The sequence below is a fragment of the Cuculus canorus genome, chromosome 15 (genome assembly GCF_017976375.1).
Source record: "Cuculus canorus isolate bCucCan1 chromosome 15, bCucCan1.pri, whole genome shotgun sequence".
In the NCBI taxonomy this organism is placed as follows: Eukaryota; Metazoa; Chordata; class Aves; order Cuculiformes; family Cuculidae; genus Cuculus; species Cuculus canorus.
Genome location: NC_071415.1, coordinates 16,156,069 through 16,444,426, shown reverse-complemented (window position 1 = coordinate 16,444,426; position 288,358 = coordinate 16,156,069). Strand labels below are relative to the sequence as shown.

The following is a 288,358-nucleotide window of genomic DNA, read 5'->3' as shown; positions in this document are numbered from 1 at the left end:
ATGAAGGACAGGGACTTGCAAAATCAAAAAATAAAGAAAATACTGTGTTGCATTTTGAAGAGCCTCATGATCACTCTGATTTTGCCTGTGCTAGCTCAGGCTTGACTTTTACCTTGGTTGGATTAGTTACAGACAGATGAACAGCCCTCGTTTCAGCTGAGGAGGATCTCAGTCTCGCCAGCAATGCACAGATCAGAGCCACTCTGAAGATCTCAGCCGCAGTTTCAGTGTTGCAGATGCTTTATTTTCTTTTATTTCACACTCCTTCAAACTAAAAATGAAAGCTTACAGATTCGCAAAACAATACTTCCATGAAGTATTTCTAGTTCTGAGCATTTAGAAAAGTGTCATTTTCCCTTCACAACGGCCTGGGCAGTAACTATAACTTGTTTTATAAATGTGGGCTACAAAGCATGGAGAGGCAAAGGCGTTGCCTGGTGGCTATGTTGTCATCATCCTCGGGAGCCGGAGCAGAGTCCGGGACCCCCGCTCCGGGGCTCGGTGTGAGCTGCTGGAGCCAGGCGCTGACAGACGATTAGCGGTAGAGTTTGGCAAACCCAGCCAAGAAAGGAAACCAAAACAAAATCACTTGTCCTTGTGTGACATCTTCTAGCTGCTTCAGAAGTAGCCAGACTCTGGGTTGCACTCTTTACACAAACAGGTGCAACAGGTGCTGGTCCTCCTTGGATGATCCCTCAAGGATGATCCTCCTTGTTGGTGCCAGGCGTAGGGAGGGAGTTCGTACGCTGCTGAACCCAGCTGGCTCCTGCAGATGCTTCGGGGCAGATTTCTTGGCCTACTCTCAGCTCTGGCATCAGCACATCCCCAGCTACTGGGGACTGTGGCTTTGGGCATCCCATATGAGATCGCAGCCTCCTGCCCAGGGACACTGGACATGTGTGTGGCCTTGACGTGTGCTCGTACCTTACCACACTTGCCTGTGGCTCCTGTGTGCCCGTGGTGGCTCTGCTGGAGGACTTAATGAGTACCTGCACTGGGCAAATGTACTTCGTCATTACAGTGTTATTTCCAGCCAGTGAGTTCTCTTTTGTTTTGAAGGGGAAGGAGGAAGGTTGAGAGAGTTGTCAAAGCCAGACTGATCTTCATCTGAGCTTACTTTTGTTCTGATGTTGGTTTCTATGCCTCATTAGCTGTGCTGCGATTTATCTCTCTGCATTTCATCATGCTGTGTAATGTGGCAGAGGGTGTTGTGGACTCATGTCGTGCGTCAAAGTCTAAGAAATCATCTTGGGGAAAAAAACATCAGAATTAATTAAGTGGCTTAAATAGTGAGGTTAGTATCATTTTAGGAATATAAAAGTCACCCTAAAGGCATTCACCTTACTGATTTCAGTGGAGTGGCAGTGGAATTCAGCTCTGTGCAGGGAATCATCACGGGACCTTTTATTTACTGTGTGCCATTTATTTACTGTTTTGGAGAACTGACACAGAAAATAGAGAAGGGAAGAACTTTCAGTCACCATTTAATCCCTTTTCTCCTATTCCAAAAAAAGCATACCAAGTTGAAAAACTCTCAACACGTAGAGTCTGTGGTTTTCTTCTTCACGAGAAGCAGGTTTCCTCCTATATGCTCTGCAAAACTTCTTCAGACTGACGTTAATTATGGAACTAGTTGGCTTTGTCTCATGCAACAAAATAATGCACTTCCTAAATTTATCCCTTCCTAATCTCTTTGTGTTCCTCAGATTAACACTTCTACATTAGTAAGAAGTGTTATTTTCAGTGATCAGCTCGAACATAAAATATGAAGCCATATTGTCTCCAAAAGGCACCAACAATCTTTTGAGGAGCTGAAAATGCACTGACAGTCCAGAGCTACAAGCCTGTACCTAATTTTCTGTGCTAAATTTCTGCATGGTGTCAGCACGACCAGTGCCTGCAGAGCAGCCAGGCAGCTCTGATTTGCTTTTTACTCCTACTCTGTTAAGTTGGTTTTTTTTTTTATTATGCATTTAATGACAACCGTACTCTAGTGGCCTTGATTGCTAAAATTTACGTCTATTTACAATGCCATTATTATCATCCAACTACATGTTGTTATTATGTTGTTTTTAACATCCTGAAATCATATAGCTGAAAGTTTTCATTTAACACACTTGGTTGCACAGTGTGCAGTATTGGATAGGATAATGAAACTCCATCTTTCTGGTTATATGGACCTAATTGTATCATCTGTATCTCTATTAATTTGTTAAACTGCTGCTTCCCTTCCAGCTTATTGAAATGGTACTGCCTAATGCGCAGAATGAGTTACCTTTACTTTAGTGTCACTGGGTGTGAAATACTTCGGGCTTTCTTTAAAGAGCTCTGCATTTTGGGAACTTCATTTTCCTTATCAAGTTCTATTCTTCACGACTCATTAACTTTTGATGAGAATCTGTTAAAGGGGACCCTTCCCTGTTATGTGGTACCTACACAGTCAACTACAAACTGGACCTGAGTGAGATTTTGTCTTCGTTATACCTTAAGACTTCAGCTCCTGAACCACAGACCACTTGAAATCCTCACTTACAGCCACTCTCTTTCCTGCGCCCTGTATCCTTCGTGTAGACATAGCCATAGACAAGGTGCTGGCATCAAAGAAAGTAAACTAATTCATACATTCCTATGTTGAAAAGCAGTTATTTAGCTACATGTTGGGTTGAAGTTATCCCTTCTCTCACCAGAATGCCTTCTATCATGGTAGGAGGGTTCAGAGAGCCATTGGCTGCAGGTACATTGCTCCTTCTGTAGAGGAAATGTCACCTTTCTGCAGTTTATATGTTTGCAAGAGGTACTAAAGCAACATCATTCTCTGAAATCGTGAAATGTTGTGTTGGAGAGATACTGCTATTGCATCACAAATGTATTCAGTAATAATAGCTCGATATTTTTACAGGCATCTGTGAATAGGTGTTATCTTTATGGCTTTATTATTTTATTTCTTCCATTACTGCTCTGTTTTTATCTCTGAACAGTTCCACAGGCTTTAAAAATTTAAACTTCAGTGTGGATTCTGCAGCCCTGAGCCTAAAACTTTCTTTTTCTGGAGTCACCCACGCAGTGACACACAAGTTGCATTTCTTGGAGACTCGCGTCCTAGTTGACCTCTAAAAAAAAACCCTTCCAAAATACACACATTGTCAGGAAAATTTTCACAGCTGCCCTTGCATACACACACAGAATTTGAGAGTAGATTCCCAAGTGTTTGTGTCAAGATCTACTTAAGTACTCTGTTATGAATATGCTTTGCATAATAATTATATATAGATGTAATTGCTGAAGTTTTGAAAATATGAGTGTCTGGATGGATGATTCAGTTACTACACAGTAAGAACAATAATAAATCCCTGCTTTGTTTTACACTCATCTTCCTACAAAATGTGTTTTATATATTAAAAAAAAAGGGGGAAGTACATCTATATGCACATCTCTGTTTATTTGTGCTTGCAGAGTGAAAATAGGAGCGATACTTAAATAGGACAAGTTGATGTCTTATTCATAGTTACAGTGAGCAGCAGGGGAAAAGTCAATACCAGCATTGGTATTGTCCAGTGTGACAAATGATATTCTGAGCTAATGCAACACGCTTGCTGTAAAATGACTTTTTGAAGCAGTTAATAAAAGAGAAATCTGTTCACAGAATTCAATATTTGTACAGAAGTTCTTTTCTTCTTTTTGAAGGCAAAACTTTAGTCTCGACGTATTGTTTCTGCTAGTGTTTGTGAGGCTGTCAGGACCAAAGCAATCCCTAGACAAGAAAAGACAGTCTGACCCAGAAACTTGATCCTTCGATTCATCTTTTAAACTGCACTTTCTGTTTTGTTCCTGCTGCCTTTATCAGTCTCTCTCTCAGAAGCACTGTGTAAGGTGTTGGAAACTTCTGCTACACCAAGACATGGCTTTGAAATGAGCCCTTTGAATAGAAGAAGATACTTTTGTGCTTCTGGAGAATGACTGGAGAGAAGCATGGAGCCTGGGGCGTCCCTGCTCCTCGAGGGGAGCTGTGCAGAGCTGAGGCCCGTGCAGGCTTTTATTTATTTTCCTGGTTAGTGTTTAAAATAGCCTGTAAAAGCAATGCATTTAATCATTTAGGATTCATTGAAAAATGCTTGCTATTGGTTTATGGTTTGTCTCTGTTTTCAAGTATAAAGTAAATGCCTGGGAAGGAGATTGTTTCTAATTCTGAAAATATGAGAATCTGCTGGATAAGTCCTTTAAGAAACTGGAGCTTCTAACGGATGAACTTGCAAAATCATTTTGTAAGGCAATTCTGGTTGGTCAGAAACAGCTGTTAGGGCAAGGTGATCTGGAGGAGGGAAGGACACCTGGGTAGCTGTGAAGTCACGTATATGCTACAGATAGTCATACAGGGTAACTACGTACTGGGTGACCATAGCGATGGTGTTTTATAAATCAGTTTGATAATGTTTCAGTGTTCTTGACAGTTCAGTGCCATTAGGGAGAATGAAGATAGAAAAGGATACCCAAAGTTATGTTGAAGTTATTTTGGTAGTTTTCATGTGGAAAAGGACAGAACTGCTACTGCTGCACTTCTGTCCAAGGCTCACATCTCTTACGACAGTGATCTCAGGTATCTCAGAGTAGCAAATTTTAGGCGTGCGTTGTGTTTTGTTGTGTTTCAGTTGCGTATTTTTCCTCTTGGTCATGTTCAAATGCAGCCTCGGGATTATAAACTTACCTAAAGAGATCTCCCAAGTTTGGAGTTTAAATCAAGTCTGTTTTGAGATGGGATTCAGAAACCCTGGGACCTTGCAGGGAGTGCTGGTGGCGTGCCAGGAGACGCTGTTTAGTTTTACCTCCATCCTGAACCAACACTTGAATATTTTGTGGGCTTGCTGTGGGTGGTGGTATGTTTCAGAGGTGCGACATGAGGTTGTGGTCAGGAGTGGGCCGTCAAAGGTCCCGTGTTGTTAGCTGGTAGCTGGTTCTGGCCAAATGTCACTTGAGGTTGTTGCAGAGCAGGTATGTAAATGGCACTTGCGTTCCATTGCACTTGGCACTGGTGTGTTTGTGCTCAATTCTGACTATGATGTTTGTATGAAATTTCCCTTTTCTGTTAAGTAACTGCTGTCATCCAGGTCAGAAATGATCTCTTTACCTTTTACCTGTCTTTAGATTACCAAGAATGAAACACTCCTTGAAAAGTCCTTCACGAATTTCATGAGTCATAGTATAAAGTGAAAAAAGTTGTTAAAATCTTCCCAAAATACAAGAAGTGTCACCTGTGTGGGCTGTGTTTTTCCCAACTTGGCCTCTTATGTAAAACAATAGGAGAATGTCAACTGGAAGTAAATCGCTGTGCCCAGTCCCTGTCACGCAAGCGGAGAGACATCTCAAGCGTGAACAGTTGCTTCAAGCAGTCTTTTTGTTGGGAGTCTTGAAATTTTCCTTTAAACCTTGAAATGACCCCAGCCACAGTGTTCCTGTCCAAATACAAACTGGCTGGCAGGCCAAGGAGACCAGATCTTCTCATCAGCACGGAATTCAACTTTTATATACAAAATTTGATACTATTTATATATCTTATTACTTAGCACTTACTAAATAGAACTGTGAAGAAGCATCAGAAGGAGACATGCAATTAGTTACTGTGCCCTGTGGAAAAGATGAGTGTATAATATCCTCATCGCAAGATTTTATTTGTTTTCCTACAAACAGAAGAAATAACCTCAGCAGAGAAACTGTTGGTTTGAAAATTCGTGACCTCAAAGAGTCAAAGATCTAAAGGCGGGTTTGTTGCAGGCCAGATTCTTTTTCTTTTCTTTGAAAAGCACAGGACATGCTTGGTCATCCTGTACCAGCCTAGAGGAAAGCCGTGCACGGAGGTAATTGAATATTTGCTTGGCTGCTTTTCTTTTTTCTAATAGAAATACAAATGAAACCTATAAACCATTAATCTTTAGTTTAGTTTTGCTAAGTATTGAGCAGCATTTAAAAACAATTACTTTGCTTCGGCAGCAGGAATCGTTAGAGGAGAGGGATTTAGCAGCTGCTGCAGCCCAGTGTTTGTACAAGAGCAGACTTGTTTCTCATTTATACTGTAAGGGTTACAAAACAGGTAAAATTATTTACTTAAGGCTTCTATTTAAAGCTCAGAACTTGAGCAGTTCAGAAGGTTTTGCAAAATTTATTATTTTCACCTTGATATGAGGAAAAAATATAAATTTCTCATATTAAAGTGACTAAAGGAATGTGATTTTAAAAGCACGTTTTTACTATTCCTTTCTTTCCCATCTTCCTATCACTGATATGATCAGCGATGTGCTGCCAGGTGTAAAAAGTAGAAGATTCAGTGTCCAGTGAAACAAAGGGAAAGCATCCTGTGGATTTCAGCTTTGAGCTTTGGCACTGCAGAACACTGCATTTTCAGACAGAAGTTATATTGTGGTTGTCTGATCTCCTGATCTGCTGATACCACTGCAGGAAATGTTAAGCCATTTCATATTTGCATAAAAAGACGGACAGAAGGTTTTGTGCACGGGGGTGTGCTGGAAGCCAGTGGGAGAGCCACAAGTCTCGAGCAGACCTTTGATTCTAAGCTCACATTGCTGAATCTGTGGACTTGGAACCTCTTGTCATTAAATTTCCTGCCTTTCTGCCATTATTCCCACATTGTACTGTGTTTGCTTTCTGCACGTTTCCAATCCAAAGCTGAACTGAAATGCCAGGGTGGTGGCGCCCAGTCCACGGCAGCCGCGCCCGAGCCGCCAGGGGCAGGGTGTGGGACCCCCGCTGGGATGTTGTCCCAGGCTGCCTCGCCGGGGGGGCTCTGCAGGAATGATGGCTTCATTTCAAATCACCGGTTTCAGGTGGTCTAATGCAAAGGCTCAACTCTTCCTTACAGACAGACAGGCCTTTCACACACTCGGACGTGCCGGGCCATGAGCTCAGTTAGAATTCGAACTAGAGATAGTGTAGCTGTGGGGCTGCCCTTGTCCTCAAGGCTCCCAGCTTTAGCGTGGCTCCTCATCAAAATAATTACAGTGGCCCTGGGGATAACCAGCCCTTCTTCGTTGCTAGGAGATGCTTGAATCACATTACTGCTGATGTGCTGCTGGCACCCAATACTTTAATGTTTCTTCCGTTTCCAGAACGCTCCAATGTGGAGCAGAGACAGAGGCTGGGCTGTAAAATCACTTCTAAGTCAAGGGAGAGAAAAGTAATGGTGCTGAAATTGGCAGTTTTTTTAGAAGAATGAGCAGTCAGTGGCCCCTTCAGCATTTAAAGGCGTGTTTTATCTAAAGTCGCCAAGTGAGGTATTGCAGTTCTTTCATGTAAAGCTCCAAAGACTTTCTTCCCTTTGGGACATCGATTTGGTCTTCATGCTGAAAGCCAGTAGGAACCATTACAGTAAGCTGGTGCTCAGTGGGACCATGTTCCTATGTGATCAGTCAGCTCACGAGCAGGCAGCTGACCTCCCTCTGCACATCAAAAACTTCCTAGGAGATAAAATGCAGCTTGTGATGTTCACAGGTTTTGGCCAATGTATCAGAATGGAGTCAAACGTCTTGATGTGTCGGAACAGTTCGCCACATCTCGGATCCTCAGCTGCCTCTATTCACCCTTGGTGCTCAATAGAACGATGTAAAACTAAATAAAGATATGTAAGAAATAGTACCCGACTAATTTATTCATGCAATTAAACAGCAATAGCCTAAAGTTAACTGAGCAAAAACAGACTCGCACTGAAGTGCTAAATTAATACCTCCCTGCTGCACAGGATCCATTGCTTGAGTGCATTCTGCAGAAGTTTAAAAAGGTGGCAGTAAGTGTGAATGTGTTTTAAAGATTATTAGAAAGGGCACTCCTTGTGGGTAGTTCTGTCTTCATTGTTTTTAGCATTACCTTCAGAATATTTTAAAGTAAATTGTATCAGGGACTCTTGAACTGCGCTGCATAGCCACAGCTGACTATAAAGACATTACAGACTGACAGCCCTGGTGCCTTTTTCAGCAGCTAAACAACAGTTGGAAATCTTTCTCCATTGGGTATTTATTGCCTATTTCCTTCTAGGGTATTGTTTCTAGCTTTCAGCCCTGCCTTGCAGCAACTCTCTGTGACAGCGCTGCAGTATGTCCTCCTACAGCACCTACAGGTCTGAAATCTCCTGGAGCTCCGCGTCTCCCTGGCACGGCTGTGCTGTGGGGCACAGCGGGATGAAGAGCTGCCCGACACGGCACCTCCTCCCGCTGCAGACGCAGGGCAGGGCACTGTCCGACAAACCCTACAAGCTGGCCAGAGCACGTTGACCAGCCGTGTGTATTTTTGTGCATAAAGACAGTACAGGAATAATTTTATTTTCTTGTGGTAGGACTTAGTCTTATGTTTTCGTGACTTACAGCTAGAGTCTGTCCCCTGCCTTTGTTTTGAATGGTGCCAAACTCTGCAAGAAAGATCCTGCCTGGTTTATGATGCTGTGTAATCCACAACTGGTGCAGCTGGAGTGGGACTGCGTTCACTTTCAGTAGCAGTGTGGCTCCCCATGGCTTTTATTTCCCAGCCTCGCTGTTGAATCAGTCTGACTCCTGTCTGCACGAAAGCAGAGTCAGAGGAAACAGGTAAACTGACATCTTCCTCTGGGTGGTGGATCCTGTTACAGGATATGGGTGTTAAATGTGGTCCTGGAGTGTGAACCTGGAATTTAAATATACTAATTCTTGTCTAGACTCTTTCTCTAAGCTTCATGGAAATTGCTAATGTCATTTCACTTACATTATAAATGTTTCTACAATGTGCTAGGTTATTTAATACTCCCTAGAAATTAAGCCATTAATCCAATCTCCATCAGACATTTTCATGCTTTTTCGTGTAATAATGCACAAGAAAAGCTCTCTTAAAATCCTACAAAACACCACATTATCCTTTTTTCAAATCTCTCCTTGATTTTTGCCAATAAGATATTTAGCAACAACTAGGCAGTTATTCTTCTATAGCCACTGCTTATTGCACATTATCTCTCTTTATATCCACATGCTGTTATTGCAGCTCTTGTGGCCTTTTTCAGTTGTGCAAACGTATATGCATGCTCTTGAATTCATGAATAGGATGAATAATCACTTCAGAGTCTTTGGAACAATCTACCTCCATCAAGATAAGGATGTGAACAAGTGTTCAATCGCAGATTTAAATAGTGTTTTCCTCGGAGTAGGAATTGGTTTCTGGTAGATCTGTATAATGTGTTTTGCACTAGAGGACCATAACTGGACTTCCTACTGTGAAAAAACCCTAAGTTTTATTGTTTTAAAGCTCTTTATGATAAAACCCAGTATTTACAAAGTTGGTACTTTTGAAACCAGTGATTAATCACAGCCAAGTAATTGCCAGCGAAGGTGAAGTGGTAACTTCTGAAGAAGTCAGGATCTAAAGCCAGTTAGGATGGCATTGTTTACTAGAAATCACGAAGCGTTTCCTTGGTGCTTGGAGGGGTAAATCCCAGTTTTCTGAGAACCACCAGCTCCACGTCCTCTTGCATACAGAGATGTGCTTGGAGGGCAAGATTCTCTCTGCCAAGCGCAGTCATATCTGCGAAGCATCTGAGATCCCAGAGCAAGGAAGACTTGCGAAGTTAGGTGTTCTTGCCAGTGAGCGGCAAGAACATACCAGCGTTTTCCCTGGTATGTGGCTAGTAAATGTACTTTCCCAACAGGAACTGGCTCTCAGGGCATAAGAAGGACCATACTTCTGTGTGAAAGCCTGCTCTTGCCACACCGTTCTGGGGTTAAATCTAAAATCACGCAGTCAGTGGGAAGACTCTCATTGATTTTAGTCTACTTTGGATTCTCAGCCGTATAGGTAAAAGGCAGTAAATACCTGGGGAGGCAAAAAAGGCTCTGAAATACCAAGTATTGAGCTGTAAATGGAAGTCATGTCTTCAGATGAACTTGTGCTGCGTGGAGGGAGAGGTGGTCAGTGGTGGGAGCGCACGTCGCGTCACACTGGATGTGTTTGCATTGCCCCTCACAACATTTGGGGTAGCAATGAAGTGCCCTCGCAGTAGTGGAAATCTGAACACTTTCTTCCCAATAATAATTTACTGCATTGAAAAAATGAAGTACAGGGAAGTTTTGGATTGCAGCCCACGGGGTGGAAGTGAATGATCACAATGGTTGAGCCATCATTCACAGTGCTGTCATCACCTATTGGTTGTAAGCAGCAGCTGTCTGGGGAGACAAATCAGTTGAAAAAATTATGTCTTACAGGTTTCCAGATACTGACCCCGGGAATATAATCAATTATAAAATCAATGTAATACATGGAACTCGGGATCACATTCTGAGCACGCCAGGTTTTGAAGGATTCTGGCTGTATCAGAAAATGTCAATTCTGCAGGAGTCGTCTTCCTGTCTTTATAAAAGATTATTTTATAAACCGAAAGAGTCCTGATCCACACATGCCGGCACGCTGGCCTCCTCTGCAGCACACCGATTGAAGGTTTTCAGCCTTCCCCTTGTAGCCTGCTTTTATCCTGAACTGTGAAATGGGTAAGGAAGGGACAGAAAGTAGAACTGTGAAACAGGGAAAACAGGTTTAGAAATTGGATATGGGATACGTGTGTATTTAATGAGGAAATCTTGGTTGCAGTAAAGTCAGGGAAAATTTCAATTGACTTTATAAGGAGCACGTGGTCTCCCTACCATCTCTTTTGGAATTGTCTCTTTCTTTTTTTTCCCACCTAGATTTTAAATACACTATTAACTTCCCAAGTCAGCCTTTCTTGCACTTCAAAATACGTAACAGTTCTACCCCGCATCTCCTGATCAGCTTCCCCTTACTAGAATATTATGCCTGCTGTTGGAGAGAAAAATAAAGATAAAATGAGTGGCCCATAGCTAAAAACAAAGCTGGTAGCAGGCGAGGGAATTGAACGAAGGCATTGAGCACTGACTGTGGGACTGACCGTCCTCAATTGGCGTTCCGTTTGTCTTACTGTGCTTTTCTTATTTTCAAACATGCCAGACGGGGACAGGATTGTAACTGTAATTAAAGGTCCTTAGGATCTGTCTCCCTAACCGTCTTGAGCACTTTGAGGAAAGCTAAATGTCTATAAGAAAGTAGCTAATGGGCATTCAATGTCTGTTTTCAGGGATCTACCTAAAAACATTTTAATGTGTTTTGATGTTTGGGAATACGAGGTGACTGCACTACAAAAATCAATGTTCTTTAATATTCCATTTGTGAACCTGAAAAGAAAATATCTAATATCTATGAGGTCTCTCTGAAATCTTATCTATTGAGTCCATAAATGGCATAAAAGATGCCATAGCTAGGGAGAAAATTGATTCTGTTTCTGGGAAGACGGTTTGCAGTACTGTTGCTGTGGGGAGAAGAGAGAGGATAACTAGGGCTACAAATCCCCAGCAGCTCGTCGGGTCCAGGGAAAGACAGTTCTTCTTGCGAGTGCTACCTTCCGTTATTTACTGCAGGGAACCGAGACTGAATCTGTGGTGGGGTATTCAGCATGGGGCATCAGATCTGCAAGCCTGGATGAATGCATAAATAGGAATGAGATTTCTGGTGTTGTACGACCATTCGCAGAAACCAACTCTGTATAAACCAGGGAGCACAGATCTGTGGAACTTTATAGCTCTCTTGCCTTTTTTTTATTGGTTTATAAAACTTGATTTCTGTTACAGGCAGGGAACACTGCAGCAGCCATTCTTAGCCAATATATAGTGCCACTGTGAATGCTGTGACTTGCTCAGTGCTGTAAGGACAAGATGAGCATCATAAATAAAACATTAATAAAAAAAGAGCATCTAAGAAGCATAAAGTTCAACCATGCTACGATTTCTTGTTTGTAAAAAGATTTGTGTTCTTTTATTAGAACTTTCATAATTTTATTGTCATTTCAATTATGTACTACTTAACCTCAAGCCCCGTTATAACCCATCTCCAAGAGAAATAACGTGAGATCCCAAAATAACACATATTATATCCCTCTAATACAGAAGAAGGTTTCAGTCATTCAGTGATAGGTGTCTGAGACATTTAAAAGTTCTGTAGTTTTTGAAGTTGATCTGATTCCAAACATAATAAAGTCCAGGAGCAGTTCTCATTTTAAATACAAATAATATCTGTACGAGTTCTTTCTGGAAATGGGTCCTCATCCTGTGAACAGTTGTTCGTTTCTTATTATATTCTTGTTGAAAGGCAGCAATGCTGGCTATGGGGTCAGTTATAAGTGGTACGTAAGGGTGTCAATGTTCCTTTAGATATAGGGTACAGAAGCAGAAATAGTTGTAACGCACGAGTGAGAACTGGGCAGAAGTGGCCCGGGCACTTTGCAGCTGGCTGCTGGGTTATTTCCTTATCACTTCCATTTGTGCTTCTTCACAATTGTTAATCACACGGCAAAACTTGATGGGGATTAGCATCTGCTCTTCACTGATTTTTCTAATTTGAGCAGTTTCTTCTGTGAAGAATCTAGAAACTATAATTTCTTTTTGGTTCACCTCGTCTGCCTTGGGAGAATAGCACTGCCTTGCCATAGGTTGTACTTCCACCTTACCTCAAATCAGGGACAGTCACAAGAATTGTTCCTGGGTTACAAGGGCACCACGGATCAGCATGGCTGTCTTTGGTCCCGGTGAGCCATTCCTTAATCATCTCTTTAAGTTTTATAGAAACCATGTGGTTAATGGTAAATTTAGGGGAAATGAAAACAATGGCAGGGGTCTCACTTGGTAGTATAATAAGTAAGAATTTCTGAGTTAAAACATTTTCAGTACTTCATACTGCTGACCGTTGTTAGAGGATAGAGAGCATAGTGGTTCCAGAAATACAATGCTGAACGTAAAGTGGATATCACAAGCTTCCTGAAAGTCCTTTGACTGTTTAAACAGTTCAAACCTTGGAGTGCAAAATAAGGAGTTAAAGGAAACAGTCTGACTCGATTAAGACTGCAGTGGATCTGGAGCAATTCCATAAAAGCCAGAAGATTTCTCATTATGAGACTTCATTGTAAAATCTGAATATTGGATTCAAGAGTCTCAAATGAAATAATATTATATACTACAAATTTTCCAAATAATGAGTAAGAAAGGAAAAAACATTAAGGCAGTAGTATAAAATATGAGCACCAACAGAAATGGAAGGAAGAAATCCTCCCGATGCAGAGTCGTGGGCACTGGCAGTCAACCTGAGGCAACCTTTGATAATGTTAAATGGTCAAGAGAATACTAAATCTACTTTGCAAAGACTGAACTACCCACGTCCACCCTGACTTTTCTGTAAACAGCCCTGCTATTGATCCTATGAGATAGTAATGTGGAAGGACAGGTAATAGCTGTTATCCAAAGGACATTCTTACTGAGAATAAAAAAGTTCTAACTTTAAGGCAATGGCAAGAAACAGGAAATGGTGTGGTTGTTACAACCAAAGAAATTTGGAGCTGACACGTCTTTATATTTGTGGCTAATTTTGATTTACCCAGGATGTATTTCAAAAACTCTTTCTTGTTGATGTGAAGTTTTTGGAACCGGGAAATAGCTGTGGGATTCTGCCTCGTCCTTGGCAGCTCACCTGGGATATGCTGCCAGGACAAGGCTGACAAAGCGAAGTGACAATTGGAACACATTTAGCCAATTTAGGGCCATTTGAACCCCCTCACGTTCCAGGCAAGTTTTATGCCAGGGTGCTGTTTGCTCCAGAAGGTTAAAGAAAGACTCTGCTTTTGCTCTTCAGTAGTTTGCACAAATTTAAGATGACTTTCATTTAACTTAAGATCCATATGTTCATCAGATCATGATCAATGATAAACAGTTTTGAATCGTGACTGGTATTTTGAACATATGACATTCATTATAAAATTATTTCGGACACACTTATTCCAGGCACACAGAGCAGTTTTGATTCAAAGTGAACTACATCAGTCACCGAAATTAGATGTTTATTGCTAAGGGGAGAAATTAATTCCCCCTCCCCTGGAAGTCAGTAGTGTATGCCAACATGTATTTTTACAATATTGGTTTTATAAGAACAGTTTCTCACTTTTACTCATTTGAGAATTGAATTAGCTTTTGCTGCTGCTTCACTGACTTCACAGAACATTTCCCCACAATCATTTAACACACTATTAAATTCTAGAGTATGTTGTCTGTACATCTGATAATTTGATTTTGAGTGATGTTTGTGTCATTACTAAGCATTTTAGTCAGCAACAACAATGTTAGTAATATGTAGTAAGGCTTTTAACAATAAGCTCACAAAGAAATGTAGAAACCCTGGTGTAAGGCTGGCAATGACCAGGATGGATTACTCCCAAAGCCGTTATTTTCCAACAGCTTCTGCGGCTCAATTCACTTAAACTTGCTGCTTTTGCATTTTCATTGGTTTCTTTGGTTTCTTCTATTTAGTCCAAAACGTGCAAAATTGGATTTCATAAAGCTATTCTTAAACAGTTTGGAGATTCCAATCTACAAAATATGAAGTACTCTGAGGACTGTGCTTCTCTCTAAGTGTCTTTATATTGCATGTTGTTATTTGGGGGCTATCAAATGCCAGAAAAGACCTAACAGATTATTATCTGTGGCCATCTGTCTCTTCTCTAATTCTGGGCCTCGTTACCCAGTGCAGCTCATTCCACTGAAAACGAATACTTTTAAAGCTGTACCAGATTGAAAGTATCAAGTGTGAGAGAAGGTTTGGTGTGTCCAAGTTGATGGAGAGGTTATATTGGCTTTAGCAATTTATCACGTGGAACAGTTGTGCAGAAGGGAAGAGAAAGGAAAATCCTGTTTAATCAACAATGCAGATCTATCTTTCTGCCCACAAATGTTCGTGTTAAGGCAAAATATGTGTACTTCTAGTGCACCGTGTTACCCATCTGTCAACAGCGATAGCTCATGAGGTCTCTATCCGTACCCAAGGGCTCCTTGGTGGCCTCCTCTCCTGTCTCTCCTGCCGGAAAGAGTGCCTGTTCTCTGCGAGCGTTTGAATGATTGTGCTGTAATGCAGATCTATGGTGTGATCTAGTTAAAAGTAAAAAAACCCATCAAACTACCAGTACTGGTAACCAATGTGGCTTAAATTCATCTTTGCAGATTCTGGAAGTGCACAGGCCCTGATGCGGTTCCGTGTAAAAGCCAGCACAAGCTCACACACCAGCTGCTGCTGATCCCAGGAACAGGTACCTTTTCCACTCTCGGTCAGCAGGTAGGAAATATGTGTTCTGTTCCAGTTGCCACCTCCTGTTCTGCTGAGTTTCCCATTTAGGCAGAGTTTCACAGAAAAAGCTGGAGGTCACTGTTTGCGGGGTGTGTTTTGCCTATCTGAACCCTTCTGGATGTTGACACGATTCAATTTTCTTGTAATTCAGTCTAAAAGCAATAAGTGGCTGCAAGCATACGCTGAAAGGGAGCAGGCTCCGCTCGGCAGCTGGTGCCGGGGCTGCTGTGGGTGCCGGTGGGTTGAGCAGGAGCAGCAGGAGGGGAGGGCTGAGCTGCTCCGTCCTGGCGTCGCTCACAAGGCCGTGCTTCTAGTCAAGAGGCAGCAAGTGAGCGGGTTCAGGTACGGGATGTGGGGTGATCGCACAGCTCTAACCAGCGCTCGCCTGGGCGCATGTTGCTCTAGCCTTAAGGGATGGGGACATGAAATAGCTGGTACCCTTTCTGCCACTTGGCCTTCAGGCCCCGGATCAGTCCTTGGCGTTCCTCGTAAGCAGGACAAGCAGCTCATAGAGACCGTATTGCCTCGCTTTACTTTCGCTTGGGCTTCTTTTTGTTGGTTGGTTTGTTTTTTTTCCTGGGATGGGAAAGGTCATATGTTGTGATGCGCAGAAAACTTATTACCTTGCTACTTATTGGGCTTTCTGTATTTTTGATTTCTCCCTACCAGCCTTGTCCTAGATAATTCTCCTGTCTTGTGAATGCTTTGCTTTGTGAACATTTAATCCAGTGTGGGCTTCAGCCGTAATTAGTAACATGGATATTTATGGAGACATTCTAACCTGCATTGTTCATGAATATTTCACCATGGTGGAAATTTCACACCCAATAAATCACTAATGAAAATGTCATTTCCCAGCTGCATTTACCTGATGTGCTGTTAATCTTGCTGTACCCATTGGAAGCAGAATTACTGTCAGATTTGCAACACAGAAAGGAATTGATTTTTAATTAGTGACCCCAATAGTGTAGGTTAAAAATTATTTTTTAAATGGTGATTTAATGGCCCTTTTCATACAATGCTATCAGCTTTATTGCCTGTAGCGGTGTTTTGTAGGCTGCCATTCAAACAGACGTTTTGAAGGACAGTGTAACAACTGTTGGAAAGAAAGGGATTAAGGAAAAGAGCAATGCTATGGGGAAAGGTAGGTTTGAAAACAAGAAGTGTCAGGGAGACCTTGTAAAACCCGTTACCCTCTGTACTGACAAAGCTCCCAAGGCGCAAGACCACCAGTCTCCTTGCGTATGAACTCTTCAAAAACGGCTCCTGAACTGGGCCGTCTAACCCTTCAATGATATTTAGTGACAGCAATGATGGTGTTTGGAAAGATTATGAATTATTTTGCCCGATTTATGATCTGTGTCCTTGTTTTTTCATAATGTAATTTATGCAATTGCCCGCATGAATGTGCTCAGATATCTCTGACTTACGGGATAACGGAATGGCAGGGCACAAAAAGAGTGCAGCTTCCCTAAGATCATTACTGCAAATTAGCTAATGACTAAATGAAAAAAGTTAATGAAATATTAGAATAGGATGGTTACTATTAAAAAAGATCATGAAAAAGAATATGAATCATGCCATATGAGGGAGCTGTAGCATTCTCCTTTCTTGAAAGTCAAACTAACTGCATTTTATTATCCTGTATATTGCTGACTGCCGATGCTCACAGTAAAAAAAAAAAAAAATTATTAGGCACCAATCAATGTCTGTGAACGCTTCAGCTCATTGGATTCTGGAAAAGTCTGCATTTCCAGAAATCAAACCCTGCTTCTGAACTTGTAGGTGTGTATGCCCTTGTATAGACAGATGCTTCTCAGTCTAAATATTACTGCAAGAACCTCTGCAGGCTGCCAAGCGATCGTGATTAGGGAATAATAACACCATTTCCTTCTCTCAAAGGAAGTCTTGTGATTTTCACCTGAATTTTGAATACTCCACAATTAAGGGTTGTCTGCATCTGTGGTGATTCAGTCCTTGCTAAGGTCGTAGGCTTCTCATTTATCTACTCCCCGACTTGTCCTGCAGGAAGGATAACCCAGGCTATCTGTGGGCTAAATTTCAAGGTCTCTTATTCAGCTTGATATTTAAACAGACAAGTTTGCCACAATTTATCTGATAGAGCAGATATCTGACACGGCTAAAATAAGGCCTTTTTCTATAATTGTCACAAATATGAATTTAAGAGCTTGAACTACCCAAGTTCCACTAAAATCAAACCCAGTTTTTCTGTTCATGTTGCTAAGTTTTGGATCAATCCTTAATTCCTGAATTTAGAGCACTCGTGTTTGAATACATTGTCTTTCGTGACTAACAGCTCCGTCATGTCGGAGGCTGTGGAGCTGTGACATGACTAAACACCCTTTTCCCAGGCTGCAGGCTTTTTTATATTTTATAGAGGTTCATAACTGTGGTGTTATTCACTGCCTTGAGATAACTCATGTCTCAGAGGTACTTTGTCTGAATCAACACTCCAAAACCGACTGTCTCTCACATTAGCTGTATTTGCCCTCAGCAGAAACACAGGGCACTTTCCTTTCTGAAGGGAGAAAGCAGATATCTTTTTGGGAAACAGATTAACCATAAGAATCGCTTCTGGTTTCTTAAACTGGAGGGGGTTTAGCTGTCACAGAGGAAATGCACCAAATAAGAAAAGCAGCCTGCTTTCTACATCAAATCATCTCAAAGGGAGTTGTAGGGCTAACGTAATGACATAATACATTGCCTCTTTGAGGCCTTTCCCATTTGTACTCTGTCTTAGTGTCTATTTTCACTGTGTTTTGGAGGCTGTAAATGCAGTGTTGATTCGGGACCATGTGCTTTCCAAGCCTGCGTGCTCCCAGAGTGAGAGTACAGAAGGTAGAACAAACCCACCAGTTCCTTCCCACTTCCCAGGGATTTGAAGGGCACCCCACTGTACCTCTGCTTTTAGGTAATGGGGTTTTTTTAAACTAGAATTAGTTATTCTGTGTTGGTGCAGTTTGTAAGTAGAATTGTTCCCCTGTGCCAATGTGAGAGCTCCAAGCATCCTGCCGGTGAATTCCGCAGAGCAAACCCCGCAGGGCAAGGACAGTTTGCAGGAATGGATCCCCAAACTTGTGTTGTCAAACAGTTTGACAAAATGGCAGATGAGATTCATTGTTGATAAATGTGCAATGATGCACATGGGAGGAAAAACACACTCGGTGATGGTCTCTGAACTAGCTATTAACTCCAAGATCTCTTTCCTGAGTGGTTTTATGGAACTATCCATTATATTGTCAATTTAGCAGCAAAGCAAAACAAACCAAAACCCCAGCTAGAATGGGAGGAATTATTAGCAAAGGACTGGAGATTAAATCAGAAAACATCGCTGTGCGGCTGTATAAATCTATCTGCACCCACATTTTAAGCACCTTATCCAGTTTTGATGCCCCCCATTTCAAAGAGGGATGGCACAACTGGGACAAGCACAGGCTTTCAGGGCTGAGAAAGAGGGTGCGTGGGAGCGGATGAATGGACTCACGCTCTTTATGACAGTGGAGATAGCTGAGGTAGGGTATGAGTGAGATGTAGGACATAGTGAGTGGCTTGGAGAAGGGATAGCGGAACTTAGCGTGAGAACAGGCCACCTGCAGGTATATGGTCACCTATAAGAATTAGGGCAACTAAAAGGAGCTGATACTTGACACAGCAGTTTAGCTGAGCTGTGAAATTACACCATTTATTGCTGTGAATATTGAAAGGTAACGTTGTGTCAGAGCAGGTAGGTAAATTCTCAGAGCAATTAGGTGTGTTAATGGCAGTCTGTCCTGGCAAAGGCCACTGAGCGTGTGTGTATCAGCTCTGGCTCTGCAAGACTCCGAGCCGCTGGTGAATCCGGATATATAACAGGGAAGTATCGCTCACTATATGGTTGTCTTACACTTGCACTCTACCCTTGGCATCTAGACACAGGATTCTGGATTTCTGAATGATCTTTGAATTGTGCCATGCAACTTTTCATGTGTTTTTTGTCCCTGTTAAGATCCTCCTTGACTCTTGCACAGTGCGAGCACAGGTTCCCAGCAGGCATTCCCTGCAAGAAGAGGTCTCACTAATGTCATTCATCCAGATTTAAGGAGACTACACAGCCTGACATCTGTTAGATACCTGAGGAGCTCAGTACAGAAGCTTATTCTCCAAATGTGTCTCTTTTTAAATGAACACAGGGGACTTGGGAGCTTAGTGTAATTCAAGGTTTCAGAAAGATATGAAGGATTCTAAGACAATTATTTGAAAGACTGTGCTGTGGATGCAAGCTGGTTTGCTACTTCACCTTTCCATGCTCTGAGCTCTCAGTTATTACTGGTGGAGAATTAATTTTTCAAGTTGAACTGTAGTCTCTCGTCTTTCATTAATAAATTTTCTCAGGAGAAGAGGTGATAGTATGTAACTGTCACGACAGACAAGGAAATGGTTGTGGAAGCTGAAGATTCTGCATATTCACCCCAAAAGACTCTGCAAGGGCAGCTGAGGTCTCAGATCCCTGTAGAGGTGCAGTCAAATTCAAAAGACTTTCCCCTGAAGCCCTAAACCTTTTCAGAAAACAGAAGTGACTCAATGCCATAACACTCTGCTTGTGAAGGTTCTTCCGGGACACACAGCTGTCCTGGCTTTGCATCGAAGTTTCCAGAAGGAAACAAAACAGACACGTCACCCAGTTCAAACCGAAAGTCCTGCCTGATTCTCGGCTCCCAACTTTTTACTTCTAAAGCCACAGAAATGAGCATTTATGAGCCTGAAGACCTTTGTCCTCAAAGTTAAACTGGCTCTGTAGCTGTGTCTGAGCACGCTGTCCGATGAACTGGGCACTACCCTTGGCCTGATGGATCCAGGTCTTGCTGTCTTCCTGTTTGGGACACAGTTGCGTTTGCTCCAGGTGGAACCTGGCGCGGGCGGCGGGGCTCGGGAATGTGACGTGCAGAAAGCTTCAGAAAAACAAACAACCAGGCATTTAAAAATTGGAGTTGACACATTCTGGTCTCCTTTGGGACTGGTTAAGATACGTGCTGTGCCATCTAAACGCTTAAATCAATGTTCTTATAACATGTTTTTTTGGCCTCATGTGTCGCATGGGCAAATATAGCCTTTCATATCTAATCTATTTCATGTCATTTCTGGAGACCTTCAATGTGTAAGGGAAAAAATAGGTATGATTTGGCTGATAAAGTCGTGGAAGACTAGCAGGTAGTGAAAGATGGTGGAAGCTCTAAGAGGAGGAGGGCTGAGCGTGACAGAATTTTTTTACTCTAAGAGAATGTCACCTTCCCTCATTTAAACTTCCGATTGTTGCAGTTTGGTATTTAAGGAAAGGGGGGGGGAAATCCCACATGCATAAAGCTTAGGAAGTTTTTCATAATTTGCGATTCATCCAGACGTAAATGCCATATTCCAAAAGGGCTGAGAGTATTTGAAGCCAAGATTTTAATCTGATCATGGGATTAACCAAAAAAATTAAGGTTGCGATTTATGTTTCAGACTCTGTATAGTTCATTAAAATGAATCAAAGGAAGAAGAGCCAAGGGAGCCACGGGAACCACGAAGGACCGCTCGGTCAGGTCACTACTTCAGTGCTTATTCAGAATTGTGTGGTAAAAGAGACCTTGATAGTTGGAAACTCTGGATGATAAGAAAGAGAAATTGTGGCCCAAATCCTTTCTATGCTCTTTTCTGATTTATTGGTGGCTTTGAGAAGGGGAACATAGGCTGAATTCTGAAGTTTTTTTCACTATTTTTCTTCTTGAACAGCAAAGTGAAAGGGCGAGCAGAGGGAAGCCAAGCAGGACGCAGTTTCTCCCTTCCCACACAAAGAGCAGGGAGCTGGCTGTAGGACAGGAGCTCAGACAAACCCTCCGAGACATAGAATTCAAGAGAGGCAGGTGGTAATGCTAAACTGATTTATAGAGGACTAAGTAAGATTCTTACACAGCTCTATCTCCCTGTGTACTGTCATACCTGCTGCCTTCTGCTCATCAGCAGTTGTGCTTTGGCTGAATCAGTTTGTGTAGCCAAGAACCGCACCTGGCTCTGTGCTGGAAAGGACCAGGAACACCCACACAACCTGTCAGGGCATTGCAGGGCTGAGGACAATAGTGAGATCTGCAGAAGCACCGTGTCCTGCAGCCATTGACAAATGGGTATTTTGTTACACGCATGACAAAGCTGCTACTGGCATATGGAAAGGGATTGGCACACTTTAAAATTTATCCTTTCTAGGTTGCTATGTGCCAGCAGTTTATAGCCAGAAAGTGAATTTTTCTTTTGCTTTGTCTCATTTCACTGCCTTAAATCAGCCTCCAGCATCCAGAGTTGGTACCTGGCCCGTCTGATGGCTTCCCCAGACATCAGAACATCGAAACACTTGAACTCTGTCATACCTTTTGTGGTACTTTGTCACCTTGCAGCTGGCCCTGCTGCCTCGGTTCCAGGCAGAGCTGCCAGAGGCTCTGTACTTCTGTGGGCAAACATGGAGGGACCGCGTTCTTTTGTAGTACGGGAGCAGAGGAAACCACCGTCTCAAAATCCTCCTTTGAGGGATATGTAAAGACCGGGAGAAGATAAAGATCTGGGTTCAAAGGAATTGAAGTCTGTAAGGATACAGAGAAGTTTCTGATAGCTTCCCAAAGGCATATATGAAAAGTCAGCACCCAGTTCCCACGGGAATTAGGCACTCAGCCAAAGAACTTATGAAAATCCTTGGAGCTGCATGTTAAATAGCTGCGTGTTAGGCACCAAAATACAGACAGCCTTTGCGAGCTGAAATATCTGAGTCTGGAAGCAGACCTGGGAGAAGGGATAGTGTGAACACGGAAGGCAGACCTGTTCAGCAAAGGTAACTGGGAGATGCTCCAGTTCACAGCCTGGCCGTACTCTCCTCTAATGTGTTTTGATGCTAAAGACAGCCTGCCCTGTCCCCGCTCACTCGGGCTGCTCATCACACCCTCACCAGCTTTCGAGCGGAGCAGCCACGGCTCAGCTCACAGCAGGGACACTGATTCTCCTGGACACCACAGTTTTACTTCATTTCGTGGTGCCAGCTAGGAGCACCATGCAAGCCCTGTACTAGTAATGTATCAGTTGGCTGAGATTACAAAGCTGAGTAGTGTGTATAAAACAGGAGGAGAGGGGAGAGGGACTGAAATCTGATTTAAAGTATTCATTTAAATTTGAGTTGTAATTATAAATTTATTTTTTTTCTTACTTTATCTTCACTGCTTTTTCATTGCCTCACAACTATATGGCTCCATCTCTGAAGGACCTGTAGCTATTCGGTTTTATGTCCCTCTCAAGATGTAATTAAGACTGATTTGTGAGAATTTCTACCTTAGCCCTATCCTGTGGCCTCTCAGTGTGATTTCTTTGCTGATTGTACCTTCTCCTCATTCTTTGTGCATTCTCCATTTACTAATGATATGTTTTTTGGAGTGAGTGTTCATCTAGATGGGGGGCACTCCATATTTTTATTTATACCTGTGACAAAAGCTCTTGAGAATTCCACCATCCTGAATTCAAGTACTTCCAAGCCATCACGCACCTACAGACCCTGAACATTGACCCAAATGGCTTTTAGGTTCTTTAATGTATCAAAGGTTGTCCTTATAGGTTTGGGTTTTTTTCTCTCTCGATTTAAATTAAGCAGAATCAACAGCAAGTGTTCTGTTACGCCCTCGTTGTGTACAAAACAAAGTCCAGGGTAGCAAATGCTGTTGTTGGTTTAGTGTCTCAGTAGGTTGGGCTTAATATATCTCACATTAATAAAGGCTTTCAGAAATGCACAGAGAACTGTCTCCCAGCTTCCATGAAAAGTAAACGTAGCTAAATCCTCTTTCTGCATTTGAAAGCTTTCCTGTTAGTGTTTTGTTAATATAATTTAATTGTGCATAGAAAATTAAACAGATTGTCATCTTGGCCTTGCCAGTGTTTTATGTTACACCCTCTCTCAGATACTGTTGCCCCTACTGACAGCCTCCATCCCCTATCCTCACACTGGCTTATTCCCCCCGCTGTTAATTCCCTCCCATAAGTCTTTCCTTATCAAGCTTTCAAAATGTACAAATTGCTTTCTATCAGCTTGTCAGGCATCGTCACTCACGAATCCATTCAGCTGACCTCTACAAAACATACTTACTGCTTTAAATCCTGATTGTCAGCGATGGGTTTACAGACTCCTATTCCCCAGGCTTCTCCCTGGTCCTCCCCTGAAGCACAGGGCAGCAGATCGTTTCCCTTCGGTCACTCTTATGCCCCGATGGATGCTTGTGGGAAGCATTGGTTTGCTCTTCCGCACGGCAGTCTCCATGTGTGTCAGCGTTGTTCACATCAGAGCACTCACGCGTGTAGTGTTCTCCGTTTGGATCACGTTCCTCCATCTGCTTTTGATGTTATTCTTGAGAGAAGTTTTGGTGACTAAACATTAGCAATGTAGTGACTGCAGCGGGTGCGCGTGAGTCAGTGTTAGCTTATTCCTTTGTAACGGGATAGACGCTGAATCAAAGCATACTTGATGATAGTAGGTAGCACGGCTGTATCATAGCCATGGGTTATAATTGACGGTTAAGATATGCTCCTTACTCAGCCTTCCTCCTCACAGTGCACAGTTTTGGAAGGCAAACTGGAAGGAAAGAGCTCTGGAAAGCAGAACAGCTATGTGTGAAGTACCCGCTGTTGAGAGGGCTGGTGCATCCCAGGACACGTCAGAGGAGGAGGCAAGGGAGGGCACAACATTGGTGGGACTTGTCGATTGAGCACGGTCACGTTGCTTTGTTCCTTCTGTGCAAAAAAAGGTACTACATAAGCAGGAAAAAATATAATCTTCTTTTCCCCTTTTCATGTCTTTTTTCTCCTCACTTGCCCTCAAATGAAGAAAATCCACAGTGCTCATGGGGAGACAGACGAAAATTATGGGCCTAGATTTACAAAGTGGTGCAAAGTTCATCAGGGAGCCTGGAGTTGAGGAAAGATCATTTAATTCTAATGCAAGAAAGGCCAAGGAATTCGATGAAGTGGTACATGGCTGGAAATGTTTGCTCTGTAGCTAAGCAACTTCTGAAAGACTAACTTAGATAAGACAGGTGAAATCATTGGCACAGTTGAGGCTGCCAAGAAAAAGTAGAAGTAGCGACTAATCGGTGAGCTGCTGAGCTGAGCTCATTTTCTGCAGCAGTGTGAGCTGCAGGAGGTATATCCCTTCTGTCCACAATGGAAACACGATGGAAACACTGGTTTTCAAAAGCTCTTGGCATCAGACTGCGGTGATCATTAACTACAGTGACTGCACAAATTAACAATGCTAATAGTTATATTAATAATGTTACTAACTGCTTGCATTACAGTAGTGTTCAGGGATCTTTTTCCTGGATGGAGTATAAGTAGGTGGCTACGAAAGACTTAGCAAATGCTGTGGGTGCTGTGCTGGTAGCAGAGAGCCGGAGCCTCAGAACGCCTGCCCGTCTGCGAGATCAGCCTCGTGTCGTGGCTGGTCCGGTCTGTCAGGGACGGTGCAGCAGAGTTGTCATTTCAAGTAGTGGCAGTTGTGGTATCACTTTTCATTACACCTTCCAAATTATTGGAAGATCAAACACGTTCGCTCTTGGTTCATCTCTTTCCTAAAAAGATCTCATTGAAACCTGAAACTCCTGAGCAATGCAAATCGCTCGCTTGTTATATCCAGCAATTCTCTCAAGCAGGGAATTTTAAATAAATTAGAAAGAAGGTCTTTCTGCATTAGAATAATAGCTAGTTTTTCCCCAAAGTCCTCATGTATGCTCGTAGTATCCCCCTCCCAGCTGTGCCTGCCAGAGGCCTCTCTGATCTTCACCACCCTCGTGTGTCTCCTCCAGGCAGCGCCTGGGCACGATGTCAGCCCTGTCACGAGTGATATGTGCTTCTGCGCTGGAAAGCAGAGAATGGGAGCGCACGTTCCACCTTGTGGTCAGCAACAGGTCAGGAGGTGAGTGTCACCTGCTGACCGCGTGGTTTGGGGTCTGCCTCTCGGCCCCCGTGGCATCCGTACTTCAGTGACAGAGTCTAACACAGACTTTCTAGTGACCTCGTGAATGAACTCAGTGTTTGCTAGAGCATGAAGCTAATTTGTTCTGGCGCTCTTCAGTCATAGCGTGAAAGTGATAGCAGCCATCTGAAGTGATAGCAGTCTGCGTGCCAAAGGCTGGGAGGGTGAGACTCCCTACCCGGGAGCAATAGCAGACTGGACAGCTTTCAGCGGGAGTAACTGGGGGGCACGCGGGCCGGTGGTGTCCTGCTTCTCGTGCAGTGGTGTCTCTTCCCTGTTTGGTCCTTCCACCAGCAGCAGTGCGGGCGTTGCTGGGGGCATTCCTGATGCTGCGCTTTGTCCTGAATCGTGTCTGAAACCCAAGCCAGGACAAAATTCACAGATGGCTTTTGCACAGTAGTCACTGTGGGGTGAAGGGTGGTAACCTCGTGCGGTGGCTACAATGCAGCCTGTGTCTGTGTTGCTGGAGGATGGTGCTGATGGCACTATCCTGGCACGGGCTTAAGCTCGTACACAATTTGAGCAAGACAGTCTAGCTTTGCTCGGGGAAAGAAATAAACTCAGCACTTTGTTTTATGATAACGATGCTGAATTCTGATATGAACAGACTGCGTCTTGCATTTTATGTCTTTCACTCAACTTTGCTGTAAAAGCTGCCATAAAAATGAATTAAAAGACTTCCTTCACTTGCGTTAGCTCTTCCTCTGGATCATTTGCTAATTCCAGGTGACTTGTGAATGTAAATGCAAATGAAATGTAGGCATCCAAGCACATGTCAAGGACACTGACCTACTGAAACCTAGGGTGCAGAGTTGCTATGGGCAGTGGTCTGCCTCAGTGTCTACCTGTTAGCATGGGCTGCTGGCAAACCCAGCCTTTGTGCTGTGTGCCGGGGAGAGAGCCTCTCTGTGCACTAGCCAACAGCTGCGTCCGCTCCCAAACTACTGACTCACTCTAGATCTGACTTCCCAGCCACTACTATTTAACTACTAACTACACAATGTCATAGACCCTTTTAAAGCACAGTCCTTGGCTCTAAATCACTCCCCACGCCAGTCAAAAACACCTTGTCGCCCAGCCACTGCCTGCAATGGCTGCTAGAGAAGTTATACTTTCAGCCTTTGACCCTTTATCAGCTTTAATTGGAGTTTTAGCTCATTGCCTACATTACTGAGCGCTCAGCACTACAGTAACCCAGCACTGGCCACCTGCTAATGACCCATCAGCTGCTGGGTGTTATTAGGGATCAGCCTTGATTGCCTGAGCTGCACATCCCTAACAGCCACATCTGCTCAGAGCAGTGCCTGTAAGGCTGCCCAGGAGCCTCCTCTGCACTCTGCTGCTATTCCAGTCTTGCGCTCTGCCTTTTGCACTGTTCTTCACGTGGTGTTTGCTCCCCGCTCCACCATGATGTGCGTGTGATTCATTGCTCCTTGGTTTATAAGTACATTTTCTGCCTTCCTATCTAAATTATCACCTGTCTGGAAGTGACAGTTTTTTCATCTCAGCTTGTGCCCTTTTCCACACCCAGTGGTACTTTTACTCCAGAGACCCACACCTTCAGCTAGGAGAGCAAATCCATCCTGCGCACAGAATGACTGCTGCAGCATCTCGGACTTTCTTCGGGGAAGAAGAAGCTATCTCAGGTATGACCTGGTTTTCTCAAGCAATGGCCAGTTTTAGTCTATGTTTGCTCCAAGTCTGGTATATAGAATTCTTTAGAAGTGTAGCTGTGGAGTGGCCATTTGATCCCTGCCAAAACCAGAAAGGAAACACTTGTTGCCGTCACTCTTCTCACTTGATCTTGGTAAACCCGACTGAGGTTAATTTGTCAGCAGTACAATTAGGAGAAATGCAGTGCACCTGATCTGCATGACTGGAGCAAGAAAAAATACACTGTGTTCTGATTTAAATTAGTATTGATCCCACTAATGGGAATCAGAGGGCCAAAATAAATTACATAAATGGACAAATCAAGAAAAAAATTTCCAAAGAGTAACCTTGTGTTAATAGAGCTGATTTTGCTGATGTCAAGTAAAGATGTAGGGGTGGATAACAGACCATTTGTTGCTGTCTCCTGCTCTGACTGCCCAGGGCTGCCAAGGTAGGAAATTATTTCAGAGAACTTAATATATGACTTGAGAAAAAACTATTTTCCCGTGTAAAATTTTACATGGGACTGAAAATAACCCACAGCCTGAGGCTGCCACGACATTTGCTGTGTCTGATTGGTAGCCCTCCATCCCATCATTTGGGGCATCTGCCCAGGAAGCTCTGGTACCACTGCAGGTGCTGTGAGCTCCATGCTCCGGCGGAAGGGCGGAGAGGGGCGCAGGCAGCAAGCAAAAGGTAGGGACAAATGGGAGCTGAGGGTAAGGGCATTGGTTCTGAGCATCTTAGCAACAGATGGAAAGAAGAGAGAACATTTTAAAATGCTTCTGCTCCTACACTCAGCATTTGCTGCATGTGACGTTGCTACGTAGACTTTGTTTAACCTGTGACTCCAGCTGCTGGGCACTGAACTTCCCTACTGCGAGGAAGGAAGGACATGGGAAGGAAGGACATGATTGCCAGAGGGGCGCTGGTGGCTGGCACGGGGCCCTCTCCTAAGGGCCTCAGAGCAGGCATTTTTGCAGCATTGTGTGCTGCAGGTACCAGAGAGCAGCGGTGCTACACGTAGGATTTGTGCGGTACAGCTTGTGAGCATCTTTGTGTCCGGTGGGCAGCAGTGTGTGGAAACGGAGAGCTGCCACTGCTGTCCTGCCAGGCAGAGCGGAGGGCACGGAGAACTGCTGTGCTTTGGGAGGAGCAGCTCAGGCGGCCTTTGCTGAGGAATTGACATGCAGGGTGGAAGTGGGGATTGGGCAAACTGCGGCTGTTGTGGGTAAATCTGCTGTGGTAGAAACACTCAGTCCCAGCCCTGCCTACCTCTGAGTTCTAACACGGCCAGGCTCCAGTGTGACCCGTGCCTCCCCTACTAAAGGGGACATCGCCTTCTCCTGTCACTGCTACCCCGACAGCAACAGTGGTGATAAAATAGCAGTGTGTGGTGAAAATAAAGACTTTATACAAAGTTTGATATTTACTGAAGCTCTTTCTGGAGACTTTGCAACAGTTTGGGAGTTTGGATGTGTCATTTTCATTCTTTCCAGTTCAGTTCAATTTTTATTATATGGATTTTATCGAAATGTCTCAGCATCAAATATTGCTGTTACTGCGCGTGCAGCTGTACTGCATTGTTGTTTGTTGTTAAATGTATTGCAGACTGCTGCTGGTTCTTGAAATCTAACGTTTTCACGACATTTTTCAACATTATAACTTTACTGATTTAGAGTCCATGTTACATTAGTGCTTTCTTGCATATTTAATACGTTTCAGTTTTGTCTCTGCAGCAGTTGCCAAAGTCTTCAAAGCAAACCTTGAAAAAATGTAGGAAGTGTAAATCTTCCTTAAAATGCTCTAAGATTACCCCAGATATCTTCCCGTGGTAATGGTTTTCATGTGTTTGGTAGAGGGTTGTTTGTTCTTGTGTCCTGGGATGCTGTGCACACAAATTCAAAGAACGTAAAAGAAAGCCTGAGATAGCGTGTCTTTAAAATAATAGAGCTTCGTAGTAAGTGAAGAGCTAAATTATCCTGAATACTCAGAAACAAGCCTTTCCTGTCCATTAACTGTACTGTTAGTAGCAGAACATTTGCTATCAAAAGGAAATAAAACCAGTCAATACGGATATGTGAAAAATATTAGCTGGGGGACTGCCGGGAAGCGAAGAGCAAAGCGTGCACATATGCAGTGTGCAGATGTTCTCCTCTGTGTTATGTGGCCAACATAAGTGTGCAAAAAGAGTTCTGTTTATCACCATATCAAGTTAGTAATTTGCATTTAACAATCACAAGGTCTTCTGTCATTTCCATAGCAAATCCTTCCAACGTTGAAACAATTTCTTCCAGCTTTAAAGTAACGTATGCCCCAAATTGTCTTCTAACTACTTGGGATAAATGCAAAATGCCACCATGCAATAAGGAAATACAGATTTCATCAGAAGAAAGCTGTTTTGCCTACCTTGAGGGTGGTCTTTGCGTATGGTGTGTGCTAGAACAACTTCTCAATCTGTTCTGTTCCATTGCAAAGGCTCTGGTGCTGCCGTTCCTCTGTCGTCTTTTGCTACACAGATAATTGATCTCTGGGGAACTGCAGTAGTTGCCCACAGTTACTGAGCTCATTTGAAGGGGTAAATATATAGTATTTAGCGGTCTGTGCTTTGCAGAGGGGAGAGGGAGAAGGAAGACGGTCGGATTTGATAACTAAATGCCTTCTGAATCTTAGGGTCTGTGAAATTATTTGGGCTGTCATTAGAGCTGAGACACTTGAGAAGCTCATGCAATGAAAGGAGAGGAATGGAGATCCCACAATCCCTCTCCCAAATAAAATCAAAAGCTAAGAGCTCGAGAAAGAAAATGAGAGTAATTGTTTAGAAAGGAAAAAAAAAAAAAAAAGGGAGAAATGTCTTGGATAGTTCTTGGCTTTGCAATTATGGAAAAACTCTGTTCCAATATCTAGGGTATCATCCCTCCAGATGAGACCCTCACATTGGTCCGGTGTCAGGAGATTCTGTTGCACAACGAGAAGGAGTGTGGAAATTGCTAAGTGAAAGGGAAGAGGAAAACCTTTAGGCTTTGCTTTTAAGCCAGTTTCCCTCACTCTTCACTACTTGCAGCTTATGCCAGCCTTTTCCACCAGCAGCATAAAGAAAAGGGCAAGATATATTCCTCGTTTGACACATAGACACTTCTGATGCAGCAACAGAAGGTGCAGGTGAGTGAGAATCGGGGTCATCAGGAAAACACACAAAACACTTGAATTTCTGGCTGCATCTTATATTTCCCTTGTACCCAAGCAGCTCAAAAAGCCTCAATTATCATAACACCAGGCGGTCTAGAGCCTCTGTTTCTGAGGACAGAGCTTTGCCTCCAGTCCTGCAGGCACAGAGTGGCTAAAACAGGGCTGGGACCCCAACTCCCTGAACTCTGGGCCCCGCTTGCCTCCAGACCAGCTCTTTTCCCATCGTTTCCTGATTTATAGAAGGCAGCAGAACAGCTTGGCAGGAAGGATGATGTATGAACATGGGGAGTATCGAACGCACTGCACAAAAAAAAAAAAAGAAGTCCATTTCCAAAATTTTTTTAATTGACTGAACTGAAAGCCGTGCTTGTGGAATCCCAGAATATGGAACGCTGCTATTAATTGTGATTAATAATTAGTGGAAAGAAGTGAATTAATTGATTGCCATTTGTACTGAAATGCAGAATGGTGATCCAGGATAGCAGAGGATGGTTAGTTTGGCCAACTGCCTTTTCGCTGACCGTGTTCCCTCACGAGGTGCCTGACGTACCACAGACAGGATCACCGCCTGTCAGGTGCCCGGCACAGGGGGTGCCTATTGGAAGCGGGAGCTGGGGGGACCTTCGGTGTGGCTCAGCCAGCAGTTTTAGGTCCTTCTGATGGGATTATAACAAGGCATTGGAAAACTAGGTAAAAGTGTTTCCTTGTATGTATATTTTATTTTATAATTATTTCACATATGTCTATATATTAAAAAAAAACCCAAATATGTGTATGTCGCCTGTGAAGGAGTCAGTCCTGAAGCTCATAATCAAATCGTCCTTGGTGCATACGCAAGGCTCGCCGCGAGGTATATAAGTGAAATTAAACTAAAAAGCAGGAGCAAATATATGGGCTTCTAAACTTGTCGGTGTGTTTGATATGCATAGCAAGTAACAGAAAAAGGGGTGCTGTAAATCAGAATTTGACTTTTCTCCCTTCCCTGTGTCATAAAACATAACGAGTCTCCACGGGAATGAAGGAAAGCCCCATCTCCTTCCATGTGATTGAGCAATGCTATAAACTGTGGCAGCAGAAAGATGACTCTGTCAGATTTAGTGGGCGAGACCTTGATGGAGTAGTTTAGGGCATATCTGCAGGACCAGGCGTGATAGCAAGCTCCGCGCGAGCTAAGGCTGTCCCGGCGCCCCGGCTGGTCCCTCGCTGGGCTCCGGTGGTGCCGAGCTCCCGCGGTGACGGCACACCACTGCGCTCCAGAGCAGGGGAGCTGTGGGGAGAGCTAACTCGCCTCCTCCTCAAGAGCATTGTGAGGATAAATATGTGTTGCTCTGAAAGTACTGTAAAGGAAAGTTATCAGTGTTTTTATCAGAAATCAGTTAGATGAGACTCCAAGATTTACTGTGCTTAAAATTGCTACGAACCAACAAGTCACCTTTGTCTGACAGTTCGAAATTACATCTGCTCTAAACCAAAGAAAAAATGCCCCAAACCCAAGGAGTTCTCCTATGCTTCTGAGCCATCTTTTAGCTCATATGAGCTCTCCTTTAAAAATAAAATAATCTTTTCTGGTGTCCTCTGACGTGCAGTGGGGCTGGATTCTGCAGGCTCAGATGTGCTGACTTGAATTCACTGTGCCAGCTTCTGCTGGAGAGCAGTCTGGCCTGGTTATAGTTGTGTGTTTCTCAATAAAGTTCTCATGCAAATTCAGTTTAGAAGACCTTTAAATAAACAACAAAATCTTCTATATCGTACGTGCATATATATTTACATTAATCTGCAGCTAAGTTAACAAATGCCATTTTTGCCTTAAATACCGCGTTTGATGAAAACAATGTTTTGTGCCAAGCTGGTTATAATGATCGTGTAATTCAGAAAATATATGAGACATTAAAGCTCTGTGACATCTCATTCCCATGCTAAAGACTGTAAGAGGGATTGATGAGACCAATAAATGCATTCCCATAGGGAAGACCGTAGCAAAACTGGGAAGCGGTAGGAAATATAGCCCACCTGGTAGTTTTATGTCCCTATCTGAATGCTGTAATCATTTTAAAGAGGTGCTGATTAGTATCAGCAACAGGAGTTGAATTGGCAGCATCAGTAGCATCAATTTCAACAACAGCTCTGGAGGTCCTTAAGTTCCCATTTTGTGACTTGGATGCAAATGATTCATCCAGTCAGCAGGTGCTGTTCAATCTGTACTAAATATATGTAGCTAACAGATGAAGGAATGCAGAATTTGCGCTTAAAGAAGTAATTGAATGCCTCAACTGTCACTGGAATGCAATTATTTGAAAGGACATTTTAGACAGGAAGTACACAGGAAAGACACAGGCCTGGCTTTTTGGTGATATTAGGAAAAATTACTTCACTGACAGGTTTGTCAGGAATTGGAACAGGCTATTCATGGAGGTGGGTGAGTCACCATCCCTGGAGGAGTTTAAAAGATGGCTGTGGTGCTTAGGGACACGGTTTAGTGGTGGACTTGGCAGTGTTGGGTTTACAGTTAGGTCTGTTCCAACCTGAATGGTTCTGTGATTTAATGAGCGCAGCCACGCTGGTTTATCCTAACCCGGAGTCTGGCATGAGGTGACCCCTTCACTTTTGTCATGAGTTTCTGCAGGTTTCCACAGCCAAACCTCTTCCTGCTAAAACCCAGTCAAGCAACAGCCGTCGGCTGCAGCCAGATCGTCAGGATCGCCTGTCTGACCCCGGGGGAGGAAAGACAAAGCACTGTAATTCAGAAAGGCAGAAACACCTTTTCACAGTCAGGGATAGTTTTCAGTTTAGAAGCTGCATAAATGTGTTTCTTGAACCTGAAAACAAGCGTGATAGCACGATGCCATCAGCAAGAAGCATCAATGCTTGGACTGTGCGAGCTATCTGTGTCCTTCCATCCAGGCCCTGTAATTTGGGTTGATGTGTTTCCAGTGTCTTCCTGGATGTAGTGTCTGAGGCACACAAATACACACTTAAGGTGTGTTTCTGATAAAGGGAGGAGTTGTCCACATGCCTGCTGTGAAATTAAGTCATTAGAGAGACAGGGACTCTGAGTGGTGCTTGATGTTCAGCTGCAGGTGAAAATCACATCCTCGTAAGTCACTTTGCTTTGAAAAAAATAATTTTAATTTTGGTCTTAGATATAGAGGAAGGGCTTTCTCCAGCAGATTATTCCCAGCTGGTGTTGTCCCTTGTGCTGTACAGAAACACTTGGCTGTCTCGCAAGCAAAGTCCCTGCTGTCACACTGGCCAGGACACAGACAATACCTCACCGTGCCCCCTGTGCCAGGGACAATGAGCTGAAGTGAGGAGTCGCAGAGCTGCTCCTGGTTGAGGGGAGGAAGAGGTTAGAGGAGTTGAGACTCTGACATGCTCCTGCTTTTATGAAAAGTTGTGATCTGTGGGTTAGAGAAAGAATCGGACACAAAGCAGCCCGATTTTCACCTTCTTCAACCTTAGACAAGTAGCTGGGAGGCAGGTGAGGTGTTGAGTGCCCCCATAGTCTCTTAGGACTCATCGTGCAGGCAGTGCTGGAGATCTCTGTGCAATGTACCACTGCTTCTTCAAGGCACAGCTTCTCTGGGGCCTGTCTTGCTTGTGCTTCGTTCATTTTTGACTCGTAAACAAACAAGCAAAAATTCTTGGAAGAGCTGTTAATGGAAACTTGTGCCTGTACCTGTATTTTTGTCTGGAACTGCTGTTTTAGGGGGAAGCTTAATAGATTTTATAGGTATCCTCAGTGAAAGGTGTCTGTTAGGCCATTCCTCTGACAACCTCCAGTGACGGCTGTTTGTGGTACGACTGCAACGTTGCTGCTACTGACCTGGGAAAGTTTTATTCTCTGAAAAAAGAATTGAAAGTACACAAGTAGATAGTGGTGTGTTCTTCATCCAAGATACCACACGGGCTCTGAAACTCTTTCACCTTCCTGCTGATGAAGCGCCAGGAGATGTGCTGCGTTGGGACTGTTTGTTTCCAGCATATTTATGTTCCAGCTGTCTATCAAGAATTTGTAGGATCTCCGTTCTCTGGTGTATCCGACGTGGGCTGAGTTTGAGTTGTGTCGGGCTGCTCTGAACAGGGGCGCTGCAGGTCTGGGGGTTCACAGGGCTCAGCAGGGTTTGAAACAACCCTCACCGGGGACAGGCAGAGAACGTTCAGCCCATGGGCTGAACCTGTCGTGCTTCCACCCACAGCGGGGAAAGCGAAAGAACCGCCTGTCTGCCAGTGAGCGTGCGGCCCTGGCACAGTGAATCCGATTAGCCGTAAGGTGTAAACCATGCAAGTTTCTTCTCAGAACTGTTTGAGGGTCCAGCTACGCTGTAGCAGAAATACAGCTTTTGCTGTACCGTTAGCCTGGCACATTCTTTTTTGCTCTCTTTCACGGAACCAGTTTCCACAGAATTTAATGACAAATTGGACTTACATCAGCAAAGCCTTGAGTGCGCTGACCATTGATCTTGTGGCAGAATATCAGCTCCGTTATTCATGGTGGTTCAGTTCCTATCACTGTTTCATTTTTTATTTCTCTGTTGTTAATAATAAGAGGGTAGGAAATACCTACTGTGCTCATTATCTTTTCTGTTCCTCTATTTTTCCTGCTAATTTCCTGGTATTTTAATTTCTTTCTTTCTCATTTTTGTTCATTTTCCTTTAAGGCATTGTAATTAATGGACTGTTTTAATATCCTTTGAGACAACATTCTTAATTGCTGTAATTCTCACTTATGTGTTTTAGGCATCCCTGCTGGCATTGATTCATTTCAATTTGCATTCCTGAATGCTGCAACTATAAATACTCGGTCAATACATGTAGCCAGCTAGTTTCTTGTCCTTTTGAATGCTATAGAGGTTTTTCTTTGCTTTTTTGGAGCAGAACTAAATGGTGACTTATCACTGTAGCATTATCTTAAAAGCTGGCATATGTTTGCCTTTATCGTGTTCAGTACATTGTGCTTTGGGTTGGTGGTAAAAGTGACAGGGAGTTTTCCGTGATATATTCTGCTGTGTACATCTGCCTTTTGTTTTATTATTTTAAGAATAATAACCTCGAGAGTTTTTTTGAAACAAAATCATCCAAAGAAATTAGTTTTCCAGGGAAAGAGATTACAAATTATGAACAGGACTGGCAAATCTGGGGGGGGGGGAAAAATGTGTGCTGGTAGACAAGATCTTTTCTATAAAGAAAGGTGTGAATGAGATCATATAAAACTGAAGGTCTCCCGCTCCTGCTGGAGCGCTGAAAGGCAGCAGCAGGAACAGCACAGCTAATGCTTTTATGAAGGAATGTGTCCCTATCTCTGCCTCTCTGCACTTGTCCGCGTGCCCGCAATGACCGCTGCCGCAGGGATCGGCCTCTCACGGTGTGACAGGATCTCCTGCCACTGTCCTCCCGACCTCATCTGACCATAGCTTTGCACGGAACAGCTTTGAGTAGATCCTTTTCACTGTTAACTTGTTTCCTGTAGGCCATCACAACAGCCACAAGGGAAATAAGTTTTAGTCACAGCTGCAAATAAAAGGAAACGAGGTGAAGCCGCTCTTTCCTGTTACCAAACCCCCGTGTCACTTGGTCGTTGTGGTTTCTCGTTTGTGCTTTTCACTCTGGTACGGTTACTTCTTGCAGGCACGGAACTTTAAAATGAGATGAAAATTACTTGGATATGCTTTAGGATGAGTGCATCCAAATTGCTCCAAACGCAATAAAAGAATCCCATACAGAGGAGTCCTATTTATAGATCAAAGAAATTCGACAAATAATCCACTGTTTTTTAGTATCCCTCCAAATGCATTCCCATGGAAGGAATGTGCTTCTGCCATCAGCACTTCAAGCAGTTGCATTTTCTGTATTGATGAGAGAAAGTTGCAGCAGGGAAAGGTTGCTGGGTTGCAGTAAAATGGAAAGGGTTGACCAATTGTTTTCTTACCAATTAAGATGATTAATCAACAAATTAGGACAAGGATTAAAACTTAATGCTTTAAAACAATATTTATACTGATGATTTAAACTGCTTTCATGGGTTACCTCCATTCAAATTTGTGTTCACTGCACATCATTTACAAATAGCGAGTGCCAGGTAGCGCACAGAGCAGGCGGGAGGAGGAACAAATGGATCCATGCTAACTTGTGCAGTTACAGGGCAGCCACTGGGAAGCCTTCACTGCATTCTTTCCACCTTCCACATGTGTTTATTTGGAAGTGTTTAATCATTTTTGAGTATTCTGATTTTTTTTTTTTAATATGGCAAGTGTTTGTGAACTATCATCACATTCAACAAAGGTCACCCCTTTTGGTTTTGTAAATTTTCCATTCATTAACAAAAAATTTATTCTGATTACCTGGTTCTTTATGTAATATGTGTCGTAGAGAGGTTTTGTTGCAAGCAGCTTAAATGCCAATTAGAACCTGTCTTGTGGTTCTCCCCAGGGAAGCAGAAGCAGGAAATGCTGGGGTAGACTGCAGCTCCCCTTTCCACCTCGTGCGTAAGTCCAAGGTGAGATCAGTGGTTGCCAACCAGCAGCCTTTGAAATGCCACTCTCCGCACGGTCCCTCCCAGAAGGGCTTTGCTGAGAGCAGGGTCTCTGCAAGATGTTGGGTTGGTTTCCCAACGCTGCGGCTCTGGGAGCTCCAGAGAGCCGTCTGGGGCTCGGAGGGCCTTTGAAGCCTTCCGTGTCCTTTTGCAGTAGACTGCTGCGTCTGCTCACGTGCCTCGCTCCGTACTGCATCTCTGCCAGGCACAAGAATCCCCGAGCAGCAGCTCCGTGTGGCGCCGCTGCCACAGCTGGATCCAGCGCGGTGCCCACCTCTCTGGTCCCTGCAATGCTGAGGGGCTCTGGGGTGCTGCCGGCTGGAACGAGTGCTAATTACCAGGTCCTCAGGGTGACTTAATTAGATGGGATTTGTATCTTCTTTTCTCAGAAATTTGTGCTGGATGAACGTGAGGAGAGCAAAGGAGAGACCTGTCACACGCTTTTTACACTCATTCATTTTCACACTTTCTTCGTTCTTATTAGCTTGGCAGGTTGTCAGTGGGGTGGAGAAAAGCCCCTAAGAAGAGTGCTGGAAAATAGAATACAAGCATCACTGTGAAGTGCACAGGCTGTGAAAGAGGAGATCCGGGGAAGAGATGAAAGCAGTTGTATGAAAGGGTAAAAGTAACTTAATTGTTACTCGGCAAAAAGGACATACGGTCAGCCAGAGTGTGCAGAGAAGTCTCTGTTCATTTTCAGTCCGGTTGCAGTACTCTGGTGACCACCCCAGAAGATTCTAGGGGCTACAAAGGTTTAGCATCTTCATTCATGGTCGTCACTGGCAGCGTCACGTTGGGACAGGCAGAAGTAAAGCCTGTCAAAATCAAAGTAACTTTAGTTATAAGGGTGGTTGAAGCAAAGTAAGGTCTGAAAAAAGAAGTTGCATGAGAGAGAGGAAAGGCTGAGTTGGGAGAGTTCATTGGCTGGACCCTCTGTCCTGGTGGGCCACAGAGCTCTGCGGACTCAGACCCTGCCCCGGCAGTTTAACAGCTCCCCCAGGCTGAGCTCTCGGTTGCAGTAAAAAATGCTGGTGCTACAGAACAGTATTTTCATTTCCTGACCTGTCCTCAGAGGACTCACCTGTGCTGGCAGAGCAAAGCTCTGGATGTCTGTGCCTGGCCCTGCTGTCCCAGCCCAACCTGAGACGTGCCACTGGTCCTTAAAGACTGCTAAAAATGCCATAGTCACTGTATTCTTGGTTCAGTTGTTCGAAGAAAGGATTGTTAGAGCAAATTCCTGTCTTAAATGCAGATGCAATACTGTCATTAGTCATAGCCTATAGCATTTAAGATTTACTCGTGATATGCAGAGAGGCTCAGTAACGCATCTCAAACTCTTTTTCTCCTGAGAAACAGTGTAAGTCAGCCTGTGGAAACATCTTCGGGGGAAATAACAAAAAAGTCTGTACCTCTGGTCCAAAATTCCAAGTGAATTGACACTGAGACTTCTGGGGCACTTTGGAAAGGTTAGTTAGCATTTGTAAAAATGTAAATATGTCCCCACATGCCTGATTTTCAGGTTTGAAGTTATTGTACCTGTAGCTTGTGACAGAAATCTACTGTAGATTCTTGGCTGGACTGCTCTGGTCTCAAGTTCGTGCTTCCCTGCTTGTGTGACATCACTTTCAGGTCTGTTAAAGCCCTTGTGATTGGGCCGCTGATCATACAAGTTGGTCTTTCTCAAAGCTGTTAGAAGAGCTCCCATGCAGCGAGCTCAGGCTGGAAAATTCACAGTGGCTGAAAGGTGAACCAAGGCAAATGCAAATGTAGGGAACACTTTACATCTTTCTGCTGGTTGCTTTTTATGATATACATCTGATATTCAGCTCCTTAGAATAGAAGAGCTTATGAGGATAGAACAGTGTCTTTTCCATCACTGCCTTTCAGCACAAGACCTTTATTTTCTTCACAGCATCTGAGTGTGACCTAACATGAATATTAAATAAGTTACACCAATATTATTCCTGTGCCTCCGCTTAGAGATGTTATATCACCCTACATTTCACTTGCGAATTGTCCTCCAGTTGGACATAGCATTTGGCTGAGCTGTGAGGGCTGGAGATGATGCTGTATGCAAACTACTCGGCGCTGCTCCTGCAGCAGAGGGTGGCATCAATATAGGTTCTGCTTCCAAAAATACACTGCACGTTGGTAAGTGTTATAACGGCACCCTTGCTTTTTATTAACACAACCTTATTTAAGCTTGAGTGAAAGCTTTTGCGAGCCGTCGGTGACTGCTTCTGTGATGTAGGCGTTTTGCTGATGACCTCTAATGATGGGCAGCAGTTAACATGGAGGAAGCTGTGTGACTGACGGACTCACACCTGTGTGTGGAGGTGATGCGACACGCCGTGTGCGAACAGACCAAGAGAGAGGATGGGTTTTGTCATGAGAAGTGACTAACTGTGAAGTGTACAAAGTTGAAAGCCTCTGGCTCCTGTCCCAGCTCTTGGCTGGGAAGAAGTTGGAGGAGGGAAGAAACTGCAGCTAGCAAAGACATTTCTAGATGTGAATCAGAAATAGCAAGGACGGCTCTTGACAAGCTGTTTTACTTTCTGTAGCAGAGCTCCCTTGTCTAGCACCGGAGCGGCTTTCCCTGGGTGGCACCACATTACAGCTTGCAGTCGGCAGTGGCGTCAGTTGCCTCTTCTCGAGGGCAGGTTTCTGACCTAGTCCTGTCACCCACCACCTCTCCTCGCTGATCATGTGCCCTTTGTGACTTCTCCCACCCTCTCATGATCCCGTGCTGTGTGAGGGTCTGCTCCCCGGCCATACGTGCCCCTGGGTATGAGCCTGAGAGCTCTCCTCTCCCGCTATGGTGTGCTTTGAATGCAGTCTTTGAAAATTAGAGGCTGTAGGACTGAAATATCACACACACACACGCACACACACGTGTCCTTCATTGCTGCACTCCTTCCTTTGCTCATGTTTGGGAAGTCCCGAGATGCAGCTGGAAATCCTGAAGGGTCTTTGCTTGTGTCCTCGGCTGTTTGCTGGGCTGGGGCTGTGTGCGGCCGCACGACCTGTGCCTGTCGGAGGCTGAGGGTGGCAGCTGCCGGAGCCTGTACGGAATGAGGAGGGGCTTTCATCTTTGCTGGGGTAAGCGGCAGTTGCAGGAATCAATTCCTAATGTGGAAGGAAGCCGTTTATTTCCTGAAATGAAAAATATCGGGAAGTCTCATATAGCAAGGTCAAGGTCAAATGGCTGTAATGCACAAGAGCTGTCTGTCAAACTCCACTATCGATACGATGCCCTCCCGTAGAGACCAGCAGATGTGTGTAAACTCTGCATGTTACAAACCACTGAGGAACTATTCTGTCCTAATCCATTGAAAATGAGGAAAAAGTGCATTTTTTTTTCCTTCATGCAGCGCACATTGCATTAAAAGCACATTAGAAACACTTAAAAGCCAAGCAAGAGAGAGAGGAAGAAAGAAAAATCACAGTGAAGGCTGAAACAGATACTGTCTTATTGTGACCCTCGTTACCCGGTCACTGACGGATGCCCTTCGACAGCTCTATTTGGCACCCGTTCGTGCCAAGATGCTTGAGGAACTGCATCTTACTCTGTCCTTGCCTGTGAATTTCTTTGCCTTTATGGTTTCTCATTATGACCTTAATGTCTCCTTACTGTAGGTTTTAGAGTGTGAATAAAACCAGTGGCAGGACACTCCATGAAACTTTTTGCTCGTTGTTGTACCTGCTAAATTCCACTGCTTCTGGCACGGTGTATATGTCATGAGAACAGAATTCAGAGAGATTTTCCTACCTGCAGTATTTTGCAGGTGATTGTCAAGGAAATGTAACTCCCACTCTATTTAGGAAATACAACACAGGAACTTTTATAACCTTAACGTAGGTAAAGCTCTATTTTTGTTACATAGTGGATGGGAAGACCCCAAACCTTCTGAAAGTTTTTGAAACTTCACGAGTTTTTCCAACTGCTTATAAATTTTATTTGAGAACTAAAGGTTATTTCTGGCGTTATCCTCCATACTTTGATGTCTTTGTAAGTGCTGCAAAAATGTCTCCTGTCTGCTGTGGCTCTACATTTATAGCATGCTTACAGCAAAATTCTATTTCTATTTGTAGCTGTAAAAACTCCCAAGATGATCCTTAAATAGATCTGATTGCTCTGTAGTCCTTACTGCCTCCTCAATTTGTCTTAAAAATATTGGCCTATCCTCTTTAGCCATTAAACATATGCCCCTTTTGTCTGCCACCGAGGATTTCTGTGGTGTCAGTACGCTGTGCAGAGTATTTCATATTTTGCATGTGGTGATTAGAACAGGCTTCATGAAGTGTAAATCTTGATATGATTTGAATAAACAGTTTTCTGCCTTTCTTGTGATAGTTAATTTGTTCATTAATTTTGAGATCTAGCAGACCTGCCGTCAGGATCAGTGAGACCTGAGGTCAAGAATTGCTGGAAATGAAGGGCTAGAGACAAGCTGCGTAGGTTTCCCGGATCTGACTGGGAATGCCGAAGGGCAGTGCTGTCCTCCTACAAAAGGAAGGCTGAGCACAGAGCTGGTCCACCTCTCTGAGCTCTTTAAGAGATCTGGGCTAACATTTCTATTCTGATGGATTATTTACCACTGGATAGAAATGCCGGCTTTTCAACAGGACGCGAGTTTCTGATTTTGTTAAGTGTTGTAAATTCTGAATGTGGGCAAAGAAGTAGAACATGCAAAGGAAAAGCAAATAATAATAATAATAGTAATAATAATAATAATAGTAATAATAATAATAATAATAATAATAAAAAAAAAAAACCTAGGGTTTTTTTGAAAAACAAAGGATTTGTGGCTTTTTATCTGCCCAGTTTGAGGTTCATCTGCTGTGTGGGAGCTCTGGCCTGGGGAGAGCTGTGAAGGAGCCCAGAGTGGTTTTCCTGGAGCTGGCTGGCCCAGCAGCCCTTCTTGCCACATCCAGGTCAGGCACACGACTAGCACTGCTGGACGAGAGACAAACCACTTTCACCAGCTTGAGTTCCCACCGGCCCCCGGCTCAGGACAGCAGCTTGTGGATGGTCAGCTCTTCCACGGCTGATATTTGCAGTAGTTCTGCAGTAAACGGCCGTCATTTAAGTAGAACCATAAGGTAATTTTTCTAATTGATTTTGCAGATAGAAAGATGTTTTTGTTGTGTTTTCACTTGCTGCTCTTAGGCTTTATCCTGACTTCATCCGTGGTACTGTCTTGGCATCCCAGGCTGGGTTTCCCTGCTAGAAGGATTAATGTCACGTCTGTGTCACTCCTGTAGGCGCACACTGTTACTGTAATTACTTGAAGCCATTATAAGCTAAATGTACTGTACCTTCTTCTCTTTTGGTGTTGCAAATCGACATTAATAGGTATGGTTTGGAAAATGGTATTTATGCTGAAGAATTTATCAGAGCTATTCTGCTACTTAAAGATTTATTGGTTATTTTGCTCCTGCTCTTTGTACTTAGCTCTTTAACTTATGCTTAGGTCTAGGTAGTTGGGAGAAGGGTCAGTGGCAGGGTCAACTGGGATTTTGGGGAGTGGTGGGGAGTTTTGTGTCAATAAGTGATTCAAAATAGGCCTCAAAAGATCTTAGAACAAATCTGGGGAAAGAGGGCATTCGTGGAATGATTCAATGAAATTTGAAAGAGTGGAGGATGCTGGTAAGAAATCTGGTGCTGTCGCTGATAGACGCTTCTCTGAAAAAAAGGCAAATATCCAGAAGCTGAGATCTGTTTCTATGAAGTACTGGGTTGCCCGTCTCAAAGAGAAGAGGGATACTTCTGAGGCCTAATATTGCTATGAGCTTTACAGATGTTTGCCAGGGGGAGCGTTTTCTTTAAGAGCTGTCATTGTAGAGCGTGTGGCCCCTCTGGAGATGCCCCAAGACAAGAGCGAAGCCTCGCATACCTGCTGGCGCAGGCATTGAGAGGATGCCTTGTCTTTAGACATCTCTTTCTATTACAGCGTCCCGCTGGCTTTTAATAGAAATGCTGTGTGAAATAAAACTCATTAGTTTCTTCTTTTCTAGCTTTTTATTCAGAAATTCTGGGAACAATGCTTCTGTTTCATCCCTGCAGGGTCTCTAGTTGAGGTCCATAGTGCCATCCCAGGGATGTCTACAGTTCTTGCAATACAAGCGCTCTCAGATTCACCCAGGCTGGCTGCCTTGTTCATAACCTTCACCTCTCTTTATTCAAGAAACGGCTGAAATTCTCTCTGTTCATTTCAGAGCAACTTCCACATATGTTTTGTTGCTCAAATATTTAAAGCTCAAGTGCTGTGCAGTGTTTTAACATAATTGTGTGTACAGTTCCCCCTGTGTACTTGTTCACCTCAGCAAACAAAGAATTGTGTATCATTGATGTTCAAAGTCTGCGAAATTTAGTCCCCAGGGTTGTTTGTACACTATGCGTGTTTTATTTTCCTCTGCCAATGCTCTTATGTGTCACATTAAGCTGGGAGAGTCGAGATACTAGTGTCTGTATGAAAGGAGAAACTATTTTCTCTTGGTTTAATAGACAAGGCAGCTGCTCTAGGAGGGAGGCACCATGATTTCGTCTTCTTCAATTTAAGGCTTGAAAATAAACAAATAAAAACTCTGGGCATTTCTTGCTGTGCTGTGCCATGAGCTCCCTGTGCAGGGAGCAGCAGGATCGGGCAGGAGAGTTCTGGCACTGAGTGACAGCTGAAGGTTGGCTCTAAATCTTGCTCCGGAGCAATGATCCCATAGATAGTTCACGTTCCAGTAGGTGATAATTACATGTGTGAAGGTTAATAGTGCATTCTAGCAGCCGAGTCAGTTATGAAGCGCTCAGACGGGCTTCCTGCTGCCCATACTTGGAGACTCTTACAGTTACAGGGATTGGGCTGTTCTTTGTGTCTGGAAGAGCTGCATCCGACGGTGTCACATCATACCCTGCACATAAGCACGTACCACACACAGATACAAAGCGTACTCTTAACTTTTTTTGGGGACAGTTGCTTCATATTCACGAATAAATGGAGAGGCAGGGAGGCCCAAGGAAATTGGCAGCAGACCGGGAATCTGGTAATGCTCTTCTGAAATGCAAAGCTGTCCTCTTGCTGAGGAAAGCCACCCGGCACGGACGGAGCTGGCCCCTCGCCAGCCTGCTCTCGCCCCTTGCTTTGTGATCTTGGTCAAGACGCAGAGATGTGGCACTGAAATGTCCCCGTCTGCAGCGCGAAGATAACAACACTCATCTTCCAAACAGGGATTTTCTAGGATTAGACAGTTCATGTTTCCATGTAAAGTGATACACAACTGATGAGTGTCTCTGTTAAACACCAGAGATATCTGAGTTGTTGTATAAATAGCAAACAATAATAAAAATATTAAATTGAGTAGACTTCTTAAATAGTTATTTCTCCAGGCTATTGGTAACATCGTTTTTAAATCATTCAAAAGCGAATTAGCATGCAAATGTTTCTGCCTCCATTAGCAGGTGGTTTTGCCAGTTTTTAGTTTAAAAGATGACCAATGCAAGATTAGAAGTTAGAGCCTGTTATTCTCTGAGTGACAGTGTAAATCAGCTGTCAAAAAGAATCCAAAGGGTTCCTGCTTCTAGTTAAAAAAAACACAAACCACAATTGCGTAAGGGAAGTCTGAAAGTGAAATGCCAGGTAAGATCTGGTGATAGGGGTGGTTGGACTGGATGATCCAAGAGAACTTTTCCAACCTGGTGATTCTATGATTCTGTGACCTCAAAGGAGCAAATAAATAAATAAATGTAGAATCATTTTTAAAAACTCGCCTACACCCACCAGGGGAAGGCAGAGATCCGGTGACTTCTTTGCACAGGATCTGCCTGTTGAGTTTTGCACAGTAATGCATGTTTGGTCTCACCTAAGCACACAAATCCATGAAACCCCACAGTGGGACGTGACTGGCAGCCCAGTTTCAGGGAGGCTGTGAGATTTTGAACAAATCCTAAATGAGTTCAGAGTTAGTCTGAAGCAACGTGAGTGAAGCAGATGGGTTTTGCTCCATATGAGCAAGAGGAAAATCAGATCTATTGCCTGGAATTGTAGAATGTTAACGGATCTCTCTGCTATTTTGCACACCTTTTCTTACTTATCTCCAGTTTTCACGCTCTTCTTCAGCATTGTTTCTGGCTTTCAGGTTGTATCAACATCCTTAGTCCCTTTAAGATATAGTCTCCTGTTACGCCCGAGCCTGTTCATGGCAGCTGCTGTCAGAAGCCTCTTGGCTCCCCTCTTGGCTTTGCATTCCTGCTCTCTTTTGCAGTGGATCTTGCAGAGGTGGTTGGCCAAGCTTGGTGGAAAACTAACTCACTAAAAAACCCCGCAAAAAACCAAACCTTACCTTTTCCCTCTGATCAACCCATCCATCAACTTTAACACGAGCAAGGAGACAGGAACCTGGAGCAGGGACAAACTGCTGGAGGAAATGCAGACTGCTGATTTTGACAGAAATGCACAGTTGCACCAGATCAAATATAATGTGAAATTCCTTTGGTAGCACTTCTTGAGTGGAAAAGGCACAATGTGAGCATGTGTTCAGGCAAATAACCTTGCTGTCAGGAGACTGTGCCATGCACACGCGCTGTAGGTCTCAAGAGAGAGTCATATATGTATATGGCCTGACGTTCTCACAGGGAGAGCATACTCTGGAGCTTTCAGCTTTCAGGAGTGAAAAAGGAAATCCTTTGTTCCCTGTTTTACTTCTAAAAATAATGGGAAACAGCATACTCAAGAGATGTAGGTAACCAGTGATGGATGAGCTGTGAGTGGGTGTATGTGCACACCTCTGCCCAGAGCAGAACTGTGCCCTTCATCAGAAACGCAGTCCCTACCTCCTCCTAAGTGGAAGACATCACGTGTTTTCATTTGCAGCATTGTAATATGGTTAAGGAAGTTTTCTAAGATACAAAAAATGCTACCACTCATCTAATAATTGCTGACAGCTTAACTGACTGAAGAAGAGCTGTGCAGCTTTGTCTTGCAGAAAAATAAGATTCCATTTTTGTGGGGGAATCTACACTGAGTGATTTCTGTAAGTAGCATGAAAGGAAGGCATGGGGTTAATTTCTTCCAGTTGAAATCTCTCTCATGCCTGAAAATTGAATGGAGTTTGATGTGGTTTTAATTAGTAACTCCACACAGAGATATGGTTTGGGATGGTCAGCGGGTAAGCAGGGATACTATTTCTGAGCTTAGCGTAAATCAGTGCTTGCATTTTTTTGGTGTCAAACTTACAACTTGACTATGTTCTGCATGGTTTGCATGTCATTTCCTCCACTAGGATGAAACAAAATAATTTCATGCATGATAAAGAAATCCCTGGTCAGTTCCGTTCTAAGACACCAGCGTTGGAAGCTTTAGAGTGAGATAAGTGAGAAGATGACACAACTTTTCAATATCTATTTTGAAGACCTTTTTTCCCTGCTTAATCTGAATGACTTTATTTTGTCACAGCTGGCATAGTTTTGATCATTAATTTATCCACAGTGCTCTGTACAGACTGTGGGCGTGAGGAGACGGTGGGAGGTGGTGTCTGCCCTTACCGGCTCAGAGGCACCGGTCTCCTGCGTGGAAAATTGTGGTCTCTAATATTTGTGATATCCTCTTATGCACAGGTAAAATCAGCAGGAGCTTGGCATTCAGTATAAGCCTGACAACAACCAACAAAAAAAATCCAAACAAATGCCTCCAAACCCTCAGGAGTCATTACACTGAAAACAAGTGGTTTGGAGATTAATTTCTTAGACATTTTTAAATGCAGAAAAAGCTTCACCCCTTTGAGTACTAATTGGATGCAAAGCTTGTGATTTATGTGCGTGCTCGTCACAGGCAGCGATGGCTGGAGCAGTGAGCCTTGGTGCTGAGCGCCCCATGGGCTGGCACTGGCATCACAGTATGCGGTTTGTGTCTGATGTTGGCTCATCCCTCCTGGGCAAACTCTGGTGGAATGACTGCTGCAGACTGGCTGCAGGTCACCGGCAGCTTTACCACACCATCCTGCTCCCTCTGGTGTTTTAGGAACTCCTGTTACCACTCAGAGTAAGGAATTTCAGTATTTTCCTGGACTGTGTCTAAAACAGTTTCTCCATCCCATGAAACTCAGTGCTTGGTGGTTTCTCAAGTGCTGAAATCCTGCACACCCCTGTGCCTCGTGTGTGGCCAGGCTGCCCGCGGGCTGCGAAGGCACACGCTGCTGCAGGACAGCCCAGCGCCATGGGAGCACCACGAGGGACAAAACCACCCGGCTGCTCTCTCACAGCAAGCAGATCATGCTCTGTCATAAGTGAGCTCAGATTCAATCTCTGACTTTGAAAGAGACCAAAGCCTACTCAGCTTTCCTCACAGCTATTCGTCAAAACTTCAAAGTAGTAATATTTTTCCTGCAAGGTAGGGGGACAGCCTGGCATCGCTTTTCCCCTTTTTACTTAAAGCAGTAAATCTTCATTTTCTTAGAGCTATAGGAGCAATTTCTCATCTCCATATATCCCTGTTTATAAAGATGTTACTCATGCAGACGTCTCTTCTGCGAAATCTTTTCCACCTCAGAAGGCTCAGTACCGTTCAAGCACTATGTTCCACTGTTAACACACGTCTTGTTTGCAGCCCAGCGCCCTCCTAGCCGCAGAACGCTGCCTTCTGCTGTGGCGTCAGCCTTCTCCTGGCAGCAGGTAATTTGCAGTTCATTCCCCTCCATGCAAAAGCAAAGCTCATCATCAGCTTCTTCCAGCCCATCGCCTCTTCCCTGAGATAAAAGGCTGTCCTTCACAAGGCAGCGTGGAAACGTGTCAGCAGAGCGGTGTATCACATGGCCCGCTTTGTCGCATTAGAGGAGAGTCTGATCCTCTCCTTCGGGGCCTGTCATTCCACGTCGTTACAGGCCGGCCCGAGCTGCTCCAGGGCTCTCTCATTAGTATTCACCGCATTTCATCTGGAATTGTAGAACACCAAATTCAGATGGAAACAGACTGCTCTAAGTTACACGGCCAGCTGCAGGCTAACGCAGGAAGATGTGCTCCTCTAGTGATGGTGGAGCAGCATTAGGCCAAATCTGAAAGCTTGTGGCAATCCCATCTGGATTTTATTCAGCAATAATTTGGTAATAGTCGTGGGACTAAAGAAGCAAATATCCCCTCAGCCGCTGGCTTCTGCTGGGGGTGTTCTCAGGCAGGCTCTGAAGAGGCTTTTGAGAGAGACAGTGGGACAAAGGAGAGAGCTCAGGGCGCGCAGTCCTGGGCGCTGAGTGGCCTCAGCCCAGAAGCTCTGCTGGGCCTTTGCTGACCTGGTTTGATTCCACGCTTGCCTTGCACTAATCCGGGTTCAATGGCTTCACCAGGAGGCCTCTAAAATAACAACTACAAGAAAGAGGGAAAACTGACCCCAGCCACGGCAGGGTCGATTCTCTTCCCCCCTTGTAAGCAGCACTTGCTGCTCACAGGGGGGAAAGACAAAGCTACAAGGGGGAAAAAGAGCAAAGACTGAGCAGAGGCCATGCCCGTGTCTCCTGGAGCAGCGGGGCGTGCGCATCTCCCCGCCGCCAGACCTCAGCGGGCTGGAGCCCGCGCGCTAGCGGGGAGGCGCCGCGCACTGCCCTGCGCTTCACTTGGCTGATTGTCCCAATTCTGGACCGGGCGCTGCATTTGTCCAGCTCGTAGGCAGTGATAGAGCCTTACACCGTGTTTGCCACCGTACTGTCTTCCGACTGAGAAGTCTGAAACGAAGCAGCTGAGACGCATCAGCTCCATCCCCAGCTCAGGGCAGGCCTCGGGCAGACGCCGCGTGGAAAGGAGCTTCACTCACCCTACCCAGTTATTATTTTTGTACCTCCAGCACAGGGCAATTCTTGGAGACTCTAAATGCCACCACACTGCAAACACAGCGCCGAGCTCTCCAGGGCTCAGCTACATCAGTGGCACAACTTGTAATTCATCCTGTCGATAAGTGGGTGTGTTAAGGGGAAAATCTGTGCAATTGGCTGAACTTGATTCCAATTAATTTCCCATTAACAGATTTCCTAAATCATTAACAGAATGCCTAGTTACAGATGATGCCAATAACTCTTTGGCACATATGGCCTTCCTGCCATCTCGGGAGGGAGTGGCTGGCTCAGTCTGAGGGGAGAACTTTGAGGATTCAAATGCCTTTCTTAAAGTAAGGATTTTCACTTGAATATTTTTACAGAGGAGGCTGCTTGCTGGAAGAGCCTTGTCTTGGTTAAGATTGATCCCTTTATAAAGGGAAATCAGGGTTTGTGTGATAACAAGCAAAGTTTACAGTATTGTGAAGGTTGATAATTTTGATTTCTATCTGAAATTACTGTGGCTCTGCATAAATCTGAAAAATATTGTGTTCTATTTGTATCTCTTGCTTTTTTTTCTAAATGATGAGCATAATTGCTAGAAGGGGAAAAAAACCAACCTGTGAATGAAGCATATCTCTCCTTTTCTATCCATCCTAAAAAACGAAAGGCAAAGGGCTATGGAAAAGGCCTCTGGAGCTGTTAGTAATTGTGGGTATTGATTAGGCTGCAGGGAGTTAGGATTCTGGCTTATGATTCAGAGGATGTGCTACAAGCCCTCTAGAACATGTAGTACTCTGTGTGTATCTGAGAAGCAGAAAAGTCTTAGCATACCTACGTATTTTAGAAGTCTTATAGTGCTTCAGGTTCCTGCTGTTCTACAACACTCCGCTGTTGGAGAGTCACCTTTAAATTCACCCTCCTGGCTGATGTTCAGTGGGAGCTGAGACTTGCTGGGTGGCATCTGTGGTTTTAGACAATAAGCACGTTGGCATAGCAAAGAAAGTTAATTTATAGGGAAGGTTTTTATCATTCTGGATAATTTTTAAAATGCCTTCTTTAGCATATTAGATTTTGCTTGGCAGAAATAAGGCCCTTTTGTTGCGGGGGGACAGGTCCCGAAGTTGGTGGGAGTTCTGTTGTGGACTTAGCTACTGAGACCATGATTTTATCCTTCAGCTTCATGGTTTGCAGCAAGCCACCAGTGTCCACCTGTGTTCCTGAACAGTCTAATTTGGGCTGCCCTTGCTTTCTAGCTGTGTCACAGACCGCTGAGTAAGGAACCTGCTATTGAAAAAGAAAACCCTTAGATTGAACCCCGGTGGAGTTAAGAATCTTCAGTTGTGGGTGCTTTATTCAGAGTGTCCATCTCAAAGGACCTTGGTGTCATTCCTGTCATTGAGGTTTGGTTCTGATAAGAGTTACTATTCTTCTGTTTTCTACGGGTTTGTTTTCTTGTTCTACCTGGAAATCGTGTTTGAGCTGTCTGGGTTCTGGATTTGCGGTGGTCCCTGCTGTGCTGTAGGGTGACCGGGTGTATGCAGAACATCACAATTCAACGTCCTGTAGCTTACGTAGTCCTTTCACTTTATAAAAAATGTCAGACTTCAGTTTAAAGGTGATTCTCTTAAAGAATATCTCATACTCAAATGCTTACCAGCGAGGTTTCGGACCCTTGCAGTGTGTGCAGCCTCACTAACGAGTGCTGCATTAGCCACCAGCCCTGAGAGCAGCCAATGAAGTAGGACCCAATGGATCAGTTACCCAACCTTGAAATTTAGAACAGCAGCATGAGGAAGGTAAAGAAACCCAGAGCAAACAGTCTGACTGGGGGGAAGAAAATAATTTCATTTTATAATTGAGCTATGAAGTGGGATGACAGACTTCATAAACTGCATCCTGTTTCCCTAGACAAGCCAATTAATGTACATTCTTGGAATGATAGGTGTTTTAACAAGCAGCGTGAAAAATAGTGTGTTTCAAGTTAGGAAAGTCACACTGAAAGCCTTTAAACATGCACAGTCAGCTAGATACAAAACGCCAACAAATCTATCTTAACAAGCTTTTAAAATGTATTTGGAGTAATGAGGAGAAAATATAGGAAGACTTATAAACACACATGAAAGTAATTTCAGCCGTTATAGATTGCATAGCACAGTGAAGGCATTTTAGTTACTGAGCAGCAGTAAAATGTGTTGACTGTTTAATTTGTACACAGTTTTATTTTATAGCATTTTCAAAGTTGCCTGTTGGCAGGGAGAATACATAAGGATGTAGACTTATTGTAAGGCAGATGACTGACAAGCGAGCTCAAGTTATCTTCAAGGTTAGAACTATTGTGGGAGAAAAATGCTCCTGAGGATCTGGGATGTACACGGCTGTGTCTTTGCCTATAATGAATTCCAGTTACGGGTTCCACCAGCAAAGGCAAACTTGGATTCTTGCAGTTTATTAACTGCTATGTTTCAGATACTTTGTCAGGGCCTGATCCCAGCAGGCTGGGCAGCCTGCTCTTCATTCGATGGACTTCAGATGGGGCCTTTAATGAGAAATTGTCATTTTTACAACAGTAAAAAATGCACATGATCAGCAGCGCTGATGCACAATATTGATTTTTAGGGTGTTTTTGGAATTCACATGTGGATCCCAGGTACTGTATGCACAAGTCAAGGAGTCCTGGATCAGCTCTGTACCATCAAACCTAGGAGAGACTCTGTTCAGTAGTGTCGTTCCTGCTGAGCAAATGGCTGGGGAAAAGCTCTGCTGTACTGAAGATTAATAAGAGTTCTCAAAATAGCAGCTCAAAATTTACCTCTCTTTGTGGTTTGGTGCAATATCCTATGAATCAGTGGTGGTTAAGGCTGTTTCCATCTGTTTTTTTTTCTCCTGTAAGATGAAAGACCAGGGCCCCACCCTCCTTAAGTAATAAGAGTTTCACCAGCAGTTTGCCTCCACATGTGGAGGGACCAACTGCCTTCCCTGAGCAGACAACCAGTTTCCAGCCATCTCTAGGCCAAGTTACACTGTAGCATCTGGTTCTCATTACATAAAAGTGAATAGGCCTTCTTTTCCATCTCTCTTACATAAGTTAATATAGCACAGCTGGAGTCCAAAACGTGGAGAGAAGCTCTTTGCAGAAGTGTGAGACCAGAAATTTGCCGCTTTCTGTTGCGCGCAGCCTGGCTGGGGTGGTGGGCGAGCGTCAGTGCTCCTCTCCCTTCCAGGGGTCAGCCTGCTTCCGTAGCTGTAAGCCTGCCCGGACCCTGCAGAAAAGACGCAGTACTGTTACTGCTGCTGAGAACCACTGTTTGGACAGAGCAGAAAGCAGCCTTTGGGGAAAGTTACTGAGGGCTGCGATTTCCATGTGATGCTCGCCCCCATCACCTGGTGTCTGGGTGTGCAGTGCTGGGAACAACCTCCAAAACAGCTCCGAGAGGCTCCCTAGCAGCACATGTACCCTTCCTTATCAATGTTACCCCTTGTTTGCTCTCTCCATGCCTAACTGATATGTAAAAGAAGTACCAAACCCAAGTGCTGCAGCTTCCGTCTGTTCTCCTTTAAGCTCTAATCCAGTAAAGCAGCTCTGCATGCTTTTAATGCTCAGTGTGGTCCGGTCATTTTGGCAGAAGTTAAAGATCTGGATGTTCAGCCAGGTGCAGGGCTTGTATGGGAATACGAGCATGGAGAGAGTGGTGTAGGCACAACTGCCACCTTTAAAGCGGGATTCAATAATATCCTTGCTGTGCCTTGGTCTGCTCCTCTTCCCAGCACTTAACATCTATTGATGTCTCCTGCTTATGTTCCTTTTTGAGACACAACGCGCCAAGCCTATATCTTTTGTTACGCTAAAGGAAAGTGTAACAGGGAGGTGAGATGGACTTCCCGAACACACAGAAGCCTTAACCTGGCATCCCTTGATGAGTCCCCTAAGTGTAACCTGAAAAAAGGAAAATAGATCGCTGTTTCAGTTTAAGTTGGGAGCTCTGTTTTTCTTACTTTGTATGTGTTTCTTTTATCTCTACATTCAGAATTCCTCATGCAAATCATCACTGACTCTGTGTAGCTCTGCTTAACTAATTGGTACTTGTATATGCAAGATTAGTGATCAACTATATTAATATTATTGACCCCTGTTTGCCTCTTAGTGCTGTCTGTTTTTCCCAGGTGAATGCAATTAGAGCACAATTACCAAAAGCTATGTTCCTTTTATTTCAAACGCTATGACAAATATACATTGAGATCGGCACGAAATCCTGAGTACATAATTGTTTTATGCTTTCCCCATAGAATCCGTGGGAGATTTGCTAGAAAACAGACACAAATAGTTGATGCATCATGTATTTAAAGACCTATGAAAGTTTCATCTTTGAGGGTCCACTGGGAATAGGATGGTTTGAATTGAACTTCTAATTGTAGAGCTGAGAAAGGAAATACAGATAAAGGGATGGTTACTATAGCTGGCACCGGACCAAAATAAGTGTCAGACCCAGCTGTCCGTAACCTTGAATACACGAACAGCTTTATGCTCCGGGGCTGTTTAATTGGATTCTGTGGGACTGTGAATTTGAGTTAACTTTTTCACGCGTGGGGATTTTTTCAGGATGGGGCTGTTGCAAGTCTATTCATTGTTGAACAGAGGAAAGCATTTACAGTGCCTGTAGACGAGGCGGCGCATTTGGCTCTGGGCTGTGGGCTCTGCTCCGCCTGTGGGCCCACGGGAACCGCCGGGAGTGAACCCCACAGCATCAGCCCCACCGCGGCATCGCAAGAAGAAACGCGGTGCCTATTTCTGGTTGAAGCGCTGAGGGTGCGTTCCCTGAGAGGCTGCCGGCCCACAGCGGCTGCCCGGACGGACAGACACACGGAGGCAGGCTGACAGAGACGGACAGACACATGCACGCGCAGACAGATGTGCACAGACAGACAGACACACAGAGGCAGGCTGACAGAGACAGACAGACACATGTAGAGAGACAGACACATGCAGACAGATGCACAGAGGCAGGCCAATAGAGACACAGACACATGCACACGCAGACAGACATGCAGAGACAGACAGACACACAGAGGCAGGATGACAGAGAAACAGATCTGCATGCATAGACAGACAGACAGACAGAGGCAGGCTGACAGAGACACAGACACGTGCATGCACAGACAGACATGCAGAGACAGACACAGAGGCAGGCTGACAGACACACAGACACGCACAGACAGACACACAGGGGCAGGCCAACAGAGACACAGACACATGCACACACAGACACATGCAGACAGGCAGGCACAGAGACACGCACAGACAGACAGACAGGCCGAGGCGGGCTGACAGACACACGGACACAGGCACAGACAGGCAGACAGGCCGAGGCGGGCTGACAGACACACGGACACAGGCACAGACAGGCAGACAGGCCGAGGCGCAGGCAGGCGCTGCGGCGCCCCCTGGCGGCAGGCCGGTGCGCGCTCGGGGCGGTGCGGCGGGGGGGGCGGTGCGGGTGCTGCTCCGAGCGGCCGTGGGGGGTGTACCGGGTGGAAATGGAAAATAGCTGTGAAAAATGAGGAAAAAGAAACCCCTCAAACTCTATAGGTGATGGCTCGGGATGGAATGAGCTGAACTCTCCCGGCTGGAAAGCAGCTTTGGAAATCACAGAATCACCAGGTTGGAAAAGGCCTCTTGGATCATCGAGTCCAACCGTTCCCTCTGCCTCTAAACCTGAGCACCTGTCTGCCCGTCTTTTAAACCCCTCCAGGGATGGGGACTCTCCCCCGCCCCGGGCAGCCTCTGACAGGGCCCAATGACCCTTCTGTGAAACATTTCTTCCTGACATCCAGTCTGACCCTCCCTAGCACAGCTCGAGGCCATTCCCCTGTCCTGTCCCTGTCACTGGGGAGCAGAGCCCAGCTCCCTCCTCTCCACACTCTCCTTTCAGGTGGTTGTAGAGAGCAATAAGGTCTCCCCTCAGCCTCCTCCAGGCTAAACACCCCCAGCTACCTCAGCCGCTCCTCGTCAGACTTGTTCTCCAGCCCCTTCCTCAGCTTCATTGCTCTCCTCTGGACATGCTCCAGAGCCTCAACACCCTTCTTGGAGCGAGGCGCCAGAACTGGGCACAGGATTCGAGGTGCGGCCTCCCCAGTGCCTGGTTCAGGGGCAGAATCCCCTCCCTGGACCTGCTGGTGACCCCATTTCTGATCCAAGCCAAGATGCCGTTGGCCTTCTTGGCCACCTGGGCCACTGCTGGCTCATGTTCAGTCGCTGTCAACCAACACCCCCAGGTCCTTCTCCTCCAGGCAGCTTTCCAGCCACTCTTGATGATACTGCCTGAAGGTTGAAAAATACATTCTATATTGCCCCTAAGTTTTAATTGGCAAGGATGAGTAAGCCAGATTTTATTGGTCGAAACATGTTAGAGTTCTGCATATAATTCTCCTTTCTCATTATGGTGATTTTTAGATGTGTTTTCTAGCATAAACATTTATTTTCACACGTGCTCGGCACTTCTAAAATCTCTCTGCATTTTTGATAGATGCCTGATACAAATTAGGCCAGAGGATTTCAAGGTTTCATTAAGTCACTGCTCTTCTTCCCATCTTATATGGCTGAGAAATTTTGAGCAGTAAAGTCCAGTTTTCTAATACCTGTAAAGGGCAGAGGAGATGATTCCAGGTCCATCGACTGTGCATGTGGCCTGAATGCTTCTAGCTTCAATCTTCTCTTTGTCAGAATCTTAATTGAGTAGAACAACAAGCCAGCCTGTCTTTAACTCTTCTTTATAATTACCAAAAATATCAATGTATGAGGTAGAGCTGCTTCCCCTAAATCAAGAGGATCAGCTATTTGGCTGTCATGTAAAAATAACTCCAGAACAATACCTGGAGAGATACTAGACCTCTCCTGTTTTAGTTTTATCATTTGGAAATTGCTCATTTGCTAAATAACTGTTACTAAAGTCTTGGCTTGACCCAAGGCTCTGGATTACCTAGGCTTCCTTCCATGGGTTTTCAGGGGATTTACACGAGAAAAGATGATGTTCTCCACCCTCACATACTTTCATTTCTGCTTCTCATTCGGAGCTTTTCTTAGCCTTTTGCAATTATGAGAATCGCTTTTTCTTTTTATTGAGGGAAGGCTGTTGTCACTCATAATAGCAAGTCACAACAACTGGCTGCATCTCTCAAAATAGGTTGAGTAGTTAGCAGAAGCATTAATAGAGCCATTCCTTACAAGTTATGATTAATTGAGCATTAATTATGAATTACAGTTCACATTTGGTGCTCAGCATGCTGCTTAAGAACACTTGTCACATGTGGTTCTCTTCCATTTTCCAGAAAGAATTAAAGGATGTTTACTGAGAAGAAGGAAGTATTTTGATATTACTGTGGCATAAATCGAAACAGCTCTACTATTCAGTGATTTTAGTCTGGATTTCATCCAGCATTACTCAAGTATAATTTTACCCAATTTTTATTGCATTTCTCCCTTTACATGGTTTTGTTGCTGTTGTCATTCTTCTTAGCTTGAGGATTGTTTGTCATCCCTCCACTCCCATTCCAAGTGAGTTCTTGATGCTTGGCTTTGTGACTTCACCCTTGCTTCTAGTCCATATGTGGTAGGGCAGGGCAATGATATTTTGTTTTGGGGAGAAAACAAGTTATAGGCTTTTATGTATTTTTTTTTGAACCAGGCAGAAAATGAGAGCTTTAAAATCAGTGTTACTTCACTGTATCATTAACATAATGATACCGGAGAGGAAAGAATTGTAACGAGCATAGAAAGAAGATTTAAAATGTAATACACTGTAGTAGATGTAAATCAGGACAGGTGTTTTTTTCACAGTTCAAAAAAAAGGTTTGTATGCAGGCATAAGGACATAGTGGGACTGAAGATGTTGTTCTACTCTCGTGTTAGGCTAACATAAGATCTTTCAATTCAATTCTAAACAGAAGAGTCCTGGTTAAACACACACAAAAATGTGGTGATTTAACCAAATTCACCCTAGCTTCTGAATCTTTTAATCGCAGTCCTTCTCTGCTCATCCCTCCAGTTTATCTCTTCATGTCACCCCTCTCCTTTCTGCCCCACCTGTGACCTTTTGCAAAATCCTCCTGGCGGAAACCAGATCGGTTGGGCTGGAGACAAAAGCTGATTTAAATCCAGTGACCTTTAGTGGCCAAGTCCTGGGTAGGACTGACACAAATGCTTTGACTGATATAGTCATTCCAGCCTGAAGAGGTGTTCCAAACCCTTGTTTCAGCTGCAGAGATTTACACTTCATCACACATTACAAAGCACTTAAATCTTCTTTTGGATTTGTTCTTTCTCCATTTTTTGTTATTAAAGTAATCATTAACGCTTGTAGATCCACAATTGAATGAAATGGGGAAAAGAGTTCTTCAAGTCACTGATTTCTTTTGAAAAGAACACTGCCCTACAGTTACTTATACAGATAAATCCACGATCCTAATTAAAAGGGCTGTAACTGCATGTGCAAATGTAGATGAAGGTTTGCTTACACACCTTGAAAGTCGCACACAGGTCTTGAAACCTCTCTGTGAGCCTCGTGGCTCTCCCATGCGATGTTCTCCCCTAATCGTGACTCAAGGAATCAATTGCAAATTCTGGCAGTGAAAAAAGTTGCAATAATCCATTTGCTAAGTAACTGTGATAAGCAAATTCAAAAGAAAATGTAGTTGGCTTGTAGAAAACTCCTGATCAGAGAAAGTGATTATGTTTTGGAACTGGAGATTTGTTGAAAATGGTTCACCCAGTTTAGAGGTCTTACTTTCACAGGCTCTAATACATTTGATTTTTAGGAAGATCTTGCAAAATAAGATGTTATTCCTTATACAGAGTAAAGCCGGGCCAACTTCCTGCTTTCGATGGAATGACTCATATCTGTGTAACTCCGCAGAATTTCACTTAAATTCTAGAAAAGTGGGATGCATTTCTTTTAATTTTTTTATTTATATCCTATTTCAGATGCATCTGATTTGTACTGTTTCCATTTTTCTGGTTAAAGAGTTATTTGGTATACAGATCAGCACTTTTGGTGATACAAAAAATACAGAGGAAATATTAAAAATACAATCTAATAAGATTGAGCGTAGTTTAAAAAAGTTGTGGGTAATCGATCCCGTATTTGTCTCGGGGCTGTCAGATTTAATCTGTGGGTCAGGTCAGTACAGGGACTGTGAAGCTGAAGGCTGCCAGTTCTCTAATTAGCTGAGGAATTACAGGTGACACGACTGTTGTGATGAATATTTTGAGCTGTGACTAGGTCTGTGAGCACTCTGACACTCTTGGCACCTTTATGCCCCATTAGTATCTACTTATGACAGATATTCCTCTAGTTAATCTTTCCGGCATATGTGATCTACAGAACCATATTCCAGAAACCCAAGCAGAAGGCAGGAACAAAATAAACCTTGCTGGAACTGTCAGATGAAATAGGCTACCGTTGCTCTGGTATAGAGGGTTTACTAGTTGGAGCTAAAGCTGATGGGATTGGGAAGGAAGGTCTCGTATTGGGAATGGCTGTGGAGAATGCTGGAAGACAACTGAGACAGAGGGAGAAAAACCCTGGAGCTTGAGTTGGTTTGTTTTTTCTGTAACTCTGAGTGAGCTGGATGGCCACCGCCCCTTGACAGTTGCTCTCCTTTGAGACTGCCAGGGACACCGCACTGGTGTGACAGGGTTGTTTCCGGAACCAAACCTAGTATCTTCATGCCGTACCGTGTGCTGTGTAGACAGACACATCATTAAGATAAATCAAGTATGATGGCTGCTTGCACCTTCTTCACAGTATCCTTGGATTCACTTTTGTCCATCAGGGGAAGGAACAGTTGATGATTACTTTCTGCTTAATGCATGCTTTTCAACTGAGAATATTGCTAAAGTTTACATTAAAAATCCCCGTAGTAATCTAAAGAAACAATTTCAAGGCTAAGAGCTTAGCTTATTCACAATGTGGATTTTTGTGTCCATGCTTCATTTCCTCTAGACAACATTATTGTAACTCAGTGTTGAGTGTTCTTTCCCCTCTGCTACCCCCCCCCCCCCCCGTTATCTGACTAAATTGCCCCCAGTTCCTGCAGATGGGACTGTAACTGGAATACAAGGTCTCATCACAATCTACCAGCCTCAATAGATTGATTCCCATTTCAAAGGCATTGATTTTTGCGGCACTCACTATAGTAACAGCATTTTGCTCTCTGTGTTTTGTACCCTTGGCTGATCAATGTTAGTCCAGCTGGAAGCCTGGATGTATCTCCGGTATGAACTTCAGCTTTATGTTCATTTAGAGCTTACAAGCCTGAGGAGTTTTAGCCTGAAACACGACAGTGACTTATTAGCAGCTCAAAAAGAAGGTTTGTCATGAAAATATGTAGGAAGCTGAGCAATTGCTGGATCAAGTGCATTTGTTGTGTCTCCAGCCACCTCTTCTTGTATTACGCCCCTCTACAGTCATGCAGGCTTTGGCAGCAAGAAGCGCTATAATTGAGTGCTGTCTGCTGACCTGATGTCAATCACACCCAGCGCAGCAAACAAAGAGAGGCTTTAACTGACCTGTATTACTCTACACACTTAAGTACTGAATAAAAGCTGCCGCTTCTGCTTTCTGACAGTCTTTTGGTCTGCAAATATGTTGCCTGGAAAAGTATCTTCTTCTCCTCCCTGCATATAACGGGCTAAATTTATTTAGTCCAATGCATGCCAGAAAAATACAGGACATAAACCAGAAAATGTAGAATCGCAGTGAAATCTGAATGAAATGATTATGTCGGTGAAGAACTTTTTATTAAAGGAAGATAAAAGGAAGGGTCATCTGGATGATGCTACAGATATGCCTTGGCAAGCCTAGAAAATTAATATTTATTATCCAAGGGTCAAGAATACAATAGCAGGGGAAGCAGGACATACTACATCAAATGTAAATGTTTTAGAAGTAGTTATGGTATACAGAGAATAAATAAAAATTAATAGAACTCTTGAAAAAGGTGGAATTGGATTGCTCTGGAAGTTCTCAGTTAACGCTCTCACTTCCTACAAGCTGGCAACCCATATCTGTCAGTACTTGGTGCCACACTGTTAACTTGTCCTACCTCATCATCATTTTATTAATATTTGTTTATGTAACACTAATTTTAATAGTTGTAATTTTAAGCATATGAACTAATCTGAAATTCTTTATAATTAAAGTAGAACATATCACTACAAATGGTGATCTGTCCAGAACAACCTGTGTTCTGCATTCAAAATTTTTTTTTAAGAAATGACAGGGACTACTTTTGTAATCTTCTCTCAGCTTGCACAGACATGAATTAATTATGTCTTGGAGCTTTTAGGGGAGATTTTTTTTTTCCTAAACCTGCCTTGATTTGACCTTAAAAGTACAGATGATGAGATTCTATGATTATTCCCTAAGAGTCCTCAGTGAGAAGGCTATTTCCATCACTGCTGCTGACCCTCCCCGAAGGTGCCAGCCAGCCCATCTTGCTGACCTTGTCCGCAACACTTGCTAGTCTCATTTTTTTTCTCTGACTTTGGTACAGTGATCTTAATTCTCTTTGAATAACCATTTTCAGTTTCTGGAAACTTTCAGCAGAAAGGGTGCTCCCCCCCTTTTTTTTTTTATTATTCCTTTGGTTTGGGTTTTTGTTTTTAACACTTTTCAATCTATTAACATCATCCACTGTGGATTCTGGTGCTAGATGAAGTTTTCTGATGATGGCTGAGACAGGATAGAGTCTACTTACTATTCTTTAACTGCTTGAGGCACATCAAGATCATATAAAGCTGTCTTTATTTTGGATTGGAGGAAGGAACAAGGAGGAAGATGGCTCATGCCCATGAGTCTCCTGCAGTTCCTCTGACTACTGTATTCATCTGAGTTTATATTGTACCTTTACTGCTGATAGTTCCTCCCTCTGCAAGATGTATCACGGTACTTCATCTTCTCTGTGCTTGTGCTGGCTCTAGGGGAAAACTTGGTCTTTTTAGTATGCAGTTCAAACACTGTCTGAAAAGGCGTCATGGTTTGGATAATAATTTCTCAAACAAATTTAATACACTGATTTCCTCAGGATGAAGATCAAGTACTGTTCCATCCAAGATGCACCTTTAAAGGGCAACTTGTTTGAGTTAAGTTTACTGAAACAGAAGTGACAGAATATCAATTTGTTTTCTAACTTCATGTCATATTTGAGAATCAAATAAGCAATTACATGAGAGTAAATTGGATTTATTTCAATATTATATTTGCAGTCCACTTGATGTTTTATTTGATTGAGATAAAATAGCCCTACATTTTATGGTAAACATGCTCAAATATTATATTTCTTCCTTAGCTCCTCCAGAGCTTCTAGCTTTTCAGCCTTGCTGAAAACATTACCAAAATATAACATGTAACCAATTTACTTAACACCAGGTGCCTATCCTGTATTGAGGTGATGAAGGTGATGAATAGTCCCAAATCTCTTTCTTTGCAACGAGCGAACTTGCAAATTGGTGCCAATGTATTCATGTCAGTCTCTTCTGTCATTTGCATTTACTAAAACCCCAAATCTGAATGTAAAAATAGGACCTCACACATAATGTATTTGCTTAGTCCATGGGTGCAGCCATGTGTAAATATAGGTCAAAAGTATATGACCCAAAATGGATGCAACTTTATCTTTTGTTATAGAAAATAGGGCATTTTTTGATTCTTCCCAGACTTTTCCAAATGTTCAGATGTCTCCAAATAATCCATACTGTCCTGCTTAAAAGACGCAGATTTCAGCGGTCTCCTCCTTTCTGTGGTTCAGCAAAGAGCTTTTATAGTAATTTGGTTTGTTACTAGATATGATTTACAGGAATGTTTCTGCTCCTTAACACTACGTAAGGATCCGAGACAGCTCAAAGGATTACTAAAAGGAAAATTGAGTGGGTCATCTCTAGACCTTCTGCTCAACATTAATGGTGCACCTGCCTAAGGGCTTGACTTCATCACTGCCTCCACATCTCTTCAGGAGCTGGAATTGCCCACCTAAGCATATTGTTTCAGTCTGTGTGTCTTTATTAGCTTATGTTGCCTTAATCCTACCACCTTTTCTTTTCTTTTCTGACTTCTCGCTTTTCTTATATGTTCAGCAATATCTCAGAAGTCAATCAGCAGAACAGTTCATCTATAATAAACAGGAAAGCCACTTTGAGGTGTTCAAAGCTATTTTGTCGATTTGAGATGTTTTTAGCTTGTATTTATATATACTAAGTGCAAATATAATATGTGATTCTCTTTTCTAATTATTTATGGCTCTTTTGTGATACTGCACATCAGTTTAAATTTGCGCCACTGATGAAGTTATCTGACAGTAAATTATAATACCGACATGCAGTTACAGCGGTGTAAACAGTATCTCGTCTTACTGGTAAAGCAAGTTAACCTTGGTGGCTCCTCTAAAAGATCAACATAAGAGAAGATGGGCATATTTCCTGAGATTCTCTAAAGACTAGAAGGCTTTTTCCCTCTACTGATAGCTCCCATGATACCTGTGCTTTCGTTGTCGGGTCTCGGTTATTGTGCTGGGTCAGTGATATTTCACAGATAAATCCAAAAGGGGAACCAAACGGTAACGTGAGACAAACAACAGCGGAACGAAAAGGGTTCCTCCTTGTTCAAGGTACTGCTTTTCATTTCTCTTTAGTAAGACTAAGTGCTTTTCTTAGCCCTATTGCACAATTATTTAGAAATCCGTGGAGGAGTTGCTCTTTTCACTCCTTTCCACTTCCTTCCTGATCCAGCTGTGTCAGAGGCCGAGGTCACCATCCTCGAATGCTCTTTACCCCTGCTGTGAAGGAGAGCAGTTTGTGAGAGTGCTGGCTCTGGCAGAGCCAACTGGGCACGTTTACACAGTTTTTAAGTGGATAGTCTGAGCTATCTCAGACAAATTTGCTTGAAGAACTGTAGGAGTGTTTCTGTAAATGTATTCAGTACAGTTACCTCCAACAGGGAGCGGTGACAAGTGGCTGGCACCGATGCTCCCTCCCACTAAGACAGCTGGATGGGGGAGAAGATGTGTGTCTCCAGCCTGGTCCCAAGGCCAGCGTTAAGTTCTACTGGCTGTGTCTTCAGAGCAGACTTGTCTACATATGAGTGTTCTATCAGTCATCCACGCTATCCATGCTGACTTTCTCAGTTTGGTGTTCATCTGTCCCTAAATATCTTAAACAGAATGCTGTGTTATCCCTGCAGGAATTAGAGTCTTATAAATAGTCATGGGAATTTACACCCGAGTTTAGTCCAGCATAACTTTTCCTTGCATCTTGACACTTACTGTGCATCAGCTGAAATACAGTAATTTATCCTACGTGTGCTCTTAGCCTAGGATAAGCTTGGTGATTTCATCGCAGTCATGCAGTAATATAAATAAAACCTAAATATACCAGATTATTTAAAGGCAATGTAACTCTTTACAAATGAATCCCATGGATTGTTTGTAAGGAGATGACTTTGCTATTTGAAGAAACACATTGAATTTGAAAATTGGAAGTGGGAGAGAGATAGGAGCACCATTTAAAACTGTTCTTTTGAGTACACTATGCACAGCAAAAATGGATTAAGGACCTGTTCCTGAGTTGACGGTAATGACTGTGATTTCACACCAAATTTTAAATCCATATAATGTCTAGTTTCATCATGTTTAATTTTTAGTTAAAATATTTGTTTCTAATGACACATATGCCACACCAGATTCATTTGTGCACCTTTAAATACTTTGGCCTTAATTAGCAAAAAACTTTGCAATACTATTTAATCATCCAGTGATTCTCCACCTGATCTAATTTTTATTTTCTAGTCTCTTACTGTGTGTGTGAAACAAATGGAACTAATACCAGTAGACCTTTTAATCCATTAATCTAGCTGGCTTTCGTGTTATGAATATAAAGCCTGGCTTTCAAGCAGATCCTTCTTTATATTTTGCTTAGGGTTCTAATATTTGTGCTTAACGTCTTTGATGGATTAACGAGTAAAACCAAGCCTGTAGTGATATGCCTCTGGATCCATGTCTATTAAAACTTTTCCTTGGGGCAAACCTAGTTCATAAGGTTTCAGAGGTACAGAGAGCAATGAAATTATTTAACGTGCACTTGACTAGAATCTGCCCCTCTTTGGAAGAAAGGTTCGCTGTTCTCCACAGTATTAGCAAATTTGCTAATTTAGAGTAGGGAGAGGCAAGGGAGGTGCTGGCAAGACGTGGAGGACATAGAGAACAAGCAGCTGGATGTGAGACCCAGGAATACTGAAGGCTCAGAGCTTGCCACAGTACTTGTTTTAAGGGAATGCTTACAAGCCAAGAGGCTCTGAATAGGCAGCATTCTAGTGCAAAGGAAGGGTTCAAAATTGCTGTTGATTACACTATGTCACTGGCATTGGTGTAAGTCAGGAGCAAGCGCAGTGAAGTCCAAAGATACACACTAATGTAAGAGCAAAATTTCTACATGCTGTGGGATTTATTTGCTGTTCAGGATTTACAGTCATCTCTGACAACTGCTTCTTGCAGCCACAAAACCAAGTACATCCTACAGTGAAGCACAGCAATAACAAGATTTGAATGTCATTAGGGGCTGCTCCTACACATCTTGTATTAAAGCAGCTAAGTGTTTAACCCATGAATAGAGCTCCTATTATCTTTGCTTTTGAAACCTCAGTATAGATCACTTAACCACTCTTCAGGAAATCCCATAAGAGATCAACAACAGCAGGAAACAAAGTCAGGCAAAAAGGATTGTAGCTGCTAGAGCTTTTTAAACACATTTTTTCATATGAGTGCAGAGTCAACTTGAGTATTACTCCTAATATAGATTAACCTAAGGCAGATTTCTGCAGAACACAAGGCTGTAAGACAATTTGGCCAGATAGTTTTTCACTGAAAAGCTCTGCCAATTATGTGCAGCACAAAGGAGAGGCCAATGCACAAAACGCATAATATGCCTTCTCCTTCAGAAAATGGGGCTTAAAAATAAATGTTACAGATCGTATTTGCATTTTCCATCTGTGCTCGGGTACACCCAAGTCTGAGGTAAGAGTCTGGTGCAGCATAGTTCATCTAGTCAGATGAGCTACCAAATCTCTGGGTTCAGTTTCCGGGTAAAAATGTGGCCATTTGAGAAGTTTCGGTGTTGTATCAGGTCAGCTACGGTCTCATCAACAGTTGGGTGAACCTGGAGGACTGGGGTTGAAAAGGTAATGGAAGTGTGAGTTCTGCCTGTATCTAACTGAGGAGAAACCTAGAGACTGTCTGTGAGTTACCTTATACACTTAAATGTGTTTTATAAATTTTAACTGATCGTTAACAAATGTATAGTAGCCTGGCTTTTTACTTATGTTTTAATGCTTAAAACAGATGTCAGATTGATAGTACATCAAATAAATCTCTTTGTTTAGTCACAGAAACGTTAGGTACTAAAAATGGTGAAGGAAGTCTCTTTTTTCCCCCTTCTCTCCTTAACCCAGTGACTTAAAAGGGCTGACTTGAAGAGGCTCCTTCCAAAGGGAGACAGGGTCAGACTCCAGTTTCAGCTCTGGCATTCAAGATAACTTCTGCTGTTTGCTACTGCGGAATTGCTGTTAGCTAATGAGCTCGTGAGGATTTTGATGTTGCAGGTGACTAGCAAGAGAGCTCTGGACACACACTTTGCATTGGTCTGTCTTTGTAATAACTGTAGCCTAAAAAATCCCCTGTTGCTATTTTGAAAAACTGACTGATCACGCACACACAATCTCTGGTGTCACTCTTCATGAAAAAGTCTCTTTTATTCTTCTGCCCTTTGATTTTTCTTTTTTTGGGTCCCACTTGTCTTTTTCCATCAAGTGGGAAGAAAAAAAGAAATAAGCAAACCCCAGACTGATAGCTCAAGCCAAAGAAACCAGTTCCTTCTGCATCTAAACAAAGTGCTATTTGCAGCGGTCAGTGGCTGGTTCTAACTTAGCAGGTCCAAAGCAGGTGACCTTCATGAGTCTTCTAGACTTTCCAACTTAGTTACTCAGAAGGATAATAAAACAATTTTTAGTTAATGAGAGAATAGCAGAAAAAAAGAACTGCAGGAAGCTGTGAACTGCAGTATCTCTTTACCAAAGACAGAATGCCACATGGCAAGAACAGATGGGTAATCCTTCTGTGATTATCCTCGACCACTGGCTGAAAGAAAAAGCTGTCACAACACTGAAGGCTGTATATAAAGTACGTATACATGACACTTCCCCCTTATTGGCAGTAAAAGGTTATATATGCAAAAAGATTATAAAGAAAAAGGGACGCTTTAATGTGATGGTGAAGGCAATAATTCTTCCATTTTCTTTCTCTTCCTGAAGTGAAGCATATGCCAAGGTCCTGAACTAAATTTATCTCCCAGAAGTGAAGAGTAATATATATTCCACACACGTATTACATATTTTACATAAATGGAAACCAGAAAACTACCTGCTTTTCTTGTCTTTGACTATACAGACCCGCAAGTGAAAAATAAGGATTATTTGTGTTGCTAGTTTATAGATACTGCTACCAGAATGAAATGTCGGTGTTAAAAATTAGGCTTTTGCATATACATTAACACCAGAGTTTGTATTTGCAAGCTATTAAGTGGCAAAATGGAACAAGAGGGGATTAAGAATGGCTTCCTGGAATCTCAAGTTTAAAAAAACAGCAGAACTAAAGGCGTTTCTTGCACACAATGGTCACATCTCCATTGACTTTTGTTCTGCCAATGCAGTGTAAGACAGAACCTGGCTTTTATAACACACTTGGAGAGTAGCTAGATATAAAATGAGTATGTAGCAAGGGGTGTTGCTTATCTATGAAAAGAGATCAAATAGTGGGTAGTTGTATAACCGAGTGGAGAAGAATGTACATGTAAACCGTAAAATAACTCAACTGGAGAACATAGTTAATGACAGTGCTGTTGTTCCAAAAAATCGATACATTTCCCCTACCTTTAAAGTATAGCAACAGGACCGTGTTTAGAAACAAAAAGCAATGAGTTGGGAAATTGTTGCAAAACAGACACTGAACTGTAGTCTGAGATGGTGAAATTTTTATCAGCCTCTCGAAGAATAATTCCCTACCTTGTTTTGGCTCTTTCAGATTTGACACGTTGACCGGTAAGACTGCCAGTCTACGCAAATTGTCTAATTGTTCTGGATTCCTTACAGATTTAAAGAGTGAGTATATTAGATACACCTATCCTTAGACAATTAGCTCATTCCCAGATATGCCTTTTTCCCCTTCACCCTGAAACCATGTATCTGACATCTAAATTTAACGTGATAGGGACATGACTGTTTTTAAGAAAAATGCAAATCTTCACTCTGAAATAACTTAAGTCTTTCACCGATTACAGAATGTGCTTCTAAACCGCCTATGAGTCAGCCTGTGAGTTGGAGTTCAGATAAGCCTGTGGTGCTTGTTCACCAGATGGACCATAAGCTCTTCAATGTAGAAGCAAGGATATTGCTTATTAACATTACTCTAAACTTCTCTCTTTTCTATGTACAAAGTCTGGTTATTTGACTGAATTTTAGATTGTATCTTCTCCTCTAAGGAGGATGAAATGTATTTCTATAAGAGGATAGGTAAATCTAGCAAAGTAGATCCCGGTAAAAATTTTACTAGAATGGAGTATGTTTCACATTTTACATCATTATGTGTCGCCAAGACTGATACCCAACTCCTCTCAAACACACCTATGCTGAATTTACATACCTATGCTGAGGTAAAAAATATTTAAGCCGATTATGTGTTAGGATTTTAGAGCAAATAAGCCAAGTCACGTTAGTTATCCTTCCTTAAAACACCATCTCTTTGACAGTTAAGTGCAACAATGATAATACTTGTCTATTAAGAATCAAATCTGTTTTTTCTCTTATATACTATGAGCCAGATACTAATAGTCTTGCATAACATGGGCAACATCAGGAACTTGCAGAGTGGTGACTCTCAGATGTCCTCCATGTAGCCAGATGAAATATTTTCTGATGCAGTATAGCTGACTCGAGCTGCCGTTATTCATGAATGCGATAACAAGAAAAAAATCCATTTTATGGTTTTAACTCATGTAATTTCTGATTTTAGTTTGTTTAGTTCATTTTTTTCAGGTTTTATGAATTTTTTTTTTTTCATCTTCAAATTCTCAAGAAAGCTCAGCCTTGCCCTTTTTACATTCCAGTTTGAATCAGCACAGGAAAAAAAAAATTAGTTAGATTATCCTCCTTCTTACTTCTGTTTGGCTGTTTTCTTCAGCACCATAAGAAGGATGTTGTGAGCAGTTAGTGGTCATTGGTCATAGCACGGTTTTAAAAATGGATGTGATACCTACCACACTCTCCAGATTTTACATAATCTCTATAAATACAGGGAAGGGAGGATGTTGTCAGAGAGGAAGCCTGCTCCTCTCCTCGCTCCGCTTTTTCCCTCACTACAGAAATGTCTCATGCTGCGGCTCCCACCCATGTATAGGGCTGACTTTACACTGAAAACTTGGGATATTTATGGCCTATAAATTACTGCGGTTTGAATACCAATCTTCTCTTCAGTTGTGCTTTGAGTAGGACACATGTGAGACTGAGCAAGCACTGCTGTTTCTCACTGCCTTACCTGCAATTATATAGAGAGATCAGGAAAATCCACATTTTCCTGTACAAACATTGCCTCTGAAAGTCTGGAGCGTATTTTCCGATAGTTCATCAAAATTTTAAAATAACATAGATTACTATTTGGTCATAATTATTGCTGTGCTGCTTTTATAAAGAGCAGCGTTACCCTGTGCTAAAACATTGCCTGGCTTGGATGTTGCTTTTAGCTGTTTTGGGGCATTGGTTTGAACGTGGCTCCCATTTCACAATGAGGTATGCAGGATCAGAATCGGGCCCTGAGGTCTGTAGCTCTCCAGAGCTCTTAGTGATTTGGCCTGTTGGAAGTCTGGCTTTTCTATCTCTTTGAGTACCTCCTGCCCTCCAGAAGCCCTAGGCAAGGCTTCATGGGGCAACCACGTGCAAAGAACACAACTTCCCTTTGAAAGAGAAAGCATTTAATCCCAAACAGAAGAAACTTTTAGCTAGTATTAGTCAGCATGTCTTCTTAGGCTTTATTTATAACACCCAATTATTTGATGGTTTGGAACAAAAATTATCCATCATCTTCCCAACCTTTGCAGACTGTCAGAATATCCAAGAACAGCTCATTTCCCTGCACCGTGTGACCAGCAAATCCGGTGCACGTGCAACTAGTGTGGAAGCCTGTCACTGTCAAAATTTGTTATCCTGGGCTCTCTGCCCGTAAAGAGCAGCTCAGCGTCACCACAGATGGCAAAGATGGACATTGCCCATGGCATGGACTGAAGCTCGGCTCAGCCTTCACGCAGAACAAAGCCTTTCCATGCTGACCATCCTGGAAGGAATACATTCTTACCTCTCCCTATAGACACCTTGAAGCCAGTCATAGTCTGACTGCAACCCTGTTTGGCTTCAACCTTGTTTGAAACTGTGTGTATTTGGGCCTGATTCAGATCTCACTCCTCTATACATGAGGAGTAACTGCTTTGAGTGGATGGTTTTACATCAGGATAGAGTTGCTGTGAAGTGAGCATCCAACAGCGTCAGAGCAGAGCCCACAAGCCCCAAGAGCCCGGGAACCACCATGTATGGGACAACACTTTGCTCATTTGTCTTGAATATGCAATTTCCCACTGCAGACTCAAAAATTCATGTGTTAGGAATAAAAGATCATTTATTTCTAAACCTGATTCTTCCATCAGATCACAAGATTACTATTAAAAATGAATAGTAATATTAGAAAGCCTATTCGTCCAATCAGACCTCTGTAAAGCTAAATTCTCACACAGTACTTCTTACTACTATCCTGCCGCATACTTCATCTGCTCCTGTAACACTGCAACAAAAGAGACATCCTGTGGAATTTCTGTAGCCTCACTGGATCACGAGGAATATTCCCTTAATAAAGGATGTCTCCGAGTCTCACTACTTGTTTCATTGTTCTTCAGATCAGAAACTAAAGCGCTTCCAACGCAAACAAAATCCTGCTGCTCTGTGCAAATCCTACTTGTCTGAAATTTAGAAAAAGCAACTGTCCTTATCAGAAGATGGTATTTTTCACCTTTGGATTTGGTTTGTGAAGTGGCATTAGGCTTACAAAAAGGAGCACCGCGCAGGCAGATTAAAAAAAACCCTCCTTCACTGCTATCATCAGATAATGAGATCTTTGGGATTAGAAAGCCAATACCCGTATGGGAGAAAAAGGCCTCCCAAGCCATCCCCTTTTTTAGACACGGGGCATTGAGTCCCGCGGTGCCCCGGCGCGGCCCTGGCACCCCCCGCCCCCCTCCCCACCAGAGACCTTTTGCTCCATAGAACACTCTCAGTCCCTGGGGCTTTGGTCACCCTTTGCCCGTGGAACGGTCCGCGTGCGCGGGGGATGTGTGTCCGCCGGAGGGGGCCAACGGGACCGTAATCCAACCGATGTTCTTCCTGTGCTGGTTCAGACTGGAACGTGAGAAAGGACGAGGCTGAGCTCTCTTGAGAATGTGAAGATGGAAATAAAAAAAAAAAATCACAAAAACTGAATAACCCCCGCGGAGCAGCGCGGGACTCCCTGCCCCCCCCCCCCCCCCCCCCCCGCTCAGCCGCCCCTTCGTTACAGGCACAGCCGGAACGGGAAAAGCCATCAGAAACGGCCGCGGGTCGGTTTAAATGCACAACGATACCGGGGGCAGAGCAGCAGCCCCGCAGGGACCCGCGCCGAGCGGCCCAGGCGGCACCTGCGGACCCGCGCGCCGCTGCTGCCCTCGGCAGGTGGCGGTCGCCGCCCGCCCCGCCCCGCCCGCGCCGCCCCCTCCCCCGTGCTGTAGCGCGAGGCGCGGAGCTCGCGGCCGCCCCCTCCCCTGTGCTGTAGCGCGAGGCGCGGAGCTCGCGGCCGCCCCCTCCCCTGTGCTGTAGCGCGAGGCGCGGAGCTCGCGGCCGCCCCCTCCACTCTCCCCTCGCGCCCGGCGCGTGGCTCCGAGCCGCCCCCTCCCCTCCGCTCTCCCGACCAGCGCGGAGCCGCCCCTTCCCCTTTCCCCTCTCCCGCCCCCTCCTCTCCCTCCGCCGCCCGGCGCGGAGCCGCGGCAGCCCGGCCCCTTCCCTTCGCGCAGGGCCGGGTCTGTGCCGGCGGCAGCCGCAGCCCCCGCTCCTCCTCCTCCTCCTTCCTCTTCCTCCGCCGCCCCCACCCCTCGCTCCGCGCCGCCAGGGCTCCCCGCGGCTTCCCCCGTCCCCGCGCCCCCCTCCCCGCCCGCCCCCGCCCCCTCGCGCTGACGTCTGGCTCTGCCCGGCTGAAAACTCGGCGCCGCGGCGGATGCGGCGGCTGCGGGCAGCGCGGCGGCAGCGAAGATGGTGGCGGCTCCGTGCGCCCGGCGGCTGGCGCGGCGTTCCCGCTCGGCGCTGGTGGCGGCGCTCACCGTGCTGCTGCTGCAGACCCTCCTCGTCTGGAATTTCACCTCGCTGGACGCCGGCGAGGAGCAGCGCGGCGGCCGCGAGAAGCGGGACGGCGAGCAGCGGGCGCAGCGGCGCGGACGGGCGATGGTGGGTGCGCGGCTCGTTCCGCTCCGGGGCGCGTTCGGCCCCGCGGGGGGCGCGCGGGGACCCCTGAGGCGATCGGCGCCCGGCGCTGCGGTTCGCCGGCTCTCGAGTTTCCGTTGAAGCGCGCGGTGGGCGCCGCCGCGGGGTGCGGAGCGCCCCTTCTCTCGGCAGCGGCGCCGCTGTGAGGGGTTGGCTCTCGCAGTGGGGGTGCGCGTTCGTGTTCGCGCTCCCTCTGTCCCCGTCCCGGAGGAGTGACCCCCGCGCCCCCCGCCGCGGCGCTCCCGGGCACTGCCGTGCGGGACAACGGTGCGAGGGGAACGCTCCCACCCGGTGTGTGCGGATCCCGCTGCGCTTTCCAGACGTGAAAATGAAAACCGTTGCTTACGCTGAGTTCAGTTTTTGCCTCTACGCTTAATCTCATCTTGGTACTCGCTGTGTTCCTAAAGGTAACTGTTGAGGCGCCTCTGCTTTCCCTCCAGCGCTCTGCCCTCTGCCTCTCTTCCGATCTCTGTAGCCTCTCACTCTGTTGCCGTTCGCCGTTCCGCAGCCCTTCTCGCCCGGGTGGGGCCCGGAGGGGGCTCCAGCCCTGCTCCTCTGCCCCTTGGGCTTTCTAGGAAACAATCCTCTTCTGGAGGCTCCGGGGCAGCATCACCACGGGTACCTTTAGCGCTTGTCCTGCAGAAGTCCTGGCACAGTGTCCGGTTTGCACCCGGTGTGTTGGAACAGACGCCGAGTTCAGGGCCGAGCGCTAATTGTTTCCGTGCTGGCGACACACAGACCTAGAATATGATTATTTTGATGCTGGCAGTAATGAATCATGCCTTTGTGCACACGGATTTGATCGTAGACCTAAAGGTGTAGCACTGGGGTTCCAAATAGAAAGCGTGTTTTAAAACACATGCCGAGTGTCCCTATTGTCCCCTCATTATCTAAATGACTAGTGAGGACCACACTGGGCTGTCCCACAATGTCTGATGTGGGTATTACAAAAACCCCGCAACACTCAAGACAAGTGACGGCGTGCTTGATAACGTACTTTGTCGAGAGGCAATTTGGCAATACCTTTTCAAGATGACTTTATGGTACTTGTGGCTTTGCTTAACCTACACACTGGGAAGTGGCCGCCGTCCTTAGAATTGCTTTGTCAGAATACCAAACCTCACACTTAAGTATCCATCTATTGATTAAAATGTGTGCTTGGTGCAAAGTGATAGGGAAATAATATTTGTGCAGATTTCTGCCTTAACAACCTGACAGCTTGCTTAAACTGGTAAGTGGAGTTCACAGGCATTCCTGACGTACAGATATTGATTTATCTAACCCTACCTATGTTGCCTGTCTCAGAGGCAGGCCCAGTTTTGATCCAGGCTCATTTAATGGCAAAAAATCTCGGTTTAATGCAATTACACAATTTAGAATCAGTGGTGGTTTGTTTTTTTTAATTGCTTTGTTTCCAGCGTTACAATACAATTTGTATAATGCCCGAGCAGAGTTATTATCCTTCTCAGTCCAAGTTTCCCATAGTTGTGTATGTGAAATTGTTCTGCAACAGTTGGAGGAGCTGGCTGCTGTGAATACAGTAGTCCCATTATATCCAAATGACACTGCGTTAAGCGTGTCTGAGAGACCCTCCAAGGATTTTTTTCAAAGATTTCTCAATCTTGCGTTTTAACCAAAAGAGATTAATTTCAATGTGTCTTTGGCCTGTTAATGGAGCAGTGTGCTTAATACATCTTTGGGGAGCATTTTCTCAAAAGGCTGGTAGATGTTTGTCTGTGATGATGCACCCGATAGCTTTTCCCCACCACTACCTCTGAAGAGAGCTTTTAACACAAGGGTGTGCTGATAACTTCCTTTACAAGAGCCTTTATACTGAATAAAGTTACACAGACCAGGCTTTAGGCACTTTGCAGAAGATAGCACTCACCATGAGAAATTACAGTGTTTTTGTTTATCTTTTGTTTTCTTTGTCTCTGACCTATGTGCAAGACTAAAATTGTGGTATGTTATTTGACTTTACTGATCTGGACATAGGTAGTGTCAGGACTTAGTAATTTGTGTCTGTTGGGTGAGAAACACAGTCCTTTGGACCAGTAGTTTAAGGGGTGTTTAGACTTCTATTAAATGCTGTTAGATATGTGTAATGAGAAATCTGATTTGGAAAACGAAATAACATCATGCTGTAGCATAAAATGTTGCACTGTACCTGTGCCTAATTGAGTATGAGTTGCCAGCTTGGCAGGAAGAAAGAATTTTGAATTGAGCTGTTATGCAGCTGAAAACATTGACTGTGCTAGATCCCCTGGCCAGCTATCTGGAGCTTTCATTACTCATAAGCAGTTTTCTGTCGTTGTTCCACATTTAATTAAACCAGGTTATAGATATCTTTAAAAAAAGTATGAGTTGTATTGGTAGCAGTGACTTCAGTGGGTGCTTGCAACCATGTACGATTTCTGCAGCTGTTCAGCGCTCCTTGCACAAGGTTTTTTTCATTCAACTAACCACAAGCATCAAAAGCAAGCAATAATTAAGTTACCTTCTACGATCTGGTTGATCTTTATGTGCGGGTCTTTATCTTTGAAAAGCATGCAACAGCTTTTTGCAAAAATACCGTAAGCATGCTGCTTAGTCTCAGGCTTTTTTAATACAGCCTGCTAGTGATGGTGGAAGAAGTTTGTTGGTGGATGTTGTGAGTTGGGAGCCCAAAGGAAAGAAGAAGGAATGCAAATCCCCGCTTCAGGGCTGCTGGTGATGAGAGGGATGTGACAGCAGAGCATCTGTTGTGGTCTTAGCTCATGCCCAGTGTTGCACTGAGAGGCAGTTGTGTGCTGCAGTGATGTGCTCGCGTCACCCAGCTGTGGCCTCTCCCTTGGAGTTAGGTGTTGAAGGCAGTGGATGTGGCTATGGAATGCTGCTTTGTGCCCCATGGCACTGGTGGGTTTTCGTGACTGCCTGTTTTACCATACAGCAAAAATGCCAGTGTACTGTTACTGTGCCAGCTGAGTGAAATATAGCTCGTCTGCTGGTGTGGGATCAAAGCATTTCTTTAGCCTAATATTTTGTGTATTCATTTTAAAGAAATGGCGTGTTTCTTTTAGCATGAAGGTGACAAAGGAACCGAGTGTAACTGTCGATAGCTCAGAATGGTCAGAACTGTAAAATGAAAAGACAGTGTCATGTGTTTGGGGACAGTGGGGATTATCTGTTTTAACTCCAAGCAAAAGTTAAGCTAGGGGGGATGGTTCTGAGGATCACTAGTGCCTCTTCTCGTTATTTTTGTTTCTTCAGTGGGAAATGGGGTATAGTATTTGTTCTTGGGAATGTGGAGAGCGAGGCTCAGTCCACTGCTTGTCCATGGGTTGGTCAGCTGAATGTGCCCTAGCGGGTGATATTTCTTCTTGCCTGTTCTTCCTGGGTCACTTGAGTGATGGGTGCTGAGCTCCCCTGGGTTAAAGAGCAAGAAGACAAAAGTTACTGTAATGTGTTTCTAAACTGCCTAATACCTGTTAGTTATTGAAACTAGGAAAGGTGTCCAGCTGCTCTTCCAAGCAACGCTAGCAGTTATGAAAACTGTGATCGGTCGTTGTAAGGGAATGCAAAGTAGCATCTACTTCTTAACGCTGGAGAAGACTAAGGGAGTCATTCAACAAAGACAACCCAGGAAACTTTACTCCCTTTTCTCTGAAGTTCATCTGTCAAATATTTTCCCCCATCTTTTCCAATTGCTTTGCCGAAGTAAGAATGGTGCAGAAGTCACCTGGTGTATCGAGCAGAAGCTTGGTGTGTTTTCATGTTTGGAAACAAGAAAGTTTTCTTTTGAAGAGTATTTGCCCCTTTAACGTTTAGATTCTGCAGGTGGATTCCCAGTGCTGTTTTGCTAGAAAAAAAAACACGGCCCAGACCTACCCTCTGCTGATCGTCAGTGTGTTATGTGTGTGGGAGATACTTAAACCTTTGTGCCATCCAGAAACTCACTTGTTAAGTATAGCACCTGCATTAAAGCATACCTTTGTGCTGAGGTGGTAGCAAGGTGGGCATCGAAGGAGAGAGCTGCTGCCTTGGATGCAGAACTAGGCTGTTGCTGGAAGACTGACTGTCGTCGCCGAGGGTTCATTCTACAAAGCTGCACTTAAGCCTAAAATAATCTGTTAAGCTCCAGAAAACAAAAGATTTTTCAAGAAAAGAAGAATTACTTCACCCTTAGTTTATCCTTTTTTGATTCAGTTGGTGAACATATAGGTTCCGTATATGATGGTGCAACCAGATAGTACCTATTTAAACTCCTTCCCCTCTAGGTAGCTTGTTGTTGTGGACATCTGGCCTCAGTATTTTCACCCCTGGACACAAGAAATCGGGGAAAAAAGGTTTCTGTAAAAATTTCCATAACTGAAAGGTGTAAGGGAGCTTTATGTGAGCCAATCATTTACGTGTTAAACTTCAGTCCAGTGTGAATCAAGCTCTGGAAACTGGGCCCTCACACATTTTAGTTTATGTGCTGGTCTCAGTGAAACAGCTAAGGTACCTCACGTTGTGAATAAAATGAATGGCATCAAGCTATGCGTTGCCAAAAATTATATACTTCTTAGGGAATGGGTCCATAGTACTGACTGTTAAGTACAGTTTTGTTTGATAACAGGAGCTTAATCACGCTGCAGTAGAGCTTTAATAACAATTGAAAAGGAGAATGGAGACAAGTAATCGTTTTGTAATGGGAAGGGGGGGAGGCAATACATCAGCAGCTAGAAACTGCACAACAGTTTTTATGAAGTCTTACCACTTAACAAGGCTTGTATTAATAAAACAAACAAATCTTTTCAATAACAGAGAACTAATGTATGCATTATTTAAGAAGAGTATTAGAGCCAGATTAGATTGATGGACTCCGGCAGCAGTTACCTCGTTAAGCATCTTCTCTGTGGGGATGTGGGAAGGTATTATATGAAATGGATCTGCATTAATTAGTTATGCCATCGGAAGTCTTTTTCAGGCCACTGGTGTATTTTTGTTGTGTTGGTTTTTTATTCCTTTAAGTGTGATGGAATTTTGCAGATGTTCCCTTTGAAATAGAAGTGTCTTCATTTTTTAGTGAGAGAAGACCAGCTGTTGTACAGGAGACATGCAAATCCCATTTACTTCTCATCAGCTATTGCAAAACGGATACTTTTTGGTGTAAAAGGACCTCATTACCTTTCACATGTCTCAGCTGTATTGAGTAATATTTTTCAGAATATTTTTTTCCCTTCAGTATTGAAAGTCCATGATATGTGATACAGCATCTTATTAGTGCTTGATGAAGGGACAGGAGTACAATGAAAGCATGAAGTGAACTTGATTTGTAGGAACAGTCAAATTATATAACCTCAAGGATTAATTTTAATCAAATGCTTCCTGATTTTTCTTTACAGTGCTAAAATTAGCTCTGGCACTTCACTGGAGCGTTTACAGTGACTCTTTTAAATGGGATACAATGTCCTCTATTTTTTTTTCTTCCAGTTTAGGCTGATGGGGTGTGTGATTTGGGCAGGTGCAGGTGTACCCCTGCACGGATACTCGCAGGGTGCATGAGCGCTGGCATGTATAACTGCTCGTATTGGTGCAGATTATGAGGAGTAGCACTTCCAAGTGTTCGAGTCTGATTTTTAGCCTTGGGATCCTCAGTCCCTCTTCATTTTTTTAAGTAATAGTAGGCCTTCGATGCTGTGCCACAGAGTGCATATTGAACAGGAAAGTGCTCTGTAGGAGCAGGGAAAGCCAGAGTCCTGGTTGCCTTCTTTCATCAGAAACCTCTTGACATCTGTAGCAAAGCGTTTAAAACTATATAGCCAAAAGCAACATGTAGTTTTGGGGTTTTCGGTTGTTGGCTGTCCAGATCAGTCCTCTTTTGTCTGTAATTAATTTTGTGTTTCTCCTCCAGAGGAGCTGAGTCCTGGCAGGTTCCAACTTTATTTGCCCCTATCACATTTAGCACTGGTGATTGTGGCTGTCCCTTTTGAACACTTAAGCCCAGGCTGAATCTCACAAACACCAGGGTGCTAAATTCAGGCAGTCTAAGGCCTTGTAATGAATAGAGAGAGACAAGTGCCTCCAGAAGGCAGTTCAGCTCACTTGAGGTCTGAATCTCTGCAAAAGCCTGCTCCTCTGCACCGGTGAGGGAGCGGGCTCATGGCAGTGATGCTCAAATACCTGCCCCGCTGTTGTAGGAACCTATCCCTTCAGACAGCAAGTCTGGCGTTTCTTTTCCCCAGTCTGCAAAGTCTGCTTAATGAACTTGCCACCTTCCACAGAATTGGTGTGGGTTTGAAGTAATCTGTCCTTGTGAAATAGTTTATGATCTTTAGCAAAGACTGGGACCAGCTTGTCAGCTGCCGTGTGTTGGCATAGCTCCATTAAAGTCAGTACAGACCAGCTGAGGATTCTGGACCCACAAATGCAATTATTGTTATAATGAAAGTGCCAAATACGTAATCATTATTTTTACTCTCTCTTTTCATTTTAAAATGAGAAAATGATTTCCTCTTGGATCAGTGAAAGTAATTTACATTATGCACAATAATGATCTACATGGAAATATAATTATTATTGATTTGTATGGCACCATCTGGGCACTAGAAGCTTTACAGACACGTGAGGAAAGGTCCCTGCCTTGAAGAGCTTACAGGCTGAATAGCAGCTATAGCTGCTAGAGCTCAGCAAGAGTCCTGAATGTAACTTCTGTAGCATTACCAGCACGGACCTGTTCGGCACAGGACTTCCCAAACTCTTCTTCAGTGGTTTCCACTTACTGATCAGAATTTGTCTGTGATTGGCATTAAACAGTGTAAGGGCGGGATGAGTCAAAGGATTGATTAGTGTGGATGGATCAAGAAAGAAATTGGCAAGAGACTGGTATTATAAACTGGCTGCCCAGCTGTTTTCAGGCAGGTAAAGGAGATTTCCAGGCTTCACTCGGAAGCAGAAAATGATCTTGGTGCCTTGTGGACCTGTGCCGCCCATGGAGTTACTCCCAAGCTTTACACCAGATACAGAGCTGAATGCTTTACTGAATGTAAGTATGAACTAGAAGTGAGACTAGACTTTCTAATCACGTGGATATAAAATCTGAGCGCTCGTAATGTTACCTAAACTTATATATGGTGTGTCCTTGCTGAGTTCATCCTTTTATGTGAAGTGACAAAAGGGTCAGTGCAGGACACTTAAATCATGTGACTTCTTATTTTTAGATACGATTAGAGGATTCCTCCAAGCAATGAACTATTTATAGCATGTCTATAATTGGCTGCTTTTTTTTTTTTTTAGTATCATAGTGGAATTAAACTTCACAATAAATGAATATCAGTTTAGTAAAAAAAAGTTAGCTAAAAAAGATTTCACACTAGTGTGTGGTTGACTGAGGTCAGATCTTGAATGCTTCCCACGTATATTTTGTTTTCAAGCTACTGCTCTATTGCTGTTCTGTTATATTGTTAGAGAGTAAGTGGGATGTTTGTTTAAAACAATTCTACAAAGCTGAATGGCACTGCAGACTTTAGTTTAACTTGGATTTGGTTGAATGAGTCATGGACACTCATTTTTACTCACACTGCAGCCTTTGCGTGGCTCCCAGATGTACTTCTTGGTTCAGTTATGTTAGTGGAGACTGTTTTTCGTAGAGCTGATGCTATTCACTGACTTTTCTTAATGTTTCAGATTTCATACTCTGAATTTCTGAGAGATCATTTGTTTTTGTTTTAAAACTCAGCCTGTTTCTAGTTAGCTCTGTTCTTCATAATTGCACTCTGATTCAGGAGGACGCCTGGTTCAGTTAAAACATTATCTTTGAAAGAAAAAGCGATTGGAGGTCCTGGCTGTATTGGCTAAAGTAAAGTGAGTTCCCCGAAACCAGCCCGATGACCCTTCCTTGAGAGATAAACAGACAAATCTCAAAAATGATCTTCCCATGGCATATTTTTTGTTCTTCAGAAATGTACAACCATGTCATAGAGGCAAGAAGAGTCCTTGTGTTGGGTTTTCTATCTGTAAACCTGGCAGGATGACAACTGGCCTCCCCTGATGAAGAACCCCACAGCTGTCAGGGTCATTAATTATCTTTTTAACTGAGGAACTTTTTTCCTTAGTTTGGCGGTGTACCTGGGGCTGTAACTAGCTAAATGGGCATCTGCTGAATATGCAAATTTAAGTTGTACTCTTGTGTAGAAATGGAGTCTTACCAGAGATCTGGCTGGGTTGGGGTCATCTTGAACAAGCACGTGAAGAGAAGATAATCTATTATCAAACTAGCATTACATGGTTGAAAAAAATACGCTCATGAAAAATAACGTTCCCTGCAGAGGTCTACATTTGGGTAGCTGGAGATAAATCTAGGCACCTAATTATATTGTTAGATGCCTACAGGCTTGCTTATGCACTTAAAACTTTCTATGGATGCCTGACACAGATGTTTAAGTATGTAAATATGGATTCAGGTGGCTACCTTAAGGCATTCGAGTTCAGCAACTTGGCGTATGGTATGTAAAAGCCAAGCAAACAAGCAGAAGAGGAGTAAATGTAGTAAACAAAGCTGTTAGCATGTATACACCAGGAGAATAATAATACTTTGCACAGCTACTGTGCCTCAAATTGCTTACGTTTTGGCATTCACTTGACTTGAGTTTAGTCACTCAGTTGCATAAATAGAAACTTGGAGGTGCTTGTCTGCTAGCAGCGTACATGGAGCAGTACCTCAGCAATGAACTAGCTTTTTGGCAGTCTTACAAGAAAAGATGTGCAAGTCTTCAGTGCAATATTTTGATAAGTCATTGGTTCTTATTAAAATAATAATTATGGTGATAATTATAACTGTAGTTGGCTCTGACTGAGCTGCTAACTGAGTAGGGGGTGGTAGGAGGAGGATTATGAAATATTCTCGTAAAACCATCTGAATCCTGCTCTTTTAGCTCTGTGCACACAGATGAGGAAGTTTGTGTCTGAATTTTTGGCACGTCACGTGCCAGTCCATGGCAGCGCCTGGGTGCTGGGCAGCTCTCGGTAGGAGGGGTCTGGAGATTACCGTGCGGTCTGTCTTACTGATCATCATCCCTGTGCTTGTGTTTCTAGTAATAGAGATATGATCAAAATACCTGACAGTATTTTACAGCAGCACAGTGGAAAAAATGGTGTAATAAGCTCCTGGTTACCTGACTTTCTGTAGTTAGCACTGTTATGATTGTTCTGTCTATGGCTTCATAGCAAGATTATGTCATCTTGTTCCCAAGAGCCTAGCTCAGGCCCAGGTGATATTGAAAGCAAAGGCAAGTTTCCATTAGCAGGTAGCACTCTAGCTACAGTGGCGCTTTCCTGAGCCTTTCTAGTCTAATTTAGTATGAAACATTTACACTAGCCAGGCTGCTGCTGCTGCAGGATGTCCTGTGCTGAGTGACTGCAAGTGGTTAGTGACTGTTTCTTAGAAAAAGATGGTTTCAAATCTGCTCATATTCCTGACAGTGTAAACAGTGATTTCCCATTGTCACCTCCAAGCCCGATTTATAAAAGACGGTATTTTTCTGTTTGGTTTCTTTTGGAGTTTATTTTTCCCACTGCTGGATATCTCAGAAACACAAACAGCACTGGCTATTGCCTGACCCCCGTATCTGAAGCTGCAGGTGAGTACCTGGAGTATGAATTTTGGGGTGCTTGCTCCTCTTGCTTAGGGCTTCAGTGAAATGCCTCATGCAAGGAGAAGAAGGGGAGTTCAAGTTTTAAATTGCAGGACAAGTTTCTGTATGAAGAAGAACAGAAAGTTCTTCAGGCCAGCTGTAAAGCTCTATGGGACTTCTGGGAGCACAACCAGTTTAAAAACGGGATACATCTAAATCCATTTATCATGCTTTCGAAGCACAGGAATTTTCCAGAAGTGATTCTCATAACAAATGCTCATTTTGAGGTAGCTGACGCAGAGAAAGAAGGTTTATTTGGTGGTTTGGGTAGGTTCCCCTAGGCTGGGACTTTGGTTCTGCAGTTGCTGTGGCATCCGTGGGTTTATGCACATATTCCACAAAGTAGAATCTGACCTAAAGATATTTTATGTGAAATTTAGGTTATAGGTTTTGTTAGCCTTTATACAGCCAAATGTATAAGTAAAAAGTGTTTTACCAGAGTTCAGACAATTATGACACAGTCATTTAAGGCAATTTGGGTTTTGTCCATTTTAGTACCATCACCAGTCTGTTAGACTGAACAACTGTCTCATACTGTCAGGATGTTATCAACAGGATATTTCTTTATGTAGTTTAAGTCCTTCAGGGGATTTTCACTTTCTAGTTGCACTGATGTAAATTTGCAGTAATTCTCCTATTAAGGACCCATAAATTAATGTAATTCTGGAGGAAAACAGGGGTCTCACAGGTCGAATGGTTCTTTGGGGACTCTATATTTGGACAACGTGGACATCTCAATGATTGATGGAGCATTTTTTTGCTTTTGAAGTGTTATTGTAGTTTTTTAATGAGTGTTCAAGTCACCTACTGTGCTGTAGATGCTTTCTGTTTGTGAAGTGTGTGTCACTTGGAAGGGATAAGGGAAAAGAAGCCCTTGAATTTCATACTGTCCTGGGGTGAACTTCAGGGCTGTGTTTCCTGGTTTGTTACCAGGCTGAGCTAGGCTTTGATCTGAAGTCTGCCACCTAAACAAGCCTCTTCAAGTTCTTTGAAGCCTTTGGTAGTCAATGGGCAAGGTGCTGTTTGTTTAGCTTGTTAGTAAATGTTTGTATTTTGTTGTTAATTTTAGAATAGTCTTGTGTATTAACAAGATTCCTTCTCCTTGAACAAATCACTCCTGTTTCTGGAGGTGTCTCAGAGGTTGCAGAGGCTCGTTCAAGCTCTGGTTCCAAGTCGCTGCAAGTTAGGATGTTGACTTCAGTGGCTCAGCTGGGATTTTGTTGGTAGCGCAGTTGCTTAGGAGGTGGATTAATGTAATTGGAGAGGGAAGTACTTCAGGTCTCTATTAGACAGTTCCTAAACAGTAACTCCTTTATGGAACACTGTTTCTCCTTTTGAATTGTTGTGGCTTTGTTTTCCTTGTGTGCAGTCATTGGTAGCTGTTTTCTTCTGCACTTGTAGTTGTCCTGCTTGCTTACAATAGGCACTTCCGCAGCATTTGCCTCATGTGTTGCTGGCAGACAGCAAAATGTACCCTTAACCGTTTAAATTTGTTGCTGTGGTTAGGACGGCAGGTATGTGGGTGCTGTAGGAGTTTGAACCAGCCAGCATGAGGTTAAACAGAAAACGGTTATGTTGAAGTACTGCATTGTATTCTGATCAGCTTGTACAGTCTGTCAGCTTTAACAGTTGATAATGGTGTTTTTTAATGGTTGGACTATATGATCTTAAGGGTCTTTTCCAACCTAAATGATTCTCTGATTCTGTGAATCTAACCTCCATGAAAAATAAAACAGACCCTCAGGGCCTAGAAGAAAGGTGCTGTGTCTAAAGCTGTGTGGCAGCAACTGGGTGTAGATTCAACTCCCAGCTTTACAGGATGCTGTTTGTGTGGCCATCTTGGGGAGGAAGAAAAAGACAGGCTGGCTGTCTCTGCTTTTTCAGTAGTCAAACAGGAGGGCCAGGTCGCTGGATAGGGGACCTCGTTTGCATGTACTGCTTCCTGGCAGACTGCAAACACACCCATGGAAGCTGCACTGAGAGGTGATGTTTGCCAAGCATCCTTGTCTTGGGTAGACCAGTGAGCAAAAGGAGTTTGAGGGTGTAAGGGGTGTTTATAAGCTGAGAAGTGACTCACTGGGAAGTACAGAAGGGGAGGTGTATTTGAAGAAAAGCACAAGGTGTTTTTTTGCCACGATATCTGTTGGGGATTACCATGACATGGGAGACTGTGTAGATGTACTTTAATACCAGTCCAGAAAGAGGCTGTTTTGTATAGCTTCTGTGTGTTAGGCACATGCCCACTGTAACTCTGTCTCTTAGAAGCAAATAAGTTTTTTTTTTTTTATTTCAGTTTCAGTCTTGAATTTGTTTGAGCCAAAAATAAAAACGATTGTTGAATTGCCAGCCCTTAACCTACCCAGGTGAGCTCAGTTAGTGTCTTTCTAGCCACCAGAGAGGAGACCCTCCTGCTTCAGCTGTCTGATAGACTTTGGTGGGATGGATGGTCTGGATAGCAATGGTAACCACTTGCCAGTTAGACTTAGTTACTAGTGCTGTGGGCTGGGATTGTGCCTGGCTTGCCCTGCAGCAGCTGTTTCTGTTTCATAGCAGTTGGTGGGAGGGAATCTGTTTTATCTTCTTTCCGCTACATCTTAATCAGGATCATTTTTCCATGAGCTGCACACATCTGTGGCCTAAAACCTCTGCTCAGCCTGGAGGTAGTCAGTGGGAGACACTGTTTCCAGCGGCTTGGTGTTCACTTGCCATTAGTGGAACATTGTGCTGCTATGGTCATGTGCATTTTATTTTTGAGGATTGAACACTGATATTTATTAAGACCTTTGGCATGCACTTATCAACATCAGTATGAGTATCTTCTCAACATAGCTAACGTATTGCAAGCCTAATATTTCTTGTAGGAGTACCAATCTCCTTAAGTAGTCCTTTTGTGTGTGTATGAAGGGAAAAAACCTGAAACCAAACAAACCCAAAAACCTTTGGGCACTCCAGCTGCTGAGATGTAAGCTCTAAGTCCTTGAGAAGAAGCTTTCTTATTATCCCTAATGCTCTAAAGCTAGCTGAATAAACAAAATGAACACAGATGTTTCCTCACTAGTGATACAGTTCATAAGACTACACCACTAAAGGCATTACTCAGCTGCAACTTAAACTTCTGTGTGCAGAAATCTGTTGACCAAACAGTTCAGGCTTACTCAAGAAAACTTCCTGCAAAGTTGAACAGTCTTGCTGAGTAATACTTTTTGTGTTAGCAGTTTATTAACTGCTTCATGAATTACCCTGATATGTTTAAATGAGCCCAAAAGCTGTTTTCTTTCCACATGGAAATGCTGTGAGGACAGCATGGTGTGCTGCTGAGGTTGTCCCCTGTTCCTGGAGGAATCGGCTGAATTGTGTGAACAGGCCTGCAGTTCTGGGGAGCAGATATTTGGTTCATACTCAAGTGCAAAGAGAATCAAAATTAGCGTTGTCCAGAAACCCCTTACAGATGCTTTTAATTCTGGCTAAACTCTGGTTATTCCAATTTTAACAATTTTTTAGGAAAATTTCTTCACAAGAGTAAGTGGAACTATGAATTTGTTGCAGTCTGTATTTACTAACAAAGCAACCCTTTGCTGCTGCATTGATCAGGCTGCTTCCCTGCCTACCCTTTTGTCCATTTATTTTCCTTGTTTCACCTACGGGGAAACTCATCACTGGCGCACAGATGAACTTTGGGTTCTCCCTCAGTGCACCACAGAAAGCTGGTTTTATGTCCGTGTCCATAGTCCCTCTTCGCTGGCACCTTTTTTTCTTTCTAGAGATTGGATTTTCCTGCTCTCCCTTTCATTTTTTATTCTCACTGATGTGCATCCTTCTGTTCCATCGTCCCTTTTCTAAACAAAGAACATTTCTTGTTTCTGAGCGTTGGAATAACACATTTTGTTCTTCTTTTGCAGAGATAGGCCAACTTTGATCAAAAGCAAATGCAAATGGTTGTAGAAACTCACATGGTGCACTTGCATGCTCTCTTGTCTTTGTACTGGTACTTAGCATATTGCCTCTGGAAGCACGTTTCTGGCACGTAGCTTTTATTTGTGCAGCCAGAGACCTTCGCAAATGCTTCACGTTTGATATGAACCCAAGGTCTTTATATTATTCAATATATGACAGGACTTAGCGACATGAGAAAGTGAGGGCAAAATAAGCAAAGATGTGAGTTTAAACCTTGGTAGTTTGTGATACTGTGTCCCCATGAGGGCACTTTGGTAGCACGTGTAGGGTGCTTTTCTGTGGGTTTGCTTGATCCACTCCCAAAGCTGGAAGAGTTCACCTGAAAGACACTCTTACCGTGGGTGAAGGCCACCACATAGGAGGTAGGTGAGGATTAGTTCCTCCAGGCTATTGACCCAAGTCCTGAGGATATGACTTGTTCCAAATTATCAGTATTTTTGATATAATTTATTATTTATACAAATAAAGTTAAGAAAAATGAAAAGAAGCACTTATTTTCAAACAAGTTGCTATTTTTAAGCATATTATTCAAGAGTAATTTTGAACTACCGTTTGCAGTAAGTTATGTTATCCATGAGAGAAACTGTGTGATTTTACTCTAATTAAAATTAAAAAAAAAGGCATTTTTCTGTTTCTATCTAATGTGTTACTGTAGTTTCCTCTTTAGATGACAGATGGAGGGGTCGAGGGTGATAGGAACTGACACAAACTAGTACTGGAAGACACTTCATGGCTTATGTTGCGTTAGCGCGGGGTTACTTCGCTAGCTGCATCTGTAATGCAGCCTTTGCTTCCTTTAGCTGATTCACAATGTCTGACTCCTCATTTGCCTTCTAGTTTGCCTTTATGGCATTTTGCACCACGTCTGGCACTTCTTTCGTGCAGAAAGACGGTGCAAATCCTGCGCTAAACTTATGCAAAGGTCCTCATCAAACCAAGTTGCGGGGTAAAAGCAGAGCAAATAGTGTAAAGAAATTTGTCATCGTTTCCCACTCCAAGGTGAATTTTTATCCTTATGCAGAAAGTGCATTGGAAAGGCTGCTCCGAAGTCACTGTAAACAGAAGTGGAAATGTGGATAATGGGGATCACATATTTTTCAGTCAGAAAAATGCCATGACATTTATCTGATGGTAGATGCGTGGGAATCCCAAGCCTGATGTTTAAGATTCTTCGGCCAATACAAAGCGTTTATGGATTTTTTTATTTCTTGCTTATGAAAATCACCTATCCCAAAAAAGGCATAACCAAATACATTTAGATTAAATGTTCAGCCACCCTCACTCAAATGTGCGTATGTACATATATAAACATGGATATGCGTATACACACATTGCCTGTGGTCCGTTCAAAAGCCTGGGGGAGGAGATTTTGTACGGTGTGGAAGGCAGAGACCAAAGGTTTGTAATGCTCTTCCTGAAAGCCAGTAGCATGCCAGCCCATCTCAATTACTGTCTGAAAGGATGGATGCAGGACTTTCACGCTGCACGAGGCAGCTTCAGACTCCCAGTGGATATTGTGTTTTGTTGCACAGAGGAAGACAAAAACACTATATCTGTGGAGAGTGAGACTAGAGGACAAAGAACTTCAACAGATTAACAAGGTGAAATTTATAGCCACACGTGGGTCAGATATTCTGCAAGTATAGGTTGTGTGCAGAGTTGTGCTGCTGTGACAAACCAGCTTTTTGATTCTTAACAGGATTGTTGCTATTAGGCTTTTGCAGCACATCCAAAAGCTCCTGTGACTTTTGATCTCAGGTTAAAGCTGTGCATAGCCTTCAGTTTATTTTTAAGGGAACACACTTCAATTTTCCTGCTCTTTTAGATGAGAAGTGGTGTCTGCATGCTACTCTTTTTTTTTTCTTGTAACTGTTCTTCTTGCTGATTGTAACAAAACCGGCCAACTACATTTTGTTTGTTTTTGCAACAGAGTACTAAGTACATCCTTGGCAGGAATTCTGTGTAGATGGTAAAAGACAGATTTGGAAAGGAAAGTAGCCTGACTCTGTTCAAAACAAAAGTTGATAATCTGGTGACCTTTTTAACAGCATAGGGGTGTGATATCTGTTACTTATTTGCAGTCTTCTTGCTTATTGAGGTTTTCAGTGGGATCCTACCCATCTCTTGCCAATTTCTGCTTAACATCCAGGGTAAAATCTAGGGTTGTAGAAGCTCAGGAGGAGAGGTTTAACTTTCAGTTCATGCTTTACATTCTTGCAGAGCAAACTTTAGGAGGCCAAACAGAAAAACAGTCTCATTTCTTCTGGTTGGGGCTACTTCAGACCTCTGCTTCGAAGGTGTGTAAGTGGAGTCGGGCCTTTATTCTGAAGGAGTGGTTCTTCTAATACAGACCAACAAGTCTGTGTATCACCAAGATGATAACTTTTTAAAAAAAGCTGTATTAAAAAACTCTTTGCCAAAGAAATAACTGATCCTCCTTTCTTGGCTTGCTTGTTTGCTCCACTTTTAAGAGATCTCAGAAAGTGTTTTCCCTGTGTGTCCGAGTTGCTTCTCAGTACCAGACAGTGTATATCACCATGAAGAAGAGATTGAGTATCCCCTTTGTAAGGAGTGCTTAGAAGATGTTACTGTTGAGGATCATGGTATATGGCAGAGCTTGATGTCCTCCGCTGAGGTAGTGACTAATCAGATGTACCACCTCAGATGTAGGGATGTGGTGCCAGTTAAAAGCACACAGGAACTGATGCACAAAGTAATTCTTACTTGTTTATATTTTTATGTATCTGTATGTCCAGTTGCCTATTGGCATCTTTCTAGCTGGAAAAAATTGAAAGGGCAGATATGATAGAAAAACGTAAAAGGGCCTTGGAGCCTTCTGAGAAAGTAAACTGTGCTTGCAGTTAGACAACTGCATTATTTGATGCACCAAATAAAGTCCTGTGATTAAGTTGGAGAAACACAAGATGACATAGCAAGTGAGGTGCTGACCTTGTTAGTTTATCTTTGTCATCTGGCAGCTTTTCAGAAACTGCCACTGTATACATTATTTATTAGCTGTTTTAATAGTTCTTGCTGCCAGCTTACAGTTGGTAGTGTCTTCTATAAACTTTTAAACCATATTTTATATGTTGTATTTTAGAGTAAGAATATATACTGACTTAATCGTTATTCAGGATATAGCAGCCAAAGATGGCTAAATTAAGACTCTCTAGCTTTATAATTTCAAATTAATTCATAGCCTAGATTTTTTTTTTTTTTTAATTTATTAGTAATGCGTCAGTAACTCACTAAACCTTGAATTTCTGAGTTCTGGCAATAGTTCCAAATTAATGCTACAGGTTGCAGTTCATGAAGTTGTCCAGTACATCTGCAATAACTTTACCTCAGTTAAATTAAATATGGAGTGATCTTTGTGCTTGGTTCCTGCAGAGAAGTGAACTTTACACTTAAGCTTTGTGAGGAAGATGCCAAACCAATGACTTTTGTTCTGCACAGTGCAAGAGTAGCTTCTCTCATTGTCTCGTGTCTCTTCGTAAGTTCAGAGGATGTTCCACTTTATTACTGGGAGCGGGAGAGAGGATCAGATGATGCTGGGAGACCTCTTGACTCTGCAGGGGTAATACTGGATGGAGAGGGATGGGACTCGTAAGTTTTACTCTTGCTGACCTTTTTTTTTTGTGGCCTTTGGTGGCCTCTGTGCCTGTTTCTTTCTGCATTTAGTCTTTTGTCTCTATAGATCTTGTAAGTTTTCTTTGAAGCAGGAATGTTATTTTACTCTATGGTCGGCACAGAGGCCCCTCTCACAGTGGGGGCATTCAGGGGCTTTCGTGTTACATGGAATGATCGGTCCACATTGTAAAAAAAGGCAAAGTAAACAAACCAAGAGAGAGGAGAGTGAAGGCAGGTTTTTGTATAAATATCTGTTTAACTTTAGGAAGCTGTAGGGTGTTTCAAGAGACATGCTTAGCTGTAGCTTTCCACAGAATTCAGTTTTTCTTTTTTTTCCTTTTCCTCCCAGCATCTAAATTGTTCAGCAAAATGCCTTTTCCAAACCACTGTTTTGCTATTTTAACATATATAATTGGTCCTAGGACTTCTATGACACTATCATCAGAGGCAAACTGCTTTCTTTTTATTCAGACTTTTGGGGTTTTCTTTGCAACTTGACTGCAAGACTCCTAGAACTTCATTGTTGTCTCCTGAAGTTGTGCTTTGTGTGTTTTGCCTTTGTATTCTTCTATCAGATTCTCTTCAGAACTCTGTCATCCTATTTGTGTCTGTCTTTATTGAAATATTCTACGGTAGACTGTTTATTAGGAATTTTGATCTATCCAGCACTACTTGTCTCCCAGCAGATTGATTTACAGACAATGACGGGTATGTTTTGTTGTTCGCTGCTGTCAGAAATGTGGAGTCATGTTAGAAACTGTGCAGCATTTTGTTGCCTAACTATAAGAGTTAAACCAATCCTTGAACTGTAGGGGTGGTAAACCTTTTAAAAATTGAATTGTACCTCATAGAGGCCCATTACTCTGTGAGAAAATAAAATACTGCTTTGTAATATTTTCCGCTAAGATGTTCTTCGTTTAGCTTTCTGATTATTCCATCAGCTTGTCAAATTCTTCCTACTGCAATTTATCCTTTGGTTTTAAGTATCTCAAATTTTGATTGATTTGCCAAATTTTCCTAGTTTGGAGGGGAACAAGTTTGGGAGCTCTGAAACAATTGCCACGGTACCAACCCCTGAAAATGCTGTGGTTTTGAATACTAATTTAAAGAAGAATTGTTTGAGAACGTTATTTTTCTGTTAAATGCTGTTACATAAAATTCTTGAAGATTTCACATAAATGTTTAATTCCTACAAACAAAGCCTCAAGCAGATGCTTTGTCTAACTCAACGTTAAAAAAAGAGCTGGTGCGCTCTTTGGAGTGAACCTGCAGGAGCTTGGAAAGTCGATCTGTTAATGTGATTGATTTTTACTTCAAGGATAAATCTTTCCTTCAACACCCAAGTGCAAAGGTTCACGTGCCTGCATGGAATAACTAAGTGTGTGCATGATTTCAAAGTCTTCAGGAGGCAAAGGAACGGAGTGTTTCCAAAGAAAATGCCTGCTCTGTTTCTCTGGAGAACAAGAGGCCTGATGTGGACTCTGTCAGGGAAAACTTCTGGTAGGCTATATTTCAAGGTTATGTCAGGTGGGTTTCTATGGACAGAAGTGTGCCGCTCTTCCTCCGCTGGGTACCCCTGATGTGGTGGCTTCATCTGAATTCAGCTAGTTTTTTGCACACACCACTTGGGATGTGACGCTTCAGTCATCTTGTAAAATCATAATAATAAATATTGACTCATTCACAGTGTCTCAAAACCCCCAGCACTGTCAAAATTTAATCATACAAAGCTCAGCAGTGCAGAAGTGTGGTGGAAAGCCCATCAGTATTCTGCCCACATGGACTTGTCTTGGACAGACCATGCTAATGGGCTCTGAATGAGCCCGACTGCCAGCCGCTGTTGGATCGTGTGGGCCTGCAAACGCCACTGCTTGTGAGTTACAGCAGCGAGTGCCTAATAACATGCTTGATCAGGGTCAGGAGGCAGCCTAACGTGACATCGATCAGCAGCAGCTATGTGGGGACAGCTGCTGAGGCAGGGTGGCATTTTTGGAACACGTGCTGCAGGGAAGAAGGGATGTTAAATAGTGTCTGCTCTGCTTGTGCAGGAGCAGAGAGTACAGAAGCTTTAATAAATAAATAAATTTGCTTTTTTCTGCCAAAATATTCTAGATGTAACTGATAGAAAAAAATAAATTACCTGGGCTTTGATAGGTATGTGTTTGGCCTGTCTCCTTCTGTATCTTTATGGAGCATCTGAGAAGTTTTGCTAGCCTCATCCAAGGTAAACAGATTGTGCACCCTTCACACCTGCAGGTTTTATTTCTACTGTTGTGCACATGGACTCTGAACACTGCAAGCAGTTTCTGTGTAATTAGTTGTTATAGGCTATAATTGTGTTGGTATTGTTTTCTCAGTTGCGGCAGGCTTCTGTGTAAGGTGAGAGTCCAGCGCCCCCAGTTAGGTCGTACCACTCTTGCTCCTTACTGTGCTGGCTGGAAATACCTCCAGCATTGTGTACGTCCTTAAAAATCCCTATTTCATGCTGGTTGGTGTAAGAGGAACGTTACATGCTGCTGTGTAAGGTAACAGAAAGATGAACACTTAAATATGACTAAATGACAAAGCAAAGGCTTTATTTGGTGTGGGGGAGCCATTCCGTGCTGGAACATTGCCGTTTCACCTGACTGTTGCGAAAAGGATGGTTTTCTCATACAATTTTTCACTGCAAATCTAATTCATGCATAGCTGAAAGTCTTGTGCAAAGGGATTGTAAGTGTTATGCGGAGGATTCCCTGAAGAAGTTTATGACAAACAAAGCTGCAGTCTAGGTTACTGGATGTTCATTATGAGTTTGTAGGTCTCTCTTGAAAGGGAATTTTCGAGACGTTGTACAGCTGCAGATTTTGAAATACTAATCCTTTGGATAAGGTAGCAGGGGTATCTTTAATGAAAACTGTGTTGGAAACAGCTAAGACTGTGTTTTGTAGTGCTTGAAATGAGTGATGGAAGGAAATGAGCAGAAAAGCAAACAGCAGAGGATTATGTTTTAGGGTAGAACTTAAGCTTTTGGTAAGAGGAAGATTTTATTTTTGCTGAATTGCTTGTCTTGGAGATGATGGTAGCATTGACTGCTTTGCTATGCTCTGCCAGCCCCTGCAAACCAGGTAGATGCTCAGGATGAGTCGCATCTGTGCTCCCTGTAAAAGCGTTTCTCAGTTTCTCAGGTTTAGACTTCCTGTCTTATGTGGTTTTCTCATATCTCTATCCCTTCCTCTATCTTCCTCATTGCTGCCAGGATATCATCACTCTTCCTCATCCTCTAACCACTCTTTATTTTGTTCTTTCTCCCCAGTAAGTCCTAGCAGCGCGCGTGCTGTACTCTCACCACTGTAGCGCTTCCTGTTTAGGGTTTCTGCGAGGAGCCTCAGCCTGGCTCTTGCTGGGTGCTCGCTCATAGCAACCCGCAACCGAGGCAGGGCCGTGGCTGAACCAGTTCCTGTTTTCTCTTGGTGTTGCTGCACGGCGGCCCCAAAACAGCACGGCTTCAGAGCCACCAGGTGCTGGCACGTTGGTTCTTCTGTTGCTGGTGGAAACTTGGACCAGCACAGTACCCAGAGTTTGGAGCGTTAAGGGAGAACATGTCAGGCAAGTTACTGTCATGGACCCCTGGAAAGGTGACTCTCAAAACCATTGCTTCTGCCTTCCAGAGGGGCAAAGTTTTCTACAGATACATTTCCTAATGGTTGTTGGCAAATAGAGTGAGTTCCTGTAACCACTAATTCTTGCATAAACTAATTGCTTGTATTTTCAGAGGTAATAAAATCAGCCATAGTCTATGTCTCAGCCAGCATCTTCTATAAGGAGTTTCATAAATAGATTGGACACTAGTCACTGTAGACAATACGACTAGTTATTTATTTATTAACAGAGCAGCTGACATTGGAAAATGCTGTTTTCACCAAAACAGTACAACTGGCACATGTGAAAATTCAATGCAAGATTTGAAATAACTGGAGACCAGAAGAGGCACTACTGTGTTGTCACCCCCCAGCATTGCTGTCATCCGTCACTCTATCCCATTAGTGACAACGTAGACTGAATGTATGGTACTCAGAATAACTGTAAATGAATAATACGTGCACTAGATCAACAAAGTAGAATTTTATATCCTTGAAGTGAAAAGTATAGGAAACATTTAAGAAATTTTATCTAGAACTTCCATTGAAATTAATCTAAATTTTTCAATTTCTTTTTCATATTAAGAACGATAGTTAATGTGAAAGCATCAGACTTGGTCCGTGCTGGAAGATCCATTTTATGTCCATGTCTATAAACAATAGCTGAGCAGATACATGCTTCATCTCTAACACTAGTGTCTGGAGTTTTATTATTTCACTGTGTGGAAAGGCATAAGACAATGTCTGTGTCTTTACCAAATGGAATGAATTTCATCGGGATACGTCTCCACTCCAAATGCGCTCAGGTTTTCTTTACTGCAGTCAATACAGTTATTCATGGATTTCTGTTCCCAGCTCGCTCATGGCTGTATTTAACATATGTCATTGTACTAGGCTACGTCGTTTTAAAAATGCATTTTATTGTTGTACAGCTGTGTGTTGCAGCGAGGCCAGTGTTGTATACAGCCAGAGTGCTGTATAAATCTGCAGAGTGCTCCTGGAAACATGAGCAGGGTTGCTGTGTGTGTTGGGTTTTGCTGATCGTTGATGTCTGTTTTAAATTTCTGTAGTGGCCAAAGCCAGCTCAGCAGTTCATCCTTGGTGGACGTTCAGCAGCCTTGCAGCTCTGCGTGAATAGTTCCTCAGATGATCTGCCTAGTTTGTGTAGTGTTGGAAGTAGTTTGCATTTGATGATGATGAAGCCTACGACATTATATATCCGCTTGTTGTGATGACGTATCCTCTGTTGATGGAATAGATATTTTTTTCAGGAATTTTGAGTCTTCTGAAATGAAATGACTGTAATTTTCAGTGACTACTTCAGGTCAGCTTCTCATTTACTTGGTTTAGGCCTGGGATGGGTGTAGGTATAGTAGTACCCTGTGTTACGTGCTTCCTGCAGCAAGGTTGAGGTTTGAATGTGCTCCAGTCACGCTGTGGCTGCTGTGAAGTGCTCACTGGGCATGTGCTGAGAAACACCGCCAGAAGCTGCCAGTGTGTTTGTGGTTTTTCAAACAGATGTTTGAGACACACATAGTTAGATATTCTTGAGTGAATATTGATTGCAGAAAGCTGGGGCTGGTGGACGTCTGACAGGTGGCAGTGGTATAACTTGCTTTGTTTCCACAGTGCTGTTCTAATAGGATGCAGCTTACTAAGGTAGAGAACATGAGTTGGCTGAAAACTGACTTTGATTAATGCAACGGAAATTATAGGTAGGAATTAAATTAATTTTTATTGCTAACTTTTATCCCTGTACAGCTATGACATAATAGGCAGATGCAGAGTTATGTTTACGTTCACTTCAGGTGTTATCCCTATAGGGTAAAGCCAATTATGTAATTTTGAAAAAGAAGATAAATGCAGAAATGGTCACATAAGTAACTTCTGTCTCAATTGCTCTGTTGTGGACTACATTTTGCAACTTGAGAAGAAACTGAGGTTGCAGCCTTTTTCGAATGCTGTCACATCTGTTTGTGGTAAGCCTTAGAACTTTGAAAGGAAGAGAGTCCTCAGGTGAATGAGGTACCTCCTCTTCTTTGTCCCGTGATGTTTTGCTGAGATGGGGCTGTAGTATGAATTTGAAATATCTCAAATTCTTGCCATCAAATTGTTTTAGATTGGATTAGATTAATGCACTTCGTAACAATGCTGTAAATCTGGGAAAATGACAGATCATAATTTGATTGTTTTGTTTTTCGTTTCAAGTGTGTGTGTAACACATGCAGTAGCAGCAGCAAATGCTTCAGAGAGTGTGAGACCAGTAAGGCTTTTCATTGCTTCGTTGAATTTGGATCTTACAGTAAACACTGTGGCAAAATTAAGACTCTTGCTTTTCTTTGACCTCAGTACAAGCATAATGCCTTGTAAATGTGTGTGAGTATGTCTTCCATTACCTGGGTTGCCATGTCTTGTGTCCCAGCCTGGCTGTGGGCAGTGAGGCGGCTGCGGCTTCAGCTCTCCCACAGCAGAGTCTGCTGGAGACAGCTGCAGAGAGGAACAAACCTGTTATATAGGAGCAATTCGGTTCGTCATGGTTTTACCTGTGTCCTCTGAGCACTATTGTCTTAACCTTCCCTCCTCTTTTTTCAAATAAGCAAACTGAAAGTGCAAGTACAACTTCAGTGCCTGAAGCGATACAGTTATTGTAATGAGGATTTCTCATTTCACTCAAATCACAACGGGACTTGGTTTGCATAGTGGGCATAAATTAAGCTCCGTGGACAGTGCTGTGTTACTGCTCTGACATAAAAGGTTAAGTCAAGCAGAAATATTTACGTACACCCTGTAGAAGTCTCAATCACGTCCTCTCCTGCTAAACACTGACTGCAATTATTAGTAAAATTGTTAATCCTTGTTATTTACTAATGTGTAGGCAGGCAATTGGTATAATTTTGTGAGCTGCACCATTGAAATTCTTCTTGGCCACAATGTTTAACAGCAGTGTAAAAATGTTTTTGAGGGGCATCTCGATGACCTTGAGCTGGCTTCATGGTTAAAATGGCCTTGGTGTGCAGGTTCATCAGTGGCAAGTGGTACTGCTTGCTTCCAGCTGTTGGCTGTTGTTGGGAGAATTGGAACAAGAACATGTTAATTGACATCCTATGAGTAATCAACTTAGCCCTGTTATTTTTGTACAAAGCAGACGTAAAGAGCTTTTGCATTACGTATTGAAGTGTAGGAGGACTTAGCTTCTTTTTAGCTGAAGATCCTTTTCATCAGTTTTTACTTTCAGTATGCTCTGTAGTGACATGCCTCAAACTTCTGATTTCTCTGACGTTCACACCTGATAGTTAAAAAGACTTGTAAATTATGTTGCGTGCCTCGTATCACCATTTTCTCTTTTGCATCTCATTAAACATTTTAAGCACTAGACCAAACCAGATGGGGTAACTCTTGGTCTGTTGACTAGACTGGGTTTGCTTTTGGTCTCTCTGGGAGCTGAGCAACAGAGCAGTGCAGAGTGCCTTTCCTTTACCCCACCGCACTGTGTGGAAGCATCAGTGCAGATTGCTTCCACTCATATCTGTCTCGGGAGCTGCGGATATAATTTTAGTTGCCTTCCACTGCTTTTTGCTACTTGCTCTTGTTACAAATCTGGTCTTGAGCTTCGAGCTGCTGTGAGGTTGGTTGGTTTGGGTTTTTGCACGCCAGTCCTGTTTCTGGGCTCATCTGCAGTCATATGCTGGAAACACATTTTTGCTTTGCAGCTGCATGTAAAAATATGAAATCTAGTGTAAGGATACATGGCTTCAAGAGAGACCAGCAGTGAGAATGAGGCAGGTTCCTGTGCCATGGGGGAAGAAGCAGCAAAAAATTGTGTTGGCCACTTGAACTTTTTTTTCCCCAGAAAAATCTCTTTTCCTCACCAGTCTCAGAAGTCCTCTAGTGAGCATCATCATATCCAGATAATGGAGTTTGCAGCACGAACAGAGACTTATGGTTGCTTTAGTTAGAAGTTAAGTAGTACTGCCACTGAACTTCCTGCAAACACAGTATTTATTGCTGGAGGTCTTGAAACTTAACACTTAACTGTTCACATTTTTAAACTCTGAACTTAGCTTGGTTTCTAGGCAAGATACTTTGAGGTGTAACCATGCTATTTGCTGGCGGTTGAGGTAGTCAGTTATGCAAATAATAAGCAGAATAAAAATGCCAAACCAACAAAACAAGTTTGTCAAATGTATTTGCTACTATCAATCTACCATCTGGGTGAAATTGTAATTGTGTCTAATATCAGCTCAGAAATATTTAAATATACTAGCCTGCAAAATTTTAGGCCTGGTATATGTTGAATATCAGTCTGTTTTATATTGTGAACTTGAATGGGCTTGGCTTGGCTGTTTGTGTCTGTGTCCATTAGAAAGCACTTGGAAAATAACATGCAGCATCTTGCGGTTACACTAAAACTGTTCGTCCTAAAAACTGAAAAGTGCGTACCTCAGCTGCTTCATGAAGCATAGCTAAAGGAGAAGAGTTTGGACTATTATTTTACAGGAACCAAAGACAAAGTGCTGTGTTAACGTAGTGAGGCAACATGGCAGATCTTCAGCTAGTGGCTCGGGTGTAGCTGCGTTTCAATTGCTTTTTGAGCAGCTGAAGATTGGATCGCTGTGTAAGTGTTACTTTCGAGTCAGTCCCAGCTTTCTTTGCCCAACAGGCATTAACTGCGTGGGGTTCAGTGAAGTAATTTTTTGTCCAAGGAAAAGAAGAGTGAGACCCTGTAACTTTCCTAACTGCTTAATTTAAAACATCATAATCATTATCCATTTAATTTGGCCAACATGCTTTTAATAATCCCATGTGTTAACATGTCACTGTGGGCTCTCGCAGGTGAGGGCAGTTTGACAAGGAGCCCTCTCTCTGCCCCTGCTTCTGCCTGAGCGTGGGCTGCGCGTTGGCAGGCGCGCTCAATGGCCTTCTTTCACCAAAGTGTAAAACTTGGCTGTAAGGCGGGTTTGGAAAGACACACTGCCTTGCTGTTGCACAAAGAAAATTGTTGCTCCTTGGGGAAATAACAAAGTTAGAGCTCTGGTGCCAAATGTTATAGGATATGGGCACTGTAAGTGTTTGCATTCTGAGAGATCTCTGCCTTGCCATTAACAAGGACTGATTGTGCAGGAGAAAAGCATTTGCTTTGCTTTCAAGACCTGTGCAGCAGTGAGCAGAATTGCCATTAGACTTTATTCATTGCCTGATGCCCTTTTTTTTTTTTTTCTTAGACACCATCAGCCGGCATACTGGGCTTTAAATTGGAAGGAATTTGTTTGCAATAGATTGCTGTAAAGTGATATATCCCTGTTCAGTAAAAGTCTGCTTTATAGGACATTGGTTTTACTTCCAGGAGGTACGTGTGAAAGGAAAGAACATCCCAATGGTTCCTGTATCCCATGCAGCAGGAAAGTAGATTTTGGAGAAGTTAATGCTAAAAGCAAAGTTGTTGAGTAGTGAAGAGTATTTATATAGTGTTAAGCATTTTACAAAATATACTTTTTTGTCCCCTGAGTAGGCAATAAGCTGATGTTCTTGTATGTGGAGCTTTCGGTTAAAATTGCATTTTTATTTTTTCATCAGAAACCAGGCCTAAGTCTGTCTTGCAGCCTTAACAGAGTTTTTGAAGGACCTGTTCTGGTGAATGCAGAGAGAGGTTTTCAAAGCTGTTATGATGCAGAATAGGAAGGAAAATACTGCAGCCCATCAGAAGTTTTATGAGAGCATTGGTTAGAAAAGCATCACAGTGTATTTCCAGGTAGAAAGGGTGTGGACACTTTGCATGCTCAGGTACTACAGACTAATGCTGTGAAATGGAGACTTCCATACTAGTGGATATAGATAGTGAGAAGGAGGGGAAGTTCCTAATGGTAAGGAGGCATTTGGGGTTCACTGGAGTAGTGCTGCAGCACAGCAGCGTTTGAATGTATATGTGTTTGGGCATTCAGGAAGAATAATGCTTCCTTTCTCCTGCAGCACCTTTCTCGCCCAACTCTTGCTGAAGCAAATATCAGTGAAGTGCTCACCAATTACATGTTTCTCATCCTGCCCTGTTATGTGCAGCTCTGTGCTGTAATTGGCAAGTAAAACTTCACTAATTCTGTAATAACTTACATTGTCAGCTCAGGTAGGAACTTGTGATCAAATTACTGGTGAGAGTTAGTTGCTAGAATTGTACGCAGGATTAATGGAGGTGATTAACTTAGCAGATCGTACAACTGCAGTGTTTGCTTTAGAAAAAATAAAGAAGTTGGAGAATGGAGGTATTTTACATTTTCTAGCAGCACCCGAGAGAACCACGCGTTAAATTCAGATACAAGCTGAAGCAACAACTTTTTTGTCTGAGTAGAATTACATCTCCTCATACTAGCTTAGACCAAAATATTTTACAATAAATCAGTGTTACAAACTGTAGCACAGAGTCGATAGACTATTGGGTCCAGCACTCCACTCCAATGTTTTTTGTTGTGTTTAATGACTCAGTTTGACTCTTCCATAGATCATGTTTTGCATTAGTGGTTTTAGCGTATGTGTATCCCAGCTTGCAAACAAAAAGTGCTATATTCCCATATCCTAGCAGAGGTTTTTCCAGGATCACGTAGGAGTGTTTTCCATTTCATTTTTCCTGAAAAGTGCATGAATTTGCCCTTTTTTTCCCCCCAATTCCAAGGTACAGCAGTTTATATGTACTTCTCTGTGAAATCTCCCTCTTTCATAAACAATCTGCCTGCTGTGGGCAAATAAACCATGAGAAAAGGACTTATTCTCCTTGTAAACTGCTGCAGCATTTGTTTCTTTATGGAGTAAGAGTAACTCGGTGCTTTGGGTATCTGCGTGCACCCTTTCCATCTCAGTGAAAGTCATGGGGTTTCTTAACCTTCAGTCCATTAAAACAACTCTAGAGGGCTGTGCATTAATTAGATTTCTGCTTAGCTTAGTACGATGATACTTCTTGCTTGCTGAGAACTCCCTCACTTCGGATAGCATGAGTTTCATTTCAGGTACCCAGGACAGGTTTTCTTCTGGTCATTAAGGAATGGATTAATTCAGAGTATGTGTTTGGTTTCTTTCAAGGACATCTGTTTAAAAAAGCCAATGACTGCTATTCTGATGATCTTTTTCTTTACACCCCTCGAACAACACCCCTTCTGAAGTCAGACCTGGTGACTTGCTCTTTTTTGTCAAAACTTAAACCATAACCAGCTCAGCTAGTCAGGTTCTTGGCTAATCTGGCATGAGTAGTGTTAGCTCCTATTAAAATAGATTTATGGCTTATTTCCCCTGAAACTTTCAGCTTCTTTTCAGTCAAAGTATTAAGACTACATGAAATGTTTTCTTTTAAAAAAAAAAAGTATTAGTTGTTTCTTCAAAACAAAAAAAGGCACCACCTTGAAGAACTGAACACACTTGATTTGATTGACAGATTTTGCTGTGAAAAAGTCACTTTCTAGTTATCTCTGCAAAATTATGATTACTCTAAATGAGAGATGATGTTGAAATATCCATATTTTATTTTCTGATATAGGAGTTTGTCATTTACAGTTTGAGAGGTGCTTGGTATCCATTGGCTTTACTCAAAGGAACTGTTGTTCGTGGAAGCTACCGACACAATGAGTTGAAGTATATTTCCTCTTGGATAAAACTGAATTTCCTAGCTGTAGCCTGGTAGTCACCTGTCAGTTGCAGGATAGTTAGAATGAAAACCAACTTCATTTGCTTTTTTTTAATCTTTTTTTTTCCTTCTGAAACACTTGCTTCTTGAATAATATTGCCATTAGCAATGGAATGTTCAGTAAATTATCTGCCTCTGACAGAGTAACGGTGTTTGTTTATGCTTTAGATCAGTGATGATATCTTCAAGAAAAAGATGTATGTATAGCAATTTTGATTTATTCTTTTCTTTTCTGCACAGCTTGGATGATCAGTCTGCACTTATCTCCGAAGTCCTGGGTTTGTTCCAGCAAGTAGGAAACTTTTCTTTATGTCTGTGTGAGAACCTGGCTGCAACGTCCCATTAGGTTACAGTTTCTCTACTGGTTTACTTTATTTAATGTGTCATTTGAGAAACTGAAGTACCAACTCCTCAGTTTTATTAAAAATTACACACACGCACACCCCCACACCCACTCACCCAAAAAAACCCCAGACCAAACCCCCACAAAAAATGACAAAAGAAAAAGAAATTGCTTTTCTTTGATTCAGACTGCCAAGAATATGTTGGGCTTGTGTTCAGACTCCTCCAAATTAGCTTCAGTTGTTCATTATTCCCAGGACAGTAAAAACCTCTGCATTCTTCCCTGTGAATGTCCCATAAAAGTTACGTGCAGTGCTTGGACAGTGAAAATTTCTTGTGATAGCTGAGAATAAATTGTTGTGCATATTATCCCTGAGAACAGAACTTGTCATAATCATAACTCACCTAATCCTTTTAATCTTTACTTTCTGGAAGCTCCTAGCCTTTCAAAAAGAAAAATCAAACTATAGGAATAACCTCAATGACACTGAAATTCAGCCAGAAAAGGGAGACGTGGTAGACGGACAGCCTGAAGCCTACTGGGAAATTTGCACTTGCTTGCTTGTTCTGTGGAGGGTGCTCAAATACAGATGAGTGTCAGTAGAAACCTTCTTTGATAGCTTTACGTGATGATTTCCTGCTTCCAGGAAATAAAATATAAGGGTTTGCTTTTTTCTCACTGTTTTGTCCAGAGGGATGGCAGTCCAGGTAGCACAGTTGTTTCTTTTCACCTGTTGTGTCTCAGAAAGAGCACAGTTGTATGTTAGCCTCTTCCCCAGTTAAAAATAATGCTTGGCTTGGAGTCTGTGGGAATTCAGTCTATGAAATTCTGTCCTCTGGGAGTCTGGGATGAACTGACTTCGTTTGTCCTGCTGTTAGTTCTAGTCTGCGTATTGCTGTGAGGGTAGGATCACAGATCTGCCGGGAAGCCCTCTTGAAATTTGTAAGACATTCCTACTGTACTGTCATATTTTTCCTTTCCGCTGTAGTAATTCACTGTCCCAGATATCGGCACTGACTTGCTGGCAGAAAGTGTACTGGGCCCATTTTTGTAGCCAAAAGGCGTACTGGGTGCCAGAGCAGTGAGGGCTTTGTGCCGTAGTGTTCAGCGATACCATCTCAGTGTATTTCTGGGCTATGAAGGAGTTCCTCTCTGAGACAATGGTGTGCTGTCTGCATCCCCTCCATCTGTGTGCTGTTATGAATAACAGCTATTTCCACAGATTGAAGGGAAGTTGTAGTTTCACAAGGACTTACTTGCCTTTCATTCCGTAAGGAAGAAAAGGGAATTTTTGTTTTATGTCTTTGCTGGGTCAGCAATTATATCATAAAAAGGCTGTGGCTGCAGTGATTAGGATGAATTAGCCAAAATGTTTATCAAGCTACTAAAGGCACGAAATCATACAATTAGTGGTGAAGTGGTAACAGCAAGTCATCCTTTCATCTCAATACGGTACAGATTTTTCATTCAGAGAAGTAGAATAAAGTTGAATTCTTGAACGTAGGTATAACTACAACAAAAACCCTGGGTGACCAATGTGTCTGTAAAGGTATGACTATATGTTTGCACAAGCAGATCTTCAAAATTGAGATGTGTGTGGGTAGTGGAATACTGCTGTTCACTTTGAGGTGATTATGGAAACCGTTAGCCTGTGTGCTCCACAGTTATAATTGTATGTGCAAATGAGTGCTGTCCAGGATCAGTAACTTCCTGCTAGACTGCTCAGCCCAGGACAGACTTATAAAGGAGCTTTATCGTATGGGAAGTTCTGCTTATATTGTGTTTGCATTATTTCACAAAGATACAACCCTTAAAAATGCAGTCAAGTCAGTAGAAGAAGAGAAATAGGTTCAATTTCAAATAGACATCTGAAGCCAGTTTTAAATGCTTTTGCTTCAGCCATGTCCGTCTGTCTCTTTTAACGTGCGTGTTATGTCAGAGCTGTGCGTGTTAAAGCAGGGAACTATGAGGTTTGATTACTGTAGTTTCAGCCCAAAGGCTGAGCTCTTATGGCTAAATTAAATGCCTATTTCTGTGTCAGACATGACTCTGTTACAGGGAGGTCATATGCCTTTGTGTCAAAATATGTTGATATCCTCATCGCGTGCCTTCCGCTCTCAGCGTAACCTTGAGAATATTGTAGCTCTGATCTACTTAAGCAGCTACTGTATTTATTTAGATGTGCTATTATGGGATTTACAGAGAATATGTATTAGCCCATAAATTCAGTGTTGAGCCACTCCCAAACAAGATACTACAGAAGGATACATTTCAGCATGGGACCCTGCATGCAACAATAACGTGGTTGTTTACATGTTTTTTCAGGCTGCATTCAGAGATGCTAGAAGTGTAGACGGATTTCAAATGATGATTTAATTGTTTACAAGTGAGTGTTTTCTGCAGCATACAAAAGAGATGAACTAATCCCAAAAGGCTTTTTGATATAACTTGAACAGATGATTTCCTGACATTGTTATATATCCTGATTTAAGGCGATGAATAATTAGCTATTTAAGTTTAAAAAAAAATACCTTGAGAACTAGATGTCAGCTGAAAAGCTCTCGGTAAATTTGGAACAGCTTTGCATGTCAAGTTGATTATAGCAATGAATAAAAGGAATTAACCGGGAAAATGAACCATGCAGTGTGCAGTTTTTAGCTTTAGTCTCCCCACAGCTTCTCTCGTCTCATTCTCCAGATTCCTAGGGTGCTTGTGATATTGTCAAGCTGCGGAGTTCCCTTTCACAAAATCCTTTCTCAACTTTTTCTTGCTATTTACTCCACTTCATCAATGTGCAGTCAGTTGAAACTTTACATTCAAGGATTTCCCCCCCTCCAGACCCAAGTGCCATTAATAGCATCTTTTGTCTGACTTCCTGAAATATGGAAAGCCACTTACTGCACAGCTTCAGTTCTAGGTGGCTGCTTGAGACCCAGTGGCTGCTTGAGAGGGCAGTGGCGGCTTCTCTCCTGCACATCCACCAGGCTGCCATGTTTCTCCTCTAGGAACAGCAGTTATTTTATGTTTTCCAGAGTGGAAAGGGCAGGTACATTCTCTTGGCAGTTAGTAACAGAGCAGTTGCTAGGTCTGAGCTGAACAGTTTGAGGCTTAGTGGGATGGTACTACGTGAATTGCGGTGGAGGTTTGGGGCCTTTTTAACACAAGCTAAGCAGGGTCTTAAAGCTCTGGTTAAGCAGGTGGGACTGAATTAATGTTCTTTGAATTATTCAGCTTGCGAATAAAATCTGTATTAGAGTCAGGAATTTAGATGGCTGAATCTCCTAACACCTACACATGTGGAAGCAGTACTGACTGCAGTGCAGTGAATGGAGATGCTTTGGCAGGAGCTGCAAAAGACTGTTCCTGTTCTTCAGAGGCCGCAGTGATGACTGCACATTTAAGACCTCTGCAAAATGGAGCTGCTGTAGGGCCATCTTGTGCTTACAGGACAATTGCTGTTTACCAGTACAGAGTACCTGTCTTGATAGGCTGAAGTGGCAGACATCGCCTTTCTCCTATCATCACTGCTGGAGTGAGCCAAAGCGGTGCTGGAAACCTGTTCCAGAAGAGAGAAGGAGGCTCTCCTGGCAGAGGCAGCTTACAGAAGATAGATTGCAGGTGACCTGACAGCAATGATGCACAGAAGAAAGAGAGGAAAAAAGGGAAAGAAGGGAAACGTGGTAATTAAGGATGAGAATGAGAGGTTCCTCCCTGACTCTTTTCCCCTTCAGACAGTGAGCAGCAGTGAAGTCACTTCACACTGGGTATTATTGAGACCCTTTCTTTGCCTCTGCCTGTTTCTTGCTATACCATTTAAATGTGTGATGTGGAGCGAGGCTTGTTCAAGGGTGCTATGAAAGCATTGGAATTGGGCATTAATAAACCATGTGTCCCGTTGTAGTACTGCCGTATTGGCTTCAGCTGGTCAGTTGATCCTGTGGGCGTGTTCTACATGGATTGAAAATAAACGATCCTTTTGGGCTGCAGTGATTTTCACACTGATGCAGCATAACAACAGTAGCAGTGTACACCAGTATAGTGAGACGAGTGTGGTGTATGCTGGTATAGTGATACGAACCCCAACTCCTGCCCTGTATTACTAAGTACTTGGCTCTTTATGAGGGGCTTAATGGCATCACATGAATGGATTGGTAGCTAAATGAAGGATTGACTAAACTAATCTCTGTGAGAATCCTCTTTAATGAGTTAATGAGGTGTTCTTATGGGCTCCCTGCACACACAGATGCTAATGAGAGTTTTTCCAACTTACCAAGTGATGAAGCTTGGAACTGCATCTAGGCTGATAATAAAAATGACGGATAGGTTCTGTTATTTGGGAAAAAATATGTTTTAGTTCTGGCATGAAAATGTCAGAAGGGAGCCAAGACTGCTATTCTACCTGTGTATTCTTTATCTTTTCCTATATCGTATTGATTAACCTCAAAGCCCGGTTCTAAACCCTCAGTATTTCTAAAATCTGAAAATCAGCAGCTGTACTTAAAAAAATTATCAATCTATTTCATCCTTTAAAGATCAGCGTTACCAAATTCTATGTTCAAACAATTTACAGGAAGACAGTTTTGATTTTGTTGTGGTTTCTTGTTGTTTTATTTTATTTGTTTGGGCTTTTTGTAATTGATTTTGTTTTTCTTTTTTCCTCTCTTAAAGATCTGAATGTAGTAAGTTTATGCAGAGGAAGTCTCTGGTACTAAAATGATTTGTCAGGGGTGTTATTCCATGAAACCACAATTTTGTAATCTCTACCAATGAAACTGAGAAAAACAAGTCTTGGTGGGATTCAGCATTGTGTTATCTGTACTGGTGGGATTGGTTGTTTTCTGGCTGTGCCTAAACGCGAGGTCTCACCCTTCCTCCTGTTGATGCACTCCTGAGTACCTGACATCTGCCCAGGGCTGAATTTCTGTGATGCATCTCATTTGGCTCTCAGGAAACAGAGAAAGTTGTGTTTGTTTACAAGGTGGCGAGTGGTGGTGGAGGAGGTGATCTACAGCGCATGGACCTGTGTGAGAGAGGCAAGGGAATGGATGACCAGTGGCAGTGGCCGCAGCGCGTCTCATCTGCCTCTCACGGATCTGGTGCAGTATCCTGATGCTGGATATATCTTCTTCACATTACGGCAGGCTTACCTCCATCAGACACAATCTGGCTTTAATACAATGCTCAGATTCTGTTAGCATGCTCTTTAATCCTTGTTCCAGGTCATTAATGAATTTGTTCAATATGACCTCCCCTCAGCTCAATACAGTGCCATTTATCATTATCGTTTGTTTACAGTCCTGCAGCCAGTTCTCCATTCCAGTGCTGTGCACTGGTCCTTCCCAAGTCTCTTTGAATTAATTTTTCAATTAGGATTTTGTGAGACACAGTATCAGATGCTGCTAAAATCCAAAAAATATGACCTCCGCTGTGTTCCTTTAATCCACTCTGTCTGTAACTCTATCAAAGAACAAATAAAGCAATTAAATTTGTCTGGCAGGCATAAAGCTGTACAGACTGCTTGTCGTTCGGTTACCCTCAAGATTTTTAGCTGGATTTCCTTAAAGAAGCTGACTTCCACTTGTGTGGTTTTTTTTCTTTTCTTTTCCCTTTCGTTACTAAAGTACCGAGGGTTGTGTTCCCAGCCACTTGCTGCCCTCAGTTCATTCTCTTGAAAGATCCTGTGTGTGAGAATAGCAGGACGGAGATGCTCAGGGCACAGCTCAGGCTCGGGGCCTGGCGGGGCCCCAAGTGATTGCAGAAGGGTGCAAGAGGGTGAAGAGCTGAATCTAGTGCTCACCACATTAAATGACTCCATTGTGCGGCTGTCACCGAATAGCTGTGCTTTACTCTGCTTTGAGACCAGAAATTGTGGAGGTGTTTTTTTTTTCTTCTCTGTGCGAGTGCAAAATCTGGTGAAAATGTGCTCTATTTCTTTTGTTGTTGTTGTTATTGGGGTTATGCAGACACCACTTAAGCTGACCTACCACGTTATCTTTTTCTTTTCCGAGTGCTTTGATACACACAAGGGAAACGTGCAGCTCTTCTGTGGGCAGGCTGACTCTGTTCACATCCTAACAGTGCCTGACTCAGCTTTGAAGCTTCTCGTGCCTTAGGTCTGTCCCCTTCAGCGGTTTATTTAAGTTCTGAATGTATTCCTTAGTGCAGGCTTTAATTTTCTTCTGGGAACGTATTTGTCTGGGAACTTTAAATGAACCTGCTTTTTTAATTCAGTCATGGCCTTCCTGCTGATTTTCTGCACTGTGTCCTGTTTCAGATAACATTCAAGCAGAGTGATTTGGGATTGCTCTTCTCTGGAGCAGTTGTCAGCCAGGACAGTTCTCTTTTTTCCTTTAAATGCTGTGCTTATACACCGAACTGAATTAGTGTCTCCCTCCATGTGTTTTTTTTAATGTAGCTTTTTATAACACTATAAATATAGCCTCCTCTAGCCCTGTTGCAGTTGTGGAAATGTTGCATAAGAATGTATATCTATTTTTTTTCCTTTTTTTCTTTTTTTTTTTGTTTAATTTTGCCTTTGCATCACTAGAACTACAGATTACCCACATCCATGTACCTGAATACTTCTACTCAGTCATATGCAGGCTGTACCTCCTGGGGAGCCCTCTCGGAGGCTTCCTGAGAGCATCTGCTGAAGAAGCAGACAGGAGACTGCATTTCACAGCATCGAGGAGCTGTGGGGCTTTCAGAGATGAGGTGGGGCACACGGGGAGAAACATCTTTTTCAGTATCATCCGGTAAGCTTTGCAATCTCTAAACAACCCAGTTCTATTGATCTGTTAGATTAGTATTCCTCATCTTTTTACACCTTTGCATTTCATGCTGAAATTTGATGCCTGAGATAAACTATCCAGTTTGTTAGGACAACAACACAGCAAAGACACTGATCCTGCCAGCTCTTAATAAATTATTAAAGAAAGCAGAACAGTTGCTCTGCTCTGAATCGGTCAGATGCATCATTCTTAAGCACAGATTTGAAAAGGTGCAGCTATACTGTATTAAAGTGTCAGGGCTAAAAGATAAGCCTGCCTGGAGTTAATAAGTTAAAACGTTAACTGTGTTTCTGCTCGTACCTGTGAGACAGCATGTCTGGCCCGGGTAGCTAACACATTCAAAATGTCAAAGCAGTACTTGGGCAGCAGCATCTGTGTGGCCAGACATATTTTATAGACATCTGGGAAGGCTTCTTAATGCTATCTGCATACTGCTAAAAGCTGGCCCTGGCCGAGTTCAGCGATGTGTGCTGAGCTGGTAGTAGCAGGTATTTTTCTGGTAGTAAAAGACACCAAAGATAGGCATAGTACCAGCTTCATTTGTAGCTGGAGTTTCAGGTTTTAATGGGCAGCAGATTCAGTCTGTGGACTATGTGTTCAGTAAAATGGTACGGATTTATTTTGGCTAATGGTTTTTATGGAGGCATTTGAGAGTTCTGGACTATTTCTGGGCAATGTCGATTATTGCAGGCTAAGGAATGGTAGGTGTTGCTGCAGATCAAGTTCTGTAAATTACTGTAGTCTTCTGGAAAGCTCCTGCAGAACACACACAGGAAAACAGTTTTATATTTGTGAAAAAACTGGGAACTAGCAGATCTTATATTTAACTGAGCTGCCCTTCAACTTATGGATAACTATGCGGTTGTTCATTTGGCGGAAGACACGTTCACTGTGCTTAAGTCCTGGGCAGACTCTCAGGTTTTTTGCTTTGAAGGAGCTACGCCGATTTAGCTTATTAGCCAGGGATTTAGAGCAGTTTTTACCAAAGCCATTGGCTATTAAAGAGACTGCAGTTGTTACTGCTGGTGAAACGAGTGGAGTTGGTGTGCAGAGGCGTCAGGTACATCAGTTTTTTGACTAGAACATTATGTTCTAGCAGTTGGTATGTACCTCTGCACAGAGGAGCTAATCTTAGCCAGACTATATCACTCAAAGACTGAGTAGCTGTTAACTGATGTCTCTGTTATGTCTTAAGTTCTGCTGACTTCTTTCAAGTTAAGAAAACGTGAAAGTACTGCCCTTTTCTGTAGCAGCCCTATGGCTGACTAGAGGTGACCTGGCAGCTCGGGCCTCTTCACATTTCTGTTACTGTTATTACAAGCTTAATATCCAAATGCTTTCTTATGCCTTTTCTTTCACGTGAAAACCAGGGTGGTAAGCTTTTGGCACACTCAAGTATGCCTTGATGAAGTTACTGACTATTGTGTTATTTTTATTCTCTTTAACTTGGATTATCATAACTTCTCGGTAATCCAGACAGACCCTCTGGGAAACTGAGTAGAGAGGAAAGCTGTAAGCATTTGAGGTCTCTGGGTTTGCTATTTTAGCTTGATTTTTTTTGTATTGCAGATAGCATCTCTACAGAGTTCATCTTCTCCATGGTTTTGCTGTGTGTGCTGCTTTCCCTTTTCAGTAGGTTTCTTTCTGTGATGTATTTCTTCCCACCTTTGCTCCAGCCTTGAGAGATATCCTTGTCTTCTAGAGTAACACAAGTGGCTTCACTGTATTTATATACTTGTTCCTGTTTCTTGGTATTGCCTCTTGAGCTGGGACTGTCTCCTGGTTTTACCACAACTGATGACAGTAAGAAGACCTCAAAGCATGGAGAATAAGAATCCAAATTAAGTGCCTGTATTGTGTACTTAAGGTTGTTGACCAAGATAGTACTTCTATGGAGCTGACCATGAAATTGTGTGTATTATATTTTAGTGGATGTCCTGGCTTAAGCTGCCCTCCCACTCTTTGCAGTTTCTCAGCAAAATAGATGAGGAAATGATCTTGCTTAAATATATTTTCCCTCAATAGTTTGGTTTTAGTTGGCATTGGTTCTCCAATTTGGCCACACAAACACTTCATTTGTCAAAATTAAGGGCTGGCAGAGACCATGTGGGCTGCGAAGAACAAGTTTGTTGAGCTGTGTACTAGTGAGGCTATTAGCACTGAGCGCTCTAATTGCAACTCAGTGGTTTGGAGCAACCTCTGCACATCCTGGTGTCCCAAGAGCCAGTGGGACCTGCAGGACCACCTAGCATGTCTGGCTGGGGCTGCTCCCCTCCCTTACGGCCACATCTTGTCAATGGGACTAGTTGAGAGAGGAGCCCCTGGAAGGTGTCTGCGTTTTCCTTGTGCTGGTTTTGATGCAGGAATTTTCCCACTGGGGCTTCAGTGTCTGTGAGCGCCACGCGGGGCACCGAGAGCGGGGCTGTACCCGAGCTTGGCTCCGCATCAGACAGCGGGCAGTGGCTGCCGTCCTGCCCCAACACAGCCTGAGCGGTGGGGCTGTGCTGAGCCGGGCTGACACAAGTCCCTGGCGCTGGAGGAAGGGGGCCACCAGGCAAGGCTCGGCCGGGCCCTGATGGTTGTCCCAGGGGGTTGCTTCATGCTACTGCTTGCACGCTCCATCTCCCCTCCGCTCCCTTCTGTCAAAGACAGGACAAGTGTCTGCAGCTCTTCATCGTATTAAAATTTGGGTGTGTGGCTTGCAGAGCAGTCGGGTTGGCTGCCCCTTTTCTGCACCGTTAGTTCATATATCGAGAAGCTGTACACGCTTTGGGCTCGGCTTCTGCCGCCACTTGCCTATAGCTTGCTGCACTGGCTGAAATCCTGTCTTTGCTAAGCGTTTGTTTCCAGGCTGTTGCAGCTGTAGTAACTAGTGAAAAGATTGGTGTATTGATAACACAGTAATTTCTTCCTGAGAACTGCTATTCATTTAAAGAGTGTTAGTGTGTGGGGGAAATAGTGCAAATGTGCTAATTTCCAGTCTTGGCATTTCAAGGTCAGTCTTTCATTGAATAATTGTTCTTCATGTGTAGCAGGAAACGTTCTCTGTAGTCCTCTTCCTTTCTTCTAGCTGCCTTTTGGATGGGGTGGGTAAATAAAATAACTTTATACCTGTGTACTGGAGCCTCCTGGATGTGTGTTAAAATGTCCAACAGAAATAATCAAATTATCATTTATGTGGCCTGTGATGATGGCAGGCTCAGATTGTAATGTAATTGGTGTATTTCCTTGAAAGTATCCCTTGCAGAGCAGTTACACTGAGGCTCTAAGTACATTAGTACTAGCGAGTCCTTCTCATTTTCTTTTCTTTATGCAAACGCTCTTATGGAGCCTGTGAAATGATGCTATGACCAAAAAAACCACCAAAACCAAAGCCCCATCAGACTAGTGCTGTGCGGACCACCCTGCCGGTGCTCACTCTTCTTACCCTTCAGCTCGCATCAGTGATTACTGATGGTGTGTGATAAAAATCAGATCTACAAGAGCATTTTGGGATTTTATTTTCTTGATCTAAATGACATCCTGCTGTGCAAGCCCTGCCGTAAGCACAAGTGCTTATGCATGCTGGAGGTGTTGCTGCTGTGACCCCTCTGCTTTGCAGCGGGAGGACGTGAGCTGAGCAACTTCAGGATTGCCCGTCCCGGCTAGCAGCACTGGTGCTGCAGGGAGGTCTCTCTTCCCCAGCTAAGCCGGCGTGTTTGTGGGCTGGGTGCTGCTGTGCAGGCGGCTGTTAATGTGGCAGGTATTGTAAGGGCTACAGTTAAGGTTACTGAACACTTCCTGTCATAAGGTGCTGAGTTTCATTGCAGGGACGTGTCGCACCCCTCCATCTGCGGAGAGACTGTGTGTTGGTGTCCAGGCTGCTGGACGCTCTTCCCACTGCTGTCCTTGCGATGTGTGGGAGGTTACCAGGCTTGTATTGGCTGTTGGTGGTGGAGAGGTGGGCAGAAACATGGGGAAATGGCAGTCCAGGAGGTCCCTTCCAAACCTGTGAGGTTTTTTGTTTTAGCTTTTGTTTCTGTGAATATACGATGGTTTTGAGCCAAATTTGAGCACGGATAAAAACCACAGACTGGCAGGCTAACACACGTCTGGGTCATGAAATGAGTCAGCAGAAGAAACGAAACCGCAGTGCCCTCAACGACAATTTGTCAAAGCAGCACTGCCCACACAGGGAGCCGCTGTTATGCGGTCCTGCCTTGCAGGCGACAGAGCTGTTGGACAGGACGTGTGAAATATCACTTGTAGGTGAATGTTTTGTGTCTTTGTCCAGAGCTCTGGTTTCATGGGCAGAAGTATTTTGTAGTGATGCTGATGTTTGTTACTGCAACTTGCCTCCTTGTGCTGTTCCCAACTGCTGATTCTTCGTTCTTGTCCTCCCCCCTTGGCCTTGCTGGCCGTCCCTCTAATGAAGGGGCAGCCAGTGGAAGGCATGTCTGCAGGATCAGGCCTAGTGCAGCCAACAGCACTGCTAACTCTGAGCGCTGGGCTGTCCTGCTGTCAGTCTGGCAGAATCACCAAAGATTTGTGTGATTAGGTTGAGGTGGAGATTGAGTTGCCGTATTCAAACCTGATGTCACGTAAAACGGTGCTAGAAAAACATTTTTTTGTGGCATGAGAGAGATGTGTCTTGTGGTCAAGGTCCTAGACTGTGGCTTAGGAATTTCTCTCATGTTTCCAATGGGATTTTGGAATAGTTGGTTTATTCCTCTGCACCTCAGTTCCTCTGGGTCTCTCTCTATCCTTTAATTTGTTTTGGAAATGTTGCAGCCACTGAGAAAACAGCTGTCTCTTTCTGGTATGCCTACCCATAACAGCCAAGCTTCACCCTTCTTTCAGATAACTCAGAAGTGAACACTATGTCATGCATGTGAGTGTGTGTTCCTGCTGATGGCAGGAAACGGGTACCCCTGCAATGCCACAGTACAAGTCAGTCAGGGTAACCGTAGCCAGAGTGAGGAAGGGAAAAGTAAGCAGGAAAAACTGTAGCATCACAGTTTCATTGGCCTGTGCCGATGCACCACGTTCCACACGGTGAAATAATGCCTTTCAAAACTTGCAATTTTCTTTAGTCAAGAAAGCTTTTGAAATTAGTAATTTCCAAAGGAAATCTGTTCTGTTCAGCAAGCACTGGACTTAATTTTTCTGGCTTTTAAATAGTCTGAAGCCTTATCTATTACAGGAATCCCCTGATCTTTCCAGGATGTTTTATACATACAGTAGCTGCTTCCTCTTATAGAAATAATGTCATTTGGAAGCGAACAGTACATGCTGAAAAAGCTTTTGTCTGCAGTCAAATTGGCAGCGACCGAGAAAATCCAGATGATTTCCCAAAGGGAAGTCTGTGCAGCTGCACGATTCTTTGTTACAGTAGTGTGTTGCTTTTTCTGTTTAAATACGTTTTGTGTTCTATTTGCCACATACACCTGCCAGTATTGTGATCTTCCTGCTACAATATAAATGTGAGAGGGACAATGCAATGTTTTGACCAAACTAGCATCACTAGTCCAGCTGCAAAATGGATGAGCTTATCCCCACTAAGGCTGTAAGAGCAGAGCTGTGAGTGCTGACATCACTCATCTTTAGAAATGTAAAGCCATCCAAGGACAAGATTCCTCTCACCTCTTCTGTCACCTTCAGATAATGGTTTTTTTTTCCCCTTAGCTTAGCGGATGACAATATATTTGAGGTTTTTCAGTTTCCTTCCAATCTTAATATCATTTGGCCAGTTGTCAGATAATATCTAGTACATATGTATAATAATGGTACTCTGGTGTAGGAACACATTGATGAAAGGTTACATTTAAGTTAGCAGTGTGATAGAAGTGATCGTGGACTGTTCCAGCTGAGCAGAGCGTGCTGCCTTGCTCGGGGCTTACAGAGTGGAGGGGAGATGCGTTGAGAGTTCGAAGGCGAATTTCCTCCTTGAATTTTTTTTTTCCCCAGGGTTGATAACTTTGTTTCTTCATTAGTGTAATTACAGTGAGTATTAACCTAAGAGCTGCTTTATAGGCATAATTAAAAGTAAAAGGAGTATATAGTTCCTTGGAGGAAAGCCAGATTTTTTTTTCTTCATTCTGCTCCATGTTTTAGCCAGAGTGAGAATCACAACAACAACCTGAGTATCAGGAGATATGAAATCTGAAAATCAGTCTCAGGAGTCTGATAATCTGACAGATAAGAATTTACTCTACTAAACTAAAGCTGTCTAATTTTGACTGATGTGGTGGATTAAAGAGAAAGCATTGTTAATCTTGCTGTACTCTGTTATGCTTTCCAGTTAAACAAGATGATCTAGAAAGCGAGACCTATTGCAGAGCAATACCTGGACCAGCAGGACTGAGGTTTTGAGTGTCCCTTATACTTTAAATGATGTTCCTTTAAAGATTTTGCTTGAGCACTAATCTCAGAACTCTAATGTTGGAACCTCCTGTAGGGATGTTAACTCTTTCTAACCCCGTAATTAACTGGCTAAATATGCAATTTATGTACTCTTGTGTTTAGCAGTTCTTTAATGAGATTTGAATCCTCTAGGCAAGCCGAGTTAAGAGTTCAGATTTGACGTAAAAGAAGATGTCAGACTGCAGAAACTGCACGGTGCACTTGCGCATATAATATACAGAGGTGGAGAAAGAATTCATCAGGATGAAGTTTTAATGGGAAGAAAGCCACAGTGTCACTGCAGGGGTCGGAAAGTTTTGCCAAGGATGTGGCCAACCCTATCTTCATCGAGTCTTGATCAATTTTCTGAAAAGGTTATAACATTTTGAAATTACAGGAGTACCAGCCAATTGTAATCCAAGAAAGAAATGTATCAAAGGATTAAATCAAAGATGCAAGCGTGTGCACTTGGCCTCGAGTTATTCTGTAGCTAATCTGTCTCTTATATACTTCAGTTTCTGCAACTTCCTTCGCTCATCTGAATATTGTATAGATCTTGTGATTGCTGTGTGACACTAGGATGTCAGGAAAAGGAGGATCCCTTAAAAAAAAAATCCTCTGTCATCCTTGTTGGAGCAAGTATGTTTGTTCCTAATATTTCTACTCTGGATCGATAATGGCTCATACACCTTCTTTTCCACTGTTCCAGAGTAATGGCCGTTTGTCTGCTCTTCTTGTAGATTGAACCTCCTAGTCCCTGCACCAGCTCGGAGAGTCAGGTCAGTACCACCCCCGCCCCATTTCTTTCTTACAAAAGATTCTCTGGAAGAGAGGACTGATCGGCTGCGCACACCATATTTATGATCTTTAACCATGTCAGTGTCCCTGGAGAAGGTGCAGCTGTAACGGCAGTAGTGGTAGCTCCCAACAGCACTGACTGGGCAAGAAGAGAACCAGAGTGTTTACAGCAAACGGTGGGTGCGGATGATGAGGCAGGGATCTGGCGTACAGTTGGACAACGGCAGAAGTGACTTGTAGTTCTTAGAAGAGGGAAGCAGCCCTCAAGGCAGTGCAAGCATCCATTTATGGAATTCTCACTTCTTTTTGTATACTCAGCTTCCTAGCTTTTGTTATGATCCCTGCTGCGAGAGTGTTATTCTAAATACTGTGGCGCTGCAGGTTTCCTCTTCAGATGTTACAGTGAATGGTAATGAATCCATGGTGATGTCTAGCACCAGAAGGTCAAAGTGACAGAAGGGATATTACAAAGTCACTGATGCTTTGATTTGTGTTTTCTAACGAGGCAGCATCATTGATTTCCGTTCTCGCTGATCGTTGGGAGACAGCAAGGGCAATGGTACTTGCATATACTGAAGGTGCACATTTATTCAGAATACACATTTCCAGTGTCCCTTAGTGATTCCATAAATATTTCTACCTTTGTCTTCTGCTGGCCTTGCTCTGAGGAAAGCTTTTGACTGCTTTGCTCTTTGTGTACACAAACCTGCTATAGCTTTTTGTTATGGACCTCACTTTGGAGCCAAGCTTTTGTGAGTAGAAGCTGGCAAGGAAGGATCACACAAGTATTGTTATACACAGTGACGTTATAAGTAGTATCAAAACACAGATTACATAATAAACTACTAATCTGTGCAGAACTAGAGTTATAGAGTCATAATGAAGACTTTTTACTGACTTGAAATACTCTAAGAAATCACTCTGTGTCAGTAAAGGTACTAAGGGAGAATGCACATGTGAGTATGATCAAGAGAATCTCCCACTTGGAGTAGAAGGAAGTGGAAGAGAGTTCATCAGCTCCAGCTGCTACTGCTACCAGCTGCAGCAGATTACGGGCTGGGATGGGTAATTACCCTCAGCCCCAGCGTACTGCTTCCTTGTCCTGCTCTGCCAGGCTGTGTCTCCCCTGACCTGCATGTCATTTGCTCTTCTGGCTTGTTACTTCCATACTGAGACTGTCAGCAGGAGTGCCAGGTAACTCCAGAAGTTGCTGTGCTTTCAAGGGACCTTAATTTTTGGGGGGTCAGGGAAAGCGGAAACACATTGCTTAACGAATAATTAAGGTAGAAATTAAGTGTATGCTTCTGTGTTGATGTTTTCTTTAGTGTTATTGAAAGCCGTACCCACTTGTGAATCCATTTTCTGTAGAAAGCTTAATTCTGACTTGAAATAGTTGAGGAAAGCCAAAACCAACTTATTGTGGGCAACAGGCATCCCAGAGCCTTCTATATCTGAGCAGCCCTTAGTAGTCTAGGAGCTGAGACCAGGCAAGTATCCTGGGGTGGGGAGAGAAGAGACTGTCTCTGAGAGGTGGAAGGAAATCTGGGTATTGCACATGAAGGTCAGGGCATGACCTTTGTTTCCATGGATATACTTTTCTTCAGGTGAAGTGTTCAAAAGTGTTTGGATTAGCAGTGGAAGTTTGTTTGTATCGAGACTAAGAAGTTAGCAATTCAAGACTGGGCCACAGTCTTAGCTGCAAATCTCTCTGTCTTCTAGGCAGCAGCTTTAACGTTTTGCCGACTCAAACAGGATTTTGACTTAATACAGTTAGTAAAGAATTTCCAAATTTGCAGAAGTTTCCCCTCATGTTTTATTCTCTCCATTTTTCTTTGTGGACAGATGGGAGCGGAGAGTAGTACTGCATTCATTTGAGGTGTGTTAAGTAGACTGGTGAGCAGCTTCTCTGCTTTGGTGGTTTCCTGCATGGTGTTGGGATGAATGAGCTCATTCGAGAGTTTCTCTCCACTGCCCTCTGATTTCCTGTCTCGGCTCTGGCTTGGTTGGTATTTTGAATGTTGATATTTCAAACCCATGCTGTGTGTGGAAAGGGGGCCGTATTGTGGAGTCTTTCTCATGAATTTTTCATATAATTTCTTCTTCTTGCCCTAGTCTTCCAATCAGCTGTACAACTGTTGAAAATTTTACAGATAGGTCTGCAAATGAACCTGTAAAGAGAGACTTGAATACACTTCCAACCACTCAGCTTCAGCAGATCTCTCTGAATTCCTCTAAAAAGGTGTATTTTGAGTTGTGTGCAAGTGAACAGAGGGGCAGCATTTCCTTGAGAATGAAGCAAGTGATTTTGGCTAATGTTTTTGTAAGGAAAGGACAGTTTCTGCAAACAAAATAACTTTCGTACAGTTCCCTCACGTTCTTTTCGCTTTTACTGGTATATCAAAATACTTTGTTCAAACTGAACCTGCCAGATCACACTACTCATGTTAATCAAATAGGGGATCCGCCCGAGTCCTTTACCTCTACCTGTGCTGGGACTGTGTGAAAACATGATACAGTGAGGCAGTTCTTGTTCTTTTTTTGTTGTTGGTATTATATAGTTCACTAACTACTGTTCTGTAGCTTTTCTCTTGTTAAATGGTGTGTAACAAGCGTGAATCGTGTAATGTACAAATTCGGTGCAGCAGGTTAACAACTCTTTAATCAGCTCTGTTTGAAGGGAGTAGGTTGGGGCAAATTTATTGTGCTGTGTTGCAAAATGATACTCATCTAGGGTAAAACGGAGAAACATGGTCTTTACTGTGTTGGAAAAAATATTTTGAAAACAAGCCTCCCATCTCCTATCTCTAACTCTCACTGTCGGCTAAGGCCAAAACCAGATACCCCTGAGCATCCTTGAGGTGTTTGATAAGGCTGCATTGTCAGGATTCCTTTGGAGGGTTCAGGCGTGTTTGTCAGCATTGTCACACAAAGAGAAGTTGAGTGTAATTTGGAGAGAATGATGAAACCAAAGGGAGAATTAAAGCTATTTGCAGCAGCTGAGATGGTTGTACATTACATATGAAACAGCTGTGACTCTGTTTGCAACTACTTTTCTCACGATTTCAGAAGTTATCTCCATCAATGATATTGCAGCTGGTTTGCATTTTGCACTTCCCATCCTTCATTTCGCAGAAGAAACAGGAGCAAAATGTAATGGCTTCAGTAGCAGTTAGCCCAGAGATAATTTTTGGCCCAGTTTTTGATTCCCTCAGAGCAATAGAGTTTATCATCTCTGGGTTAGGGAGATCATTATCAGTCTCCTTCCAAAGCTGCAGCTTTTTGACTTTTAAAAGTTGTGTGAACGGATGCTAGGGAGTCCTCTAAGGCTTCATGATACAGGACCGCAGAGCGCTGCAGCTGGTGGGCACATGGAGCTCTGTGTAGCAGGTAACAGGATTGAGTAATCGGTGCGGCAGTTGCAGTCCTTAACTTTGCCTTCACCTGCAGGAGGTGAAGCCTGCTCTTTGTTTTCCTTTGGCCAGTGCTATGCCTTCCACTGCAGTGCGTGCCCTGGGAGCCACCACTGAGGGATGCTGAGCTACGCCTGCGCCGGGCGGGTGTGCACGCTTGCATCACTGTAGAACGCAGTTGGTTTCTCACCACGTGGAGGTCAGCAGTCTGTATTTGAAGCTCATGGCAAAATTAAAAAAAAAATTACGATTCTTCTTCTCAAAATATAGAATACACATTTTTTTCATTGTTCTTAGAAGTCAAAATATGAACTGATTTTTGCTGTGCAGTTTCCAGAAGATGCTCTCAGTGAGGGTGGTTCATGTGAGAGTAGCTGGTGGCTTGCAGCCTCCCTTTATGTGCTGGGTGCAGTTCCCAGGTGCTACTGAAGTGTGAAACTTGGAGATAACTGAAGCAACATGTGTGCTTGGAATCCAAACTCAAGAACTGCATGTAACGCATATGCTACACCAGGAGGATTTCAGCTGGAAAGTTACCTTAGCCAAGAGAAGTGATGCCAGTCCAGAGAGGATTATGTTGGCAAAGAGCCATGGTGAAAGATGCTTTGAAGGCCTCTTCCCATGGACCACAAGTGCTCTCCCACGTTGCTTGAGTGTGGGCAGCAATATGCTTGTCATAATAGAGCAAAACCAGACTGCTTTTTTATGCCCTTCTGTAATTAGGGTGTACCCTGCCTGCAGTGTAGCAACTCAGTACCTCTTAGCCCTGTCAGCCTTTTGTCTCTGAGAACAGCTCAGATGCCAATCGCTCCCAGGGAAAATTGGTATTTTAACAGTAGTGTCTTTAAAGAGACCAGGGGAGAAGACTGCTTGTTATTGTCCTCTCTACTATTTAATTTCTTTTAAGAGCTAGCCCTTTTCAGAACGAAAATGTCCTGCCCTGGAGAGCGTCATGTAAGGAACAAAAATTGTCATATTAAAAGGTATTTATTATCCTGTAATTCCTTTCTCTGAAATTGATTTCTGGCTTAATTCAATAAGAGACTCAGCTGAAGGTTTGTGGTGTGCCACCGTTGTGGGTGTTGCACTTCAGAATTAAGTGGCCGTTTTGAATAGCAAAAACATACTCTTGGTGCGTTTGTTGCGGGCGCCTGGCAAGATGCCTTTGTTGTCGAGTACGAGTTGAATAACTCCATTGCCTATAGGACTCTCTAAATAGTCGTGTGCTCAGTTGTTTGATCTTTAATTATTTCTTCTGTTCATCCGAGAAATTTAAAACCATAATGCTCAACTGTGGATGCCAAGAAGGGCTCAGGTCTGTTATCTGCCCTTGTAGCCTGCAGGCAGGACAGAGGCTGTCTGGAGGCACGCTGCTGCCTGGAAAGCTCGTGTGCCTTTACCTGGGAGTGATGGGGTGCTCTCAGCCCTGCTTGGATCCAGAGTCACAAGTCTGGAGCAGCAATAGGCCATTCAAGTTGCCTAATCATGCGTCTTAAAACAGAGATGATTGCCTTTGCAGATAAACGAGTGTTTTGCCCTTTGTGCACAGACTTGGTCAGCATCTGGTTCTCTGGGGCCCGCACAGCTGCGAGTGCCACGTAATCGGCATTTCCCTGTAAGAGTAGGTAAGAACTGCAAACTTAAAGGTATTGTATCGACTATTGAAAGCAAGAATAGAAACACTCCTTGCCTTATTTGTTAGAGTATCATGTGGAAAAGAATCATAAAATGGTTGCAAAACTCTTTTTCAAAAGAATATGACTAAAAGTAATGCCCTGAATCTTTTTTGTCTGTTTTTGGGTGTGTTTGGCATTACTTTGAGTCTTGAGGTTACCTCACAAGTCAGAAAACTAAGGATTTTTCCGGTTTTAGTCAATATTCATTCATGGAAAAAAAACCCCACAGATCCAGCAATCTTGGAGCCTGTAGAAAAAGAGCGTCTTGCAGGTTTTATGACAAGATGATTGTGATTGGTAACACCATAAACATGGAGCCTTTAATAAAAATCAAATAATTAAACTTCCAGGGTACTTGCTTTTCAGAATGCAGATAAACAGTTTGCTTCTAACTCATTAGTTTGGGGGGCAAGAAAGGACATGTACCACTTCATAAGATGCTAAAGTGAATAAAGAGTTGAAATGCTTGTGAGGTACGTGGCCACTGGGGAAAAGTCTGCAATTTCTTGTGGTGGCTGTGCTAGCTTTAATTGAGGATTTTGCATTCTGCTGTAAAAGTGAAGAAGTAACAGCATATTTTCCTTCCTGCCTAGAAACATGGAAAGATAAGTAGAATTCATGGACTTATCTGTGATATCTTCGTGTTACAGACCCCGTAGAAACATCCAGTGCAATCAAATGGCTGAGCCGTTACTGTCTAATAATCAGATACACTGATTTTTGGCAAAGATAAGCCCAGAAACACAGTGGCTAGAAGTGTCTCAATTGTTAAATCACACAAGAAAGGTAATTAAAATCTTTTTAAGGAGGATGCGTTGTTCAAATATATCTGCTGAGTGGGTCCCTTTTGGGATATAGGTGGGAAATACTGTGCAGCATTAACAGATATTATTTGTGTTGAAGATACCTAGCTACAGTCTCATGCAGGATTTTGGGAAGTTTTGACTTTTGTTACACAGGCAGTGTACACTGAGAGGCACAGTCTGGGCAAAACTCTCAATTCTGCACCCAGAGCTCACTAACCATCTTTGCTCTCATTTAATTGAGCCTTAACTACAGCTCATATTCCCTGAATGTCAGTTGTGGGTTAGTGGTTTTTTTTTCCCAGAAGTATTCCTGACTGATCTGGTAGGTTGTCTGTCCCTTTTAAAGCTAATTAGTGAAAACATTCTTGTCGTTTCTAGAAATGGCAAGTTTCTAGTTGTCCATAAGTCCATTCATGCGTGAAACAGCTTCAGGAACACGAGGTGCTCTTATGCAGTTACCTTTAATTATGAATATTTTTAACACCTACCAAAGCCTTATGCACTCAAGCTAAGGTCTTAAAGATGTGAGAGTTGTGATATTTGCCAGCAGAAGCTGATTTCAGTAGCCTTTAATTTACACAACTTTCAAAATACTTGCCAGCAATAGCTAATTTTTTGAAGTGTTTAGCCTCTGGAAGGAGCTTGTAATAGGCCATTTATTTGCTATTCAGGAAGAAGACACTTGCTGGTCTTGGATCCTCGTTAATATTGTGAACCGTGTCATTCAGTGTTGTTTCTGTGACTGAAATTTTTGTGCAGGCCGAGATCAAATAGGGCATTTTAGCTGTGGAACCTACAAGTCCCACACACCCCAGCTGCGCTTCCTCCTCTTCAGCACTTCTTCATGGCATCCCAGTCATGATGACAGGGGTGGCCCTGGCTGTGAACCATTGCATCCAGTCCCACGGGAGTCCTGCACTCCTCTATCAGCTGTGCTTTGGCTGCATCCAGCCTCAGCAAGCTCTGCGTTAGGTAAAGTTGTATCAAGAGTCTGAGCATTTGGAAGCTGCGTCCAGTAATCAGCAGAGCATCTGAATTTGAGGCTTGCCTTTCAAAGCTAAAGCCATACCCTGTGTTATTGCCTAAGCTCCATGTATTGTGTATCTGTAGAGAGCTGACAGCCTCAGAACAGGATTAGCAAAATCTGTCAGGCAGTGAAAATGCCGAGAATGTGAGATTTCTGCATCTCGCACCACCACAGCCCTCGGGTGGAGCTGTAATGTGCCCTCTCTGGCTATTTGGCATTCGGAGTCTGTCACCCCAAAGCATTGCTTATATCCATTCTCAGAGTGAAACAAACCCTGTGAAGGCTTTCATCTTGCTGTGAAAGGTGTGGGATTTTTCCCCACGGGGAGCGCTTGCCCAAGAGGTGAGAGCCCCAGAGAGACTCTCTCGTTCGGCTGGGAGGGCACAGCCCCTCTGTGCCGGTGTCCTGCGGTGCTCTGGCCACGCTGCCCAGAAGGGGCAGTGGGAGTTGGAGAACGCAAGCTGTGCTGTCCCCTGGGGGAAGGGTCAGGATCCTGCTCCTTGTTGCAGGACTGTTTATCTGCTTTATATGTGCTGCTAAATTGGAGAGAAAATCTGCAGTTTTAAGATTGAAATCAAGATGAACGTACTGGTTGGGGAGCCTGTGGTGCTGGCTTCTGTTAGGTAGCAAGAGCCAGGTGCTGACATTTGCAGTGGTTTAATAATTTGTATGTAATGCAGCAAAGCCAAGCTTGAAGAGGAACTTCCAAGAAGGGTTGTGCTAAAAGTAGGTTTGATAAGGTCCTGGCTCTACTCAGAACACCTGGCTCAGCTTTAAAACAACTGTAGCCCTGAAATCCTCTTCTTCTTGCTGTTTCTGTGTAACATAATTTATTATACGTATTATTCCATGATTTCACAGGAACTAGAAAGACTTTTTTAATTATTAATTCTTTGTTCTTTTGTCTTTTGGCATTTAATTGTACTTTATCCTGTGTAATAAATGTTACCTAATGTTTGTAATTTCTTATAATATGACTGTCTTACAGTGTTGTATATTACATACAGCAAACAAAATATTTTTCACAGATGCTGATAATAAAATCATGATATTAGAAGAGCAAGCACATAATGCTTATAAAATGACACTAAGTTCATTATTTGCAAATTATCTAGATGCTGATTTGGTTGTGGCCTTCAACAGTGTTTGATTTCTTAGTAGGCAGGAAACATGCAGCGTTTGATCACTGCTTGCAGCGCACCTTTCTGGCAGCTCAGCTTTGAGCTTCTGTTGGCACTTTTATCACAATGTGTGGTAGCTGGACGAATGTCTTACAAAGGTCAAAGAGTTAGTCTTGTCTGATAGTTCAAAAAAAAAAAAAGCAAAACAGCAAAAGACAATTTAATTTAAATAGCAAATCAATGAAGCTTTATCAGGAAGTGCCAGATCAGGCTCAGGGTAACTTGTTCTCATGGCCTGCTGCCTAGTCGTTTGCCTCTAAAAAACACAGCACTGTAGCATAAATGGAGGTCATTGCCTTTTTATTTCAGACATCAGACTGGTGACTGACACACTTTCCTCATTCATTGTTTTTTTTGCAGTTGAATAGCTTTGTATTCTTTATAGCCCAGCCTTTCAAAACTGACAGACATAATACTGTTGTTAATTTTTATCTTATTTTTGAGTTCTGATGTGGAGTCTTAAGTTAAAACGCGCCCAGGTCTCTGCTCCAGGCTCTTGTGGCGCTTTGGTAACCTCGGCCAGAGAGTGCTGCCCGTGTGCAAGTGCTGTTACTGACAGGGATTTGGTTGGTTGTGTGGAAGTTTTAGTGCTTATATAACTTGGCCATTCGTAAGGAAATTATTTAGTTCAGCACGATGGGGTTTATTTAGAAGTTACTTGATAGATTGTAGGTTGTGCTGTGCAGGAGGAGCTGCCCCTGTTGCAGCTGGAGAGCTCTGCAGGTTTTCGGTGGATGTTTGGTGGGCAGAGCTCCTCCAGGCTTCCTGTGGGATGACTGCCAATCCTGGCGTGGCTCCAGCTTACCTGGGGCAAACAGGTGGTCTTGGAAAGTATGAAAGCTTCGGAAAAACTGAAACTCAAATAAAACTCTTGTTCAGTGTCATACTTTGCAGCAGTGACCATAAAGAGCTCTTCTGCAGCAGATGTATATGAGTAGTCACCCCTTTCTCCGTAGAAAGCAGGGGTTTCTGGTGTGTAGCTGTTTTTTATGACACCAGAAAGTGGAAGTCCAGTTCATGTCCGATTCCTGTGGGTCATCTCAAGTGACAGCAGAATGGTGAATAACTTCTGTGGAGTGAGTGGAGCCTGTGTCTGTGGATCTGGGAGCGTGCAGGTCTTGTTCTAAAATTCTTTTTAATATAACTTTCCCACTGTTTTGTCTTGTACTGCTGTTGATATTTTTGGTAAATTCTGGTTCGGCTTAGAAGCAGCAGTTTTTCCCTGTACGTAATACACCTGATACATGGTTTAGAAGCTGTGAAAGAAGTTAAAGACCTGCTTTGTTTTATTTTTACACAGAGTGCTCGTATCTTGACAAGCTCTAGTGGTCTATGCCACTTTTGACCATTACCTGAAAATTCACGCTAATGACCGTGCCGTTTAAATACAGAAGCGTTATTTCAAATTACGTTTAATCCAGAGTGAATCCGGAGGCTTTGGCATAGTGCCCAGCTTACACTAAGCCTGCCAGCAGAGGAAGTCAATCAAGAATTGCTGGTCCAACGTGAATTCTTGCTCTGTTATAGGTTGAACAACTTTCTGCAGTAGACAGTCCTACATCTTGAGATACTCTGTTCAACTCCAAGATTAGGTTGTGTGTTTTCAAAAGCATGATTTCCCTGAAGACATTCCGAATCAGCCAGCTGAGCCTGTCTGCTGCCTCATTCCCAGCTGTGTTGCTGGGTGCAACCACAAACTCCAATACCAACTCCAAGTATTGGCATCATTCAGAAAATATCATCCATTTGCTGTGCTGAAGTTGTTCCCCACGTGGGAGAGCGTGAGCCTGAGGCTCCCCAGGGGGAGAGGGAGCGTTGCAAAGGGTCTGTCAAGGACCTGGGCTGTCCCAGCTGGCAATTTTCTTTTTTTTTTTTTCTTGGGATCATCAAACTCTCTCCCCATCCCCAAGATCTTAGCTGGTCATGAAAATATGATGTTAGCAAGCTGTGGAAGGTCACCCTGGGAAATTCAAACCGTAGAGGGTCAACAGGGCTTGGCACTTGGCCGAGAGGGAGGTTTGCTGTCTGGCAGAGATGCTCTTTTCCCAAAGGAATGTTTATTTCTTTAAGTGTCCGTGTCCCTCTTCAGACATTCCTGCCCTCCCTCGTCACCTCCTGACCTAACTGTTGTGGCTCTGACAACACATGTGCTTTCTCCTAGGTTTCATGATCTTAATTAGGTTTTTAAGTTTTAGTTTGATGTTTTCCATTATCTGAATGTTTTTCAAACAGACTTTTTTAGCTTAATGTCTGTCTTCCCTCTGTGGCAGTTTTTGTTCCCTGTAGGTAAATATGCTGGCTGGAGTTGAACACTTTCTTGATGTCCTTATTTCCATCATTGTCTGTGTGATATTGAATGTAACCGCATAACTAAGTACTTTGGTGTCTGAAACAGTACAGTGGGAGCTAAATTCTGTCAGTACCATTTGCTTGGAAAATGCAGTATTTTTCTATCTGGATGCAAAATTGTAGGAGTTAATATGAAATTAGACTTGTAGTTTGTCGTTCTAGTTATGAAACTGTTGTTTTCACTCGTTATTTTGAAATCTTGAGTAACTGTATGTTTCCACGCGGGAAAATGGTTTACAGAGCTGGGTAATAGCCTTTTCCCTGTAAAACACAGGAAAACTTGCAAGTTAGGCAGTCACATCAATGTGAAGGCTCTCATGCTTTGCATTGAATATGGTGTTTTAAGTGTTTCCCTGAGTGTAGCCCTTGATCCAAAAACATTTGCTTATAATTTCAGTGGATTGGCTTTTGCTGTCTTAATAGGCTTTTTAATTATTTATTGGCAGTAATGCTGAAGGGGAGTGAATTTCCAAGATGCATGCCCTTTAAGGCAACACATGCGAAATCTGCATTTTAAATGCCTACTTCAGCATTTGAGTAAGGCAGAAGGATCCATTAGGCTGGTCGCAATCACTGGAGTGCAAATGCTGTGCAAAGATGTACAGTGAAATTCCTAAACATGCTAAAGGGTGGTGTTGGCCAGAGTGCTTAAAGGCATCCAACTCTCATTGCCTTTGAATGAGAGACCCGCAGAGCTGAGAGAGGAAAATCTTGCCCTGGCCATTACCAATTTTAGAGATTCAAAGTGCTTTTTCATTTTGCTTCAAAACAAAACCAGATCTTTTGATATTTTCATAACAGGTGAGCAGAAGATTCCCCTTAAACACACGCGTGTGCCAGGGAAGTCCTAGAGGTTCAGGTGATCTCCCTGCTGACCTGCTGTGGAGCAGCAGGCTGCATGAATATAGTGGCAGTCACCAGGTAATAGAAATTCTAGAGAGGTGGAAATGCATCCTGTTGACGAAGAGAAGTAGCACGTGTGCTGCAAACTCCTGATCTCAAGCATCCATATACCTCCCAGAAATTCTTTGGGGGGAAAAATTAGAGGTTAGAGCAAGAATTCTGTTTTCTTAGTATCCTTGTTATCATGGTTTTGCCATGAACCTCAGCCATGCAGTAGTAAAGATTGACTGTCTACCCAAAGGTCTGGTCTGCCTCAGCCTGAGAAGCATCAAAAGCGCATATTTCCCTGAGGGTGGGAGCTGTGGCTCAGCGGCCGGGCAGTAGAGCAGAAGTGGTAGGTGGTATCTCTGTAGATGTGGGTGCCAGGTAGTGCGACCGATAGCCAGAGGCGTAGTCCTACATTGCAGGTTTAATTAAAGAGTCTCAGGAATATGCATAGTCTGAACATTACAACACTCAGCAAGAACTTTGAGTCAAAGCCAAAGAAAAATAAGAATTAAACCACATTTTAACCATGTACATTACAAGGATTTTATACTCTTTGCTGGAGCTGAATAATGCATTGCTGTAGTGCTGTAACTGGTGTTATATATGACCTTATAAAATGTTGTGATCCCTTCAAGCATTTATTTTTAAGTAAAAACTGAAGTATTTTTTCCAGATATCCCGCTTTCATGGTTTTTCCAAGTTTAAAATTGGTTTTGGAAGATAGCCTGGAAAGAACAATTACACTAGCATCATTAATTTTAGGAAAATTTGCATAGCTTAATACTACCACAGGTATATAAAGATGTAATGGTACAAGATGTGGAGGATTGCCATGAAGCACATTGCTTTTCTTTGCCAAAATGTCATTTATCAAGAGATATCATCTAAGGGATTGCGAATAAACTTGTAATTTCAGAGCAAACTAGAAGAGCTGCTTCTTTAGTTTAAGCATTTGTAACGTGTTACCAGAGACTAACAAAAGTAATAGGAAACAACAAATAGCTTAAAATAAAGAATATCTTGTCTGTGTGATAAAGCTTATGTGCATCTAAGCAAGAAAGTGGACAAAAAGGAGTCATTGCTGTCATTACCAGTCACTGTTTAATCAGGTGAAGGAGAAGCAGGAGTCACAAAGCACTTGCAGTATCTTCTTCAAGATCACACCATGAGTCACTGCACAGGTCGCTAAGTTCGTTATTACACTTTTGGTTCTCTTCTGTTACTGTTATTCTCCTTGCAGCCCTTTGCAAGGGCAGGGTCTGTTTCTTTTACTGTTTGCTGCTGTCGATTTCTAAGCAGCACACAGCGCTAAAACAATTTTGAAGTTTGTCTTAGGTAAGTGAGGTTAAAGAAATGGAGCTAAATGCGAAGTATAATTCTAACTCTGGCAATGAAGAGAGTAAAAAGTGATCTTTCAGGATAATTCTGAGTTAAATAAGTGGTGAACCTCAATCAAGTCTCAGAGGTTGCTAAATTTCAGGGTCTGAAAACTCTCTGCAAGCTTTAAAAACTTCACCAAATTCACAGACTAAGTGAGACAAGGCCGTGATTATTCTTATATGTACCTGTCTGTCTCTGTAAAAAGGCTTCACACATGGATAATAGAGAGCTGTACCAGCAGACAGTCCAGCTGCGCTGTCCTGGGCTTGTCCCCTGGTGACAGAGGGTAAACGAGGGTACTCGGGAGGTGTTCCTCACCTGTCACTGTGATACTATTCTCATAACAAAAGCCAACACAATGTTTGTAACACTAATGTGCCCAGGCTGGTTCTTTCTTCAGTACCTCAGCATTTTGTCCAAGCTATGACTGTGCTAACTGTTCTTTTTCCACAAGGACCTTTATTGTAACTCTACTGTTCTTCTAATTAACTTGCAGCCATCTTTCCGGGCTGTTCCCATGACATGCGGTTAAAACAGGACGGCTGTACAATCTGTAAGACCATGTGAAGGTAGAAGGCATGTGTGTTTCCCTGTTCTTTGGTCCCCATAATGACTTTTCCTAGCAGATTTTCTGCCTTGTACCTCAAATTTTCAAATATTTACCAAAAGCTTGGGAAGGCCTTGTCTTGGGAAACTTCCCCTTTGCTATTTGCCTTCCTCTGGATCATCTGGCAACAGCACCCTGTCCCTTAAGCGTTTTTCTTGAACCTGTTTCTGGCGCTGAGTGCAGTATCACTGCTTTTTATTATCTGTTTTGTTGTTTATTAAATATATTTACTTACATTAAAAATAGTTTTGCTTCAGAAGGAATATGGTGCTCTCTCTTGCTTACAGACTTGAGGTAGCCGTGTTGTACCAATATTGGCTTTGTATGAGGCATGTCCAGTTAGTTGGATCAGTGCAAAGGGGTTAATACTGATGTTTATCCACAAAGCTACATAAATACAAAATTTTTTGGCCTTAGTTTCAAATTTTTAACAGGATCTCCTTGTTATTTAGTAAAGTACTAAGTACTTGTCGAGAAAGCACAGTAACAACCTCCAGACAGGTTTCTGTCTTCTATCAAGCTTAAGGCAATTAATTTGGTATTCCTGCATCACCCTTCATGTCTTATTCTTTGAGTTTTGTTTGTTTTCTTGCTGCTCTTGTGTGACTCAGAAGCGTATAGGCAAATGCTAGCCAAGAGTAAACATTATTATTTTTACCATCATCATTATAAAGTGCAGTGCTGTAAGTCTGTCTGTGTAACTGCCCTTCTGTTGTAGGTGATGCTCCGGGCTGAGCATGAGAAAGGGCTGCAATCGCTCCTCTGTGACTGGTGCTTTATAGCGGTCAGAGTACCAGATAATCTTGGCCAAGGCTCAATTCTGGTTACATTTTTGCCCTAACTGGGCAGCTGGAAATTTTGTCTTGAACTTCTAGCTGTTATAAAACAGCTGCTCTTTGTGCCAAATCTTCAGCCCTCCAGAGTCTTGCTGAAAGGGGTTTGAGCATCGTCTTGCTCTTCAGTCATGACCTGAGGTATCAGTGGGTGCAATTCTGGGTTTTCCACAAAGGACTTTGAAATTTTTATGCCAGTGCTTAAATCTGCATTCAGTGTTTACATGACAGCTTGAACAGTGACGCCTTTGGAAGGGACATTAATGGTTACAGGCCCTACTGTAACTACTCTTCCGTGCTCTGTGCAGAAGATAGTAAGCTGTGAAGCAACTGCAGGGAAGACTGTATATCCAGCTTCAGCTAAATAATTTGCTGTGCACTGTTTGTCTGTTTATGATTCAGTTTTAAAGGCCCTTTTAAGTGAAATTGGATACACTACAAAGTGTTGGTTTCATGTGTTTTATTTGCAGTTTAATCAGCGTGATCCAGCTGCCATTGCAGGGGAAACTGGAGCTCGATTTTTAATTATCCCTGCTTTGCCTGAGTTAGGAATTCCCAGTAGCGCTGTCTGAGAAAAGATGCCAAAAACCGCATTGTTCTTTAATTAGCTGTTGTAATTGTTTCAGTCTAATCTCCATGATTAGCAGCAGCATTAAATACAGCAGTAAGAAGAGGCCTGCCCTCTTTGTGCTGCCCTAGTAAACACAATATTCTTACTTCTGGTAAGGGATGTAATGTAAAATCAATTAGAAGCCAACTAGTGTTGATTGGAAAATGATAAAGACCAGCTACCATGAAGTACAGATTGCTTTGTAAAGTTGGTTTATAACCATACTTCTGGGATGGCTTTATTGCCCAGTTTTGGGGGAAAACACCAAAATAGAGACCTCTGTTGCACAGAAGTCTTTGGGGATCTTGAAGAGACTCCATCCTGTGCAAAGGCCTAATACAAGCTTCAAAATAATCTTTGCTGTTATTAAGGTAGGTGTCAGTCCTGTTTTTAGGCGACAGTCATTCTTACCACCATGCAAAGCAGGTGCATTGTCAAGTTTGAACAATATTCCCTGAAGAGATGAGTTTTTATTTTAAGTTTATGAGTTTTATTCTGAGGCTCAAAGATGCTCTGCAGTGGTACATTTGTAGTGGGGAATTCTGGTTTGCAAGGAACAGTTGTGCACAGGCATATGTGTTATCTTTTTCGGATGGTATTTAGACCTGTAAAGATACAGGAAAACTACTTCATGAGATAGGACTACAACTCCCACATTTGCTTTGATGGCGTTGAGGTACCTGCTAAAGTACCAGTTATTATCTTTAAACCCCTAAATACCTTTGTAAGTTTGCCTTTAAGTGTCATTGCATGTGGGAAAAATGGGAATAACAAAAAAAGTTGGGGCGGTTAGTAAGCTCAGTGCCACTCATACATACCGCTGCGATGACCTGAAAATGGGCAGAATTTGAAGGTACAGAAAACACAGGGTCATCAGATTTTTACATTAGTTCTTTTATCTCTAAGGTAAGCCACAACGTTCTTCTCCGGATGGAAACTACTGTTATTCCTTCTAAAGAAGAAAGGTTTTTAACTATCACAGCTTTCAGTTTGGCATTCTCTACAGAATTTCTTTTGTAAATATCCCCTTGAAATTTGAGATCTGAATGAATAGAGAGTGACAGAGTACCATCATGCATAGAAGGGATTGTTAGCTTTTTAAAATACTTTTATCAGATGGATACGTTCTATGGTAATCGTAAATGCTCCGGTTGTTGTAAGCGTACATTGGTTCTGTATATTCATATTCTGCAGAGCGCTGCTAGAAACTGAAGCCAGAGTGGCCCCAAAGAAATGAAATGGAAGAGGTCGGTGGGCAGGTTTTTTGCTGGCAGGAGTTGCAGGAGCTGAAGTAGGTTTGAGAGAATTGCACAGATTTGGGGCAGCAGGAGGCAAATGCAGCCATACGTCTCTTCTGCCAGTAAGTGCTCTCTGGCGTTTATGACTCCCCCAAGAGACACCTTGGAAATACATTGGAGGGGTGGACTGATACTACCTATGGATTTTTAATATGTATGTATGTAGTTAAGTAATTGTAATCTCAGGCTCACCAGCAGCGCATCTAAACAGCGCTATTGTAAAACCTGCTTTGTTTGGTGTAAAATCACCTGCAATGTCAGTGTATTTGCATAAACCTGTCTAGTGGCCATTATTAAAGAAAATGTGTTTCTGAACATGAATTTAAATAACTATTTACCATGCAAACACTGATTGCCTAAATGCTGCAGGGGTCCTCCTGCTGCTGTCAGCAGTGTTCGATCTGTTCTTGGGCTGAGGGGAGGAGGTACCTTTCTTGCAGCAGCACCGGCAGTCTTGCCAGCTGCACAAGGAAAGTCTCATTGCCTAATCTCGCGTCTAGAAATAAGCCATGAACAGTAATTGTCTGCCTAAACTTTTTGCAGCTATTATTTTTAAGATTTTCAGTTAGCAACAAAGTACCTGAAACTTTCTGTTCTTTGGTTGCGGTGCAATTATGCTGCTGATGTGCTCATTATAATTTGTCTCCAGTAATCCTTAAGGACTCCAGAGAGCACCTTCCATTAGACTATTAAGTTTAGGCTGTACTGACTGTATCAAACAGCATAATTTCTCTTTAGAGATAAAACTGCGTTAGAATCAGAGTACATTCATTTTGAATCTCACCCATGCATGTCTTGCTGTGGGACTTCCTGTGGAGCCGATTAGAAAGGTAATACTCTGTTTTCCGTTTAAACAGGCATCACTTTGCTTGTTGTTTAGTTGTGGGCTGCCATGAGCTGAGGGTGGGGAAGAGATGATTTCATCAGCCCCAGAGCCAGGTCCTTTCCCAGCCAGAGTGCACCCCACCCGTTCCAGTACAGAGAGCTCCTGCAGCTCAGAAATGCACTAGAGTCTTCCCAAATAAATGGAATTTGGCCTTGATTTCTGAGAATGTCTGTGGTGTTCTTGCTGGCAATGTGCTCTGTAGTGCTTTGTTTCATAAGGTACCCCCAAAAAGTTTGGTATATGATTAGAAAAAAGTCACCACCTTTGAGAGCGAGCACGTAGCCTAGAGTGACCGAGGTACTGCCATGCGAAGCGGGGGCCAGAGCTTCAGGCCACTGTGCAGGACCAGGAAAAAGTTCGCTTTTTTATTTGTCACCATCATTGCCCATAAAACAATTGAATGAAATAAATGGAAATCCCTTGTCTCCATCTGAAATTTTTCTGGTTTGGACTCAATTTTTTACTGAGCCATAAAGCTTTGTCTGACTTACCAGCTGAAGATCTGCCCTGACAGGGGAGACTTGCTTTGGGTTTTCTTGTTTGAACTGCGTTTTTTTCCTGTGTGTTTTTTTAAATTTTTTTTAAACTTAACTGGAGGGTTTTGTGGCAATTCCTGAATTATTGCAGGAGTAGTCGAAAGATGTCAAAGGCTTCTATGGGAAGCAGTGAACAACCTTCTTTTTATGTTGAGAATTGCCCTGAAAGGGCTCACAGCAAGATTGTTTCCTGCAGTTACAGTTAGAGGGGATGGTGACAAAACTGGTGATCTGAGCCCTGCGCTGGCTCCTTGGAGCAGGCCTTGCGTTTGGACCCGATCCCCTCTCAGCAACGTGCCATCTGTACGGCGGCGCTAGGCAAGCGGCTGAGCTGGGGTGCAAAGCTAGGCAGTTCCTGCAGCCAGAGCCGGGCTCTGCCCTGCGTGAGCCGCAGCTGGGCACTGAAAGCACCTCTGTGCTCCTGCACAGGCTCTTTTTGTCTAGAGGCGCTCCCGAGGCTTCCAGGACTTGCTCAGGGACTGTGTTGCGAGGCTACGCAGGGAGGATCACGATTGCTCCGTGGGCTGCAGCTGCAGACAGGGTGCTCTTTCAGCAGCTGTGTGACAGCCATGCTATTCTTCCAGAAAAAACAGGGCTCTGAACAGCATCTCCAACATACATCTCTGGAAGAATTCCTTTTCTGTACTCAAAAAAAAAAAAAATTAGCAGTGAACATAATTTTTTGGTTGAAAAGTATACTTCTGCGAAGGAATCCTTTTTTTGTGTCTGGCTTGTCACTAGTACTAAGAGATATTCCTTTTAACTCTGAAAATATTTGCATTGATCTGTTCTGTATTTGTACTTCAGTTGCTTAATGGCACGCCAGATCTCAAAATAATAGAATCCTGATTGCTCTCTTGCCTCCTTTGCTCTCTCATTGTCGTGGTTACAGTTTTGCCTCTGTCTCAGGTGATGGACAGTTTCAGGTCTGCCTCTGCTCAAAGTGTATTTTGAAACAAATGAGAAAGAACGAGTGAGGTAGAACTGGCAGAATGGTTAACTGGGGGGTGCTGCAGGTAGTTCATATTTTATAGCCTCACCATGAGAGTTAAGACCTTTAACTAGGGATATAAACCTGGCTTTACTCTTTATCCTTTGGGTGTATCTCTTCACAGTGTCTTTTCCAGACTTCTAGTAAGGGTGAAAGGCAAATACAGAAAACACCAGATGTTTAGGAAACAAATGTAATCTTCATTTTCCTGGTCATCAGTGCTACATCTGTGTCCTCCCCTGTTTTGTACACAAGTTCATAACCGTGACCATCATTCTTTCTGTATATATTTATGTGAGTAAATAAGGCAGAGAGGGTTTAGGAGGTACATATCTCATAGACTATTTCAAACTTCAGTATACGTTGGAACCACCTTGAGTCCCTGATTAATTTTCTTCTATATTAGGAAACTTCTTCATATGGAAAAATTCACTGTGTATAGTTAAAAAGCATTCTTGTAACAGCTGATTTGTTAAAACCCAGAACCCATAAACCAACAAACTGTCATTCATTAGCTCTCAGTGAGCCCTCGCGCCCCTTCAAATGGGAAGAGGAATGCAGAGCCGTGCGTACATACCATTTTACAGCTTGTCTCAGTTATTTCTCAATTTGTGTTATTCTTCTAACGTAGCAGACTACACATTTTAAATTACTGACATTTCGATCATTTTCAAAAGAAAATCTAAACAAGGAAAAAGAATTTCCTGACTGACTCAGTCTCTCTGCGCGTTGCCATACAGTTGGGTTCTCCGGGATGGCAAACTGCTGCCTTTTCTTGTCCTAGTCCGTGCTGGGAGTTGTTTTGGCTTGTAAGGGCAGGTCATTATGTGTGAGGCCATTGAGAAAGATGATCGGCAGCAATTGTCAGGTTTAGCTCAGGTATGTGGAGACCACGCAGGCTTTGTTGGTGGTTGGACTGTCTGGTTGCAGTAACACATGTGTTAGATGATGCTGATGGACACCACTTCAGCAGTTGCTAAGCTGACTAGCGAGTGTTTGTATCACATCTGTTGTCTGCGTAACACTTCTGAGTGTGCTGTGACACTTGCAGCTTTCTGCTCTCCAGCGCTCTTTGGGACCAAGCAATGCTGGCCGTTAGGCGATTAAACGGTCTCTAGTATGGCAGTTATCATTTATTTGATGTCAGTTAGTTATACTAACGTCAAACTCAGCGAACTTGTCTTCTTGAGGCCCTGACCTACAGAAAAGCATGATCTCCCTGCTTTCATTTTCTTTCCTCTTAGATTTCTAGTTTCTGTCACTTCTTTTTGTGCATGTGTGGTTTTTCCGTTTCTTTACGTTGCATTGACCAACAGTACGGACCGCAGTAAGTCAGTGATGGCCACAAGCTGTTGGAAGCCTGCTTGGTGCTGATATGTGTGTCGTTGAGTATCCACTGTAGTGCGCTTGACAAATCATTCCTCGCTGCAGATGAGCAATCAGGGTAGCAGGGACTGCTAGCTTCTACTCGGTAGTTTCTAAATAAATGGTGTCATGTGAGTATAGCAGTTTTATCTCTTATTATAGCAATATCCATTTGCTTTACTGGTGGCTAAAATCAGCTGTGGACCATATGGGTGGCTTCTAAGCTCTTTTGGATTTGCTAAAGTATTGCTTAATGATCGTGTACTCAAATGTCTGCCATCACAATGTCTATTATTTGACCTATAAAATCAGTGAAACACAAACGGTCAGCTGCCAGAACTCTGTCACAAAGACTTCATGACTTGTCTAAATTTAATGTTGTTGCACATTCTCATTTCTCTTTATATGGGCTTGGTGAGTTGGTTGGGAAGCCTCTCTTATGTAAAATGAACTATGAGCCCAAATGAGATTTTGTATAGATTTTCCAGAAATTGAGTGTTAATTGTAGGAGTCCTTAATATTTTCCTTTGTGGAAATTATTTATTGTTTCTGCCAATATAGAAATCTCCAGTATTTCAGTGGAGATGAGTATTGCGGAGTGTTTGGGATGAAAAATGCTGTATAAGCATTAGACGTGGATTGCATTTTAGTGAAATCTGGCCACAGACTACAGCAAGAATTCAGAGATAAACAATCCTTATTTTCTATCTTTGAATTTGCTGAATCTGCAAACTGAATTTGCTGCCTCCTATTTTGCCTTAGATGAGCTGTAGTTTTCCTGTGGGAAACACCTTCTGTTTCTCTTACTGGTCTGGACAACTCTCTCGCCTGTCTCTTATCATTGATTTTTGAATTCTCCCAGTGCAGTAGGTTGGCCCTGTTTAGTTAGCGGTGTACTTCTTCATCATTGCTCTGCTTACTTAGTGCTGTCCTACAAATTCATTTGCCTCAGGACTCATTCTGGATTGACCTGGGTGTGTGTCCAGCACAGTTCACTGCTGCCTGAAGGAAACATCCTCTGGCTGGAAGTGAGCTGCTGGAAAACCAGTGTGAACTGGTAGCTCCCTGGAGCCGCTGCTGCTCTGTGCAGACTGCACTGAGCTGGCCCTGTAACCAGCTCTTGTCTGGCTCTAATGTATTTGTTTTATTTGCTATTTCGTGCACGTACTGGTTTTAGCGGGATGAGTGTCAGCTGCATGATAATTACAGCTATCCTCACTTCAGAATTAAAAAAATGACACTAAAAAGCCCTCGGCTTCCTCGGGAGCCCAGGCTTTGTCAGCAGCCGTGAGTCACCGTGAATTGCGTGAATGTACGAGATGAAGCAAACGTGATGATTTTTCCTTTGTTCTTAAACCTTTTCTGAATAAGCAGCAGGAGTTGCTTCTCTGCGCCTTGACACCTAAAATTTCACTGGGGCATGGAAAGCTTCCAATCACAAACCTGGTAAATCTTAGACGTAGCGTTCAAATACTGGGAAAGTGCTGCATCAGCAGCTTGATCTGTTGCCATTGCAAAACAGAGATTAATTTTTTTTTACATTTTAATTACTTGTTTGAATATCCAGCTTCCTTTACCTGGATCTGCAAAGAGGATGCCTCTTTGGTTTCTCCCTTCTACTGTCCCTTCTACCTTCCAGTTTATGAAGTTGCAGTAAAGACAAAGAGGCCTTTCCCAAGCTTGGTTGTAAAAGCTATTTGATAAATAAGTGTGTTGATATTTGAAAAAAAACCTCCAAAAAACCAAAACCAAACAGAAAATGTGTAGTATGTAAATTATATGTAAAATGTAAATATATAATAAGGATGTATAATAATTGCATCTGCTATTTTTACTTTTACTCTTCAGCATATGTAGCATATTTCAGTTTCACGGTTTTATAAATATTTCCATCTTGTATGCACCTGCATATGGCCTGTAATGGTACTTGAAAAGTAGGAGGAAAATCTCCGGTGTCAATGCAAGCCTGTTTGAGGGAGTGATAATTCAAGAGTGACCGACTGCGGTGTTGGAGGTGGTGAGTTAAAGCAAGGCAGAACGTTGTGAATACACCGTGTTCCTCCCTGCTCAGTCTCCTGGCTGAAGGTCGTTGCCAGTGGGACAGACAGAGATTTGCAGAGAGTCAACATTTGATTGAGATGTCTGGGTAAGGAAAAAGGAATCAATTTGTATTTGTTTTCTGTGATAGCATAAACCAGATTTTAGAGGGACAGAAGGGTTTTGGATTAGAGTAGCTTTATCCTGACTTCAAATTGCTTGGATAACTCTTCATTTTACACATATGAAAATATTTCTGTTAAATAACATCTGTAGTCTACATACATTTTTTGAATGCCTCTTTCTTTACTCTCCGAGACCACCATCATATATATATATATAGGAGGGAGATTCATTAATACAACTGTATTGAAGATGATCTACATGAACATTGAGATAATGTTAACATACAAGGAGAATAACCTCGAAGCATTTTCCCTGTAATCAGAAAAAGAAACATGTTTCTTTGAACATTTGGAACTGCCATATCCTGCTGCTGCGTGGGTAATAGATGCCTGCGAGATCTGGCAAATCCCCTGTTGCTGTAGTCAGCTGGCTTTGCAGTGCCAGGACATAAGAGACTTGCTGATCGACCTTCGATTAGGATGCTGTTGGCCTTTCCTGTGACTTCCATTTGATTTAGCCCCTTCTTACCAACGTTGTGGCTGCAATACCACTTAAATCTGCTCTTTGTGTCAGCTGTGGGGAGTCTTTGTCTGTAGACCAACTCAGCAAATTCAAGCTTGTGGCCTGGTGGGTGGAGGCTGTGGTGTTCAGTGGGTGTCTGAGGTGCCCCGCAGCTCATGGCCCATGTAAGTGGAAAGCCCTAGAGCCCTCAGCAGTGCCGAGACGCCCATCCAGCATTTCATGGTGCAGTCTTGAGGCTTGTTGCAGCACTTGGACAACAATGGAAATAAAACAGTGTCCTGGGGAGTTAACTGCTAGAAATGTCAAATCTATGTTTTCATTTATACTCGGATCACTTGCAGTTTGACTAATAAGCTTTTAGATCTAAACTGCTAAAGTCGTTGTGAAAATGTTACTTTATGTAGAACTTCAAAAAGAATAGTAGGAGAAGAAGAAAGCAAAGCATTGGTGCCAATTTGTTGGGTCGCTTTGAGAAAGAGGAGTTAAGATTTTGAGCTCTAGGGTTATTTGGGAGAAACCTAGAAGTTTTGTTTGACAACTTTAATTTCTGAAAAAAACTGAAAAATATGGTTGACTTTTTTAATCCCAGTGTGTCTCTGGGTGATTTTGGTCAGCCGGTCTTGCAGGGCAAGGTTGTTAAATCATGATGAGCACCTGACCACGCCAGCACCCGAGGTCCTCGTGTTGGTGCCACGCTGCCAGTCCAGCAGTGCAGGGGGCAGCCTCACGTAGGTGGATATAGCGTAAGGATGGATTGGGTGTGGAACTAGAACAGTTGTCCTTTGTTTTGCTGTTCGGGTCCTCACCTGAAGCAGTGTTACAACTTCAAGGCTGCAGAGCTTTTGGAGATTTCACCTGCTTTCACCAGCAAGCCAGCAGATGAGGAGGTCTGTCTTGACAGCACTTCACAGAATCTGGTTGCTGTTGCAACTGCAAGTAGAACCTGACCCGCAGCTATTTTTATGTTCCTGTATCTATTTAGAAAAGAGTCTTCTGTTCCTTGTCTGACAGGTCTGCAGATCTGCAAAGGTTGAAACCAGAGCAAGGGCAGCAATCAGACAAAAAGTGAACTACTGAACACTAAGAAGCCAAGAGATGTGGCAAGATTAAAAGATAGACACAAAGTGCATTGTATCAGCAGTAGATGGCGTCTGACAGGAAGGATGCCCAACAGCGAGGTTCAACACTGGGTCAGAAATTGTATTGTGAAGGAGACCGAGAGCTAAGGAACTGTTAAATAGACTTAAGCTAGAGTTAATTTCTTTAAACTCTCCATGTTTTATGGAGAATAATCTTAATCCTCCTTAATACAATGAGGAGTATTGAAACTCCTCATTCTTTCTCATTGTTTATATGTTCTGACGAATGTATATAATATATTGTTCCATATACAATATGGATATACAATATGTAATATATTGTTCCATATACATGTGTGCACATTATATTTTAGAAAGATGTTTGCTTTATATATTTCTTCCTGCCTGCCTCACTTTGTAAAATGCTCAGGATCTCAGGGGTCTGGGCCTTTTTTGACTCTGAAAGCTGACTGTCTACCTTCACATCAGTATCTGCTGATGTCAGTCTGCACTTACTTGACATAAGTTATTATTGAAGGTTTCCCTCCCGCCCTGTATCTCACTTTTCTGAGTCATGCATTGCTCTTAGTTTTATAGATTTTGCCATTAAATCTGCTTGACGTTTTTGTATTATCAAGAACTAAAATCTTTAGCCTCTGGCAATTGCACTCATGTTCAGTCAGTTTTTCTTAAATAAATAAGTCAGTAAACCTTGCCAGACACTTCAGGTTGTACCATCATCTGCCTGAGAGGTGGGCTGAACAGTCTGTTGTTGGTTTACTTGTCAACTGTGCCCCTACAGACAGTCTTGATGCTGGTCGTTGGAGCTTTGATGAGTCTGGTTTGTAGCTCGTGGTCTGGAGTTACTCTTAGTTCAGTCGCTGATCCACCAATGAAGACTGTTTTATGAGCAGGACCGTGCTTTAACATGCTGGATCTGTGTGGGGATGCTGTGCCCTGCCGGCAGCGAAAGGCTGATTTTTCTCCTTTCTGTTGACTTCTGGGTGGGGACTGCCAGAATTTCACCTTGGTCTGTAAAACCAGCGCTGAAGTGACACGTGGCAACAGTCCTATTGACTGTACAGGACAGAGGAATTTGTACTTGTAGTTGTTGTGCAATATTGTCATTGTTTCTTCCTCTCTCCATGCACAATGGATGGCAGATAGGATAAATGAGGGGGGTTTCAAGCACTGCTCCTCTTGTTTATTCTGTGTCATGGGGACTTTGGATAACTAGCACACATTTATTCAGAAACAGGAAAGGAAAAGAAAGTACGAGTAACTCTTCACTTACTTTAATCACTTCTGTAATATTATCACAAACCACTTGTTTACTGGAAGCTGCCCAGCTCATGTGCTGGGTCAAAGGGTTAAGGATGATAACGATCTTGTTGCTTTTTCCAAGGCATTCATTATCTTAGAGATTTCAACAGGAAGATAAATGTTGCCTAATAGATTCCTATGTCTGCTCTTTTTTTAATTTCCTTGAGCAACTCTAGAAGCCAGTAATAGCCCATGTACATTTTAAAAGTCAGTCGGTCTTTACTTTCAGAGGTATGTAAAATTCATTTGGGAATAACCAGAGATTCTGGGCTGCAGATAGAGCCCGACGTTGTTTCTTGATAAAGGCCTTTGCTGTTATAAAGGACAACACGTGTATTAGACTAAGTCAAGATGACACCTCATTCTTGGCTTTTATTGCATGCAGAATGCATCTTTTCACATCAGTATTTACAGCAGGCTTCTGCTTGCATCAGATTTCTTGAAATCTGCTCAGCTAGCATGATTTAATGCTAATGAAGAATTATAAAGGGCAACAATTTCAGATCTGATGCCAATAACCAGTGGTCGTGACTTTATAAGCGATAGGAACCCGGAGCTCGTTTCCCTAGAGGACATTCCCTCCTGCATTGCAAGTGCTGATCTCTGACACTGCCATGCGCTGAATTGCAATGTGGTACCTGCTGGGAAAGCTCATCTCCGGCTATTTGTTTCTTTTGTAGCAGAGGTTTTTTTTCCTCCTTCCTGTTTGCTGTTAAGCTCATTGCTGGGCTGCATTGGTATTCCAGCTAGCACAGTCTTGAGTAAACATTTCTGTGCCATCCCTCTTGTGCAGCCCAGCTTGCCCAGCATGGGGGTGATGGGGAGGGAAGCGGGGGAAGCGACAACAGTGGAACTGGTAAAAACCCGTGTTTCAAAAGCATCTTTCCCATGCTTTTTCTCCTTCAACTCCCCAGAGTTCAAAAAGGGAATTATGTGCAACCTGTCACCACAAGGGGCTCCTCCAGCAAAGTGTTGAGGTGTCTGTGGGTTTTATAGTCTGCTTCTGTGGGAAGCAATCTGCTGCCTGGCAGATGTGCATAGGGACCCAAAGTCTGGAAACTTGCTGAATTTGCTTCTTTCATTAGTAGCATTATATCACTGAGAGGCTGTAGGTAATCGGACAAAACACGATAATAATAGTCTTTTTTTCTTGGATATATGTAAAGCACCAACTGAACAGCCAAAGCTGCAAACCAATAGTGCTCTATCTGCACCCATTGCATAGGGTACACGGTATGCATGTCTCATTGGTGTTGCTTTGTGTAGATCTGTTGATATATCCGTCCTTACAAACCATGGATTATGAACTGTTAGCTTCAAATCCATAATACCAATAGTTCCCTTAGGCTGATTTCTGGCAGTGCCTTCAGCCTCGCAGTTTATGCATCCCAGATAAGATTTTAGAGAGGGATTTTCCTCATTTCAAACCCTTGAAAATATTACTCTGCTGAAACATTACTATTATTGTGTTGATAAATATATAGCATTACATTTGCTGGGCGTCGCTGTGATATTTGGATTGGTTGGTATAGTAAGAGACGTATTTTGGTAGATCTACTGATCATGATGTATGCTCTGTCATTGTGGCGTCTCTGCAAATGAAACTGTTTCACCAATCAGAGAATTTTCAAAACAGACTCTTTCTAAAAGGTGTATTACAGTAGTATGAACACTAAAGTTGATGTGGATTATTAAATATGCTTGTAAAAGAGAACTCTCCTGTGTATAAAAGGCCGAATCGTGTCATGCACACCAGGCTTGAAACATAACAACAGAGGAGAAGCTATGATTGAATTTCCTGTTGGCCCCATGAGAGACAGAACAGCTGAATGTGTGGAGTCCCTAACAGCTTGTCACTGTGAACAAAGCACTGACCGAGAGGTGTCTTTGCCTTTCACCGTATCACAGTGCTTGTTGGGAGCTGGAGTGCTGCAGTGTCAAGTGGAAAAAAACCCAGCTGGCCAAAGACTGGTTAGAGAGCTGAAGGCAGTAACTTCATCCTACAAGTTCTACTACCCATTTAATTCCTGTTAAGTGCTGCTGTTGTGTATTGGCAGTCATTGTACAATACTGTATACTGAGCCCATACCTGCAAGGACACTGCGCACACTGTCAGTGGGATCATGAAAAGACATTGCAAATTTTTTTGTGTACAAGACATTATTGAATTATGTGTCCACTAACAACATAAAAGCTTAACAGGACTTGAATTTCCCCATGCTTTCAGAAGAAGCGGGTATACTTCCTTGAAGTCCATGGGATAAAGTTTATTTGAGATCATGTGAAGGACTACTGCTCGTAAATAAACTTTTGGTATAGTTGCAAGGCCCCATGGTACCGAAGTTTGTGTGGCCGTGTATCCACCGCTGGGTACCTGTTGCTCTCTGCAGTCACCCTGCAGTGACATCGCCTGTTGTACTGTTCATATTTCATTCTCACCTGAAACAAGAGGAAACCTGGAGGCCTTTCACTCCTGTGTGCTTGGTTCAAGGGGTTGTTGTGGTGCTGGGCGTGTAAAAGGTGAGAATGAATCCATTTCTTTTACTGTTCTGCATATTAATAGGCTTTGCTCTTCATGCTTGTCGTATTGTGATTCTGATTTAACAACATTTATCAGTAGAAGATCACTGCGGGGTCTTTAATGATTATAGTTGTTCAAGCTGATAGTCTGAGACTATTAAATAAGCTCCAATTACTTCCCATTTATTTGTGTTGTTTTTTCCCTCCAAGTAACAAAATGTAATCCTGAAGTTCGTTATTATTCTCTGCATTGTATTTATCTAAATAGATTTTCTACCTAATTAAGGCTGAACATGTTTGTGCTAAACTGACCGTATTTTACAAGGATGTTTTCATTTGTATGTGAGAGCGTCTTTGGTTTGTACCATCCATATTTTAATTATGTTTAATTTCTGTAGCTGCCAGAGATCCTATTGTGCGTCTCAGCAATTCACTCTGGCTGCTCGTGATTGTTTAGATTGGAGTTAGAATAGGCCTCCAGATGATTTTTGTTGGAATCTAGTTAATAACAAGTCACCAGGAAGCAATTTCAAGTGTTTACGACTGCTTTGAAAGATATAAAGTGTATATCAGCTAAATTTTGGATGAAAGAAATAGAGATGAAAGCAGAGGAATTCAGCTCAGATTATCCATGTTATCTTTTACACAGTGCATTACTGAGAGGGAGAGGTAAGAAAAATAATGAATAACAGGTTGGCTGGTAGTGAGTGTTCGGTGTGGTTATCGTGTCTATATTTTGAACTCTCAAGTGATTGAACTTTACTCCCGTACATATTTTGTGTTATTTGTATGCGATCTCTCCGGGCCATTGTTGTCAAATAAGGAAGCAGTGCCATTTGATAATTAAAAACACAGAACATGACATTTTCATTTCAATATTAGAATAATCCTTGGGAAGAACAACAGTGGAGATATACTACCCTTGAGCTTACCTGCTGCACTCCCGTCCCACGCCGCAGGAGATGGCAGTGTGGGAGCTCCAGGCCGGCCCCGCGCAGGCGTGGGTGCAGGGCTGGGTCGTGCTGTGCCATGTCTTGGGTGAATCCCTCTCAGGAAGGAGCGAAAATAGCACAAGTAGCCCTACACCCATCAAGAACTTGTGGGACGTTAGTATCTGCTGCCGCTCTGTGAAATCGCGGGTCTTTTCAGATGCTGTTTGAGAGTCCTGTTCGAGCACCACAAAGTAATAAGCAGCAATATGAAAAGTCACTTAAATTACCTTCCCCTTGAGAAAGTGCTGACTTGTTTTTAAGCTCTTTCATGTCTGAACTCTTTGTTGGGAGATTTGTAAGATTCACCTTCTCTTGGGAAGAAACTGTAGGAAAATAAACCTCCAGGGTTTTCCCAAGCTTCCTCAGAAACAACTTTTTACACTGTCAGGCCAGGACTCCTTCATCTCTTTTCTAGTTTTATGGTGAATAGTGTTTAAAGATGTGGTTAAGCTGAAATGAATCCAGGAGACTTAATATCACTGGTAAATGTTCCAGCATAGTTGTTTAAAGTGAACAATCTTTTGAGGGTTTGTTTGCCTGGGAATGGAGCAATGAGTTGTGTCATGCAAGGGTGGGTTCCCTTGCCCGTGCTAAGGCAGAGCTAACCGCACTGCAAAACAGAGGTGGAAACCATTAAAATACGTACGTGTTTGTGCATATGTAAGAATATGCAGGCAAAAAAGCCTGCCTGAACTCGGATAGTGTGGATGTTACTGTTGGTGGGTTTGACTTGAGGGACCTGTGCTGTGTGCATCAGTCTGGAGTTTGTTAATGAAATCAAGCATGGTTTGAAAAGAAACAATATACATAAAGTGAGGGCAGTTACTAGTTATAAACCAAGTTCTGTTACACTCTGAGTGAATTTGACTAGTCTGTAGTGTCTTCCAGTCCTCCTGTGTTAGTACAAATTTCCCTGAGAAGTTTTCAGTTTTTGAAATACTATGGATGTGTGCTTTCACAGCTCCCTCTAGCAGTATTCCGAAATTCTAATAACCAGATGAACATTTGAAATTACTGTTAATACAACATGGCTGTTGATACAGTTACTGTGCTGAACTGGCGCAGGTGTGAAAATCTGTTTGGACTCTTGAGGGGTGCAATATTTTTTTACTCTCTAATCGAAATCTCCCTGAAAGTAAGTCACATGTTAGCAAGAAACAGAAAAAATGGTTTGGAGGACAGCAGCCAAAGTTTTGAAGCTGTTTTCCTCTAGTTCAAACCAGAATATCTTTCCTTAATGTACAGATGTTATGTATGGAAAAGGAGAAAGGGAAAAAAAAGTGCAACTTCTACTAATGATATTTTTATGATTGTTTCTAGTCTTTTGGAACACACTGCAGAAGCTGATGGAAATAAAAACCAGTGGTAATATTTTTTGAAAGGAAGCAAAAAATAATCCTCCAAACAATCACTTCCCAATGCAGATGTTGCAGTGTGGGGTCCCCTGTGCCTCTGCACTTTGTGATGTTCCATCTGTTACTCTGCAGCCTTGAAATGCAAGTGTAAACGTTTGGACTAGCAGTTTTTGTTAGGACTTGTGCTTTTTCAAGTCTTGGAATCCCTGTTTTAACACAAATAATCACTTTTTCTCATAATCTTTTTACGTAACAGAAAGGACTGTATTTGAAACAATTACATCTTTCCTCTTTTCCAGCTTGCAAATTCGAAGTCAATAAATTTCTTTTACCTTTTGTTATCTCCCTCTTTAATGTCAGGCGTAAAGTAACAATATATTTCTCACAAAGTGTTTCTCACGAGTCTCCAGCCACAGATAATTGAAGTACAATGTACTTATTACAGCGAAACGGAAAAACATATGGAAAAAATTAACTACATTAACATCTGCTGTCTTTTCTCCATCTGCTGTCTTTGGCCGTCCATTTGTCCAAACCTGCCAAAAGTACTAGTTCTCCAAGGGTCTCGTGGCATATCAACCACGTCTCCGACTGAAATTCTCAATATCGTCTTTGTTTTGATGGTGTGGCAGGATGTCTGTGTCCCTGCAGTTGCACCACAACTTCAGAGCAGTGGTGGTTTTGTAGTTTGAAACACATGGATGTGGTAGGACAAGTGACAATAGGGCGAGTGCTCTATCCAGAGTTGATTTTGTAACGGCAGGGACCTGCGCTAACTGGGGAAACACCTTCCTTGACCCGGTGGCCTTCTGAGCCTGAGCCCTTGAAACGAGCATCTGAAGGATACTGAAATCCATGCAGTTGTACACAGATGGTGCCTGCCGTGGTGCTCAGCCTCTGGACCGCAGTGGGCTCGTAGCAGGCAAGTGAGGTGCCCAAAGCTCCTGCCGAGCCAGCAGTGTGTCAGCCCCGCGTGCGTCATCTCAGCAAATGGGCTTGCTTGCTCTGATGATGGGAACGGAGAAAGGTTCCTAACGGATTCTTCTGCCTCGCTCAGCAATTCTTTGCTGTGACTTCTATTTTTTTTTAAATATTATTTATTATAATTCTGGTGGTGACCAAGATTGAGTACTTGGACAATTCCAGGCAAATGCCCTGTAGTTTTACTTTACAGTGTTTGAGAAGGATGTTTTTTCTTGGACTATTGCAGAAAAGGAGAAGGGAGGTAAGCTGCTTCCCGTGATTGCCTCGGGAATCTACTGTGGGGCTGAAGTTGCTGTGCTCCTTGGTTTGGCAGCATGCATCTGCCTGTGGAACGGGTGGTCTGAAGATGTTTCTTTGGCTGTGTGCCCAGGGAGACAAGTGCCCAGCTGTTTCAAAAAAAGGGGATGAAATCAGATTTTTGAGCCCACTGGAGCATGAAGAGTATTTATAATTTTTGCTCTTGTTCTGAAGACCATAGTGTAATGTTTGTAGTTATGCTGGGAGGAAAGGTTTTGATTTCAACCAAGAAACAGCCCTCGAATACGTAAAGGTTAGAGCAGAAAATAGAGGATTTAATCCAGGAGCCAGCCTTGCTTGTAGGGATGCCATCCTTTGACTTCTGGCAATTGGAAGGTATCATTATTGAATAATTAACAAGCATTACAAAATAATATGTCACAGAGCTGTAATTAATACTGAACAGAAACTTGTTTTAATTATCTTCTTCTAGTGCTGTTTCAATTCTTCTTGCTCACAAGACAGGCAAAATAGATGGGCTTGTAAAAACTGACTAGGTCTCTTCAAGGCTTTGACATACGATGCAGATTTTAAAGCAGTTCCCTACTCCTTGGAGCTGTGAGCAGGTTTGGAGCGTGCAGCAGCACAGCTCGCCCCAGCAGAGTGGCGATTGTCTGCACCAGCTCCAGGCACCTGTTTTGTCTCAGATGTGTATGACACAGCATGAATGCCTACAGACTGCATATTTTCATATGTAATCATTAATTGTTGTGTATTTTATAGTGTGACAGGAGGAAACAATCTCTTTTTTTCTAGTACAGGAGTTTGATTTATACCTGGCCTCCAAGGCCGGCGTGTCCAGTGCTTTGCGTTTAGGGGAAGGTCCGTGCGTTTTGTTGTTGCTCAGTGTGTGCATATGTGCCTGTGTCTGGTTTGGTTTGCTGTGTCTTTAAGGTACAAAGCTTTGCCAGAGGAAAGACATGAGAATGTGTTCTCAGTACAAAAAGACAGCAAAGCCCTCTGTGCTGGGGAGAAAATCAGTTTTGTCAGATAAACTGAAACTGTGAAAACTTGCCATTCAGGGCTTGATTGCACATGGTCCATCCTTCTGTGTAGTATTTATAGGACTTCCTTGACACAGAAATCATACAATGAATAACTTTTCCCGAGAAAGGAGCATTTTCTTATTGTTGGGAAGAAATGTTCTGCATGATGCAATGAACACCTTTCGCAGATAAATGCAAGCTCTTAGAGTGTGCCTTTGTGAACTGATTAGGGTTTTCTTAAACTTTCCTTACAAAGCCGCTACAGCGTAGCGGTGCCGCATTCCCACACGCGTGTTGTGGGCAGTGCCAGAGCAGTGCACAGCGTGGGCTCTTCCCGCTGGGTTTGGTGTCTGAGTTGCACGCCCTTGCTGCACTGCTGCTGCGCGTCAGGCCTCTGGTGTTGGTGTGTCTGCTGATCTATGTGCACGTTAGGGTACCTCTTTGAAAGCAGATTTGAAATTGGGCTGGTGTGGCTTTTTGCATATTGCAGAAATGAACAGTGACACCACCTGACAGGCGCACCCCTTCCAGGGTCAACCTGAAACGATGCCAGTTGGTTCCTCATGGCTTTGTACCTGTATTCGAGCCCTGCAGTGGAACGCCACAGAGAATGTGCCGATTTATTGGAGTTTTTCTTTGATCAACATTGCAGCCATAGTGTTTCACCTCCTGCCATGAGGACTTGGGATAGAGAACTGTACCTGGAAGATTACATGAGAATTTGTGACCTAGATTTCTAAACTGGGCAAACCCAAATGCAAATTTATCCTTGAACATACTTAGAGCCAAACATACATGATGGGTGCGGGGGAGAAAGTGTGTGAAGAGAGGCAGTCTGCAGGTGTGTAAGCTACCCTGGGGTCAGGCTGAGCAGGTGTGTGTCTTACTTGCAAAGCTTTGGAAAGTGTTAGCAAGCAGCTGATGAAATCCATTTGTTGTTACAGAGGACTGTAAAGTTCTTCCAGATTCTCTGTCTTTGTGCTGGGTACAGTGAGTAGCAGCTGCTGTTGGGTCTGTAGTAGGTGACAGCATCAATTTGTTCCATGGTCTTCTCAGTAGATTGTAAAGGCTCTACCTCTGTCTCTGTGGGAATCTGGGCTTTCTTTGCTGAGATAGGTGGGACTTTGAATTCAATCAAGCTCACAGTACTTGAGCCGTAGACCCTCAATCCATGCGGTGGCTGATGCACCAAAGAGCATACATTGTGTGTGACAGATGTTGGTAAAACACACCGAAGGTGGAGTCTGGAAAATTAATACGCACACATTCAACAAGGAGCAGAATTTGGCGCAGAATTCAAACTCTCTTGTTACATGCAGTGGCTCAAAGCTTAAAATGTTGTTTTTGCATTAATGTTCCATTATTATTTTTAGTATCAGTGGCAATCAGTATGTAATTGGCAATGACCTCATGCACACTCCTGGGTACAGACTGTTCCTTCCCAGTTTGGGAGTATTTGCTTATTATTGCTGAATTGCAGTACATGGAGAAGAGGCCCCACAGTCGTTAACATTCTCCCTGCCAGGACTCTTATGTTGACTACTCAGTAGTTAACCTCTCTATGTATCTTCTGAGAACCAGATAAAGTTAGGACTGAAAATGTCTGTTTCTGGAAATCCTTCTCCTAGGCCTGTATTCTGTGATAGATACCCAGTGTGACAGCTGAGCCTTGAAATACAGTGCTACGAAGTGACGAAAAACCTCCAAAGGTTTCTTTATAGAGGCTATAAACTGAGTTGGCTTTTAAAAAAATAGAGGAAGATACTTTGACCTGATTCTGCGCTTCTCTGTGATAGTGGAGTGGCTTCCATTGGTGTCAGGAGCAGCAGTGGGTCATTTCTGAGCTACAAACACAACTTCCCATGAGAGGGGGACACCTTTTTAGACCTGAAGGAGGGCTGTGTCACTCCAGGGATGCCAGAGAAGCGTGTGTAAGATCACGCAGAAGGGGAGTGCTTTAACAGGGATGTAGTGGAAGCGCAGTTGGAGTACATGCTCTTGGGCAGCTTGTGTTGTGTTTGGGACTTCTAATATTGGGTAATTTTTATAGGGTAGCCTCCCAGATGAGCTGGCTTTGGATAGAGCCTCTTCTGATCTGTCTGTTTGAAGGAAAATTACTCTATTGCAAAGACCAAAATGGTGCATTCTGTAATGACGCTTTGTGTGTGTTCTGTGGATGAGATGAAGCCAATACAACAACAAAAATAGCAGTGTCAGGTGCTAGTTTGAAAATACTGCTTTCATCTTTGACTGTGGAAACATACAGGCTATATTAATAGACTCTGTTTCTATTCTGGTCCAGGTATAACCTTCCATTTTTTCAGTGTATTTAATGTAATTTGCAAGCATGAAAAGAGAGAAGAAGGTGCTACTAACGAATAGCAAGACAAAAGTTGAAATAGCTTGTTTGAAATAGCAAACCTGCTGATGTACATCCCATGGCACTGTCAGAACTAGAAATGCCTGATGTCAAGGTCGTCTTTCTCTGGGATGACTTTGTCCTGCCTTGAATGTCTCAGACATCCATGGCAAATAAAGAATCATAGAATGATTGAAGGGACGCTTTCCACTGGATCAGGCTGCTCCACGCCCTATCCAGTCTGCCCTTGAACACCTCCAGGGATGGGGCAGCCACGACTTCTCTGTGCAACCTGTGCCTGTGCCTCACCACCCTCACAGGAAAACATCTAACATCTAATCTGTATCTCCTCTCTTTCAGCTTAAAACCGTTCCCCGCCGTCCTGTCCCTGCACTCCCTGGTAAAGAGTCCCTCCCCAGAAAAGTCTGCCATTAATCCAGCACCATAAAACTTAAATATTGCAGAGCAAGTAGAACCCATCCTCCTGTAGCCAGCTGAAAACCAGATGTGCTGCTTTTGCTTCTACCCATGAACTTCACAAATGAACACAATTTATTGTCGGCAGCTGCTGCTTTATAAAGCTCTGAGTGCTGAGCTTCATTTCCCCTGCACTGCAAACATGTGTACGTTCTGCTGTCACGTATGGATCCTATCTTCAAGTCATTATGCTGTGAAAATTGCGCTCTGCTTTGGGGAAAGTTATTGAGAGAAATGCAGACTGAAAGTGGATGGAGATTTCTGGTTTTGTGGCATTTAACATTTGCGTCAACAGGTGTGGGATCTCACGAGGCTGGAATTTGACTGTCCAACTGTGATTTGTTACACATCCTTATTTTTCAGTATGTATCTATAGCTCTTGGCTGGTACAGTTGTTCTAAAGACTGTGCTCTATTTTTAGTCCTGCTCCTCCCAGAGAGATGTCTCTGCGGACACCGCGTGTCCTCTGTGGAGGGAAGGTTTTGTGGTCTTTGCTGTCCTTGTGGGCAGGGAAGAGTTACAGCCAAGCTTAGTTTTGTGTCTGCCTTTGAAGCGTTTAAAATTCATTTGTCTTTTCGAATTCCAGCATGTAGCCTTGGAAAAGCATTTCCCAGAGGGGAGCAAAGCACTTGAAGGAGGAAAACTGTTTAAAGAGGTGAACTTTACACCAGTAAATCTGCTGTTTACTTTACTTTTTTCTCCTGAGGTTTCTCCATGGCTTTCTACTGCTTTCTGTGTGGGTAGTACATCAGCCAGGTGGGAACGTTCTGCTTAAATACTCAGAGCTGTGCATCTTGACTGGCCTCGTGGGCATGGAGGTGATAGTATGGAGAGCGAAGATCCCAACCGAAACATCGCAGAGTGTCATATCAGATGCTGTTTGAAACAGGAACGGGCCTGAACCTCATCCTTTGAGGTTTTTTCAAGCTACAGAGCGGTTTGGGTGGAGCAGGAGGGCAGTGCCCTCCTCAGGAGATGCGAGTGACCGTGCCTGTCACTGGGTCAGGCCGGTGTCTCATTTGCGGGTCATAAGAATTACCAGGAAAAAGCAGCAGCAGGGAATGAACATCTCCTCTCCCTTCCTTTCCCCTTTATCAACGTGCCATTTGCTGTGCAGCTTGGGGGTTTAGATATGAGTTTTTTTAGCTTAAAGAGTTATTAGGAAAAACTTATTCACCAAAAGGACTGTCAAGCACTGGAAGAAGCTGCCCAGGGCAGCGCTTGAGTCGCCATCCATGGAGGCATTCCAAACGTGTATATGTCGTGCTTAGGGACGTGATTTAGTGGTGGAGTTGGCAACGTTAGGTCTGCTGTTGGACTTGATCATCTTAAGGGTCTTTTTCAACCCAAATGATTTTATGAGTCTATAAAAAAAGCTACTCTTTTTTTTTCTACTTAAAAGAAAAAGACCAAAAAAAATTAATTTGATGTCATGTGTCTCTTAAAAATTAGAAATAATTTTTTTAAAGATACATTCTCAACAAATGAGAAATATTATGTTTGGAGTTTTTGTTGTATGGACTTTTTTTTTAATAAACAACTTTGCATTCTGCTGTGTCTGATAGCTAAAGCTGCTTGTAGGCCGGAAATATTCATGGAGAGGAAATCACTTCAGTCATTCACAGAACCACATCTTCTAATGAATAAACTATTCAAACATTTCTCACTGCTGAGCTGTAGAGGTCAAAGTGATACTGACTCTCTGCATGGCCTGGGAAGTCATTATCTCCCCTCTCCTTGCTCTACAAAACCTGACTGTTAAAAAGCTCCTGGCAGAAGAGGTGTGAGAAACAATTAGCTTATGCTGGTAAAATGTTTTGAATACAAAATGTGGCTCATAGGTGCGAAGAGCAGCTCCCATCAGTCATTGCTAGTGGATACGGTCATTTACCATCCTCTGATTTTTCTTGGTTAGGTCTTTCACTAGTGGAAAGAAAACAGGACAGACTTAAAACATTTAAAACTTGTGTCCCCGCTAGCCGGAGGACTAGTTTGTGCAGCCTGAAAGCTACCCCTGGCTATCGTGACAGGTTCCCATTGGACAGTAATATATTAGAGCCCTCTCTCAGCTATGGATTTCTATTAGGAACCCTAACGGGAAGGTTTTGCACTATGTTGGATTGCAATTGACTTATGTTTTCATGTAATAAATACTTGTAATGTATGGAACATGACTATTTTCAGTAAGATGAGTATCATTTTTCTCCCTGTTTATAGGATGGCTATTTTTCCCACCGACCGAAAGAGAAAACGCGAACGGACAGCAATAATGAAAATTCAGTCCCCAAGGACTTTGAAAATATTGATAACAGTAACTTTGCTCCCAGGACTCAGAGGCAAAAACACCAGTCTGAGCTGGTGAAAAAACCCCTTAGCAAGCAAAAGGAGCACTTGCGAAAGAAACTGGAAGAGGATAAGATGAAGGAGAACTTACTGCTGGGGAAGAACTCCAATGAGGTGGTGCAATTCAGTGATCACCCCAGAAAAAACAGCAGCAGCACCACCACCAACAATGTGAAGGAGGTTCACTGGTCTCCCAGACAGCATCATTTAAAAAAAAGTGGAAACAGCTCCCCTGAACTGCGATACGACCAACCGCCAAAGTGTGAAGTAACGGGCAAGGAGGCGATCTCAGCCATATCCCGGGCTAAATCGAAGCAGTGCCAGCAGGAGATCGCAGAGGTGTACTGTCAGCACAAGCATGGGAACCTGATGCCGGAGAAGGTGACGCGTTTCTGTACACTGGAGGGTAAGTTGGCGGATGGTGAAGGAAAAGTAACACGGTGTCTTGGGAGAAGGTTTGTATGATTGAAATGGCCTTCTGCTGACAAAAGAGATGGCTTTATTGCAGCAATGTATAATGTATTTAGTCTGTGAAAAGAAGGGAGAGTTTGAGGGTGTTTCAAATAAGGATTTATATGGGTGTCACAAGATCTTTGGTAGAATCCTATAGAATTGTTTTTCACTTCACTTTATTTCCAGCAGACTTCTATTACACTGTGTCACTAGGTAGTCTGCTGCTACTCCTGTTTCTTTTGGTTCTTAATCTGCAGGCACAGACAAAGTCCTGTTCCTGTGCACAGGTGCTGCTTTTTGGAGATCAGAGAACAGCTGTGGTGAATTTTGGTACCTTATGCTAAGCAGTAAATGAGTGGTATTGCTGTTATGGCCATACGTGGCAATTTTTCTGGCACAGTAGTGTCCTAGATAACCAGGACTGCTAAGCTGACCTTTTCCTACTTTTCAAGAAGAGTGCTTTGTGTGCCACCATTAGCTATAAGCTTCCCTTATAGTGAAGTGCTTTTTTGGGGTTTTGGTTTTTGTTTGTTTTTTTTTTTTTTTTAAAACATTGATCAGTTGATCAAAGTAGATATTGATCAATGAATGGCATTATCTGCAGCAGCACTTGTTTATGTAGCAGACGGAATAAGCATCAGTGAGTACCACCCAGATGCCCCTGAGGTCCCGTGGGGCACCCCGTGTTTTGCAGACAGGGTTGCTCTAGGGTGGATATGGGAGCTTTGCTGGGGGGAAGTAATAAAGAGCAGCATATCGGATGGGACATGAGTTGCTTATGCAGGAGGCCCCAGTGTACAAGCAGATTGAGACATCAGGCCTGTGAAGGAGATTCAGACTTTGAAGTCACTTAAATGTCTGAATATAGGGCTATCAAGACAGAGATGTAGGAGCCCCAAAACTGAAGACGCCCCATGCCTACTCAAAGGCCTTATACGTATAACTTGATAGGTCCCTCAAGTGTGTGTTGTGGTCTCGGATCCCTCCTTCCAACTGCAGAACATAAATAATGCTGTTGTTCACTCACAGACTGGCTCCATCTCTCATGAAAAATGTCTTCATCAACTCCTAAGGTCCATTAAAAGAGTTAAACTTAGTTAAGAGATGATTGTGAAACTCGGGTCATCGGCTTTTGAGGATATAAGACACCTTGTTGTTACCCTCCCTAGTAGGGAAAGGTCTGGGTGGAGGTCTTGCTGCTTTGTGCATCAAAAAAGCTCTATGCCGTTTGTCAGCAAAAGTCGGATATCCGGGGACTGAGTATGTATTAAGCATGTGAGGGCTATTCCCTTCAGTTTGTTTGAAAAAACTTTTCCTGTCTGTTTTCAGCAGAGCTGTGAAGAGTAAATATTTATTCATTGAAGCAGCACATTCATCCATTATCCCAATATATAAATGTCTTCCCAATGCTATGGTTTCCATTGAGTTGTTATCCAGCATTTAATCCCCTTGGATCCTGTCTCAGCTGATCCAAACCACAAAGTTGCTAAGTGTAGCTATCAATCATGGACAGCACTCCATCCAGCTGGATTGTCATACGTGTTAAGTGATACCCTCACTTGGGTGGTTATCGATGGGAATAGGGTCTTACAAGCTGTTTCTTTTTTCTTCTAAGTATTTCATTGCTTCCAAAGGCAAAAGAAGTCAAATACGACTATCTTTAGTGTATAAAAGAAAGAATTGTTGGAACCAAGAGCGTTGTGTTTAGTAGCTGTTGGACTTGCAGGCATTCTTTCCATGAGAACAACCGGACACAGGTTGCAGTCCCTCTAAGGATGCTGCAGAGAAGCAGCACTGCTGAAGCAGCAAAACAGAGAGACGTAGGAGCTTTACCAGTTACCTGACTTGGAGAGCACGTGAGCTGGCATTTCCCAGCAAGCCTGTCCTGCAAACAGGGCACAAATGCTACAGACCAGAGAGGATTGGTGTCAAAGGCTTTACGTGTAGCCTTATCCAAGGTCATGGCTGAGATCAGAGCAACAGGCAGCTTGCAATTCACTGTTCACTCGTGAGGGAATGCTTGGAGCTCATCAAATTGTGTTTTGAGGGGAAATGCAGTTGGTGAAGGTAAGAGGGGATCAGAGATTAGATGAGGAGGGGGTAAATGCAAGTTGTGGACATGATCTGGAGATCAGCAACTTGGGGACAGCGTGGCAAATTGTTTCCTTAGTGGGACTATCTCCAGCCTGGTCCTAAACAGGCAGAACTAGAGACACTGGTTCCCCTGGTGTGCCAGACTTGCTTCTGCGCACCAAAGCTGTTGGTGGACCTGGACCAGCTGCCTAACTTCCTTATCTGTTATCATATGTGACCTTCCTCTTGTGTGGATGTACTAGGGAGAAGCAGAAGTTTCAGTGTCAATTCTTGGCTTTGAAATAAGCTTTGCTCTATACCTAGATAAACTCTCTGAGAAAGTTCAAGTAACCCGATCTGTGCCACATTTTCCCCAGCAGAATCCCTTATTACCATGGGCAGGAGCACAGTTTAGGATGCAATTATAATTGCGCAATTACACATTTCAACAAGCATACTAACGTTTCTTCTACTTGCAGTCTTCCTTCTGCAATGGAAAAAAAACCCAATTCTTATCCTCTGGCTGGATTCAGTCCCTGAATGATCTGTTCTTCACTCCTATGTGGATCATGGTAGTTTGAAACTCTGGATCCCTTGCCCTGCGAGTTCGCTGGGTATGCAGTGTGGTTCCTCGTAGGCATTGGCACCAGGTCTGTGAGTCATTGCAGGCCTGATGCCATGAACCCCTCTGGGCCTGCTTCTGCACGCTGCCGTATCCCCAGGGGAGACCCTGGCCTAATCTGTACCATTAATTACCCAACTGGATTTAAGCTTGATCCAGATCTGTGGCCCCAGATAGACCAAAAGTGCATAAGAGGGTTTTTTTGAGGGGCGTTTTCTAAGATGTGGTTCTGGCAAAAGTCTCTAAAAAGCAGAATGCCTCCAGTTAGCCTGATTTATTTCCCCTTGGCTCTTCTGTTGTCTTTTCTTAGTCTGTAAATCAAACGGGTTTTCTGCTACTTTCATCCTTGTAGGGTAAACCTAATGCATAAATAAAGTAGCAAAATAAACAAGCTGCCCTCATTCCATATCATTCATCAGCACCGAAAGAGTTCATTACAGATTAGACTGCTTTCTCCCTGGTTGCTTATTGCTAATGCTGCTCTGGCACACTGAAGCAAGGGATTTCAGTTTCTTACAGGCTGCTGAGAAGTAAATTTTCCATTTCATTTTAGAAAGCACAGCCTTCTTTAGGTTTTCAAACTGAGAAAAAAGGGCTCTGGATCTCTGTTTACTGAATAATACAAGTAATAGCAAACTGTGTGTCTGTAATGTTTTATCGGACTAATTCAAAGCACTCAACAGAAAGAGGTGTGATTTGCAGAAAAGGAGAGGGTAAGCCACAAAGATACCAAATACTTATGGAGTGGAGCAGAACAGTTCTTTGAGGTATGGAAACAAGAACATCCTCTCTATAATTTTTAAAGAATGAGAGCTGTAACTAAGCAAATACAGAATTGCATGTGCTCCATACGCATGTGCATGCACAGTGACATACAAACTTGTGGCTTGCTTAACTCTCACATTTTTAGCAGTGCTTTTTTAGACTCAGCGGGTTTGATGTAAAGGTTGTTGTACCCCAAATTTGTCTTTTTCTTCTGGTTTCAGGATTATCACATTGGCTGCTGCTGCTTTTCTGTACATTTACTCTGTCAGTGTGACAAAATTACTGTCATGAGCTATACAAGGTTTAAGGAGCATGTAAGAGCCACTGCACATGCAGCCAGACAGCATTTTAATTTGCTGCACCACAGATGACTCCAGTTGCAATAAATTTACTGCGAGTAGACTAATTGCAAAATAACCCTAATTGAGTAGTTATCAGTGAACAACATCCTTTGGAACAAAACTGCTTACAATTAATAGCATTTAAGCCATAGGCTGGTATTCTGCAGAACACTAAGATGTAATTACACCATGTACACAGATAATGTTCTGTTCTGGAAACCATGTTGCCAGCACTACTTTCATTACAAAGAGCCGTTTCAAGATTCAGTACTTGCATTTTGTGCAAAATGAGTTTATGAACTAAGTGGTGTGTCTTTCTTCTCCCCTTACATGCGTAGAGCAGAACCAGCTTTCACTGATAAGAAAATCAGTAAAACTGTGGCACTGTAAGGAGAAAACTGAGCTCTTGGGAAGAATGTACGTTGCCAGTGATTCTCAGATTATCTTTTATTATGGCCACATGTGCAAGTTCGGATAGTTAAAATTAGGATGTAAGTAGTGAAAAGACACTTGACTGTTTTTGCTGAAGAGGAACCCTGTGCCATTGTGTAGACGGGGACTGGAATTTATCATTTATGTGACAAAACGCATGTAAGTGCTAGACCCAAAGTGCACGTAAGCCTCTGTCAGCAGCCCGGATGCGTAGGCAGGTGTCCCGCCGGGGAGCTGCCTGCCTTGCTCTTGGGTAACTGGTGCGTTCTGGTCACTTGAAGGGATTGTTCAAGCAGCTTTGATGTAAGAGCTAACAAAACACTTCTCCCTGCTCACAGCTGAGTTGTTCCCTGGATAGAGGGCCAAACTAATGAGTTGTCCTCGGAAACCGCATCTGGCCAGTGGGTGAGAAACTGGGCGAGTTTCTTTGCAGAGGAAAGGTCTGTGTACGTCTTGTAAGGGAGCTGGTGTTTCTAGCAGTGTCCTTGTGGCACCCCAGGACAGGGTGATGCTGTTTGCCGCCTCCCTGCACACGTGGGCACAGCTGCAGTGTAGAGGAGAAGGGTGTTCCTCCAGGGTGGGTGAGCTTGTGGCGTTGCAAAGCTGAGGGATTCTTCTTCCCAAAATAAAGCCATTGAGCATTCCAGCTGGCGCTCTCAGCGCCATCTTGTGTTCTTACAGCTTTGGTTTTAGAACAAAATGAGTGAGGGGAAGACTGTTGGGTGTCTATGCCAATTAATCCTTTTGTTTAAATACAGACAATTCCTGTCTAGATCATCTGCAAGTTTAGAAGTGGGAAAATGAAATCAGACTGATATTCCTCTGTTTTTTCCCCCACAATGCTACTGTCTGCTCAGCTGTGGGTCTGGTGGCTGCAGAGTTGGTGCTGACAAGCCGGGGCAGCAGGCGTGCGTACAGACACCTTGACAAACGGTATCTGAAGGAAATGCCAGGAGCGATCCATGACGTGCAGAATGGAGGACGGGAGGGCTGGAAAATTTATGCTCAGCAGCCTTAGTTCTCACCAAGTCTCTGCTTTGGAAAATGATAGTTTTATGGAGCATTAAAGGGGGACCGTGGGAGAGGGTAATGGCTAAGTATGTCCTCGCTGCAAACCTCCTGAGAAGAGAGCCTGAGGGTAGCAAAAGCTCAGTGAATATTTTGCTGAAGATTACTGTGTATGTACAGAGATGAAACAAAAGTACTTAAGCGATTGCTAGTGCTTCCCAGCGATGCTGAAACTTGTGGGCAGAGTGTCGGGAGGAGGGAGTCAAATACAGCTGTGACTAGAGAGAATTGTTCATAGAGTGGTATGAGCTGGGGGAGCAAGAGCGGGGGAGGAAAAAACCCAACCCAAACCTCCAAATCTAGCCTTCCCCTACAGTAGGAGAACTTGAGCCATACTAGGCAGTCGTGGGATTTTTTAATATTAAAGGGGTGTTGGAGTTCTGGAGTGGACTCATAACTTTGATTTTAGTAGACAGACCTTTAAGAGGAAACATGGCAACTGATTCTCTTACTTTATTCAGTGCTAAGCAAGCAGTTGTGCAAATAAAATGCGCAAGAATACTGAACTGAGCTTGAGTTAAGGTTGCACAAGCAGCTTCAATATTATATTTTTTCCTAATTTGGCTTTGCAACCGTAACAACACTGTCTTACATTGTCATTGTTATGTACTCATTGCAAGCAGGCAATAGCAACTTTCAGATTTGTTTTTTGGTTTAGGCCTAAAATAGCACCACAAGGACGCGAGGGGGTCGCTGCATCTGACTTGCTAGAAATTTAGCTCTACTTTTCTTACCATTGCACTTGTCTAAGTGCCGTTACTTAGTGAAGCAATGCTGTGTTTTCACAGGAATCCACAGCTGATGAACTATTATTTTGAGTGTGGGCAGGTGGTGTTTCCCAGAAATTCCCCACTAGCTGTGACTCGAGGCTGCCGCAGTTTGATTTGAAGTCAGTGGCACTGACTGTATTACTTTTAAAATAGTTAAGGGGAAAAGTCTTGGCATCTAATTTCCTCCTTCTGAGTTGGAGCAAAGAATTTTCCTCTTCTGTGGCTTCTTGAAACAGATGCCTTAACTATTTACAGAATTTGTTATAGGATTAAGTATATGGTTAAAGGGAATGCACCCTTTTTCAGGCAGGTTTTTGAAAGCGTACGTTTATTTGGTGTATTTCAGGAGTCGCTGGGCTTTACGAGACCAGTGGAAGTTTTGTAATGTCTTTCCTTGGAAATGAGGAAGAGTTGTTTAAGGGATCTGCTCTGAATTAAAAAACCCACAGGTTAGGCGTCAGGACAATCTTAAAGAGTTTTAATGCCATTTTAAGAATCCAGATCATAATTTAGTTGCTTCTGTTGCAAATATTTCTTATGCAGAAGGTAGTTTTAAAACATCAGTCTTTTTTCTCCCTGAATAATCATGAATTCTATAGAGAAAATGAATGACAACAATCTGTAGCTGAGCAACCTTGGAAAAGATTTTGAAATTGCTCAATGTATATTTAGTCTTCCAAATAAATACTCGTCTTTGATAGTTTGAGAGTGTGTTAGAAGTGAATAGCTCTGATTCCCTGCTCTCACTATTGTAATATCCATGACATGTCACTGATTTATCAGATAGTTGTGTCAAAGAAGCTGTTTGTGATTGGCACCTTTGTAAGGAAGAACTGAGTACTCCCAGCTCCCAGCATCTACTTCTGTCACCATCAGGCTTAGTTTAATGCACAATTAATCTCTGAAGTATTGTATTTGCAGTTTTACTACAAAATAAGGTACTGATTTTAAAGTCTTAGCCCTACTGAAAGATCCATGGCAGAAGTCCATCATTTTCATTCTCCAGTTTTCTCATCAAACTCCAGGAAGGCCAGAGGATTTTCGGTGCTTTCTCCTAGAGTTTGCTGAAGATGGATCATCACTACCATCTCTTGTGCTCAAGGCTCACCTGTCAGTCACTGGAAGAATAATGAGAGATTTTAAGCCCAAAACCACAATTATACTGCATGAAACCCATTATCTATTAACTCAGACTCTGGGGTTTATTGAAAATAATTTGAATAGTGATTGTATATGCTTTCAAATTGTGAATTCTGTATGATTTGTTCTGTAGGAGTGAATCACTTGTTCATTTTTGAAAGAGCCGTTCTCCGTCATGCTGTTCTCGTGCTGTTGTGTGGCAGCGCTGCCAGGAGAGGATTGACGGTGCTCAGGTGGTGGTGTTACCCTGCTGCACCACCTTCTCTTATGCTGCTACAACCTTTCTGGGCGTTACAAGTTTTTCAAACAAGACCCTTCTACCTCCTAACGGTGTGCTCAGTCTCGACTGAGGAGAGTGGCAGCATTTAGGTTCTCAGCGGGTGGTACATGTTACCTTGTCAGTAAACATATAAAAGCTCAGTTCAGACTTGGGTTTATGTTTCCTCGTCATCATTACTGCCTATACACATGGCTGTGTTTTGGAGGGACCGTGATGTTCTCTACAGGCGGTGAAATTCTGTAAAAGCTTCAACTTCACACATTTTTATTTACAGTGGTATGAATACTGACTTTGAGTTATACTAGCAGTTGAGAGAAAAAACAGCCAAAAAAACTGTGTCCTCATGAATGAAAGGCTTTTATTTAGACACTTCTCTCCTTACATTGCATTATTTCTTGAGGAATCACCTCCATGGCAGATGAAGACTCTTGTAGGAGGAGACTCTTCTGACCTCTGTCATGCTGATGGGTTTTGAACTGGCTTTGTGAGTTTGAATTGGAAATCTTTATGGTACTGTAAAGATATCACATCATCTTCGTGTGGATCAGCTTGAAGAAGACGGTACTGTACAGAGCTCATCTCCTGCTTTCTTCCTATTTCTCTAGCTTTTATTTACTTATTTTAATGACCAGGTGTCCTTGAGGCATGACAGTCTGCAACAGTTGCAGTTCTTGTCGGGGAGAAGCTGTCTGTCAAAAGGATTTTTCTGTACAGATCTGGTTGAAAGCCTCACTACTCCACTGAAATTCAAGGCAGCCTGTGTGTAACTGGAACATAATTTCTTGTATTATTCTCTTTGTTGCAAGGTGATTGCTTCTCTTTTGTGAAGACTTTCTTTTCCAAACTAACCGTGAAGTGTTTTGTTGTTGAAATCTTGATTCGTTTGTATAACTCCTTAAAAGCTGTAAGAGAAATAGTTTGCTGGTGGGAATGCACCTTTGTGACCAGCTGTAAAGAGCAGCTTAAGCAGTCTCCCTGCTTAGTCACCTGTAGTTTTAATTGGAAATGAAGGTTTCTATCCAGCCAATGGATATTCTTGTGCAATGAAGTATTTTAAACCATGCTACTTTTAGACTGAGAAGTTCTATGTATGCAGTGCGTTACTGTGCTGCATAATATCATTGAGCTTGACAGCAGCATGACTAAACAGAAACATACATTTTCATGTTCTCCATCCATTTGTGGGCTGTGATTCATTCTGGGCAATTTACTGAGTAGTAGGGAGGAAAAGGGAATTTTAAAAGAGGAATTTACTGCAATATATGTCTTACCCATTTGTACCTTCTCTTTTGCATGGGATTAGGTGTAGGTGCTCTGAAAGAATGTCACTGGTCTGTATGTAAGTCTGTGAACAGGTTTGAGGATTTATCCCAAAGTCATTCTCTCTGTCCAAGAAAGAGTCATGTTCTTTGGTTGCTTATTCAAAAGCGTTGTGAGGAATATACTCCCTTAGAGAGGGCAAAGCTGGACGGGAGAACCCAGCTGGCTCCATTGCCCACCTCGGCAGTGTAAGCAAAGAGCTAATGAGAGATATATCTATGATTGTGAATAGAGCTACGGAGATTAATTAAGAATAATACTCATACATAACACTCGCTGGTTTCTCCAGTCCACAGTAGAGTGAGGCTACATGGAGCTAATGTGCTTTTGTGTGTAATTCAGCTGTTTTCTGCCAGGAGATGAACACAAACCCAGGCTTCCCATCAGTATTGAAAGCAGAGTGGGCTAGAGGTTTAACTGATGTCTGTTGTACTGGCTTTGATGATCTTGCATAAATCGTCTTATTTCATTTACCTTTGCTTAGGGACCTCTATTGGTGCACCTTAAAATGCCTCTTTGCACATCTATCTCTGTAATTTTAAGATCACCGAGGAGAAATAAGATTGTTTTGTTCTTCCAGGAGGAGGCAAAGATCAAGAAGAGAAGAGGTATTCGGGGCTGGGGACTCTTGTCTTACCAGTCAGTAGAAGTCTATGGTCCAAAGCAAAGCATGTCCATCCTGGGTTTTGGAAATAAGAACGGTTTTACAGCTGTTCTGATCCTGAAAATGTTCCACCAGTGGATCCCTGAAAAGCAAATGGGAAAATTACTTCTGTCAGGCTTCCAAAGAATACTACAAGGAGGCTTCAGGCATCTCTGGCATTCTTCACCTAGTCAGCAAAAAGGAAGTCTATTCAAAGTGGTCCACTTCTGCATTATCCTAATGAGAAATATCATTAGATTCAGCTCCATCATTTACAGTTAAAAGGCTACAGTTAACACTTAAGTTCACGTTTTCTTTTCTCTTGATTGTTTGTGTCCGTTTGTTAGGTATAATTTGCCAAACATAGAGAAAGGATGTACAGAGAAACATCTTAATGTTTTTCTTGATGTTTGCTTTCTATTGCTGCAGACAGCAAAAATTGAGGAAAGAAGGAGGAGTGATATTAGCGACCCCCAGTGCAAGCTTGAAATGGCTCAGGGAGTTATGCTGGAATCCATCCAAGCAGAAGTCTCATTTAGAGGAAGAGGAAAAAAACATTCTCTTGTTGTCCCTGTGATGAAAGAATATTTTCTAAAGTCTATTTTATATATATTGTCACCTGAGGAATGTGATTAGTTAGTGACCTCCCAACTCAAGAGTGACAGCAAGAAGATGCTCCACTCGCTGTATCATAAACCCACCATGTCAGTGCCAGCTTGAAAGTAAGCCCTAGGCTAGCATTGTGGAAACTTGGGCTTCATTCCCTGATATATCACAGGCTCGTTGGGACACCTCAGACAACTTGTGCCATGTGTAGAACAGGGATGAGAGGTACTTAACTCTATTGCATTTTATGCAGAGGAAAAAGAGTGTGTGGTAATATTGTTGTTAATTTGGCATTTAAGTGGATTTTAAATGCTGTTTATCAAGAGGCTTGGAAATAATTTTGTTATAAAATAACATTTTCTGAGATTCCTAAAGTACTAAACAAAAGTGTCTTTAAAGAGCGAAGCAGTAACAAAAATTCTCTGAAGTCCCTCAATTTAAGTGCTAAAATCTGTAGTTCGGTCTCTGAAAAACGCTGGTGTTTTTCCGGGAGGGTGGGACTGGACAACAGAAGTGTAGGTCCAGTGTGACTTCAGTGAATTTATAAACCACTCTCTGGTGGCAGATCTCCACCTTTGCACCACAGCAATGCACAAACAGGAAGTTGGAGGGAAAGTTTTCTGCTATGTGTCCCTTCAGTTTTTATCTGTTCGGTTCAGCAGCTTCAGCCGTGTACAGGAACACGTGTGCGGCGGGTCCTGGTTGCTGGCTATTGTAAAAAGCATCCGTTGTTCAGTGTACCACTCGATTGCTTCTGCAGTAGAGACACAGGAAAAGCACCACAGTAACTTTGTCTCTTGATCTGGCAGCTGTGAGTCTGGCTGATGTTGGCACCAAAACAAATCCCTTCCCTTTGTTTCAGGGTGCCTAGGAAGGAAACTGTGATTTTAATTATCATATATTTCAAAGAGTGCCTGGTGCTGTATTTTCCACAGTAAATTTCCTAAGGTAACGTGACAAAACAGTAATTTTTCATTATGAATCAGCTATCCATGAAAGATTGGATTTAGGTCAGTATTTATTACCCTACAGAATTGAAGCCAATATTTAACATAACGTCAGCTATCTTGATATTAGGGAATTTTAATGGCTCTACAATTTCATTCAATGATGAAGTTATTTGAATCATGTAGTATATGTCTGGACAATTTGACGTACAGAGCCTTGAGATGAAAATCAGATAAACATGGAAAATGGTGATTGATTGGTGGAAAGCTGCAATAATGTCTGCCCTGATATACCTTTTATTGTTAAATTATTTATCTAATGCAATCTCTTACACTTTTAGGAGTCTTTAAGTTGGCATTAAATCGATGTTTAAATCTTCACAGTCAGAAAGGCCTCATAACTCAAACTGATAAATATCTTCTAACATATCAGGAGGAATAATGATCCATCTTAATATCTGAAAGTAGGAAAGATATTATTCTTTCCATTTGCTATGAATCCCTGTAGTAGGACTGAGCCATAAACCAGAAGAATTAAGATTAGGAGACAGAAAGAAATATTACAAAGAAAAAGTATAGTAGCAGTTTGTCTGGGGAATAGAGAGCAAATACTGTTTGCTTTGAAAGATAAGTAAAAATTTTAACCAGGACTGAGCGGAACAAACTGAATTGGCATTCACATGCTGGCAGTCCTGGAGGGCACATACAAATCCTTCCAGAAGTCTGTGGAGTGGCTCATTCTTGGAGGGGAAAAGAAGGGCCACAATTACTCTGTCTGCAAAGATGTATCGAGCATCTACTGTTGATGCCTAAGCCTACCTTTGACTGATGGTGCTCAGAGCGTAGAATATGCACGGGGGATCAGTGGAATAGAAACATATGGCCTTGGAAGAGCTGGAAACAAAACCACAGGATGGCATTTGGATATGTGCCTTAGAGCTAGTGGGTAAGACTGATCTCATGCGAATGGCCATCGACACAGCCCACGTACTATGAAGCCTTGGTGTACTTGTGCTCTGCTCTGCTTGTCCTCTCACATGTGTCCTCTTGCCTAGAGTTTGCCTGAATACATATTAATAATTCTGTATTGCATTGTCCAGAAAACAGTATAGATAATTCTTTTTTTTTTTCTCATCTGCCGTGTGGCAAGAGCCTGGTTTATTTATCTAGAAGGCAGATTACAGAGTCAGTAAGCACAACTGAAGCTGTCCTTTTGCTGTATATATACCTGTTTAAACACTAGAAAGAAATATTAGGTACAGTCAGTAGGCTAAAAAATGAAATCCTTATTCAGATGGTAACTAAACCTACTGAAGAGTGAATGGGAAGTGCAAGTTCTTTCCCACCTTAAAGGCGGTGATATTGTTGAATAACAGTGATGGAATTTTCTTTGACTAGTAGGAGGCTTTTTTATTTTTTGAGGTGGAGATGGATGAATAGATCTCCAAATGAGTTTTCATCTTAAAGCGTTACAAATTTCTTTCAACGTATATGTAAAACTATCCATCTGCAGAAGCGTAAAGCTGCCCTAAATAAACCTTCAAAACTTTGAGCGTATCCAGAATTCAAGCAAAATGTGAAAATCTTGCGTCATCGCTGAATAATACACTTCAAAGCTGGTGAAATGCATTTCATAATTTTCATAAATCTTGAGTAGAAATAATTGTAATTTGACAATTTTCATTATCGTAGTTGAGAACTGAAAATGATAACTGTTAGCTGGCCTAAATTCACGTAGCTTCAGTTGGATAAAGCAGTGAACCAAACCAACCCTGCAGTTTTTCTAGGATGCCATCATCTTCCTTTCAAACAGCATTTGCCAGTGCTGAGTCAAAATGCAGAAAATCTTACGTTTCTTCAGATTAATTGTATTAAGCTAGACTGGAAATTGCATCATACTACACAGTAGGCATTTAGTATCCCTAAAACTTCAAGCTTCAAAGAGCACTTTCCCCAGCAGTTCAGGCTCCCTACCTGGCTTGTTTATTGCTTTGAACATGCAGCTATACTTTTATGGTTCTTAATCATCCATAAAGAAATTCAGCTGTTATTTAAAACGCTCTGTTGGGAAGTTATTAATTAATAATGTATCAGCAAGGCAGCAAGAAGGCAGGTAAAAATGCAGTTAGACGTATTCGCTGAGTCTCTGCTGTCTTCAAAGTTGTGTTTCTGTCTCCTTTCCCCAGGTTTAGCTCACTGGCGTGCCTTGACTCTGGATTCTCCTCTTCATACTCCAGGCACTTTCTTTAGAAAACACTGACTGATGCATGAATATGTCCATGATGAAAAGTAAATCAAAATGCACGTTAGTGTGCTGGTGTGGGTTAACGTTATTTCAGTGCCAGAAAAAAAGTCAGGGACTCACAAGAAGAGAACACAAAACCACTGAGTAATCTCTTTGAAATGCAGAAAGTTTAAGGCTAAGTTTAAAAGGGAGGGGAAAAATCTTTGAACCATTGTATATTGCTGAAGATAATTTAACCTTTGAGGTGTGTGCTGTAGCTAACAAATGCGGTTTATAGACAACACTGTCTCCCCTTACTGACAGAGCTGGTGAGGATGTGCAAGACAGGGCAGACCTGCTGGAAGTGGGGATAGCGTTAAACCAGCGGAATGCTGCTGCTTTTGAAGAGAAAGGGTGAGCTGTTTGGGGTAGTCCCATACCCACTGCTGGCTCTGAGTTGAGCTCCATTTAGCACTATTTTGTTCACATTTGACTTTCATGCTGATTACCACGTTTGCAATGCATCCTGGTTTTGTGTTGTAATTGGTAATCTGGAAAACTTAACTTGGTGTGCAAGATTTAATATTAGTCGCTACTGTCGTGCTGACAACGAATTAGCTTTTTGGACTCCATCATATGTTCTCAGCAGGCACATATGTAATTAAAAGGAACACACGTTGGGTTTCATATTAACACTCAAATTACCTTTGGCAAAAGGTCTCTGTGTTCTTTTGGGATTATACACACAGGCAATGTAATTATATTGTCAGGTGTAATTGTTATTTTTAAATGCTTCTTCGTTTAACATCATATTAACTGTCTCCATGCTAGTTGACTTTTGGATTTGGGGAGTGATTTTGTTCTAATAAAAGGGTAGCTAGCAAATTGGCATTCTATTTCAGATGTTGTCTTCAGCTCTGTGAAAGGTGTCCTGTCGAACAGTAAGTATTTGGGTCCTAAGACACTGGGTTATTTTATATAGAGTAATTTCAAGAATGAGAATTGTTTTTGCATTAAGGAGAAGATGGTACTGTGATAGTCAGGGTGTTAAATACACTGCTTTTTCTTTTTACTTTACCTGTTCTAAAAACTCTAGAATCTCTCCCAAGCATCCTGAGCAGGCTGCCTTGGTCTGTATTTTTGACGGGGGCGGGTGTTGGGTTCTGCCCTGTCAGTCTCATAGGAGAAAGGGAGAGAATAAGTGGTGCGCGTATGGATAAACACTTTGCTTTCTAGCAGTGCCGTCTTGGGAACTAATATGAAGAGATTTCTCATCATTCTTCTAATGTCAAAATAGAGATATTAGAAAAGAAAATGTATTTGAAGGAGATTGTAGCTTGGTTGTATTTGATTCTTTCAGCTAGAACAGGGAATTGTTAAGGAAGCTCAACGTTAATCTGCATTTGTATAGATCAAGAATTCTTCAGAGCTGGAACAAGAGCAAATTGAGCACAATTTGGCTCAAGACATGCTAATTCTCTTTTTGATACTAATTTTACACTGTCGATTCTCCATTGATTTCAGATGGGTGACTCCTGCTGCTTAGAGGGAGATGGACTGAAATGAATTCAGATGATGAACTGAAAAGAGCTATGTTGCTACTGCTCATTAACTAACTCCTTGTCTTAAAAAGTAATATCTATCCTTAGCTACAATTAAAAATAATCTTTGAGGGCTTTTAGCTTTTAAGCTGTGAGAGAAATGGGTTCCTGATAGTCCATAGACACAGAGAATTGTCCGTAGCAGCTGCTGCAATAATAATTGGAGCCCTTGCTGTAACTGGAGACCTCAGTGGTTCCTGATTGTCCAGTGCAGTGATTTTGTACCTTTCTGTACTTGAGGTTCTAGCTTCAGGCCCCTCGCTGATCCTGCCTTTGCAGGTAGTGAAGTGTAGAACTATTTTTGCAACCAAACGTGTTGGACCTTTTTTCCTTGTGTCTGTTTTCCCCTTCCACCTTTGCCTCCTCCTCTTCCTGAGGATGCTTAAAGTATTATTTGTGAGATGGAGTGGCTTAACCCACCCCACATACTGGTTCAGTTGCTGTCGTTTAGGTGCTCAGTGTCTGAGGGCTGTGGGCACTTGCTGTCCTGCCTGGGAGCCTGCGGCCGATGGCAACCAGCTGGCAGCCAGGGAGCCTTTTGGTGGTTACTGCTGTGCTCTGCCAATATCTCGTATGTTCCCTGGTCTCTTTTTTAAACAAACATGCCATTTCACAATCTGTGAGATGTTTGTTGTCTTTCATACTTTTGCATCTCCTAAATTAGTTTTGCTTAGCAGTTTTGCTGCCAGTTGATGATTTTTATGTCCAACTATACCACAAAAGCCAAGTTGTGAATTAATTTGTTTAGTTTGGGGTTCCTTCTTTTTCGAAGAGGAGGAACTGAATTACATCTGAATGCAAGATTTATTTATTTTTTTTTTAAGCCCCCTGTTGTGATGGGGATGGTCAAATAGCTTGTGTATGAGTGAGCAGGTGGCAGGAAAAAACCCAATTATATTGGGAGCCAGTGCTATTAAATTACATCTAGAGCTTCAAAGCATTTTTTAGCACTTGCTTTATCTAATTAAAATGCATAACTGCTTGGATATGTGCCCTGTCTCATAGTATGCTGCACCAATAAGTTATTCCTAGAGATCCACACTAATAATACATCATGCCAAACACCCCAAATTCAGTGGTGTGGGATAAGATGCGCAGAAGCAGAGCCTTTCTGAAGGCAGGATCCTGCTAAAATCCTGCCAGCACATGGGCAGCAGTGTTGGAATGGCAGGATCAGTCCCAACTGGAGTAAATAGAATATACCTGGAGCCAAATTTAGTGCCTCTGACCGCTAGCATGAAGCGGAGATTTGCAGAATGGGAAGGCAGAATTTGAGGAGCAGAGCTAAAATAATTTTAGAAATACTATCCGTTGTTGTTTTTGTTTGTAGGAGGTCAGCATTATTTTTCTTTTTTTAAAACATTGCGCAGATATTCATCTTTTGTGCTATTGAGTGGACTCTGTTAAAGCAGCTTCTTGGCATCCAAGGGCATCGTGGCTTTGTTAAAATCTGAGAGAAATTAATAGCTCCAGTTTATAAATCATGATACCATTGCAAGAATGTATTTCACATGCAGATTCTTCCTAGATGCTTTTAACAGCAGCCAGTAACTTATTTAGTCAATAAAATTATATTTTCTGCACATCAGGATTTTTTTAACAACAAAACTGAAATGTCTAGTGAAATACAGAAAAATCGCTTTATTTTGCTTTTGTTGAACGTTTTCCATTGCCAGCAATTTGATTTTTGTTTGTTTTCCTCCAGTGGTGTATTAGTGGAATCTTTTTTATACTGCAGTGGGGTAATAGAGTGAAAAGATAGGACTGCTTTTATTCTTTTGTCCTAAGTGTGTTGTCACAAACCCGGTGGGTTCAGGAATTACTGCTGGGTTTTGTCGTTAGCTGGTTGGTTTCCCCAAGTTTCAACCCTGAGCTGGGGATTCCCACTCTGAATAGGCTGCTGGTTAGTCCAGAGAGCCAAGCTGGAAAAAACTCTCTTTTATTAGAACATTTTCTTAGGGCTGTAATGGTACAGGTACCTGTAGATAGTAGTCAGTCTTGGTTTTTGTGGTTACCAGGAGTGTTACCTCCCCAAATGCTGTTGAACTAAGGTATAAGATGCAAGGGGAGTGAATAGTCTTTGCAAGGAATATTTGTCTGTTGTTGGATCTGCTTTATATTACCTCTGAAGTTCAGTAATGCCACTGAATATAGTAAAAATAACTTAATGCTCACTTAGAAGGCATTTTGTATTCACCCTAATAACACTGATCATGATGTGCTAATTGGCTGTTAATTGATATGATAAATATTATTATTAGGAAATTCATTCTAATTCAACATTAATTAATTTACTGTTGCTTTGAGTGTTATTTATTCATGAGAGTCCGTGGGAAAAGGGTGAAAATGCTTGGCTAACACACTCCAGCAAAACTACAAATAATTTAGATTTGTCTCCCAGGACTGCTACCATTTCCATAATTAGAATAGGCAGAAAAGCAAGCTTGTTACCGAGATTATTGGCCTGCTTAGATAAGTATCGCAGTAAATTAAGTTTAGTGTGTGTTGCAAGTACAGTATAACGGTATCTGATAATTAGTCGGTCATTTGCAAATCATAAAAATGGTTGCAGTTCCTGCATGAGACTGGGTGGGAGACACAAGGAAGTTTTTGTCTTAAATGTGGCGGGCTGCTTCAAGCCAAATGCTGCCTGACTTTGTTTGAAATGTAGTGGGTATAAATGTGCTGTTGCAGTGCACACACGTGTATGTGCGTACGCAGAACCTGAAGTTCCGTACTGAGATTGATTTGGAACAGTCTTGTCTTATCCCTACTGCTGTCATGGATTTTGTAATGCAAAAAAATCTGTTGTTGTTCTCAAAGTCCTTACACTTCCTCCAAAATGTGTGAAAAATGACCATAAAGTTGTCTGGTGCGAGGCATCTTTCTGGATTTGCTTAACATGATACGTGCCCCAGTGAGTTCTCGAGTGAGTCTTGGAAGTGGTGCACGCAGCAAGAATGTTAAATAGCTATAACAGAAGGATGATAAAGCTGGAAATGGTGGGTTGGAAATGTTTTCTTTCAAATTCCAAACCAGAAAATTATCTTTTTTTTTTCCCTTGGGGAAAACAGAAACAATTGATCTTCTTATGATGCAGCTCTGAATATGAAACAGTCATACGTGTGTTCTCTATCTGCCTTCCTTCTTTCATGCACTTTACTCTTCTGTTCGTAGACAAGGCAGAAATCTCTCCACTACTGGGTTTACAGCAGAACTCAACCCAAATCTGTAATGACAGCGAGTTTCCCTTTTTGTATGAACTTCTGCAGGGATGCAGAACTGCTTCTCAGTTCACAAACTCACTGTCGAGAAACTCCCAGGGATCTCCTGAAGGGAATTGTCCATCTGTAAGGCAGTGGCTCTTTTCCTCGGTTTGCCCTATGCCCATACTGTTACCCTCTGAAGAGATGAGAGCGGACTCCAAGTGCCCACATCAGCAGTCCCTTTGTTCCTGGCGAGGGCTTCTGCTCAGCATGGAGAGAACATTACTGAAATCTGTCTCTTTAATGTCGAGTGAACTAGTCATTGAGTGGTTGTACGTTGTGTCTCGCTGCTTCCTGCCTACCTGGCATTGATTTTTGCTTATGGGTTACTTGGTCATATGAACTTACAGAGGATCAGAAATTGCTTCTGTAATTCATGGTAGAGTCTGAGAGTGAAAAATACTAGAGCAAGGTTGTTGAGATAAAACATTACTGCAAAAGAAGTTGAATATCCACTTTTCGATAGCAGCATAATTTCTGCCATTTCATCCGAAGTGCTGAATGCTCTCAGATAAAAGTATGGGTAACAGCAAGTTTAAGGAAAGCTGCAGAACATAACCACTGACATTTCATTTTGTAAACCATTAACATCTTTCTTGAGTCTCTGTGCCCTGGAGACAGTTGCACAGATCATCTCAAATTATTTCAGCTCTCCTGCTTTGCTGAGCAAGTTAAAACTCACTAAAAGAAGCCACATGTATGACCAGTCATGTTAATTATCTTCATCAGGAACTGCAGGAAGACTGACCATACCTTCTCAAGCCCGACGGCAAATGGGGCACTTGCTGTAATGCATTGCTGGGCTGTAGCTCCAACAAGAGTTCTGGGAAAGTCCAGATAAATGTTGCTGTTACTGAGCCCTCAGACAACACTCAGCTCCGGATAGTCACTGCTAAATTGCTCAGTGAAGTTCTTTGTTGTTTTCATATAACTCCCAACTATTTCTTTTACTAGATCTGTTACTAAAATCGGGTTTTCTAAGTGGAGGAATGGTTTGGTTTTTAGTCTTGTCGCCATTTTAACAATGCAAAACTATTTTTGCTCTAACCAAAATGGAAAACATTTTCAGACAAAAGCCAAACCTGGCCCTTTTCAACCTGCAGTGTTGTTATGAATTGTGAGCAATTGAAAAGAAGGAGCTTATAGTGGAAATCTTGAGTTCAGCAACTACCACTCAGCTGGGCTGCTTCAGAAATGATCCTGCTGAAGGGAATGGGGCTGCTCCTGCGAGTTTAAGTAGGGACTGAAGAGCTCTGCCTCTTCTGAGTGATTATGGCTAATACTCCTGCTTTAATAGCAGGGCTTGTGATTGCATTTTTGGATGTAATAGCTGTAAATAGTGTGCTGAACTACCCAGCCATGACTCTTCTGATGTCCTCTATCCATTGATTCATGCTACCAAGGCAGAGTACACACATCATGCAGCTTGCGTCAGATGAAGGCAGCAGCGTCCAGGTAGCTCCATGCAGACGTATTCAGTTGAATGGCTGGGGCAGTACCAAGCTGAGAATAAAATTGATGGATTGATATACAAAAAATAATATGGCCTGCAAAATTCATTAAAAGGTTGCTTCATGCTGCTAGAGAAGTCTGATGATCTCATTAATTAGCAGTAGAAGTAAAAGATTAGCAGGTTGGCTCTGAGTTATACTGGTGGATGATTGAGCATGACATGGCACCACAAAAAATATGAAAATGATTGCGCTATATGTTATATTCTGGCACTTGGTAATACTGCAATAGTAGAAGATTAAACTCTTTATTGATTTCTCTGGGGTCTACAAAGCGCAAGTAGAAATTGTGCTAGAACCGAGATTCTTCTTTTACCTGCAAAAATAGGGATGGCGTACATGGTTCTGAAGTCCTGTGTTGTTTTTCAGTCAGCCGATACTCAATTGACTGTTTCCTGCCAATTTAATCTTATTTGCAAACCAGGCTACTTCTTTATCAGTGGAGTACTCTGCAAAATAGAGGGTGCTAATCAGCCATGGATTAAAACCAGGGAAGCAGCGCTATATACAGCAGAAGTAACAGGTATTCTGACATATGGAAAAAATACAACATTCTTACCTTCGTGAAATTCCACACAACCAAGAGTAGGATTAGATTTAAGAAGCAGATGGAAAATAGGACTGTAAAAAACTGAATCTAAAAGAGAAGCAAAGAAAGAACAGGTGGAAAAAGAGGTTAGGGTAGGAAAATAGCAGAGAGGAAAACAAGTTGCTACAGGAATTCCTTAGAGAAACCCGATGAAGTGAACTGGCATTTCAGATGAAAATTTGGGAGGATTTTATTCTCATTAATTGCAAGATAAATGATAGTGTGGGTATTAAAAGCAAGTTAGTTTAAAATAAAAACTCCACAATATGGCTATTTTACATTCCCATCACCTTCTGCGTATGATTGTAGAAAGCCACTAATTTCAGAAGAGAGATATCCAAAAATGTAATGAAAGCCACTAAAAATATTTGAGTCCATAGATGGGTCATCATCAGCTTGAAATCTGAGCAGTTTAAAAGAAAAATGGGTTGTTTTAGCAATTGCAATTGCCCTTCATTCCCCTGTCAGTCAGTTCTCCTTGCAAGCAGGTTCTCTTTCTTCCGTGGTCCTTTTCCGTCCCTGGTGCTGTGCAGAAGACTGGGTATGTCTCTTATGTGGCATTTTCCCTGGAATTTCAGGGTGGAAATAAGAGACTCTGACTTAAAGCAAGTGTTCTAGGAAGGCACTGTGGAGGAGAAACTTGAAGGGAGGGTTGTGGGAGATGTTGAAACCATCCTTTTCTGAGATGAGCTGCTCCTCTTACGGCAGGATCTTTCTCTCATTGTGTCTAAAAGGAGGATTTCAGTTCCTCAAGGGCATTTAATACAGTTAAGGGGATCCATTGTTTAGGTAACCTGAAACAATGCTCTGCAAACTTCCAATCAATGTGTTTTTTCCGAGTTCATGCTGTTTGATTTAACAAGGAGAAGATGCAATAACAAGGATTAGGCAAAGACCTTTTTTCTATGTCTAACTTTTTTTTTTTAGTTAATACATTTTTTTAAAAGAAACCTTCTTATGTAATTTACTTTTATCAATGTTAAGTTTCAAGTTTCCAAAACCTGGGGAAAAAGTGTCTTTCTCTACTGCTTACTCTCTCATCACACTTGGCAAATGTCTTCTTTCTTTTTCCTTATATATCAAAGCCAACAGACATGAGCGTGGTTTTTAATAACTGTAGGAGATGTTTTGGGAGGTATACTGTAAGCTGTACTTACGCAGCTGTGCTTTCTTTAACTGAAGCATGAATGTCAGTTTTTGGATAAAATGGTACTTTTCTTCCATTGTGTTCAGTTTTTTGCATTGAAGAGCTGTTATGCAAACGCAGAACAAAGCACTTTAAATTCCTGAGTAAAGGTGTCCCTCCAGTTCTTCAGTTAATCAGTACATCCTGTCTTAACCTTACATCACGGCTCGCTTTAGAAAATGAAGACCAGAAATTCCTCCTTTAAAGGAAAAGTGAACATAAATTTTAAATAGGATTGTAAGAGTCCCTCTCCTACACGAAGAAGTGAAGATACGCGGGTTGTGATTTAAATGTTCCAGGATGCATCTGCTGTTAGAAATGAATGCGCAGTTGAGAGAATCCTCAGCAGCTGATGAAGTATCAGAGTTTCACCAGCTTCTCAGAAGAGCTGTGCTGATCACAACAACAGGCGCCTGTGGATAGACGGGGGCAGGAGGGCGTCATTTCTCGGGGAACAGGGAGGAAGTTGACCTTGGCATTTTTTTGAGTACTTTGAACAGTGCTTAGAAGACTTGAGGTGATGCTTTTGAAGATGTAGATGTGCGTACCGAGGTAGAGCTTGGTCTGTCTCATTTGGGTCCTTATCCGTGTTTATGCATGGCTGTCCAGGTTGAGCCATGCAGGCAGGACTGCATGACTGTGGCCCAGGGGGTGATGACCCTGTACGGTGACAAAGGAGAGGGGATATGATCTTGATGGCACGCAGCCTGGCACCCCTTATGAGTTCTCACCTCCCCTTAGAAACTGCTTTTGAAGAACAAGCCAAGGTCAAATGTGTACTGCTCTCTGCAAACCTGCTTTGTGGATGCACTCAGAGATGTCCTATGTTTTGTTTTCGAACAGGAAAAGCCAACAACAATGTACAGTGGGATGAGGACTCCGTAGAATACATGCCAGCCAACCCAGTCAGGATCGCATTTGTCTTGGTTGTTCATGGCAGAGCTTCTCGGCAGCTCCAACGCATGTTTAAGGCTATTTACCATAAAGACCATTTTTATTACATTCATGTTGACAAGGTAATATATCACTGGTTATAAATTGCCTGTCTTGCCATCTGTCGGTCTACCCATCTTTGTCATCTTCCTCATCTTCTCTTTACCTCTACTGCATAGCATGTGTGTCACTTTTTGTCTCTCCATCTGTTGTATGTTTGGAGCCTCTTTTTTTTATTTTTTTCCTTTTATCCTCTTTATGTAACAGCCTTCATTTCTCCTTATATGTTTATGGGTATCTGTGTCTGTTGTACATTTAGTTAACAGTAATTGATAAGTTGATGCAGGCTGACAGTGGTGGCCCACTGGTTGGAGAGCTGACCTGAGGTGCCCTGGGCAAGTCACTTTACTTCATACTGAAAAAGAGAGGTAGTAACGGTGACCTTCTTTCTTTAAGTCCTTTGGGATCTGCTGATGACAAGTGATAAATAAGAGTTAGTTACTCTCATTAGTGATTACTGTAGTTTAATAAAAAGGATGAAACAGGCGTCTGTGTACATTTCCAAATGAGCAGTTAGCAAAAGAAGGCTGTGCGCCACAGAAGGAGAGGGCAAAGCACTGGCAGCGCTCGGTGAGTCAGACGATAGAGTTGGTGGTTAGCGAATAAAGAGAGAGGCCCAACTTTGGACAAAGTAACTTGAATGTATTACTTTTTTCTCCTGTAAAGCGATCCAATTACTTGCACCGGCAAGTGCTCCAGTTTGCCAACCAGTACCCAAATGTGAGAGTCACTTCTTGGAGAATGGCAACTATCTGGGGAGGAGCAAGTCTTCTGTCCACCTACCTGCAGACCATGAGGGACTTAATGGAGATGAATGACTGGCCGTGGGATTTCTTCATTAACCTCAGTGCTGCCGACTACCCCATCAGGTACAATGAGCCTTTTAAGAATGTGTATGGGTTTTGCCTAAAGGAAATAACATGTTGAAGGATATAAGGGATGACATGTGTGCTGTGCTGCAAGAAGCAGAGATCAGAGGGGCAGTTTCTTTTGTCTTAAGCAGAAGACTCCTGTTGGTGAGGCTGGTGTCTCACAGCCACACTGTAACCGAGGAAATGATCCCCTCCTGTACCCTGTGTGGCTGCTGCTTCTCTAGGAGGGGCACGCAGACTGGCACCACTGGTTTTTCACTTTTACTGAGGAAGCAGGGGCTTCTCTCTTTAGTTGTTATTCCCAGCAAGAGGTGCCTGCAAGAGAGGATGAGTGAAGTAGCTGAAAGTACTGGAGCTCAGTAAATGAACCCCAGGCGTGGAGGGATTTCTCTCAGTTATGTCAGAAGGTGTTGAAGGTATGAACATAGATTCAGTGAAGGTAATGTTCTCTCTCCTATTCCTTTCTTTTAGTACTTTTTATGCGGAGGATAATGATAGTAGAACTGAGCAATAAGTTGCTAGGTGTCAATTGTATCTTCAGCACCACCTTTCAGGATTAACATAACGCAGGCCGCACAGCTGCATTCCATAGGGTTTATTACGTTGTACAAAAGTAGATGGTATGTAAAAATAAAATAATAATTAAAAAACAAACAAACAGAAACAACAATACCACCCCCCAAAAAAAAAAAAATCAAAAACGAAGCCCCCAAAAGACCCAAACTCCTCCCAGAACAAATGTCCTTAAACTGCCGAGTTTAGGCTATAAGAAATAGGAAAAGAGGAAATTCTCCTTGTGACTTCTGTTTCCCTGAATGTTGAAATGAATTGATGAAAGGGGAAGTAACTTTCTTGGGTGATTTTCTGATGAGCGATGACATAACATGCTTTTAATACTCATAGAAGTGAAATACATTAGATGCTTTCACTGCCTTCCGCTGATAAGGTTTCTGCAAGATCTCTCTCAAATTATGGGTCCCTTCCTGAAGGTGCTACTCAGGCAGAAATCACCACTGAAGTGAAAAATGAAAAAAACCATGAATGTATGTCTTAGGAAGGGTTTTCTAGAAGTGTCAGAAGGCTTTATTGCCGGTACCCATTTCTAAGCACTGAAATGCAACACATTTTAGTGTGAAAAATTAGAGAAGAGCACAAGAGTCGCAGAGGTTGCATTGATATTGGGACATGGAGATTTGAATTTAGAAATCACAATATTTCATATTGCATCTGATTTAAACACTTTTTGATGTCCGAACGGAAAACACTTGGCAGGTTTGACATACTGTCTTTGCTCGTAGGAGAAACTATGTAGTTCTCTGTATATCTCTTGGGAAAAGCTAGCTTGTTATTCCCCATCGTTCATTTTCCTGGTGTGGAATGCTAGGCTGATGGTAAAAAATAGAGTAATCCAAGACCATAAAGAAAGACATAGGAGATGGCACTTTGAATTAAGTAAAATAAATTGTAGGAGAATAATTTCTGAAGGTCTAGTACAATTATACTTCCAGCAGATGTATCTTGTGGTGTCGAATCCTCCCTAAGCATCGTGTGATGCTGAGGCCACGATCTGTGATAGTCTCAAGTGCTCTTAGTTCCTTGTGGAACAAGTCAAAGCACAAAGCCAAATGGGATCAGTCACTTACAGACATGGCCATAAACAATCACCGGATTTGTTGAGTAGACTGTAGTCAGTTTGGTGCTAATGGATTCTTTGTAATAATGCCGTGGTATCCAGCAGTCATTCAACCTCTAAACAAGTGCTGTTCAGCTGGAAAAATTCCACACGGTGGTTTCTTCATGGGGGAAATTCTTGAAGGTTGTGCTTCTCGGTTGCAGCAGCTGCTCCGGGGGCTCTCAGCAGCTGGACGGGCATCTGAAACGCTCACTTCCCTTTCTATCAGAAGTACTCTCTTACCAGAAACGATGGAAATACGCCTCCTCTCCATACCATGCACTTCAACAAATAAAATAAAAAGGCTTTTTCAGTGCTGCAGCTTTAATGACAGTGACTTATAAGTACTGTTAATTTTTTTTTTTTAATACGGAATATTACAGCTGTAAACCCTGGAAAATATTATCTCATCAAATATATATATACGAGTCCATTTTGTTTTTGTAGTGGAGATACTATAAATTAATATTCTTTATCATCTTTGGGAAGGTATTACCTCTCTGTATACTCCATAGAGAGCTGATTGTTTTTCCAGGAAATAGTAAATAGGGTGCTTGAGGGTTTTTCTCCTTTCAGACTCCATTTCATGATTTGTTGGGTAATGGGTTAGGGCCAGTTTACACTGCTCTTACTGGTTAGTCATATTGCAGTGGTTTTTGCTAGGTTTCCCTGCATAAGAACATATGAATTTTGTGGATTAATAGTTTTTATCTAGAGCTGCTTCACGTTAAGCTTTTGCTTCCCATCTGCCATTCCATCTGTAACACTGAAACCTTTACTACTTCTCTTCTGATAATAAAAAGCTAATCCAGCCTTATAAGTCAGAAAAACACATTCTTTATGTGGGGTTAATGCTATATGATGAAGCCTAAGTCTGTCTGGGGAGCAGTCTGGTGTGTTCACAGGCCTCACTGCGATTGCTGGGAGCCTTTTATCCTTTAGAAGAGACATCCAGAAGCAGATGTCAAGGATCATACTATATAAAGGCAGGGGAAATGAAATATTAAAACCATTAATTTTGGGAGAAAAAATAGTTAAAAACATGTAAAATAGACCATATGTAAGCCACGAAAATCCAGGTAACCCTTATTATTCTTCCTCATGCCTTAATGTTTAGTTTGTGAAGTGGAGTCTGTAGATCCAGCACCAAACACAAAGAAGGTCCTAATCCATATGTTTCTGTTGTTACCACAGTAGAAATTGCTGGCAAAGTCTGGACATAAAGGCACCTCTAACAAAAATACTGTGTTTCCCTTTAGCCGTGAGGCGATATGCTCTATATTGGCCTAAGTGAAATGATGTGGTGCCTAATGCAGCCTCCGCTCCGTTCAGCTCCACTGAATGTTCTCAGCAGGAAAGGGAAAAGGTGAAATGTCCAAAGACAGACTTTGGCATTACAAGTGACTCCGAGGTGTGAGGTTATGTGACTGCTCCTCCTTTTACTCTGGGATGGTAAATAAAAAAATTTCACATGCCTCCTTCAGGATTCTCAAGATATTGTCTCTCACAGACATCACATTCATAAAGAAGTGAAAGAAAGCAGCACTTTCTTTCCTTTTCCTTAACTTTTTAAATTTTAGTGGATTTTTTTCATGATTTAAAGTCTTTTAAGAGAGCCTCTTTCAAAACTCTGTGGGAGAGCTATTGATGTCTTTAACCTCTTACTTTACACGGGTATCTGTTTGCATTATTTATTGTCTCTGACAAACAGCATCAGGTAGTCAACCTTATGTTCAGGGACTGAAATTTCACTCCCAACAAGGTGAACTATGGTAGAGCATCTATTGATTCTGAATGTTTAATGTGCATTGCGGGAGTCCTTGGGTAATGTGGCAGGTGAAGTGTTGTACCACTTAAATTAAGAAGTTTAATGAGATCGTTTAGCAGTGAATGTCATGTCAGTGCTTACCTGGCCACAAAGCTTGTATAAAGAATAAACGTAATGAAACATTTGAACTATTTATAATTTTCAGTAAATCACTGAGCCTCAATCACCGAAGGGATCACCAAATCTAATTGCCAGCTAATGCTTGGTCTTTAATAAAGGTCAAGCAAAATTATTAGCGTGATCTTGAGGAGTGCTTCAGAATAGTAAGAAAATAGAGTGGCTTATTGATGGAGCCGGGAATGCAGATAGGACTGCGTTTTCAAATATGAGCAATAAGGTATAACAGAGGAACTTAAATGAAACATAGTGAAACTGCTTGTGTTTCACTGTTTGGCAGTATTTTATGATGAAGTTTGCATAGCCATATTTTCCATAAAAGCCTGTGTGCTGTAAAGACTTGGTCAAATAAGAGACATTCAATGAAGATTTTCATCTGGAACTTCAATGAAATGTTTATTATAATACAAATTGCATCTGGGGAGGGGTGGCTACAAACTCCAGGGAGTAAATGGGATGATGTGACCAGGACTGGTACTTTAAACAGGTGCCAAAGTTGGTGTAATTTATAGAGATCATTTTTATCAGTCAGAATCGTACTCAGAAATTGAGAGAAATGAGCTAGCAGAGTTGACTGAGTTGCTCTTGTTTTGTTGTGTTGTCTTCTGATTGATGGTCAAGGTAATGTTTCTAATACTAAATAACAATATTCAACTAAAGATTTAAATGCTTCTTTAGAAACTTGAGGGATGTCCTTTGAAGTAGGTAAAGCTTTTTCTCAGGTCAGTGTTTGCAGCCCAATCTGCCAGCAGCAGACAGGCAGCCTGACTCTCGGTCCCAGTTTCCGTCAGCGGAGCAGCACTCACGGCTCCTTAGGAGAGATGTTAGCAAAGATAACAGCCTAAGATCAACAGTTTTATTTTAACTCCTGTGAAATCCAGATGTGGGTAGACAGCTTAGTAGTGATAGAGCTATCCTTTCACTCACAGTTCTTCTTCATGGCTTTCACTGCTAATAACTCACGTGTCCGGGTCCTGAACTGGGGCTGTACCTGGGCTGCTGCCTTTGGCTGTCAAGAAAGGAAACTGAGGACAAAAGGCCTGTGAGGAAAATTAATTATTTCAAATTCTTCTCCTCTGTGAGCAGCCAGATGAAGTATTGATTAATACAAAACCAAAGCGATGATGTCTGAATGAGGTCCCTGGGCAGCGAAGTGTTTGCCAAGAGTGAAAAGGTGGGATTGGGAGGAATAGGTCTTCAGGTTTTTACCTGGTGACAAGTGGAAATAATTATAACCAATTTTTTAGAACAATGTTCAACCTTTGGGAAAAATGCTTCACCATTTTTTCAAGGTATTTTTCTTGAACTACCTGAGTGAACAACAATTTCCTTGTTTCAGGCACCGGCCCAGATCAGATTCATCCCCTGCAAAACATGAATGACTACCACTCAATATAAAATATATCAGGAATGAGTTTTGCTCTGTCAAATTTACCTTGACCCACCACGATTTCACCAGGGCAGGAAAGCAAATGACAGAAACTGAAGCAGGTGACTGGGACAAAAAAGTGAGAGAATACGGTTTTCATGGAACAGTTAAACCAGGCTGAAGGTATCCACCTGCATTTGCAAAGCTCCTCAGCTCTTGCAAATGTGGGCTTGAAATGCAGTACTGGAAATGCAGGAAAACCTTAGAACTGAAACAAGGAACTTAGCTTTCACAGGCAGTGCTTCAGCTTAGGGAGAAGTGTTGGAGGCCCAGTTGAGCCAGCAGGGCTGGTGGGAGCTGTGTAGTAGCAAATAGGATCACCAAAACCATTGGCTCAAAATGCTGTTTATCTCTCTCTCTTTCTCTCTCTGACTTCTCATCGATTTGACTTAATTTAACAATTCTGTGTCTCACTGAGACTCAGACTTCAAAACTCTCTTACAGGTATTTTCTTCCTGGCTATACGTGAGCTGGTGCTGGACATGAAAGCCTACGTGAAAGATGCTGACTTTCCAGGGCTGAATTTGTCCTTACACCCCACAAGAAGCCACCTGTGGAAATCTGCTCTGAAATGCAGGCCTTGCCACTAGAATAATGTACCAGGCACTGGGCAAATAACACCCCATTCTTTAAAGCGCCCTGCCGAATGTTATCCTGAAGTGAAGCACTAGTAAATCGTATCTATACATCTCGATGGGAGTACAGTGCAGGGAGCTTTTGCAGTACAACATCTGTTAAGATGCCAATGCCTGAGGTTTTTATCTCAGTATTGTCGCTGACATTGTATGTGGTTTTGTTTGCTCAGAATATCTTTATCTGGCAAGCCAGACGTCAATCCGCTCTTAATGCTTCACAGGGAATCTTTTTGCCTGTCCAAAAAGGAACTTTATCAGTGCTTTTCTTGAATCTGCATTCTCTGAGAGTTCTGTATGTTCTTCTCTCTTAAATCCCTCAAATAACCTTTCCTCCTCCTCTTTCCTCACTTTGCCAGCACATTTGCTTGAGATTTATGTATTTTGAAGGTTATCTTTCTTATTTGCTATCTCCCTTCTCCCTCATGTTATCATTGGTTGGCACAGCAGTGGTTTGTGCATGGTCACAAATGGGTGGGGTGAAATGTTGAGATTATTGTGGCATAAAATTTTGTTTACATCTGGTGTTAATATGGTGTTTTCTTCAGCCTGGCAAATGTCAGCGATGGGAGACCCACCCTTTCTCTGTGCAGCCACAGCAGCTGGGGTTACTCTTTCTCCACCTCCCTTTCTGGGTTTCAGATACAAAGCAGCTTTTGCTTTTGGAGTATTGTAACATCTGTAGCTCTTAATAACTTAGGGGGATATTTAGTGCTTCTGAGATGTTATCCATAGCAGCCTCAGTCTGGCAACAGAAATAAATGCACCCCAAAATGGAGACTGGTTTGGCCATCCAGGCATCTCTACAGAGCACACAGATTAAATATGCGCCAGTGAAGCACACTTTTAGAATAGCAGAGTTACTCCAAGTACCCTTGTACTTGGCAGCCCCTTATCTTGTTGATTACAGTGCTAAACATTCAGCCCTTCATCTCTTCCTGTGAACTGAGCCAGCGTCTGAGACCACTCAGAGGGCTGCCTGGCAGATGAAAGCCCCAGATGCCAAGCTTTACCGAGTGACGGGCATTGCAGCCTCTGCGCGCTTGCTGGGCTGCCTGGCTGGTACCCTCTTCTCTTCTGTCTTGGCTTGGGCGCTGCTCGCAGGGAGGTTTTCCAGTGAAGAGCCAAAGGGTTTTCATCTGTTTGCCGTTTGCTTTCTGGATAAGATTTATTTTTTACTTATTTCTGACTGAGAAGAAAGTTTTATCTCCTAAAAGAGAATTAAACTTGGGTCTTCACTGGATACCATTCAGCCTGATCTATAAACAGTAACAGCACAAATGTTGTGATAATGTGCACTGTTGGTTCCTAGGCAACACAATTACATCTTTTGTCTTTAGGATGCTAGAACAGTATCGGGAATAGTAGTTTTGCAAGGATAACTGATGTGTTTGGGCTAAGGAAGGCGTTGAGTAGTGTGAGGAATCTTGCCGGCTCAGCTATTTCTCCTTCACAGCTTCAGGGCTATTTAAGAAACTTGTTTTTCATTTACAACTTACCTTTGTGGACAAATAGTCTGGGGTAGCCAAGTCAAAAGAAGAGTTGTTTGTGCAGAATGACTCTTGTACTTTAAATCCATGGTTAGCAAAATTTCCCACTAGCTGTCCTGTACTGGCAAGAGTTCTCAGCTGATCACTGCATTCCCGGGCAAGAAGGTCCAGTAGAGTTTGAGAGTGCAGAGGGATGTTGCTTGTTAGGGAAATCTGAGGAGTGACTTTGTCTCCCGTGCATTCTTGTGTAGCTTTGCTTCAAGTGGCTTTTACTCTCTGAATGTGATTGTGAGGTGGAAAACAGTAGCCACAGAGAAACAAGTCCTTGTGGTCTTTACCTGGGTTTTAGGAGCAGAAACTCTTTAATCTCTCTTCAGCTGAGTTTTTGGTTTTTTTTGAAAGTTCGGTAAAATCATTATCAAATTCCAAAAGCTAGAACTGATTGAAAGAGGGGAGCATTCCTATAATAGCATTGCATTTTAAAGACGCTCTCCCTTCACAGCCTCGCTGAAATCTCTCAGGAAATTAAAAAGCTGTTGAAATTGCCATTAACATGGTTTTTTGTTTAGATTTCAGGATGCCACTTACAATAAAACAGCTGCAAAGTATATCTGGTGGCAGTTCAAAGTGAAGATGAAGCAACAACATGTGCTATTATACCTTTCCAAAGTCACTCTTAAATAGTTGTGAACTGAAAGGCTGTTAAAAGGGGAGAAAAAAATGTTCTGGTTCAGTCTTTTACTGGTGATATTGAAATAGAAAGAAGAGGAATAGATGAATAGTTTAACTGTCTTCCTCCAAACCAGGGCTGAAAACATAAGACTTCACTGGTATGTGATGGTAAAAGATTTTTCAACCAATTTATACTTAAATTCTGGTCTTGTCTTGATACTGAATTATGCAGGGAACACACCCCACTTCATCAGTCTGTAAATGCTGCAGAGGAGGCCTGGCTCAGCTCTCATGTGTGTGTAGACCAAAACCAACACGTGTGCGTGTCATCGCTGCAGAGCTCGAGTGGTGCAGAAGGTGGTAGGGCACTTCTGTGCATGGTTCGTCCTTTGAGATGTGCTCAGAATGTGGCTCATTCTCAGTGCCAGCTCTTGAGGTATTGTGGAAGCTTTGAATTGGTGATGCAGAAATTCAAGACCTACATTTTGCTGTGCAATCCCACATAGAATTAGTGGCTATTTGTCTTTTGCAGTTACACCTTATTACAGTTGAATACTTCCTTTCTGCTCACCCTGCACCACTCTGTTAGTCACAATGCATTTATGTAATACTCCTGAATGTCTCTCTCTCTAAATGGTGCTGAATGCCATTGACTGTTTGTGATTTCACTCCTGTCGTTCCAGGCTGATCAAAGGGGATGAAGCCCTAAACGGTTCATTGTAGCACACATTCCACTCTGTCACACACTGTTTAATTATGCATTATGCAGCATTACTTGATGAACCAGCTGTAGGCACAAGCATCCCTAACCTTTCATCGGGATAATTGCGCTCTTTGCCACATTAGGAACTGGTTTGGGGCCAAGTCTTTTCCAAATACAGAGTAAATCTCAGTTGAAAAGTTTGCTGCCCCAAAGTAATTTCTAGCAAGTAGTCTTACAACAATGCATTCTTGGAGCACCCAAAGACTAAAAGGTCTATAAATCCAAGTTGGTTGTGTCACATATTGGCTTTAAACAATTGGAGCAATCTTGGAGGGTGTTTTAGCACTGACTCGGATCATTGTGCATTCTGAAGATGGGGTGTGCTGTGCCAGTCAGGTGTGAGGTAGCTTCCACGTGGTTTCTGTGGTAAGGGATTGCATCAACCGTGGCTATCAATGCTCAGTGAGGGCTGATGTCATTGCTAAATCTTTGTATAGGTGCTATCACGTATGCACTGAAACTGTTCCCGTAGGGCTCAAGTCTTGTTGCTGGTGGCAGCTGCAGAACTATAGCTGAAGGCTGAAACACCCTGATCCTTCTTCCATATGTGAAATTGGTATACGTGGTGCGTCAGGAGATACCAGTGCTGAATATCACTACAAAGTGCCTGGAAGACCTCCAGGTTTGTACATCATTGCAGCCCAACAGGGCAGAGACAGCCAGGATGTTGCTCCAGGTCACCTCGTGTCTGCTAGGCAGTACATCTTGGCGGGGTCAAGAGATCAGCTGGTGACACACTGCCTAACTTCAAATCGCAGTCCTTTTTTATGGTCATTTCTTGAGTTGAAGTGAACCACTGGTTCTCTTCTGATCACGTGGTTATATCGGTTGCAGCTCTGTTGAGCACAGCAGTGAGTGGGAAGACCAGTCTTCCACCCTTCTGGTTGTCTTCTCCTTAGCCCTAGTTATATCAGTTAATGGATCTGTTTGTTCCCTTTGTCATTTTCTCATTCAGACCTCTCTGCCATGTGTTTTTGTGCCTCATCCTAGTGCCATATTCTTCACTGACTCAAAAACAGTTCAAGCGAAGAGTAGGGCAGGTCATCAGCTGGCACAAATAGTCAAAATAAGATTATTGCTCAACCCAAATAAAGGTAACTAAATGTGACCTTCTGTTTTTAAAACCAATTAAGTTTCTTTCCATCAACTCTCAGTTCATTATCTCTTTCACCCCTCAGGCCCTGTTCTTCCATCTTTTCAGTCTTGGCGCAGAATTAATGTTAAAACCCATTAGCCTGACCCCGTTTTCCCCATTTTGCCTTCTGGTCCTCTGAACTGATACGCTCCGACAGGTTGATTCAGCAGCTCAGGGATCAAAGGGAGTGACAGGCCCACGAGGAACTTCAGGAAGGGGCTGGTTTTACTCTAATTGACTTTACTTTTAAATGAGGCTCGTGGAAGGGCCTTAGCAGCAGGGTCTTGCCGGGAGGAGGAAGGGCTCTTGGCTGCATTCCTGGCATGGGACAGGTGGGTCCCACCATTTGTTTCTTGAGATAACTCTAACTAGGAGATAGAAGCTTATCATTGGATGAGTGCATATTCCCTCTTGCTTTTTCCTTGGAAAGTGTGAGGGTGGTGAGGCCCTGGAACAAGTTGCTCAGAGATGTCATGGGTGCTCCCACCCTGGAAGCATTCAAGGCCAGCTTGGGTGAGGCTTTGAGAAACTGGATCTAGTGGAAGGTGTCCCTCCCATGGAAGGGGCATTGGAATTTGGTGATCTGTAAGGTTCCTTCCAGTCCAAACCATCCTATGATTCTGTGATTTTAGCCGTTCCTGTCACACACCTGCTCTAGCCTGATGCCTGTGCACAGGTCACCTTCTTGTCATCCTTCTAATGTGGGTTTGATGATGCCAGCCCAAAGTTGGATGTCTCAGGAGAGGAGTGCTGTGTGTATGCCAGCATTTCTTGGTGGATGCTGGAGGATGTCCACTGTGGCAGGACAGCAGGATTGCACCCCCGGGCTGGCACGCTCCGTGAGCTGCAGCTGCAGCGCTGCAGCGCTGAGCAGAGTGCAGGCACTGGTGGTAATGCTGCTTGTAACTGAGGTTACTTCCCATAAAACATTCTCAAGGCCTCTTTATTCCACTTTCTTGGAAGAAAGTGAGCATTTTTATTATAATTACTCAACCTAATAAGCAAATCATTTTTCTTATTGACTTGTACAAATAAAATTTCAGACGGATGCAGGAATGTGTAAATCAGATGAAGCGAATGGTTGCTTTAGCTCTACTCTGATATTTCATTTTAATTTCTTCTCTTTTACACAAACCTCTTGGTAATTTAATTTTGGAGATGGTGAAAAAAATTGCTGAATATAAAATATGTGATGTAAAGTACACATGATATAAACAAATAAAGATCCCACTCAGCCCAATATCTATATTTTATTTTTTTTAAGCAAATCTCTCTAATTGAGTAATGGACTTGTTGATCATTTTTGCAGCTCACTTCGCTTGCGTATTAATCAGTGATTATTGTTTTCATCAAAATGGGATTTGTCATGTAGGCAGATGAGGTTCTACATGAATATGCAATGGCAGACAAACACTGAAAAAACGCAAAGCGGGGAGCATCGTTTTGTACTGAATAAAATCCCACTGCTTTCGTAAACCTAAAAATCTATCATGTTTTGTTTTAATAATTGAATATCCTTGGGTATTAGCAGCTGATTAGGCAAACATTTCATTACTATTTCTTTAGATGCTTTTCAGCACTTATATTAAGTGGGCTCGGCTCTTTTTCCGAGATAGGATAGTCATGGCTGTCTCAACTCTTTGTGGTGCTGCACCCTTGCAAATGGTATCTTAGCACTGACAAGAGAATGATCTGTGTTTTGGTCCATCAGGAATGTGGAGAATTACCTGCTGTGACACATATAAGCAAGGAAAAACAGGGCAGTTCTCGGAATGATAGAAAGACAGTGCTACTGTTTGTCTATTTACATGCTGTCCACGCATGCTACCAGTGTGCCTTCCCAGCCTCTACACTGGGAAACACCACAACGCTCTTGTCACCATTTCCCATGTCCCGTTCCAAGACCACAGAGACAGATTTATGGTCTGGCTTATGCCAGCAGAAATTGAGTGCACTGCACTGGTTTTGGAGTACACGTGTGAAAATGAATGAAATTCAGTCTTTTCCATAGGGTTTATCTGCTGAAAAGAGGATAGAATAAAATATTTTTTCATCAATTAAAGGAATTGCAAGAGGGAATTTGTCTCACTGTTGAGGCTACTAAGAATATTGTTATTTTAAGGAACAAAATAATGGATAATTTCTGTATTGCTTTCTTCCAACATGCATCTGGTGGAACAATGGGCAGAAAGAGCATTTACCAATGTTTCTATTGTTCCACAAGGGTTGTTTCTTCTCCTAGCAGGAGAAAACCCTTATTATCATGTAAGTTATTGAATGGGAATCTGAATAAAAGAGAAAATAACACCCAAGATTATGATGTTGGGTTTTTTTATTACAGGGTTAAAATTTAAGTAAATAACATCATGAAGGGTAGATATTCTGGGCGTGGATCCTCTTTAACGATGCATGTCAATCTAAATAGCAGCATGGCTCAAAGCTATGTAGCTAACCCATTCAGGTCCACTGCTGCTTCCTGTCTATCAAAATGATCGTTTTCATCAGCACTCAACTTCCTTATAGATAGGAATGTAAAATATGGTAGACCTTCGAAAGCATAATATTAAAATAGCCTTCCACACTGAATTTTCAGCAGATAGCGTGTGTTAATTAGTTTCACACTCTGCGTTCAATCACTTCACACGGTCCTAATAAAAAAAGGTTAAAAATGTTCAGGCTTAGACTCATTGATGTCACCCACCTAACTGGTGCAGTTTTATCATGAAAATCACAATTCTTTCCATTTACCCTAACCACAGCTACCTCGAAAAGTTGCTGACTAAACTGTTAATGTCAGCTCTTACTGGAAGGTCAGCTAAAGTGACTGGGAACATTGGCCTCGTACTCTGTGAACCCACCTGGCTGCATAGGACAGGTTTCCCATGAAGTTCTTCACGATACGAAAATGAACTTTCTTGCATACATGCAGTTCAACTAAACTGACGTGTCTTGTGAATGCAGTGGGAAAGGAATTTTGTTGTACTAAAATCTATACTTTTAACGAGTTTTCTAGCCCTTATCTAAGTTTGACACACGTCTGCCTTACTTAAAAATATTTTTTGGACATATGCAATTATGGGCCTTTTTGGCAAAGGCGATCTGTCGGGCACTCAAGTTCTAGGCTAGCAAGATTGAAAAGAAAATAAGATACCAGTGGTGATGGTGCTGATCATTCATAAACTTAAATAAATAAATAGAAAATTGTTTAACAAATCAGGGTGAAACATTTCCTTCCTTTCTATCAAAATGCCTCTAAGCTGAATGCATAAACACCAAGTTATTTAGGGAATAATTTGTCCTGTGTGTATCTGATTTTCTTTGATTATTTTCATGTGTAGCAGGTTCTTTGCAGCTGCACATTTGGAAGGAGATTCAAAACCTTCTGTTATTCAAGTGTGTTTTTCAGTGCATTCGTTATTGATAAGCATATATATAATCTAGACTGCGAGATGGTGTAAAATTAGTTTTATGAAAGGAAAATTGTTTTAAGTAATGCATTTCATAATTCTACTGTAAAATAACAAGGGTTGCGTTAAAATTTGGAGAAAAGGAGCTGCATATGACACATTATTACAGAATAATGTTTTTCTTGTTTCTTTACTTCTTATTGCAGCAATAGGGATGTTTAGAAAATGTCCTCACAGACAAATGAGTTCCTAAGATCAGTTCAGAGGTACTCTTGGGACTGACGGGATTATTTAAAATGTTTTATAAATGTCTTTGAGTAAAATCTCAAGCCATGGTTGAGCTGTGTGATATTTCTGTGGTAGAGACGGACAAACTGGGGTACAACTGGATAGACCTCCCTGGAAGAGTTATCTTAATAAATGTACTTTGCACCTAAAGAGATGGAAGATTAGTTAAAGGACGGCTCTCAGCTTTGAATCTTGGGTGTGATCATTGCATTTACTGCTTCTCAACACTTGGACTTGTAGAACCTTACCCATAAAGTCATTTATGAGAAGGTAATGTGAAAGTCCATTGTTTCAGAAGAGCTACAAGCGTGCTGTGGTGAAGCACGTGCTATTAAGTGCTTTATTGCTCTAGTATAGTATAGTATGTTTGATAAGATCCTGGATAATTTAAATGCTTGTGTTGAAATTGTGCTATAAAATAACTGGAAATTGAGTAGATTACTTTATGCCTAGTGAACAGCTAAAGAAGGTCAAAAGCAACAAGTTAGGAAGTTTTAATGAGTGCATGTGGTGAGTATTTTATTATCATAAAAGCTGTAGGGTTTATTAGCTGATAGAGGGCTGGAGTTTTTCATTAGCCAAAGGCATTTCAGGGTTTCATGGGATATAGCTGGAAAACATTCCAAACAAATGAATATTCTATTTTAAAAGAATAATGAGACGTTGAGGGTTTTTATAAACTCCAAAGTTTGCTAAACCAATATCTCTAATTAGTTGAAGAAACTCTCTGTAGAGGCTTTGCATCGGCGGCTGTGCACATAGCAAATGTTTTAAGCATTTACATATCAAATACTGCTGGCAGCGTTTTGGCTGCAGTCCAGAGCTGTAGATAGTTTTAATCACATTTGTTCATTAATCCTTGGTGGAATTCTCTTATATGGTCTCTTTAGGATTTTCATTTAAGTATGTGCTGCTCTTGTCAGCAGTGGGCTTATTTATTTATTTTATGAATGCCATCTGAAGCCTTGAATTTATAGAAAATAGGTTGTGGAGTGGCTCAGGAAGCAGACGATGGGGTATATTCTTTTTCTCGCAGTAGATCTCCTTTGTACCCAAGCATTTATGTGCTCTCGCTGGGAAGAGGTTTATTCAGCAGCGTGACATTTAAAGAAGACTTTCACTCTTTTGTGACTATGTTAGTTCTTTTCTATAGGAAACAGACAATGGTTGAATGAGAGGCAGTAATTGAAAGTACAGCAAAGATGATTGTATTGCTAATAAAGTGTCTTGAGAGTCATACAACAGTGACAGAGCTGCGCTGAGAGAAGCTGCATCTCGTGTGATGGCTGATCAGCGCCTGGAGCATCGAAATGCAGAAAGCTAATGCTCTGGAATACATGGCCACGACTTCTCGGCCCAGATGGCAGCACTTTGCTGGAGCTGATCCCTAATCTCTCAACTACTCAAGCAAGCTGAGCTGCTAAGGCAATAGTTTTCTTCCATTATCTTGTTCCTCTGCTAAACTTGACTTGAAAGATAAAACAAACCATTTAAGACAGCAGTGCTGTAAAAGCAAAGGTGTTAACAGTTACCTAGAGCCTTCCACGTGCGGTTGGCCTCTGAAATCACATCTGTCGTTCTCATTTCATGGTACGTTTTACGAATGACTGCTGTTACGGGAAGCGGCTTCTCTGAGAAACGCCTGCCATGCTAATATTTGTTCTGTGATAGATAGCAAAGGCTAAGTATAGCTTTCCCTTTTCTTTGCATTTTTATACGGCAGAGTCTTTTTTTCTTGCTACAGACAGAGTCGGGCTCCTCTGAGCTTCTCCTTGCACTAAATTGCCTTTGAGGACAGAGGAGGAGTTGGGAGCATCAGTGAGAAAGTCAGGTTGCGTATCCAGGGTCTGAAAACTGAACTGTATGATGAACCTGTATTGTGTTGTGTTTATGTCATTGCTCATCTTGTTATAAGCATTTCCTTCAGGAAGAAATCGTGTAGGTTTTTGCTTTTTTTTCTGCATGTTTAACCGTGGAGTCATATCATGCTTAAGTCTGAGTAGACGAGTTTGCCCTATAATTCCAGTTTTCTTCTCCAAAGTCTTTTTCTTCTCTAGGGACCTTCTAGAAATAGTTTCTTGCCGAAGAGCTGCTGGAGTTGCTGTACATCGGGACTCTGTAGGGCTTTGCCTTCGCATAGTCACAGCGATCCTGGGAAAGGAAACTGTGAAGGGGAGTGAGCGGCTACGGGTGGGAATACCAAAACTTTGGGCACTGGGAGAACTTGTTTGGGGAGAACAGTTTTAACTTATCTGTTCTGACTCTATATTTGCCTTCTTTGTCCTTGCTTCAGAGGCCCTGTGTTGCTGCTTCAAACCACATTAGGCTCCTTGCCCTACTCTCCCAAATGCTTTCTCCTCTGTTTATTACTCTGTTTTTCTGTCTGTTCAGTTGCTTTTGTGATATTTGCCTACTGCTCCGGCACCTCACACCACAGCAGAACTGCTGCTGTGTTTGCTGACACCCTGGTGTTCACCACCGCAAGGGCTAACCCCATCGCTGCGCTCTGTCCCTCTTTGTTGCAGCTGTAGCTAAGCTGTAGTCCTGTGCGGTGACTGGCGGACTTGCCTTTGGATAATGCTAAATTAATCATGATTAATAATTTTCAGTGTGCCTTCTCCTCACACTGGCTATGTTGTTCTGTAGTAAGCTCGGCTGTTTGAATTGCACCAAAAGCAAACGTGTGGCCCTGCAGGGGGCTGCGCACCTTGGTGTCTGGTGAGAGCTGACCTGCTGCTTGAATTTAGAAACTGCCGTCAGACCCCCGGCGCTGCTGTCACGGCACAGCATCATCTCAGTCACCACATCGTCACAGTCACTGCAGCGCAGCTGTTGCAGTTTGGAACTTGAGTGTTATCATTCTAGGGAATACAGCCTTTGTCTTTGCAAATATGGTATATACAGAAAAAAAATCTGAGCTGTGGCTGCAGCAGAATTACCAGCAGCGCCGTGGGTGCTGGTGTGTGTTCATTTGCAAGGATTCCCAGGTTCAGTGTTTGCTGGTTGCTGCACCTGACAGCTATTTGTGTACTTCCCTAACTGCAGCAGGTTGGTTTGATGGGGAAAAGTTGGGCAGTTGATAGAAGCTCCTATCCATCCCACTGTTGTGTCAGTAATGTGACGTGGTTAGCACAGCAGTCACTGTGGCCAGTACTGTCAGCTGTCACAGCCTAGGCATGCTTATGTTTGTTTTGCTGGGAGTGTGTCAGTAGGCAGGGTAATGAGAATTTTCTTTTGTTCTGTCAATAAAAAGACATGAATTTTTATTTTACCTGTCATATTAGAAAATGGATGAGAAAAAAGCTGAACTTTTGATCTGACTTGGCCAAATTGTTATGCAATTAAGTTTTGACGTATGAATAGTCCCATCGAAGTCACTACTATTCCTTACAACCTTCAAGTTGCCCATGCGTTAAAGTACCTTGCTGAATCAAGGGTGTTTATAATAGCCTTCTGCTGCCTTCCAAAAGTAACAACCACTTGTTTTCTTTCTCTCAGATTCTCCAAAGGCTTTCTTAATCTATTTTCACAGCTGTAAACTAAGGGGATCTCTGTTCTTTGCTTGGATTAGTCACCAGGACTTGGAGGATTTGCTTAAAACCAGCAAGCCCAGCATTGCTTTTTGTTCTCCACAGTGTTTGGCCACGGTTGTGCACAGGGACACACTCGCACCGCATCCTGGGCAGACCTGCCAGTGCGTTCAGACAAAGCAAACTCAAAGTCAGTGTTTCTCTTTCCAGCTTTCCATTTCAATCCCCGGTGTTTATGACATACTGTGAAATGATTGCAATGCTCAGCATGTGTATGTGCTAACAGAGTGCCTGGTTAGTCTGCTCATGCTCTGGGACACCTCAGCCCCAGACGAGGGGCTGCTCGTGAGAAAACGCTAGTAACAGACCTCACTTTGGTTTCTCAATGTCTTCTGAATTCCCTTATTGCTATAGGGCTCACCTTTTTCTTCCTTAGACCTTTAACTCTAATCATGACCCTAACACTGGACTGAGCCTCTAGCCCAGGAGTTGTGCCACGTCCGCAGGTTGAGCAGTGCCAAGGGTCGAGCAGACCTGGAGCTGCCTTGGCAGCCTCTGGAGTCCCCACCCCTGCCTGGACTAACGCTCTGAGCCCAACCCCACTGGAGGCTCGGCAAAGTTTTGCATCGTGGCATCTCAGCGGACGGGCACAGTCCCTGCTACTTCCATCCACCCTGTGTGCAGGAGGGGAGCAGCAGGACCTTATTGAGGTGATATCAGTAAAGGTCTGGTGGAGATGGACCCCTCTGTCCCATCTGGCAGACCTACCCTAGCGCCAACTCCAGATTGACGTCAGTGTCGTTGAAAACACTTTGTTTCCCCATCAGTCATCTTCGTTTGTCATCTTCTCATGGAAGCCCTCTCACGCACACCATCTTTCTCTACACTTTGAGTTCATTGGAGGATTAGTTTTCCATTTTTCTCTGTGTGCTGCACACCTAAAAACTGACATTTTCTGTCAGCCTCTCTACTCTGACGTTGTCCTCTCTCCCTGCCAACAGCACAGGTAACTAGCTGACTAGTCTTTTTCCCTCGTGCCTCGCCCTCCGAGTGAATTGAATTATAAAGAAAATACAAGTGGGAGTTGTGTGGATACATCCATCAGTTCCAGCCTCGTGCATCAGCTGAGAAAAGCTTTTTTCTTCGATCTGTATTCGGGCTGTGTTACACACTAGGGAAACTGATAGGACTGTAATATGTATATCAGTGTGTTTAAATCAGTAGCAGGAACCACTCTGCTTATCCTCATGGCTTTTTTTTTTTCCCTTCTTAGGAAGGAAATACTAGAAATATGTTGCACTTGTTACTTTGTGTTATATTGTGATGGTTAGTGAAGGATTGTGTGCCAGGTTTATGCTCACTGAATTATCACTGAAATTTGGGAGCTATAGCAGAATTTAATTTGGCAGCATGGAGTTGATGTTGCTCCCAGTGATGTTTTCAGCTGAAAATCTCAGCTTTCTGTTGCGTTACTTAGAGTAAAAAATACAGCCATGTTTTTAGTATTTCTCAGGAGTTGCAGAGGCATTGAAATACTGGTGCCAGAGGCACTTCTGCCACCATACGTGAAGGAGTGTGCAAACAATCTGTGCCAGACGCAGTTAGGAAATGCACCCGTGAAGGCAAAGTGTTCTGGAAGGTGAGGGAGATTTTAGCAAATGCATTAGCATCTATGGCACGTTCAATACTTTTGATTTTCTTTTTATATGTCATATGGTGGGATAATTCAGAGGTGGCACGCAGCATCCTCATGGTATTGGGGCTGGAAAAAGCACTTTGAATGAAAGCTTAATAGAAATACAGCGTGCTCCCATGCTGAGCACAGAATTGGTTGACCGCATAAATCTAAATGTCAAATAACTAAAAAGTTTTACCGAATGGAAATGCAATGTTTTATTTCCATGTTGTCAACATGTGAAAGGAAGCATACCTAACTGACAAAGAGTAAAACTCTGTAGAATATTTTTTTAAAAAAGTAATTTTAGAAGTAAAACCAAGATGCCACCAATGTTTTCAAGAAGTGGGAAAATGTCAATAACTTTGAGAGCTAAAAATCATGTGGGCATTTATAAGCATTATCTAAAAAGTGAGAAGCATTGAAAAGTTTGTGTGGTGGCCCCAGGTCCAAATACACTTGGTAGAGCACGGCTGAATAGTGAAATATAGGTTGGTGAGCAATATAGAAACGATGATGGGTTTTTGAGCGGTGTGGATTGTTACTTTGATTGATTTGATTTTTATCCTCTAAGGAAATTAAAGCTCAAGCACTTCCAAACTTGGTTATATTTCAAAAGATCATCTTTGCGTGCCAGCTTTTGCCTAGAAACTCACCCGAAGATGTCAGCTATTGAAACCATTTCATGTGGAAGCATTGCTAAGTAAATTCGCTAAATGCCTATTCATGCCAGTAAGATGGAGAATCACTGGAGCAGCAAATGTGAAAATCTGCACAGCTTACTATCCAGAAAGCAGTTTCCTGAGGTTGCCAAATTGAGATGCAGAGTTTGACCCTGGGAGGTATTGCAACTTACAGCGGTGAGCAGAGGAGGAGGGTCTGGGGCTCCCGCAGCGTGGTCGTTCAGGCTGCTTGATAGGCAGATACTTTACTTGGTCCAGATAAAATCAGTGGTTAACTTCTTCTTTATTCATCAGTTCAATAATGAAATGGTAACTGTAACGACAGAATAATTTGGTTTTATGAGATACGAAGATAGTTTACTAGGCTGATAACATTTCCAAGTTATTGCAGCCTGGCCCCATGAGTTAAATGCATTTTGTGCAGGTCTCTGGTTTAACTTAATTTTCTGTGGCTTATATAAATGAAATTTTTTCAAGATACGATGCTATTGACAACTGTTTATCTTCAGTTTTTCTGCCATCAACTCCATTACAGACCATTGCTTAAATGGTGTTGTATCTGTAGTGTTGTGGTTTTGAATGCTACTGAGGAGATGAAGATCTTTTTAATACCATTTATTCAGTTTTCCTAAATATAATGACCTAGATAAATAGAGAACGGTTTTGCTCCATTGTTAAAGAAATAACAGACCACAAAAGCTGTCAAGCGTAAAAAGATTCTTGGACATGTCAGCTGAAATTTTGAAAATGCTGGTGTCAGATTGCCAGTCATACTAATTGGAATTAACCTTCTACATTCCTTTGTTCCTATTATTTATATTGGGATTTTGACATCCAAGTTATCTTGCTTTATGCATTCCAACCACGGCCTCTTCTCTGTTACAAGGATGGAAACAACTAAAATGCCAGTAGATACCTAACCAAATTCCCTAGGAAAGAGCTAGCAAAGCATGTAAAAATGGGACTATCAGCGCAGTCATCTCATAGCTGGGTTTACAGACTTAAAAATTGTTGGGCAGTATTAGCAGTATTACTTAATACATACTCTCTTACAATGCTTAAGCATCTGCCAAGAGTTGATATGAAATTTGTTAAGATGTAATAAAGCTGTGGTTCTTTCCAAGTACACTTGAAGTTTAGCTGCGGGATGGAAGTTTTTTCAGCAGCCACCTCCTTCAAAGATTCTGCAGGTGATCCCCAAATGAGAACAACAAGTATACTGTAAACAGAGTAGATTTCACAGTGTAATTTGTTCATTTTCTGTTCTTTCTCTTGCAGGACCAATGATCAGCTAGTAGCATTCCTGTCCAGATATCGTGATATGAACTTCTTGAAATCACATGGAAGGGACAACGCAAGGTAAGCTGGTGCTTTTCTCTGGTTATTCAGCAGTAGCACTGAGAGTTTTTGCATAGTGATGGTTTTCCAGCATTATCTGAATGAAGAAATCCCTAGTCCAGGAAAGATAAGCAAATGAGGAGGAAACCCTCTCCTGAGGACAGTAGTTTATTGGTCCAAAATGGCTCTTCCCCAGAGTCACCTTCTAAAGATGCTTTTGTGGGGAGGGAGACATTAAACAGATTGATGCTGGTTCTCTCCCTGAGGCTTACAGATGGGTGTTTTGGGACCAGGTGGTAATCGCCCCTCACAGCTGGGGTTCCCTGCCCCAGTCGGTCCCAGCCACACTGCTGACCAAGACCTGTGCTAGCCGAGCTGTGCAGCCAGGCCTGGTGCGAGCAGGGTGTCTCTGCAGAGTGTAGGAGGCTGTATGAGCCTGCCCGCGTAGCAAGGGAGAGAGAGGATGGTGGCTGGAGGGTTTTCATGAGCTGCTACAGTTTTGAAGTGCTTGGATCAGTGTCCGTCTTCAGTGTCCTGCTCTGTGCAGGTCTCAAGGTTCGGATTAGAGAATGTGCTGTTTCCCGCAACGTGTCAGTGATACTTGTGGCTTTGTGGTTTGCAAGAGCAGCAGTGACCAAACAACATTTTTCCAAAGATTTAAATAACTTCTGCAGGTGAAGATCTTCCCATCTGATTTCAGTAGTCCTGTTTGCCTTTTTACTGATAGTTTCACTTTTCCTTTTTATTGCTAGTTTTGTACTGTACCAACCGTCTTGCAACAGTTCCAGCAACTCCATATGCTGAATCCCAGTGACTTTGCGCCTAAAAAGATTATTTTATTCTGCCTGGGTCACCAGGTCATCTCTTTCCTCTGTAAAATGTCGAGTGTACTGGAAGGCTGGGTTCAGATAGCGTCCATAGAGAGTGTGACACATTGAGTTGCGTGTTCAGCACAGTGGGTGGGTTGAATAACGCACAGGTCTCTCACTTAGTGGTTGCTCTTACTCTTGCCACTAGATTTGTCAGTTCTGTTGTGTTCCCGTTTAAATGAAGTCCTCACGAGCATTCGTCTTCTGAATGCACAAACTGCAGCAGATAGTAAAAAACTGTGGTGAATAATACTTAAATCTGAGTCAACAGTTTTCACAGGAGAGTCTCTGGTTTGGGAAGTGCAGTGTCAGAGTGACTGGCAGGCTCGACTCTAGCTGGCAGTAGTGATCGACAGCAGAGTATAAGTAGAAGAGGGGGGAGAAAAGGCCAGGGAAAAGCAGTCGGTCTCTTATGCCTTTTTGCTCCTCTGGTGCGCCTGACTCTTCTGAAATTCCCTGAACTGGCTATGGAAAAGAACTAATGAATTATGACATGCCTGCATCAAGCTGGTTTGGACATGTCAACCTCAGCTGGGTTAGAACAATTTAGATCAATTAAACACACTAATCTGGTATTAATTTAATAATAAAATGAGCTAGTGCTCCCCTTGGCCTCCCCTCACAGGAACAGCAACCCATTTATTAGTTCAATGGTTCTCTTTCACTATAAAAACAATTAAATAACTTTTAGCCTTATACAGCACGTTGCTGTGTTTTATTTTTTCTGCTGGATTTCTACCTTACATTCTCTGTCCATCAGGGAACATAATGGGGGACACGACTGCAGATTCAGTGCCTTTGTCCACCGTGGTTCTGTAGCCCCTGAGTCCCCTAAGACCTCCCACCGATGACCACTGGATGAATGGATCCTTCCACGTTACCCCTTGGCAACTTCCCAGAATTTCTCTCATGGAGATAACAGTGGTGCCCCCTCCTCCTGCACAGCCCAGATAAGAGTAGAAGCAGGGCTCAGGCCAGCAGCTGCACAAGCCTCGAAGTAACATTGGTGTTTGGTAAAAATTCATGCCATTGGTGTCAAAAGCTGATCAAAAAGCAGTTAGCCGTCTGTATTGTGGGTGAATTTCCAGCTCTACATTCACCTGTTGAGAGAAAAATTATATCTAAATTATATCTAATGTGAAGATCTCTAGCCTGATCTTTGAGATTTAGTGTTTCAATAACTCAGTCTCATCTAAACCAGTAGACGCTCTGCCCATTTGACACACAATTTTTAATTGACTTCTGTTTTATGCCCAAGGAACGCAGGCTGTGGTCATGCTGGTGAGGTTTTCCCCGTGGTTAGAATGGTAAGATGCTCTGGAATACGTGGTATAAGCAGGGGCAGATGCGACGAGGCTGAAGGCCCTGGTAGACTGTCACTGTGTCCTGCTGCCCACAGGCGATGTCCCTAAAGAAGCAGAGAGAGGCGGGTAGTGGCACGTCCGCACAATGTTCTCCCAGCCTCCTGTGACCTTTGCTTGAGGAAATTTCCACAGCCAAACTTGGTGACTTGTTCGTTTATGAGTAAGGAATGATTTTTTCCTATTAATTTTTCCAGTTACTTTTTAAATTTTACCATCTGCTTTGCCTTGTCACAGCCCCGTGGAAAAGAAATACTATGTGGGGGTAGTGGTATGGCCAAGAGCTTAGTAGGGTCTAGAAGAGAAGCAATGGGGACTCAAGGGTTGGCAACAAACATAAAATAACAAAAAATAAAGAAAGAAAAGGCTGCTTTTGAAAAGGATTTAGGACACAGGCCAGTCTCTGAGTTATTGGGCAATAGGAGAAAACTCCCTTGGGAAATCTTATCTCAAACCAGATTAGAACAGGATTTTTTATTTAAAATGGCAAGCTGAAGCCACGATAGAGGAAAAGACACTGGACTAGACTGACTGCCGCCCCACGGACAATCAGAATTTTGCTATTCCAAGATGTTTTTCTAAAAACCTGTGAACTAATAATATAGGAGCTCAGCATTTGAATATCGCTGAAAGCAATTTATAACCCTTGCTACTACCTTTTATTTTAACTTGTTGATGAATAATGGCTCCTAAACAATAATCTTTTCAGTTGTCTAAGTCTGCTTTATAAACAACTCTAAACTTTGAATTTTAAGTCATCATAGTCTTTGGATCATACAACGGAGAGAGAAAAATTAGAAGTTTGATCTTAGAACTGAAATGCTTATACAGTTCAGTCACAATGTACTTTGTATTCAAGCCACGTTCACAATCGGTACGTGCTTTACTGCCAAATAAGGAGAGAAACCAGGTTTCCTTTTATAGAGTGAAGTTTTCTTCTAGTTATGCTATAGTCATTAAAAAGTGCATCACTCTGATGTTCCTTTAGTGGCTTCAGAAAAAGGAATGGACGTGAAAATGGTTCCTTAACTCAGCTGGAGAAGCATTATTTCTTTAGACAGCTGGATGTAGGAAATGAAATAGCATACAGTGGCTGGAGTTGTTGCAGTGTACTTAGTGGGCAACACTTACATTTTCTCCTCTTTTCAGTGCCCCAGACTACTAAAAGCAAAAGAATAACCCAGGAGTTGTATGAGCTATTACAATTTGGAACACCCAGATTATTTGCTTTTTTGGCAGCAGCAGCACGTGGCTGATGTATTATAAAATATAAAGATGGTCAAAAGTGACTTCTTCCGCAGGACAGGCAGGAAAAAAAACAGGGTTTTTTTAATAGAGAACTTGTCATAGTAGTCATTTGAGAAACAGTGTAAACATGCTGTGAAGGCTGGATGCTGCTGGATCTTGGAGGAATCCAGAGCTCAGAAGCAGAATACAGGCAGCTAAAGAAAAGGCTTTTACAAGTTTACTGTGTATCTGGGTTCTTTTCTTGTGTTTGTTTTTGTTTTTTCTCCTCATTAGTGCTGTCCTTCACAGTTGTGTTACCACTTTCTGGCTCCTGGATTCCAGATACTATTAGAGGTGGTGCTGAGCCGTACGGCTTTTAGTGAGGATGTGAGTCCATCCCAGTTCTCAGAGGCTGGAGAGACCTTAGCTCCCAAAGGGCCAGAGCACATTCCCAAACTCTCCACCTCTTCCAGCCCAGTTGTGGTGCTGCGTCTCTGTTTCATCACCCTTTCAGACGTGCCTTTCTTCAGCTGTGGCACACACTGGTCCTTCTGTACGCGGGGTTGATGATGGTTTGGCAGTCAGTCAGAAAATGGATCACACAGTAAATGCTGCTGTGTTGCAGTGTTGATGAATCACCCAGTGAGTACCCAAATACTAGGAAAAAAATGATATGTTATCCCTGCTGTTGGGATAGTTTAACCACATAGCTACCAGCAGCACTTACTCTGCTGCTTGTATGTAATATTTGGTGGTTCATTTGGCCTAAATTTTCTTCAATCATACTTTTTCTGTTAACTTTTTAACAGAAAAGCATGCAGACTAGGAAGATCTATTTTTTGACTTGTAAGTAGTTCAACCCAACAATTGCATGTGACCTTTAGCAAATGAAATAACATCATGGATCTTCTATGCAAAGAGACTGCACTTCTACATTTTGGACATTACAGCTAACTTTCACGTGTTCCTTATTGCTTTATGCTAAGCGTTAGGGGAGCCACAAAGCCTGTACTGCTTTGGCTTGACAGTTTGCCTCCTTTTATTGCTTTTATTTCTTCTCGATCTTGGGAAACAATGTGAACTTATCAATGCACGGGAAAACAAAACAGGTTGAAGGTCATAAGTAGATGCAGGCAAAACAGTCACATGTCTTGACATGGGACAAACCAGGATGGGTTTTGGTCTTGATAAAGTGTACAAGCAAGGTCATCCACCAGTTCAGGAGGGTGCAATAAGTGAGAAAGGTTGAAGTATTTATGGGGTGGGATTTAGGAAGGAGGTGGAATTGAGGTACCAGCTAAGTAATCAGAAATCTGGTTGCTAGCTGAGAGCATTGGGGTGCATGCTTCACTTGAAGTGCTATACATTACTAACATTTGTGCCTTTTCATCCAAGTTCCTACAACATTTTATAAAATAATATGGTAGGGAACGTCTTTTTAAGTTGGACAGATAATTTTGACCCTGTTTTACCCTCAGGTCAATAGCCTGATTTACAAGCCTGAGAATCTGTATAGAAGTGGCTCACACCTGCCCTTAGTCACTTGGAAAGTTTGAATCCCTATTTCCTTTTCTTTTTTCAGTCATCTAGTATGCAGATCCCAAGTTGTTAAGCACAGTAGAAACGCCCAGCGAGATGCTGTTGTGGTGGCCCCCCACATGGGCTCTGCCCAGCCGGTCACTTTGTATCGCCCACGGGTGCTGCAGCAGTTGGGCCCTGCTGGCCTGGCAGGGCCAACGGCATGAGCCAGAGCTGCTCCAGCAGCAGCAGTGCCCGGAGGAGATGCCTTCAAGCTCAGCCGCTCAGGCCCAGCAGCGTTCCCAGGTCAGAGACTGCCTGGTCGTGTGGGTGTTGAGGAGACGAGGAGGTGAGGGGACTAGAAGTCATTTAGAGAAGACGTTTATTGGAGACAAACAGATGCTAAAATATTAGATTTCATATCATTGGGTCTGCCTGTGGTGAATTCATGCTACCTCTCTCCACGGTGTCATTTGCAGTTTTCTCTCTGTTTTGCTTATTGTACAAAAAGAAGGAAATTCACTTGAGTTGTGGCCTCTCTGATCGTGAGAAGAAACCATTACATTTTTGTCCTCGTAAAAGCTGTTACAGTGTTTCTTAAAGATATTTTTAAGTGAAGAGCAATTGAGAGAAACCCACAGGAAAGTCTTTGAAAGTCTCTCTTGAGCCTTGTACTCATGAGGGACTGCATGGAACTGTTGTCGAAACAAAGCAATTCCTAGTGGAGTCATTACTGCAGAAAATAGACACTGCAAAAAATAGACTTTTTTTTTTTGCAAGTTTTCTACAATTAAAAACAATTCTAGAGGGCTTTTTATTTTTGGACACTTGAAGAGTTTTCTCCCTGATCTGTAACATTAAAATACTGAGAAACTTTAAGGCTTTTTAAGACTTCCTCTGAAAGAGAGATTTCCCAAAGATGGAAAGTAAGGTTTTTCAAAACTACTGGAAGTTCAGGGTTAGGAAAAGTGGATGAGAAGAATCATGATGAATTTCTTCTGAATATAATGCAAAGATTGATATGATTAAAGCTTTAAAGGACGGTGCTGAGAAAAGTATATATGAAAGAAGCAGAAATAAATTATTTAGAGTAGGAGGAACTTATTTTAAAGCTTGAAAAATCTAATTGTGTCCACATAAGGATGGGATAATGGCAGTATAAAATGTGTGTATTCATTGACTTTCAAGAGCATTTCATGTGGGATACCCTAAATGCCATGTATGTTTGGTTTCCATATAGATGTTGTTGATTGAGAAGGGCCACATTTAGCATAATACATCAAGGTAGACTTGTAACTTGGAACAGCCAGTCAAAATACCTTACCTCTTTTGCTACACTATAAATGGTCTTTAACTTCATATTGTACAACATTTGTACAGCAGATTTACTCGCACAATGAGCATAAAACTTTGGGTGCACATTGGAAATATCTGTGAGAATATGGACCATCAGAAAATCCTTCCAGTAAAGCTGCTTCATCACATGACAACTTGCAGCCCAGCTTTTTGAGCCACAGAAACCACAGGAATAAATTTCACTAACTGCATCTCTCAGTGTTCTCATGGCTTTCCCACCTGTGTTTTCTGCTCTAAGTCCGATCCCTGTCCTCCCAAGGCTGGAGCCCGTGCTGCCCTGGACAAGGAGCTGGTGATCCCGTAGCGAGGGGTTGGCCACCCCTCCATTCGCACTCCTGACTCGCTCCATTGCTCCGTGAGGTCTCCTGCCCTCCTCTCTTGTAGGGTGGATCAAGATATGAAAGACAAACACTAATCGTATTTTAGAAGTGCGTTTTCCCTGTTTTCCTTGTTAACTCCTGAGCATTTAGCACAGTGGGCAAAGCTACTAGAAGCGTTTCAGTTTGTGTGCTTTACTTACGGATTTGGCTTTTGCATGTGAAATCAGCCCCATCTCGCTATAGCAAATCCAGTCAAGTGAGAAATCCTTTATGATATTGTTGATGTTTGTTTGTGCATTGCCCATAAAGCTTAGGGGATTGTTAGGATAGTATTGTGTCTATAATATTTTCTTCAGAGTAAGGGAATTAAAGAAAGGTAAAGAGAATTCCGCTTTTGACTTCATAGCACTTGCATTCAGGATGCTGCACTTTAAACGCATTGGAAAGCAGGTTACAATTTTTATTTCTCCTCTCTCTTATTCCATCGTTTTTATCTATACTGAGAGGTTTTTCTTAGCCTTTTGAAACAGCGGTAATTGTGCATTCTGCTCTCTCTGCATGCTGCCTGTCATACTGGCAGGACATCTTCCTCATCTTGACAGGCTGAGTAGGTGCCATTTCCTTTTGACGTTGTTCCCCGTTTCAAGCTTCAACCCCGTTTTGGGAGTTGGGAGTCAGCCCTGGAGGCTTTCAGCGCAACAAAAAGACATCTTGGGAAACATTCTGCAAGATAATATCTTTAGAAAAACAGATGTTTATCTACCACAGTATAGACATTGTATTTAAATAGCTAATTGTTAATTATTTAAGAGTTTTTAAATACTGTACAACCTTTCACAGAATAGAGTTGCCCAAGAAAGTAGGGTGAAGTCAGGGTTGTGTCACAGTCAATTGGAGACTCATCACGTACTCAGTGGAGGTCACGATTTTTGGCCTGCAGCGGGCAGGGAATGAAACTGCTCTGGGCAGGTTTGGGGTTTATGAACTTGCTTATTACAAAGAATTATTTAGGGATTGGTTTATGGAGATATATTGTAGCCTAGAGATTGCTCACAAATTACTTGTTGCAACTGTTACACTCAAGATTCTCAAATTACTATTCTGTACTTTCTAGTAGGTCACCTAAATTGCAAGTTATTGTTTTATGCTTCCCGACTGATTGACTGTGGTGTTTCCAAGGTGGCTGTGCAAACACTGCTGGCAAGAGCCTCTCATATTCTTATCGGTAAAAATATTTATTTGACTTTTCCCACCAAAACTGGCTGACTTCTTCAAATTCTTGTTTAAGGAGAGTTAAAAGGACAGCAGATAAAGTCAAAGCGATGTGCAGAATTTGTCCAGGTTAGTTAAGGAGAGCATGGAAGTGGTGCTAGTGGAGCTCCAGACTCCGCAGATCCTTGCTTTGACACTGACTCTCTACTTGTGAGGAATAGTTCTGCTGATGTATTGTTAGCTTTTATTCATAGTTCTTATTCTTATATAGTGAGTAATGATGATGAGGTCTGGTAGGTGCACCTGGTTAACAGTGAAATGTCAATAGAAGATTTTCTAGGCGAGAAGCCAGAAGCAGAAAACATTTAGGAAGAAACCTTTTCACCCTAAAAAAAAATCTTTTTTCCAGACAAAATCCTTTCTGTGATAAAGTTGCTGATATGTAACATTTAGCAATCTGACAGCTTCTGATGCTTGAGAAAGTTTTATTCATGTATAGACTTTGGAAAACCGAAACCAGCGAACTCTGTCTCATACACGGCATTAAGTGTGAACATTCTGGAGCAGGGGCTTCTCAGAGCTGCTGTGACAAACAGGATCAGCTGGAGAAAACTATCCAAAAGGGTAATACTTGTTTGTGAAATTTTTGCCGCTATTAAGTAACTGTATAACAATATCTATTAGTAGTTAAATATATCATAAGAAGAGCCCAGCTAAGTGTTTATATTCATGTTGTAGGAGCGTGTGCTAAACATCTTACAAATGCTTCATGCGTTAAACAATCCAAGAGTGTCATCTGAAGTGCATTTATAAATATTTTAATACAGTACGAAGGAAGAGAAATTTCCTAAGCTGGATTGCAACCATGACCTGTCTGGACAGTTAACTATTATATCTATACTCAGTGTGACAGACCACGTGCTACAGGCAGTGGTTTTTCTAACAGAGGATAAAAATAACCATCCGGATCTGTGTAAACCCTGAGGCTGCATCCACGCGTAGTCAGGGTGCAAACAGCACCTTTCATGCGGGTAGTTGCCCGATTGCTGAGCTCAGATAACAAGCCACATCCATGTTGAGCTATGCCTGCTATTACTTGTGAGGGTAATCCAGGCTCCTCCAAACTGGAGGAGCCAATTCTGGAGGCTCTTTAGGAAGAGTTAAAATCAATGTATAATCTGCATTAAATATCTTGGATAGATCGTTCTATGGAAAAAAAAAAAAAGGTAAAACAGCATGCTTTTCCTTAACTCTAGTTTTATTTTAATTTTATGTTCTCCTGGTTGACTCTCTTATCATCGTTATTTTCCTCCTATTGTTTGTCTTAGCTGAGGAGAAAGGTCGAGTGTCTTCACCTGATAGCGGTCTCCATTGTGTTTGGCTAACCTTAGCTTGGAGCATTGGTATGTCATTGTCCTGGCAAGTGCATTTGCAGCTGTCAGTTGTGCAGATCTTACCTGAAGTTTGGGATACCAGAAAGCACATCAGTTTTTCCACAATCACTGAGATTAATGAAATGCTATTGCTAATCAATTTTTTCTACTTTAATTCGGCAGTTATCTGCTAGGTGTCCTCTAAAACCCAAGAGATAAAGACTTGAGAGAAGCATCACCATTTTTTTGCATTTCATTGCTCTCTCTGAAGCTTGGCACGCCTTCATAAAGTGCATTGGTTTAATATTACATAGAGCATAGCCAGAAACTAATGAAATACAGCGTTAGACTAGAAGCAAATCAGTAAGGTCACGCTTTCGCCCTTCATCTTCTTATCTTTCTTTTCAGAGATGGCTGCTGCCAGCATTGTTGGATAGCTAATCAGGAATCTTTTATGAACTGTTTGTAGTGTTTGAGGGGGTTTGATTTCTTGAAAAGACCTACATGGCATACAAATAAAATCTTTCCCTCAGGCAATATGCTTAGAGTAAGTTCTCTCCTTCCTGAGTGCCGGAATCGCTATTGCTGGGGAAGCTTGGAGCATCAGTAATCCTAGAAGAGTGGGGGAAAAAAAAAAGCTTCACCCACCTTTTCCACTTGGGCTGCAGTTTGGCTTCTGTGTGCCAGCAGTACAGCAGTGCTTGCGAGGGCAACCCACCGCCTCCTCAGGCAGGATCATTTCGCTTCTAGCAGATCTAAAATATACTTGGTCCCATTGTGTCCCAAAGAACATAAGTAGAGAGCGAGCAATTGCCCAGTGGAGAGCTGTTTCTTCAAAGGCCCTTGTATAAATTATTGCTTTGTAGATAAAAGCAAATAATTTGCTATGCTAACGCGTTATTCTGTTTAGGTGTAATAACTATGTGTGAAGCAGCCCGGTGAGGGTGAGCCTGCTTCCTATTCAGCTGTTATTGATAGTTAAAACTTGAGATGATCTTTCTTGGAAGGTTTTGAGAAGTGTTGGCAAAAGGGTCCTCTCTCTGCAGGTCTTCAGAATTGTTGCTGCTCTTCAGTTGGGCCGTGCTGTCTTCCTGGAGGATGGATTGTCAGAAAGTACAGTTAGTTTTCTTCTAATAATCTTGTTGTATATGTTATTAGGTCTGAGATTTGAGCCTAGGTTTGCGGAGGCGTTCACATCTTGAGTGTGGCATGTTCTTCTGTTGCCAATTTCAGACAATAAGGCCGAAGTTGTAGCGACCTTTCTGGTATCAGATGGCAGTGAGCCCCATCATCTCACACAGGCTGAGAGAGTTGCGAAGGAGAGGGGGGTTGAAGCGGTCACATGGCTTTTTGGTTTGGGGGCTTCTGTTGCAGTCAAAGAAACTTCTATTTGAATATGAGAATGAAGGGTGATAAATTGGTAGAGATAGCAGTTGAAGGAAATAATTTAATGGAAAAGAACTTTAAAGATGGTCGATAAACTTCTTAAAATAATTAACTCAAATGAGCATTTAGTTTTGAGGGAAATAAATAAATGACCAAACTTTCAGGCGCATTAATATTTGATTTGGAGATAACTGCATAAATATTGAATTTGAAGATTACATTCCAGAGCACTGCATTAAAATTGCAAGACTTTTCTATTTTCCTTCATAATGGAACATGAAATTAGAAACTTGTTCACGGAAAGAAAAATTTCTCCACTCTCATCTACACATTTTCTGCACTGTTGTGTTAACAGAGGAGCTCTGCTTCTCATACTGTGAGAAGAGACATAGCTATCAGTAGGACATAGACCCCGAAGTCATTTATGGTCCTTTTGAAAATTAATGTGCACCATTTCATAATTGCATTTCTGTTCTTTGATTGGTATAGAACAAAACCGTAACGGAGGAGTTAGCCTGCGGGGTTAACGCTCACATTTGCAGATGCAGGAGTCCAGAAAGCTTTGGTGGTGTTTCTTAACTTCTATTTCTTTTCCTCTTCCGTTGGTTGCATGTGTTTGAGGACCACTGGAATGTCTTCTTGACTTCCTAATCCTTAAACATTTCTAAGAACCCTGGCGTAGCCCTGTGTTGTTCAAGAAGTGACCAGTATGCTCCTCGCTGTAGGTGCCGCTGCTCTTGTTACCCTGCGGCCCTTATATCCAGTGAGATCTGTGGTCTTCTGGATGCTAGGTACTATAATGCTTTGCTTGGCTGCCATTTATTATTGCTCAAAACATGTGGGATGTGTTGAAGACAGCAACTCACCATTATTAACAGCGCTCAGCCCCTCTTGCGAAGGCGTGTGCTAAGTCGTGGCTGCCCCGCTTCTCTTTCAGGGAAATTATTCTGAATGTGAATAGTAAATAAAAACCTGGATCAAGCAGTCTCAAAGCATGTGTGGGCATCCAGTCCAAAGTGTTTTCAAACATAAATTGATTTTCCAAGTCATCTTTTTTTTTCTTTTTTCTTGTATTCATAGAACCATAGAACGGTTTGGGTTGGAAGGGACCCTAAAGCCCATCCGGTGCCACCCCTGCCACGGGCAGGGACACCTCCCACTGGATCAGGGGCTCCAAGGCCCATCCAACCTGGCCTGGAACCCCTCCAGGGATGGGGCAGCCACAGCTTCCCTGGGCAGCCTGGGCCAGGGCCTCACCGCCCTCAGCGTGAGGAAATTCTTCCTAATGTCTGGGTTTCAAATAATTCATTTCCATAACTTTGCAGTTCTGCAGTTACTCCTCTTTCTCATGGTTCAGCAGTAAATAAAACATTGTTCCCCACAGCCTTGAAAATTGAGCAAAAATACTTACTCTGCAGCAAAGAGCAATGGAATTGTATTTCTTCCTCATTAACTATGTGCCAATAGAAAAATTTGTGGAATAGTAAGATAGGAGAAAAATGGTCATTTTGCCATCATGTACAGTTCTGTCAAAAACCGTGCATTTATTTCAAGACAGAAGCTATTTACGCACATTGTGTTGAGCTCCTGTTTGTGTTATGGTTCTTTGGCAGTGTTTTGTTAAGAGTTAATGGACATTATGAGTTTTGATGTCATACAGGTCTGTAACTTGCACAGTTCTGTCTCAGGACAGCAGAAGGTGTGAATGATGTTTAGAAGCAATCTGTTGATCTTTGCCCCTATAACTGAACGTATGACTGATTAATCATTTATCAAACTTCTCTACATTATTCATGAGTAGAACAGATGTATAAACAAGTGACCTTTTTATCCTCTTCTGTTTGAGAAAGTAGCTTCTTCATTTATAGAGCTAGTGATTATAACAAAATACAAATTAACTTTTAATTATTGCCTTTGTATTCCCTCAGATTTATCAGAAAACAAGGCCTGGATCGGCTTTTCCTGGAATGTGATACCCACATGTGGCGCCTCGGGGACCGGAGGATCCCCGAAGGAATCGCAGTTGATGGAGGGTCGGACTGGTTTCTCCTGAACAGGAAGTTTGTGGAGTATGTCACTTTTTCTAATGATGATCTGGTGACAAAGATGAAGAGGTTTTACTCTTACACGTTGCTTCCTGCTGAGGTATGTGAATTCCATGCATTCTCTCTCTGTATTCAAAAATACAATATTTGTTCTTAGAATCATAGAATAGTTTGGGCTGGAAGGGACTTCAAAGCCCATCCAGCTCCACCCTCTGCCACGGGCAGGGACACCTCCCACTGGATCAGGGGCTCCAAGGCCCATCCAACCTGGACTGGAACCCCTCCAGGGATGGGGCAGCCACAGCTTCCCTGGGCAGCCTGGGCCAGGGCCTCACCGTGAGGAAATTCCTCCTTATGTCCAGTCTAAATCTGCCCCTCTCCAGTTTATCCGCATTGCCCCTTGTCCTGTCCCCACAGGCCTTTGTGAACAGCCCCTCCCCAGCTCTCTGGTAGCCCCTCCAGGGACTGGAAGGTTGCTCTAAGGTCTCCTCAGAGCCTTCTCTTCTCCAGCTGAACAACCCCAACTCTCAGCCTGTCCTCATAATTCTTGTCCCAAAAATCACCAAGGTCGGGGGGCTTTCACCCGGTTTTCGTGGGCTTTGGATCATCTCACAGTGGGCAATGAGAACTTTACTGCCGTGGCAAGCAAGTCCTTTAGTGTTAGAACAACTTTGTGGTTGTTTAGCTGCTTTGTTTGTTTGTGGGACTGTTTTGCAGATAGTGATTTTGTTTTATACCTTAAGCCTATTAATCTATTACTGAACAACCAAAAATCCAGCTGCCTTTTGCTTGCAAATAGTTCTTCCACAAAGCCTTTGAAGGCTATTAGAGATGGCAAATTGTCTTCTTAAGTAGCTTTCCTCGCTGACATCTAGCGCTTTTCTTTAAAAATAAAAACCCTACAAACAAAGGTTTATTGTTCCATTCAAAACTCGGCTAGAAGGCTTAGTCACAAAGCATATAGATCAGTCAGGAATCACTCTGGCTACAAGTGATGCAGAAGGGGGGTGCACGCCGAGATGGGGTTTTGTCCAGCACACGGCAGTGTGTCGGGGAGATGTGCGTTATCACCCCGTAGAGCACAGAACGGGTAGATGTGCGTTATCTCCCCATAGAGCACAGAACCTGGCAGGTTGTTGGGCTGTGCTCCGCATGCCCTGACAGGTACGTTGCTCCCCGGACTTGTCCGGCTTTGCTCCGCACGTACGTAGCGTGCAGCCTTTTCAAGGAGGGCTTGGTGACTGTCTTTAAAATGATAACTTCCTTCGTCGCTGGTAGCCCCTGAACATTTTGAGGGACTGATGAGATCGATCTTGCAAATGTAGGCTTACTAGCTTGTGAGGGAGCACAGAAGTTGGAATCTTTGGATAGGTACTTATTATTCTACATACATGTTGAATAATCTTATTTTAATCCCATTTCTCTTAAAAATCACCTTTTCTCTCAACCCTAACCTTTTCATCCATTATCTATGAGAAATGTCTGTATCGTTATAAAAGGACACAGGGCAATGGGTAATTGGGTAAGGGGGGTTTTGCCTCTCGCTTGAATGAGAATGGATGCCTTTATGGTTTAACCAAACAGTTCAAGCATAAAATCCATATTCACTGGGCTGTCATTTAACATTAAAAAAGGGTAGGGGGATTATTTGAAGGGCAGCCATGCTAATATTATGCTGGTTATTTATAGGTCTTATTATTGCTGATTTTAAAGAGAATTCACTGCTCCAAAAATCATGTCTTACAGGGCTAAATTTGATCATATTCCATAGTTTCTCTCTACAAGGTTTTCTTTGCAAGATGCATAGCTGGTTTCCTAAAATCAGCCTGCCTTGACTGACCTGTTAACCTGCTACATCAGTCCCCATTACACATGATTTATGTAATAGCTGATATTATGATGATATAATTATGATAGCCCAATAGGAATTCCTTGCTGCTTTGAGTTGGCAAATAAAGACTTATGATTTCAGACGTTGCAGGAGGCAGAATGTCCTTCTGGTGCCTGGATTTCAGAACAAGGCCGTTCAACTAGCAATGCATTTCAGAGTGCTGGAGATAGAGACAGCCAAAGAAAAACTGTCTGAGGCTGTATTGTTTTTCATAGTAACTGTGGTTATGGTGGAGGTTTGAGAATTGTCTTAGGAAACAACTTGAAATATATCATTAACACATTGCTCAGGAAAATAGTCCTAAATCTGTTAGACCAGAGAGTAACTTACAAAAGAGAAATAATGGGAATTTCTTAGAATTGCACATACAGCTGAAATAAAATTGTTGCTGGCACAGGTGTCTTTCCTGGAGTACTCTGGACTCCCAGTGCACAAAGCTGGTCATTGCAGACGTACAGTTATTCTGTGCCAGGTTATTGCAGCAAGGCCTCCACTGTACATTATTAGAGTTTGGCTCGGTCTGTGGTGTGCTGTGATTTTTTTTCATGTTCTATGGGATGCATACAGGTAGAGTGCTTTTGCTTTTCGTATGAGGCAGAACAATAGAGCTTGATAATCCTGTCATTTCAAAAGAAGGTAAGTCACGCCTGCATTAGGTTCAGGCCCATGGTTCAGGCCCTGAAGTGAAGAAAGAAATGGAAGTCTGAGTAGCTCAATGTATTCATCTACTCTGTCTTTCTTGCAGTCCTTCTTTCACACTGTTTTGGAAAATAGCCCGTACTGTGACTCCATGGTGGACAACAACCTGCGCATCACAAACTGGAACCGTAAACTGGGTTGCAAGTGTCAGTACAAGCACATAGTTGACTGGTGTGGCTGTTCACCTAATGACTTCAAACCAGCAGACTTCCACCGATTCCAGGTAACTAAAGCGGTTCCTTCTCTGACCCTCAGAGAAGCTCCCCCTCTGCTGGGACGTGGAGATCTATCTGGCTGCGTGGCTGCAGCAGGGAGTGGGAAAGGAACTCTTACCCCATCAAGCAAGGTGGGGAAAGAGGCATGAGGAAGCTCTGTTCTTGATTTCAGGAGAGTAAAAGATCGATTCCCCTATGTTTTGGCCTTTGAGATTTACTACTGTGTGGTAAGGTCAGAAAGCAGCTCTTTGGACTACCTGGCATTAGTGGGTCTGCTGTGCTAGAGAGGAGTAGGACTTCACACATCTCTCACTGTAGCAGTATTGCTTAATAACTCTTGAGTTTATTGCAAAGAGTTTTTCCAGAGTTCCAGCTCAGGTGCTTTCATGATTTCATGAAGCTCCTGGCTTTCACTGTTAGGCAGTGGGATTCGTCATTGAAAAAAGCTTCAAAGTTGACTAGAGCGCCTGTTTGAGGCTTCCATAGCACAAGACAAATCAGTTTTCATTATTATATTCATCAACATGATATCTTAAAGTTTATCTCGTGTATTTGGGGGCCAGAGTCATGAGGTTTCAATCACCCGGGCCTGGCAGGACTGCCTTAAAAAGTTTAATCAGTTCCTTTGTGATATGGTTTCCTCAAGGCAGACATGAGAGCAAATCCTTGTGCTCAAGGGTGCACTCAGTCTCAAGACTGTATCTGGCCTGTGTATCTTCTATTAAGAATGAACAACTGTTTGTTTCAAGGTCACCAGATTTGCAATTCCATCCCTGCAGCTCCTCAGGGTTCCCTGCATAAAGCATGTTTGTTCAGGCTTTGTGTGGGATGGGGAATGTGTTACCCCACAGCACAAAAATGACTACTGCTCTGAAACAGAGATCTTTTCTTTATTGTAATGTGCTGCCTACCAGGCGCGGCTGAAGTCAGGGACACGGGCACTCACAAAAAGAGTAAATGAGACATTATCTAAGAGAGGCTCTGCTGCTCCAGGCGCCAATCCCAGGAATACATGGGCAGCCTTAGAAGGCTGCTGCCAGCCCGCGGAGGCTGACCTGCGCTCCAGGCTGGGGAAGAGACTGACAGTGACATTGCAGAAAACAATCAGGTAAACTGAGCTGCAAGGGAAAGTTCAGAATCAGAATAGATGTAAAGGCAACTTCTGACACTTCTTTGATGAGAGAGCCCTTCAGATGAACACACGGCACCAGAAGGCTCGCTCGCGGTTCCCACAGCGCACAGAGCAAGCTGCAGAGGAGGAGATCAGAAAGCCCACAGCATGCGCTGTCTCAGAGTAAAACTGAGCATGCTCAAAAGAATTTTTCAACCATCTGGGGTACTTTTGAACTCCTCAGCACCTTAGAACCCATGCTCAAATATGAGCAAGGCAAAACACAGGCTTTTTAAAAGCTAATACTGGTTGAGTACCATATAAACTGGTGATATACCCAAGACTGTGTCAAGTGCAGTGCAAAAATCTGTACAGGACTGAAGAAAACTCAGCCACCAATGGCACCTCTCCCAGGGTCGTCTTACCATCTCATAGCAGCAAATCCATATATGCAACATATATGCTGTTCTGCCTCTCCTGAGCCCCTGTGCCACCAGATGCTTTGCTCCCTGCCTGACAGTTAGTAACACGCACAAGCACTGCACTGTTTCCAGGCTAACAAGGTGGTTTAGAAAGGATTCCCCACCCCTCTGGCACGCAGAGAGCCTTCCAGAGCAAGGCAATGTGGGACAATGGTTTGTTCAAAGAGATTGGCACACCTATGTTTTCACTAAGTAGGGATGTAGTTTTTATCTGACTCTTAACAATGCTCTTAACAACAAACAGTCACAAAGGTGTCCTTTTACCCTTTGCCCGCAGTTCGTGTTCTCACCTCCTAATGGCTTAGGGCAGTGTCATGGCTGAAAACAGGAACTCACTCCAACTGTCTCTTCCTTTCATATCACCACAGCAGACTGCCAGGCCAACTTTCTTTGCCCGCAAATTTGAAGCTGTAGTGAATCAAGAGATAATTGGCCAGTTGGACTACTACTTGTATGGCAACTACCCCTCTGGCACACCTGGCCTCCGGGCCTACTGGGAGAACGTGTACGATGAGCCTGACGGCGTGCACACCCTCAGCGATGTCGCCCTCACCATGTACCACGCGTTCTCCCGCTTGGGCCTGCGGAGAGCTGAGACTTCGTTCCATGCTGCTGGAGACAACAGCTGCCGGTTAGTCTGAGTCTGTCTTTCTTTTTCTGGATGTTTCCGGGGACACAGTCTGGATTGCCGAGTGCCAGCCGAGGTTCATCGGCTCGGCTGTGCTGGCTGGAGCATCCTGTCACAAACAGAGCCGGGCAGCTGCAAGTGCACAGCACTTATTTCCAGGAGTATTTATGCCCATAATAAAGCAGTGGTTATTCAGGGTTGATATCATGTGACCTGTTTGCTGCACTTTTAAGGAGTTCCTGTCTAACCTGATGAAGACTGACAGGATCCAGTTGGGCAGTGCTACCCTCGCCGCTGCGTTTTCTTGATGAATTTCAGCATCTGTATTATACCCACAGCTCCTAAACCCTCCGTGTGATTGCAGCAGAGGTCATGTTCACCTCTATTATGCTTACCAAGAGCAGAGGACAAGGTTTCAGAATTAATCTGAACCTAGACAGGTTAATGGTCCTTGCTTGTTTGTTCCCCTGGGTGCATACGTGGAGTACGGAAAACTACTCGCTCGGGTTCAGTTTGCTTGGTACAGCTGCCTGTGCCAAAAGCGCTACAACTGGTGGGACCCGTTAGCATCAAATAAATGAAATTTATGTATGTATGAAAAAAAACCAGAGCAAATAAAAATGCCTGTTCTTTAAAGGGACAACTCCCTCATATTCTAGATTCCTTTTTCACCTATAAACCTAGCTAAGAAGAATTCTTAGCTAGGTTTATAGGTGAAAAAGGAATCTAGAATAAGAATTCTTAGCTAGGGATTTGAAGGAAGAATTCCTGGAGTTAGACTTGCACAGACAAGTCTCTCTTCATGGTAGATTTTTGCTGCCTGCAAACACATCTGAAGCTGTTTACATTCAAAGCAGAGAGGGTTCATCTTTTAAAGTCTTACTTTACAGTCTCTTAATTCCTTCTTCAGAATGTATTTTTTGGACCATGCCTTTTTTTACCCTAATAGAAAACCCATACAGCCTAAGTCAGCAAATACTGGAGAGACACTCCTTGTGCTTTGATGGATGGACTTTTGCCCCTCTTGTATTCTGGAGAGGAGACTGAATGCGCCGTGACCTTCCTACTTCATTGTGAAGTGCTGAGCAATATCCCATTTAGAAAGATGTGGTAATAAGTGATCCAGATTCCTATTACAGCTTTGCCAGTAAAGGTTACAGGTGCAAAGCAATAAAAGATCAATAACAATTAGATAGAAATAATCGCTAGTAGCATGCCCTCCTTATGTGAAATAAAGGCAGACCTAAAAAGTCCTGGGTCATTTGTTCTGCAGAGTGAAGCCAGCAGAGGGGATGGGACCTGTGTATAGCCAGTACTGAAATAATGTGACAATTACTTTTGTGCTTATTCCTTTTGCCAGTGTTCTGATGATGGTTTATATTAATAATCAGTTTCATTTCTGGGAAGCTTTTCATCGTGGAGGAGCTCAAGGTGCTTTTCAAGCTTGCCGAGATTATAGATGGGGAAGCCGTGTCACGCCCTGCTGATGGCAGGTGTCTGGGGGATAAAGCCTGGCTGGAGCCTCCCGAAACAGAGCGGGGAGGAACTGCAAACAGTGATTTGGAGTAGAGGCTCCGCGTTCATACCTACCTGAGCTGCCTCAAAATGCTGTTTAAATTACAGAAAGATTGATAACCCTCAAGTTTATGATTCACATCTCTTCTTTCGATACTGTTGTCTTTCCAGGTGTGTGCATATATACGCTTCCTCTTTCCCTCTCGCAATCCCGCGTGTCTCTAATGCGGGAACGGCAGGGTATGTTTCAGCTGAGCACCTGAACAGCATTCCCTTGGCTGTAAGGGCTGACAGCACCATGAAGTTAGCTGATACTGCAGTCCCCACCCCAGCTCGTTTCACACTGCTGCAGGCGCTGCAAGGAAAGCCTCTACCGCTTCAGATCACATTTGGAGTCAATCCCACACTGCCACCCGCAGCGGCCCAGGAGACTTTTATAAGAGAAACTGCCTTGCACGCTTTTCTAACAAGGGCTAGCTCACGGCCCCGGGAAGCCGTGCCCCCTGCAGACTGCTCTGGTTCCAAATTAGATTGCATATCAGCATCTTCAGTGGAAGCAACATTAATGTGTGATTGAGATTTAATTTATTTCTCTCCATCTCTAGGCATTTTTACTCACTGCTGCCAAGAGACAATTTACTCAGACTATTTCAAGGATATTGTAAATATTTGCTGCTGCACATATAAAACAGGAGGCCTTCGTCCTCAGAACAGAAGTCAGATTGTTGCTAGTATTGGCTGTGTAGCTTTGCTGTGGTTTTGTTCAGTCCATCAGTGCTGGCCCTGTTTGTACCGTGTCTTGTTATGTTTATTTCTCAAGCTCTAGAGACTGCATGTGATGGAAGGTCCTTCTTGGTTATCTTCTCCTAGTGCTGATGTCCTGAGATGTGTAATAACTGGCATGAGGAGTCAGGCTCAGCTGACATGGCAGGAAGGTGTGATACTGGTTGGTTTTCAGTGTGTTGCAAACACCTTTGTGTCACGGTTAACATCAGTGCTGTGAAGTAACAAAATATTTGATTTCAGAGATATGAATGACATGGTTTTAATTATTTATGCATCCATATGCACACACACATCATAACAGATGTTTCTGAGACTATAGCAGACAATTGACCATAATTTTTAATGACTTGGAACTACAATGTCTTTAAAATCCAAACTGTAACTGAAGGCTTCCAAATCTCCTGAGGAGAGGGTTTTCCTGTGTGTTTGACCTTTTTTCAGTTTATTTTCACTTATAAGTAAAAAACCCACAGCAAAGAGAACTCGAGTCTTTAATGAACATGAAGTTTATTTTCTAAAACAAAGGAGACCTGAACCGGGGACCGGATGCTGGTGTCCCTCAGAGTCCTGCCCTTGGAGACTCGGCTGGGGACCAGATTTGTATGCGAGGAGTGGAATGGGGCATCAGCGGAGCAGTGCCCGGCCTCGCAGCACCCTCTGCCGCCCCCGGGCCGCTGCTGGCCCGCAGCAAGCGAGGGCGGCACTGCCAGTGCCAATGCCAGCCCCTGCGGGCACTCGCCCTGCTCAGGTGGCCGTCTGATTTGGAGCAAGAGATGCATTTCTTGAACAGTGTTTGTGCCGGCAAACAATGCTGCAGCCTAACGCCATGTATCTCTGCGTGGCACTTTTTAGCCAGATGAGGCAGTAAGGGAAGAGGGCTTTCTGGCACACAGAGGTATCTCTTAAAGAGCTTAAAGTAGTGAATGTGTTCTAAATGAGCATATATTCCTGTTAAAATATTTTGTGTTTAGGGTAAAACAGCCTAAAAATATTTGATGAGTCAATACATTTGAAATCTCTTAATGTACAGTCAGGAATTTTCTAGTTGAACTGAATGCTCCTTAAGCCGTGAGCTCCAAGTAAACGGAGATTTCACGTCTCTCCTCTGTAACTGATGAGCGTGTGCATGTGCTGTTTTACAGATACTACCCCATGGGTCATCCAATTTCTGTCCACATTTACTTCCTTGCTGACCGTTTCCAAGGCTTCCTGATCAGACACCACGCAACCAACCTGGCTGTCAGTAAACTGGAAACTTTGGAGACATGGGTGATGCCAAAGAAAGTCTTTAAGATTGCAAGTCCACCAAGTGATTTTGGAAGGTTGCAGTTCTCAGAGGTAAGTATTGCTAGTTAGCCACCCATGCCCAGTGTCAGGAGACTCTGCAGAGACTGCGCACTAACTCAGCAGCCTTTGGCAGCTGTATTTCCATGTAATTTTTAGGTGAGAGTGGCTCTCCAGTGTAACATACATCCTTTTTGTTAGAGGAGATAACGTTGCCGGTTCAGATCTGTGGTCAACCCTTACTGCTTGCGTTGCTCTGTGTGTCCTCACTCCCTCTTGTTTTAAAAATAAACTTAAGGCATCTACTGTTGTAAAAGGGGCTCAGGAACTTAAAAGTTTTGTGACTGTGATTGTTGTGAGTGCTATGAGAGCTCCCTGGGAAATATGCCTTGTTTCTGCAGCTCCAAATGTGAATAGGGATGTGGTAAGCGTTTCTGAAAAAATCCCCGTAAAATCAGTGCTGGTCCGGCGTCGATGCCACGTGTGAGCAGAATATCAATGCTAGAGCATGAAAGAGAAAATATCGCAGCAGTGGCTGAAATCGCCAACAAATCCTTTTATTTTTTTCTAGGAATTCATCTCAGAATCTGACATAGAGTGGAAAAAACGTAGCCTAAAATGTATCAGGAAAGTTGATCCCTAATGGAACCTGACATCTGTGTTCTGTTTTAAAGATATAACTGTCTGAGCAGTTAATTTCGTGATTTTTCATGTTAAGCCACAAATTTCAATTAAGGTATGAAAATTGATAGAACAAATGTGCTCCAGTTATTATGGCCAAGTCCATAAATTACCATCTTCTTAGGCAATTAAGAAATGCCCAGGTAGGATTCCGTGTTTTGGTGTGCATGGCAAATCCACGACACTAATGTGCCATTAAAGAGACAGAGATGGAAAGTGTGCTTCATTTATCAGTGTGGCTGATGGTAGGCTTACCGTTTCATGTAGTGATAAATGGTTGTACGAGCTTTAATTCTTGTGATTTGTAGGAGTATTTCTGCTGTTTATTTGGAGCTTTTAATCTCACTTTCTGCCTAGTGCCTGCTCCGGGTCCTTCTCTTGAAAGCAACCAGGCTGGCAGCAGGAAGTTTATTCTAATTGTATGATGAAAATAAATACGTTGATCTCCGTATTCTAGAACTCAAATCAAAATATTTAGAAAGGATACATCTGACTTCATGCTCATGTAGGGAGGAAAGAGATATGGGACCAAAATTTACTCCCCGGCCACTTTTGTTTCCCCAAACCAGCCCCGCAGCAAGCATGAGCCCGACGGCCAGATGTCCTGGAGCAGCAGTGCCCGGTGTCGGCTTCTCCTGACGGGAAGCGGGGGCGCGTTGGTGGCCTCCTGCTGCACTATGCCCACAGCTCTGTGGAGTGTGTTGCTCTGCAGGGAGGATGCCTGGATCCCACGGGATTAATGAGCCGCTCTTCACGCCCTCGTAAACCACAGCTGGTCTGCGAGCAGCCCTGTAGGAACTGCTGCTGCAGTGGGGCCGTGTGACTGCAAAACATGGGAAGCCTTTAATCAGTGCTGAGCTTTTTTCAGACTAAGGAAATGCTTTTTTACATTTGAAACGCACAAATAAGTTTTGATGGCTGTTTACTTTTTTCATTATTTTTTCTCGCCTAGACTCTTAAATTTTCCCCTCCTTTCATAGAGGATTCGTATTTTAAGACCAGGAGGTACAAAGTAAATCATTTAATCATTTCTTAATTGTTTATTTTACTTTCTTGCCTTCCCTTGGCCTGCAGGCGTCTCTGCCTCTGAGCCAAATGATTCTCTCAGTTATGCCGGTATAAATCCAGCATTAACCTTTGGCTTCAGTGTGGCTGGAAAGCCTCTGATCTGCTGCTGCTTATCAAAATGTCACTTCTTCATCGAAGTCCAGCAAATGTAAAATAAACTTAGCAGTTCAGCTAAGATGAGGCCATCAATGTAAACAGATTAAGCACCAGAAAAGAAATTTAAGATTTGTGCTTACTGGGACATATCACTGCTGATACTTCAACAGCTTTCATCCCGTGACCTGGCAGAGATTTAAAACTGAATGAGGCCTTTTTAGCTGTGAGCTTTCTTGCCTCTCCCAGCCCACGCCAACAGGAGGTTGTGCAGGAAGACCACTAATATGCCTCATCGAATGTGTTCCTGCATGTATTTGTGACCCTGATACACAACCAAAATTGCAGTGGAGATGACAGGATCTCTCCAGACAGGTGTCAGCCCTTCCAGTCCTCTCCTTCGCTTTGCTTCTCAGACGTTGCTTCCCAAGCAGCAGACGTCACCATACACCATGTAAAGACCAGACAGAAAAAGCCAGTGGGCTGCTTTGCCTGTTGGCCAGGGGGGGTCAGTGACAGCATTTCAAGGGCACAGAGCTCCTGCCTTCTGTCTTTGACAGAGTCAAATAAACCAAAGTCACAGGAAATCCAAGAGAGATGATTTCCAAGCGTGGAACTCGCACACCTTCTAAAACTGACTTACACACAGTGCACGTGGCATGTGTCCTACCAGCCTGCATTCACAACTTTTACATGGAGAGCAAAAGATTGATTTGCTGTACAGTACTAAAAGTCTCAGCTCAGCGTATATCAATTGAACGCTAAGTTCGTTTCTGGTCTTGTTAAGACTTGTGATTCATCACGGAGAATAAAATAAACTAGGTGGCAGGCAATTAGTGTGCATTGTGTGAACCTAATGGTCCTGTTTGTGGTGAGCAATGAGACACAAACCCATAATCAAGGCATAATTTATCTTGGGAAAATTTTATCTTGGGACTGAACAGAGATAGAAACAGGAGTTTTAAGCCAATGAGAGAGTTCCAGCTTTCCAGACATACCCTGTGCACAGCGCCGGCTTTTGAAGCCCAAAATCATGGTGATTAAAATAATGATGTGGAAAATGTCGGTTTCTGTGCCACATCCCTTCATAATTTATCAGATATTCATTACTGCTTGATTCTATCCCATACTTTGTGTATCCCATTTGAAAGTGAAAGCCTACTTACAATGTTTTAAGGGACTATGAAAAATATTATAGGATTGTAGTATCTCTTGGCCTGTAAAATCGTCTGTCTCAGCTGGGAACTCAGCTGTGTAGAGCTCTGGGGAAGAGGTATAAACCTCTAACTAGTGCTTTAAATTACATTTCCTTTAAAATACCATGCTTCTAAAATCAGCTTGTACTGTAAGCCGTGCAGCATGGGGAGGTGTCCCCCGACTGGAGACTGAACATCCAGGCCGGATCCCGTAAGTAGATGTGTGCAGTTCCCTTCCACAGCCCCGGGCGGTGTCAGCACCCTGTCCTGCTCTGAGCCGCGGCTCCCGGGCAGGTGGGGTGCCCAAGTGCTTTGCCCTTGTCTTGCTCAGGGCCTGCCTCGGGGCAGTGTTTTCTTCTTGTTGTTTTTGTGCTGTTGTTTTCACGGACCCGCACACGCTGACACTGGTGGTGGGCCGGGCTCTCTGGGGGAACGCTTGCCACCAGCGTGACAATTGTTCCTTCCTCCTTCTTTTCTCCTCTCCATTGACTGCAACTTTTGGTTCACGTTAGGGAACCCAGTAATGTGCCTGCACAAAGCTTAACAACCCGCCAACAGCTGTGCTGTATTTTTTTCCCCAAAAGCAACCTTTGCTCTCCTGCGTACCCCTCTGATAAACCATCTCAACATTCTTGTCCAGCCTGGCGTGGAGCGATGTCACCTGGAGGTTGGGGCATGGGGATTGTAATTTTCTGATTCGTTTTCCTCGGGAAGCGAAGCTAGAGAGGGAAATAGTTGGATGTCAGGGATGCGTTTAATTTTTGAGGATGAGGTAATCTTTCTTCAAGGCGTTCTTCAGTAAGAAATATCAAATGTGGTGGAAAGCTTCCTTGTAGGGTTTCCTTTGCCCAGGAGGGTGTAGGTTTGTTTCACATGTGGCTTTGTTATTTCCCGATCCCTGGAGCTGCAGTAGCTGTGAGGTGGCTGCACTCGGTGAAGGCTGGCAGAGCAGATATTAAGATCGGGTCAGGAAATTTTCTTTCTCAGCTTATTTCCATACATATTCAGTCAGTCTTGTCAGAAGAGTACGCGCTGACAGCTCCTCGAGGCAGTCGATGCTTGGGTCTGATATCTGGGCTGCGCTGTCTGGTTTGATTAGCTGGTGTGCTCGGTGAAATACCTCTGAAATACCAACGATTCTGCTGTGTTGATTGCAGAGTAGTGGAAGGCTCGTTTTGTCTCGTATTCTGCAGTGTCATAGCCCGGTAGGAAAAATTTGTATGATGACAGATGGATCCAGGCTGGGAGGGGTTTGTTCTACTGGCCTTGTAGCTTTTTCCTTGCAGTCTCCTGTAATTTTTCTGCCAACTACAGCGATTCATTTAGAAGGGATTGGGGACTGGACAGTTTCCATTACAGCTGTGGGTGGTAGTAGGCATCAGGTAATTGTTATCTTTTACAGATTTGGGGGATTTTTGTGTTATATTGGAACCTTATTCTCCTCAAATGAGATGAAATCTAGAAGAAAAATATCTGAAGCAAATGAGTTACAATTATTTGTTGTGCTTCAGGAAGGTGAGTTCTGACCGTCCCTGTGTGAGGTGAAGTGTAGGGACAAGGACTGTGAGATGCATCCACAGGTCCTGAGGGAACTGGCGGATGAAGTTGCTAAACCACTATCCATCGTATTTGGGAAGTTATGGCAGTCTGCTGAGGTTCACATTGATGGAAAAGGGGAAACATGACCCCCTTTTTTGAAATGGAAATATGGAAGACCCCAGGAACTACAGGCCTGTCAGTCTCACCTCTGTGCCCAGCAAGATCGGGGAGTCGATCCTCCTGAAACTATGCTGAGGCCATGGAAAATAAGGAGGTGATTGGTGTCAGCCAGCATGGCTGAAGAGCCAGGAGTGGTTTCAGTACCAGGATCACCGAAACATCTGTCTGTTTCTCCAAGGAGTGACATCAGACATCTGCGTGCAAAAATGAGCCAAGGGTTCTGTTCTAAACTTCAAATGGGGTCCCTCAATATTGATTGCTTTGGAGGTGGGCGCTTTCTCCAGAAGAAAACACGCACCCTTCAGTCCTGAGGCCCAGCTGGCTGCCTCCTCCAGAATTCCCAGAAGCAGCTCTTTAATGGTCAGCCTCATAAATGCCTGCTGGATTTGGTGCTGGGATAGCGGCGTGTCTTCCAGTTGGCCTAACAATAGCAGTATCTACATTTTCATGCTGTCTGTTTAGAGATGCTTATTTTCAGTACTGTACAAGTGTTAATGGCAACAGCTGCTAAGTTTGTATCGTCTCGTGGGTTACGGGTGAGCCATTAAAATTCATGTAAAAAGCAGTGAAATATGAAAGCTGCTAGGAAGAAGAAAGGTCCATTAAATATTTACACTAGATTGCGAATCACGTGCTTTACTGTCAGTGAATAAATAAAAAACAATCTCACTATTACAACAGACAGAAGAGTTTACCAGAAATAACATCCCACATCAAGCAGGAAGGGAATACAAGGAGACAGCATCTCATGGATAGATTGTAGAAAGGATCTGATGCGATTTGTCCTAAAGTCAGCAAAAGCCTCTTCCTTGCCTGTAGCAAGAGCTGGGTAGGTCTCTTCTGCAGGGTCCATCTCTCAAATATATCATACGTTCTCATGACTCGGGCGATGGTGAGTCGCATTTTTTCTATGCGTACCCTGTGTTCAGGCTTGGTCCTTTATTGTCTGCTTCCGTGTAGAGGAAAAGGAGAGCTGCTATCGCCTGTTACACCACTCTTAATGTAAAGAAAATGCTTGTATCGATCAAAAGTGAACAATTTGGACAGAAAAACTAAACCTATCATTCGAGGTTGTCTCACATTTGCATACACGTTATGATCATATATCGTGTCGCCATCAGCCTTTCTATGTACACATAATTCATGTCATAAAGTATGATTTGTGTGTCTTGAAATCCCTTATTTGAAGTAAGGGCCTTCAGTGATTAAAAACATGATGGTAACAGCAATGTGGTCTTCAATTTCAGATTGGCACCGACTGGGACGCCAAGGAAAGGCTTTTCCGAAATTTTGGAGGACTCCTCGGGCCAACAGATGAGCCAATTGGCATGCAGAAATGGGGGAAAGGCCCCAATGTCACCGTTACTGTCATTTGGGTGGATCCTGTCAATGTAATTGCAGCAACATATGATATTCTTATTGAATCCAGTGCCGAATTTACTCACTACAAACCACCGCTGAATTTGCCCCTGCGACCTGGTGTCTGGACAATAAAAATTCTGCACCACTGGGTACAGGTAGCTGAAACCAAATTCCTTGTTACTCCTCTCACCTTCTCTAATCGTCAGCCTATCAAACAAGGTAAGTTTTATCTTTTGGTACAGTAATAATGTGGTTATTGTGTCTGTATTCACTGTAAATGCTGCTGTTAAAAATGCAGTAGTACTGTATTGGAAAAGGAGAAAAGAAAAGAATTTTATAGGTACTAAATCAGAAGATATTGTTGCACCAAGACAAGCGAAAGTGTCTCTATTCAGTCTGTAAAACACAGCCACTCTGAACAATAGTGTTTGTATATTTAAAATATGCACAGCTGAGAATCCAGAGAACTCCACACTCTCAGTAATCGTAGCAGCTATCGTAGAAGCCATCATTTAGAAATACAGAGAAAAATGGACCTGCTTTTCACCACATTTGCTTATAAAGATTTACAGATGTCTAAACTGTTATCTTGGCAAAGTTTGTGTGTTTAACAATAAAAGCATTAATACACAAAATGCTGAATTAGACAGAATAACCCTAGACAAGAGCTCACCTGACATACTGTCAGGTCCAGGCATTCACTCTTGCCTGATGGCTGCCAAACCCCGCTCAGTACACGCCAGGCAGTCGTGTTACAGAAATATCTGTAGATGTGGTGATCGCAGTAAGGACAGTATCAGACCCACACTGATGTTTTTCAGGAGAGACAGTGTCCGAACCATCCCAATGCAGAGGTCAGTCTCAGGCTGCCAGTGTCTGCAGGCTCCCAGCAGAAGGTTTCACTGGCACAGGCATTTTTTGAGTGCTTGGGTCCCCAGACAGGGCCGAGGACACTGGCTGGGAGAAGATAGAACATTTTGGAGCCACACCTGTTCTCTTATTCATTAAGATTGAAACAAGTTCGTTGCTATGAACATCTTTTACCATTCTTAACGTGCTCAAGTGCCTCCATCTTCCCAGGACTAATACTCATAACTTTAGATGTCTTCAGTGTGCCAGAGACGTGAATGATCCTATTAAGTTTTCAGAAGGTCTTCTTCCTGACAAGGCAGCAAATAAACCACGTCAGGCATTTACCTTCCAGCATAACGTGCTGCTTCTGTAATGCAAACACCCCCAGACAACTGCTGCGAGCTAACGCAGCCCTTATCTTACTCAACAGGAGCTTGATGCTGCACGTTTCTCAGCAGAAAAGCTAACTTACTGATTTCTTCTTCTGACATTTGGTGGCATCTTTCCTTAAGCAGAAACTAAACCACCACCAACCTGGTGCTGTTATTAGTTAATAGGCAATGATAAATTGTGAAGAAACACCATGTGGAGAAGGAATACGTTTTTAAAGTCTGAGGCAACCTACTACTAAATACAGCTGTTACCGACTCTTTTCCTGGAAATTAATGAATTCCATGTTCTTTGTGAATTTAACAGTTAGGGCATAAATTGGGTGGAAAATGTGACACGTAGCCAGCAACCTTGCTGCTTTTCCTTATAATGTGAGTGCCCTGTGGACGGGTAAGCATGTCTCAGCCTTCAACCATACGCCCACACTTTGTGGTGTAAAGGCAAAATTCCTTTTTGTCCAAACTCTGAATCTGGAATAATTCTACCAAAATTATGTAGTTCTTCTGTATTGTCCATTGATACACTAGGAGAAAACTTGGCTCATAGTTTTTGCTAGAGCATCATTCATTCAGTAACAGGAATCTGCTATAGGAATGAAATGTAAAGCTTGGGAACAATATTATCTAGGAAAAAAGCCTCAGGAGTCATTTGCTCCTGATTATGTGATGTATAATCTCCAGATGTCTGAAGCATGAAGGTAAAGAAGAAAATTAATTACAAGGGCAGATAGTGACACTCCAGTGTAGTTAGAATTGTATTTACAATGCAAATTCCTGTTGTTTGGGAGGTTTAAGGCTTTCTGTCTCAGTGACACTATTGTGCTCTGTGCAGGCAATTGTCATTTAGCTTTGATTTCCAGCTTTTGTCAGTTTGTCACCACTTTATTATTTAAATATATTTTTCCTCTGCCAAATAAAGGCATTTTGAGAGTATGACAGAAGAATTAGAACTTCTAAAAGAACAATTTCTGTTACTGTTGCAAACAATGCGAAAGCTGCCAAAAATCTTCTAAAATGAAGGAATAATATTATTGTCTCGTCGTAACACTGAAAATAAAACATTCATCAGACTTAACTAGGAGCTGACAGCAGAAGAGAGGAATTTGTTTTATTAGGGATTTCTTTAAAATTTTGTTCTTCCAACCATCCTCCCTCACCCCCAAAAAAGGAGGGGGGGAGCTATAGCTTTTGTCAGAGACATTACCCTGGAAAGTAATTTGCTACTCCAGAAGCTCTTTGAATGACTGATACATTTCTTACCACTTTGCATGTCATTTGCTTGATGACGATTCAGCCCCCTCTGTCTCATACGCTTCCGATGTAGACACTGGAGTCCGTGTAGTTACATACATCAAAATCTGCCCGTGGTCTTGTGTGGAATTTGTCTGTGCCATTCTCAAAAGCACACGCACGAATCTGGCAGCAGCCACTAAAATCTTGTTATCTTGAGAGCATGGGCGTAACAAGAATCAGCGTATTTCCTAAATCATTACTTATCTACACATGGCTTCAGCATGGAGCACGACAAGGAGAAGTTGCTTTGGTTTCCCAGCATCATAAAGGGAGCCACTTGCTCCACTTTTGAATAATCAAAGTGAAGGATGTTTTGTTCTTGCATGATGACTCTCAAAATTCAGTATTACAATTCAAAATTAAAAAATTAATCGTGGGACAGCTGCCAGCAAGATGTTTTGTTCAGCGGTTTATAAAAATGACATATGCAGCTAGTTAAGTCATTTTTCTATTCCTATTTATTTATTAATTTTGGTCTAAAGTCTGTGTGTTCAAGTAAAACCATAAGGGAAATCAAGAGCAGGTGTTTTCTTTGATATTGTGTCCAGATGTGCATAACTGACAGAATGTAAATTGTTTTAAAAACACAGATTCGTTGAACTTTTCAAAACTTGGATCTATAGGAGATGAGCTCTTACATAGAACTGCTGAGTACACTGGGAGGTTTGGGGCATTTCCACTGTAAATGAGGCTCCTAAAGCTCTCTCAGTGGAAAGTCTAAAAGCTAATGCTATTTTTTCTTTCCTGCGCCTCTTCCCTCTCCAGTCATCCAAATCTGTGTCTCTTGCTCTAGTTGGAGTTGTGTCAGTGATCCGCTCGGCCTCCAGCAGATCCTCTGGCTCGAGACTGACTGCAAGCGTTTGTCTGGCAGGAGAAAGGGGAAAAAAAAAAAACAAAGGAAAAGAAGGAAGTGAAGTAAATCATTTGGAGAAATCGGGTTCACTTTCTCCACAAGCATCTCCTTTCCTCTAGGTCCTGCACAGCCAGATTCTGTTTTATTCTTCTTCTAAATGGCAATTTTGAGTTTCTCCCCATATGGCTGACTGTGTTAAAGCCAAGTACTCCGTGCTTATTGTAAGGGTGTGGGAGGGCTGCCAAGGACCAGCAGGGTGCCCTAGAATTAAATTGTGCCAAGATGGAGAATGATGTGGAGGAGACAAAACAGGGAGAAGATCGCTAACAGTGGTAGTAGACAGGAACAGGATTTTCTTGCTGTCTGCTTTAAGCAGCCTGAAGTGCAGTTGGGAGACTTGAGGTTGGATGTCCAGGTCTCCTGCGCAGGGACTGGAGAGACAGAGCCAAACAACAGGTAATATTCAGAGCATTTAGCCAGCAGTTCACGGACTATAATGCAAGCTGCCAAATAGATTTCAGTTCCTAAGAAGACAGTGAATTCAGTAGAGGTTGACTGTGCATCCCTATCATCCTGCTTTCCCACCCTTTCGTGTTCTACAAAGTCTATGTGAAGCAGTAATGCCAGGCCTGATCACATACATCTCCTTGGGGCACTGAAAGGGGCAGAGAAAAAGCCAAAGAAGACCTCTCAGGTTCAGCTCCCGGCATGATCACATGCCCCGAGCACGGGACTTCTGATTTCTGCTGCTCCGCAGTGGAACAAAGAGCCATAAACACCAGCTCCAGGTCCCTGTGCCCTCTAACCGCAACCCTCTTTCAAAGACTCGATGGCATTAGCAGATATACTGCAACGCACATGTGCATCTCAAAGGCCTTTTAGCCTAATCCATATTTATAGATCGTCTTAATTAAGTATATACTGGAAAATCTTTGTTTTGCCGCTGGTTGTTTGCAGTGGCTCAATCAACTCTAATTGCATCTATACGGATTATAAAGTGGGTGGCAACTTGTGTCAGAACTGCTGTGATTTCTTTAAATTAACCAGAGGTAACGTGACATATTCTTGATAAATGCAGTAATAGCAACAGGCAAGCGTATGAATGCAGAAGAGTAGACGTGCCATGGAATCATCATTCCAAAAAACCCTGAAGACAGGGATTTGCTTCAAAATTTAGTTCAGACTCAATTGACAAAGAGTCGATTAGCTTCACAATGAGCAAATGCAGCCCTGTCTTGTTTGCTGCAAGAGAAAACAAAATGTCAATAAAAAATTACCTTTTTGCCAGAGGGTTTCAGCACAATTCAAGAAAAGAAATAAGCTGTACATTCTGTGTTGCTTTAAAAAAAAAACAGGTCTAGTGCCTTAATATTTACCGAGGTAACCACATCTTCATTCCTTAAGTCGCTCTGTCTAAACTTATTTGCTTTTTCTGCAAAATGAAGAACAAACCCACACAAAAAAGCTGAAATCGCAGCCCGTGTGGCTGTATAGGCCATGTAGTCAGTCCAAAGAAGTTATACAAAGAAAAGTCAGTTGAGAAATGAAGTGCCCTCCCAGAACGAAGAGCAAACAAAAATGGGGGACAAAAATAACTCGATGTTTTAAAGCTATAATTTAGAGTCAAGGGAGTTTATTTTGCATTGATACGTTTCCTCCTGAAGTCAAAGGACTATTGGGGCCTTTTGTGGAAAAAAAAGTCTGGCTTAATGTTTGTGACTGAGTTAATTTTGAATTGGTTGCTCTAACTACAGATTTAGATGCCTAAACACACTCCTCACAGGGGCAGGCCTTCCAGTCTCCGGTGTTTTTTCATGAACAAGAACTGAAGTGTCAGTGCTTTAAAAGCTGCAGCCTCAGGTATTTCAGAGCTTGAGATCTGCACTGTTCCTCTCCTGTCCCAGCCCAGTAACTTAGAGATTATCTCACTTTTGTTTTTCCTTTAATGCAAAGAGGAATAGCCCACATCTGCCGTAGCTCAGTTGAGCAGCATCCTCCTCCTTACTTTTTCCTGTGAACTTTTTAAGGAAGACTTCAAGGCTCCAGGAGAGGGTTCTGGGTTGAATCAGCCTTTCCTATTGATTAGTGTACGTAGCTCTGCACTCAGGTTGCTGTTACGCAGCTCTTTCTTCGTAGGGCATACAGACCCTTTGGGGGGTTTGTTGTGGCGTGGGACCGGGCAATCCCCCGCCGGCACCAGGTCAGAGTTCCGGCACGTGTAGCACATCGGAGAAGCATGTTTTCACAGTGAGCGGCAGGAGCCCTTCATACACTGAAAAACATAGTCTTATCTGTCTTCCCTTTAGTACTGTCTTCAGCAGTCTTTCCTTCTCCCATCAGCTGATATTTGGCTCTTGTAGAAAGGTTCTCGTCAGTCCCGGTACACAGCAGTGCTGCGGTGGCAGCCGTCGCAGCTCAGGCAGTTCAGGAGCAGAGCGCAGCAGGCACGGAGCGGTGCTGAGCACAGCCCTGCGTGCTCTGAGGAGCGCAGCGTCCCTCACACAATTACAACAGTGGCAGAGGGGAGAAATTTAAATTTATTGCAGATGCTGAGGGTATCACCTTTATTTTAGCAAGAGCAGCCCTCTGAGCTTAAGCAGTAAGGGTCGCAGATTGAGAGAAAAAGATGGTCTCGTGCTGCATTGCCGAGCATTGGATCCTGTAGTTTCTGTAGTTATCATTCCTTCCAGTTAATCCACCAACTCCTGAAGCCTGGCAGAAGTGCGGGGCTGAGCCAGAGAGATGCACAAGTTCTATTTCATCCTGTTATTTGTCTGAAAAAACATCTCTCTTGTTCAGTGCTCAACAGGCTTTAATTCAAAAGCTCTCTGAATTGCCTGTTTCAATCAGATGATCCTGCTAGTAATGCCAACTCTTATTTGTTTGGGGATTTTAACTTAGAATGTTCCTATTTAATTAATATGTTGATAAACAGTCTTCCATATTTAATTGCTTCCAGAAGAGGAAATGTAATCCTGTGTACTTGTTCTGTGGCACTCTGGCAGAGCACACTTCTGACATATGTGCGTGGAACAAACTCATTTGACTGGAGGTTATTGTGGATGTCTGCCATTTAAAATAAAGAAGGGGGTTGGATAAATGTGTGAACGGTTAAGAGATGTATAATGGCAGTGGGGATGTGCCGAACTAATTTAGTTGGGGATTTGAATTAATGGACTTGCATAGTATTTGACATTAAAGACTTCGCAAGTATAACAGCAAAGCTCCAATTAAAAGTCCCTTTTCCCTCTGAATAAATGAACTGATTTACTGTGAGTGCCTGAGATGCTGTCCTCTGCACGGAAGAAAGGACTCAGTGTCAGGCTGCAGTGCAAGCAGCAAGGACATGTGGAAGGAATTGTAGCCGTGAATCTGTAGTTCCTGGCCTCTAAACGCCGTCTGTGCGTGGTGGCTTTCCTAGCCCGGAGCGCCCTGAATGGGCTCATTTTCTGTTCTAGACAGTGTGTGTGGTGGCAGGGCTAAACGTATCCTCTGTGCTGCCAGGGTGAGGATGCTGGAGAAGTCAGCTGAGAACGGAAAGAAATGGTTGAGAATTTGCTCCCAAGAGGCACACAGCAAATATTTGTTGAGGGTCTCGTTCTGATTTTATGAGGAGCACCTTGGTCCACTCTCAGACCTTAAAATGTCAGCCAGTCTTAGACAAGAGTGGTCTGATCCATTGTGTCCAGTCCAGAGTCTTTGAAGGCTAATATTACCATAGCCTGACAGCGATTTTTACTGCAAGATTACAGATCTGGGGCAATGTGCTGCATTTTGCTGAGGTAGAAGAGTTGCTGTAAGGAAAGCAACCACAATGCAAAGAAAATTGTCGTCAGGAAATGATTGCAACCCATTATTCAGCACAAGAGCTTGAAATATGATTGTCACTAGAGAATACTTTCTCAGCGAGACTGGAGCACTTCCAGGAATGGTGCTGGGCCTACACATATTTAATTCACTGGATCCGATCTGTCCAAGGCCGTGGTGTTGTCCTTCCAGTGCCAGGAATGGCACCACCCCAGTTCTGGAGGCAGACTAAGCTAACAGATGTTGTGACTTCTCCACGTCAGGGCAAGGCTCATCGGTTTAGGGAAAAGAAAAACCTCAACAGGCTGAGCTCTTGACTCTTTCTCCCAGACAAAACAGTGATAGCACTTGAGGGTCTGATGAGGGGCGGCAGCCTTCTCATACCAAGCATCCTTGAATTGTTTTCTAATATCAAAGCACAGCCTTCCCTGGGTGTCCACAGGGGTAATTTCAGCTTCATGGAGCTTATCTCCCAGGCTGCTTCTGTGGTGAAAGGCAAAATTAGCTTCTCCTCAAGGCAAAATGAGTTTCTCCTGAGAGGGAGCTGCGTGTTGCTCAGACTCTGCGTACAGACAGGAGCTCACAGCTAGGGTGACTTTGAGGCTGGGCCTGATGTTTTGTTGTGCTGTGTAGAACAGTTCTGTGGACACCAAGGTGTAGACGATGATAATAAGGACAACGTTACTTTTGGCCTTAGTGTTTGCACGGTTTGCATTGCAGAGCGTGGAGCTCATAGCAGGGAGCACGAGGGGCTGAAGAGCTGAGCACAGCCAGTCATTCATCCTTGGGATGCAGTGTGCCCTCGATGCCGGGGAAGCGGGCTGTAGTGCACTGTTGACTTGGCTTTTCATTTGCTAGACCTTTAGATCCTGAAGGTTGGGGGTTTTTTGTGCACTAATTTTGGGGTTTATTTCTGCATTTCCAGAGGAAGCCTTGAAGTATCACAGTGGGCCTCCAAAGAATGCCTACATGGAGCAGAGCTTCCAGGGCTTGAACCCCATCCTGAATATCCCCATCAGCGCCGCCCGTCTGGACCAGGCCAAGAGGAACGCGGGGCTCGTGGGCACACGACTGGAAGCCTGGGTGGACTCTCTGGTCAGCAGCGTCTGGTCAGCCGTGGACATCTGCAGCACTGGCCCCACTGCCTGCCCCGTCATGCAGGGCTGCGCTCAGACGGCGTGGAGCACCCTGAGCCCGGACCCCAAATCTGAGCTGGGCCCCGTCAAACCCGACGGTCGCTTAAGGTAGCATTCGGTACACTCTTCTCCGGCATAGGTTTTTAAAAGGGAATTTAACCTTGCTCATACGTGAATCTCACACCAGATTTCAGAAACCTAAGGGAACATTATAGTGTTTTGTTACTTATTGCAATATAATTAATTTTAAAAACAAACAAACAAAAAAAAGTTCTGACAAGGCCTTTGGCAATGCCCTCTCCATCCGCTGTGTCAGGAGCAGCTTTGGCATCTCGCAGCCTCTGCTGTCCCCTAGGCCTCAGCCGCATCGCACGGCGCTGCACACGCCACCTCTGCGTGTAGCAGCGTGCGTGGAGAGGGCAGTGAGGGAGCAGCTGCTAAAAGTGGAGCTTTTTTAAAGAAATTTGTCTGTACCTCTCCTGTTTCATAGGCTTTCAGTATTCTATTATTTTTTTTACCATGAATAAATCACAGCAAAATTCCCTTCTGCTTAGGCTTCCCGGGGAGGTTGGTTACTGCGGGCCAGAGCCTGTATGGCCACATTACCTCAAGGAACATGACATAATTATGGTACATCCTCTTTTTTGTTGTTGTTGTTTTCATAATATGAAGTAATTCTGGACTCATTTGATATCTGTTGTTATCGTAGTTACAGAAAATGAGCAAAAGCAGAAACTCACATTCTTTTCAGAGATTCTTTTTAGACTAATATCATGGTAAACCCTAAATGGAGCCAATGTTTTGCCGTATTAGTCTTTTACGTCTCATGCAGTCAGTTTAGGGTCTATGTACTAAGAGTATTAATTTAAAGAACAAAGCAGTATTTGGGATTTCGGCCCTTTCAGATCTGCAGGTTTTTTTCTGAGCCCACCAGCACCTGAGCTTTTTGCAGACTTCAGTGCAGCGAGGGGGGGGCGGGTTGGGCGTTGATGTGTCTGCTCACACCTTTGCCAGTTGTGCTCATGGGCTGAGCTGAGTTTTTTCCTCAGGCAGTGGAGGTGTGTGGAACCAGGAAAATGGTAGAATTGGGACCTAAATCTGCGACAAAATGTTTCTTCTCGAATTTGAGTAGTGGCTAGTGAGTCTGAACACTGATTGCCTCCCTTGATCTCAGACCTGCTCTTCATGAAGAAGCGTCCTTCCAGGTTTGGGCAGGGTAGGGCTTCCTGACCAAAGTCAGAAGCTGAACGTGAGGAGAGCGATGCAGTGTTTCTCAGTGCTTTTACTTTAATCTATCAACAAACTCTATCCTTGCCTGTCTTCAGACTTTCTAGCGAGCTGCATCCTGTTTCAAATAGGCATGTTTTGTATCATTTTAAGCTGCATTTTCTACAGTAGTATAAAAATTCATTTACATTCCAAGAACCTTTTCAAATATAGGTTTTATATGCAAATTCATCTCCAAGTAATGCATCTTAGGTTTGCATAAACATGCACTGTGCTGTTGCTGTGGTAATCTCTTGTTAGCAATGTAACCCAAAAAGGCTATTTAAGCTATTGGGTTAATTAGGATAAAAGCCCCGTTGATGTAATAAAGTAAGGTCTCTGTTTACCCTTCTGTGTGTGTGACTAACTTTCAGCTGATGAAAGTTGAACATCCACATCAGGAGGGAAGTAGACCCTTAAATCATTCCATAATCACCGCTCACAGAAAGGTTGAATTCCCTTTTAAACAACAGTTGCATGGTGGCCGTAACACACAGATCCCGGTGTCTCGTGGTGCCTCTCTCCGTAGTATGGGTTTAAAGCTACTTGCAGGTTGCTTTGGACTTGAAATCGTGGTGTCAGCTGTGCTGGCATTAAGGTAGAGCATCGGAATGTTTATCTGGCACAAAAAATGGATGCATAGAAGGAACAAGTTAGGTATTTATTATTTATGTTTTAGTCAATGACTAATTAGTAGGTGCTGCTTTTGCAGCTTGAAGATTATATTATCTTACTAACTGAAGCTGCCTTTATTGAGAAAAGGCCTTCCTTCCCTCACACTTCCCTTTCTTTTTTTTTTTTTGTCTTGATTTTGAGAGTCACGAGAGCCGTGGCTTTAGGGAAGTTTGTAGCAGTGAGAGCTGGTTGAAATATCTCAGTCAAGATAACGTTCCAGTTTTTCAGCCAACTTTAGAGGCAAGCAGGTTTAAAACCAGGGTTGCCAACAGGTTTATACAATAGAATCACAGTGTTATTACTCATTCACTAAGGTGTGTGCTTGTTTTTTCTAACAGTGCTTGTTTCTAATCTAACATTCCTTTATTAAGTTCAAATTTTCTGGGGACCTGTAATCCTCACTGTGAAATCCAGGGCTTTCATCACAGTGATGCAATGGCAACTGCATGGTTCAAGCCCTGCAGATTAAATTAAGAGCATATTAGGGCACACAATAAAATTCATTAACAGTCCTGGTCAGTGATTGTTCTCAATGAGACTACCGGGGTAGTCGCAGAATCTTCAGTCTGTCTGGCACATGAGCGTGTGTCTAACGGTGTGCCCACACACAGATAAATTGTTTTTTAAATTTGATACTTTTTTTTATTCTTAAGCAGGAATGTTCGTAAGTGCTTTGTTGGTAAGTTTTCATTATTAACTAGACCAAGCAGAAGGTGGTAACAATCCCATCTCTTGTGGTTAGAAGAAAAGCTGTCACTTCTATCATTTAAAATGTAACGTGCAAATTATTTTGGTTTAGTTCAAAAAAGGGAAAGGAAACAAATGGTGGTTGTTATATCTATTTCCATTATATGCTAGGTTTAAAATATCTTAAAACAAAATTTATATTAGTGTATTTTCTGAAAGACAGAAAGTATCTACAAGAAGCTGTTTTGGAGCGAGTTGGCAATCCCAGTGCTGCTGTTACAACACACGGTGGGGGGGAAACAGAAGAGGCTGTCCTGCAGTCCTTTCTCAGGCAAAACTTCACAGAGCGCGGATGCTGAGTAAGGACTTCAGAGTCAAGTCCAGCATAATTACAAGGTGTGACAGAATGCTGTGGGTGAATACTGTCTGTGTTTGAAGTCATCAAAGGGTGAGCTGCCGTGTTTGGAGCACTTTTCCGGGGGCAGTGTAAAGTTTTGGACCTAAACTACAACCTCTACCATGGCTATTAATACACAGACACAGATACAGAAGCTGTCTATGGGACACGGTGTCTGAGTTACAAAGTGCCGTAGTTGCAAAGGGAAACCATGGAAAGCCAGACTCTGCGTCAGGGATCAGAGCTTGCTCCAACCTGATGCTGTGCCAACGTCCTCCTTAGTGGCGTTTCTGGTTCTGAAAGGGCAGGCGAGCCTGCGGGGGTAGTATTAGAAGAGAATAACTTCACAGATCTTACATTTGGTGAAAAGGAGAATTCAGAGCAGGAACCCATGGTTGGTACAAAACAGGCAAGTTATGCACCTTCATTTGCGTGTGTGAGTGTTGTTTTCCAATCACACCGGCTGGTCCTTGCTGAGTAGACTCCAACTGAAAGCCAGCTTTGATCGAAATCCCTTTCTGTGGGAGAGGGAGGTGTTTCCATCTGCACACATTCGTCCTCTGTGCGTAATGCTTTGCTCGTTCCAATTCCTGTGCTGCACTACAGCCATGTAACACGTCTGTGATCCATCAGCCTTACACAGAAAGGGAAGGTGGCAAAACGCGGACTGTCTACTTATGTGATTTAATGAATTATGTCCAAAGTCAGTCTTAGCGTTATGCAAACCTGTTTATATGGTAATGTTAAGCCTTGAGGCTAATAGAAATAGCTGAAATGACAGTTTACTTTTAGATGTGTCCAATTCTTTCTTTGATGACATTCGAACATTGAGTAGTAATGTTTATATTTTCATTTTCTTGATATTCAAAGTTTTTTAGAACTGAAATGACATTTTCTTTTTTGTGCTCTCAGCAAGCAGAAAATTTTAACAATTTCTCCATGATAGAAAGTGTTATCCAGCAAAGTCCATCTGTATCTCTGATGTTCAGCCTTTGTTACTGCTAATCCGAGAGATACAGGAATGTGCATTCGTGCGTTACAAATTAATTTTCCTAGGTATTGGCTTCAGCGCACAATGCGTGTACCATTGTTTAATGGCACATTAAAAATGATCCTGCAATACCTTCAGAAGGACCAACCACCAAGGTGGATTCACCTTCTGTCCATCTCCTACAGCACTAATTGCAATATTAATGAAGTCTCCATCACTCTTAGGTAACTGTTGTAGGGAACAGACTAGTGAATCAGAGCTGAGCTGTTCTAAACCTGACAGAAGGGAGAGACAAAGGCTAAGGAAGATGCTGAAACTTTGTAAAACTGGGCACCTTCTGCACAGCAAGGTTGAGAAGCGCTGGTACTGTGAGAGCTCAGCTTTGACTTCCCAGATAAAAAGAAAACAAGATCCAGATTTTTTTATTGAGACCAGGCAATGAGGACCAACTTTGTGCTGCTTTCTCTAGTTCTCTTTCATCTTCACTATTGGAGAAGTGCCAGCTTGCCGCTGGCTATCACACCCTCCTCCTTGTCTTCCCAGATCCCAAAGCTTCAGGAGTTGGCCACGTGAAACCTTGGCTGACTCCGCTGCTTTCCATCGAGTAGCAAGTTTTATACTTGTGTGAGCCAAATCCCTTAGGCTTCTTCAAAAACACTCGCTGCAGGAAGAGTTGCTTTTTCAGAGCAGCCTTCAGTCAGCTCAGTACTAACACGTATGAAGGCGTTGGTAAAAATGATAGCAGCTATCTATTCTTAATTTTCAGGCACGGATATTTAATATATGTAATAGTAGTTTGGTTATTTCAGCAACAGAGTAAGACAGACTGACCTGGTAGGAAGTGGCTGGTGGCATTTCTCGCTGGCTTTTGCTTACGTCTGATCCCCCTGTGCTTTTATTTCAACCAACCTCCAAGATAGTATTAAGAATTCCTAGGACATTACATTAAACCCATATTAATGAGCAATTGAAACCATCACCTGAAAATGTCTTTCCAGACCAGCTCTCAGGTTTCTGCCAAGACAGCTCCAGAGCTGACACCCACAAGAAGGTAGGAGCGATGTGTCGTTAGAGGGGACAGGGCACTGCCCTTCTGGGGGCGCAGCAGAAGTTCCTGAGAGCAGGAATACCTGCTGCAGAGCCCCTGCTGAGGGCAGTTGTTGCTGCTACCGTCAGGCACAGAGGAGCCCAACAAATATGACTTAGAGTTAAGGGCAGCAAGGAAGACTTTGTAGGGAAATAGTTTTTTTTCCTGTAGACTCTTGAAGAGCAAGCAAATTCTCTGATTTGTAACTCCCTTTGAAGGTGTAGAGTAGAAGAAACTGTCCTTTGAAAACCTTCACTGCCACCATCACAGTAAGGGAAAGAAGAATCAGGCTGAGAGCATTTAAAATTGAGGCAACAAAATTGTACAGCCCCTGTTACCCAAGACCACAGCAGCATTAGACTGTCTCCGGTTAAGTGTGACGTCAGCAGTGATTAACCCTCATGATGTGATACTGCAGGTACTGTGTTGATTTTGTTCCTTTATACTAACAGTAGTGTGCAGCTCACTCTCTGCTCTTTGCTTCTGCCTTGGTTACCTTCTTTTGCTCATGGGTGCTATCACAGCTGCTACCTCACTGTGTCTGCAAACACGTTTACCTGATAACAACAAAAAAGGTACCAGAAATCTCCTTGAACTGAATGTACAATCTATGCAAATTCTCTTTCTACTTTGTTAAAACCTAGAAGTATTACTTGTAACCTTGCCAAATAAACAGCAAGATACTGTACAGGTGCCTCTGATAACAGAGTGACAATTCTAGGCGCGGTTCATTGCGCTGCATTTGTATATTGTAATAACTTGACTTGTCTTTGATTCTGTTGTAATTAACACCCTCTCGACTGAGAAAATAGCAATCTCTTGCTAGGGGAGCACCTTCAGTTTGCTGGGAATATGCTGGAGGAGGATTTCTATGGCATTTCATTTTATTTTCCTGCTTACATCCAAAAGAAGGCATGGACCTGCTGGCCAAAATGAGGATGTTGTTTCAGATTTTCCTTGAGTGAATCCTATCCACTTTGGATCACTTGGTGTCTGTTCCCATCGTGGCACCCAGTGCATTGCCCCTTAAAGAAAGCCTTACTTTCATCCTTTCTAAATGTGGCCTTAAACTGTGTTAGGAAGTTAGTTAGCTGTTGTCTGTGTCTTGCTCACTTTTTCTGTTTGTTGTGGAAGGAATAAAAGGCACCTTGAGATTTCTATTACAGCTCCCTTGTGTTGCTGTCAGCTTACGCTTAACAAATACAATAGAAATTGCTTACAAATGCAGTCTTTAAGGGAAGAAAATGACCTTCCCTTTGGGCAAAAGGAAGGCTTAGACGGTCATATAAACCTTAGGAAATTATGAGCTCTGTCTTTTGTAACTCACTGTAGTTAAGGAAGGTTGATTTAATTACCTACAAAGTACAAACTTAATAACTTTTAATTTCTCGCTAGATTATAACAGGACAGACTGCTCTCAGACGCACAAGACAAATTCTGGAGTAATTTCACTCATTTTTACATGATGTGGCAGCATTCCTTCCAGATTTGTCCTGGCAGCTGAGAGAAGGTAGAGGCTCGTAATGGCATGGTCCTAAAATCCGAAGAACTTTACCACTTGGGGCCAGATTTTGAGTGATGGTTGTGAGTCTTAGAGTACACTTAGAAGACAGAGGAGTCTGACTGTATCATCGGAGTCATAAATGCGTTTCCAAAAATCTGGCTTTTGGAGCTTCATCCAAAGGTTGTCAAAGTCAGCAGAAACCAGGGACCTCTGCTAAGGTTTGGATCTGTTGGGTTTCTTTAATACTTCTCTCCATGGAGAACTGTTGTGTTTCAGTAGCACCAATATTCCCGGCAGGCTGCAGTGCTTTTAGGAATCCCAAATCCTATCCTGTTTTGGTATTCAGATGCAGATACAACCCAAAGGCAACTGAACAGGATTTACAAAGAAAACAAGATTTGTTAAACAAAATGAGTTAATTTGAGTTAATGAAATTATTTTTCTGACTTTGTCATTTTGGGGTTTTTTTGGGGTTGATTGGATTTTTGTATTGCCTAACATAGTCCATAATAAGTTATTCCTATCCTATCATTTTCGAAGACTGGTGGTAATATAGTTTTAAGAAATAACTATTTTGTTATAGATCATAATATGCATAAAACTGTACAGAAATATTTTGTAAGCTATTGAATAAGAAAAAGAAAACCATGTATATACAGCAAAGTTTAAAAAAAATGGAAATTCAAATGGAACACACTGAAAGATGTAGATATTTTGCTATTTATTTAAAGGAGTATTTTATGAGATATTGAAATGTCTTAAATTGACCGGTAATCAAATTTCAAAGTCAGAATGCTTTTCTTGTAGTAGAATGTGATTTTCAGCAATTATTGCACTACCCATTTTTGCACCCTTTTGTCTTTCAGTTAGCAGAAAACAATGTGCCTTAGCTGTATTCTTTGTCAATGGGAGTTTGGTTTTTTTCGTCCGACAAAGCAAATTTTTTTGCAGAAAAAGAAATGGATGTATTAAGTACTGTATTATACCAAAAACACTGCAGTTGTATATAAGTGCTTTCTGTCATACTGTGTTTTCAGATGCAGAATTTTAAAATTAAAAAAAAAAGGCTGTCTTTAGGAATAGGTGTGCGCCTCGTGTTATTTTCAACCCCACTCATGTAAGTCTTTATTTGAAAGAACGTTGCTGCTTGGTGATATTTAGGAGGAGGAAGGGAACGAGGCAGTGCCGTTCTGCGGTCGCGGTGCCGAGGCCAGCGTGCTGGGCAGTTCTCACGCGCGGTTTCCCGGCCAGAGCAGTTAGGGGGAAAACGTTCACAGATGCTTTTCAGAAATCAATTTTTGTTGGTCGAGACAATGGCTCATGGGCGCACGGTGCGGAACGCTGCCCGCCACGGGGGCTGCCACCAGCAGCACTGGTGGGACATGGGCTGGACTCCACCGGGCACCCAGCACTGCCTCTGCGGAGGACCAACAGACACGGCCAAGCTTTGAGGGCCAAGTCCTCCTAGTTTTCAAACTCAGATGACTGGTTTGGGGCCAGATTCTCCCTGTCTTTTGCGAAGATAGTAGGCAGAGGGGGCAGAAGGGATTGACAAGGAGCTTGACTTTGTTCCTTTTCTGAAGGCCACTAACTATGAGGAGTTTTGGAGCCATTTGTTCCACACATCCCCAGAATGTACATCATCCGAATGAGAAAGGAGTTAGTCATGGACCTAAGAATAAGCAGCTGGGTGCAGAAACTGTACTTAACGTTAGGGCTGGCTGGTTACAAGGACAGCAAAATATAGGCCCTTTGCCTTTACTGAAAGGATTAGCTCAGAAAGACACATTTCCTCTGTAGTCCCCCTGATGGGTTACAGACCCAAGGTGGCCATTGCCTAACATTCATCTGAATAGTCACTGAAGTTTGTTTTCTCACCCACAGGCTCCACTCGGAGCACGGACTTCTTAGAGCTGCTTCCATGGATACGAAGCAGAAAAACAGTTACTTTGTCCTACAAGTGAGGCGGTTGGTATCTTTTGCACCATCTTCATGATGTATTGCAGGTTTGTCTCCTCGTGCTGCTTTTGATGTGGGATGCTAGAAAAAAATCCTTGATGACCTTCCAAAAAGTGTTTGACACCACCAGGAGTCTGCGTGACCTTTTCATGCCCCCCAAGCAGTGCTGCAGGTTCTCTCGGCAGCCAGAACGGCTTTTGATCTTGTGTTTTCTTTTCACCTGCTGTTCAGGAATTCCACTTTTTTTTGGCACTTAGATGCAATGAGGTCTTTTTAAACAGAGGAGGGAACACAGTGCTAATATCTTAGTCCTGGCACGAAGAAAATATTTTCTGAGGAGGTGAAAAAGGGGGAGGAAAAAAAAGACTGCTCTCAGTTTTGAAGCCTCGCGTTATTTATAGCCAGTAGAGGTAGTATGCTGCTTTTTTTTTTTTTTTTGCTGGCTTGTTCCTCATCCAGCTGCTAATACTTATGGCATATGAAAAAAAAAAAATGCTCAACCTTTGTTTTAATTATCTCCAAATGTGTCATTGGCCATTACTTTAAAGAAAAGAAGAAAGAAAAAGCATCAAACTACCAGGTGCTCAAGTGCTTGGGGTTTTTTTTTTGTGAGCTGCAGTTAGAATCTGCCCATGCTTTGAGGCTACACACAGGAATCCCGACGCACCGAGGAGCGGCCTGAGCCATCGACAGCATCCCGCTGGCTTGAAAGCCTCTGCACCTCTGTCTGCTTGAGATAGCGTCGTCATATTTTTTACATCTGCCATGCCTAATCTGTCTCAATCTTAATTAATTATTTATAGAGTGTAGAACGTGGTTAATTCACAATAACAACACAGAACTTACTGCAGAGCTGTTTACCACTAGGAGGGCGCAGTAAAACAAGTGTAACAGGAGTGAGGTATTTAATTGCTTTGACAACAGGAATTTCATTTCAGTACCCGGATATTTGACATTTCTTCATTACTAAAGAATCTGTAGCCTATTTTCTAAATTCAGAAAAATGTTAGTAATCTGAGGCTTCACAAATGCAAACAGCTGTAAAGCTTTGCTGTCCATTAATGCCTAAAAAGCAGAAGATTCATAAGCTTCTACCGTAGTTAAAAACCAGACACAGATGGCAATTTTTCATGCTTCTCTTAAAAATGCTCTTGGCTATTCTGGTGCCAAATCAGCATTTCAGCGTGGTTCCTTCCCTCACCTGGCTGCCCTCGGCTGGAAGCCCTGGTTTGCTGTGAAACAGCGCACAGCTGAGACACCAAGTGCTGATCCCACCCCGGTGAGGACGGTTGGAGCCTGGAGTCGGGGGGTGCTGGGGGGCACCGGCTTCAGACGCCGAGTTGCCTGGCATCAATTGCCAAACACTGGTTTGTTCTGGGCAGCTCTCCATCAAATGGGTATCACGCTAGGATCTTAATATTATGGGCAAAGGAGTTTCAGGTTAATTTATTAATAGTATTAACATGACCCAAAAGTATCCTGCATTTTGCAGATTTAAACCTGATACAGCCTCTATCTGTGACCCTCTTCTGGAAAAGGCCAGACTGGACTTTTCAGCTTCAGGCGAAGCATAATGTAAATGTACACATTTGCTGTGCACCAGTAACTACCCTGTCCTGGGAAAGTTTTTGAATCCACAGAGCCTATGAGTTTAGAATCGAAGCTGTCTGCTGCAGCAGCATGAAAGAGCTGATGCCGTGGCCCCTGCTGGGGCTTCTGACAGTCTGCTCAGATGGAACTGAAAAGACGTTTGCAATGAGGAGGAACATGACATGGGTTTCGATGCCCAGACGCTTAAGGTGTAAAACAGACATTTGTGCCTTATCTGCCAATGTAAGTTTTAAGATGTAAAACACTTTTTCCTTCTCACCATGAACCATCCATCATGTTCTTCCGTGCTGGTTTCAGGCTGCCAGTGATCGCTTCACCTCTGAATTAATACCTTCACCAAAACACTTTGCACAGCTCTCCAAAGCCCCCAGCTGCTCGGTGAGCTGCGTTGCTGCACCTGCAGCCCAGCGCAGTCCCTGCACAGGTCATCTCGGACGCGGCAGCCACTGGCAGCCCCCAGGGCAGCAGCGGGGAGCGGCACCTCCCAGCCTCACTGGCCAAATGGAAATGTCCTGGAATACTTGCCCACCAGCAGCACAGCGTTCCGGTAGTGGCAGCTCACATGAACAGACCATTTATAAAATAAACATTTGGCTTCGGGGAGACACAGGACAAATATAATGTGTGTATATGAATATACCGGTAAATACAAAAATATGTGTGTGTGTGTGTGTGTGTATTTAAAACCAGAACTACAGAATAACTCTGGTTGGCAGGACTGGGGAGATACCTGAGCCAATGCTCTGGATGAAGCCAGGCCAGCTTAGCCTAAAACAAGCTATGTGCTCTCTTCCACATAAGAACAGATAGGGTGGATGCCCCTGTCCCACCTCTGGTGCCCTGGGACAGGGATGGGGCTGACACCCTCACACCACTTGACAATGCCCTGTAGAGGTGGAAGCACCTTTCCAAGTGCCCTTGGATTGACCTCGTTGCCTCAAAACTGCCTGGACAGCCACCATGGCCCTTGCCAACGCTCGGCTGTTTTGGGGCTGCCCCACGTCTACCAGTCCATTCTTTTCATCTGTAACAGCCACAGCAGTCAAGAGAAGAGCAACGCACCATCTCATCGCTGTGCACTTGTGGTCAAAGGGTGACATGGCTGCAGGAGGGCAGCCCAGATGCTGAACCTGCACAGCCGACAGCCTCTTCAGAAACTAAATGAGCCATGTTTTTAGGCTCTATTTGTATTTCCACTGCCTTATAAGTTATCTTAGAGCTGGTAGCATGGCTGCGATGGAGCTGCCCCTCCCCAAGGCATTCTAATATTGCACCACGTACAGCCTTCAAATAGGAACAGTATTTCACTCCCATAAATGAGTTGAAATAATTTACTGCTCTTACTCTGCTTCTGTAATTGTTGTTGGTTTTTTTTTTCCTAACTAGGACTTGCATAATAATAAAAGAGATTTGACTAGAAACATAAAGTACATTTTAATGCAATCTCATTTAGGAAAGTCTATCACTGGATACATATGGCAAGGAAATGAAAGTATTCTTATAACAGATTAATAGCCAAGATCAAATATTTCACTTTCTAATAGAGTCCGCCTATATGTGCTTTTAAATCCTCACTCAATTTAAATTTAAAAGGGCTTTTCTTCGTGCACTGAAAGCAAGCTACTGCCTGCCACGTCATCCCTGATTTTCTATTACTGCTCACTAACGGTTTGCATTCATTAGCAGATGACAACTCCTGGAGGCACCGACCTTCAGAGGAACAAATTACTTTTTGCCTATAGGCGCAAAAGAGAAAGTAGTGCGAGCTGACGTCCCTCAGCCTGGGCACAGCGCACCCCCTGGGGCAGGCGCGTGTCCCAGGAGTGTTGGCCAGGAGGACCCCCAGCGCAGAAGGGGAGGTGGCCGTGCTCCAGAGGTGAGCCGTGCGCATCACTGCCACTGCCTTCCCACACACGCAAAGGCATTTGCTGCTGCCCCACACAACCTCCAAGTCTCCAACTAGATACTTCTTCTAAATTTTGCTTTTAGATGGTCTAAGCTGGCTTTGCAAAGAGTAACTTATAGAAGGAAGAATGAGGCTCCCCAGGCTGGCACCTGGTCTGACAGGAGAGTGATGCAACCCCAGCTCTGTGCTGCTCTTAGCCGGTGAAATCGGTTTGTGCACACGCCGCCAGCCCCGAGCGTGCCGGGGGCAGCACCCCTACCCATATCAAGGTAAGGGGTTTGCAAGACCTGTTTCCAGGCTGTGTTATCCAACATAGCCTGACACTGAAATGTTTAAGTGTTTACCTGCTGGACCAAGGTAACAGGATGGGAAAGCGTAACCAGGAGCTGCCACAGGGAGCAGAACTGCAGAGGCCTTCCACCTTCCAGACTATTAATGCAATGTCTGCATGTATTTAAAAGTATGTATTTTCTTTCCAGTATTCCCTGTTTGGAAGCTTTTCTGTCTGATTTAATCCTTCTCTCCACAGAGCCAACAAGTCCTTAACCTGAGGTCTGCCAGACCACCACCCCCCATTCCCCCGGTCTCTCTTTTTGTGCCAGTGCTCAGCTACTTGCCGAGTCCCTTTCTCTTACATGGGTAGGTAAATGCCTGATTAATTCGTTCATTCCTTTAATTAATTAACTAACATAAATTGGCATCAGTATAAGGAATGCTTTGAGTATTAGCATAGACTGTATACTTTTTATTTAGTATGCTTTAGTGTGTATGTGAATCAGAACCAAAGCAAACCGAATGCTGTGTATCCGTTCAGTGAGATGACACCGATTTGTACCAGCTGGCTCTCGATGCAGCCTCAAACCAAAAAATAGTCTCCCCCTGCCACATTCGATTGGCCTTGAAGATGTTGTAAAACAAGAAATATGAATTGGAGACTAACAGAGCAGTGATGCTCCGGGTTTATTTTTAGCCCATCGCCTGGTGCAGCTCAACTCATGCTCAATGTGCGTCACACGGAACTGAAGAAATTTGAAAGTGGCACTGCCATAATTGAACTCATAATCGCCCCAAACCCCCCTTTCTCCTCCTTATTAACAGCAGATGGAGAGGCAGCCTGTGCTGGGTCAGCAGGAGACGCTCTCTTCAACCTACAGAGGAGACTGGCGGGGTGAGGAAGGAACCCTTAAACCACTCACGTTTGAAGTGCTGCCTGCCTCACCCTTCTTGGGCGTGGAAAATGAGAAGTGATGGCTGGTTGGACACACTTAACAACGGATTTACCCTTATAACAGGGATGGCTGCAGAGTTGAGCTGAGAGCCAGCCCCACTGCTGGAAGCTTTGGAGCCCACCAGCCCTTCCCAAATCACCTCCACACTGCATGTAACTTGGCTGCTTAGTGTCTCTGGGCTGATTAATTATTGAAAAATATGGCAAGATTAGAACTATTTAGGCAGCGACCTGATTCTGCATCCGCGCTTTGATTTTGGTATGTGAACATCCCCGTGCACATATGTGAAACACATTTTAGAAGCTTGCTGTTAATGATTTTCATTTTCAGGCTCCAGAGCAAGGCTGGCACTACTGGTGGGAACCAGTGACATTTCCTTCCTGGGCTCCAAGCGCCTCAAACCCTAGTGCCCAGAAAGTCCAGGCAATGCCACGTGTGAGGCAATGACCGCATTTAAAGGTCTGTATTAGTCATGGTAAATAAATAATTTCAAAACAAGAGCTGGCTAAGAGCTACCATTCACGTTACAGCAATATTTTTAAGTCTTAAGAATTTCCTTTTCTCTACTCCTTTTTATCCACTCTGGATAAAAAGCATCGTTAACCCCGAATACTGTTGCTCTCACACAAACAGGCTGGTTTGCTTTTTATGTTTGCCTAACGTTTAGGCTCCATTGCCGACCACTCTCAACTTCCTTTTCTCACTCTAAGTCTTTTAAGATTTTTGATGTATTGAGCTAAATCAACAACAACAAATAACCTATATATTTAAAATAGAGAGTGAAATAACCTCTAAATTCTTGTGAAAAAAAAGCTGAACCTGGCCCTTTGCCATGTCCATCTTACATTGCAGTGTAGTTTGAGTCTTCTGACAAGTTCACCCACGTTTTCTAGTGCAGCTCCACAGAAACCAGTGCATTACAGGGTGAAAGATTCTTTTATGTTGGAAAACACATTTAAGATCAAGTCCACCGTGTCCCTGAGCACCACATCTACACATCTTTTAAACACCTCCAGGGATGGTGACTCCACCACTTCCCCACAGAAAACCACCGATTATTGCAGCCCCTTTGGTGGGTGAGGGTTTAGATCCTCTCTCATGCAGATGCTGTTAGATGAAGGACTCTGAATGCCATGGAACTCTCCATGTGACATTTCTGGTTGTTCTGGAAACAGGGTCCTTTCACCTCAGCCCTGCAGAATAGTTCAGCAATGTGTAATATCAAGGAACCCCATTTTCTTCTAGATTTCCGCAAAGTTGGATCTGGAATTGCCTGCAGTCCTGAGTTTTAACACGTACCTTCTAGCAAAACACCAGTCAATACACTGCTGAGAAAACTCCCTCCTGAGACAGCTGCCATGAAGGACACCACCTCCCCGTCCCACACACCCTGCCACCCCCATGCACCCCTTCACCTCCCCTCCTCTACAGCATCATAAAGAATCAGGGCGAGTTAGGTGAAAAGCGGTGCAGCCTTTCCCTGACCTTTTCCCCTAATCAGAGGGGAAAAATCTCTACTCTTTAATTGAGACAGTTCCCTGCTGAGTAAAGTCAGGCTCTTCTATTCATATTTTGCCTTTTATAAAGCACTGAGCTGAAGGAAGACCTATGGTCAGAAAAAAATCATGGCTGAGCCCATGGCCCATCCTGGAGATTATAAACCCGTCTGGATCATAAGCACCAAAGTCACAAACGTAAGTGTGCGGAGCTTTACTGATGTCTGTCAGTGGCATCACCTCGTGTGGTAAGAAGTCTTTTGACCTGGGGCCGAGGGTTTAAGAAACAGACATTCAGCTCTGGGCACCAAAATACATGTTAATCATTTACAGAGGTGTGTGCTCTTTTTCAGAGTCAGTTCTGTTTAATTTTAATCTAAATTTGAAAACAGGAATTAGTGGATGAAGATGAAGGGTTCTACCATCCCAGGTCAATTGTAAGTAGTGTCCACAGATTCCTGCTGCTGTTTTATTCCTAATGCCATTCAGTGTTGCATTTATATACTGACAAACGTGAAGCTTAGAAACATTTTACAAATGCAAGCCTGTGTAGCAGTTCCCTCATGTACTCCAGTATTGCATCTTCACTGCTGTCCCTGGAGGCGCCTGCATTCATTTAGCTGGGCATAAATGAAACATTAGAAAATTAACATTATTTATGAAGAAGCGGAAAAATGATGTGTGGGTTTAGGCAATGCTATTTCCCCAGGTTTATCCTGTCCTTTCTCCTGTTCTTGCAGTATGAGCCTCATTCATCTACGAACACACCGGGAGCTTTATCAAAACCCTTAATACGAGGACTCACAGGTGTAAATCTAACAGAAGCCCACGCCAGCCCTCTTCACCGCCACTCGCTGTTTGACCCGCAGCTTGCAGCATGCCGGGAGTCCATCTATTTCCATTTGCTCAGAGTGTTACAACAGCTCTTCTGCTTCTCCTGGCTGCAGCCTGCTACACAAATCCTGAATATGCAATTAGGTTGCCCCAGCACATGAAGTGATTGTGCGTTTTCTCTCACTACACCAGGTCCTACTGCAACACCGCAAAGGAAGAAGAGGGCTGCTCCTTTCTGATCACGCACAGTCTGCAGCCCATGTCAGCGAGTGCTCAGCGCGCGAGGCGGGGGACGCAGAGGGCTGTGTGCCCTGAAGCACCAAAGCCAAGGGAGTGGGACAGCACGGCAGCAGCAAATAGCTCCTGGCAGGAGGGCGCTGTATCTCCAGGGCTTCACATGGCAAAGCAGAGACCTGGGAGCTTCCCCAAATCTCATGGCAGATGGAGAAATAATTTTGAGATCACTCATTTTCCAGTCTCATTCTCCGTCTGCAGTGTCATTCCCTGCCTGTTTGCATAAGGCACAAGGAATACTTTTTTTAAAGGCAGTTTGGTTTTATTAGTGACAAGGAGATAAACACCCTGAGCTCTTTGGTTCCCCACGGAAAAAGCTTTGGTTCAAAATCTTTCCATTCATGGGCATAGTCAAAATAAAGTTCCCCCAAGAAGAATGACATTTTCTACATTTTTTCCACTGGTAGCCTTAGGTCTGGGCCCCTGCTGGAGTGGGGGAATACAGGACACGGAGAATAGATGGTCCCCTTGGAGCCCTGCTCTGTCCAAGGGCTCGGCTCTGCTCCACGCCCAGGACTCCTTTCAACAGCACAGATCTGTCTTTTCCATTAAAATCACCTATATAGTCTCAGGGGATGAGAAACAGCCCCTAAGACCAGCAGTGTTCCCCAAAGCTCCCAGAAAAGGTTTTGGGGGCTGCACAGGGCTGGAAGAAAGATTTGTGTTTTTCCTGTAAGGTGGTGATTGTCAATGTTCTCGCCTGAGAATTTCTGCTTCCACATTCAACTCCGCCAGTCTCCCTTTACCCTCACTACATTGTTTATAGCAAAACTACACTGAACCCAAATACCTAATATTATTCCTATTACTAAAATACTATTTGGAGGACAGAGTGAAAAATGAGCCTGGTCTATACTAGTACTTTCAATTTTGAATACAAGGGATGGAAAAAATATATAAAGAAATACAGACAGTTTACATTCCTCAGTGAAACAACCAGGCTTTCCCATCTAGAGAAACAGAACTTGCCTTGGCACCATTTTATAAGTAGTTCGCCAACACTGAAAGGCTCATTGTTTGAAACCAGTCCAAAAGACCCAACAACTTCCATGGCTTGGTTTTCTCAAGTACTACTTAACTGCACACTCTTAGCGACCAGACCTGCCTTTCACATCCATCGTGGGGAACCGCAAAAAGCTGCGGTTTTTCCAAGCTCTACTTTTGGGGGAAAATACGATTTTCTTCCTGTAAACTATTATCATGAACCAAATGCATCTACTTTCCCTATGGCAAGGAGCGACTCCTCGCCAGGATCCATCACAGATGCTCCAAGACTTGCCTTTGCCAACCCCTGAGCTCGAGCGGCACGCACATCCGAGGGATGGATGGAGGGCTCACTGGCCCCCGACCGCTAATATGGGGTAACAGTTGTGTTTATGCAGTACTTGTGATTAGTGTCGTTCAGCTGCAGCACATTGCTGCTTTTCAGCCTTGAGAACACCTCAGGAACATTTTTTTTTCTTCAGATAAAATGGGCAATATCTCGGCATTCAACCCTGCTGATGGGTTTTAAGGTAAATAAATTCCTTTGGAATCTCGTTTAATGTCTGCTTTAAGGAAGGATAGAAGACTAAAAAGGGGGGGGAAAAGCCAACCCAAACACCATTTTAATTTCAATCTGACAAAAAATAATCCTGTTTCATCCCAAATGGGAACTGTTGGCTGTTTATTTTCCCATTTTTTTCTTTCAGCTCCAGGTTAACTCACAAAAATACCTTGTGCTTCTCCATTTAACCGCTAAACTGAAAGATCACTCTGATCTAGTTCCTACCAAGATCTGGATATAAATATAGATGGAAATACATCCCCCAACACACATAATGTAACCCAGAATTTCCAGCAGTGTGTTTTATAACCAGTCACAGAAGGCAGGATCCTGCTGTTGCTTTTTGGACACCCTACATGAGTTCAGAGGGAGAAAAGCCTTAGAGGGTCTGAGATACTCACTGCCATGGCTTTCTCTGCATTTCTGGAGCAGAAATGACTGACGATAATCTTTTGCTAATGTTTCCCCCACACACACCAAGATCATTCCCATCAGAGACCAGAAATTAATTTAGCCCTTATTTATTTCCAAGTACTGCAGCTGCAGGCAAGTTCTCTCATTCCACACCAAATCTGTTTGCTTGAGTGGTTCCCAAAGTGAAGACACATCCTGGACATCAGAACGGCAATCACTTTTCCCAAATAATCCCTGTTTACCACCAAGATCTGACCCCACTCCTTAACCAACACCAGCTGTAATACTTTAAGGTTTTCATGTACTTCCAAGTAGTTGGAAATAAAGAGAGATGGGGGGAAGATTGTGACCAGGAGCACAACTTCTCAGCCATGAGAGTCTTCCCTCAACTCCAGTGAACTTCAGACCAAGCCCTGTATATCTTAGCAATTCATACCCTGATTTGCTGGTGCAGTAGGATTCTTTGCTCCTCATGATGGGAAAGTGTATATCCTTTACAATGCAACAGCGTCTCTCTCTGATAAAGCAATAGATAATGAGAGATTTAACAATATGTGGCCTTTCTGTGTGCCCTGCGGTTTAGACTTTGATGTGAATATTTAAAGCAGTTGATTTATTGCCTTGATTTTCTGCCATTTTGAGGAATTCCCGCCACAGGAGGATGAATTTCCTTTACCTAATATTGCGTGCATCTGCCATCCTAGTGGCAAGTGGAGTCATTTTCTGCCCAAAGCAGCAGTGCAATACGAACAAAACTTTAGAACTGTAAACTTATACCTCGTATACAACCACAAACATCTAAATGCCAAGAGAGGGTAAGATAAGCTATACCAAACAAGGCAATAAAGCAAAGGAAAAGAAATACGTCCTTTTTTTTGGGAATTGAAAGCTTAGTTAGCAATTCTTCACAGCATATGGATCAGCAGGTTGTATTGATTTCCAAGATAGGGGAAAGTCCCCAGAGAAAGGAAGGGCAGAAGGGAGGAGCAGCATTTCCATTCCCATTGCATAGGCAGCAATTGGTGCCACTGCAGCCATGCCGAGGACGGGGCTAAGCCAGATGCCAGGTCTGCCCCAACTGCTCGGTGAGTACCAGCAGAGGATATCACAAAGCTAAGATAGTCCTTACAGCCCTGTGAAAAGCCTGCCAGCCCCGGCAAAGAGCACTGCCCCTGTATTGCCCTGTATTTAGCAAGTCAGCTGCACATTTTTCACACAGTTGTGGTGAAGTCCTACAATATGGACAACTGGTACCTTTCGTACTCTTCTGTGTGCTGAGATTTCCCATCTTTGGAGTAACTGAATTGTGTCAACGTCAGCAAGGAACTTCAGAGAAATCTTTTTCTAGCATGGTTCTGTTACAGTAGGTCCTTGATAGCTGCACGTGTCTCCCTCCCTGCAAATGTAACCCATAAAGGGCAGTGGGATCCCACAGTACAGCCCAACACCGACGGGAAGCACGTTCAGAGCAAACACAGCCCATGATGTGTAAATACCCTTGTCATGCAGATGCACGGAAACACTATCCATTCCCAGGGAAAGTGCTGCTGCTTTTGGTTTATTCCTCCTGAATTTCATGTCTAGAGCAAAATACACCACACTTTAAATTTTAAATCTCTATTGTGGCTGCAAAGAAAGCTGTACATTCTCGCCCCTATCTCCCCTCAAAATAACACGATAGTTGCATTCATAGCATAACAAATGTGGAGCTACGCTCACTAAGGTAGAACAGAGGAGGGACAAAACCCAGCCTCTCCTCTGGCTACGTGCATCCTTGGTGGGACACAGACAACACTGCACTAATATATTCGACAAAACCCAGAAAGGAGCACAGGAGGGCAGTACATGACTTGGGACATGAAGATGAAAACGTGTCTTGTAGTGTTTCTCACATAGAAGCAGCCAATGGGATAACGAGTGAACACGGCCGAGTACAGGAATCCCCTTTGCCTGACCTTCCAGCCCCAAGTTTTGCGCTCTCCTACACTGATGGTAGGTGTTCAGTTTTTACCTCTGATGCACCTGTACAAATCACACACATGTAGTTACCAGAGATTTTCATATAACTGTCACAGGTAACAATTTCCTGTGCAAAATGCTGTGAAAAGACACACAGATGCCCTCAAAGTGTATTTTTCCTGGCCCTGTGGATAGCTTCTTTTCTTAATAATGTTCTTGAGATAACAGGGATCTCAAATTATTTTGAAATTGTTCTCAAAGGTATATAGATACCTCATTTTTTTGCTGACAGCTTTAATTATTCAGCACTGCTGCAGCACCAGATGAAATGTAATCACAGGAAAGGGCTCCTAACACCACAAATAATAGCCAGTTGCGAGTATGGCATGTTAAAATCAGCAGTGAAAAACAGCTTATACCCTCTGATCTCTACCCAGTCAAATCCTACTGTTGTTATAGTTGCTGTTCTTGAAAGAGTGTTATTTCTCTTAGCTGAGTCACTTATGAAAGAAAACATAGCCTTTCCTTGAATATTTCTGTGGTTCCAAGTCATTCTATCTTGTCAGGGGACTGATTACTCATTTACAATACAGAACTATTGTTCTGTAATCTGCTGTTATACCACACTTGACACACATTCCCCATTTACTCCCATGGAGACACAGTGACTCTTTAACATCCTCAAAATTCTGACAAATTAAAAATGAATTCAAACTACAGTGTAGCACGTGGACAATGGACTTTCCTCAGAACTGAATGTCCACAGCACGTGCTCTTAGTGGGCAACCCCACAGTTGCAAATATCAAACTTCCAGTGCAGGAAAAGAAGTTTATCACTCTTTGATAATAAGATGCATCAACCCAGCAAAAACTGCTGTAGCTTTCTAGCAGAGGCAGCCACTTATTCCCAGGGCAGCACCCTCCCACTTTGTCATCTGCTCATCTCCCAGAAAACTCAAAAGCAGGCCCAGATACACTTCTTGATCCCCACGATGATGGGGAAGGAGTGACACAACAGCATGGTCTTACCTCCCATTCCCCTCACAATGAGAAGGGAAATGGGGGATGATTTAAACAGCAGGGTCATTGCCCAGAGAAGCCCTCCAAGATCTGCTGGTGTCCCCCAACCAGAGCAGACCTGGAGGAGCACCCTCAAGCAGTCCACAACCAACTCCTCCAGAGCAAGCATGGCTCCACCAGCCCAGCAGACACCTATGGAGTCGCCTGAAAGCATAGATCGTGTTCTGCCACATATTAAGCCCTCCAATGTCTTGTCCCCCACCACCCATTCCCTCAGAAACTACAAACTGCCATTGGAAACACAGGAAATCTTGCCATCAAATATAAAACTGGTATTTCTTTTTTTATCACTTGTGGGAGTTTAAGAAAAATAAAGCTGCTAGCTTTCTTACTTTTGGGACAAAGCTTTTCAAGTCATCTGAGCATTTCTGACAGGTTTATGAGATTTTGCTTGGTTTCATTAAAACACATGCTGGAAGGCAGAAAATCTAACCCAGAGCCTTTGGGCGCTGTACCCGGGCAGACTGAACACTGCCAAAATGACACCAAAGTTCAGAAGTGACCTGTACCAAGGAAGTACATCAAGGCTCAAACATGACTAGGAAAATGTTGCTAAGTACTCCTAAAAGCTTGCTGAAATTGGGTACATCAGAACCAGCAGCAGGACCTTTGTCTGTCGCCAAGGGGATGTATCAGTAAGGTCAAGGAGCATTTTGCTGATTGAAAGGAAAAGAACATCACCCAAACAGCGATGCAGGGCCTTATGGCATCTGAGCCATCCTAAAGTTGTTCATAAATATTTTTTAAGTGATTTTCAGTATGGAAGCAGCTACAAGGCCAGGCTGGAAAATACTTAAATCTAAGGAAAAATGGAAAGAAGAACGTGGTGAGGAGGACCTGGCCAAAACCTTGCTTGGAATGTGCCATCAGGCTCCTGTCTGGCAAAACAAAAATACTGGCTGGGAAATTCACTTAGTTGAGAAGAGAAGGAAGCATAAGAGTAAGTAATTAAGGTTCACATTATCCTTTGAGTCTGGTATCTGCTTAAATTGGCTCATTTGATGTCTGCTTTCTCCTTTAATCTCAGTAGTTTTGAAAGAGTTATAACAGGACACGGGTCTCTGTTCTAGTTTACCTTTTGGCCTGACTGTTTATCCAATTAATTTATTTGTTGCGCACTTTAAATTCCTTTGTCTGCTTTTAGCAATTTTCCCTCCATGCACCGTCTGATCTTCCTGCCCATGCTCTCAGCTTCTTTCCCACACACTACATTTGGGTCTGGCTTTGTTTTGAGTTTATTTATTTTTGCAATAAAGGAATTTCCAAGACTTTTCTTAAGATTGAAATGGTTATATCGTGGCCAGAGGACAAAATCAGCCAAAATGCCCTACAGAGCCAGAACCTGAGGCACTGCACTCCCCAGGTCCTATCTTGCTGTACTCACCCAGATTTCTGTTTTCTCCTCCCAGCTCTGCAGACTTGTTGGGAGCCTGGATAATTTTAGGGCTGACAAGAGTGATAGGCAGAAGGGAACAAAATGCGCCCAAAAGCCAAGTTCTCCACCCACTGTCGTTTGCACTGTATCCCTGGAGAGCACCGTATCTCGGGGAGGGTTGGGTAGGTAACTGCACGCATTGGTTTCCACACAGGTAATACATTCAGACAGCATTCAGCCCCGTTTGGATTATTTGAAAGCATGGCAGTTTTCACTTTCCAGGTGCCAGAGGTCACTTTCTGGCAGGAAAAACAGTGTAAGAATGCAAAAGAGTGGCAGCTTTGGGCTCTGTGTCAAAAGTCCTTCCATTTCACCATCCCACTGCTTGCTTTGTGGAAAAGGGCTCTCAAAGTTAGACGCATTATCAAAGCTAAAACTGGGTCCATTGAATTTTACTAGCAATTTTCTTCTTTGTAAGCAATTGCATGCTGCCTATTAACATTTGGTTTTAATATATTGTTATTACTCATCACAAAGGCTAATCCTGTTAGCACTTTCCATATTGTAGTACAGAAAACAAACAAGAAGGCTGCAGTGATTCCTCACCCTGCCATTTCCATGTATTTATAGGCAGTGTATTTCTCCCTGCACACCCACAGGCAGCGCTGCCCAAGAGGACAAACGCAAGGCATGGCTGGTTGGAAGAAGCCCTGCAAAACCTGCTCAAACCTGACAACGAGAGGAGTTGAACTATTTGTAGGCAGAGTAGTGAGATGCTCTTTTAACATAAAGGCACATCCTACTGAATCAAATCAATAGTGATGGGTGTCCTGCTTGAATTTTTTTTAAAAACTAAATATTGCCAACAGCCAATACTTGTTTGATTTTGAACTTAAAGTATAAATAAATTATTTTTTTATATGATATTTTCTACAAGAGACATTCATGCTCATAGATACAGTTACAAATGTATTGATGCAGTATTTATAATTATAATTTAATACTCCTGCTCTTTATGAGGAAAGAATGTAGGTCAGACTTTTGGATATACGCCTATTATCTCTAAAACTCATCTTTTCCCTTCTTTTTTCTTTTTTACCCCAGAATTCATTTTAGCCTATAAAGCAGTAACACTAAAAGATGATAATTACTGATAATCTCTCCAAGAGTCAGTCTGTGTGGCTCAGGATGGGATTGGTCCTCCTTACGCTACCTGTACCATGCTGAGCCCTATGGTAGTAAATAGGTACATAATATTAAAACGTGTGAAGAAATCACTATGATATACTGCAGCATCTAACAAAAAATGCCCAAATGTTCACCCTATACAGCAGAGCAAGTTTTCACCTTGTTGGTGTATTTGCATTCAGAACTTTAAGGTTTTGTTCTCCTGTTTTCACTTTCACATCTGGGACGACATTAAGATGGCTTCCATTTAATCTAGGGACTATCGAGAGAAAGAGAAAGGGGTGTATCTTCTGCATAGTGGCTGTGAAATTACCCTTATGCTTTGATATATTAAAATTGAAGTGCTGTAAATTTCTGTTGTCATGGAGATATTTTCCATGCCACTCCACAATTGGCCACCTGAATTCACTTTCCTTTGGGTTTTCCAGCCTCATTAACTGTTACATTTTTGCCGGCAGAGAGGAAAAACCCACATGAATGGTTTTTGGTCTGTGATTGCATCCCTTATGGAGCAAATTTCATTTCTGGATACTATTAAAGGCAAAATGCATAAGCATGGCTTGTATTTATAGTGCAGAAAGCGCAGTAATGCTGAGGCAGGAGTCAAATGTTATCAGGTCTGAACACACAGCTGTTATTTATATCTCCATAATACGAAGCAAGGCAACCCCAGTTAAGACCACATGGGACACGCCACCAAAGCAGGGCAAGGAGATGCTGTGGGTCACGGGCCACGATGGCAGCTGAAAGCGGGCAAGGCGCGGCGGCTGCTGGCACAGCAAAGTTTCTCTCTGCCTGTATCCCTCCAAGTGCCAGGCAAAAGAAGCTAAACCTGTATTGCCAAGCCCTATCTGAAGAAAACACCTGGTGGTATAGGTTTGTCGTACCTACTCCCTGGTGATGTGGTTGGTAATAAATTCAAAGCTAATTTATCTTCTGCCATACAGTCTGTAACACCTACAGGTCTTAAGATCAGCTTCCCTTATGTTTTTCAAATTAGAGCATCTTTGATGTACTTCTCTTCCTGCTTTTGAACATTTGGAGTCCATTGGCAAAGAACTGAATGATTTGGTACAGAATAGACTCCCCTCTCCTTCCCCCCAGAGAATTAGCATCAGGTCTTAATTTACTAATGGACTATAGACATCCATTAACGCAGTAATTAATTCAGTGCTAAAGTGTCTGTAAGATGGAACCACACTGAGTGCATGGGGAAAGAAAAAAATTACCAGTGACATCTTCCCAGTCGGCATCACAAGGCTGGGGTGGAAAAGTTAATTTAACAAAGAAATAATGTTCTTTATTCCTTATCTGCAGCTCTGTGTCTAATTACAGCCTTTGACAACAGTTCTGTACTCAATTCTGATTTTTTGGACAGAGGTCCATTTCTTTCCATTTTTCAGAAATTAAATGTGGAGGCAATTCACACCAGTGTAAACAACTGCTGCTCCCTCTGGGTCTGACAGAACACGGCCAGCGGCGTGGCAGGGTGCTGGCTCTCAGCCCGGCTAACGAACCACACTGCACACCCAGGAGCCTCCAGAGTCAACACAAGCAGCTATTGCATCGCAGCCACAGCAATAACGTGGATTGTTTTGCACATGCCCCACCCTATCAGCATTTTACATCTACGTCTTCCAAAAGCAACCTGTCCTGCAGCCAGCAGCATGTTCCGTCACTCCCTCTAGATCTGCTTTTAGGGTTGCTGTGAAGGAGGTGTTTTCAAGCGCCTGGTAACACGTCCTCAGCTTCTCCAAACCTCACTACTACTCCTACAAAGAGAAGCTGAGTATTTGCCACACTGGTGTGCAGCTGCTTTTGTTGGTACAATAAAAAAAGACAGGACAGTTGTTCTTCACATTTCAGATTCCCTCCGCTGATTGAAATTAGCGGCCTTCCTGAAAATAATTGCTGCCAGTGGCAATTATTACAATTAAAATGTTTACTAATGGTTTGCAATGCCCCAACTAAGCTAGGCATCGTGTGCCAGGTCACGAATAAACTTAATTAGACATTATTTAGAAGTATGTCTTGGTTCATAAATTAAACACCTTTCCAGCTCTGTTCATTTGTGAGGTATCCATTGAATTCAAAATGAGAAAGACAAAAGAGCAACAGAGCAGTTTTCACTTACAGCCGTTCAAAGCACCATGAAGCAATCAAGATTTTTTAAAATTGTCAGATTATCTATTTTAGGAACACATCAGCCAGTGTAAATATACACACCAAAATAATGAGGCATAACAATTATGTGAGATCTGAGCTGGCTAACACAAGCTTTCCAATGGATCTCATACAGCAGAGTTTCATTTGGATGAAGAAGGTGGCCTGCAGAGGATACCGCAACCTTGGAAAAAAAAACTGTACTAGGGTGCTATTGCCAGGATATACGTGGCTTTTATGATCACTTGTGCTTCAGCTCAGAACACAAATATGCTCCTGCGCTGCACAAGATTACCACTGAACTGATTGCTCTTAACTGGTAAAATGTTGCAGGTAGTGACTACGTACCATGATTTGATTATATCAACAGAACAGCAATTTCATTAAGGCTTTTCAGGCTACACTACTGATATAAAAGGATGATGTGTGCACTTCAGTCTCTATGTAACCCGTGATGCTTGTTAGTGAGCAGGATTAAGGAATTACATAAAGGTAAGGACACAAGGAACCAGTCACCTCTTGATGATTTATTGTGTAGGCAAAGCAAGAAACATCAGTTCTGTTATGCCTTGTTGGGTCTTGGTATTGATCACAAAATGACACTCCATATGTGTAAATAGCTTATCAGCAACAGGGAAAAGGTTTCATGAGCCAAGAAGCGTTTGTTCCTCCAGTGTCAGCTGATGAGCCTGGCTGCCTCCAAGTTACACCGTGAGCATGTCTTGGTTTGCTTCACAAACCCTTTATGAACACCTTTGCCTTCAAGTCCGTATTTCCTTTTTAAAACAGACAAAGGAGTTGCACGTAGTGTGGGCTTAGAAGTGTACAGAATAGGTGAAAATATGCTATTTGGATAAGGATGGAGAATCTTTGTTACTGTGTGTCTTGGCATGATGAGCATCACTTTTTCATGAAATTCAGTTACAGCCCTAGTCAGAGAATGTAATCTCATGGGTTTTAGACAAGGTATTTCAGAGGGAGCTGTGTGATTTTCTTCTCCAAAGGTGGCTCTCAGACCTGGCATTGTGCTACTTCCCCTCACTACCCGTGGCACCTCGCCTGGGAGAGCCAAGCACAGGCACTAGTGTCCCCAGCTGAGTTGTGGCTGCTCATAGCACACTTTTCCATTCCAGACACCAGCAGCATTACCAGTGACACTGAGGTGCCCTTACCTCCACTTTAGCAACCACTGAGTACCATCTGACAGAAGGGGACTTCATACCGCTCTGCTTTAATGCTACAATGCGCAAAAGTAGCTCAGCACCCAAGAACGCATTGACTTCACAGCTCTTGCAATCCATCTGTGACATACATACACTAGATTAAAAACCCATTTGTCAGTCAGTGCTAATAACAGTGCCCACTGCACAGAGCATTATCTTTGTCTGGAGTCAGCACGTCATGAATATGCATGCGGGAAGGTGAGCATGCTTGGTACAAATGTATTTACCAGGCTCCAGCAAGAACTTAACGGTCTACGTAGGATCATTTGTGATAACCTCAGAGTTTCTCACTACAGAGACATGTTATCCGTAAACCGAGATAGAACAAGATCTGCTGCTGCTTTCCTTGCCCATGTGTGCTTCTGGATCAGGTCCTCAGATATTTTTTAGATGTTAAAATAAACATTAAGGGCATCAGAAGCATTTTGAAAGTTGGCATCTTGGTGTTTTTCTCCAATTCTGCCACTGAAAAGAGGAAGATTGTCTTTTCTTTCAAAGCACAGCTTCTTCAGTTGGAAAGAATGGATCAAAGGAGATCAGAGATCACTGATGCCTATAAATATCATACTTAAATTTGCTGTGAACGGAAAGGAACTGCGTGTCGACAGGAGCTATGTTTATTCCTAATGCTACTAACAGCTGCAGCTGTGCTGGCACAGAGTGGAGCAGGTAAATCTCCCCCAAGGCTCTTGACTGTGCAGTTTTAACGGACTATTCTGGCACACTTTATTGAGCATCTAGTAAACAAATTTTAAGAGGTCTTATGCAGGACTGAGCCAGCTATGCTCAGCACTCTGCTTTTTTTTTTCCATCCAATCAATTGTTGTAAGCTGATTTTTATCTTCCTAACGCACTTATCTGGTGTTAATGAGGCAGGGGGTAGAGGAAATTAAAAACCCAGAGAAGATGTTTATGCTGTGATAGCCAAAAAGGAGACTCTTCCTGCTTTTTAAAGTTTGGTTTTGGTTGAGAGAGGAGTGAATAGCCTAAACAGAAACATAAGACACCTTCCTAGAAGCTTAGCTGGATATTACGCTCACACAGCTGATCAATCGGTGTGATTTACAGAGGATATGATCAATCTCCACACATGCCAGAAGTCATCACACACAGTACCAGTAAAAAAAACACGTGGACTCTTTGCCCATGAGCCCTCCACTCTGGCTGCAGGGATTCCTGCTCCTGCTCTGCTTGTCCAAGAACACCCACGCGCACACAAGCACCAATCCTGAGAAGGAATGTCCCCAAATACCCATAAATGCAGCATTGTGTCTTGCAACCACCCCGTTCGCTCCAGCCTGAGACATGGGGTGGCGAAAGAACAATTCTTCATAACTGCTTTTGATGCAGTGGTGAACCCCAGGTTTACACCCACCGCTGCCCAAGCCAGAGCAGTGACTCTCCTACCACAACAGAGGACTGGTACCCTGCGGCAGCTGGTTATTCCACAGCCTGCAGAAAATGGTGAAGTCTCTTTCCTTTGGCCTTTGAGCCCTGTTTAACATCACATTGTTTCTAAATCTGGAGCCTTGAGAGCCAAAATTCACGCAAATAATGGCCAGAATTAGAAAGCTTCAGTGAATCATGACAGCGTTATCAGCGAGAACCAAAGACACCTCTCTGGCAGTTGTCAATATCCTCCTGATATTCAATAACACTGCCAGTACGAGGGGCCAAGGGGCAGAGCAGAGCACAAAGGGAAGCTGGAGGCATCTTCTCAGGGGCTTGTAAACCACACAGCCTGCTCTACATGAACTATGCACAGCTACTAAATATAAGCTAGAAGGAAAAGACCCATGAAATTTATAAATCTCCCACAAAAGCTTTTTCCCCACTTCAAGGCCAAGGAAAACAAACCCGCCTCGCAGCATGCAGTGGAGAAGAAGACAGAGACAAAAAAAAAAATCTCCTAATTAGAGCAAAACTCAATAAGCCACAGGCTTGTTTTAAAATGAAAATGGTACCACTTTTTTTCAGCAGTGACCTTACTTTTGCCTTGAGGTTTAATACAAAGCACAGAAGCATTTGCAGTCAGTGTTTTTGGTGGCACTGCCTGAGAGCATATAAAGTTTGGAAGACATTTTTTTGGGTGAGGTTGGAGTTTTCTGACACAGGTTTTGACTCATTTTCTTCCATTTTACTAAACTGTCTATCAGCTCTGCATAACTCGATATACTCATCTCAGCACCCAGCTTTCGTGGCTCCCAAGAATCCCATAAACATCCGTGAAGTCCCACGGCTCCCTATGGGGATAGTGGAAACATTGCTTCCTTCCAGAAGCAACACTGGAGCTGCAGCTGTGCCACGCTGCAGAGGCAGGACTGAATCAGATTTAAGTCAGACATTTGTTTCTCTTCAGACTCAGTTGCTGTGTATGGCAGTAGCTAATTTAGACACACCTGAGCTAGGTATAATTAGCTGAGTCTGTGAGATATTATTCAATATATTATTATGTGAATGAGATAATAATTTTCCTATGGGTTTGCATAACACAGAAGGATGAGAAGGTGCTAATCTGTATTCCAGCCCTACATTGCCAGCTCAGTATTAATATAACAACTTGATATATTGTAGTTTATATCAATATTTAATATCTGTACTAATGCAATAAGAAGACCAATAATATTTGCAATTAGAAACCCTCAGGACTCATATAACCATACACCTATATCCTCCCTAGAGATCCATCCATCCACCATGATGCGACCATGGGCACAATCTAACACATCATCAAAGTACCTGAGGTGTCTGCGTGAGCTGATATCATAGAATCATAGAATAGTTAAGAGTTGGAAGGGACCTTAAAGATCATCCAGTTCCACACTCTGCCATGGGCAGTGACACCTACTGGATCAGGGGCCCAGGGCCCACCCAACTTGGCCTTGGACATCTCCAGGGATGGGGCAGCCACAACTTCCCTTGGTAACAGGTTCCAGTGTCTCACCACTGTCATGGTGAAGAAATTCTTCCTAATGTCTAGTCTAAATCTGCCCTTCTCCAGTTTATACCATAATTTCACCTGGTTCTCTGCAGCTCTGTTCTGTTCAAACTAACAGAGCTGCCAGAAAATCCCACTCCCTTATGCTGGGCTATGCTTTCATGATCATCCACGTCCCTGGAGGTCCATCAAAGCCGTGGCATAGCTTACGATCCTATGTTTGCTTTCAGTGATGGAATGCATTGCAGTATGGGTGCATCTTTGTTCATATTTCCTCGTCCCTCCGCAGAGCTTTGTTCATAAGGTGTTGTCAGACTCTGGACCAGTGCCACTGTGCCTCAGTGGAACCGAGGATGAACACCGCAAAGCTCAGACCAATGAGTAACACAGCCACTCTGTGCATCCCCAAAAAGTCACCCAAGGACCTGCTTGCAACGACAGAAATATAAAGCATTGGAGCAAGAAAACAAAGAATCTCAGAATCTATGACAATATTACAGAAGCAGTTGAGCAGATCTGAAGCTGTTCTCATGGCTCACTTTTTTAGCTATGAAACACTTTTTGTTAGGAAAGTCAGAGACTTTTTTTCCTCCTCAGTTTTTTATGTGTTACTCACATTTTCATGTGATAGTTTCTATGAGAAATGCACACCTTCCAGCAACTAATAGAAAATACAGACAATGAAAACTGCAGCTCCTGATAAAAAAAAAAAAAAAAAAAAATCTCCAGGAATGAATTAGCCCTAGATAGTATTACTCTCTGCTTTTAAATTCATGCTTATAGAGAAGGAAAAAAAGCTAGCTGATTGGAGAGATCATAAATCCTCTACGAATTACAAGCTACGAAATACCCTATCTTAAAGGTGAAAAAGTAACTAGTTTTAATGTACAGGAAGGGAGGCACATGCCTTTGTTTTACCTGCCCAGGCATGTTTTTATAACAAGGTAGCCTAGTCTAATGACATTTCTTATATTAGCTGTCCATTTATCACAGTGTGTTTTGTTCCTGGCATAGGAGCACAGAAAAAGACCAGAGTTAGGAACTTAACATCCCTGCTTTTTCTCCCGTCTCTAATTCTCAGATTCTCATATTTCCTGATACTACATGAATCCCAGCAAATGGATTTTCTCCTGTCGGGCCGTGCAGTTTGTTTCTGCAGATGAAATGCAGAAATCTCTGTGCCTGACAGATGCCTGGAAGCTGTTCTGGCATCCTCAGGAGCAGATGCAAAAGATAGCCTGAAGAGCAGCTGCAGGATGATCTTCCAAGGGGGCAGCACCCAGTGGGCTGGAACGGGCATTTCCCAGTTCAGAAACAGCACGCAGGGGTCAGCCTGCACTGCAGCAACTGAGGCGAGAGGAGGCAGAAAGGGAGTGGGGTTTGATATGAGTTTTTGTAAGCACAGCAGAGAATTGTGTCAGCATCCCATTTGTGCTGTGTGGCAGACCTTGGCTGAGCTGGAGTCTTCTCGCCCCAATAAGGCTTTCTGTCGTTTTTACTCAATGAAGGGGAAACTGCACAATTACAAAACTAGAGAAGGTAAAAAATTGTAGATGATATTCTGCAGAGCTGAACAAATACTTAAAACATCTGCAAGAAAGCATGTATTCTTATTTTTGAAAACTACCAACATGGTACATTTCCCATGAAAACTCTTTGTATTCTGCAGGAGAGATTACAAGCCCAAAAGTTCAGTGCTTAGAGCTTGCTCAAATACTCTATAAACATCCATGTAACCCTAATGTTTATGCCTTTTTAAGAGCATTGCACAAGAAATTCTAGAGTGAGCTACAATTTCCATAATCCTAAATCACTTCTTCCACTTTTCAGGACAGAAAGCTGCCCATCATCTGTTAAAGGGTACCTGTAACCTTCAGAAACACTATCAGCAGAAATGCCACAAACTGATAGATTAATCCATCTGAATGTAATAAGAATTGGCATAAGCCTTTCTTCAGCCTGTTACTATGCAAGCCTGAGCCCAACCTTTCCGCATGCTCCAAGGCACTTAGTTGACTCTGGTTTCATGTCTGCACACTGTCCTAGCAGCTGCCCGGGCCAGGGCCAAGCCTCCCCCAGGTTCAGGGCTGAGTTCTAGGGCCAGAAACACATGTGCTAAATTACTACAAGAGTCTGATCTTGAGGAGTTTCCAGGCAGGCTGAAAGAAGAAAGCAATGAAAATCTAGTGAGTTTCAGCCTACTTTAAAGTTTCAACCTCGTGTTTGAAAAGCAAATGAGGTAAAATCATTTGGAAAAAAAGTCAAAAGTAATATGCATGACACTTTCTCTCCTTTCCTTCAAATAAGTCCTGTAACTTCTTTCATCTCAAAACCACCTTTTGCTCCATTTATAAGAGACACTTCCTCTCCTGGCTCTCCTGAGCCCTTTCCATAGAATGTCCAAGCCCACCACTCCCTTCTTCGGCTTTACCCCTTTTAATCTGATTAAATTTGCTTTTCTCCACGTGGCACAGATCATTTCAAACAGCCCTTCCTTGCCTTTTAATATTATCAATCTACAGTTGTTTTCAAAAAAAATCAACCAAATACCAAAGTTTTTGCCATTTTTTTAACTATTCTATTTTTCCCATTTTTATGTTGCTTTCTTTCCCCTACTGTTACCAGTATGACAGACAGTAGAGACGCAGCTGAGCTGTGTTGTCAACACAAAGTCCAGACAGAAACTCATCCGCATGTTGAGAACAGTTCTTGACATATAAGTCCTGGGGCTCCAGCTCCCCGTGGGAGCGCACAAAGAGGAGACAGCCTAGCAGCAGCCTATATCCCTTTCTCCCAGCTTTATTTTTCACCCATGAACTGATGTCAGTAATGAGTCTAGGGACTCATGTTGTTTCCATTCATTTAGACTGTACACAAAGCCACTTGCATTTTCCCATTAAGGTTCTCTTCCTTCTTTTGAAAGTAACCATCTTTGAGAACAACTGACATCACTCACTATGTATTACTGAATTATTTCCTGTCCTGTCAATCTGCTCAAAAACTGAAAACAAACACCACGAAGTTATAACTAAAAGACGGGAGAAATGCACCCAGAAGGAGAACATCTCATGAAAATAACATTTCAGGCAGGATAAACCAATAAATGCTGTAAAAAGAAGTGACTATAGGACTACAGAGAAGAAACAAAACTCTAGGCCTCATTTTCTGATATTACGAGGTTACAAGTGAATTAAATTGGCACAACTTTCCAGAATGAGTAGTGGGACAGGCTGAAAAAGGCTTTGCTGTGGTCTCATTGGCACGAACACTAAAATTTCAGCAGATGAAAAAAAAATCGCAAGTAGGGAGTGGTGGGTTATAGAAGATGAAGAAGAATATCTGACCACTTCCTATTTTTGTTCCAATACCACACAGATGAGATACATCGTCCAGACATCCTCTGAGACACCAATACGCCTTACTGAACACATGGGGGTTGCACCACAAGCTTCTTCAGACTTCATTCTGCCCTGCGGAAAGATGAGACTGACCAAAGCTCTCCAACCCAGCTGTCTCCTCACCAGTATCAGAAAGTGCAGACATCCAGCATGAATCATTTACAAGGCTGATGTAATAGCCTGGAGAGATTCCCAGGCCTTTCCTGAGAGAGGCCCAACAATACCCGTGGTAGTGAAAACTTCCATAGGATCCTTCCCGAGTTGTTCTTGGAGGTACAAAAAAAGGTTCAAACTAGACAGGAGACTCTATTAGGGCTGAAATTACGTGTATATGCAACACGTCCAGAGACTTCTGGTCTTTGCTTGGGCACAGAATCAGACTGAGAGGGCAAGCAACTGCTAACTTGCTAGCTGGGAAGGGGGACGTGAGGAGTAGGATACAGGGAGCTGCATGCACTATGAAGTGTTTGCACCACCCCAGCACCTACTGGAAGTGAGAAGACAGTGTTTAGGATGCTCTCATATCTTGTGAGACCTCAACTGGAGTACTGTGAACGGTTCTGGAATCCTCAACATAGGAAGGAGATGGAACTGTTGGAATGAGTCTAGAGGAGGGCCATGAAGCTGATCCAAGGACTAGTTCACCTCTGCTACGAGGACAGGCTGAGAGCTGGAGTTGGTCAGCCTAAAGAAGAAAAGGCTCTGAGGGATCCTTATAGTGGCCTTCCAGTACCCGAAGGAGGCTACAATAAGGCTGGAGAGGGACTTTCTACAGGCGCATGTAGTGATAGGACAAGGGGGAATGGCTTTAAATTGGAAGAAGTAGGATTTAAATTAGACGGAGGAAATTCTTCACAATGAGGGTGGTGAGGCACTGGAACAGGTTGTCCAGGGAAGTTGTGGCTGCCCCATCCCTGGAGGGGTTCAAGGCCAGGTTGGACAGGCCTTGAGCAGCCTGGTCTGGTGGGAGGTGTCCCTGCCCATGGCAGGAGGTGGAACTGGATGGGCTTTAAGGTCTCTTCCAACCCAAACCATTCTATACTTCTGTGAGTTTTGTGTCTGTAGAAGCATGCACAGATCCACGAAGGCAGTCCATCTAGAGGGGGTCACCACCCAAAGAGAAGGGGGGACAAAAGACAAAGGTAGAGGGAAGACTACAAAGAACTGACAACACAATGTATTAATTATCATGACAGTAAGTACTTTCATCACAGAAGCAGCCCGATTATTGTCAGGGGTTTTTTTTTGTGGAGAACAAGCAAACTAGAGCTTTAGAGAACAATTGCTTGCAACAGGCACATCATTTTTGAAGAAACACACACCATCAGTCCCCAGAGGACCTGAGCGTTACCGTGAGATTAGAAGTTTCATGTTGAAATATGAAAAAGTTCAGCTCTGGTGAAAAAAGTTCTTACATTAGAAGCCTTTAGAGAATAGGAGGAATAAATACAAGATGTTTGTGACTGAACTGAAATGGGCCAAGGTGCCTTCCCCCTGCAGCGCACACATGCGCCCACATTGCAGCCTGCCGCACGCAGGGTCTGAGGCCGTCCTGCTCAGCAATAGGTACGGTGACAATAACGCCATGAGGTGGGGTGGTTTATAACAAACCTTATAAAGCCTACAAACTGCTGTAGCTCCTGTACAGACTGATATCAGTGTGGCTATGTAATTTAAGCCTCAAACTCACCCTTAACCAGGGAATTCAACAATTTTTTTAAAAAAAACAAAACACACATAGACAAGTAAATCTTTGCCAAAATTGAAACTTGCAAGCAAAAGTTATCAGACATTCAAGTCAAATTTAAGCATGCAGGGAGCAGATAGTTTGAAGTCGAGTGCTTTAACAAAGCCAGGGAAATGTGAAGATATGGTGGGGTTGTATAAATGTTTTATATGGGGCATTTCATCAGCGCATTTCATTCCCACTCGGCGCCTGCCTGCGCTGTGCCAGCTGGCAGCCGAATCGCAGCAGCCTCGCTCCTGCTCCTCCCAAAGCCAGCACCACTGCCAAGCAGACGGACCCAGCTTCGCCCACCCAGCCAACAGCTAGAGGCAGCGAGGCAGAGCCCCCGCGGGCTCCGTGGAGCCAGGGAGCAGGGAGGGAACAGGCAGTCTAGGGGGGACACGGCCCCCCGACTGCAGAGCTGGACCAGGGCTGGGGGTATGTCGCGGGGGATGCCTGCCAGCAGGCTGGCTGCTCCCATCACTGCTAACGTGGAGACTTGTCCTTCACTGTAAATAGCAGCTTATTAGCGATTTTCAAGGCAGAGAGACACCATGAGCGAGGGCAGATCTCCGGAGAAATCCAAGTGGGAAAGCCACAGAGAAAGCCAGGGAGCAATTCCTTTACTTGGGATGAACAAAGAGATACTGTGCAATTAGCATCTCATGGCTCTTTTATTTAAAGAGATAGAAAATTTGGAAGCATCCAAGTGAAATGGAGCTGTGAATAAGTTGCTCCAATTAGGAAAGTGAGGTGTTTGTGATCCCAGTAATTTAAACTTAAGCTTTCAGAAAGGTAGCTACAAGGGTTACATGGCTTTCTTAGGTTGCTGTAGATTTTTATTTGGTCTGACAGCAACGTTTCTCAGTGCCTTTCACTAAATTAAAAACAAGAAGCCGAAGAAGCAAATGCCCTGCCCATCTGTATCTCACATCCCACTCTCTAAAGGAACACAGGAATTAGTATTTTCCCTTTTAAGCAGCCACAAAGAGCTGCCATACAATTCAGACCTCTCCTCTATCAGTCACCACCAAGCCAGGCAGGCCCCTCTGACTGCTCATTTCCCAGTACCAAGACCAACATTTAGTGTCGCAATTGCTTCCAAGAAGCCAGCAAGAGTTTCAGAGCCTGCCACTTCCTTTGAGGCTGTTTCAAGGGAATCTCATGAAGCTTAGAAATTAAGACTATACCATGAAGTGGCAATTACATGAAAGAATCACTGCAGGAAGCACCTTCAAAACTAGAGTCAGTGACCTTATGACTAGGCATAGCTGAAGCTGTGAGTGCTTTGGGTAATTTTCCCAGAGATCAGTAGGCTTCAGCCTTGAGAACTGCTAGAGAATGGTATGTAGCTCCCATCCAGTAAATATAAACAAGCAGACAGTACCCCAACAGGAAAACAACAAGGTTATTTGAGATGTCTCCTAGTTTGGTAGGTGGTATGAAATTCAGGAGTGCAGTTTTCCTTCCTGCCACTACTTAGTTAGCAGGATATTTCTGTGCCTTCTCAGTACTAGCAAGCTCTTTCCATGTGTCTTCCCTGGGAGCCTAAGAAACAGTTAAATATCTGTGAGAGAGGGTTCCCGTTGGCAAGGAGCTGACACTTGCCCTTCAGTATGCATGACCTGCTCCCGCTGTCAAGGTAGATCAATGTTTAATGCAATGGCCTTGACAGAGTGCCGTTAATAAAGATGCAGCAAGCAAGCAACAAAAACATCTGAACTAGCAAGGCCATGTCACATAGCTTTCTCTTCAGGGATCTGAGATATTTTGCAGTGAATTTATGGCAAGCATTTTAAAAACTTATAAATAAGGGCTCCTTCCTGGATCTCTATCTCAGGTAATGTTCTTTTCCACCTCTGACCACATCTCAGGGCAGTGTGTAGAGCAGGAAACACATGGCCACCTGTTCACCCTGACCACTGGTGCACGAGGAAAGGAGAACAGTGGTTCAGGACACTGGTGTCCTTGCACTGTATGAAGGAAAAAAAAACAAATAGTGTGGGACCCTGGTGTCCCTGCACCCCGCTTTTGGGACCCACAGTGCTTGGCTGCGTGTGCAGGATAATACTGTGCCAGTGTCACTGGCACATATCTCTGACATTTGCACACGTTACCTTCTAGAATAAGTTGCCATTCACAGTTTGCCTTCCTATTAGAATATACATCAAATGGAGAAGCAACAACTTACACAGCAAAACACAGAGGGATAGTTCATGTATGCATAAATCTTATTAAAATAGATATGAATGTCCAAAGCAGTGGGACATTTCACCCTTTAAACAAGTACAGGGATTTGTGCTCATAATTTCATCTTCCTTTTCTGGAAACCTGTTCTGATAGTGCTTACTAAGAATCCTGATTGGGGACAGTAAAGATGTGCATGCAGAACACAAAGCAGGCAGATATGGGCTGAGCTGCAGGCAGATGTGAATTGATGGAGCGCTGGCCTGGACAACAGCAGGGACCAGGCAACACCAGGGGTGAACACAGTTCCACGGTCATCTCTCAATCAAGATGCATCTCTGACCTCATAAATAATGAGATCTAGCCTATAAATCTCCTACATGTCTCTCTCTCAACACAGCCCTTCCTCGGGTTCACATCTCTATTTCAGAAATCATCTCTTCCATGAATCCTCACTGTTAAACTCTGGAACAATAAATTTTGCACTGAATCCCTGAATTGAATTACCAGCCTGTTGGCCAGGTCAGACAAGCCCACAGGCCTATAAACTTATCAACACAGGCAACACAGCTAATTCTTCATCTTGTAGGCACCATGCACTTTAAGGATTTTATTAATATCAATAAATAAAAAGATTTTATTCTCCGTATTCAGAACATCTCTAAAGAATCTCTAAAGATTCTTTTTTTTTCCAGTTCAGGGATTTATTCAGACATCTGGATGCTTATTTGCAGCTTCTCTAGATTTTCTGGCCAGTACTGTGCTGGATATCCTGAGATTTCCAATGAATTTTTGGGTTTTATCCAGCTGGAAATACTGCAAGAGGAGGTTTTTCCTCCCAGCCTTCCAGAATTTCTAGAGTTCATGTGCTGGCTGGAATCAGTATATAAAGAGGGGAATAAAAAGAAACCCTTGATTAAGTAAAGCTGCAGAAATATTTGTACTTCAAAGGTATATTTGCAGCTTGGGGTGACAGTTCTAATTAGTTTCTAACAAAACAAATCTGATGAAGCCTTATGTTGTGTGAGTGTTTAGATGACCGTTCATAGAAAACGGGACACCGAGGAGGCAAGATCTAGGCCTGTGCCAACCTCATGTTTATGACCACTGACCGTGTACATATCTGAATCGCCCAGTTCTGAACTAGAGATGGTTTATCATCTCAGTTTCTGAGCCTCTCTATTCTCCAGCCTCCAGTTCTCTCTCAAGGTCACCTGCTGGGACTGTTTTCGCCACTTATTTATTAACACCAGCAGAAGGTGAGAAGATGACTGCTCTGAGCTCAGTGGCATTTTTCCCCATGCCAGACGGAGAGAAGTGGATCATTGGAAAGGAAGGAGACTGTGATGATGGGAGGACAAGGCAGAAGTCAGAAACATTCATGTGACAAATAAGCAGATAGGAAAAGGAGGAGGAGATTGAGAAGACATTGTCTGAGATAATAAAAAATTCCCAAGCACGTAGCCTTCATCCTCCTTTCTGCAAAATCTCCCTAAATCTGTAAAGATGAAGGACCAAACCAAATCCAAACAGGCAATGGTAGGAAAAAAAAGTAGAGAGAAAGTGTAGGAGCTAGGGAAAAACCATGCCAAAGCAAGAAAAAAAACGGGCCATTTAGTGAGGAGGAGACTCGCCTCTTCACCTATGGAGGAGACACAACCTACACAGTTGGCTTGGCAGAACCTCAAAGTGCCCCTTTACCACAAGCAGTAAGTGGGTCCGCTTTAGCACAGCCACAGCAATTTAATAGCAGAACCCTGCTGGAAGGTGCGCCCCCGTGCAACAGTTCAACTTCCAGGAAATCTGCTTCTAGTGAATTTATTTTAAAAAGGATTCCAGGAAAACAGATGTAATGCAGTTGGAAGAATCTTGCACTGAATTTAATTTCATCAGCCTGTGATATACCAAAAGCAGGTTTCAGCTAATGTGGGCTCTGAAAGCCACCAACGCACTCAATCAGCAAATTTAGGACACAAAACACAGAGCACACATTCAGGGTCACCAACAGGTGATGTTACAGACAAAGGCAGATCAGAAATTCTGCTGTTTTGCCCTGCACATGTTTTGTAGCACATTCTTCCAGTGGCTGTTCACCCACAGCAGGTCAGGGAATGTTGCTTTTGTGGACCAGAGTACCTGAATGCAATGCAATTTCTTTGAAAGTAATGCCTGTCAGTGTAATCTAGGGAAAACGTGGATACTTGCCTATGAAGGGATGGATTTTTTTCATGAAACATGGGGAGAGGAAGGCAGGCAGAACTTTTGTTAGCACTGGTGGCCATTGTGAAGTCTGCTGTGCCTTCTCTATGTCAAAAGGCAATAGCTGTAAATGCTATTTCCTATAAAAACATTAAAAAAAAAAATCTCTGAAATGTTAGCTAAGAATCATTCACAACATGTTTTAAGATTTCCAGAGCCATCAGAGCAAACCAGAATTCATTAGGAGAGAAAATAAGATTGCAATTAATTAACTTATTGAAATTATGAATCAAGGACTACACAGTAAAGGCTATGCATCACTTTGCAAGTTATTAACTTAATCAAATAACTAGGCAGAAATATTTGCATTAATAATTGGACTAGAAAGTGCTGATCACACTGTTTAATAAATCCAGATTGTTCATTCTAGAAACTTTATTTCAAGTCTGAGACCTACATACAAAAACAGAGGTTTGGGTTGTTCTCTTCACTATTAAAACAAAATTTTTCTCTAGAGCATTCAAATCCAGTCAGATGAACAGTTGGAAATTCACCTATGTTATATCCGTCCCTATCTTTTGCAGGAGATTCAGGACCGGGGGATTCTTGTGATGACTCCTAAGAACAGCTTACAACCCAACAAGAAGACTCTGAGACTGCAGTAGCCAGCAACTCATCCCTACAGTTCCTGGATTTAATTAACCTTGTTAGCACTTCCCCGTGAAGAGCAGTTTCCACGGGCACTATCCAAACCTCACAGAGAGCCCTAGCTGTGCCCTAGCTCAGGAACTTGAGCTGGACCCACACGAGCTGGGCTTCAGGAAACAATTGTACCAGCAGCCCTGGGGGTATCTTCATGCCCGGTCCAAGATCTCTCCTGCCGAGCGTGTCAGCTGTCTGTTCCTTGGCACTCTCATCTCTACCCTAATCCAACCCCTGGGCTGAAATTTAGAGGAGGGAGAGGCAGGAGCTGGCCAAGGAGCAGCTCTTTCTGCACTTTGGCAGCCCCCTCCCATACAATCCTGGCTTTCATTTCCTTGGATCCCAAAGCTAGTGTGGAAGCTCTCATGATTATGTGTTCAGGATCTGAACGTTTTATTAAGTCGTTACAGACATATCTCACTCCAGACACATGGAATCACACAATCCAGATTCATTCTCACTTTCTAGCCAAGTGAAGATTCTTCTACTTTGCCTAAAACACTTTAATTTTGTTTCAACACTGCTATTTATCTAGTTTTACATCTCTGCTGCTTCTGTTTTTCACTGATTTGGGACTTTTTGACTTTGTGGATAAAAGCAGCAGAATGACAGTCGAACTGAGTCAATGAGGTCTCTCAAACTGCTTCAAATCAGAATAATTTAATTCATCCATTTGATACAAATGCAAGGTTATTAATATGCCAAGTACAGTGCTTCATTGCATCAACTTTTTCTCCAAGTTGCAGACATACTTTACAAGCAATAGACCTGTAAGGTCTGTTTTGTTTGCCGACACCGAGATGTAGTTTCTGCCCTTTTGTCTTTCCTGCTCTTTTTCCCCATAGATCTATTTGCTAAAATAAATTGAAATTGGGTAAAAGAATATAAGGCATAATTTATACTAGATATATCTGCAATTACTAACTCTGAATTAAACATATCCCTTCATGAATAACGAAGCAGAAATAGGCCAGAGGAAAAATGAGATAAGATCTTCAATCCATGTATTTTTAATTGCTTCATTATCTAAAATTTGGTATGAATAGCAGTGGATACAGTATGCTGTTAATGCACAAAAAGAAATGAGAATTTTCAACCAAATCACAAAAGGCTATCAAAAATTAATTTTGTGTGCTGTGATCATGGAAAATGTAAGTGATTTTGTGGCAGTGTGACATAAAAAAAATACCATTTATATGCTAATAATGAACAAGTAATATTTTTTCATTTTGATGCAAAATAAATTTTATTTTCATTTTAATGAACTGTAATGAATTATAAGCCGTTTCTTTTTATCTTTAGGTAAAAGCCAGAGAAAAGATACTGGAAGGTTGACAAAGACTGTCCCTGAATGAAAATAAGATGGAGCAGAACATGACCCTTGTTTTGACCTCTTAAACTCCATTGCTGACCTGGCAGACCATGGCCAAAGGGTGCCTTCAAGGCTTTAGGTCAGTGCTGCAGCAGATGAGCTCCAGGTACACACCCCACCAGAAAAAAAAAAGAGAAAAATCATCCACACCAGGTACAACTTAACCTTCATATCATACAAGACCAAGCAGCTTTGGCAGAGGGTCTGCCACGTACCCATCCGTGTATGCAAGGCAGTTCTAAGAGTACGGATAACTCCTGTAATTGCGACAAAGCATCGAGAGTCACAAGGTATACCAGATAAATTTGCAGTCCCTAACTCTGAATTAAACATATTCCTTCATGAATAATGGAACCAAAAAAGGCCAGAGGTACTAAAGAAACTGATCCAAAGCCTATTAAATCCAATGAAATGTCTCACGTTGATGCATACTATATTAATAAATAATTATGGGATGGGGCTTTTTTTGCAGTAATTCCTAGAAGCACTGGACGCAGTCAGGATCTTTATCACTTCAGTTGCTGCATGCAGTGCAAGAGACAGTCCTGTCCTAAAGGCATTACAACATAACAATAAGGCAATTGATAGCATGTTGGATAAGAACTTGTGCGGGGAACCAAAATGAGCCAGGAGATTATTGTGCTCAGCAATTATGAGCAGCAGTCCTGGCATAGCAGCTGCTCCGACACTTCTGAAACAGCCGAGCGTGTACCAACACCAGCTGAAATCAATAGATATTGCAAGCATTAAACACCTAGAAAAAGTGCAGCTCAGCTTTCAAAATGAGCCAACCACAATGAATAGCCAGTTTGAAACTGCTTGTCTTGTTTTCACTGCTCCTCGTTCACACTGAGGACCTCCCTTCAAGGTACCTGCAGCACTTGCCTCAATTTGAAACCAACTCCTTTGCACCTCTCACTCGTGAAGATTGCCCATACCTAATAAAATTCTGGCTTTAACTTCCTTCTTACGATATTCTGCATAGTCTTTAAAACAACTTGTTGCAAGCAGCAGTGCCCTCACAGGCCACCGTGTGGCCACTACTTCAACTAGGAATGGGGGAAAGGCTGTGGATGTAGTCTTCTTGGACTTGTTAGCCTATTGATTGCAAATCAAAACAACCAGAAAGACTTTTCTGGAGGCAGATGTTGGCTAATGCTTGTCCAGTGCCCACAGCAAACAAACCCACAGTGCCAGCTGTCCTCTCTCTGAACTGTGTGTGCGTGTCTTGGAGTCCTGTTCTGTCCTTGTGGCAGTTTGGTGCTCTTGATTAGGTGTCATACAGAAAGATATGCTGAAGTTCAGCGGCAAGGTATTAAGGTTGAGGAGAGAGAAACTCCTGGCTGACAGTATGAAAATCACTCAGAACAAAGGAACTCCTTCTCTTCAAACAGGCTGGTGGGTGACCACCCACGTTTGCAAACCTAGATTGATTCCAAGTCAACTGCAGCAAAAATCAGGTGCAGAAATCCATGAAGAAGTAAACAGGGTTAAGATTTTATATAGAAGGAGACAACTAAATAGCCTGAGGCTTTCCTAGCATGCCCTTGTGAGCTCATCCCAAGCCAGACAAGACTGACAAGGACAGCGTCTGAATCCGTGCTTTAGTTAGCTACAAAACCCCACACTTGCATTTCCAGTAGCTGTCTATTCCCCAGCACTATTTGTGCCTTTGGAGGCTGTTATCAAACTTCAAAATTATTTATGTTTTCCCTTCTTTTAGCATCTGCTTTGGCTTTCTTTTCCCTTGAGCTAAATGTCAAAATTTCCAGTTGCTGCAGAAGGGAATAGTTTAAGACCTCGTTTGCAGACCTGATTTTGTTTTCCTTTTTCTCATTTCTGGGACATACGCAATACATGCACCATATTTGCCATGCTCTCTAACACAAAGCTTTATTATAAGTCCTATTAGTTTATCCCAATTATTTCAATTGTTGTCATGAATTTATTTGAAAATTAATTTACGAAAAGGAAAGTGACAGGAAAAAATCAAATTGGACAAAAGACTGTCTAAGCGAAGCTTGAAGAGGAATGAACTGTGTTTTCACTCTAGGAAACGTGCATAAAAATACTACATAAGCAATAACCAAAAAATAACAGATGTCTAGAAGGAAAACTGAAGAAAACACAGGGATATGAATAAACACAATTTCACTCAATAAATTAGAAACATTTGTTTGGTCCAACAATGAAGCTTTGACAAGTGTTAAAATTTCTGGTTTAGTTACTCTCTTGACATCGTTACTGAAAATTGCCCAAATTTTTAAGGATTTGTCCTAATCCTATAAAATTGTATCATCATTTTCTTTGGTTGCTACTCTGCTCAATAGGAAATCTAGCCAACAAGAGACATGTTAGTCTTAATCATGATTGAACAAGGAAAACTTACTATTCACTTCTCAATAACAGATAATGAGACAGACAGAAGATGCCTTGCTTGTTCACATTGCTTGGAGAAATCAAAGTAAAGATTTTTCTACAAAGTCTACATTCATTTTTTCCAAAAGTAATTATGTTATTGTATTTTCTATCTTTAATTTTTTTCCACTTTTCTATCATTATGTTAAGGTTTGTATGCTTTGAGAAGCAGAACCTGGGGGAAGAGACAAATATCTGCCTGCTTGACACACTTTCGTCTATTTGCATTTTTGAGAACCAATTGTGGCCATATCTTCACATCGCCCCCCCCGACCCAGCAGCATCAACAGAGGAATTGAAAGAAATTTTTCAAACTAAAATCTGCTTTTAGATTAAGGAGGGGCAGCTTGCATCACAACTCTCTGCATTAGACAGGCAAGAGCTGACCTTTTGAGCTGTAGGCCTCGGGAGCAAGCAGCACTTCCAGGATCGCAGGCTACAGCTGCGATTATACTCATGCGAACACTGCATAGCTTGAAGCAGGGATTGAAACATCCCAAGTCAACCATATTTTGACATCAATGGTCCTTATGGAGGATAAATTCAGTAGAGCCTACGTTAGGACATGGGAGTGAAAAATAGTTTGCATAAAGCCTGATCCATTTTTTATCACCGTTTTGTATATCCTCCTTATCCTTCTCGCTAAGAACTACCTTTTAATCTATCAAAGGCTTGCAATGGTCATTCATCATATCCTGGGCACACATGGATTGAAGCCCAGAAACAAAACAGAAGCAAGAATGTCAGGGGAGGAGAACACCCTTCCCACTCTGCTGCTCTTTCACATAGTGCACGCCACAAATAACCAACAACTCTGAGAAGTCATCAGGTTCCAGTCCTCCAGCATTGATTTTTTGTCTAATAACCGCCCAGGCTCCATAAGTCCAGGCATGAAAAGAATCAAAGGGATATATTACTGAATACAATTTTTTTTTTCATTTGAGACAAGTCTTGCTTTGTGATAGTGTGCAGAAAAGTATTAGGTGATAGATGTGATAGGAAGGAAGACAAAATGACAGGATGGGCACTGCTCTGCTGGCCCCAGATCACGCTCTGCCAATTTACCTCCACAATTAGGTGGCCTCAAGCATAGATGGGTTATTGCAGTCATTCAGTCAAAAACAGTGTTTCCTTGGATGATGCAGTCATCTTAGTTCACCAGCAACTGGTCTCAGATATTGACTTACACTCTTTGTTTGCCCAGCATATGACAAATAACATATGATGGATTTGACTTAGTGTCCCTCAAGAGGACCTAAAATTATCCCTCCTCCAGACCTGCATTGTATTTGCTGACTGTTCCCCTCCTGGTTTTCATCAAGTGTTAGGTACAGCAGCTGGGCCATCTACACTACCACAGAAAAAAATTTTTCTCTTACAAGAAAAGTCTGGTGCATAAAGAGCAACACAAAGTCTAATAACAAAAATCCAAAATAATTACTCCTTCCTCATCTCCACGAAGTCAGCTGAGGAAGAACATAAACACTGAGAGATGTTGGTGCAAAAAACCAGAATTCTTTTTACAGCATTTGAGTCCACTCACTTTTGGAGAGCATCGTCTGCAGATTTATGATTGACCGGGTAGCAGTAAGGATTTCTAGGCAGTTTGGCAATAGCATCTTAGATTGTTATAAAAGAGAATGGAAATTGAAGCTGAAGAGGATGTCATAAAGTAATTGGGTTATTAACTGCTTCCGTTCTGAATGACATGCAGGTGCATACAGACAATGCTCTTTTCTATTATTTTTGGACACACTGCACCAGATACTTCCAACACATTTCAGTGAATGTCCTACTTAGAAGAAAGGTGTTTTATTCTCCCCATTAAGGAGAGGGTAGGAGCTATCTGCCAAATTGAGGTCCTTTTCAACTACTTGCTGAAGGCTGTATGACTCATTTAGAGAAAAAAAAAATGAGGAATTACATTTTCGACAAATTTCAGGACAGGTAAGAGGCTTTTGCCTCTGTAAATAACCTGTTTTCTTTGAGATTTTACAATACACTTCATTTTGGCATGTGGTCACAAAGAGACCACTACTGAATACGACTACTTAGAAGCTGCTGCTTTTCAAGTGCCTGCAGGAGAACAGAACTGCTGTGGGCACGTCAGGGCTGCTGCGTCCATATCGTAGGGTTAGTTTTCAGTCTCACAGCTTTTAAACAAGCAGACTCTCCAAGACTAAAAGTCATAGCTAAAAATCAAATGAAACCTGTGTCAAGGGAACTCTGCTGCCTTAATTCTTACATTTCACTTGCTGCTTTTAAGGGATGACAAGACAGTAAGAGGTAAACACAGGCAGCCAGTTGATAACAGTGGAAATAAGGTTGGACATTAAAAACGCATAATTGTCCAAGTACATGATTCTATCCTGGACTTCATATAAATTCTGCTCCACTCACAGCAAGATCCTCAATAGGTGGAATCTCTCACTTTCTTCACTCTGCTGGTCTCCCAAGGAAAAGCTGCAGTGCATCACAGTCACGGTTAGCTGTTCAGCAACAGCTCAGGCTTTGACAGCCAACAAAGTCTCATTCAGTAAAAACAGACACAAGGGAGAGAGGTGGCTAGAAAAGAGATTTCTTCCCTCTTTGCCTTCCATGAAAAGTTACAGCAATGTGGAAAGGGAGCAATTTGATTTAAATTGGGACAATATGGCAAAAATTTGCCCTTTTCTTTACAAGCACCCGAAGTACGCAGAGCAGCACCACATAGAGCCACACTAATCCAAGCACTGAGAAGGCTCATTACTGAGAGCCTGGACAACAGTTAAAGTTCTCCGTGAGCTAGTCACATTACTTGCTCACAAGTCACATTACTTGCCAAACACAAGCGCTCATGGATAACTTACTATTTAAAAGCAACAAAGCACTGTGAAGTGATAAATTAGAATGACCATATGGATGCCTTAGTAAAAAGTACAGGCACAGAAAAATATAGCTACGTCTTCTTGAAGAGAGGAGAATAAAAATCTGTTGCGAGCAGATGAATTGAAAAGTGTGTGCAAGAATAATGTTAGACAGATCAGTACCTACCGCAGCCATCCCCGCTTAGCTCCATCTACGGAACAGGGAGCCGAGAGGGAAGAGAAGATGCACAACTGCTGAGGTGTCACAGGGAGAACATTATGTTTGTGGGATGTCTTAGCAAGCAAGTTATGAAAGTTTATAGCAATTGTTTATTTTTTTTTTTAAAAAAAGGATGCTGTCCTGGAGGAAATAAAACATCAGAGGAAGTTAGCAAGTCATGTATTTCAGATGGATCATTTTACATATAGAGCAGATAATGTTTTTTTTCTTTAGGAGAACTAAGCCTTAGGTAGTCATAACATCTTGGTAAAGTGTCAAAAGAAACATGAACTTTTCAGACAGTCAGATCTTTGTGAAGCCAGTTCAGAGGGTACTGTATTGTATGCTATTTGGCAAAGAGATTTCTAAAGTGCTGCCAAGCCCCAGTCAGTTTATGGATTTAAGACTCCAGTTGCTTAAGACCCTGTTTACCGAGCAATACTTCATGTCACAGCATGGCAAATGGCTCCCAAATTTTGAAAAAACTCTACGTCACAGTGGAACACAGATCCCACTGAGACACAGCCATAGGCTTCGGGAGGAAATGCAAGAATTTTAACCTACAAATTCAGCATGCCAGCTCCTGAGCTGCCATAACACAAAGTGACTCTTTTTCAGATAAAGAGAACAATGCTGATTCACATGCACTGAATCATATAGAATATCTGTTCAGTAACACTGGCCTAAGAGCCTCAGGATGAGACACTCAGGACTGGATGCCCAAGTCCTGCTGGCTGCAGAGAATCCAAAGCTCTTCACGGACCTGAGCCCAAGTGAAATGGCAACCTACAGGCCTGTTTACAACGTGCAATAAATACGGTGTACTTCAGTCATATCCAGACTGGTTCCAGACTTGGGACCAGGAGGGTGGTGACAAATGACGCACAGGCCAATCAGCCCTGCTAAAAGGGCTGCACCGGACCAGCACAGCTATCCTGCTCCCCGAAGCTGAGCCAGTATCAGTGCTGAGCTGTGCCTTACAGACATACCTGCTTGCTCAGCACTGTTTCATGGCTTGCTGACCGGGCTAAGTCACACACCACAGCTTCATAAATGACACAAACCCATCCATTCAATACAACAATTCAAGGACTCCCAAGCCTGTGGAAAAGCCTGGCTAACTCATGGGGAAATGGATGGAAGAGAGGAGCAGTGTTTGGGACATCGCAGCTTGGGCGTACCACCTGTACCAACACACCAAAATATCAAGCCAGCTTGTCTCTCTCCCCACCCAGTCCCCCAGCCACACCAGTCCTGGGTCTTTGAAGAGAAAAATACCCTTCACCTCTGACAACCAGCAATCCATAGCCAACCTTATCCCCCTTTAGTGCCCCAAACCCTGCATGGACTTAGCTCAGAAGGGACCTGCTTGTGTCTCTCATCATCCAGGGAAACCGAGGCTGCATTTGGCTGCGTTGTTCTGGCTGTTGGACCAGGCAGCATCTAGCAGTGCCTTCCAACCTCTGTCTTTCGGTGATTCTGTAACTACTCCAACACATGTGAAAATTGTAACTGCAGAGCTGAAGATGGCAGTAAAATTTAGGTGGAAGGGAGAGGACAAGCTGCTAGTAGTGGTAATCTTTGAATACAACACAGCTGTGGCCAGGACAGCATGTCCAAAGGTAGCTCCATGCTCCAGTCTGCACTCCAAGCCACACACAGTACCGTAAGACCAGCCAAGATAAACCTTAAAGGCATCAATGTGATTACTGGCATAATAGACGGAAATATAAAATAAAGTAGGATTTAATTGGCACCTGATGGGGTAGGCAAATTGGGACATAATTAGAGGACAGAACTCCTAACGAGTTATTCAGCTTTTAAGTTACTTGCTGTAGAGTTTCATTACATTTTTTTCATACAAGCTGAGCATGAAAGTTACTCCTCTGATAGCAGAAAGAGACCAGATAAAACTCAGAACTCTGCGCAGCTTGCTGCCTCCTTCCTCAGCTGGAAAACCATAATTATCTCAGGCCTGCCTAATAATGTAGGATTTTGCCCAGAGGGTGTTAGTACTTTCATTGTTCTATACAGCACTGAGTATTTTCATCCACAGATCTCAAAGTGCTTTACTGGGGGAAGGCAAGCAGACCTCTTTAAAAGACAAAACTCTCTTCAAGCCACATACGTTTTATGATGCATTTCTCTTTCTCTCTATGTGATTATTGGAACTGGGACAAGTGCTTGGCAAGTTCTGTAAGACAGAGGGAAATTCCTTTGCAAAATCAGGACGTACGTTTCTTTAACCCCCCTCCCCTTAAATTCTTAGAAGCATTAAGCACAGAAAAGCAGCCTGTTCTGGACAGTACCCATCCTTCCTGTATAATCTCCCTGCAGTCTAAGATGTTTTCCATTTTCTAATAAATTAAAAAGAAATAAAACCCCACCCTTTCACAACTTAAGAGAGAAATCAAGCCCGTATTAACACACTGACCACTCATCTAGTCTCGGATGAAGTACTCAAGGCACTGCAGAATGTGCTGCTATGAGGGTCTTGTCTTTATCCTCCTACTTAATAGACCTCACTTATCAGACTCCTACCTATGAGAGTAGTGGCTGATGTGGGTCTCAATTTCAAACAACCAAATCATCTCAGCACTACAAGCCATCGGTCCATACTGCTGGGGGACATTCCTCATATCGAGAAGTCCCCCTGGCTGTTGGATGGCTCCTCCCTCACACACAGTTTCTGTCTTCACAAATAGATGCTCTCCTGCCCAGAGACTTTCCTCCTGCACAGGGGTGGTGATATGAAGTTATATGTTGATATGATCCTTGAATATAGAGGCTGAATATAATTTTTTAAAAAAGAATGACTCCTTAACGTGATATGCAAAGGTTTTCTCTTAGGTGAGTCTCAACAGGCAACAAATTATTTTAATAGATACCTTTGGGCCCTTGCTTTCCAATTTCTGCTTTTTGATGGCTGAGTTTCCTGAAGGTCAAAGAAAGGTCTTGGATTTCTGCCCTCTACCCATCAGTATCAGGAAATCATTATCTCTGTTCTGTGTCCTGCCCAAACCCATACAATAGTACCTTCTTGGGAATGAATTTGAGGTTGGCCTTGAGTTAGCCTCTTTGAGCTTCCCCAGAAAGAAAGAGTTGTTACTAACTAGAGACTAGCGAGATGTAGATGCTTTAGTGTCAATGATACAGAAAAAGAAAAAAGATTTCTTCTGCCAATACACTGTTGCAGCCCTGAATGCCACCAATTGTTTATGAGGGCCTTTTGCAAGAAAAAACGGCTGACCTTTCTTTCAGTTTTCACTGATCCCTCTCTTTCCCACTGACAGAACAGAGTGTGGTATAAACTTGACATGAATGAGCAGAGAAACAGAGCACAAGTTTTCAACTTCCCTGGGCTAAAACTTTACAGTTTAGTCAGTAATAATGTAAGAACTTTAACTCTAATTTGCAAGAGGCATGTGTGATCCGTATTACATTATCAACCAATGTATTTATAGCACGAGATCAGCCTTCCTCATCCCGAGTTTCTACCTTGCACCAAGTTGATAATTACAGATTTACTTAGCTACTGACAGAAACCCTCAAGCTCTTCATTATGTATCTTGCAAAGAACTTCATTGCTGTGCAATTCATGATGTGAAGGGTTCCTTAAACAGTCCTCCTCAGTTATTTTAACAGTTCGACTCTTAAAGCTGAAGTAAGCGAGACTAATTAAGGAACTGATGAGGCTCGATGCTTCAAGGGATCCAGAGGATGTCCTCAGTTTGGTAGAGATGTCAGATGAGGAGTTCAGAACTAGCTACCCTTCAAACTTGTTACACAAAGAGGCACAGCAAACACTCTCTAGTTCACCATACTCTCTAGTAAAATTCAAAATTTAATTTCTTTGAGAACATTACAAATCTGCAAAGGCATTTCTTTACAGCCTTCTCTCACTCATAGTGGTATCTAAGCTCTTTCTGATAATCATTCATCCACCAGAGTGCGTACCTTAGACATGTAACATCTCACCTCTTAGCTGAAAGGCTTGGACCATCTTGAAAACTGAGATATAAGGAAGAAGGAATACCGACAGCATAAGAAGGGATATTAAATGCAAAGGCTTAAAGCCATAGTGGCGTTTATGAGCTCATAGGCAACCATGGTGCAGTCAGAGCAACCAGAGCCAAGTAGTCCTTCAGATCAACTCCTACCTGAAATTTCCCAGCGTATGCCTCTCAAGAGGGAATGCTCATCAGATCACTGAATTGACAGTGGCTACACAGCATGCTGCACTGATGGTCCGAGTCACAGGGCATAGCAACGACAACACCTCCCAAACTAGGAGAGAACTAGGTAATCCTCTCAATGTGTTCAGTCCTGAGAGACCCAAGAGAGTTACTTGGTCAGGTGGCAACTGGGAGCTTTGCTTCAATGGCTAGGAAGCTTGATCAGCAGTATCTGTCGTCATCTGCAGACTTAACTAAGGCTGCCGCCGCTAGCTTATTAGCATTTAGCTGGAGCTAGAGTTTAACTGTCATTAGAATCACCGTAATTACCATATGCCAGAGATCCATTTAATAACCTATACATCTCCACTATTTGTATTTCAAGAATAAACAGGAAATATTAAGCATCTCTCCAATACCTCTTTGAAAATTAAACTATAAAAATGAGCATATAACGTAATACACAGTACTTACTCAGGTTTATCTTTAAGAACTGTAGTTTACAGTTAGCTACTGACTGGTAACCTAATTTTGTAGATGTGTAAAATATTGCAATAAACAGTTTACTAAGTATTTCAAACATTAATTGCCTTCCAAGACCTAGGAATTCCTCAGCGAGCTCACCAACAGGTTTTACAGGCAGTATAAAATTTACTGTGTTGACGTATCCTTTAAAACACCAAATACATCAGAGCTAGCAAAATGCCAGGGTGAGATTACAGAGAACAAGTCAAAAATTTTATATTAAATTCTTACAACCTTATGCCCTCCGTGTCTTTTACACAGCAACCTAAATTAAGCCACAAGAGAAACGACAACACTTGTAAAGAAAAGTAATCACTCTTTACCGGAAACATTCACAGGGATTTGCTAATGAAGCAGTGTATTTATGCCAGAGAAGTCTAAGGCACAACAAAAAGGCCTCATTATATCAGATGTTTGAAATATTTCGCAACGGCAAACCAATGCAGTGCAAGACCTTTATGTTTCCAAGACAAAATGAACCACTTAAAGACACCGTTGAGAAGGTCCTGATTTACATAACAGGGAATTTATTGCTATATTATTAAGCTGACAACTTCTGTAAAACTTGCCCCTAAGAAAGGCATGCTGGCATTGTGCAGTTCCACCTAACTGTTAAGAGGAGCTTCCAGTAGGCAAAATGAAAGTAAGTAAATGAGAAGAATATTCGTGAAGACGACTGACATTTGAACTGAAGACTATCTGCAGCCAAAAAGAGCATGGGAAAGAGAAACAAAAAATAACTATATAGTTACAAACTCATAATCTGTATCTTTAATAAATGCACTACCTGAAAAGCGAGGATCATCAAGAAAGGTAAACATCTTCCAGGTCAGTAACCTAAAAAAAAATAATTCTGTGTTTTATCTTTTTGATCAAATCAAATTTGATCTTTTTTTTCTGCATCTCTCTCAATCAAAAGTGGGCACAATGTATTTTATTTAGTGGAATAAATGGTCAAACTAAAAATGTCCCTGCCTGGAGGACTTGGTTGTCTTTGGTCTCTTGAGGCTCCTTTAACAGATTTAACAGTTATTTTAAGCCATCCTGGAGTACTTCACAGGCCCCCGCTGGAAGAGGGGACACCACAGCTCCCACAATGTCCACCAGCAGTAAAACAAAACTGGCCTTTCCCAGGGGAAAACTGCTTGCAGGAATGTGCCCATAGTTCAAGTATGAATAAATAGATTTTATTTATTTGTATCCATGAACAAAATGCCGGGGGGGGGGGGGGGAAGCAGTATTTTAATTTTCAAAGTAGGACTTCTTTTTCAAATGATAAAAATGTGCAATTTGCTTAAAATAGTAGCAACAAACTCAAAATAACTCAATCATCTTGAAAAGAATAAGCAGACTCCTTCCTAGGAAATGCAGCTTTTCCTGCCTTCATGCCAAAATGGACTCAAAGGAGGTTTGCCATTGCTGGGTTTGGTGAGCAATTCAGCATTGAATGCCTGATCAGTACTATCACCACGAAGGCATCTGACTGCTGACCAGAGCCCCAGTGCACATCTGAGACTGGGAACAACAGCCAAGCAACCCCTCACCTCCACTGCCTCCCTGCTCCTGGCGAGCACTTCCCACCAGCAGGGCCCTTCCAGCTTTTTCACTGATACAGCCACCAAATCATCTGTATCACCCATGTCATACGCTGGGTAAGGCCCAATTTCACTTCTCTTGATAAGCTGTCATGAAACGCATGTCCATATGCACCCGCACCCCCCCGCCTGAGCAGAGTTTCCAAAATATATATATGATTGACACTCAAGAGCCACAAACAAAATTAGCAGCCATCATTCAAGCAGAAAGTTATTATCAGGTGGTGCTAAGCACGCACAGGCTCAAAGCAGAATAGAAGGTTTTTTTAAAGAATGGATGTATGAGCAATTTAACTAATTACTACCATCAGTCTAGCAGAGCCCATTTTTCTCGTACACATGCAAACAGAAATGCGGGAAATTATAAGCACTACATTGGCAAATTAATTTTAGAATATAAATGTTGCTGTGGAAAACTCCTGAACTCCTAAATCCTTTTATGTTCTATTTAAATTATAGGAATTTTAAAAATTTGTTTTAAATGTTTAATCTGGAGCTGCATCCCATGAGCAAAAAAGCCAACAGAAAAGATGGGAAGGAAAGCAGCATTCAGTCCCATAGCAGGCTGGATACAGCCTCTTCACATCACTGCATGAGTTTTTGGAACAACCAAAGGGATCAGCTACTACAGTTCCACATGGAGGATGTTCAGTGCCAGCAGACACTGCTCAGTGATGGATACCTTCACAGAACAGATGTGACTACCTGAATCTCCTGAGGCCAGACCCTAAACAGATCCAGTTGTGGGGAGCTGAGAGCACAGGTTAAATGCAGGGTGCAGTCTTCCCCTTGCGACGTCTTCATTTTGGCTTGTAAACAGATGGGTATAGTCAGGAACCAAAATCTGAGCAGGAACCCATTCTTCTGCAGAGGCCAGCAGGGATCGTGTTTGCTCACAGAGAAGGGTGGGCTGGCTGGAAAGTCCAGCATCCAATTTTGCCTCCTTCAGCTTTGGTTTAGGTGACATGCTGATTTTAGTTTCTCTGGTAGCTCCATTAACCTCATTGGAAAGACCAAGATAGCTGAAACTTGAGCCACACCAGAACAATACCTGTAGTTACAAACAGCAGAATCGCACCCTGTTTAATTAGTTCTTGCAGGTTCCTAATGAGCAGAGATGGTTTGTATTCATAGACAGCATTTGCTGCTGTTTTATAATATATGCAGTAATTATGCAGCCGATGGAGTCTCGTCTAGCTGCTACTTCTTTCCTATACATAAATTAACAGCAGGATTTGTGTAATGACGGGATAATGAAGGCCTAGGTCATTGGTATTCATCTGTAGAAGGCCGTGAGAGGCTGGGTCAAAGACAGAAATGACACAGATAGAGACCATTGTTAAAGGATTTGTAATCTTACTCCACTCAAGACCCAAATGATCTCCCTCCATGGCTGATAAAACAACTTTTGGGGAGCTTTTTTTGTTGAGTTTCTTTTAATCTCTTTTTCTTTTAGGTGCTCAAGGGAAGTACCTTCCTCGTAAGACAGGCTCTGTGCTGGATCTGCCCTGCTGAGCTGTAGTTTGCCGTGGCAGTAAGGGCAGACTGCCTCTGGCAGCCTTGCAGTAGGTCACAGCATGCAGGAGAGCAGCTGGGAAGTTAGGACAAGGGCCTTCAGAAGCCCCAGCTCCTTTTTCTTCTCACTTTTGTGTCTTCTGTTCTCTATTTGTGCTTACTTTTAGACGGTTTCTATCTTGTTATGTGTGAACGAAACCATCTCTTGCTGGGTGCATCTTCAGCTCCCACAAAAACCAATAAAATGCCCTCCTCTGCCTTATTATACGTGCTCTCATGTATTGGAGAGATTCTTACTATTTCCCATTTATTCTTGAAATACAAATAGTGGAGATGCATAGGTTATTAAATGGATCTCTGGCATATGGTAATTATCCATACAGTCTCTCTCTTCCAAATTCTTTCTAGCTAAATGGGCTGTGGCTGCCTCATTGCAGAGGTGAGGGACCATGGATGGTCCCTCGTGTTCATCTCAGCACAGTAATCCATGTTTAAACGTATTTTCTTCTCTCTGGAAGCTGCATTACAAGTAATTTTAGGGACAGTTACAGACTCACTAAACCAACATTTCTCATACTTTGATAATGGATTCAGGATATAAATAAGGAAGGCATCCCATCACTGCCCATTCCCTCCCTCCTGCAATCAACATATATGCACATGCTTGCAAAAAAGCATGCATTTCATCACAGTTTCCAAACCAATTCGCTGGACTGTTAGAGATGCCAGCATGGATTAAGTCTCTGGAGGAAGATTCTGTAATAGCTTCAGAAGCTTTAAAAGTTTCATATTTTCTGTTATATTTATTATTACTTGAGGAAATCTAGCAGAATGAGATGGCTTGCTACAAATGACATCTCTTTACCAAACCAGAAATCATCTTCCCAGCCTTAAGAGGTCAGGTAGTGATCGGTGATACACAAGTGCCAATGAAAGTCACAAACTCACAACCTTTAACCCTGATCCCGCTGCGTGACTGGCAGGTGCTGACCCCCATACAGTCCCAGAGAGCTCAGTAACACCCACGAAGCCACGTGGGCTCTATCAGGCAGATCAGATTAAAAGCTTGGGGCACAGTAATATACTCACTTAAATCAACCATAATATGCTATGAAGAGAGCAGAAGGGATAATGGTTTATAGCCTCCACTTTACATACAAATTCAGCTGTACATCTGTCCAATAGTCTCTTAAAGTATTTCCAAAAGGCTTCAGTAAAATACATTATTCTAATTTTTAATCATCTGAACATCACATTTGAAATGAGAAAAACATTAGGAAGTGCCTTAAAATACTCATTAGAGTGGAAAAATACCTATTTCTGACATGGTTTTGTATCCAGGAAATCCCTCACACTTTCATTTGCCAAATACCACACTCGGTGTCAGTTCCACAATCATCGAGATTGAGCACTCCCCAAGCACAATTCCAATAACGCCACATCCAAAGCCCCTGACTGCTATCAATTAAAAAATATATGAAGGTTTATAAACAAAGGAAGGCCTGACATAACCAGTGCCTGCCACATGAAATAGCCAACAGCACAACTTCTGTCGATGCACTATCTTGGCCACACGTACTGGGGAGCAGCCCTTTCGTGTCATTAGCAGTATTGGCACTTTCCCTGCAAACCTAACCACGAGCACAAAGGGTTAGAAAGCATTTAAGCCTTTAAGCCCCTAGATCTCCCTCTGAAGGTGTCCTGCTCTTCTTCTCTAATTCATTAGAGAATAAATCTGTGATAAGCAAAGTAAATTAGATTCAGTGACATTCTGCTAATTGAGTCATCTTCCTCTGCCTGGCTTGGCTGGGTTTTTAATTACCAGCTAATCTCATCAATATGGTGGATGACTGGCAGTGTGCAGATCACTGTCGTACAACCGTGGCGAAATAGAAATAGAAGTTCACGGCTCATTGCGTGACCTAGGCCTCTTTTGTCATACATAGGAATAAATTGGGCAGATCTGCCAGTCATCTAGTGACCTCAAAGTACAGAGAACAAGGAGAATAATGGAAGGTAAATAAACAAATAAAACCTGCAGAGCTGCTGGGAGTATCTGCAGCAGTTTCAAGAATGATGGAGCAGGAGGGAAAAGGGCTTTGTAAACCTGTCCTGCATCCTGATGAAGTGCTGCTGCGGTGAGAGACTGGAAGAAGCATGAATTGTGAAAGGAATAATTTTATAATTGAGATTGTATTCACTTTCCTCTACCGTAGTAAGTAATGCTGCAGATTCTCCAAGACACTGCAGCACTGAGAGGCTCTGCTCTTTGTAGGATGGAAATCTCCCAGGATTTACAAACAGAAAGACCATGCCTGGCACACATGTCCAGGAACACAAGTCTGGAGAGAGTAATAGTGAATCAAGACAAAATTATCCCCTATAAACCGCTCATATAGTTACACTTATAGCTTAACTGTAATAGTTATTCATTTCAAACTCAAACTAATGCACCAAGCTCAATAGAGGCA

General features: G+C 42.8%; 1 protein-coding gene across 2 annotated transcripts; it reads left to right on the top strand.

The window, feature by feature from the left end:
* Positions 1 to 70,740: 70,740 nt before the first annotated feature.
* Positions 70,741 to 242,023, top strand: XYLT1 (xylosyltransferase 1). Of its 2 annotated transcripts, XM_054080473.1 has the most exons (12): positions 70,741 to 70,984; positions 150,974 to 151,505; positions 173,780 to 173,952; positions 174,596 to 174,798; positions 195,401 to 195,481; positions 208,011 to 208,227; positions 210,764 to 210,940; positions 212,894 to 213,156; positions 216,597 to 216,792; positions 222,743 to 223,076; positions 230,977 to 231,295; positions 239,679 to 242,023. In XM_054080473.1, exons 1-12 carry the CDS (start codon positions 70,793 to 70,795, stop codon positions 239,788 to 239,790), a joined length of 2,799 nt encoding a protein of 932 aa, XP_053936448.1. In that variant the 5' UTR covers positions 70,741 to 70,792; the 3' UTR covers positions 239,791 to 242,023. The 2 variants fall into 2 exon arrangements, with proteins under 2 accessions (XP_053936448.1, XP_053936449.1); XM_054080474.1 differs by lacking the exon at positions 239,679 to 242,023 and having other exon boundaries at positions 70,742 to 70,984; positions 230,977 to 231,577.
* Positions 242,024 to 288,358: the final 46,335 nt, after the last annotated feature.

Excerpts from the sequence above, each read along its gene's own strand:
- XYLT1 (XM_054080473.1), top strand. The coding sequence starts at position 70,793 with ATGGTGGCGGCTCCGTGCGCCCGGCGGCTGGCGCGGCGTTCCCGCTCG. Across the intron at positions 174,799-195,400 it reads GCTGCCGACTACCCCATCAG|GACCAATGATCAGCTAGTAG; the intron begins GTACAATGAGCC and ends TTTCTCTTGCAG. Across the intron at positions 223,077-230,976 it reads TCGTCAGCCTATCAAACAAG|AGGAAGCCTTGAAGTATCAC; the intron begins GTAAGTTTTATC and ends CTGCATTTCCAG.